We start from the raw sequence: 288,358 nt of genomic DNA, 5'->3' as shown, positions 1-288,358 counted from the left end.
GGTTTAGTGGACAGTGAAGAAGGTTATCTAAGATTACAAACAGATCTTGATCAATTGGGTGAATGGGCTAAAGAGTGGCAGACGGACATTAATTGAATTTTGATTTTAAAAAAGTTGTACAATTAAAAGTAGAGCTTCCGGCAGTGTAGTAAGTCAGAGAGATATAGGGGTTCAAGTACATAATTCTTTGAAATTTGCATCACAAATAGGCAGGGTAGTTAAGAAGGTGTTCAGCACACTTGCCTTCATTACTCAGACCTTTGAGTAAAGGAGTTGGAACATCATATTGAGGTTGTTTAGGCTGATGAGGCCTCTTTTGGAGTACTGTGTTCAGTTATGCTTGCCCTCTTATAGGAAGGAATCATTAAGCTGGAGTGTTCAAAAGGGATTTACCAAGATGTTGCCGTGAATAGAGAGTTTGAGTTATAGGAGAGGTTGAATAAGTTGGGATTTTATACACTGGAGCTTAGGAGGTTGAGGGGTGACCTTAGAGCAGTTTATAAAATAAACTTAAATCGTGAGGGATATAAAAAGGTGAATGGCAGGTGTCTTTTCCCTAGAATGGGGAATTTCAAGACTGGGAGGTATATTAGTAAGGTGAGAGGAGTAAGATTTAAAAAGGACTTGACGGGTATTCTTTTCTTTACACAGAGACTGGTTTGAAAGTGTAATGAACTTCCTGAGGTAGTGGTGGATGTAGGTACAGTTACAATGTTTAAAAGATGTTTGGGTAAGTGCATAAGTAAGAACTTGTTTGGAGAAATATGGGTCAAGCACAGGTAGGTGGGAGCAGTTTAGCTTGGGGTAATGGTTGGCATGGACTGGTTGGGCCGAGGGGTCTGTTTCCATGCTGTATGACATTATGACTGCTTCTTTAGCTAGCCGGAGTAAACACAATCAGCTAAATAGCCTCCTTAAAAAAAAAGGGACTGCAGATGCTGGAAGTCTGAAAGAAAATCGGAAATTGCTAGAAAACACAGCAAATCTGGCTGCATCTGTGGAGTGAAAAGAGAGTTAGCTTTCAGGTCCAGATCAATTTCTGATTTTTTTTCAAATAATCTCTTTCTTTGCTGTAGATTTTTCAGATTGTATGATCATAGTAGAATGAGACCTGAAAGATTTTAATTTGTGACGCTTATTTGTAGCTTTAATCTGACCATACAGCATTACAATTCTAGGAAATTAAGAAGTAAAAGCAATGCTGTTGATGACAACGTCTCGCTTCCTGCTGAATTAGCTGAACAACATGACATAACAAGTAGTAAATTGTACAGACTATTTTAAACATTCAGCCAGCTGTTTTCTACTAAAACCCCTGGGTTAAAATATTGCCAAAGCTCAGTTTTGCAGATGCTATTGTTTGCAACAAGTTTAATTATGCTCACGCATTCAAAACAAAATAGAAAACCTCTGACACGTAAGTGACAAATTTAGTGATTCTTAATCTGGTGTCTTCAGATTGACTTAATATGCATTCCAGGACATGACTGTTCATGAGCTAACTTATGATGCATAATGAACATGGCACAGTACAGCAAAAACAAATTATGTGAGTTACTAATCAGAGAATTCCCAGAAAAAAATCCAATTTATTGATGCAGAAACCAAATAAAGTAATGTGCTTGAATCATTCAACCGCAACTACTCATACAAATAACTGAAGTCTTTTTTCTTACCACCAGCATCCAAAATCCTTTTGCCAAAATCATTCCTGCAAAATAAATATGGTTGAGTTATTCAGAATACATTTAAAACTGAGTACTACATATCACAAGTTTTAGCTTTGCATTATCTGGAAAAAGGAGGTAAATCTCTCCATTTAATAGTAGGCGCTGTTGTAGGTGGGTTGGTGAGAATGGTGGCCATGGATCCAAAACTAAGTGAAGCCCTGGGTGGGGACAGGAATGCAAATCTGTGTATTATAACCGTCAGCTTGCCCAATTTAGATCTCTGATTTGTCTAGGGATTCGTGAACGCATTCAGAACACAGGAACATGAAATAGGCCATTGAGTCTACTCCATCAATTAATTCAGAGGATTGTCAAAGAATACAAGTTATAGACAGATTGAAGATTTGAGGGCATACAGATGCACAGAACCCTGAAAGCGGACACGTGGTTAAGGTGGTCAAGACGGCATACAGCATGCTTGCCTTCAACAGGTAGGGCACTGAATATAAAAGCTAGCAAGGTATATTATGGCGGTCTAAAACTTGAGTTGGGCAAATTTAGAATATTGTGTGCAGTTCTGGTCATCATACTACCAGAAATATGTGGATGCTTTGGAGAAAGTGCGGGGAGAGTTTACTTGGTCTGGAGGATTTTAGGTATGGGAGAAGTTGAATAAACTAAGATTGTTTTCACTAGAAAGTCCGACACTGAGGGGGTGATCTGATAGAGATCTACTAAACTATGAAGCATCGACAGGATGGATAGACAGTGGCTTTTTCCCAGGGTGGAAAGGTCAATCACAAGAGGGCACAATTTCAAGGCGAAAAGAGGAAAGTGCAGGGAAAGCTTTTCACATAGACAGTGGTGGGTGCCTGGAATGCACTGTCGGTGGAAGTGGTGGAAGCAGACATGTTAGCTACATTTAAGGTATATCTTGATACACACAAACAGGGGGTCAACAGAGGGATAAAAACCGGGTATGGGCAATAAATAGCGGGTCTAAGTAAGGACTAGGAATCGATGCAGGCTTGGTGGGCTGTAGTGCCTGTTCCTGTCCTGTATTGTTCTTTGTTCTAGATCAAGACTGATCATCTATCTCAAAGCCTCTTTCCCACAATATCGTCCTACGCCTTGATATAATGAGTCTCTACAAATCTATTGATTTCTATGTTGAATATGCTCAATGTTTGAGCTTCTACAATCCTCTGGGGAAGAGAATTTCACAGATTCAAAACTGTAAGTTAAGAAATTCCTCTTCAGCTCAATCTTAAATGGTTATTCTTTATCCTGACATTATGTCCCTTGGTTTTAGACTCATCAAACAGGGAAACATCATATTTATGTCTACCCTGTCCACTCCCTGTAGGTACTTTGCTAGTTTCAATCAGGTCACCTTTTTATTCTTCAAAACTTCAGAGAATACTGGCCCAGTTTTTCTCAATCTTTCCTCGAAAGACAACCCTGATATCCCAGTGATCAATCTGGTGAACCTCCAATGCATTCTGTCCACGCAAAGTACATCCTTCCTTAGATAAGAGAACCAAGACTGTACATAATACACCAGGTGCAGTCTCACCTAGGCTCTGTACAACTGCAGCAAGGTATTGTTAATCCTGTGCGAAACTATCCTTTTAATGAAAGCCAAACTACAATTTGCCTTCCTGGTTGCTTGTTGCACCTCATGCTAATTTTAAGTGTCTCATAAACAAGAGGACCCATGTCCCTTGGACACCCTTACATCCCAACCTCCCACCATTTAAAAATATTCTGTCTTTCTGGGGTGCAGTTCATCTAGTCCTGGGAATTTAAAAATCTTCACACCAGTTAACTTTTCAAGTATTACCTCTTTACTAATTTCCCTTAGTTCATCAGTTTGGCAAATGTCTTGTTGGCACTCTGTATTTCTGGATAATTATCTGCATCACTTTACACAAAAAAAGGCAGTATCTTACAAAGATACATGTGGCAACTTCACATAAGGAGTCTGGAAAGGCCTATCTTATTGTTGGAAGCATCTTAATGGATCAACAAGGCAAGTTCTTACTAGGTAAGAGCAGTGAGTTCCCAAACGAATGAGATCAGAGCTTGCTAAACATTCATTATCACTGCAACTTGCTTCACTGACATTTAACTTTCTATTTAAACAAAGGAACCAAGCAAGTTAGATATTGAGAAAACGCAATATGGAAATCAGAGCTATTACCTGATGAATTCAGCCCACTTGTTGCTGCAACGAACCACCAAAGAGCACCAAACAGTATCTCAGGGTACATTCAATAATCACCAGCCACTCGCACTCCTTATCCACAGGTATTGGCATCCAACTGCCAACCCCTCACCATCATCATGGCACTTCTCCAAACCAACACCAGCCCACTCTTGCGTGGCAGATCACATTGGCATCGAAAGGCAGCTAGAAGGGCATTTTACACCCACAGACAGGCATATGGATTGGACCAGGCTACTTCTCAGGGCTATTTAATTGCATTCACCTAGCACCATAATCACAGCATCCAAGCCTGCCACAGTAATGCATATTTGCGCAGCCTAAGGTTGTCAAATACAACAGGGTGAAAGTGGGTACTGCAGATGCTGGAGGTTAGAGTAAAGATTAGTGTGGTGCTGGAAAAGAACAGCAAGTCAGTCAGTATCCAAGAAGTAGGAAAATCGATGGTTCAGGCAAAAGCCCTTCATTAGGAATGAGGCTGGGAGCCTCAGGATGAAAGATTAATGGGAGGGGTTGGGGCTGTGGGGAAGATAGCTGAGAATGCAATAGGTGGATGAGGTGGGGGTGAAGGTGATAGGTCGGAGAGGAGGGTGGAGTGGATTGGTGAGAAGGAAGATTGACAGATTGGACAGGTCATGAGGACAGTGCTGAGCCGAAAGATTGGAACTGGGGTAAGGTGGGGGGGGAGGGGAAATGAGGAAGCTGGTGAAGTCCACATTGATGCCATGGGGTTGATGGCGTTCTTCCTCCAGGCATTAGGTGGTAAGCGAGTGGCGGTGGAGGAGGCCCAAAACCTGCATGTCCTCAGCAGAGTGGGTGGGGGTGGGGGGGTTGAAGTGTTCAGTCATAGAGCGATGAGGTTGGTCAGTGTGGGTGTCCCGGACATATTCGCTGAAGCGCTCTGTGGCCAATCTCCACAATGTAGAGGAGACCGCATTGGGAGCAATGGATACAGTAAATGACAAGTGTGGAAGTGCAGGTGAAGCTTTGATGGATGTGAACGGCATCGCATCATCCTCCGTCATTTCCGCCACCTACAAACGGACCCCACCACGAGAGATGTCTTTCCCTCCCCCCCCCGATCTACTTTCCGTAAAGACCATTACCTCCGCGACTCCTGGTCAGGTCCACGTCTCCTAACAACACACCCTCCCCTCCCAGCACCTTCCCTTCCCCACAGGAATTACAAAACATGTGCCCACACCTCCCCCCTCACCTCCATCCAAGACCTCTAAGGAGCCTTCCGGCCACCTACTCCCAGAGCGCTTCAGAGAACATCTCTAGGACAACCACACCACCCCCTGGCCGAACATTTCAACTCCCCCTCCCACTCTGCCAAGGACAAGTAGGTCCTGGGCCTTCACCATTGCCTGGAGGAAGAACGCCTCATCTTCTGCCTCGGAACAATTCAACCCAATGGCATCAATGTGGATTTTACCAGTTTCCTCATTTCCCCTTCCCCTACCTTACCCCAGTTCCAACCTTCCAGCTCAGCATCGTCCTCATGACCTGTCTTATCTGTTAATCTTCTTTTCCACCTATCCACTCCACCCTCCTCTCCAACTTATCACCTTCATCCTCACCCACTGCACTCTCAACCACCTTCTCCCCCAGCCCCACACCCCCCCCCCCCCCTCCTATTTATCTCTCCATCCCTGAGATTCCCAGCCTCATTCCTGATGAAGGGCTTTTGCCCGCAAAATCGATTTTCCTGCTGCTCCGATGCTGCCTGACCTGCTGTGCTTTTCCAGCACCACTCTCATCTTGTCAAATACAACAGTTATCCTTGATACATTATTAGTGCTCCCAAGTCAGTCTTGCTGGAGCACATTGCAGGGTTACATCATGCTTTGGTAATGTGAGATGTGTGATTTCATACATATTTTAATCTAATTTGTTTCTGAATTTTGAAGTTCTAACTTGAACCAGTAGCATAACAGTTTTCTGTCTGACTGAGGGGGTTTAATGATTAAAATGTAAATATTTTTGTAGCCATAATGATTTCTTTTATGAAACAATGTGAGCAAAACACTTTTGGGGAGTAACATTTTTGTAGTTACACAGGGAAAATTTTACATGAGAACAAAGTAAACAATTGCACATCAGACTCTAATTTAAAAGTTATGGACATGGATTTTTTTTCCCAACTGGGGCAAAAAGTTGTGCAGGGTCTTGATTCAAGTGTAGTCACTGAGAGAGGGTTAGAACATAGAAAGGTACAGCACAGAACAGACCCTTTGGCCCACAATGTTGTGCCGAGTTTTAATCCTCATGTCAAATATACTAATTTAACCTACGCACCCCTCAACTCACTGCTATCCATGTGCATGTCCAGCAGTCGCTTAAATGTCCCCAATTACTTTGCTTCCACCAGCACAGCTGGCAACGCATTCCGTGCATTCACAACTCTCTGTGTAAAGAACCTACCCCTGGCGTCTCCTTTATACCTTCCTCCTAATATCTTCAAACTATGACTTCTCGTACCAGTCAATCCTGCCCTGGGGAAAAGTCTCTGGCTATTGACTCTATCTATTCCTCTCGTTATTTTGTACACCCCGATCAGGTCTCCTCTCTTCCTCCTCCTCTCCAGAGAGAAAAGTCCAAGCTTATTCAACCTTTCTTCATAAGGCAAGCCCTCCAGTCCAGGCAGCATCCTGGTAAACCTTCTTTGCACCCTCTCCAAAGCCTGCTGTGCCCTTTCTGTGGAACAATTGCGCCCAGTCTGTACTTCCCAACTCCTGTCTGATAGCGTCATAATTTCCTTTTCCCCAATTAAATATCTTCCCTCGGTAACTGCTCCTTTCCCTCTCCCAAGGCTATGCTAAATGTGAGGCAGTTGTGATCACTTTCACCAAAGTGTTCTCCTACCGCAAGATTTGACACCTGTCCTGGCTCGTTGCCGTGGATCAAATCCAAAATGGCCTCTCCCCTCATCGGTTTATCTACATACTGAGTAAGGAGACCCTCCTGAACACACCTGACAAAAACGGCTCCCTCCAAACCATCTGCACTTAGGAGGTTCCAGTCGATATTGGGAAAGTTAAAATCACCCATAACAACAACCCTGCTACTTTTGCATTTTTCCAGAATCTGCCCGTCTAAGAGATCTTCAATCTCTCTACTGCTATTAGGTAGTCTGTAGAAAACCCCCAATGCGGTGGCTGTTCCCTTGCTGTTCCTAACTTCCACCAAACTGACTCAGTAGACAAATCTCCCTCAACAACCTTCATTTCTGTTACGATGATGCACTCTCTGATTAGCAATGCTACACCTCCTCCCTCTTTTTCCATCCTCACTGTTCTTTTTAAATGTTCTAAACCCTGGTACATCAAGCAACCATTCCTGCCCGTGAAACCCACAACTCCGTTATGGCCACAACATCGTAGCCCCCAAGTACTGATCCATGCTCTAAGTTCATCACTCTTATTTCGGACACTCCTTGCATTAAAGCAGACACGGTTTAACCAATCCCTTTGTTTCGTCGCGTGAGAAACCTTCCTGATAGATTCAACATATTCTGTCACTGTACCATCTGCAACTGACCCCCTCACAGACATGTGGATGTGATTGCCACCCCCCTGCCAAACTAGTCTAAACCCTCCCGAGTCACACGAGCAAATCTCCCACCCAGGACATTTGTGCCCCTCCAGTTCAGGTGCAACCTGCTCTTCATTTACAGGTCCCACCTTCCCCAGAAGGCATCCCAATGGTCCAGGTATCTGAACCGCTCCCTCCTGCACCAGCCTTGTAGCCACGTGTTAAAGCTGCATTTGCTAACTGTTCCACATCTCACTATCTTGTGGCACCGGTAGCAAACCTGAGATCACTATACTCGTCCTGCTCTTCAGCTTCCAACCTAACTCTCAGTAGTCACTTTTCAGATCCTCAATCCCTTTCCTGGCTATATCATTGGTACCAATATGTACCACGATTTCTGACTGCTCACCCTCCCCCTTCAGAATCTTGTAAACCTGATCGACAACATCCCGGACCCTGGAACCAGGGAGGCAACATACATTCTAAGAAGTCCCTTTCCTAACCAAAAAATCTCCTGTCAATCCGTCTAACTATTGAGTCCCCCACCACTAGTGCTTTTCTATTTTCCCCCCTTCCCTTCTGAGCCACAATGCTAGGCTCAGTTGTTTAGAATGGTGTAGAAACAGATTACTTCAATGTAAGGATGTTGCAGATATTAATTTATTTGTTTGAAGCTCCAGAAAGAGGCTACCAGATTCTCTGCGAGCTAAATTGAGCCCTTTAGAGTTAACAGAGAAGGTATTTGTCTTTGGTGTGAGTTCTATCAAAGGGCGTAACTAAGTAGTTTGGTTTATTCTATTTTATCTTTGTTTCTTTTGCATAATAAGCTTATGAATGGATTCAATCTAAATATGCAGCATTGCATGCTTATCTTTCAGTGAGATACCACCTTGCTGAAACCAAACAAAAACTATGATCTATAAAGTCAGATTTCAGTCTGGGATTTGATCTGTTTAGGGGAGGCAATGGCCTGGTGGTATTATCATAGACTGTTAATCCAGAGACCCAGGTAATATTGTGAGGACTCAGGTTCAAACCCAGCCACAGCTGATGGTGTAATGTGAACTCAGTAAAATCTGAATGTAAGAGTGTAATGATGACTGTGACTCCATCGTCGATTGTTGGGAAAAACCCATTTTGTTCTCCAATGCCATCTTTACCTGGTCTGGCCTACATGTACTCCAGGTCCACAGCAACTCAGTTGACTTCTTAACTGTCCGCTGGGCAATCAGGGATGGGCAATAAATGCTGGCTTGGCCAGTGATGTCCTTGTCCCGTAAATGAATAATTTAAAACAAGTAATAACATCAGCAAAGATCGTAACAATTTACAGCATTTTATTACAGCACAGCCATTGCCGTTGCTAGATGCTTGATTTTAGTGAACAGTGCTTCATGTTTTGTGCCTCATTATCACTATCCATGAGATGCTGTAATGGTTCATAATCCAGTGACATAGTGGGTAAGAATTTTGATAAATGGCTTCCAAATCAATGAATCATTTCTTTATATTGTATCGGTTGCTACATCATTGCTACAGTTCTCATCTTTTTTCAAATTTGTGCAAAAATCTTCTTGCAACCTATCTCTTTGTGTTTATGCATCTTAAGTGCAATTTTTTTTTTCTTCTCCTGTTTCAGGCTCAACTGGCAAGATATTTCTAGCCATTGCACTAGACTGTGACCGCAACTAGCAATGACCTCCTGCCTACTCAACCTGTAGCCACCTTCATTATAAAATACGTTGAAAATGGGGTTGAGAACAGTCCATTTGGCCCATAAAGCCTGCTCTGCCAATAAGATCATGGCTGATCATCTTATTTTAATACCAGCACTTCAAGTTTCAACCCAGCAGCAAATAAAAAGGCAATAGGAGGACTATCGATTGGGGCATAACAATGAGAGAAGAAGGATATTTTACAAATAAAAATCAAACAGCGACATTACAGAAGTAGCCATGATGTGGATGTGCCACTGTTGGACTGGGGTAGACAAAGTTAAAAATCTCACACCAGCAGGTTCTGGTCCAACAGGTTTAATTGGAAGCACTAGCTTTCAGAGCACTGCTCCTTCATCAGCCACCTGTTGAAGGAGCAGTGCTTGGAAAGCTAGTGCTCCCAAATAAACCTGTTGGACTATAACCTGGTGTTGTGTGGTTTTTAATTTTATCAGGGAAGTAGTGTGTTGATTGGTACATGATTAAAGAAGTCTTTTTTTGGAAGAAAGGATTAACTGAGAAATAACAGTAATGTGAAAGTTAGGGTCAACAAAATAAAAGTAATATAAGCAAGCCAAGTACATGTCGTTCTGTTGTAGCACACGCTTTGTCAATGCATATTCGCTGTAACTCAATTGATGAACTGGGGATGCTGTTTCTACAGCATGAACTTCTAGAACATTTGTTGGCTCTAACGCAATTACATCACTAACGTTAAGCGCTGCTTCTGAAGTGCATTTTTTCTTTAACGCAGGCTTTCACAAGAACAATAGTACACAGGAAGTAAAGTAAGCTTAAAATTGATCCAGTGTTTCAATATATCTTTCTCGCATGGCTGTGTTGAAGCAGAAGCACTGAGACCATGGTCCTGTGCCTCAATATATCCTCATGTTGTCTCCTCTCTCGCTGCTGTGTTGAAGCTGAAGTAAGGAGAAAGTGAGGTCTGCAGATGCTAGAGATCACAGCTGAGAGTGTAGTGCTGGAAAAGCACAGCAGGTCAGGCAGCATCCAAGGAGCAGGAGAATCAACGTTTCGGGCTAGAGCCCTTCATCAGGAAATGAAGCTGAAGTCAGTCAATGTAAGCTTACCTTCCAGACAATGATAGCAGAAGTAAGCCAAGCGCAATGTATGGCGAACCTTTTATGGAGGTCAGGGACCAAGTCAGAGTCTTAGATGACCATTTGTACAGGAAGCCTTTCCAGTTGCAGAAACTTGTGGTCTGAAGTTTGAATGTGAACTTAAGATATTGCAGCATATACAAGAGAATGAGACTTATATAGATTAATACAGTGAGATGGATCTACGTCAGCCAGAAGCCTGGAGAAAGGAAGGCAATGGGTGACCACCAGTCAGCTTGAGAGAAACAGGCAGGTAATGCAGGACTCCATTAATGTTCCACTCAAACTAGTTTTCCAACTTGGAAATTGATGAATGTGCCGATTTCTTAAGGGAGTGCAATCAGAGTCACATTTGTGGCACTGCAAGCAACTTGGCTGTACAAGAGTTGAATAAGATGAAAAAACAAACAAGTGATAGACAATTTATTAGTCAGGAGAACAGACAGATGATTCTGTGGGCAATGTGATTCCAGAATTGTATATTGTTTCACTGGTGTCGAGGTCCAGGATATCACAAGTGGCTGCAGGATATTCGTCTAGGGGTGGGTGAATGCCAACAGCTTATGGTCAATGTTGTATCAATGAGCATAAAACAGGAACTTCGGTCCTTGATGTTCTGCGAACCTTTGATCCTACTCTAAGACCAAATTAACCGACATACCCTTCAGTTTAATATAAACCATGTGCTGAACCAAGAGTCATTTCAAAATCCCTAATGTATCTGATTCTACTATTACAGCCATCCGTGCATTAGATGTACCCACCACTCTGCGTAACAAATCTACCTCTGACATCTCCCCTGAACCTTCCTCCAATCACCTTAAAATTATGCCCCCTCGTAATAACTGTTTCCGCCATGGGAAAAAGTCTCAGGCTATCCCCTCTGCCTATGCTTCTCAACATCTTGTACACCTCTATCAGGTCACCTCTCTTCCTTCTTCACTTCAAAGAGAAAAGCCCTAGCTTCCTCAACCTTTCTTCATAATATATGCCCTCCAGTCCAGGCAGCATACTAGTAAATCTCCTCTGCACCCTCTCTAAAGCTTCCACGTCCTTTCTATAATTAGGCAACCAAAACCGAATACAATATTCCAAGTGTAGTCTAAGTAGGGTTTTATAGAGTTGCAGCATAACCCTGCAGCTTTTAAACTCAATCCCTCTGCTAATGACAGCCAACATGCCATACGCCGCCTTAACAATCTTATCAACTTGGTTGGCAGCTTTGAGGAATCTATGGACAAGGACCCCAAGATCCCTCTGTTCCTCCACACAGTCAAGAATCCCGACTTTAACCTTGTAACCTGCATTCAAATTTGACATCCCAAGCTGAATCACTTTACTCTCTTCCAGGTTGAACTCGATCTGCCGCTTCTCAGCCCAGCTCTGCATCCTGTCAGTGTCCCACTGCAACCTACAACAACCCTCCACACTATACACAACTCTACCAACATGTGTGTCCTCGGCAAACATAATAACCCACCCTTCCACTAAGTCATTCATAAAAATCACAAAGAGCAGAGGTTCCAAAACACACCCCTGCAGAACACTACTGGTCACCAAGCTCTAGGCTAAATGCTTTCTGTCAACTCCACCCTCTGTGTTTTCTATGGGCCAGCCAAATTGCCCTGTATCCATTGCCTCCTTACATTCTGAATGAGCCCTACTGTGGGAAACCTTATCAAACGCCTTGCAAAACACCTCATCCATTGCCCAACCTTCATCAGTGTTTTGTCACATCCTCAAAGAATTCAATTAGGCTTGAAAGGCATGACCTGTCCCTCACAAAACTATGGTGACTATTTTAATCAAGCTATGCTTTTCCAAATGATCATATATCCTGCCTCAGAATCCTCTCCAATAATTTGCCAGGAGAAAGTGAGGACAGCAAATGCTGGAGCCCACCCTCCAACATACCCCATACTCCTGGACACCCCATGCTGGTCTGTTACCCACCCTCTATCTCTTCATACCTAACTGCCATTGAGACAATGACTGCCTCAACCTGTCCATCCCACCCGTCACCTACTCTAACCTCTCACCCTCACAATGCACAGCTCTCCATTTCCTCTGAACTGATCTCAACTTCACCATCAAACCTTCAGACAAGGGTGGCACTGTGATAGTTTGGCAAATTGACTTTTACACCGCCGAAACCAAGCGCCAACTCATGGACACCTCCTCCTACTGCCCCCTCAACTACAATTCTCCTCCCATCACCAAACCATCATCACACAACCACATGGCCTCCGGGGATCTTCACCATGGACATCCAGTCCCTGTACACACCTATGCGCCATGACAGAGACCTCCAAGCCCTCCGTTCCTTCCTCTCACGCTGACCCAACCAGTACCGTTTCACTGACACTCTCATTCGACTGGTTGAATGGGTCCGCACCATCAACAACTTCTCCTTCCAATCCTCCCACTTCCTCTAAACCAAAGGAGTAGCCATGGGCACCAGCTATACCTACCCCTTCATCAGGTATGTGGATCTTTGAAGCTACACGAGCACCATTCCCTACCTCTTCCACTGCTACATTGATGACTGCATCAGTGCTACCACATGCTCCCACAAGAAGGTTGAACAGTTCATCAACTTCACCAACACCTTCCACCCCGACCTCAAGTTCTCCTCGGCCATCTGAGACACCTCTCTCCCCTTCCTGGACCTCTCCATCTCCATTTCCAGCAACCGAGTCAACACGACAACACAGACATCCACTACAAACCCACAGACTCCCACAGCTACTTGGATTACACCTCCTCCCAGCCTGCCTCCTGTAAAAACGCTATCCCTTATTCCCAATTCCTCCATCGTATCTCCTCCCAGGAGGACCAATTTCACCACAGAACATTCCAGATTGCCCCTTCTTCAAAGACTAGAATTTGCCCTCCCACATGGTTGACGATGCCCTCCAAAGCTTCTTTTCCACTTCCCACAACTCCGCCCTTGAGTCCCACCCCTCAAATTGAAACATGGACTGAACCCCTCTGGGAGAGACCATTCCCACCACAACTCCTTTGTCAGGTCTATGTCCCCCACCATTCCACCCTCCCCACCTTCCACATTCAACTGAAATTTACCTGTACAAAAAACAAAAAAAATAACAGCATAAGAACAGGCCCTTTGGCCCTCCAAGCCTGTGACAATCCAGATCCTCTATCTAAACCTGCCGCCTCTTTTCTAAGGATCTGTATCCCCTTGCTCCCTCCCCATTCATGTATCTGTCTAGATACATCTTAAATGACGCTTTCGTTCCTGCCTCTACCACCTCTGCTGGCAACGCGTTCCAAGCACCCACCACCCTCTGCGTAAAGAACTTTCCATGCGTATCTCCCCTAAACCTTTCCCTTCTCACTTTGAACTCATGATCCCTAGTAAATGAGTTCCACATTCTGGGAAAAAGCTTCTTGCTATCCACCCTGAGAATATCTCTCTGACACACACGTCCTTCCACACAAACATCCACACACGTCATCTACTACATCCGTCACACCCGATATGGTCTCCTCTACATCGGGGAGACAGGTCGCCAACTTGCGGATCATTTCACCTAACACCTCTCGGACACCCGCACTGACCAACCCCACCGACCTGCGGCTGAACACATTAGTGTGCCCACTACAGATGTAAAACTGATTGGCCTGTAATTCCCAGGGTTATCCCTTTTCCATTTCTTGAACTAGGAAATAACATTTGCCACTCTCCAATCATCTGGTAATACTCTAGTGGACAGTGAGGACGCAAAGATCATTGCCAAAGGCTCAGCAATGTCTTCCCTCGCTTCCTGTAGTAACCTTGGGTATATGATATCTGGCCCAGAGGATTAGCCAGCTTCATGTTTTTCAAAATTTCCACCACATCCCTCTTCTTAACATCAATCTTGAATGGATCAGCCTATTTCACACCATTCTCACAAATGACAAGGGCGACATGGTGGCTCAGTGGTTAGCACTGCTACCTAATAGCACTAGGAACTTGGGTTCGATTCCTGCCTCAGGGGACTGTGTAGAGTTTACGTGGGTTTCCTCTGGGTGTTCTGGTTTCCTCCCACAATCCAAAGATGTGCAGGTCAGATGAACTGGCCATGCTAAATTGCCCAAAGTGTTAGGTGCATTAGATTAGATTCCCTACAGTGTGGAAACAGGCCCTTAGGCCCAACCAGTCCACACCGACCCTCTGAAGAGTAGCCCACCCAGACTCATTTCCCTCTGACTAATGCACCTAACGCACATGGCAAATTCACCAGACCTGCACATCTTTGGACTGTGGGAGGAAACCAGAGCACTGGAGGAAACCCACGCAGACACGGGGAGAATGTGCAAACTCCACACAGTCACCCAAGGCTGGAATCGAACCTGGGACCCTGGTGCTGTGAGGCAGCAGTGCTAACCACTGAGCCACCGTGCCGCCCGTAATTAGTCAGGGGTAACTATAGGGTAGGGGAATGGGTTGCTCTTCGAGGTTGGTTTGGACTTGTTGGGCCGAAAGGCTTGTTCCCATACTGTAGGGAATTTAATCAAATCCCCTGAACCTCTCTCAGTAGTGAATACTGAAGCAAAGTATTCATTAAGGACTTACCCTACTTCAACACACAATTTCCCTGCACTATCCCTGATCGGCCCTACCCTCACACTGCCCATCCTCTTGTTCCTCACATAAATGCAGAACACCTTAGGGATCCCCTTAGGCCTACCCGCCAAGGTTTTCTCCCCTCTCTCCCCCCCGTTAGCTCTCGTAAGTCCATTCTCCAGTTCCTTGCTGGCTATCTTGTAACCCTCTAGAGCCCTGTCTGATTCTTGCTTCCTTCTTCCTCTTGACTAAATGTTCCACATCTCTTGTCATCCAAGGTTTCTTCACCCGACCATCCCTTCCTTGCCTCAGTGAAGCAAACCTATTCAATACACATCTTCAAGTGCTCCCTAAACAACTTCCACATTTGTCATGCATTTCCCTGAGAATATCTGTTCCCAATTTATAATCCACAGCACCTGCATAATAGCACTGTAATTCCCCCTCCCCCAATTAAAGACTTTCCCATTCGGTCTGCTCCTATCCCACTCTATGATTATAGTAAAGGTCAGGGAGTTGTGATCACTTTCGCTGAAATGCTCTCCTCCAGAGAGCTGACACGTGACTTGGGTCATTGCCAAGCACCAGGTCCAATATGGCCTACCCTCTTGTCAACCAATCTACAATTTACATCAGGAACCCTTCTTGGACACACCTGACAAAGTCTGCTCCATCCAAACTATATGCATTAAGGAAAGTCCAATCAATATTACAATGTCTTACCAGGTAGGATCCTGAAGAAAATTGTAACTGTTGGCAGAGACTTGGTTATGTTTTGGAGTTTTGCTATGGGTCAACCAGCATTATTCTTGATAGAGTCATAGAGTCACAGACATGTATAGCATGGAAATAGTCCCTTCGGCCTAACACGTCCATGCCGACCAGATATCCCAACCCAATCTAGTCCCACCTGCCAGCACTCAGCCCATATCTCTCTTAACCCTTCCTTTTCATTAACCCATTCAGATGCCTTTTAAATGTTGTAATTGTATCAGGCCCCACCACTTCTTCTGACAGCCAATTCCACACACCCACCACCCAACGAGTATAAAAGTTTCCCCTTGGGCCTCTTTTATATCTTTCCCCTCTCACCCTAAACCTATGCCCTCTGGTTCTCTATGCCCATCTTTCCGATAGGAAGGAGACCAGAACTGCATGCAATATTCCAACAGTGGCCTAACCAATGTCCTGTACAGCCGCAACATGACCTCCCAACTCCTGTACTCAATACTCTGACCAATAAAGGAAAGCATACCAAACGCCTTCTTCACTACCCAAGCTACCTGTGACTCCACTTTCAAGGAGCTATGGACCTGCACTCCAAGGTCTCTGTTCAGCAACACTCCCTAGGACCTTACCATTAAGTATACAAGTCCTACTAAGATTTGCTTTCCCAAAATGCAGCACCTCGCAATTATCTAAATTAAACTCCATCTGCCACTCCTCAGCCCATTGGCTCATCTGATCAAGATCCCTTTATAATCGGAGGTAAACTTCTTCGCTGTCCACTACACTTCCAATTTTGTTGTCATCTGCAAACTTACTAACTGTACCTCTTATGCTCACATCCAAATCATTTATATAAATGACAAGCACTGATCCTTGTGGCACTCCACTGGTCACAGGCCTCCAGTCTGAAAAACAACACTCCACCACCATCCTCTGTCTTCTACCTTTGAGCCAGTTCTGTATCCAAATGGCTAGTTCTCCCTGTATTCCATGAGATCTAACCTTGCTAACCAGTCTCCCATGGGGAACCTTGTCAAACGCCTTACTGAAGTCCATACAGATCACATCCACTGCTTTGCCCTCATCAATCCTCCTCGTTACTTCTTCAAAAAACTCAATCAAGTTTGTGAGACATGATAACCCACGGACAAAGCCATGTTGACTATCCCCAATCAGTCCTTGCCTTTCCAAATACATGTACATCCTGTCCCCAGTCCAACAACTTGCCTGCCACCGACGTCAAACTCACTGGTCTATAGTTCCCTGGCATGTCCTCACCACCTTTCTTAAACAGTGGCACTACATTAGCCAACCTCCGGCACTTTCCTGCATATCACCTGTGACTATCAATGATACAAATATCTCAGCAAGTGGTCCAGCAATCACTTCCCTCGCTTCCCACAGAGTTCTCGAGAACACCTGATCAGTTGCTGGGAATTGTTATTTTTACTCTTGGTGCTAAGGCGTTTGTTTATTGGGACTGTTACAAGTTTTTTGGACCAGCATCATTAAATCGGGATAGTCTGTCAGGTTTGGACCGTCAGGTTTTGGATAGGATAAGCTATCTGATATTCTATTTTCTGTTCTTTGTATTTAATTCTGTAAGTTTGTAAATAAATTCTGTTTGTTTAAAACATGGCTGTCGAATCAGCTTATTCACTCTGGAAATATCCACTATACACTTACCTAAAACAAATAGCAAAGTTATAGTCTGGGATACCTGCTTAAAGATGTTTTAAGGGGTCAGGCCTGGTCCATAACAAGCATATATGCATATACAACACAGTGCAGTTTAGTATCATTTCAAGTTTGTGTTCTATTGGTGTTGTTTAATTTAACCAGGGTATCTGAAATAACTGCCTCAGAGCATACAGGATATTTCCCAAGTAAAGCTATGCAGTTGCTTGCACTCTAGTAATAAAACACAGAACAGTACAGCACAGTACAGGCCCTTCAGCCCACGAAGTTGTACCAAGCATTTATCTTAATCTAAGTCAACCTAACCTACACACCTCTCAATTTACTGTCATCCATATGCTTGTGTAGCAGATGCTTAAATGTCCCTAATGTCTCTGACTGACTACTACCACCGCTGGCAGTGCATTCCACACACCTACCACTCTCTGTGTAAAGAACCTACTTCTGACATTGCCCTAGACCTTCCTGTTCCCCAAACTCAGGGAGACTGGAAAATGTGTCCACTTCCATCGGAATACCTTGCAACTCACGTTCTCCAGTTGCTGCATTTTCCAATGTGAAAGTCAGTTGTAGCACCTGTTTGAAGTCCAGTTGAGCTTCAGCCAGCAAGCATTTTTGCATAGTTACATCATTAATCCCATTACTAGATGGTCTCTAAGCATTTCAATAAGGGTTAAAGCAAATTAACAGCCCTCTCTCAGTTGTCTTAACCTAGTCACAAACCCTGATACAGATTCTCCAGTTCTCGAATTGCCAAGTAAAAGTAATAGAATGAAAGGAAGTTTGGTGTCGTAATATTCCTTAACTACATCAATCAACCATTGAAAGGTTTTAGTGTCTGGTGCCTCAGAAAATGGGAGACTCCTAAGAGCAGGAAAAACTTAAGCTCCACAGGGGAATTACTTATTACTTTTCATCTGCCTGGTAAAAGTAATGCATTCTTTCCACATACAGAGCAGTTCTCCATGGCAAGTCAAATAAATAAAGTTTCTTTGTCGAAGACCAACCTAATCTACACACCACTCAATTTACTGCTACCCACGGGCTTGTCCAGCACTCAATTAAATATCCCTAATGTCTCAGACTGACTCTACTACCACCACTGTCAGTGCATTCCATGCACCTAACACTGTCTGCGTAAAGAACCTACCTCTGACATCTCCCTAGACCATCCTGTTCACCAACTCAGGCAGAATGGCAAGCGTGTCCACTTCTATCGGAATACCTTGCAACTCAGAAAGACGCAAGAAAATGCTTACCAAAATATAAGATGACTTCTGTGAGTAAGTTTCTTCAGCATCTTGCTTTACTCTCATAATTCTTCAGAGGTCGGAATTCCATCTCTGCTGCTCCTCAGATGCTGCCTGACCGGCTGTGCTTTTCCGGCGCCACACTTTCGGACTATGATCTCCAGCATCTGCAGTCCTCACTTTCTCCTAGTCCCATCATCAATTGCCCAGATAGGAGGGGAAAATACTGGATGGGGTAGAGGGTTTGAAGAAAGCAGATAGGCAGGGAAGAGAACGGTTGGGGTGGAGGCAGTAGAAGAGAACGGAAGGGCGGGGAAGAGAACGGAAGGGCGGGGAAGAGAACGGAAGGGCGGGGAAGAGAACGGAAGGGCGGGGAAGAGAACGGAAGGGCGGGGAAGAGAACGGAGGCATTCTTCCTCTAGGCATCGGGTGGTTAGGGAGTGGCAATGGGGGAGGCCCAGGGCCTGCATGTCCTTGGAGGAGTGGAGGGGGGAGTTGAAGTTTTCAGCCACAGGGCGGTGGGGTTGGTTGGTGTAGGTGTCCTGGAGATGTTGTCCGAAACGCTCTGCAAGTGGGTGTCCTGTCTCCCCAGTTTGGAGGAGATTGCATCGGGAGCAACGGATACAGTAAATGACATGTGTGTAAGTGCAGGCAAAACTCTGATTGATGTGGAAGGCCCCTTTGGGGCCTTGGACAAAGGTGAGGGGAAGGTGTGAGCCCAGGTTTTAGGGTCCACTGCCTCAAACCCCAACAAGGACCGAATCCCCTGGTCCCCACCTTCCACCCCATGAACCTCTGTACACATCGCATCATTCTCCGCTGATATTTCCGTCACCTACAGACAGACCCACCACCAGAGATGTATTTCCCTCCCCACCCCTATCTGTGTTCCGTAAAGACCATTCCCTCCGCAACTACTTTGTCAGGTTCACATCTCCCACCAATCCACCCTACCCTCCTGGCACCTTCCCCTGGCACCGCAGGAACTGCAAAACCTGTGCCCACACCTCCTCCCTTACCTACGTCCAAGGCCACAAAAGGAGCCTTCCACATCTGAGTTTTTCCTGCATTTCCACATGTAATTTACCATACTTGTTCCCGATGCGGTCTCCTCTACATTGGGGAGAGAGGACGCCTACTTGTGAAGCACTTCAGAGAACTAACCCCATCGCCCTGTGGCCGAATACCTCAACTCCCCCTCCCACTCCACCAAGGACATGCAGGTTCTGGGCCTCCTCCATCACCACACCCTAAACACCCAACACTAGGAGGAAGAACCCCTCATGAACTGTCCATTTTCGTTCCCATCTATCCACTCCACCCTCCTCTCCAAACTATCACCATTACTCCCACCTCCATTTCACACTCTTCAGCTACCTTCCCCCACCCCCACTTCCTCCCATTAATCTCTTTACTTCCTCAGCTCACAAGCCAAATTCATGATGAAAGGCTCTTGCCCGAAACATCGACTCTCCTGCTCCTCAGATGCTGACCTGCTGTGCTTTTCCAGCACCATACTCTCGACTCTGATCTCCAGCATCTACAGTCTTCACTTTTGCCTATGTAGACACAACAGCTGGACTTTTCCCCTCCCAGTCCAAGTTCCTTTGCAGCTCAGATGAAATATCCTGAACTCTGACATCTAGCAGGCAATAGTCTTTAGTACTCTCAAAGTATTCATCTGACTATACTATCCCCAATTACAGTTCTCTTTTCTCCCCTCTCTTGAATGGCTCCCTGAAACACAATGAAATAGTCAGCTTGCTCATCCATCCTACAGTCGCTGCTCTCATGCACACAGGAAGCAAGCCATAACCCTGTTAGACAAGCTCAAGAGCTGAAGTTTCTTCAGCACTACTTCCTCAATTTCCCCTTACTGCCTGGCTCATAGTCACACTTTCCTATCCCTGACCACTAAACAAAGTTAAAGTAGTTAATCTAAACAATGTGACTGCTTCCTGAAACACAATTTGCACATAATTCTCCCTGTCCCTGATGAATTGCCGTGTTCAAAGCTCAAACTCCAACTCTTCAATCCAAGCAGGAGTTCCTCAAGCAACCGACACGATGAACCACAATGGGGTCCACCATTTCTCACATCATGCAAGTACAACACATTATCTGGCTCTGCATTTAAATTTTAGTTACATACTTCTTAACATGTGTTTTATAAATTTGAGATTGGTATTTTAATTTACAATAGGCAACTAGTTATCTTATTTAACTTCAATTTGAAAGTAACGTATAATAGATACTCCAATTAGCAACTATTACCAACCAATGAACTAATGGTTCTGTTATGCCATTCTCTGTGTTGTGCTAGGCTCCCAACCCTAGACTTCAATTTATCACACAAAAAAACCTTACAGCATGAATCAAAAAGCGAGTAAAACTGACACTCATTCCCATTGCACCAAATTCTCCATACTGCCCCAAAATCCTCCAAACTACCCAAGGAGGAGGACAGAAAAAACTTGTGGCTGTAAGAACTGCTCATTTTTTGAGGTATTTTAGGTCTGGAGGTGGTTTCCACAATTTCCAGGAGCAGTAATTACTGTTTCATAAGTTGTCACATTCTTTTGGAATTTTGGGAAATAAAGATCAAAACAACAGCACTTTAAAAAGGAGGAAGAGAACAAAGGTAGCGACCACATGGTTAGTGAGAGAGAGAGAGAGAGAAAGAAAGAGAGAAAGAAAGAAAGAGAGAAAGAAAGAAAGAGAGAAAGAAAGAAAGAAAGAAAGAAAGAAAGAGAGAAAGAAAGAAAGAGAGAAAGAGAGAAAGAGAGAAAGAGAGAAAGAGAGAAAGAGAGAAAGAGAGAAAGAAAGAGAGAGAGAAAGAGAGAGAGAAAGAAAGAGAGAAAGAAAGAAAGAGAGAAAGAAAGAAGAAGAAAGAAAGAAAGAAAGAAAGAAAGAAAGAAAGAAAGAAAGAAAGAAAGAAAGAAAGAAAGAAAGAAAGAAAGAAAGAAAGAAAGAAAGAAAGAAAGAAAGAAAGAAAGAAAGAAAGAAAGAGAGAGAGAGAGAAAGAGAGAAAGAGAGAGAGAAAGAAAGAAAGCAACACTGCTGAGTGGAACAGCAGTTAAGCTGCAGAGCTATTGCCTTTGATGTTTGAGTTCAAGTATTTCTGTACAGAGTGCGTCTAAGAAAAATTACCAAACAGCAAAATTCATAGCTGACCTTGCAGGAACCTATGTGGGAAAGTTCACAGCACAGGAGCAGATAAATACATGGTTTTTAAGTGTAATTTTGCTGTCTTTTTTAATATTAAGTAGAGTGGGTTTGCTTTGATTATATGTTTTATTGAAATCTGTCACTTGATTAAAATTTAAAAATATAAAACATAGGTACTAATTTAGCCTGGAGCAGTGTCTTTTAGAACAGTAAGACTGTGCTATTTTCTGAAGATTGCTAAGGTGCAAAGATGGCCTTTAGAACAAAGAACGTTACAGTGCAGTAATGTTGCACCAGTGTGAAACCAAACTGAAGCCCGTCTAACCCACACTGTTCCATTATCATCCATATGTTTATGCAATGACCATTTCAACGGTCTTCAAGGTGGCGAGTCTACTACTGTTGCACGCAAGGCACTCCATTCCCTCACTACTCTGAGTAAAGAAACAACCTCTAACCACTGTCCTATACCTAACACCCTTCATTTTAAAGCTATGTCCCCTCATGCTAGCCATCACCATCCGAGGAAAAAGGCTCTCATTGTCCACACAATCTAACCCTCTGATTATCATGTATGTCTCAATTCAGTCACCTCTCAACCTTCTTCGAACAAAAAAGTCTCAAGTCCCTCGACCTTTCCTCGTTAGACCTTCCCTCCATACCAAGCAGCATCCAAGTAAATCCCTGAAGCCTTTCCAAACCTTCCAGATCCTTCCTATAATGCAGTGACCAGAACTGTACGCAATACTCGAAGTGCAACCTTACTAGAGTATTGTACAGCATCAACATGACCTCATGGCTCAGAAAGTTAATCTCTCTACTAATAAAGGCTAACACACCATATACCTTCTTAACGATCCCATCAAACTACGTGTCAACCTTCAAGGATCTATGTACATGGACACCGAGATCTCTCCACTCATCCACACAACCAAGAATCTTAGCATTAGCCCAGTACTCTGTGTTCCTGTTACACCTTCCAAAGTAAATTGCCTCACACTGTTCCACACTGAACTCCATTTGCCACCTCTCGGCCCAGCGCTGCAGCTTATCTATGTCCGTCAGTAAGCTACACTATCCTTTGGCACTGTCGACAAATCCAGCAACCTTGGTGACATCCGCAAATTTACTAATCCATCCTTCTTCACCCTCATCGAGGTCATTTACAAAAATGACAAACAGGGCTGGCACCAAAACAGATCCTTGCAGGACACCAGTGGCAACTGAACTCCAAGATGAACATTTCCCATCAACCATCACCCTCTGTCTTCTTTCAGATAGCCAATTTCTGATCCAAACAAGTAAATCACCCTCAATCCCATACCTCTATTTTGTGCAATAGCCTACCTTATCAAACGCTTTACTGAAATCCATGCTCACATCAACTGCTTTACCCTCATCCACCTGTTTGGTCACTTTCTCAAAGAACGCGATAAGGTTTGTGAGGCATGACCTACCCTTCACAAAACTATGTTGACTATCTCTCATCAAATCATTCCTTTCTAGATGATTATAAATTCTCTCTCTTATAATTCTTTCCAACACTTTACACACAACAGAAGTAAGGCTCACAGGTCTATAATTACCAGGGATGTCTCTACTCCCCTTCTTGAACAAGGGAACAACACTTGCTATCCTCCAGTCTTCTGGCACTATTCCAATAGACAATAATAACATAAAGATCAAAGCCAAAGGCTCTGCAATCTCTTCCCTGGCTTCCCAGAGAATCCTGGGATAAATCCCATCTGGCCCTGTGGACTTATCTATTTTCACACTTTTCAGAATTGCTAACACCTCCTCTTTGTGAGCTTCAATCCCATCTATTTTAGTAACCTGTACCTCAGTATTCTCCTTGACAACATTGTCTTTTACCAGTGTGAATACTGAGGAAAAATATTCATTTAGCGCCTCTCCTATCTCCTTGGACTCCACACACAACTTCCCATAACTATGCTTGATCGGCCCTAATCTTTCTCTAGTCACTCTTTTATTCCTGACATACTTATAGACAGCTTTAGGGTTCTCCTTGATCCTATCTGCCAAAGACTTCTCATTTCCCCAACTAGTTCTCCTTAGCTCTCCCTTTAATATCTTTCCTGGCTAACCTGTAACACACAACCGCCCTAACTGAGCCTTGACATCTCATCGTAACATGTGCCTCTACTTTCTCTTGACAAGAGATTCAACTTCTTTAGTGAACCACCGCTCCTTTGCTCGACCACTTCCACCCTGCCTGACAGGTACATACTTATCAAGGACACACAGTAACTGATGCTTGAACAAGCTCCACATTTCAATTGTCTCCATCCCCTGCAGTTTCCACCCCAGTCTATGCAACCTAAATCTTGCCTAATCGCATCATAATTGCCTTTACCCTAGCACTAACTCTTGCCCTGCGGTACATACCTATCCCTTTCCATCACTAAAGTAAACATAACTGAATTATGATCACTACCACCGAAGTGCTAACCTACCTCCAAATCTAACACCTGGCCTGGTTCATTACCCAGTACCAAATTCAATGTGGCCTCGCCTCTTGTTGCCCTATCTACAAACTGTATCAGGAAATCCTCCTGCACACATTGGACAAAAACTGACCCATTTAAAGTACTCAAACTACAGCATTTCCAGTCATTATTTAGAAAACTAAAGTCCCCCATGACAACTACCTTGTTACTTGCACTCCTATCCAGAATCACCTTTGCAATTCTTTCTTCTAAATCACTGGAACGTTTCAGAGGACTATGGTCTCTTTTCCTGTTTCTAATCTCAGCCCACACTACTTCAGGAGACAAGTCCTCACCAAATATCCTTTCTGCCACGGTAATACTGTCCTTGACTAACAGTGCCACACCTTCCCCTCTTTAGTTGAGCGAGGTGCTTCTCCTGTCAGATGTGGGAGATTAGGAAGAATTTCCATGTTACTGATGATGATGTCTGCAGTGTATTTTGTTGAAAATCCTATCAGGTCGGATGTATCCGTTGCAGCTGCGGTCAGAGGCAATGAGGAATGTGCAGGAGTTAAGAGATATGATGAATGGCAGTTATAAGGAGGGAAAAAAAAACACAGATAGTCAGGTAGATGGGTTACCTCCAGCAAAGGTAGAAAAGGCAGGCAAGTAGTACAGGAGTCTCTTGTGGTTATCTCCATCTTAAACAAGTATGCTTTTTGGAAAATGTAGGAGGTGACTGATTCTCAGGAGAATGGAGCACAAACAGCCAAGTTTCAGATACTGAGACTGGCTCTAATGTAACAAAGGGTATGTCAGGTTCCAAGCCATCGATTGTGATAGGAGACTCTAGTCAGAGGCACAGACAGCTGGTTCTGCAGCTAACAGCAAGAAATCAGAATCGTGTGTTGTTTCCCTGGTGCCAGGATCAAGGATATCTCGGAGAGAGTGTGGAATATTCTCAAAGGGGAATAGGACCAGCAGAAGGCTGTTGTATACATTAGAACTAATGACACAAGAAAGGAAAAGGATGAGATTCTGAAGAGAGAAATTGGCAAGTTAGGCAGGAATTTAAAAAGGAGGTCCTCGAGGGTAGTATTATCTAGATTACTCCCGATGCCACAAGCTAGTGAGGGTAGGAATAGAAAAATAAAGCAGATAAAGGCATGGCTGAGAAGCTGCTGCAGGGGATAAGGGTTCACATTTTTGGATCATTGGAATCTCTTCTGGGGTAGAAGTGACCTCGATAAAAAGGATTGCACCTGGATTGGAAGGGGTCTAAGATATTGGGAAGGAGACTTGCTAGAGCTGCTCGGGAGGATTTAAACTACTAAGATGGGGAGTGGGGTGGGACTCAGGCAGATAGTGAGAAAATAAATTAGTCTGAGATTGTTACAGTTAGGAAAAGGATCAAGTCAAACAGTCAGGGCAAGCAGGAAAAATAGCAGAGAACAAAGGAAATTAAACTACATTTATTTCAATGCAAGAGGCCGAACAAGGAAGGCAGACGAAGTCAGGGCACAGTTAGGTAGAGGGGACTAGTATAACATAGCAATTACTGAGACGTTGCTCAGGGATAGACAGGATTGGCATCTTAATATTCCAGGATACAAATGCTATAGGAAGGATAGAACGGGGTGGGGCAAGAGAAGAGGGGGAGTGGCATTTTTGATAAGGGATAACATTACGGCTCTACTTCAGAAAGACATTCATGGGAATATGTCCAGGGAAGTTATTTGGGTGGAACTGAGAAATAAGAAAGGGATGATAACCTTATTCATATTGTAGTAAAAACTCCTCGTTATGTCAGTTCTCTATAAGAATAATAGGGTGATAATGGTTGGGGACTTTAACAATGCAAACATAGACTGTGACTTCCACAGCATTAAGGGTTTAGATGGAGAGAAATTTGTTCAGTGTGTAAGTCTTCATCGGATACGATATTGAGTACAAAAGTTGGCAAGTCACTTTACAGTTGTATAAGACTTTGGTTTGGCTACATTTGGAATACTGCATACAGTTCTAGCCACCACATTACTAAAAGGATATGAATGCTTTGGAGAGGGTGCAGAAGATGTTCACTAGGATGTTGCCTGGCAAGGTAGGCACTAGCTATGAAGAAAGGTTGAGTAGATTAGGATTATTTTCATTAGAAAGGCAGAGGTTCAGGGGTGCCCTGATTGAGGTCTACAAAATCATGAGGGGTATGGACAGGGTGGATAGCAAGAAGCTATTTCCCCAGAGTGGGGGAACTCAATTATCCGAGGTCATGAGTTCAAAGTGAGAGGGGAAAAGTTTTGGAGAGATATGCATGCAAAGTTCTTTATGCAGAGGGTGGTCAGTGCCTGGAATGCATTGTCAATGGAGGTGGTAGATGCAAGCACAATAGCATAATTTTAGATTTATCTGGACAGATACATGAATGGGCAGGGAGCAAAGGGATACAGACCTTTAGAAAATAGGCAACAGGTTTAGATAGAGGATCTGGATTGGCGTAGGCGGAGGGCCAAAGGGCCTGTTCCTGTTATGTAATTTTCTTTGTCCTTTGTGTACAAGAAAATTTTCTGATTCATTGTGCGGATGTGCCTTGTACAAAAGGTGCAAAACCTTACCTACTCTTGTGAAATAAGGCAGGGCAACTGACTGCGGTGTCAGTGGGGAGGCACTTTGGAGCTTTTAAAATAGTGTTGGAAAAGGATAGGAGAAAGTGAGGACTGCAGATGCTGGAGATCAGAGCTGAAAATGTGTTGCTGGAAAAGCGCAGCAGGTCAGGCAGCATCCAAGGAGCAGGAGAATCGACGTTTCGGGCATGAGCCCTTCTTCAGGAATGAGGAAAGTGTGCCAAGCAGGCTAAGATAAAAGATAGGGAGGAGGGACTTGGGGGAGGGGCGTTGGAAATGCGATAGGTGGAAGGAGGTTAAAGTGAGGGTGATAGGCCGGACTGGGGGTGGGGGCGGAGAGGTCAGGAAGAAGATTGCAGGTTAGGAAGGTGGTGCTGAGTTCGAGAGATTTGACTGAGACAAGGTGGGGGGAGGGGAAATGAGGAAACTGTAGAAATCGGAGTTCATCCCTTGTGGTTGGAGGGTTCCTAGGCGGAAGATGAAGCGCTCTTCCTCCAGCCGTCGTGTTGCTATGGTCTGGCGATGGAGGAGTCCAAGGACCTGCATGTCCTTGGTGGAGAGGGAGGGGGAGTTGAAGTGTTGAGCCATGGAGTGGTTGGGTTGGTTGGTCCGGGTGTCCCAGAGGTGTTCTCTGAAAAGTCCCGCAAATAGGCGGCCTGTCTCCCCAATATAGAGGAGGCCACATCGGGTGCAGCGGACGCAGTAAATGATGTGTGTAGAGGTGCAGGTGAATTTTTGGCGGATATGGAAGGATCCCTTGGGACCTTGGAGGGAAGTAAGGGGGGAGGTGTGGGCGCAAGTTTTGCATTTCTTGCGATTGCAGGGGAAGGTGCCGGGAGTGGAAGTTGGGTTGGAGAGGGATGTGGACCTGACGAGGGAGTCACGGAGAGAGTGGTCTTTTCGGAACGCTGATAGGGGAGGGGAAGGAAATATATCCCTGGCGGTGGGGTCCGTTTGGAGGTGGCGGAAATGACGACGGATGATACGATGTATATGGAGGTTGGTGGGGTGGTAGGTGAGGACCAGTGGGGTTCTGTCCTGGTGGCGATTGGAGGGGCAGGGCTCAAGGGCGGAGGAGCGGGAAGTGGAGGAGATACGGTGGAGAGCATCGTCGATCACATCTGGGGGGAAATTGCGGTCTTTGAAGGAGGAGGCCATCTGGGTTGTTCGGTATTGGAACTGGTCCTGCTGGGAGCAGATGCGGCGGAGACGAAGGAATTGGGAATATGAGATGGCGTTTTTACAGGGGGCAGGGTGGGAGGGGGTGTAGTCTAGGTAGCTGTGGAAGTTGGTCGGTTTATAGTAAATGTCCGTGTTGATTCGGTCGCCCGAGATAGAAATGGTGGGGTCTAGGAAGGGGAGGGAGGTGTCTGAGACGGTCCAGGTAAATTTGAGGTCGGGGTGGAAGGTATTGGTAAAGTGGATGAACTGTTAAACCTCCTCATGGGAGCACGAGGCAGCGCCAATACAGTCATCGATGTAGCGGAGGAAAAGGTGGGGGGTGGTGCCAGTGTAGCTGCGGAAGATGGACTGTTCCACATATCCTACGAAGAGGGAGGCATAGCTGGGGCCCATGCGGGTGCCCATGGCTACTCCTTTGGTTTGGAGGAAGTGGGAGGATTGGAAAGAGAAGTTGTTCAGAGTTGTTCACAGTGGAACTTCGCTTTCCAATCCTCCCACTTCCTCCAAACCCATCCCATATTCCTGAGAGATTTGGATGACCAATAGTCATAGGTGAGGTGCCAGAAGACAGCAGGTTTACTAATGTGGTGTCACTATTTAAGAAAGGTGGGAAGGAAAAGCCAGGGTACCACAGATTGGTGAGCCTGACATCAGCGGTGGGCAAGTTGTTGGAGGGAATCCTGAGAGACAGAATTTTACACATATTTGGAAAGGCAAGGACTGATTAAGAATAGTCAACACGGCTTTGTGCATGGGAAATCATGTCTCACTAACTTGATTGAGTTTTTTGAAGAAGTAACAAAAAGGACTGATGAGAGCAGAGCGGTGGGCGTGATCTATATGGACTTCAGTAATGTTTTCGACAAGGTTCTTTGTAGTAAACTGGTTAGCAAGGTAGATTTCATGGAAAATGGGAGAAACTAGCCATTTGAAATTAGCTCAAAGGTAGGAAACAGAGCGTGGTGGTGGAGGGGTGTTTAATGACTGGTGGCCTGTGACCAGTGGCCTGTGACCAGTGGTGTACCACAAAGATTGGTGCTGGGTCCCCTGCCTTATGTCATTTATATAAATGATTTGGATGTGAACATAGGAGGTATAGTTAGTAAATTTGCAGATGACACCAAAATTGGAGGTGTAGTGAACAGTGAAGGAGGGTAGCTCAGAGTACAACAAAAGCTTGATGGGCCAATGGGCCAAGGAGTGGTTGATGGAGTTTAATTTAGATAAATGTGAGATGCTGCAGTTTGAAAAGGCAAATGAGGACAGGATTTATACACTTAATGGGGAGTGTTGCTGAACAAAGAGACCTTGGAGTGCAGGTTCATAGCTCCTTGAAAGTGGAGTCGCAGGTAGATAGGATAGTGAAGGCGGCATTTGGTATGCTTTCCTTTATTGGTCAGAGTATTGAGTACAGGGGTTGGGAGGTCATGTTGCAGCTGTACGGGACATTGGTTAGGCCACTGTTGGAAGATTGCATGCAATTCTGGTCTCCTTCCTATCGGAAAGATGTTGTGAAACTTGAAAGGGTTCAGAAAAGATTTACAAGAATGTTGCCAGGGTTGGAGGGTTTGAGCTATAGGGAGAGGCTGAACAGGCTGGGGCTCTTTTCCCTGGAGCGTTGGAGGCTGAGAGGTGACCTTTTAGAGATTTACAAAATTATTAGATAGGCATAGATAGGGTATACAGGCCAAGTCTTTTTCCTGGGGTCGGGAGTCCAGAACTAGACGGCATAGGTTTAGGGTGAGAGGGGAAAGATATAAAAGAGACCTACGGGGCAACATTTTTACAGAGGATGGTATGTGTACGGAATGAGTAGCCAAAGGAAGTGGTGGAGGCTGGTACAACTGCAACATTTAAGAGGCATTTGGATGGGTATATGAATAGGAAGGGTTTGGCGGGATATGGGCCGGGTGCTGGCAGGTGGGGCTAGATTGGGTTGGGATATCCGATCAGCATGGACAGGTTGTACTGAAGAGTCTGTTTCCATGCTGTACATCTCTATGATGCTAAGTTCATAGTTCCTTGAAAGTGGAGTCTCAGGTAGATAGGATAGTGAAGGTAAAAATGAGGACTGTAGATGCTGGAAACCAAAGTGGATTAGAGTAGTGCTGGAAAAGCAGAGCAGGTCAGACAGCATCCAAGGAGCAGGAAAATCGACATCAGGAATAGAGGCAGGGAGCCTGCAGAGTGGAGAGATAAATGAGAGGGGTTGGGGGTGGGGATGGGGAGAAAGTAGCATAGAGTACAATAGGTAAATGGGGTGGGGACGGAGGTGATAGGTCAGAGAGGAGGGTGGGGGAATGTGAACTTCACCAGTTTCCTCATTTTCCCTTCCCCCACCTTACCCCAGTTCCAACCTTCCAGCTCACCACCGTCCCCATGACCTGTCCTACCTACCTATCTTCCTTTCCACCTTCCTCTCTGACCTATCACCTCCATCCCCAATCCCATTCACCTATTGTACTCTATGCTACTTTCTCCCCACCCCCACCCATTTACCTCTCCACTCTGTAGGCTCCCTGCCTCTATTCCTGATGAAGGGCTTTTGCCCGAAACGTCGATTTGCTTGCTCCTTGGATGCTGCCTGACCTGCTATGCTTTTCCAGGACCACTCTAATCCAGACTCGGGTTTCCAGCATCTGCAGTCCTCGTTTTCACCTAGTTGATTTGAACCTTACTGCAAATCCTCTTGCAAGGATGCCTGCCTTGAAGAAGTTCTCCTCCTCTCGCTACAAGAATCTCAGTGAGTCTCTCTCCCACTTCAATCCCCAGGTCATTTCCTCAGGATAGTGAAGGTGTTTAGTATGCCTTCCTTTATTGGCCAGAGCATTGAGTATAGGTGTTGGTAGGTCATATTGCAGCTGCACAGGACATAGGTCAGGCCATTTTTGGAATATTGTGCGCAATTCTGGTCTCCCTCCTATAAGGATGTGTGAAACTTCAAAGGGTTCAGAAAAGATTTACAAGGATGTTGCCAGGGTTGGCGGGTTTGAGTTGCAGGGAGAGGCTACATAGGCTGGAGTGTCAGAGGTTAAGGGTTCACCATATTGAGGTTGTAAAATCATGAGGGGCATGGATAGGATAAATACACAAGGTCTTTTCCCTGAGTTTGGGGAGTCCAGAACTAGAGGGCATAGGTTTAGGGTGACAGATGAGAAATTTAAAAGGGACATCAGGAGCAACATTTTCACGCAAAGGTTAATGCATGTATGAAATGAGCTGTCAGAGGAAGTGGTGGAGACTAGTACAATTACAATGTTTAAAACACATCTGGGTGGGTACATGAATAGGAAAGGAGATGGACAAAGTGCTGACAAATGGGTCTCGATTTATTTGGGATACCTGGTCGAAATGGACGAGTTGGTCCAAGGGTCTGTTTCATACTATACATCTCTATGACTCATTCAGACTGTCTCTCATTCCAGATGTGATCTATTTCCACATAGTTGGAAACTTACTGATGACATGAACTGATTTCAGCACAATTAATGAATCTTCATCTACTTTGTTGTCCCTATTACCGAAGATTCTTTCTCACAGGCATATTAGCTTCCATTCCAGCCCTCACCCCAACTACCACAGACACACACTATGACTCCTATCTTTAATTCATAGATCACCTTTTCTGAGCTACAACGAAATAAAAACACTAGTACCTTGCACTCGCTGTTTAAAATCCCACAAAGCGCCCCAAATCTGTTATAGACTAGGCCAGACCACTCAGAACATTCTTAAGCAGACAGCCTAGACTATAACTTTGCAATTTGTCTAGATAAGTGTACAGTGAAAATTAACCAGAGTGAGGTAGCTAGGTTGACTACTAGGTTTTAAATCAGACAAAAATTTATTCACAACAAGGGACAGAATAAAAGAACCCCTACAGAACTCAGTCTTTGCAAACTAGACTTAATTATGCTGTTCCGAATACACACAAGTCCCAATAAGCAAACCCTCTTGAAAAACAATTCACAAAATGGAACAGATGCTTACAGGTTGAAGTTAGAAGGGCAGAAAGAGAGAGTTTGTTTCCACACAGCTCACTTTTGAATTCCTTACTAGTTCTGGATTGAACTAAATGCTTCAGCTAAAGAGCTGACTACTCCCCTTTCATTAGACAGGTCACTTCCAAAACATGACCACTTTGGCCTGAAGACTCATCTGTTTACATATAAATAAAAAGGCCTCTTAATACCCTTTAATCTCTATGCCAAACCAGAGGTTTATTACCCCTCTGGAAAAAACCAAGGACATAGTATCGTTGAGAAAAGGAACAGCTTTTAGAAAAAAATTAACCAGCTTTGTGACACCAGCATGTGCAGTCCTCACTTTCTCGTCTCTACAGACACAGTCAGGCCTAAGCTTCTACAGCAATTTCTGTTTTTATTTCAGATTTCTAGGATTGCTGACTTTTGATGAATCGTTACTCCAAAAGGTCAACCAAGCAGCCAATCCAGTATAATGTACTGCAGGACACCATTTTAAAAACGGAACAAAAATGTCTGAGGAAAGCCAGTTGAGAACTGCTCAACTATATGCAAGATGGCAGCAGAGTAAGACACTCCAGCTGAAGCTCCGCTGCTCTGTCTATTCTTTTATTTTTTTTTACTCTTACTTCTCCTTTCTGCTTTAAAGGAATGGAAGAGCTGGTGAGCATCAGAAGCAATTCCCAGAGTCGGGGAGCAGTCTCGGAGCAGCAGCTCGCAAGGGAAAGTAGTCTCAGAGCAGCGGCAGGCATGGGGAATAAGTCCCGGGCAGAGGCTGGAATGTGGAAACATATCCCAGGCGGAGGCCGAAGCAGAGAACCATGTCCTAGACAGAGGCCAGTGTGGGGAACTATGTCCCCACATAGAGATCTATCTTGGAGCTGCTGAGAGCTGGTGCAGAGCAGGAATGATTGCTGGACTGGTAAGACCACGTGTTAAAAGTCCCTGCACTAAGTTACTGTAATGTTTATTTGTAATTTGTTTAATTAACTGTAATTTCAATCCTTCAACTATGCCCTATTTCTAACTTATTCCTTAAACATTGTAAAGTAATGCAACTACTCTTATTTTTCATTCCTCTTATCTAAGATTTGTACCTAGGTAGTCATACCTAAGATGATACCATAACAGGTGACATCATAAAACTTTTCACTGTACTTCGGTACTTTAGTGCACGTGACAATACCGGATATTTTAATTCTAATTCTAAAACAGGCCACCAATGGCCATGACTTGATGTGCTATAAAAGTGAACTGAAGGAGTCTTCATTTCACAGAATAGTACAGCACAGAAAGCGGCTCATCGGCCCACGATGCTATGTCGAACAAGACGCCAAATTAAACTAATCCCTTCTAACTGCTATTGGTCCATATCCCTCCATTCCTTGCACGTTCAAGTGTATATCTAGAAGTTCCTTATCGTATGCCTCCACCATTACCCTTGGCAGTGCATTCCATACTCCAACCATTCTGAATAAAAAAAAACTTGCCTTTCACATCTCCTTTGAACTTTCTCCCTCTCACCTTAAATGTGTGACTCCTTGTTTTAGATATTTCAACTCTGGGAAAAAGATTCTGTTAACCCTACCTATGAATCTTATAATTTTGTAGACTTCGATCAAGATTTCCCTCAACCTCCACTGCTTCAGAGAAAACAACCTGAGTTTAGCTAGCCTCTCCTTACAACTCATACCCTATAATTTAGGCAGCATTCTGGTAAACCTCTTCTGCACCCTCTCCAAAGACTCCACATCCTGCCTGTAATATGGCAACTAGAACTGAATGCAATAATTGAAGTTTGGCCTAACCAAAGTCTTATAACCTGACATCCTGACTCTAGTACTCAATCCCCCAACCAATAAAGACAAACATGCCAGCGCCTTCTTTACCACCCTATTTACTCGTGTGGCCCCTTTCAGGGAGCTATGGACGTAAACCCAAGCACCTTCTGTTAATCAATGCTGTTCACAGTCCTGCCATTAACTGTATACTTTCCTTTAATATTTGACCTTCCAAGTGCAGCACCGCACACTTACTTGGATTAAACTCCATCTGCCAGTTCTATGCCTATATCTGCAATCGATCAATATCCCGCTGTATCCTTTGGCGATCTTTTACATTATCCAAAAGTCCACCAATCTTTGTACTGTCTGCAAACAAACTAACCCATCCATTTACATTTTCATCTAAGTCATCTATATGTATCACAAACAGGATATGATCCTGTATGGATACCTGTGGAATACCACTAGTCATGGACTTCCAGCCTGAAAAACACCTTTCCACCACTATCCTCTGTCATCTATCAGCAAGCCAATTCTGAATCCAAGGAACCTGTTCACCATGGATCCCAAGCATCTTAATCTTCAGGATAAGCCTGCCATGACAGACCTTGTCAAAGCCTCACTAAAATCCATGTGGACAATACTCATTACTCGAACCTTATCGATCATCTTCATCACCTTCTCACAAAATTCAATTAAGTTACTAGGACAAAGCCATGCTGACTGTGCCCAATTAGGTCATGTTTTGGTAAATGCGTGTAAATCTTACCCATAAAAATTCTCCCCAATAACTTCCCAAATCACCAATTAGACTTACCAGTCTATAACTTCCTGGATTATTCCTATTTCCCTTCATGAATAGAAGAAACATTAGCTACTTGCCAATCCTCCACAACCTTCTCTAGTCACAAGCAAGGATACAAAGATCTTGGTCAATCTTCTCTCTGCCTCTCAATAGCCATTGTGCCCTGGTGTCTTATCCACTTTAATGCTCTTCAAGAGACTCAACACCATTTCTTTCTTGATCTCAAACACCCTAGCACATGAGCATGGTCCACACTTATCTCATTATCCACCATATCTTCCTCCTAGGTGAATACTGACACAAAGTAACTCAGTTAGAATCTTGCCCACATCCTCTGCCTCCAAGCACAACTTCCCTCCTTTATCCTTAATGGTCCTACCTCCTCCCTAGCTAATGTCTTGATTCTAATGTATGCATAGAATGCCTTGGGACTCTCTTTAATCTTACTTGCCAAGGTCATTTCAAGCCCACGTCTTGCTCTCCTAATTCCCTAATTGAGTTATTTCCTGCTTTCTTAATTTTCCTCACGGGCCCTGGCCAACTTTAGCTTCATAAACCTTGCACATGCTTCATTTTTCCTTCTGACTAAATTCACAACCTCCTTTGTTAGCTAAGGGTCCATTACCTTGCCATCCTTGTCCTTCCTCCAAGGATCTGTTCCACTACACCCGAGAGAACACCCTCCAACTATTTAACTATAGAAATCACTACAGTTTCTGACCTTACTATTTGTTATTTCAAGTTTTCAACCTCTTCGATTTGGAAAGACAAACTTTCAACAGTCTCTCGACAATAGACTGATCATATTTTCATCCTTATAAGTATCTCTTTAGTCATACCTACTTTTAATCTTGGCATCTGTAATTTAGACTTTTTTTAAAATCACTTTATTACTTAATAACATTCTGCAATTGTTGTTTCTTTGCCACTGGTTATGTTTAGTTTGGAAAAATCAGAAACTACAATGGGACCAAACAAAATATTCAAATTTGCAGTTGAAAGACATTTGCTGTAGTTGTTACATTGTATATTAATCATAAAAAGTTAGCAAAGAAGATATAAAAATCAGGAAGAAAAATAGAACACTGACTTTTGGTGCAAAAAGTCTGTAGTATGAAAATAGGGAAACTTTGAAACACTTACCCAGGACATTGAGGAACCACACCCAGAACACTGCACACATCTCTGGTTCTCTCTTTTAAGGAGGGATATATTTGCATTGGATGCAGTTTAAAGAAAGCTCATTAGGTTGATTCCTGGGACGAAGTCTTATGAGCAAAAAGTTGAGCAAACGTAGCTTGTATTCAGTCAAATTTAGAAGATTCTTGATGAAACATACAAAATTTAAGGGAGTTTGACAGAATAGACGCAATGAGAATGCTTCTCCTCATGAAAGAATCTGGAACTGGAGGCCACAGTTTCAAAGTTAGGGTCTTATAGTTAAGATGGAAGGGAGGCGGAATTTCTTCTCTGAAAAGGCAGTTAATCTCTGGAATCTCCTGTCAGTGGGCATGAGACACAGCAACAGAAGTGAGTGATTCAGACCAGTGAGTTTGGTCTGCCTTTCAATGAAATCTTGGCTGATCTGATAAACCTCAACTCCACATTTTTGCTTTTCCCCATAACCTTTCATCTCCTTATTGATTAAAAATCTGTCTCTCTCAGCCCTGGATATTTAAGGAAACAGCATTAAAAACCCTCTATGGTAAAGAATTCCACAGATTCACAACTTGGAAAGAAGCAATTCCTCACCTTTTTAAATGTGCAAACTCCTTGTTGTGAGATTGTGCACTTTGATCCCAGATTCTCCCACAAGGGGAAACAACCTTTCTGCAACTATCCTGTCAAGACCTCAACTCAAATGGTCTCCAGGCTCTCCGCTTCTTCCTCAGAAGGACTCCTGAACCATCCCCACACTCCACCGCCCTCCTCTATCTGGCTGAGCTCATCTTATAAAACATAGAACATTACAGAGCAGACAAGCATTTTGGTCCTCGATGTTGCCGCCCTGTGAAACCAATCTGAAGCCCATCTAACCTACACTATGCCTATCCAATGATCATTTAAATGCCCTTAAAGTTGGCGAGTCTTCTACTGTTGCAGGTAGTGCGTTCCACACCCCTACTACTCTCTGAGTAAAGACACTAGCTCTGACATCTGTCCTATACCTATCATCCTTCAATTTAATGCTATATCCCCTCATGCTAGCCATCGCCATCCAAGCAAAAAGGCTCTCACTGTCCAACATATCTAACCCTCTGATTATCTTATATGTCTCAATTAAGTCACTTCTCAACCTTCTTCTCTCTAACTAAAACAGCCTCAAGTCCCTCAACCTTTCCCCATAAGATCTACCCTCCATACCAGGCAACATGCTAATAAATCTTCTCCGAACCCTTTCCAAAGCTTCCACATCCTTCCCATAATGCGGTGGCCAGAACTGCATGCAAAACTCCAAGTGTGGCCACACCAGAGTTTTGTACAGCTGCAGCATGACCTCATGGTTCCGAAAATCGATTCCTCTACTAATAAAACACACCTCATGCCTTCTTAACAGCCCTTTCCACCTAAGTGGCAACATTGAGGGATCTATGTACCTGGACACCAAGATCTCTCTGCTCATCTACACCACCAAGAATCTTACCATTAGCCAAGCATTCTTTATTCCACAGGGAATCACCTCACACTTTTCTGCATTAAACTCTATTTGTCACCTCTCAGCCCAGCTCTGCAGCTTCTCTCTGTCCCTCTGTAACCTACAGCATCCTTTGGCACTATCTACAGCTATACCAACCTGAGTATCCTCCACCCTCTTCACTCTCATCCAGGTCGTTTATAAAAATTACAAACAGCAGTGGTTCCACACCAGATCCTTGCGGGACACCAGTAGTTACTAAATTCCAGGATGAATATTTCCCATCAACCACCACCCTCTGTCCTCTTTCAACTAGCCAAGTTTTGATCCAAAATGCTAAATCGCCCTCAATCCCATACCTCTGTATTTTCTGCAATAGCCTACTGTGGGGAACCTTATCAAATGCTTTACTGAAATCCATATACACCACATCAATCGCTTTACCCTCATCCACCTGTTTAGTCACCTTCTCAAAGAACTCAATAAGGTTTGTGAGGCACGACCTACCTTTTACAAAACCGTGTTGATTGTCCCTAATCGGATTATTCATATTGAGATGATTATAAATCCTATGTCTTATAACCTTTACCAACACTTTACTCACAACAGAGGTAAGATTCACTGGTCGACAATTACCAGGATTGTCTCTACACCCCTTTTTGAACAAGGGGGCAATATTTGCTATCCTCCAGTCTTCTGGCACTATTCCTGTAGACAATGACGACATAAAGATCAAAGGCAAAGGCTCTGCAATCTCCTCTCTGGCTTCCCAGAAAATCCTAGGACAAATCCCATCCGGCCCAAGGGATTTATCTATTTTAACATTTTCCAGAATTTCTAACACCGCCTCCTTGTGAACCCCAATCCCATCTAGTCCAACAGCCTGTTTCTCAGTACTGTCCTCAACAACATTGTCTTTTGCCAGTGTGAATACTGACGAAAAATATTAATTTAGCGCTTCCCCTATCTCCACGCACAACTTCCCACTACTGTCCTGGATTGGCCCTAATCTTACTTCTTTTATCTGTTATATACCTATAGGAAGCTTTAGGGTCTTCCCTGATCCTATCCACCAACAACTTCTCACGTCCCCTCCTCGCTCGTCTTAGCTCTCTCTTTAGGTCTTTCCTGGCTACCCCGTAACTTGCAACCGCCCTAACTGAGCCTTCTTCTTCATCTTGACAAGAGATTCAACTTCCTTAGTGACCCATGGCTGTTGTGCTCGACAACTTCCTCCCTGTCTGACAGGTACATATTTATCAAGGTCACACACTAGCTGTTCCTTGAATAAGCTCTACATTTTTACTGCACCCATCCCCTGCAGCTTCCTTCCCCTATGCATCCTAAATCTTGTCTAATCGCATTGTAATTGCCTTTCCCCCAGCTGTAGCTGTTGCCCTCCGATATATCCCTATCCCTTTCCATCACTAAAGTAAATCTTCCCTTTGTACAACTTCTCCATTATTACATCTCATTTTCCTCAAGTCATAAGTGTGGCCATCTATACTCACATGAGCCCCATTTATGCCTGTCTCTTCGTGGGGTAGATGGAACATTCCTTGTTCCAGTCCTACTCAGGCCCCAGCTATAACTCTTCAGTAAATCAATGATATCATTGGTGCTGCTTTCCTCTCACTACACCAGCATCACTAATGCACTCTTTGAAATATTCAACCTGATTTGTTAGACATGACCCTGTGTGCACCGCCCCTCCCCAATGATGATTATCCCCGAACAAACCTTGCCTCTGTAAAGGGAGATTAATTCTCTCTAATAGTGTCCCTCCCACTCATGCAAAGATTCACTGGTCTGAAATTCCCTAGTTTATCTCTACCACCCTTCTTGAACATAGAACTACCTTAGCTGTCCTCCAGTCCTCTGGCATCTACCTTGTGACTAGAGAGAATTTTAGGCAAGCCAGTGTGATTTTCCCCCCTTTTCTCCTGCAGTTGTGTGGGATACGTCTCATCCAATCCTAGAAATTTGTCCACTTTTAAGCCCATCAACATTTCCAATACCTCCTCACAGCTGTATCAATCTGTTCAAGTACCTCACAGGACAACTTCCCAAATTCTATACCTCCATTCTCCTTCTCTCAAGCGAAGACTGTGAAAATGCTAGTTTAACACACTAAAATTCTTCCGAATCCAAATTTCACTGATGACCGCTAATGGGTCTCACTCAATCCCTGGTTATTCTCTTCCTCTTGACATATTTGTGAAATATCTTGAGATTCTCCTTAATCTTGCCCACCAGTTTTTTTTACATGCCCTCTCTTTGCTTTAATAATTGCCCTAGGCCCCACCCTACACTTTCTATGCATCCTTTTTTAAATCTAGTTCTGAATAGTAATAGTCTCCAGGGTACTCTGGGCTTGCTTCCAACACCTTTCTGAAGCCCTGCCACTGTTCCACTGTCAATCACCCTCAAAGCTAGTCTCTGTCTACCTAATCTGCCTTCTTTTAAGAAAATCTACTGTTTCCCCCAAACCAAAATGCTTTTTACAGATTATATTCTTCCCTTTCCATAACAAATTTAGAATGTGTGATATTTGGTCGCAATCACTAAAATGCTCCGCCATTGCCACCTTGAACACGTGCCTGGCTTCATTCCCCAGAAATAGATCCAGCATTCACCATTCCTGTCGAAAGATCTATGTTGATATAAAAAAACTCTCCCGAATAAGTTTCAAGAAATCTGTCTCCTATAAAGCCTTTATATTATGATTGTCCCAATTATTGCTGGAAAATTAAAATCCCCTAAAATAATTGTCCTATTATTGTTTTTACACACCTCATTGAATTGTTCACATATATGCTCCTCAACTGCTGTGTGCTGGGGCCTACAGGGGGCTCCAAGTGTGACTGCCCATTTTTTTCCTAAGCTTTGGCCAGAAAGACATGTTTGACAACACCTTTAAGATGCTGTCCCTCCTTACTGATTCCTTAAGTGATAATACAAAATCACCTCCTCGTTTCCACTCTTTCCTCTCCTGCCTAAGATCAAAAAGCCCAGAATGTTGATTTACAAGCTCTGTCCCTCCCCTCAACCATGTATCTTTGATGGCAATAGCATCACAATTCCATATATCAATCCATACCATGAATTCAACTGTCTTCCCTATAAAATTGCTAGCACTAAATTAGAAGCCATCCACGCTCACCTTACTACCTTGCAACTCAACATGTCCAAACTCTCTCTGCCGAGATAACTTTTCTAAAGTATGTTGCATTACTATGAACTAACACACTGTGCCCCTGCCCTGTCAGACTAGTTTAAACTCCTGACAGCGCTAACAAATCCTCCCACAAGAAAGTTGCACCAAATATGGTTCAGGCACATTTTGAGATCCACCTTCATCAGAAATGTCCCCAGTGATCCAAGAATCTGCAGTCTTCCTCCACTTAAAGAATATTCAGCTCTTCTATTCTTCCTGCCACATTACCCACATTATATTCAATCGGCCAAGTTTTTGTCCACTCACTTATCCTTTTACAGACCGTTTGTATCATCCTCACCACTTCCCTTCTCATGTAATTTTGCATCATCCATAAATTTGGTTTTGACACATTCATTTTCCTCATTCATTGCATTGCTATATATTACAGATAAATATTGACCCAGAACTGATCTGTGGGCCACGATTAGTTAAAGTTTGTCATCTTAAAAATGTCTCCTTATACAAACTCTCTATCATCTGTTAGCCAATCCACATCCAACAACGTAGGCCTATCTTAATAGCCCAAAGTGTGTAACTTTATCAAATATATTGTGAAAATCCAAATTTGACATCCACTGCTTCCCCTTTACCTATTTTGTTTAGTGCCTCTTCAAAAAACTCAAGTTAATTTGTCAGACTGCATGAACCATGCCAACTCTGCTTTATAATATTATGCATTTCTAAACGCTATACTGTTACATCCTTTGTATCAGACTCTGACATTTTCCTAATAATAGACATTAAGCAACTGGCCAATAGTTAACTTTTTTATTTGCTTTCCTTCTTAAGTATAGGTGTGACATTGCGATTGTTTAATCCTCTGGGATTTTTACAGAACCTAAAGATTTCTAGATTACCTCCTGTGTATCTACTATCTCTGTAGCTACTTCCTTTAATATCCTAAGAAGCATCCCTCTAAGGACTTCAGTTTTTTTTTGTATCCCTACCACTTTATCCATAGTAGCTATTGTGTTTATTTATTTCCTCTCCTCCTTTTGCCCTTGAATATTTAGTAATTTTGGAATGCTATTAGTGTGTTTGACTGTGAAAATTGATGCAGAATATTTATTCAACACCGATCCCATTTCCTGGCTTCCCCATTATTATTTCCCAGCCTCATTTCCCAAAGGATTATGTTCCCTCTTACTTTTAAAGAGCATTGGAATCTGGGTCATTAAATATGTTCAAAGTTAGGGAGATTTTTAATCTGCAAAAGGGTTAAGAGTTATGGGAGGGCAGGCAGGAATGTGGAGGCTAAAATTTAAATACACATATTATTGAATCAAAAAGTGTGGCGCTTGAAAAGTACAACAGGTCAGGCAGCACCCAAGGAGCAAGAAAATCAACGTTTCAGACATAAGCCCTTTTATCAGGAATTCCTGATGAAGGGCTTATGCCTGAAATGTAGATTCTCCTGCTCCTTGGATGCTGCTTGACCTGTTGTGCTTTTCCAGTCCCACACTTTTCAACTCAGATCTCCAGCATCAGCAGTGCTCACTTTCTTCTACATATTATTGAATGATAGATCTGCTTCGAGAATTCCCTACTTCTTATGTTTGTATTGCATAAAAAGTTCTTTTCCATCAATAGTGCTATTACATGTGGTGTTTCTCTTTTACATTCATTAAAACTATAATGCAAACTGTGTAATTCCTTATGATGAGACAGGGAACTGTTATAGTAAATATCAATATAAGCTACAAAGAACTGTATATTATTTAAATCCTCAACCATTAAGTTAGAAAGTATAGCTGGAACCCAGTGAATTGGAAGCATTTGTTCATCTGCATTCCATTCTTGTCTGGTTATATTGATATGAAGCCTGCAGATTAAACAACAAAATTACTAAATACTTACATCAGAAGTTGCATTTTTGTAGTTAGTAGAAGCCTTTTCCTGTCCTCACGTGTCATTTGATTAAGCATTGTATTCATCTTCTTAATTGCCTGTATTTGGAGCAGAAACTCAAAATTATGATCACTTAGGATATTTCCTCTAATTAATAAAAAGATTATATGTTCATCTTTGAAACAAATATAACACAAAAAGCTCACCACAAATTCCCTAGCAACTGCCTTTCTTGCAATGGCTAATCTCAGAATGAAACATTCTGGTCACAAAGCTGATATGGGACCTAATTCTGAGCTGAGTTTTCAACCTCTTAATCTCTCAATCACTAAAAGCTTTGCGTTACCACCTAACTGTGCATTGGGTCCCAGCTCAACTGATGCTGAAACACTCTCTATACTTTTCAATAACTTAACTAGTGGGCAGCACAGTGGCTCAGTGTTAGCACTGCTGCCTCACAGCACCATGGATCCGGGTTCAATTCCAGCTTCAGGGGATCGTCTATGTGGAGTTTGACATTCTCCCTGTGTCTGTGTGGGTTTCCTCCAGATGCTCCGTTTCCTCCCACAATCCAAAGATGTGCAAATCAAGTGAATTGGCCATGCTAAATTGCCCATAGTGTGAGGTGCATTAGTCAGGGGGAATGGGTCTGTGTGGGTTACTCTTCGGAGGGTCGGTGTGGACTTGTTGGGCAGAATGGTCTGTTTCCACACCGTAGGGAATCTAATCTTAACACGTTTCTGGGAGGACCTGCTAACTCCCCATAACTCTTAGTTCATCCAAATCTTTCTGTACATGTTCAGATTTGCATCTAATCTTGTTCACCTATCATCTGTACCATGAAACTAAGTTTCAACACTTGAAAAAAAAATCACTGTCCTTTAAGACAATCCTAACAGTTTTACTAACTGTTGAGGATTGCTGCTGGGCTTTTGCCCGAAACGTCGATTTCGAAGCTACTCGGATGCTGCCTGAACTGCTGTGCTCTTCCAGCACCACTAGTCCAGAATCTGGTTTCCAGCATCTGAAGTCATTGTTTTTACCTCGCTCTACAATGGCTGCAGACCCCAGAACAAAATCTAAAACTTTGATCCTTCTACTGAAATTCCACTGTGACATCACTCCTTCCTATTATGTTATAGTTACTATTGCAATGCAAGGCTCTTATTAATTTCCATGTGCTCTCTATTGTTTCTAACTTATAAAAGTTTCTACCATTGAATCATTTTATGTTTTCTACACAAGCACATTCCAGGTCATTCATCACATCATCATACCTGTGCATATATTATAGCTCTCCTTATCAGAAATGGGCATTTATTTGAGCTCTCCCTTCACTTTCTTCGGCTGCCTTACAAAAACACTTGTAACTGCTGCAATCATGTCTCATAATAGGGTGATATTAAGATGGAACAAATCACTTTAGTAAAAGAGTTTTCTAAGAGTAAGCGATGCCTTAATTACTATAACTATTTGTGCATTTTTTGCTTTACCTCTTCTTGAATATAAATATTAACACCATCATCAGTGACTATGGAGCCCGTACGATAGAGGAATGCATCAAGCACCTGGCATCGTCCTATTGACATAGAAATCATATTTTAGCCAAGCAACAGCATCATTTCAATAATAATTGTTCAATTTAATTGCTTGCACAACTTCACTGTCTAGTGCCTGTAATTATTCCTCCTTGTTTAAATTCACCATCTGGCACTCAAGTTTATGCATTATAATGGCTATGAATCATTGCTTGGTACTCATTACCTTTGATATTTATTTCATTTTAATTTCTATAACTTGTACAGTAATTGCCAACAAAGAGACCAATCCATCTTCAAACTTATGCAGCTACCTATAGCACTTACTACTGAATGGTCCTCCAGAAGTATTTGATGAGACAGAAAATACATGAATCTTCAAGGAGTGCCAGATTCTCAAACCAGTATTCAATGTTAAAAACTACTGAGTGTGTTGACACCCTGACAAATGAAGACCAGACCACGGCACCAAAGGACAAGAGGCTGTAAAGCAAGGTACAGTAAAACACAGAAAAGCTGTCTATTTCTGATGGTCCAGAGGGCCTATTTCTATGCCGTACAACTCTTATGATTTTCCTATCACCAGGGTAGATGTTAAAATTTGAATTCAATAAATAGGGAAAAAAAATTAGAAGCTAGAATTAAAGGCCAATTATGATTACGAAACCGTTGTGAACTGTCTTTAGGAAAATGTGCAAACGTCTCTATTTAACCAATATGTGAAACGTGATGCACCATCACATTGTGATTAACTGCTCCCTTAAAAGGCTTAGCAAGTTGTACCATCCAAAGTCAGATGAAAAGGAATGAAACCAGACTGACTATAGTTTCAAACAAGGCATCGGAAATTACAACAGCACACTCAGCCCTGCTAATGCCTCCTTACTAACATTTTGTGGGCTTGTGCCAAATCAGGAGTGCTGAAATTAGTTTCAAATTTTCACTTTCACCATTTGTACATGTGTTGGGCTCCCCCAGCACTGAAGACAGGATATTTACTTAGCTTCCCCCTTGTTTATAGTTTAACTATCCACCACCATTCACAACTAGATGGCAAGAATGCTGAACTTAGTTCTGGGATCGTTTATCTCATCTTTCTCACATTACCTCTGTTTGACATGCATTGTAGCTTCACCGTGTTAATACATTTTTGTGATGTGGAAGGATGCTAGTGTTGAACTGGGGGTGGACAAAGCTACAAATCACACAACACCAGTTTATAGTCCAATAGGTGAATCGGGAAGTACAAGCTGTCGGAGCGCTGCTCCTTCAACAGGTAGCTAGTCACGTGGACACATTTTTAGATATTCCTAGTGCTGCTCCTGCCATGCCTGCCAGCACTGTTCATAGTTGATCTCTTCACATGATAGCAGTGTTACAGTGGCAATGCCCTGGAGAAAAAGTTATGGATTGTCGTTCAATACGATTGTGCTGCCACTAATAGTCACATTAGCCCATCAATGCTCAACTTTGCGCTGCCAGATCTGTTCTAAATCGGTCTCACTTGACACAGTGGTAATGCAACACATGATGGAGGGTGCTCTTACTGTAAAGATGTCTTCACAGTGACTATGATCACTCCAAAATATACTATCACTGGAGTACTCAAGGGCTCTGTATTCCTAACCAACTGACACTGATACCATGCCACTGCCTCCCCTAAAGTCATCTACTTCCTTTTTCCAAAAACAATGAAACAGAAGGGCCTGAGCCTTAGGTCTGAGTCACGTTTGTTTTTTTTTAATGGGTTCCCAACCTATTTAATTAAACTCATCAAATCACCTGCCCCATCTGTGTGTCTCACATCCAAATTTGACCCCACCTTAGCAGATGTTGTTCCCACAAGAAGCTGCCAATCAGTAGTTATCTGCCAAAGCACCTTGCATGCACCTCATCCTTGAAGTGTCACAGTTTACCTGGACAAGCAAGTCATAGGTATTTACACTGCAACATCATGGCACAGCAGCTTCATCATTATGATGTGCCCAACACATGGACCTTAAGGATGATACTCTTTTGTACATCGCAACCCATTCTCACCTTAGTGGCTATTTACCACAACACCGCACATTTTACCTATCTGTAGCTGGGTCCCATCTGAATCAGTGCTACCCTCCCCTCTTTTGCTGAACATTATATTGGGGCAAGGACTTGGAATAATAAATACATGAGCTTTAATTTGCAGAAAATAAAAGGGAACACAAACAAAACCAAAGAGGTAATTTTTCACCTCAATAGAACAACAAACCAGACTACTGCATTATGAGAAATTAATATTTTATAGTCTATGATTTTCCATCACTCCCAGCTTTCACCTACTGGAATAGGTCTCAATCACATCTTATCTGGCTTGTAGCACCAAACATAGCTGAATGGTGATGGAGACAGAATTGAGACACTTGGAAGTCCCTAGGTTCAAACTAGCATGTAGGTAACGGGGTTTGACTCAATCAGTCCAGTCTTGGAATAGGAACAGGACAGCATTTCAGCAGCTTTCTTCACAAGTGAGCAAGTTACAATCACATTTTGGAGAGTAACAGCAGAGGTTCAACCCAGAGTACATGAAATTTGATTCACCATCAGGACACACTCATCAACTAACTCTGAGCTCTCTGATGGCACCAATGATTGCCTCATGACTCTCCATCCACAACTTCCCTGAACTAGTATTTAACAGTCATTGATGCCAACGTTCCAACCCTTGATGCCATAGATGAGTTCAAAAATGACACCATGGACATTATACTTATCGACATCCTGAAAGGAGATAAAATTATCCTCCTTGGGGACTTCAACACCAGGGTTGAAAAGGACTCCCAACTCTGGAAAAGAACGATTGGCAAGGATTAAGTCAGGAATTGCAACTTTAATGGGATTCCTCTGAACATCAGCTGGTCATCACCATCACATTGTTCCAGCAAAAGGACAAGTTCAAGACTGATTGTGGATGCCTCCAAGAAAAGTACTGGCAAACAATTAACTGTCAGCTTTCAAGACCAAAAGGATGTCCTCATTACCAAAGCAATGATCCAGTGCATACAAAGACTGGACCTACCATCGCCTGTCTGCTCCTCTAGGTGCATCAAATACAGTTCAGCAAGTTTAATACTGAATGACTTAAAAAGCCAAATATACTGGTAAACATGCAATGTCTTCATCAAAATTTCTCAAGTTAATTTTTTAAATGGAGTGGAGGAAATCTGAAAAGAGCTGAAAACAGCCATCATCTCATGCTACGAAGTAATTATCAGCTACAAGACCAGGAAACACCAATACTGGTGCAACAAGAATGACCACATCATTCAAAACCTCATCAACAATAAGGAAGCTCTCTGCACCTGGCAAAATAATACCAGTCAGTCAGGAAGATCTAACAGCAAGGTGAAGGTACAAAGAAGAACAAGAGAAGTCAAGAACAAGTGGACTCAGAAAGCTAAGGAGCTGCAACACCTTGCTGACAAGCACAACATCCGGGACATCTTCAGTGCCATCAAGGCCAACATATGGACCCAACACCCATGGCCTTAATCCACACTGGTTTAAGGACAGAACCCCATGAATGGACAGAAACATCAGGTTTTGATGGAGAGAATAACTTCTAAGCCACGATACAATTGTTGAGAGAATTTGTTTTGAGAAAATTCCTCAGCTCCCCAACAAAGATGATCTTGGACTCCCACCTAGTGTGAAAGAAGTTAACGTCTCCATTAAACACACAAGAATGGAAGAGCAGCAAGACCCCTCGGGATTCCAGCAGAGATTTTCAAACCTGGACAAGCTGAACTGACCTGTCATCTTCATCATTGTCCCAGATTTTCAGGAACATAAGAAAAAAAATCTCTCCCAATCTCAGGGATGCTGCAATAGCCACGGTCATTCAGAAAGTAGACAAAGTGGACTCTGGGAACTATCAAGAAATCTTCCTTCTCTCTATCGCCAGAAGAATCATCACCTAAATCCTTACTACGCACCGCCCTGCCAGTCTGAGGAAATGCTTCCCAAAAGTGTGGCTTCCAACCAAAATTTGGGAACTATGGACATGATATTCACTAATCAGCTTTTCCAAAATAAATACCAGGAACGACAACAACCACTTCTAATGGCCTTCACTGATCCAATCAAATTTTTTGACTGAGTCAAATCAGGAAATGCTATGGAAGACCCTGTCAAAGACCAGTTGTCCAGAGAAAGTCATCAACACCCTCCATAATTTCTACGATGGACCTCACCAATAATATGACAGCATCCTTTGAGGTCAAATGTGTCAATCACCTCCACCCTCTTTTTCTCTACCTATGCCACCATTTCTCATCAAGAACAAGGTTCCCAGTGGTGCGGACATTGTTTGCATTAACCTCAACTGGTTGAAATTCAAAAAGAAAACAACATTGCTATCACTTGTACATCTCCACTCTCTCGGAAAAGAATCTTCAAGTCTTGCTTAACACCTTAAGTATACCCAAGAATTGGTCTCAACCTCAACCTCAAGACTCAGTTCCTTTCACCAACCTGTCCTAGGTCAAATTACAGTCCATCCCTCCTCTATGATCAACAGAGAAATCCTTCCAAAAATTTAACATTATTCCCTGCCTGGGAAACCCTCTTTCATCAAAAGGTTGACATTGATGAATGCAATATTGAAATGTTACAATGAATGAACACCACCTACAAACACCTAAAGGATAAGAATCTTTGACCTTGACACAAGTTCTGATCCCAAAATCTGTATGCATAAGACAGTCATCCTTCCAGCTCTTCCTTAAGTTCCAAAACTTGAATCACAAATAGACTCCTTTTCAAGGTTCTAGCGAAGTACCAAGAACACTGTGCAGATTCACAGCAGTAGCTGGAGGGACAGGTGTACTAACACCAGTGTCCTTGGAAGCAGCCAATAACACCAGCAGCAAGGCCATGCTAATCTGAAACCAACTCCACTGGACCAGCCACACATTTCGGACACCTGAGTTCTGACTGCCAAAGGAAATTATCTTCACCTGGCTAAAGGCATTCAGATGAAAGGAGAAAACTATATAAAAATTTCCTTCAAGGTGAAGGGACACAATCCTTTGAGAACAACCCATTGGCAAAAGGAAATACAGCAAAATAGCCACAGAAAAGAATGCCAGTACCAGTGTCAGGTGCTTTAGTCAGAGGGAAATGGGTCTGGTGGGTTTCTCTTTGGAGGGTCAGAGTGGACTTGTTGGGCAGAAGGGCCTGTTACCACACTGTAGGTAATCTAATCTAATCTAATCTCAAATACGAAGCTAAGGACCAATTTCACCTCCAGAAACATTTACCATTTGTAGGATTGTAGATTTTACATACCTTCTTTACCAGTATTAAAAATTGCCTGAAAAAGACAAAAGGCAGTTAAAAATAAATCTTTCTTTACAACATGCATTGTTTACTACATACTGAAAGCACCAGACACTATTGCAAACAATTGTCTTTTTAACTTGCACACAAGATCCTGAACAGTCACTGCTACTTTGGGAACCAGAAACATATGTATGATAGCCTTTAGAAGATGCAAGAGAAAAAAAAACTGAAGTGGCAATACAATATTCAAAAACCTCAATAATGTACATTCCCCAAAGACCTTGGAAAGTAAATGCATTTTAATTTTCAAGACAAGTCACAAAGAACCTTGTACCTCATCCTGTAGACAGTATGGTGTATACCAAATGACCTACTTGTCCATCTGCTTAAAGCTGATACTTGGTCCGTAGATTTTTCAAGCATTGGTGCAGAGAGTACCTGTAGAGATTTCTACTGATCTTTGTCCTTTAATACGGAAATCTGAAGAAAGCCACCCATAATAGAATACCCAGCAGCTGAACTGCTCTTGTAACCATGGAATTTGCATGGCTGGTTCAAATACATTCTTAGTCAACAGCAACTTCTAAAACATTGATAAAAACCAAAAAAGTAAATCAGAAACAAAAACAGAAATTCCTGGAAAAGCTCAGGTCTGGCAGCAACTGTGTGGACAGAAATCAGAGTTAATGTTTCAAGTTGCGTGACCCTTCCTCAGAACTGGAATACCCTTCCTAAAACATTGATGTTTGGGGATTTAATGATGGAAGTATCACTAAAAGTAATGGAGAGATGGTTAGATTCTTGTTGAAGGCGGTGACCGCTATGGCACTTATATGGTACAAATGTACCACTTTTAATCCCATACTTGAAATTCTGTAGGTTTTGCAGCATGTAGGAATTTTCTGTTTAATCCTCTGAGAAAATGCAAATAGGAGCTCAACACTCTGATCAACAGCAAACATCCTCACTTCAGACATTCTGATGGAGGGAACCTTGAGAAATTTCTTCAGGCAGCAATGGTCTGGGTCTGAGACGAAAACAGCAACAACCACATTAGCTGCCATGTTTTCTATAACAGTAAAAAGTAATACAGTAATATTTTGTCAGATTGTCACATGACACCAGCTTATAGTCCAAAAGATTTACTTGAAAGCACTGCTCCTCCATCATGTGTTATGTCAACATGCGCAATCTTCTTTGAGAACCTCACCACTTTGAGCCAGCAGTTTGTGGTATCTATTGTAGCCATGATATGGAGATACTGGTGTTGAACTAGGGTGGGCAAAGTCGAAAGTCACACAACAGCCAGTTACAGTCCAACAGGTTTATTTGAAATCACAAGCTTTAGGAGCACTGCTCCTTTGAGTGAAGTTATCACTTCATCTGAAGGAGCAGTATTCCGAAAGCTTGTGATTTTAAATTAACTATGAGACTATAATCTGGTGTTGTGTGACTTTTGAAATTGTCCACCTCAGTCCAACACTGGCACCTGCACATCAGTAATATTTTGGTAAGTAATTAATGCATAGTAGAGTGTTTTAAGATATCCTGAAGTCCTAAAATATGTCATGAGAGTACAAGGTTATAAGTTTTTCTTTGTTTAAAGCATTTTTTTGTTATGAAGTTGAAGGTGGGTACTGTACTTTTAGGACAGAGTGAATGCTGTGTTGCACTGAGAGCATACAATCACCTGTCAAATGACTAGCTAGCAGACTCAGAATGTATTGGAAAACTGAAAATATGCAACAGTTGGCTATGAAGTAGATACCTGAATTGGTTGCTGTTTTGACAACAATTTGAATTTAACTAGTTTAAATTATGCGCCGAGAATGTGTTGCTGGAAAAGCACAGCAAGTCAGGCAGGATCCGAGAAGCAGGAGAATCAACATTTCAGGCATATGCCCTTCAGCAGGAATGAGATCTCAAGCATGTGCAATACTCACTTTCTCCTAGTTTAAATTCTGCCCCAGGATACTAAAACCTAATCGAGTTTGAATTTATTGCTTTTGCCAATCTCGAACCAATGAGATGATCCAATGTTTGGAGTACAATAAAATCAGGCGTTTTGAAAGTCAGAGAGTAACTGCCAGCAAAACACTCTAGCAAAGGTACCTTTCTCATATGAAAGTTATTGGCAGTAAAAGGAAAAAGACAACCCAGGCAGATCATCAGCCGAAAAATACCGGAGACAACAGCCGCTGTGTGGTTTTGAAATTAAGTTGATGCAATTTTAATAACTATTTTTTATTGGAATCGTATATTGTTATAGAGTTGGAGGCAGATAATAAGCAGTTAAGAAAGGAGGGGCTTAGAGTTGTGAGTAGTTATTGCTAAATGTTGACTTTAGATTAAGGAATATATTGATATTATTTTCTTTAAATAGCAGAATTTGTAAGTTCTCCATCGCTCGTACTTTAATAGATTACAAGGCAATGCGAGCTTTTCTGGGTGTTTGGTTTAATTAACTGTATCGTAACAGTTTGAACTGAATTTTGTATTGTAGAGGTACTCCCCTGTCGAAATCTTGCCTTTTGTGCTTCTTTTACTTTTATTCCTGCTTCAGATTTTTTTTCTTTGCTTTCTCAGTCCTGCACCTTATAGATCTTAGTTTTTACTTGCTTTCTGGCAATGTTTTCTTTTTGCTTTGATTTTAGTCCTGTTCACTTTCTCTCTTTAAATTCCATAGGAAATTTGCATTTTGTTTTAATCCTGCTATAGAATTTTATATTACTCCCAGAGTTTGTGTGCAACTATGAATCTTAATTCTAGTACCTATTGTTTCCTTTAAACATGTCGCTACCATTTTCAGTTCCAAGTTTCATGTTAAGTTCGTATCAATTTGCATATTAGTTTTTAACCTCTATACTTCTCCTCCAGAGTTAGCATTTTTCAGAATAGCATTATTTGTACCTTTTTAATGATTATTCCTATTACTTTTCTACTTAATCTCATTCTTGCTCCTGGCACTTTCTTCATCTCCTCTTTGTCAATTCAATTCTATTCTACAGTGGTTAGCACTGCTGCCTCACAGTGCCAGATACCTGGGTTCAATTCCCGCCTCAGGGAATTCTGTGTGGAGTTTGCACATTCTCCCAGTGTCCTCCGGTTTTCTCCCACTATCCAAAAATGTGCAGGTCAGGTGAATTGGCCTGGCTAAATTGCCCGTAGTGTTAGGTGAAGGGGTAAATGTAGGGGAACGGATCTGGGTGGGTTGCGCTTTGGCGGGTTGGTGTGGACTTGTTGGGCCGAAGGGCCTGTTTCCACACTGTAAGTAATCTAATCTAATCTAATTGTCTGTGCTTGACCTTTACTCTTCCAAGGATTTCTTAGTCAGGTACATATCTAAATATCTTTTAAACATTGTAACTGTACCCACATCTACCACTTCAGCTGGAAGTTCATTCCATACACAAAACACCCTCTGCATAAAACAATTTCCCCTTGTGTCTTTTTAAAAGTTTTCTCCTCTTACCTCTGCCGCTAATCTTAAAATCTCCCACCAGAGGGAAAAGACACCTGACATTCACCTTAGCTACACCCCCTTATGATTTTATAAACTTCTACAAACTTACCTGTCAAGCTCCTAAACTCCAATGAAAAATGTCGCAAACTATCCAGGCTCTCCACATATCTCAAACCCTCCATTCCTGCAAACATCCTGGTAAATCTCTTCTGAACTCCCTCCAGCTTAATAATTCCAAACCTAAAACTGGGTGAGCAGAACTGGATGCAGTACTCCAAAAGACGCCTCAACAACATCTCATACAACCTCAATATAACATCCCACTCCTATACTCTAAGTTGTGAGTAATGAAGGAAACCATGCTAAATGCCTTCGAAGGGCTTCGATGTTGTGGTCATTTCGGAAACATAGATAGAGCAGGGACAGGAATGGTTGTTGCTGGTTCTGGGATTTAGATGTTTCAGTAAGAACGTAGAAGATGGTAAAAGAGGAGGGCGTGTGACATTGTTAGTCAAGAACAGCACTACGTTAGCAGAAAGAATGCTTGAGGACTCATCTACTGAGGGAGTATGGGCTGAGGTTAGAAATAAGAAAGGAGATGACACCTGTTGGGAGTTTGCTATAGGCCTCCAAATAACTGCAGAGATGTAGAGGAAAGGATAGCAAATATAACTCAAGGTAGGAGCAAGAGTAACAGGGTAGTTCTTACGGAAGACTTTAACTTTCCAAATATTAACGAAATCCTATAGTTCGAGTAAGTTACTTGGATTAATTTTGTCCAATGTGTGAAAGTTGGTTTCTTGAGACAGTATGCTTGGGACTGGGATAATGTTTCAGACGGGAGGGGGGGGGGGGGGGGGGGGGGGGATGAGAAAGCTGTTGAAATCCACATTTAACTCGTGTAGTTGCAGGGTCCCAAGATGGAATATGAGGCCTTCTTCCTCCAGGTGTCAGGTGGTAATGGTTTGGCGTGGAGGTGACCCAGGACCTGCTTGAAGGAGTGGGAGGTGAAGTTGAAATGATCAGCTACGGAGCGGTGGGGTTGGTGGGTGAAGGTGGCCAGAGATGTTTTCTGAAACGATCCGCACAAAGGCGTCCTGTCTCCCCGATGTACAGGAGACCACACTGGGTGCAACAGATGCAGTAAATGACATTGGCAGAGGCACAGGTAAATTTCTGGTGAATGTGGAAGGATTCCTTGGGGCCTTGGACAGAGGTGAGGGGAGTGGTGTGGGTGCAATTTCTGCACTTCCTGGTGGGCTGAAAGCAATGTCTGTGGTTAGTTGGTAGCAAAAGGCGGTGATGGAGAGGTCCAGGAAGGGGAGGGAGGTGTCCAAGATGGTCCAAGTGAATTTGAGGTCGGGTGGAAGGTTGGTAAAGTCGATGAACTGTTCGGCCTCCATGTGAGAGCACGAGGAGGCGCGGATACAGTCATTGATGTGGTGGGGGTGGTGCCAGTATAACTGCGGAAGATGGACTGTTCGACATAGCTGACAAACAGGCAGGCAAAACTGCGACCCATGTGGGTGCCCATGGCTATCCCTTTGGTCTGGAGGAAGTGGGAGGGTACAGGTTGGGACGGCGTGAGAGGAAGAAACTGAAAGCTTGGAGACCTTCGTTGTGGTGGATCAATGTGTACAGGGACTGGATGTCCATGGTGAAGATGAGGCGTTGGGGGCTGGGAAAACAAAAATCTTGGAGGAGGTGAGAGTGTGGGTGGTATCACGAACATAGGTGGGGACTTCCTGGACTAAGGGGGACATTGCGGTGTCAAGGTAGGAAGAGATGAGTTTGGTGGGAGAGGCGCATGCTGAGACAATGGGTCGACCAGGGCAGTCAGTTTGTGAATCTTAGAAAGAAGGTAGAATCGGGCAGTGCGGGGATCACGGTCAATGAGGTTGGAGGCAATGGATGGGAGATCCCCAGAGGTGATGAGGTTGTGGATGGTCTGGGAGATGGTGGTTTGGTGATGGAAGGTGAGGTCGTGATCAAGGGGTATAGGAGGAGGCATCTGTGAGTTAGCACCTGGCTTCAGCAGTGTAGGTGTTGGTGCACTACACTACCATTCAACCCTTATCTGGGGGTTTGATGGTGAGGTTGGGGTTGGAGCGGATGGTTGTGCATTGTGAGGGGCGGAAGTTGGAGTTGGTAAGATGGGTGGACAGGTTGAGGCAGTCAATGTCACAGCAGCAGTTTGAAATGAAGAGGTCAAGGGCAGGTAACAGGCCGGTATGAGGTGTCCAGGTGGATGGGGTCCTCGGTGAGTGGGCAGGTGCCTTGGTTGGAAAAAGAGGGCACGGAGGTGAAGGTGGCGGAACAGATGTTAAAGGACGCAGTATGTGTCAAATTCATTAATCTGGGACCATACAGGGATAAAGGTGAGGCCTTTACTGAGGACCAAATGTTCGTCCTTATTAAAGTGGGGGGGGGGGGGGTCTGGGAAAATGGTGAAGACATGGTAGGATGGTAGCTAGGATCTGGAGTGGGGCTGGAGCTTGAGGTGGGGGTGGAGACAGTTGCTTGAGTGGGCATGGTTATAGGGTCAGTAGTGACGTCACCAACAGAGGTGACGCTCACAAAGAGGACTGAAGTGGGGCTTATAGCTGTGCTGATAGAGGCGGACATGACGTCACGAGTGACGAGGCTCACATTTTGGTTTGGTTCTTGGTTGGTGATGTCACTGGAGGCTGAAGTGATGTTGGCAATACAAGCTTCCAGCGACAAGCAAGTGGCTGCCGCGGCAGCAATTGCGGGGATGGAAATGACTTGCAAGGTAGGTATTGTGCCTGTTGAATTTAGTGGCAGCAGTGGATCCTGTGGCGGTCAGGGCAGCAGTAGCCATGGAGGTGGTTGGGTAGACGGCAATCTCGGAGGTGGAGTGATTGGCAGTGGCTGCAGGCCGTGCGGCGGCAGCAGCGGCGGAAGTGATGTCATCAATTGCCCCACCGGTTGTGGAAGGAATGGCCACATGGTTAATGGCGTCTGCACAGTTCTAGAGGCCTGGAGAAGGTTCTAGAAGATTCGAGGAAACTCATGTATTGAGGAAAGTTTGTTTAACTTGCATTCTTTTATGTCCGATGTGACAGAGAAAAACTGTTTGTTGAGCGCATGAATCCTTCTGAGAATATAGAAATGCAGAGGTCCACCGCAGGTCTGCAGCTCTGAGCTGCAGCAGGACTGACTGCGGGTACAGTAGATGGCGGCACATGGCTGATAGCATGGAGCGGAGGATCCAGAAAGAGCATTGTTGGTGAAGGTTTCGGATTTGTACTGTATACTGGGTATCCTGTTCAGGTCCAAACTGTGTTGGTTTGAATGGAGTCCAGAGTCCATGTGGGATCAGATGGTTCCGTAGGCATGCACTGAGGAAGATGATGTGGCTGTGGTAGTGAGTCTGCTTAAGAATGTGGCTGAAGAGCTTCAGGCCAGAGGAGAGAACTTGGGGGGTACAGCGAGAGAGGGACTCAATCTTGCAACTGGACTTAGTGCATAAAAGACTCTTCTGCCCATCAAATCTGCACCAACATAACTACCACTGAAAATGTTAATACCATTTTCTGCCCTTGTCCTACATCCTTGAATGACTTGGAAAGGAATTTTGATCTGAGATTTACATTCTATTAATTTGCTTCAAGATTGATCAAGCTTTTATTTCAGCTTTCCTCTGTTACCTCCAATAATTTCAGTTGAACATTCAGTGTTTTAAAGGAAGACTTGCTTTGGAGTGCTGCATGATTTCCCGTGTGGATTCTTTTTGGAAAATTAAAAACTGGCCATTAAAAATAAAATCAACCTGTCCATTCATAATTTCTGTTCCAAGTAAACCGTTTCTGCCGTTTGGACAGCCTTGTGATTATCAGCTTTAAAATAACCTATCCATCAGTTTTAGTGACTGTTCCAATTCTTTTTAAGCTGTCCAAATGGTCAAAAATAATTTACTTCAAGGACCACAGTGGAATGTGCGCCTGCAGTCTGAGGGTGTAGGTAGGGTTCTTAATGAGTACTTTCAGTCAGTATTCATTAGAGGGAGGGACAATTGTTACATCACGGGGTAAACTCTCCTGCTTAATTTAAACCAGCAATACTATCCCATGCAGTAATCTGTAAAAATTCGATAGACCAAGAATTATTTAATGTACAAATTAACAACTTTATTTCTTAAAGTAAAACAGTGAATAATTAACTAACAACTATTTACAACCCCTTCCTGTAACCTATCTTTTACTTTCCTTTCCATAATACAAGTCCAATATAACCCCTCAATTAAGATTTACTGAAAAATTCAAATTTCAAATCCAGCCAACTGTTGAATCTTCTCTTTATACCTTCCTGTGTAGATTTGCTCTCCAGGTCAGGTTTGATGTTTTTCTCTGTGCAAACTCCTCCTCTAGACCTCGCAAAGAGTTCTGACTAGTAGCCTACATCTGTTGGTCTTTTGGCAGTTCTCCCTCAACTGTTCAATTTTTCCCAGTCTTATACTCCCAAAGCATTGGATTGTGTCATTGGCTTTTAATATTGTCTATATACTAAACTCAAACTTGACTGGAGTTTCGGGTTGTTTTGGGTATAATTTAAACTGATTGTCTTAATTCAAATTTATTTTTGTCTCCAGGTAACCAGCTACACTAGGTGATGGACCAAAAAGGTTACATTATACTTGGTGCTGTCAGGTAGTTCTGCTAGCTTTTAACATTCTTAAAGTTACCGTACACCCACATCTTCATAACTTGATACAAGATTAGAAGCAGGGTAAAGATCCGTGACACAATTAAAGAAATTGCATCGACAGAGATAAGACCCGGGAGGGTTTATGAGCTGTATGTCAGGTTCCAAGCAATCAACTGTAATAGGGGACTGCACAGTCATGGCTGACAACGAGATATCAAAATGGTGTTGCCTCCCTGGTGCCAGGGTCAATCATGTCTCAGAGAGGCTACAGAAAATTTTCAAGGGAAGCATGATCAGCAAAAGGTCGTTGTACATGTTGATACCAATGACATAGGAAGAGAAAGGGATGCGGTTCTGAAGGGAGACAAGGCAGGAGATTAAAAAGTAAGTCCTCAAGGGGAGTAATATCTGTATTATACCCTAGTGTCACGTGCTATTCAGAGTAGAATTAGGAGAATAGAGCATTTGAATGTGTGACTGAGTGGTTGGTGCAGAGGGCAGAGATTTGCATTTTTAGATCATTGGAATCTCTTCTAGGGTAGAGTGGCCTGCTAAGAAGGGCAGTTTGCACCTGAATTGGAAGAGGACAAATATCCAAGGAAGGGGATCTGCTAGTGCTACTCAGGAAACTTTAAACTAGTGACGATGAAGCAGGGGAAGAGACCGAGAGAGATAGTGAGAAAAGGGATGTCTAAAGCTGTACAGTTGAAAAGAGGAGCAAGTCAAGGCAGGTAAGAGCAAGGCAGAGAACAAGGTAAGGTTGATTAATTAAACTGCATTTACAGCAATACAAGAGGCCTGACCAGGTAAAGCTGATAAACTCAGGGCATGGTTGGGAACCTGGGACTGGAATATCATAGCTATTACAGAAACATAGCTCAAGGAACGCAGAACTGGCAGCTTTATGTTCCAGGGTGTAGATGTTATAGGAAGATGGGGAGGGGAAGTGAGAATGGGGCAAAGAGGAAGGGGAGTGGAATTTTTGGTTAGGGACATTACAGTTGTACTTAGTAAGGATATTCCTGGGAGTATGTCCAGTGACGTCATTTGGGTGGAACTGAGAAAACAAAGAATTGGTTGTCTTACTTAGATTGTACTACAGGCCCCCAATAGCCAGTGGGAAAGTGATAAGCAAAATTGTAAGAAGGTCTCACATATCTGTAAGAACAAAGGGATTCTCCAAATATATTACAGACAAAAGAATAACTAGAGAAAGAATGAGACCCCGAAAGATTAGCAAGGCTGCCTAAGTGTGGAACCGCAGGAGATGAGTGGGATACTAAACAAGAATTTTGCATAAGTTTTTACTGTGGAGAAGGATATGGGAGATAGAGAACTTGAGGAAATAAATAGTGACATCTTGAAAAATATCCATATTACAGAGGAGGTGGTGCTAGATGTCTTAGAAAACATAAAGGTGGACAAATTCCCAGGACCTGATCTAGGACTCTGTAGGAAGCTAGGGAAGTGATTACTGGGCCTCTTGCTGAGATATTTGGATCATCGATAGCCACAGGTGAGGTGCCGGAAAACTGGAGGTTGGCGAATGTGAGGCCACTACTTAGGAACAGTGGTAAGGAAAAGCCAAGGAATATAGATCGGTGAGCCTCATGTCAGTGATGGGCAAGTTGTTCGAGGGGATCCTGAGGGACAGGATTTACATGAATTTGTAAAGGTAAATGCTAATTAGGGATAGTCAATGCTGTGTTGAGTCCACTGCTTTTCATCATTTATATAAAGGATTTAGATGTGAACATAGGTTCGGTTAGCAAGTTTGCAGGTGACAAAAATTGGAGGTCCAGTGGACAGCGAAGAAAGATAGCTCAAACTACAACTGAACCTTGATCAGATGGACCAATGGGCCAAGGAGTGGTAGATGGAGTTTAATTGTGGAAGTTTGGAAAGGCGAATCAGGGTAGGACTTTAACACTTAATGGTAAGATCCTGGGGAGTATTGCTGAACAAACTTGGAGTGCAAGTTCACAGTTCCTTGAAAGTGGAGACGCAGGTAGATAGGATAGTGACAAGGACGTTTGGTATGCTTGTCTTTATTGGTCAGCACATTGAGTAAAGGAGTTGGGAGCTTATTTTGTAGCTGTAGAGGACATTGGTTAAGCTACTTTGGAATACTGTGTTTAATTCTGGTCTCTCTGCTGTAGTAAGGATGTTGTGAAACTTGAAAGGATTCAGAAAAAGATTTACAAGGATCTTGCCAGAGTTAATAAATTTGCGCTATAGGGAGAGGCTGAATAAGCTGAGGCTATTTTGCCTGGTATGTCGGAGGCTGAGGGGTGACCTTATAGAGGTTTATAAAATCATGAGGGGCATGCCCCTAGGGTAAATAGACAAGGTCTTTACCCTGAGATGGGGGGTTGGGGGGGTCTAAAACTAGAGGGCACAGGTTTAAGGTGAGAGGGGTAATATTTAAAAGGGATCTAAGGAGCTATTTTATTCATACAGATAATGGTGCGTGAATGGAATGAGCTGTTAAAGAAAGTGGTGAAGGCTGGTACAATTACAACATTTAAAAGGCATCTGGGTGGGTATATGAACAGGAAGGATTCAGAGAGCTATGGGCCTGGTGCTGCTAAATGGAACTCGATTAATTTAGGATATCTGGTCAGCATAGATGAGTTGGACCAAAGGGTCTGATTCCATGTTGCCCAGCTCTACGACTCTATAACTCTAATTATAGGGTTGTAATGATAGGTAATTTTAACTATCTAAGCATAGACTGGGATTGCCATTGTGTGTTTAGGGTTGGGTGGGAGGCATTTGTTAAGTGAATGCAAGAACATTTTCTTATTCAATATGTAGACAAACCTACTAGAGAAGGAGCAAAACTTTACCTTCGGTTGGGAAATAAGGCAGAGCAAGTGACTGAGGTATCAGTGGAGAAGCACTTTGGGATCAGTGATTATAAATCGATCAGCTTTAAAGTAGTTACAGAAACCTGTTCTAAAAGTTCAAGCTTAAATGAGAGTAAGGCCAATTTTGACGGTATTAGGCAAGAACTTTCAAAAACTGATTGGGACAGAATATTTGCAGGTAAATAGGGTGGTTGGAAAGTGGGAGACCTTCAAAAATGAGAACGAGACTCCTGAGGCAGTAAGTTTCTGTTTGTGTGAAAAGGTAAAGCTGGTAGATATAGGGAATGCTGGGTGACTAGAGAAATTGAGGCGTTGGTAAATAGAAAGGGGACATATGGCTGGTATAGATAGCTGGGATGGAGTGAATCCTTTGAAAAATATAAGTGCAATAGGCGTATACTCAGGAGAGAAATCAAAAGGGCAAAAAGGGGACATGAGATAGTTAAACAAATAGAGTTAAGGAGAATCCAAAGAAATTCCATAAATACATTACGTGCAAAAGAGTAGCTATGGAGAAAACAGGGTCCCTTAAAGATCAACAAGACCATCTATGTGCAGAACTGCAGGAGATGGATGAATATTTTGAATGAGTATTTACTATGGAGAAGGATATGGAAGCTAGACAATTTGGAGAAATAAATATCTTGAAAAGTGTCCAAATTACAGAGGTGATGGTGCTGGATGTCTTAAAAATGCATAAAGGTGTCATGACATCCCCTAACATTCTGGCTGCAATCTCCTTGCTAACTCTAGAGCAATCACCCACCACTCCAGTAACACATTTGCCCAGGCTGTGACCAACTTCGAGCACCACTAGACATGATTGACCAGACCCCTGACCACTTTATCTGCAGCTCACCAACTTATATGCAATTCCCTGACTATTGTTACCAATTTTACAGAATTGATTGTTGAACACTCCCTAAAATAGTTGGACAGTACCCCTGACCATGAACATTACAAGTTTATGCCTATGGATCAGTTCCTGAGATGCTATTTAAGTGTAGGCAATATGGAGGCCATTTGGAGTAACTAAGCAGCTAAATCTGCCAGCTACCTCCTCTTGTTTCTTGATCCCTACTTTGTTTGGAAAAATCAAAAACTAAATATTAATAGGACAAGCTGTGCTGTCAACAAAGCATTTAACAAGCATTAATTCCCTTAATTGGAAACTGTCGTTCATTTTTTAAAAATCATGAAAGATGGAGCAAGTTGCACTGTTGTCAAGATGGACTTTGGACCTCACTGGATCTCGTCAGATTCTGCCACGCATCTTAAATGATCTATATTGTAAGATCAATTATCTATTTCAGCACTCTATAAGACTCTACCTGCTGTTCCCATTAGCTGACAATAAAGCATCAAGAGACACAAATATAGTCCTTTCTACTATAACACAATGGCTGCATTCTTGCCCAACCTCATGCTATAAAAAATCATGCAATAACAGAGCTTTTGGAAAAAATAGGGTTGTGACAGACCACTAAACAAAAATTACTCAAAATTGAAACAAATATAGTAGTCAGCCTAACACAAAGGATAGCACAGTTTAAATAAATGTTAAATTCAATCTAGTGAAATAATACAGTAAATTTAACATGTTACTTGAAAGTAATTTGAAGATAACTTGATGGGAAGAGGAGGGTGGTTCTGAGGTTGCAGAGTTATTAAGATAAGCTAAGGGTCATCACCAACACCATCACCTGCAGGTGCACTTGTGGTTGCAAGGTTAGGATGAAAAATAGTTAATCGAGAAGTTGATGGCTGGGGTTCATTGCCTTCTGACTGTTTCTGGGGGGTTCGCCATTTTTCTTCTTTCGTTAAGAAATTATTCTTATGGTGCCAAATAATACCTTATTGCACAAACTACTATCCTGCTACATTCTGCATTGTAACATTGTCTTCTAAGAGCTTGAACTGCTTCTCAACTTCCCTCAGGATAGAAGACAAAAGAGAAGTGGAAAGCTCTCGCAGTGCTGCATCCTGGACTTCATCTTCTTCATCTCCACCTTCCACTCCACGTCAGCAACACGTTATTGTAGTTCAGCTGTACAGAGGCCTTTACAATTGGACTCAAGCAGCTCTTCAACATCCTCACTTGCCACTTCTTCAAATCCAACTTGCTTTTAAAATCATGAATAAAATCTAGAAGAAGCTTCTGCCAAACTGCATGCAAGCAATCCATACTGACATCATTCCAGGCCTCCACAATAATGTCAATAGCATTCTTGTTGTTAAAGCTCTTCCAAAATTGAAGGACACTGCCCTTGTTATCCAACCCTGCCCCCACCTCCCCCCAAGTAACTGCAATCATCTTCTTAAATGTGTGCCTTAAATAATGAGCTTTAAAAGCTGCTATTATATCCTGGTCCATGGGTTGAAGGAGAAAGGCTGTGTTTGGAGGTAGAAATAGCACTTTGATGTTTTCAGAAAGGTCAGCAACGATGAGAGAATGGCTTGGCACATTATCCAAAATGAGGATATTCCTTATGAAATGCAAATTTTTTTCTTGCAATAATTTCTCAAAACATCAACAATAAGGTCAGAAATGGTGTGTTGCATGGACTCCTTTATTCCTGTCACAGGAACAATATCATATGTTCAAAATGCATCTAGCTTCCCTTCAGGTGTTATAGTCTTTCTTTCACATTCACCACCTGCAATTTTATCACCAAGCTGCATCTTGTAAACATTCCTGTTACTTTGTCCTCCCAAATTTATGGGTAACATGGAAAAATTTGCAAAAAAATGAAAAATTACAGAGTACCTGTAATCAAATTTCAGTAATTAGTGGGCGGCATGGTGGCTAGCACTGCTGCCTCACAACGCCAGAGACCTGGGTTCAATTCCCGCCTCAGGCAACTGACTGTGTGGAGTTTGCACATTCTCCCAGTGCCTGCGTGGGTTTCCTCCGGGTGCTCCGGTTTCCTCCCACAGTCCAAAAATGTGCAGGTGAATTGGCCATGCTAAATTGCCCGTAGTGTTAGGTAAGGGGTAAATGTAGGGGTATGGGTGGGTTGCACTTCGGCAGGTCAGTGTGGACTTGTTGGGCCAAAGGGCCTGTTTCCACATTGTAAGTAATCTAATCTAAACCTCTCAAAAAGCACTTCACAACAAAGCATGCAAGTCACCTGAATATGTGACGTCAAAAGTGGAAACTCTGTTGGTGTCAACATTGCATTCCTCCACGCACTGTGACACTTAGTGTTGGGGATGGAATTGCATAATAGCCAACACATGTATGTGAATGTTCATATTTGATAAACAGCACTCATCTACTCATCAATCATGTTACACCCAATTTGTGTTGACACATAATTGGAGAAAGGACTGTATAAGAACTTAGCAGGAGATAGATTGGGGAAAATAAAGAGGAACTTCCTTTTCTGGAATTTGGCTCAATGGTTAGCACTGCTGCCTCACAGCATCAGGGTCCCAGGTTCGATTCCAGCCACAGGCGACTGTCTGTGTGGAGTTTGCATGTTCTCCCCATGTCTGTGTGGGTTTTTTCTGGGTGCTCTGGTTTCCTCCCACAGTCCAAAAATGTGCGGGTTAGGTGAATTGGCCATGCTAAATTCCCATAGTATAGGGTGCATTAGTCCGAGGGAAAAGGGGTTTGAGTGGGCGACCCTTTGGAGGGTCAGTGTGGACTTGTTGGGCCGAAGGGTTTGGTCCCATCCTGTAGGGAAACAAATCTAATTACTACCTATTATGGTAATGAAAATAGAGATGGTCAACGATTTAAAGAGAAACTGGATTGACACTTGGAACTAAACTGGATTGTTACAAAGATAGATCAGCAGAATTAGATGAACTAGACTTTCTTTAGGCATCTGGCATGGATTTCATTGACTGAATGGCCGCCTTCTAGGTTATGAGGCTATAAATGAGAAATTATGCTTGGTAAATTATTCCTGTTAAATCCGAATTTATCTTTATTATCTAAAAAGAGAGATATGGGACAAAGGTAGATATGGAGAGTAAAAAGTAGCCATGAAAATGATACACTAGCTTTCGAGCCAAGAGCTTTCTCTTGTTCCTATTTTTCTCCCCTGCGAGCCTCGAATAATTTTAGTACTAGAGGGGATATATGTTATACCGACCAACATTTTCTGCCTTTTGTTATTCTTCTGCATTTATTTAAAATCCTGACTTTTTATTAACTGAATTCATTACTCACCACTGGCTTTACCACAACTTCAATTATCAGATCTATAAATCTCCCTTTTCAGTTCAGCCCATCTTTTCTGAATGTTAATCATAGTAGAATAATGCCTCAGCAAAATTAACAGATCAGTCATTTGTTTCTACTTGGGTCACAAATAAAACTATTTCATGAAGAACACTTCATGCATTCAAATATAATACCTATGATTTTATCTTGTTGTTATTTTATCCTGATGTCTCATTAGTTATACTTCATGTCTCATGAGTTACAAATTTCTCATTACCTCAAACTGTCTCTCCCAAATATTCCTTTTGTGAAATAGTTCGGCTAGTTTTAAATTTAGTTCATGAGCATATCTATAAATCTTTGAAAATGTTTATTCAAAAGAATAACATATAATGATTTCTCCCACTTCCAGTTTCAAATGGCAGGTGAAACCCAGGTGGACAGAGGAAATGCTTCAGTGATACTCTCAAGGCATCACTGGTGAAGTGTGGCAATCCCACAGACACTTGGGAATCACTGGGCCAAAACAATCTAAAGAAGAGGAGGAACATCCAGAAAGGCATTGAGCACCTTCAGACTTGCCCATCAGGAAAAAGTGGAAACCAGGCAAATACAGTAAAAGGAGCATTCTTGCCACGCCAAGACCCACTCACCCCTTCCCATGACCATCACCTGTTCCAAGTGTAACAGAGCTTGCAGTAGCTACACCACACTCTTAAGCCACGTACAGACTCACCCTGAGACTGGAAGACAGTCATCCTCATCTGTGAGAGACCCACAATGATGATGATGATCTCTGTTGATTAATTCTAAAACATGCTGCGATAAGAGACTGGAATTAGTTAGCTTGCAGTACCTGAAGATCTTCCTAAAAACCATACTTACCATTAAAGCATCAAAGAAGTCTTCGGCAAAATTTATCAGTGATTCTTTCTTTTCTTTCCCTCCAGTTGCCCAGATCTTCCTTGCCTTTTCAAACCATGGGACCATGTAAAGAGAGAAACCACCAAAAATTATGTACTCTCTGATTATACACACAAACATCATCTCATAGAGGGCATAGATTTAAGCTATTTATGAAAAGAAGCAAAAGTAATAAGGGAAAAACCGTATTCAGTGACTGATAGCATCTAGAAGGTAATGAGAAGGGGTGTTGTGAGCAAGTATTGCCAGGACAGGAATGATAATGGGTTTATTATGACTCACACATGTGTTTTACAGAGACATGGCTGCAAGGTGGCCAAGGAGAACATAATATTCAGTTGTTAGGAAACACAGACAAAAAGTAAAACAAGGTGGGGTAGTACTACCAATTATAGACCATTAATGCAATAGAGAGGGACAATATTAGCTCCAGTGAGGTGAAATCTGAATGGGTTGAGCTTAGAAACACCAAGGGAAAGAAAACAATAGTGAGGGTTGTATATAGGGCCCCAAACTGTGGTGGTAATGTTGGGAGAGACATTAAACCGAAAAGTAGAGAAGTAAATAACAAAGATACACCTGTGATTATGGTGCCTTTAATCTGCATATGCATTAAGATAAACAGTATGCATAAACAGTAGAGTGCAGGAATAGGCCCATCACCTCACCATGTCTCTATTGACCATGTGTTATCTTAAACGAGTCACACTTGCCTAACATGGTGCATATGCCTTCATTTCCTACCTGTTCATGTGTCTGTTTAAGAGCCTTTTAAATACTGCAATTGTCCCTGCTTCTACAACCTCCCGGCAGCGGCCTCCTGGACCCTACCACACTCTGTGCAAAAAAAACTTTGCTCACACATCTCCTTTTAAACTTTGCTCCTCTCACCTTAAACTTATGCCATTTAGTATTTCACATTTCCACACTGGAAAAAAGACTCTGACACTCCACCTTATCCATGCCTCTCACAAGTTTACATATTTCTAGTAAGTCACCTCTCAGCCTCAGATACTGTAGCAAAACAAAATTCAAGTTTGTCCAACTTCTCCTTATGACTAATACATACCAATTCAGGGAAAATCCTGCTAAATCTCTTTTGCACCCTCTTTAGGAACTTGCAGGTGTTGATGTTCCCATGTATCTGCTTCCCCAGTCCTTATAAATAGAAGTGGTCATGGGTTTGGAAGGCACTGTCTCAAGATGTTTGGTGAATTTTGCGGTACTATCTAGTACACAAAGCTGTTACTGAGCGGCGATGATGGAGAGAGTGACTACTTGTGGAGATGGTGCCAATCAAGTGGGCTGCTTTGACGTAGAAGGCATCAAGCTGAGGATCTAAAATTTGAATTTAGGCTGTTGTCAGAAGCAACAAGTAGATGTAGATTTCTATTAATCACAAAATAACTTTTCAATTTAAAATAACACAACAAAATGGCTGAAAATAGCAATTTAACTCTGTGAACTTGTACTGCTGTTTTGCGGAATTAAGCTAAAATACAAAGATAAGATAGAACAATGGATTTTTCAAAATATGAATCATAAGACAGTGATTTGGTATTTTAAACTAACCTTGAACTAGCAAGCTTCTTCAGCGCTGTAAGAACTGTACAAATCCAGACAAATGGGGAGCATTCCAACATAATCTTGATTTCTTCCTTGTAGGTGATGGGGCAGGAGTGTTAGTTGCCACAGCATTCCTGGTCTCTGGCGTGCTCTTTTACTCACTATTTATATGGCAAGCCCAGTTGAGTTTCTGGTCAATTGTAACCCCAAGATGTTGATAACAGAGGATTCAGTGATGGTTTGTTATAGACCAAGCCAGATACTCTCAAATTATTTTAAAAGGGTAGTCTGGACCCTATTTTTTTCCTTAAAGGCAGATGTGAAGTGAATATTTCAGGTGTGATGTAGCTGGTCAAACCACTCAGCTTTAAGCAAAACAAAATTGATTTAAGCACTACAGTTGAAACGCGAACAGAAGGAAACGGAATTTAGGATAACTTAAGTATTGGAAAACTTATCCAACCTGTAATAGCAATTTAGCTAAGGAGCTGTTCCTATCCCATAATATCCCATAAACACACCCCTTGACAAAGGGTAAATTCAAGCACAGATTCTTACAGGCAGGAGAGGACTACTTCCAAAGAGATTTTTGAGAGAAAAGTCAATCAAGAACCATCTGCTGACGCTTAGAACCTTTCCTTGACTCCAGCATCTTCTGATTGCCACAGCTAAGCCAAACTAGGAAAAAACCTAAACTGGGAGAACTGCTCCTCTGCCACTGTTAAACCCCTCAGTACCTTTCCCTTTTCCTCCCTCTCTTAAAAAAAGGACAAAATAACCTTGGTAACACCAGTGAATGCCAAAGGGCAATGGTTACATGATCTCGTATTGGAGATGGGGTCATTGCCTGGCATTTATGTAGCACAAATGTTACTTGCCACATGTCAACCCAAGCCTGGACATTGTCCAAATCTTGTTACAACTGAATATGGATTGCTTCGGTATCAGAGGAGTCATGAATGCTGTTGTACATTGTGCAAGCATCAGCAAATATTCCTGCATTTGACCATACGATGGAGGGTTTGTTACTGATGGAACAGTTGAAGCTGGTTGGGACCAGGACATTACCTGAGGAACTCCTGCAGAGATGTCCTGGAACTGCAATGATTGACGTAAAACAACCACAAACATCTTCCTACATTGCCAGGTCTGACTCCAAACAGTGCAGACTTTGTCCCATGATTCTCAGTGATTCCAATTTTGCAAGTTTCCTTGATGCCACAGGTCAAACCCAAACTGGGCATTGCTTAGCAGGTGCTACATAATAGCACTGCTGATGATACCGTCCATCACTTTATTGATGAGACAGTAACTGGCTAAGTTGGATTTGGAGATAACTGGGCAGTTTTCCACATTGTGGGATACATCTTAGTGGTGTAATTGTACTGGACAGGCTTGGCTAAGGGAACGGTACATTCTGCGACACAAATCTTCAACACAATTGCCAGAATGTTGTCAGCATCCATAGCCTTTGCACAATCTAGTGCCTCCAACTATTTCTTGATATCACAGAATGTGAATCAAATTGGCTGAAAACTAGCATGTAACATGGGGACCACTGGAGGTGGCAAAGATGAAGCATTCAGTTGGTGCTTCTGGCTAAACATTGTTGCGAATGCCATAGCTTTTCCACTGATGTGTTAGGCTCTTACATCACTGAGGATGGGAATATTTGTGGAACCTTCTACTCTAGTGTGTTGTTTCAGTTGTTAGTGGCAACACTACAAAGCTTAGAACTGATCCATTGATATAGTGATCACTTAGCTCTGTCACTTGTTGTTTGTGCTGTTTAGCATACAAGCAGTCTAGTTTTCCAGCTTCACAAACTGACACTTTTTTTTAAAGGTATGTTTGGTGCTGCTCCTTTCATGCTCTTCTGCACTCTCCAGTGAACCAGGGTTGATAGCTGTAGTTCAGTGGGGGATATGTTATGTCATGAGGTAGCAGATTTTGCTGGAGTACATTTCTGGTTCACAGCACATCATGGATGCCCAGTCAAATTGCTAGATCTGTTTCAAGTCTGTCTCATTTAGCACATGGTACTGCCACACAGCATGATGGCTCAATGTGAAAGCAGGACTTCATCTCCACAAGGACTGTGCAGTGGTCACTCTTACTGGTACTGTCATGGACAGATTTGTAAGGATGAGGTCAAGTATATTTTTCCCTCTTGTTGGTTTACTCATCAGCTGCCAAAGACCCAGACTAATGACTACGTCTTTTAGGAACAGAAAAGCCCAATCAATGGTGCTGCTACCGAGCCACTCTTGGTGGTCGACATTCAAATCCCTCACCCAGAGTACACTTTTGTCCTTGCCACTCTCAGTGCTTCCTCCAAGTGTTGTTCAATGTGGAGTACTGATCATTAGCCAAGACATCATGGTGTGTGGTAATTAGCAGGATTGCCATTGAGACTTCATGGGTCTGCAGTCAATGTTAAGGACTCCCAGGACAATCCCTCCCGATTGTATACCACTGTACCATCATCTCTGTTTGATCTATCCTTCCAGTGGGACAGGACATAATCAGGAGTGATGGTGGTGGTGCTTGGGAATTGTAAATTATGATTCCATGAGTATGCCTACATCAGGCTGCTGCTTCACTAGTCTGTGAGATAGCTCTTCTAATGTTTTCACTAGCTCCTAGATGTTAGTAAAGGAGGACTTTGCAGGGTTGGTAGGGCTGTCTTTTTTGATGCCAGGTCATTACCTGGTCCATCTGGTTTCATTTGTTCATAGCAATCAACACAACCAAGTGGCTTGGTAAGCCATTTCAGAGGGCAACTGAAACCATATTGCTGGGTCCAGTATAACACGTAGGCCAAAAAAAGGTGAAGATGGCAGCTTTCTTTTCTGAAGGATATTAGTGAAGCAGATGGGTCCTTCTAATATCCTTAACAATTTAGTTCAGAAGGCTGACTGGTTGGTTTGCAATACAGAGTATTGCCAATAGCATGGATTCAATTCCCACACCAGCTGAGGTTACCATGAACACAGAACATAGAAAAGTACAGCACAGAACAGCCCTTTGGCCCACAATGTTGTGCTGAGATTTAATCCTCATGTCAAATATACTAACTTAACCTACACACCCCTCAACTCACTGCTATCCATGTGCATGTCCAGCAGTTGCTTAAGTGTCCCCAATGACTTTGCTTCCACCACCATCGCTGGCAACGCATTCAGTGCATTCACAACTTTCTGTGTAAAGAACCTACCCCTGACGTCTCCTTTATACGTTCCTCCTAATATCTTCAAACTATGACTTCTCGTACCAGTCAATCTTGCCCTGGGGAAAAGTACCTGGCTACTGACTTTATCCATTCCTCTCAATATTTTGTACGATCGATCAGGTCTCCTCTCTTCCTTCTTCTCTCCAGAGAGAAAAAGTCCAAGCTTATTCAACCTTTCTTCACAAGGCAAGCCCCTCCAGTCCAGGCAGCATTCTGGTAAACCTTCTTTGCACCCTCTCCAAAGCCTCTGTATCTTTCCTATAGGAGGGTGACCAGAACTGAACAAAATATTCCAAGTGTGGTCTCACCAGGGACTTGTAGAGCTGCAGCAAAACCTCGCAACTCTTTAACTTGATATACCTGTTAGTGAAAGCCAAAACACCATATGCTTTACTAACAACCCTATCCACTTGGGTGGCAACTTTGAGGGATCTATGTACTTGCACACCCAGATCCCTCTTTTTCTCCTCTCAACCTCTCCCCTCAGCTGAGGCATGGTGACTCTTAAGTTTAGCCATTACCAGTCACATATCTCTAATAAGAGTGCAATCCTATGGTCTGCTAAGACTCTCTGCACCTATAATTTCTGTGCTTCCCTCCACTTTACCCGACAAATGAACAGCTCTCCAAAAGTTTGCAATTTCAAATAAACCTTTTGGACTATAACCTGGTGTTGTGTGACTTTTGACTTTATTGAACTTAATAGAGGAAAAAATGGAGAAGATGTATTTTGGCAGAGTGGTAGGGAGAGGCAATGTAGACTCATTAGGTAATTTTCTGGAGTGCACAAATTCCCAATGCACCTATTGAGGGAGTAGATAGTAAAGCATGGGTGATCTTGGGCCTCATAAATAAAGTATTGAGCAAAAATTAGTAGAAGCTATCCTGAACTTTTAAAAAGCTTTAGTTAGGCTAGAGTACTATATCCAATTCTGGATGACATACTTAAGAAAAGAGGAGAAGATACTTGAATGGGTGAAAAAGAGATTTACCAGAATGGCTTCAAGGATGATATATTTTAGTTCTAAGTAATTTTCCTTCAAACATACTTACTAGCTGCATGAGCCTCTAAAACCTTGGAACCAGAAGTCACTGTTGTGAGAGGCATGCTGATGCCAACCACCACATATAGACATCACAGCATCTGCACAGCTTACAGCGGACACTGGTTGGAGAAGCTGGGATTATTCTCTTTGGATCAAACGATACTTGACAGAGGTGTATAAGATTTTAATAGGTACCGATATGGCAGGTGAAGAAAAGTGGTTCATCATTAGCTAATATTATAAGTTTGGGAGGGGGAGGGGGGTGGGGGGCAGGTCACAGATTTAAGATTTTGGGCAATAGATGCACAGAAAACATAAGAAAGAAACTTTAAACACAACAAGTGATATGACTTGGAACTCCCTGCCCTGGAAGGTGGTAGAAGCAGAGACTTGAATCAATTATGTCAAAAGAAAATTAAATGGCAACTTAAGTGAAATGAACTGCCAGACCAAAAAAGGGATTAGAAATGACTAAACTACTTTTGGAGTATTGCAGGCAATTCTGGTATCCCTCCTATGGAAGTTGTGAAACTTGAAAGGGTTCAGAAAAGATTTACAAGGATTTTGCCAGAGTTGTAGAGGGTTTGAGCTTTATATAAAGACGCTGAATAGGCTGGAACTATTTTTCCCTGGAGCATCGGAGGCTGAGGGGAGACACTATATAGAGTTTCATAAAATCATGGCATCAATAGGTTAAATAGGCATGGTCTTTTCCCTGGGATAGGAGAGTCCAAAACTGGAGGTTTAAGATGGGGGGGGGGGGGAAGATATAAGAGAGACCTAAGGGGCAACGTTTTCAAGTAGAGGATGCTACGTGTGTGGAACGAGTTGCCATAGGAAGTTTTGGAAGCTGGTATGACTACACCATTTAAAAGACATCCGGATGGATATATGAATAGGAAGGGTTGAGAGGGATATAGGCCAAATGCTGGCAAATGGGACTAGCGTTATATAGGATATCTGGTCAGCATGGATGAGTTGCACCGAAGGGTCTGTTTCCGTGCTCAAAAGTAAGCCAGCATGGACTTCATGGGTTGAAAGACCTCCTTCTGCACTTCAACTTTTCTTTATAGTACAGATCATTGAGCCATTATTTGAAATTCTGAAATTCAAAAAGCTCCAAAGTCCGAAGGTTTTTTTGTGAAGTATTTTTCGCATTAACAAGGTAGTTTGGCATGCAAACAGTTAACCCAAGTTGACACCCACTCGATGCATGTCATCAGATGCAACATGGTCCAGCACTGGCAGGCCTCAATTCTGTCTCAAAGCCTGTTTTACTCTGAGGCTGCTCCTCCAGTAAGATTTTTTAAAATTTCACCATCAAATTGTCATAAAAATTCTGAATTCCAAAAACCAGCTGGACCCGAGCACTTCTGATAAAGGATTGTGCATCTGTAGTAAGATACTTATTCTGAGTAGGGATTAAAGGGATACTGACTATGTAGAGGCAAGGGGAGTCATCATGTGCCTGCCCAGTCTCAGTGGGCTAAAGGGCCTGCTCCTGTATCTCTTGACCTAGTATCCCAGTTCACTTCAGCCAGTTCAGCATTCACGCAAAAAGTTTAAAATACCATTGTTTAAAATACTACTTTTCTCATTTTCCTGCAAACTGGACATAAAATTCAACCTAGGGTACCTTTACTCAAAGAGTGATTTTAATTTACATATAAACTGTAAAAACCAAATTAGAAATGGTAGCGTGGAAGAGGAATTCACAACATGCTTTCAAGATTGTTTCTGAAAGCAGCACATTCGGAACCAACAAGAGAACATGTCATCTACATTGTGTTAAATAACCTGAAAATAAATTCTGAGGGAAGAATTCACTATCCATTGCTAATTAATGTTAAAGGAAGCTTCAAACTTGAGGAAAATGTATTTGCGCAAAGGTGAGTGATAGATCGAATTATTGAACAGCAAATAACTAATAGCAGAAAGAGCTCTTGTGGTATAGTGGTAGTATGCCTAGCCCTGAGCCAGGAGGCCCAGGGTCAAGTCCCACCTGCTCCAAAGGTTTGTAAGAGCATCTCTGAACGGGTTAATTAGAAAAAAAACTTGAAATAATGATAGAAAATGACAAATGATTAGTTGGGCTAAAGAAATTAGAATTTAAGAGGAAGATAACTAGAAACATCAAGTTGGATAGAAAGGAGTTTCTACTGATATTTAAAAAGGAAATGGGTCAATAAAGTGACTATCAGTCCTCTAGACAGAGAAAGTGGGGAGTTAATAGCAGATAACAAGGAAATGGCAGACTTAATCCGAGGGTCTAAAACAAGGTGACTAATGAGCTAATAGATATGTTGGTATTAATGTTCCAAAAGTAGCTAGATTTGAGAAAGATTCATCAGATTGCAAAGTAACAAGTATTCAAGAAAGGAAATAAGCAGAAACACTGAGTTTGACTCTGTTAAGGTGTTAGAATCACTTATTAGGAGGCTGTAATTAAGTACTTAAAAAACGTAATTAGGCAAAGTCAGCATGGTTTTATAGCAGGAAAGCTATATTTCACCAACTTATTAGTGTTCTTTGAAGGAGTAACATGTACTGTGAATAAAGGGGAGCATATAGATTCTGAAAATTCTAAGGCTTTAACAGGTGTACTTTGTCCTGATCGTTTGCTTAGAAGAGAGGTTTTGAGCTACAGGTCTCTTCTTAGCCAATAAAATAAACAGCTTGTGAGGGATTGTTTTTTAAGTTGGAACAATAGATGCAGCACGAATGGGTGGAGTCAGGCTCCCACACAACCAGGGTTTTAATTTGACAGTCAGTAATTGTTGACACTTTGAAGTTGGTTGGGGAAACAGCTCTACATCTCTCTTCAGTCCCAGCAACAAGCTGGAGCCCTCTCTCTCTACCAGAATATTCTCTTGGTGTTCTTTCTTCCTGGACTGGAGAAACACAAGTGATACAATCTATTTTATTAAATTTGTCTTTGCCAAGGGTCAGCTTACAGCATGTTACCATATTGGAACAGTTGCTCTTTAACAGTTAAATAATCTAATATTCTGTTTAGTTTTACAGTAAAGTTCAAGTTATATCAATTCTACTTTCTTTTGTGTTTTAACTGGGGGGGGGGGGGGGGGGGGGGGGGGGGGGGAGTTACAGACTATATTTTGCTTATAGCCCACTATAGTGTCAGATGTACAGCATGGAAACAGACCCTTCAGTGCAACCTGTCCATGCCGACCAGATATCCCAACCCAATCTAGTCCAACCTGCCAGCACCCGGTCCATATCCCTCCAAACCCTTCCTATTCATATACCCATCCAAATGCCTCTTAAATGTTACAATTGTACCAGCCTCCACCACATCCTCTGGCAGCTCATTCCATACGCGCTGCGTGAAAAAGTAGTCCCGTAGATCTCTTTTATATCTTTCCCCTCTCACCCTAAACCTATGCCCTCTAGTTCTAGACTCCCTAACCCCAAGGAAAAGACTTTGTCTATTTATCCTATCCACGCCCCTCATAATTTTGTAAACCTGTATATGGTCACCCATCAGCCTCCGACGGTCCAGGGAAAACAGCCCCAACTTTTTCAGCCTCTCCCTATAACTCAAATCCTCCAACCCTGGCAACATCCTTATAAATCATTTCTGACCCCTTTCAAGTTTTACAACATCTTTCCGATAGGAAGGAGACCAGAATTGCATGCAATATTCCAACAGTGTCATAGACAGGCACAGCACAGACACAGATCCTTCAGCGCAATGCGTCACTGCTGATCAGATATCCTAACCTAATCTAATTCCATTTGCTAGCACTTGGCCCATATCCCTGTAAACACTTCCTATTCATATACACATCCAGATGCCTTTTAAATGTTATATTTGTACCAGTCTCCACCACTTCCTCTGACAACTCAATCCATACAAACATCACCCTTAGCTTGAAAAGGCTACCCCTCCCATCCCTTTCAAATTTTTCCCCTTGCACCCTAAACCTATGCCCTCTAGTTCTGGACTCCCCCAAAGACCTTGTCTATTTACATTATCCATGCCCCTCAATTTTATAAACCTCTATAAGGTCATCCCTCAGCCTCAGATGCTCCAGAGAAAACAGCCCCAGCCTATTCAGCCTCTCCCTATAGCTCAAACCCTCCAACCTTGGCAATATCCTTGTTAATCTTTTCTGAACTATTCCAAGTTTCACTACATATTTCCGATAAGAAGGAGAACAGAACTGCACACAATTTCCCAAAAGTGACCTCACCAATAGAACACTGAATACAGAACATTACAATGCCCTGTACAGCCACAACATGACCTTCCGACTCCTATATTCAGTGCCTTGACCAATAAAAGAAAGTGTTCCAAACGCCTTCTTCACTATCCTATCTACTTGCGACTCCACTTTCAAGGAGCTATGAACCTGCACTCCAAGGTCTCTTTGTTCAGCAACACTCCACAGGACCTTACCATAAAGTGTACAAGTCCTGCCCTGATTTGCCTTTCCAAACTGCAGTACCTCACATTTATCTAAATTAAACTCCATCGACCACTCCTTGACCCACTGGTCCATCTGATCAAGGTTACTCTGAGGTAACCTTCTTTGCTGTCCACTACACCTCCAATTTTAGTGTCATCTGCAAATTTACTAACTATACCTCCTGTGTTCACATCAAAATAATCTATATAAATGACAAAATGCAGTGGACCTAAATGACAAAAAGCAGTGGACCCAGCACCAATCCTTGTGGCACACCACTGGTCACAGGCCTCCAGTCTGTAAAGCAACCCTCCACACCACTCTGTCTTCTACATCCAAGCCAGGTCTGTATCCAAATGGCTAGTTCTCCTTGTATTCCATGAGATCTAATGTTGCTAACCAGTCTACTGTTATGCAGGTGTACGTGTGTACTGTACTTTACTGGAAGCTGGCATGATCTTAGAGAGGCACAGACTGTGCTGAAAGAATTTAAAATGTAACATTTGACTGTGAAACCAATATTGCAACTGAGTTGCCATGATATGAAAACAAATTCAAATTCGGCCAGTTTAAATTATGCCTCAGATACCAAAATCCAATCAAATGTGAATTTAGTATTTTGACAACATCAAACCAATGCAATTGTCTGATGTTTCGGGGTATAAACTTTGACATTTTGAACAGATGGTGGGAAAACTGCCAAGAAAACCAACAAGTATAGACTGCTAGCCAAATAGCTCACTGAAAGACATCTGTTCATATGAAAGACCTAAGCAGGATACTGAACAGAGGAAAATCTACAGAGGAAGATACAAAGAGAAGATTCGACAGCTGGCTGGTTTTGAAATGTGAAATTTATTTTGTAAATCTTAACCGGGGTTTTTATCAGACCAGTTTTGAGGAGGTAAAAGTTAGGTCAAAGAGAAAGGAGTTGTAAATACTTGTTGGTTTTAATTTTCTCTTTTGGATTTAAAGAATAAAATTGTTAATTTTTACTTTAAATAGTGACCTCTGGGATAGTTGTTTGCCTCTCGAAATTGAACAGATTACAGTGCAAGGTGAGCTTCTCTGTGTGATGGGTTTAAATTAGCAGAGGGGTTTACCCTGTGCCATAATATTACCATGAGGAACCTTGCCAAATGCTTTATTGAAGTCCATGTACATCATGTCCGCTGCTCTGTCCTCAATCATCTTTGTTACTTCTTCCAATAATTCAATCAAGTTAGTGAGACAATTTCCCATGCACAGAGCCATGTTGACGATCCCTAATCAGTCTATGCCTTTCCAAATACAAGTAAACCCTGTCACTGTGGATTCCCTCCAACAACTCAGGCAACACGGTGGCTCAGGTGGTTAGCACTGCTGCTTCACAGCACCAGGGATCCAGCTTCATTTCCAGCCTCGGGCAACTGTCTGTATGGAGTTTGCACATTCTCCCAGTGTCTGTATGGGTTTCCTCTGGGTGCTCCGGTTTCCTCCCACAGTCGAAAGATATGCAGGGTCAGGCGAATTGGCCATGCTAAATTGCCCATAGTGTAGGGTGCATTAGTCAGAGGGAAATGGGTCTGGGTGGGTTACTTTTCGGAGGGTCGGTGTGGACTTGTGGGGTTGAAAGGCCTATTTCCACACTCTAGGGAATCTAATCTAATCTAACCTGCCCAACACTGATGTCAGGCTCACTGGTCTATAGTTCCCTGGCTTTTCCTTATCACCTTTCTTAAATAGTGGCACCACACTAGCCAACCTCCTGTCTTCCAGGACCTCACCTGTGATTTTCAATGATACAAATATCTCAGCAAGGGACCCGACAATCACTTCCCTAGCTACCCACAGAGCTCCCAAGGTACATCTGATCAGGCCCTAGGGATTTATCCACCTTTACGCATTTTAAGATTTCCACTTCCTCCTCCTCTGTAATGTGGACACTTTTTAAGATGTTACCACCTGTTTCCTCGAGTATGTGAACAATTAAATTACATCTGGAATACAGCACCTTACACTTGCCTTTAAATAAGATAAAAGGTAGAATCTAGGCTGTCTTATTGATACATCTGAAGGTTTGGTCTGTTCCAAAACAAAGAGGGAGCTCTTGTCAGGATCCAAATCTCTAATTCCAGGTTGGGTTTAGGATTATTGGACTCAAAGACCGTGAGTGGTGAGTGTTGGTTTTATTATTTCAGATGTTGCATTTGATTGGTTGTCAGGTCCAGCTATGCCTGCCTCTTCGTAGGATATGTGGAACAGTCCATCTTCCGCAGCTACACTGGCACCACCCTCCACCTTTTCCTCCACTACATCGATAACTGTATCAGCACTGCCTCGTGCTCCCACGAGGAGGTTGAACAGTTCATCCACTTTACCAACACCTTCCACCCAGACCTCAAATTTACCTGGACCGTCTCAGACTCCTCCCTCCCCTTCTAGACCCCTCCATTTCTATCTCAGGCGACCGAATCAACACGGTCATTTATTATAAAGCGACCGACTCCCACAGCAACCTAGACTACATCTCCTCCTGCCCCGCCCCCTGTAAAAACGCCATCCCATATTCCCAATTCCTTCGTCTCCGCCGCATCTGCTCCCAGTTCCAAAACCGTACAACCCAGACGGCCTCCTTCTGCAAGGATCGCAATTTCCCCCCAGGCGTGGTCGACGATGCCCTCCACCACATCTCTTCCACTTCCCGCTCCTCCGCCCTTCAGCCCTGCCCCTCCAACCGCCACCAGGACAGAACCCCACTGGTCCTCACCTACCATCCCACCAACCTCCATGCACAGCGTATCATCCGCCATCAGTTCTACCACCTCCAAACGGACACCACCACCCTTCCCTCCCCTATCAGCGTTCCGAAAAGACCACTCTCTCCGTGACTCCCTCGTCAGGTCCACACCCCCCACCAACCCAACCTCCACTCCCGGCACCTTCCCCTGCAACCGCAAGAAATGCTAAACTTGCGCCCACACCTCCCCCCTTACTTCCCTCCAAGGCCCCAAGGGATCCTTCCATATCCGCCACAAATTCACCTGCACCTCCACACACATCATCTATTGCATCCGCTGCACCCGATGTGGCCTCCTCTATATTGGGGAAACCGGCCGCCTACTTGCGGAACATTTCAGAGAACACCTCTGGGACACCCGGATCAACCAACCCAACCACCCCGTAGTTCAACACTTTAACTCCCCCTCCCACTCCACCAAGGGCATGCAGGTCCTTGGACTCCTCCATCGCCAGACCATAGCAACACGACGGTTGGAGGAAGAGCGTCTCATCTTCCGCCTAGGAACCCTCCAACCACAAGGGATGAACTCAGATTTCTCCAGTTTCCTCATTTCCCCTCCCCCCACCTTGTCTCAGTCAAATCCCTCGAACTCAGCACCGCCTTCCTAACCTGCAATCTTCTTCCTGACCTCTCCGCCCCCACCCCACTCCGGCCTATCACCCTCACCTTGACCTCCTTCCACTTATCGCAATTCCAACGCCCCTCCCCCAAGTCCCTCCTCCCTACCTTTTATCTTAGCCTGCTGGACACACTTTCCTCATTCCTGAAGAAGGGCTTATGCCCGAAACGTCGATTCTCCTGTTCCTTCAATGCTGCCTGACCTGCTGCACTTTTCCAGCAACACATTTTCAGCTTTGATTGGTTTAAGTTGAGTATACCTTGTGTAATAATGGCTCTTTCAGTTGCCAAGTTTCTTGGGGATGGAAGCAATCACTTTGGGCATTTTACAGAAAAGGAGCAGGGCAGAGCTTTTGGAGAATGGAAACAAGCTGAAGTTGGAGTTGCCTGCGTTTGTGAAGAAAGGGGAGATAATTATGGCAATAGCTCAACATTTTCAATTGTCAGGAATGCATTCAGAATAATTGGGAAATATTCAAAAATTCAATTGCAATTGCTTGAATTTGAAGCAATGACAGCAAAGAAAGTTTAAATTAAGATTAAAATCAGGGGAATAAAAGGAAATAGCCATTGAAGAACAAAAAGAAAATGGATGGCCCCAGCAGAATAAAGGGAGAAAACGACAGTTTTTAAACATCAGAAGTTGGCACTAAAAGAGGAAAATTGATTTAAAAAGGTGGAGGCAAAGATAGAGGATTGTGAAGAAGGTGTTTAGTATGCTTTCCTTTATGGACAAAGCATTGAGTACAGGAGCTGGGAGGTCATGGGCAACTATATAGGACACTGGATAGGCCACATTTGGAATATTGTATCTAAGTCTAGTCTCCCTTGAAACTTGGAAGGGTTCAGAAAAGATTTACAAGGATGTTGCCAGATTGGAGGGTTTGAACTGTAGGGAGAGGCTGAATAGGCTGGGGCTGTTTTCCCTGAAGTGTCAGAGGCTGAGGGGTGACCTTATAGAGGTCCATAAATCATGAGGGGCATGGATAGAGTAAATACACAAGGTCTTTTTCCTGGATTGGGGGGAGTCCAGAACTAGAGGGCATAGGTTTAGGGTGAGGGAGAAAAATTTAAAAGTGTGGTGCATGGATGGAATGAGCTTCCAGAGGAAGTGGTGGAGGCTGTAACAATTACAACATTTGAAAGGCATCTGGACAGGTATATGAATAGGAAGTATTTAGAGGGATATGGGCCAAGTGCTAGAAAATGGGACTGGATTAATTTTGGATATCAGGTCGGCTTGGATGAGTTGGACTGAAGGGTCTGTTTCTGTGCTATATATCTGTATGAGTCTAAAATGACTGAAGACAAATGTAGATATCTTACAGTTAAAATCAGGTAAATTCAGTGGACAACAAAAAGGTGGCAGGCCAGTTGAACCAATACTTTGGATCTGTCTATTAAGGAATGATGATGTGGAGGAGCCGGTGTTGGACTGGGGTGGACAAAGTTAAAAATCACACAACACCAGGTTATGGTCCAACAGGTTTTTTTGGAAGTACTAGCTTTCGAAGTGCCACTCCTTCATCAGGTGGTTCTGGAGCAGGACCATGAGACACAGTTTATAACAAAAGATCACAGTGTCATGCAACTGAAATGATATATTGAATAAACCTAAATTGATGATAAGTATTTTATCTTTTAAAGTAGGTCGCAGTTTCCAGTTCATAAATATGTAATTCCTAGAACTTCTTTCAAATCACATTCTCAAAATAATTTATGGTTTTATAAAAAAATGGTGACATCTCACCTCATTAAAGGTGTGGGGTTAAAGTTTGCCTATATCCCAATCTTGAGTCAGACTGGTTTATTTCCGAAGTAGAATTTACAAAATATTACATGGAGAGACTGCCTGCAGACTGTGAATGTTTTGAGCAAAATAGAATGAATCTGCAAACAAATTCACTCCACAGACTTTATGTGCATGTGTGTGAAAGAAAGCGAGATAGATAGTGTATAGTGCATGTGTGAGTGGGAATGTGTGTGTGTGTGTGTGTGTGTGTGTGTGTGTGTGTGTGTGTGTGAGTGAGTGAGTGAGTGAGTGAGTGAGTGAGTGAGTGAGTGAGTGAGTGAGTGAGTGAGTGTGAGTATAGTGTAGTGGGGTGACCTGTAGTGTGACATGAACCCAAGGTCCTGGTTGAGACTATCCTCATGGGTACCAAACTTGGCTATCAGCCTCTGCTCGGCCACTTTGCAGTGTTGCTTACCCCAAAGTCCACCTTGAAGGATGGACCATGCTCGGCCACTTTGCAGTGTTGCTTATCCCAAAGTCCACCTTGAAGGATGGACCATCCTCCAAGGCAGACTTCAGGACAGGCAACAACGCAAGATGGCCGAGCAGAGGCTGATAGCCAAGTTCAGTACCCATGAGGATAGTCTCAACCTTGGGTTCATGTCACACTACAGGTCACCCCATTACACTATACACGCTCTCTTGTATACACACTCACACACTCACTCTTATGTACTGGCACAGACCCTCTGTCATCCGTACATTCTCTCTCAGACACACACATTCACCCCCCCACACACTCACCCACACACATACCCTCTCACAGGCTTATACCCCATCACACACACACACACTTTACCAACATTGCACAAACACACTCTCTCACGAGCATCCACACTCAATCTCTCTCTTTCTCTCATGCACGCACACACATGTAAGTCTATGCGGTGAATTTATGTTTGCAGAATTATATTTGCAGATACATTCTATTTTACACAAAAAATGCACAATCTGCAGGCAGCCTGTTCATATAATATTTTCTAAGTTCCACTTTGGAAATCGAACCAGTCTGACTCAAGATTGGGATGCAGGCAGACTCTAATCTCACACCTTTAATGCCTGAGCTGAGATGTCCCCTTTTCTTTTATAAAACCTTAAGTTATCTCAAGAATGTGACTTAAAACAAGTTCTGGCATTTACATATTAATGAACTGAAACCTGCAACCCATTCTAAAAGATGAAAGACTTAACAATCTAGATGTGTTCAATGTATCATTTCAGTTACATGACATTGAAATCTCTTCCTATAAAATTTGTGTCTTACGGTCCTGCTCCACAACTACCTGAAGGAGTAGATATATACCACAGGGCAAGAGTTATAGATGGGGGAAAAGGAAATTGTGTTGCGATTAGGCAAGATTTAGGATGAATAGGATGGGGAAGAAAACTGCAGGGGTTGGGCACAATTAAGCTTATTCAAGGAACAGCTACATTGGATCCTTGATCAGTATGGACCTGTCAGGCAGGAAGGAAGTGGTTGAGCGCGGAAGCCGTGGTTTACAAAGGAAGTTGAATCACTTGTGAAGAGGAAGAAGCGGCTAATGTTAGGATGAGATGTGATGGCTCAATTAGGGCGCTTAAGAGTTACAAGTTAGCCAGGAAAGACCTAAAGAGAGAGCTAAGAAGAGCCAGGAGGAGACATGAGAAGTTGTTGGTGTACAGGATCAAGGAAAGCCCTAAGGTTTATAGGTATATCAGGAATAAAAGAATGACTAGAGTAAGATTAGGGCCAATCAAAGATAGTACTGGGAAGTTGTGCATGCAGTCAAAGGCGATAGGGGAAGCATTAAAGGAATACTTTTCATCAGTACTCACACTGGAAAAAGACAATGTTGTCAAGGAGAATACTGAGATACAGGCTATTAGACTAGACAGGATTGAGGTTCACAAGGAGGAGGTGTTAGCAATTCTGGCAAGCCTAAAAAGTAGATAAGTCCCCTAGGCTGGATGGGATTTATCCTAGGATTCTCTGGGAAGCCTGGGAAGAGATTGCCGAGACTTTGGCTTTGATCTTTATGTCGTAATTCTCTACAGGAATAGTGCCAGAGACTGGAGCAAAGCAAATGTTGTTCCCTTGTTCAAGAGGGGGAGTAGAGACAACCCTGATACACCAGTAAGCCTTACTTCGGTTGAGGGTAAAGTGTTGGAAAGGATTATAAGAGGCAGGATTTATATTCATCCAGAAAGGAACAATTTAATTAGGCATAGTCAACATGGTCTTGTGAAGAGTAGGTCATGCTTCACAAACCTTATCAAGTTCATCGAGAAGGTGACCAAACAGGTGGATGAGGGTATATATGGATTTCAGTAAAGCGTTTGATAAGGTTCACCACGGTAGGCTATTGCACAAAATACAGAGGCATGGGATTGAGGGTGATTTAGCATTTTGAATCAGAAATTGGCTAGCTGAAAGAAGACAGAAGGTGGTGGTTGATGGGAAATGTCCATCCTAGAGTTCAGTTACTAGTGGGGTACTACAAGGATATTTTGGGGCCACTGCTGTTTGTCACTTTTATAAATAACCTGGATGAGTGCATAGAAGGATGGGTTAGTAAATTTGCGTATAACACTAAGGTGGGTAGAGTTGTGTATAGTGATAAAGGATGTTATAGGTTACAGAAGGACATAGATAAGCTACAGAGCTGGGCTGAGAGGTGGCAAATGGAGTTTAATGCGGAAACGTGTGAGGTGATTCATTTTGGAAGAAGGAGTAACAGGAATAAAGAGTACTGGGCTAATGGTAAGATTCTTGGTTGTGGAGAGCTATACAAAACTCTGGAGCGGCCACTCTGAGTATTGCACCACATTATAGGAAGGATGTTGAAGCACTGGAAAGGGTTCAGAGGAGATTTACTAGGGTGTTGCCTGGTATGGAGGGAAGGTCTTATGAGGAAAGGCTGAGGGAGTTGAGGCTGCTTTCATTAGAGAGAAGAAAGTTGAGAGGTGACTTAATTGAGACATATAAGATAATCAAAGGGTTAGATAAGTTGGACAGTGAGAGCCTTTTTCTTCAGATGGCAATGGCTAGCACGAGGGCACATAGCTTTCAATTGAGGGGTGATAGATATAGGACAGATGTCAGAGGTAGTCTCTTTACTCAGAGTAACAGGGGCGTAGAACACATTGCCTGCAACAGTTGTAGACTCGCTAACTTTAAGGACATTTAAATGGTCATTGTATAGGCATATGGACAAGAATGGAATAGTGTAGATTAGATGAGCAACTGATTGGTTCCACAGGTCGACGCAACATCGAGGGCCAAAAGGCCTGTACTGCGCTGTAATGTTCTATGTTCCAAGCGAACATCTTCTCATTTTTGCACATGACATTCCATCTGCTAGATTTTTGCCCATTCATTCAACCTCTGTATTCATTCAAATAACATGTTTATTTCGCTCATTGGATCAAAAATTGCAAAAAGACTCCTGCGGGACTCCACATTAAGTTCAGCCAATCAGAAAAGATCTATTTATGCACAGCCTGTTTTCTGCCAATCTTGTCTCCATGCTGGTATGTTACCTCCTTCATTGTGAGCTCCTACTTTGTACAATAACCTGTTGTGTGCCACCTTGTCAGATGCCTCTAGGATTCTTAGCACAGTACATCTCATTATGGACCACATTCCAAAATATCAAGGACTGGTCAAGGCTAACTTTTATCATATTTAAAGTGTACAGTGCTCTGTTCCAGATATGATTGGTCACACAGACTTTAAGGAAAACACACTTTACTTATATTCTACAGTTAAAAACAAACATAAAGAAGAAAAATTGGTGTAACTTTAACTGAACTGGAAATGTTAATAAAATAATAGGTGAGTTAAACAGCAACTGTCCAATATAGCAACATTCCATAAACACATCCTAGGCAAAAGCAAATTCAGCAAATAGATTGCCTGTCTGCGATGTTCCTCCAGTCCAAGAGGATTAGATGAGATTCCCTATAGATTAGATTCCCTACAATGTGGAAACAGGCCCTTCGGCCCAACCAGTCCACAACGACCCTCCGAAGAGTAACCCACTCAGAACAATTTCCCTCATAACACTAACACTAGTGAGCAATTTAGCATGGCCAATTCACCTGACCTGCACATCTTTGGATTGTGGGAGGAAACCGGAGCACCCAGAGGAAACCCACACAGACACAGGGAGAATGTGCAAACTCCACACAGACAGTTACCCGAGGCTGGAATCAAACCTGGGACCCGGGTACTGTGAGGCAGCAGTGCTAACCACCGAGCCACCGTGCCGCACTGAGCAAAGGAAAGAGCACCAAAACAAGAGAAAACCCCAGCTTTTTCTGTGGCCAAGAGACTAACTGCAGCGAGGTGTCCTTAGTCTTATAGTTAAATTCTCTCGCTATGAAGGTCAGCATGCCATTAGCTTTCCTCACTGCTTGCTGCACCTGGACTGTTCCACCATGACCCCAGGCCTCACGCAAATCACCTTTTCTTAAACTGCTACCATTTGGATAATAATATGCCATCTGGTCTTTGTCACCGATGTTGATAATGTCACATTATGTTGCATTTATCAAGTACTTGTCCACTCAGCCTGCCTGCCCAAATCATCCTGCAGCCTCTTAGCATCCTCCTCATTGCACACACTGCTATCCAGCTTAATGTTGTCTGCAAATTTGAAGGTGATTTGATTAAGTTTAAAAGATTCCAAATGGGTCTTGACAAGACATAATTGGAAAGGACGTTTCCTAGTGTAGGTGTGTCCAAAATTACAGGGGCACTTTAAAAACATGGCATACAGGGTAATTTGGCTATTTGGATACAGAATTGACTAGCCCATAGAAGACAGAGTGATGGTAGATAAAAAGTATTCAGCCTGCAGCTCAGTGACCAGTGGTGTTCTGCAGGGATCTGTTCTTTTATGATGTTTATAAATGACTTGGATGATGAAATAGAAGGATGGGTTAGTAAGTCTGCCAATGACATGTAGGTTGATGTAGTGGTGGATAGTGTGAAGGGTTATTGCAGGTTGCAACGAGGCATTGACAGCATGCAGAGCTGGGCTGAGAAGTGGCAGATGGAATTCAACCTGAAAAAGTGTAAAGTGATTCATTTTGGAAGGGTAAATTTGAATGCAGATTACAGGGTTAAAGCAGGACACTTGGCAATGTGGAGGAACAGAGAGACCTTGGAGTCCACGTCCATAGATCCCTCAAAGCTGCCACCCAAGTTGATAGGGTTGTTAAGGCAGCGCATGGTGTGTTGGCTTTCGTAAGCAGAGGGACTAAGTTTAAGAATCACGAGGTCATGCTCTATAAAGCCCTAGTTCTACTAAACTTGGAATATTGGTTCTGGATGTCTCATTATAGGAAGAATGTGGAAGCTTTAGAAAGGGTATAGAGGAGATTTATCAGGATGCTGCCTAGACTGAGGGCATGTTTTAAGAAGAAAGGTTGAGGGAACTTGGGCTTTTCTCACTGGACTGAAGAAGGATGAGGAGTGACTTGAGGAAGGTGTACAAGATGATGAGAGGTATGGATAATGTGGATAGCCAGAGACCGTTTTCTCAGGGCAGAAATGGGTATCATGAGGGTGCGTAATTTTGAGGTGACGAAAGGAAGGTTTAGGGGAGATGTCAGAAGTAGGTTCGTTACACACAGAGTGGTGGGTGCATGGAATGCACTGCCAGCAGTGGTAATAGAATCAGATACATCAGGAACATTTAAGTGACTCTTGAATAGGCACAACAATGATAGTGAAATAAAGGGCACGTGGGTTAGTTTGATCTTCGAGTAGGATAAAAGGTCTTGTCAATATTAAGGAGGTGGCGGTAGGTATCTTAAAAAGCATTAAAGTAGATTATTTTTTTTAGATTAGATTACTTAGAGTGTGGAAACAGGCCCTTCGGCCCAACAAGTCCAGTTCGCCCCGCCCCGCCGAAGCGCAACCCACCCATACCCCTACATCTACCCCTTACCTAACACTACGGACAATTTAGCATGGCCAATTCACCTGCCCTGCACATCTTTGGACTGTGGGAGGAAACCGGAGCACCCGGAGGAAACCCACGCAGACACGGGGAGAATGTGCAAACTCCACACAGTCAGTCGCCTGAGGCGGGAATTGAACCCGGGTCTCTGGCGCTGTGAGGCAGCAGTGCTAACCACTGTGCCACCGTACCGCCCCGGTCTATAATTCCCCAGGGCCTGATGGGATTTATCCCAGGATTCTAAAGGAGACAAGGAATGAGATTGATGGAGTCTTGACAGAAATCTTTGCATCCTTTTTAGCCACAGATGAGGTCCCATAAGATTGGCTATACACCAATGTTTTTCCTTTGTTTAAGGAGGACAACAGTGATAATCCAGGAAGTTATAGGCCAGAGAATCTCACGTTAGTGGTAGGAAAACTATTGGAAAAGGTTCTTAGAGTTAGGATTTACTCATATTTGGGAAAAAAAAATGGACTTATTATGGATAGTCAAAATGGCTGCTCACAGGGGAAGCCTTGTCTCACAAATTCATTTTTTCTAAAAATCGGTAGGGCAGTGGATTTGGTCTTATATTAACTTTACTAAAACATTTGACGGGGTCTCTCACAGTAGACTCCACAAGATTATGACACAGGATCCATGGTGAGTTAGTAAGTTGGATACAAAATTGACTTGGTCAGAAAAGACCAAGTGGATAGTTGTGGAGGAGCATTTTTCTGACTTGAAGTCTATGATCAGTGGTGTTCCAGAAGGATCAGTGCTGGGACCTCTGTTGTCATAAAATATACAAGCGATTTGGATGAAAATGTAGGTGGTCAGATTAGTACATTTGCAGATCACAAATGAATGGAGTAGTGAATAGTGAGGAAGGTTATTAAAGGATACAGAATGATACAGATCTGTTGGAAAGTTGGGCAATGAAATTACAGATACAAACTGAATTCAGACAAGTGAGAGATGAAGAAGGAAGACCCTTAGGAGTATTGATATTGGAACTTGGGGTGAAAGTCTATAGCAAATTAAAGCTGCAACACAGTGGATTAAGATAAAGATGATGAGGCCATGTGCAGATGTATCAAACTTTACTTTGGCCACATTTGGAGTATTATGTGCAGTTCCGGTCACCATACTATAGGAAGGATGTGGAGGCTTTAGAGGAGGTACAAAAGAGGCTTAACAGAATGTTGCCTGGATTATAAGGTATAGTTGCTAAGGTTGAATAAACTTGGATTGCTTGAGAGAGCACTGAAGGCTGAAGGGCAAACTGACAGAAGTATACAAAATTATGAAGAGCATAAAGACGGATAGTCAGAGTCTTTTTCCAAAGTGAAAATGTATAATACTAGGGGGCATAGGTTTAAGGTGAGAGGGCAAAGTTGAAAACAGGTGACCTTCTAGAAGTTTATAAAATTATGAGAGATATAGATAGGGTTAATGGCAGTTGTCTTTACTTTTGGATGGGGGATTTCAAGACTAGGGAATACATCTTTAGGTGAGAGGAGAGAGATTTAAAAATATGTGATGGCAAATTTTTTTACACAGAGGGTGGTTCACATGTGGAATGAACTTCTTGAAGTGGTGGTGGATGTGGGTACAATTACAATGTTTAAAGGACATTTGGATAAGTACAGGAATATGAAAGGTTCGGAGGGATATAAACCAACAGTAGGCAGGTGGGACTAGTTTAGATTGGAATTATGTTCAGCATGGACTGGTTGGACCGAAGGGTCAGTTTCCATGTTATATGACTCAATGATTCTATGAATGAGGAAAGTTTTTACACAGAGTATTTTACGTGTCTGGAACGTCCTGCCAGGGGAGGTGGTAGAAGTAGATATGATAGCAACTATTAAGAGACATTTAGAATGAAACATGAACAGGCAGGGACTAGATGGATAAGGACCATGTGCAGGAAAACGTGATTAGTTTAAATGGCAGCATGGTTGGCATAAATGGTGGGTCAAAAGGCCTGTTCCTGTGCTGTACTGTTCTATGTAATAGCCGTGAGGGCAGTGCTGCAGACAAAATAACAAGATGAAAAGCTTGATATGTGACATTTTCCTTTAAATCACATCTGTTGTACTGAAAGCAGCTGGAGCACAGCTGATTGTTCCTCACTGTTCCAACATCATAGCAGTGAGCTAAGTTTGCACTTACTGTATATTCAAAAGAAAGCTTCCATTGCACAGCATTTCCTACATTTATAATCAAGACAGACATTCTATCAAAGAAACTGCATGATCAATGTAAACACAAACCAGAACTTTCCGAACAGGAGGTGATTTATGAGAAACTACTGAATGGGATGGGTGGAATTGAAAGCATGTCATCTTATCAAATGCTTTGAAAATTTGAGTGAAATCTGTAGAAACTAAGTCCTGGTGTGTAAACTGTTCTAAGCAGGGCTTGGAGATGCCGGTGTTTTACTGGAGTGTACAAAGTTAAAAATCGCACAACACTAGGTTATAGTCCAACAGGTTTATTTGGAAGCACTAGCTTTTGGGGCACTACTCCTTCATCAGGTGGTTGCCTAAGCAGCAAATGATTTTAAAAAAGGGAAAATAGCTAATATTTCCATATATTTGCTTAGTATCATTACCAGTGAGGTCATGCCACCCAAGGAAAGGATTTAGATTGATTATGATGCTGCTTGTAGTAATCACCGTCAAGGCTCACAATGGATAATGACTTAGTGAGTACATATGTTCAACAGCAAAGAATAGCAAGAAGAATTTCTGCTATATAGGATTCTATTCCAGCCTTGAATGACTGTTTATGTGTTCTCCCCATGTCTGGGTGGCCTTCCACCAGATGCTCCAGTTTTCTCCTACAGTCCAAAGAAATACGGGTTATGGGTAGATTGGCCATGCTATATTATCCATAGTAGCTAGGATGTGCAGGCTAGGTGGAATTAGCCATGGTAAATACAGGGTTACAGGGATAGTGTGAGGGAACTGGGTCTGGGTGGGATGTTCTTTGGAGTGTGAAGACTTGACGGCTTCTTTCTGCACTGCAGATTCTATTCTATATATTTTAAGGAAAATTTTCTCTGGTGTAGAAAACCATTTGTCCATTAGGGTCTTAACTTCTTAAAATCAGTGTTGCAATAAAATTAACTTTACTAGAACAGAAAAACATTAAAAATTGAAATCTTTCAACTACAGCAGTACCTTACAAATAAAAACTGATTGTCAATTAATTAAAGCAAGCAAATCAGTTGCAAATATTTTCTAATTAAACTGTTGAGGTATTAGACACTCCTGCAGCAGATGGGACTTGAACCCAAGAGTCCTAGTCAGAGATACTGTCACTATTATGGCATCACAACAGACCTTATAGATTAGTTACATTATGCTGAAGTATAAAAGCAATATCTTCTCTGTTAACATAATACACACACACAGAAAATAACAGCAGGAGTAAGACATTTAAGTCATTGTGCTCACTCCACTATTGAACATAATAATAACTAATCCTCTATCTTAACAACATAGACTCACACCATTTCCATATCCCTTGATACTTTTGGCCTCTAAAAACCTATTTCTTTCTTACATAAATTCATTGACAGCCTCCACTGCTTTCCATGGTAGAGAATTCCACAAGATCATTATCCTCCAAATGCAGAAATTTCCCCTCATCTCAGTCCCCAAAATGGCTTACCCCATATCCCAAGACCACGGCCCCTTGTTGTGGAATCCCAGCTCTTCATCCAGTCTCTTCAGCCCTATCAGAATTTAGTATATTTCAATGAGATGCCCCCTCCAATGCTTCCAAACTTCAGGGAATAAAGGCCCAGTCGACTTAATCTTTGCTCATATGAAAAATCTGTCATCCCAGGAAGAGCTTGATGAAGCTTCACTGCGCTCCGTTAACAGCAAGTACACTTCTTCTGAAGTAAGGAGATCTAAATGGCACATCATATTCCAAGTGTGATTTTACTAAGGTCATGCACAGGTGCAGCAAAGATTCCCTTTCTCCAACAGTCAAACCCTTTTTCAATGAATACTAGTTGTCTTCCTAATTGAGTGTTCACGCTTGCTTTCAGTGAAAGTGTACAAAGACCTTTGCACATCAACATTCTCCAATCTTTCACTTTTTAAATAGTCTTCTGCCATTCTGTCTTTTCTGCCAAAGTGGACAACTTATCACTTACCCATGTTACACATTTCTGTCCACTTACTCAACTTGTCCATATAGCCCTGATAACTTTTTATATCCTCCTCTCCATTCAAAATCCTTTTAGTTTTGTGTCAAAAGGAAATATAAGTCATATATTACTTATCTTCTGAACAAGTCCTTGCTTTATCATTGCTGCCAAGCCATCTTCTCCTTGTATGGTCATATGTTTTCCATATTTATGTATGGAATTAAACAACAAAGCGGTATTCTTAATTTCTTTTTTATTTAGCTCCTAAAATAAAAATCAAATTTGAAGTTAATGTTTGCAATAACAGTATCGCAGAAACCAGAACTTCACTCTATATTATGGCTGATAAACAAATAATATGGAACACTATATTACATCAAGAAATTGATCATTTTCCCCCATTCAATCTTTGGGATTAGCACTGTCTCAAAAATACTGCAAATAGCAGTAGGCAAATTATGTTTTCAGTTTAGGTCAATGACTGCCTGGAAGCCTATTACCCAACTCATGGTGAGCTCATCTGTCATTTTCAAAGCTTGTTTTTCAATTACCTAAAGCACAGAGAAGACCAGGAATCTTTTACAGCTTTTGGCTGCAAATAACCACATGGAAAATATTTGCTGCCGGGCAAAGCACTGCCCACTTCATGATCAGAGTACTGCTACACCAGGTCAGCCAAGGAAGCAGCTTATCACTGAAACAGATTGTCAGAGGCTGCAAGGAGTACTGCTACAAATCAGTAAAAAGAAATGATCAAAATAGTTCGTGACAATTCAATATCTAATTAACAATTACTAATTAACCTTTCCTATCCTACAGATTTAGATCAGTGGGAACTTCCTCATAACATTAGTGGTAGAGGAGAAAGTCTAACAAAATAAGTTTAATAATTCTAGTCCAAGATGATAATTGTAAATTTAAGGCATGTTAAGAAAGGCCAGCCAAGTAGAATTGTAGTTTGTCACATGTGGGGAGTCCTGAATGCTGCCAATGTCCTAGATGACCACATGTGCAGGAAGCGCTCCCAGATGCAGAAGGGGAACCTCTAGGTTTCGAAGTTAGAGCACCAGCTGGAGGCACTGTGGTGCACCCGTAAGGCTGAGAGTTATGTGGACAGCACATTTACAGAAGTGGTCACACTGCAGCTCAACATACTACAGTAAAGAAGGGAATGGGTGACCACCAGACAGTCCAGAAAGAACAGGCAGGTAGTGCAAGAGTCCCTTTGGGTTCTTCTCATTAACCAGTATTCCATTTTGGAAGCCGATGAGGATGCTGGCACCTCGGAGGAATATAGTCAGAGTCAAGTTTCTGGCACCACAAGCAGCTGGACTGGACAGAATGAGAAAAAAGAAAGGAACTGCAATAGTGATAGGGGATTCTTTAGTCAGGGAAGCAGACTGGCATTACTGCAGCTGAAGATGTCATTCCAATATGGTGTATTGCCTCCCTGATGCCAGGGTCAGGAATGTCACTGAATGCCAGGAGGATGATGAGTTAGACGTCGTGGTATATGATGGTTCCAATGATATTGCAAAGTGAGAAATAAGATATTGCAACAAGAATTCAGGAGCTAGGCAGTAGATTGAAAAACAGGACTTCAGTAGTCGTAACCTCTGGATTACTCCTGGTGCTATGTGCTGATGAGTTTAGGAGTTGGAAAATAGAACAGATGAATGCGTGGCTCAAGAGTTGGTGCAGGAGGGAAGGTTTTTGACTCCTGGATCACTGTGACCATTTTTAGGGTAGGTGAGACATGTACAAATGTAACAGTCTGCACCTGGACCACACTGGGACTAACACCTTTGCAGGTGGGTTTGCTAGTGCTATTGGGAGGAGTTTAAACTAATCTGATGGGAGAGGACACAGAACATTGATGAAATAGAGACATATCAAGCTACAGCAAAAGAAGTAAATCACTGAGTTCAGCTATGTTGAGTGTCAAGAGTGAGGCAAGGTTCGATGGTCTTTAATGCTAGGAGTATAATAGGTAAGACAGATGAGGTAATGGTGTGAATTGACACATTACGATATGGTTACCATCACAACAACATTGTTGAGGGAAGGGCTGGACCAGCAACTCAACATTCCAGGATATAGGATCTGTAGGCAAGACAAAGGAGGGTGCGAAAAGGGTGTTGGTGTTGCACTATTAATTAAAGGAGTTAACTCATGCAATATGCAGAGATGATATCTTGCAAGGGTCCTCAATCAAGTCTTTGTGCACAGAATGTGGATGGTTAAATGGGCAGCCACTCTATTGGGAGTGTATTATAGGCCTCAAAAGAATCAGCAAGAAGCATAGGAGCAAACATGTAGACTGTTCACAGAAGTGTGTAAGAATATTAATTAAGTAATTATATTAGGGGATTTCAACTTTTCCCAACATAAACTGGAATATTCATTGTGTTCAGGGTTTAGAGAGGTTGATTTCTTGAAATGTATCCAGGGAGATTTTTGTATCAACAAACAGAAGGCCCAACAAGGGGAAGTGCAGTGGTGGATCTGGTTCTGGGGAAAGAAGCCAGATATGTACTCAACATGGCAGTGGGGTAACATTTTAGCAACAGTGACCACAACACAGCAGGGTTCAAATTTGTTCTGGACAAGGAAAAAGATGTTCTTCAAAAGATTGCTTTGGAATAAGGGAAAGCAGATTCTATTCAAACAAAGCAGGATCTAGTCTCAATTAACTGAGAACAGCTCCTTGCAGGTTAGTCTGCAGTGGAGCAGAGGGGCGCATTCAGAAAGGAGCTGGGGAAAAGTACAGGTCCAAAATATACCCATTAGAGGGAAATAAGTCCAGAGAACTCTGCATAACTAGGGCAATTCAGGACTGGATGAGAAAAGAAGAGAAAGGCTTTTAGCTAGTCCAATTCATCTAAAATCCTGGATGTATACTGGAAGTACAGGAGGGAACTTAAGAAAGCAATTAGAAAAGCAAAAAAGGGGGCATGATAAAGGACTTGTGAACAGGATTAGGGAGAATCCTAAGATGTTTTATAAATACATTATAAAGAGGTTAACTAGGGAAGTAGAGGGGCCCATTAGGGACCAAGGGGGGAGCCTGCGTGTGAAGCCGCAAGATTTTGGAAGGATGTCAAATGATTATTTCTCTTTGGTTTAACTCTGGAAAAGGAGAATGTAGATATGGAATTCAGAAAAAGGGAAAGTGAGGAATTTGCAGAAATGGGAAGGTAGAGGCGGCTCTACCATGCTTAAAAACAGACAAATCTCCTGGCCCAGATAAACTGCATCCCAGGCTGCTATGGGAGGAGAGGGAAGAAATTACAGAGGCTCTAACACAAATTTCTCACTGGCCAAGGGAAAATGATAGAGGACTGGAGGATGGCAAATGTGTTTCCACTTTTTAAGGTGACTGGAAATGAACCAGGAAATTAAACCAGTGAATCTCACATAAGAGGTAGCAAAACCATTGAAAAAATTCTGAAGGAGTGAATTAACATCCATGACTTAACTACCAGGTCAACATCCTGGAATTCCCGCCTGAACGCCATTGTGGGTCAACTCATAGCAGGTGGACTGCAGCAGTTCAAGAACACAGCTGAAGGGCAACTGAAGAGATGGGCACCAAATGTTAGCTAGCCAGCAAAACCCACATCCCACAAATTAATAAATAAAATCTTTCAATATATAAAAGGTAAGAGGGAGGTAAAAGTGAACATAGGACCTTTAGAAAATGAATCTGGGGAGATAGTTATGGAGAACAAAAATATGGCAGCAGAGATAAACAGATACAGGTGTTTATATCTATATTTTGGGACCAAAAGTGTGGTGCTGGAAAAGCACAGCAGGTCAGACAGCAACCGAGGAGCAGGAAAATCGATGTTTCAGGCAAAAGCCCTTCATCAGGAATAAGGCTGGGAGTCTCGGGATGGAGAGATAAACGGGGGGGGGGGGGGGGGGGGGGGAGGGGAGAAGATAACTGAGACTGCAATAGATGGATGGAGGTGGGGGGGGGAAGGTGATCGTCAGAGGGAAGGGTGGAGCGGATACATGGGAAGGAAGATGGACAGATGGGACAGGTCATGAGGGCGGAGCTGATCTGGAAGGTTGGAACTGGGGTAAGGGATAGGAGGAAACTGGTGAAATCCACATTGATGCATGGGGTTGGAGGGTCCTGAGGCAGAAGGTGAGACATTCTTCCTCCAGGCATCAGGTGATTATGGAGTGGCGATGGAAGAGGCCCAGGACCTGCATGTCCTCAGCAGAGTGGGAGGGGGAGTTGAAGTGTTCTGCCACGAAACGGTGGGCTTGGTTGGTGCAGGTGTCCTGGAGATCTTCTCTGAAGCACTCTGCAAGTAGGCATCCTGTCTCCCCCATGTAGAGGAGACCGCATCAGGAACAATGGATATAGTAAATGACATGTACAGAAGTGCAGGTGAAACTTTGATGGATGTGAAAGCTCCTTTGGGGCCTTGGATTGAGGTGAGGGGGGAGGGTGTGGGCGCAGGTTTTGCAATTCCTGTAGTGGCAGGGGAAGGTGCCAGGAGGGGAGGGTGGGTTGATAGGGGGTGTGGACCTGATAAGGTTGTCACGGAGGGAATGGTCTTTCCAAAACGCAGATAGGGGGTGAGGAGGGAACTATATCCCTGGTGCTGGGATCTGTCTGTAGATGGCAGAGGATGTCGCGGTGTATCCAGAGCTTGGTGGGGTAGATGATGAGGACCAGGGGGTTCTGTCCTTGTTGCGATTGGAGGGATAGGGTTCAAGGGCGGAGATGCAGGAAGTGGAGGAAATGCACTGGAGAGCATCGTCAATCACGTGGAAGGGAAAATTGTGGTCTTTGAAGAAGGAGGTCATCTGTGATGTTCTATGGTGGAACTAGTGCTCCTGGGAGCAGATGCAACAGAGGTAGAGGATTTGGGAATAAAGGATAGCATTTTTATAGGAGGCAGGGTGGGAGCTGGTGCAATCCAGGTAGCTATGGGAGTCGATGTGTTTGTAGAAAATGTCCACGTTAAGTTGGTCACCGGAAATGGAGATGGAGAGGTCCAAGAAGGGGTGGGAGGTGTCGGAGCTGGTCTTGAGGTCAGGATGAAAAGCGTTTGTGAAGTTGATGAACTGTCCAACCTCCTCGTGGGAGCATGAAGTGGCGCCGATACATTCTTCCCCCTCACCTAAAACCTCTGCCCCCTAGTATTTGAAATTTCTACCTGGGAATAAGACTTTGACTATCTATCCATGCCTGTCATAATTTTATATATTTATATCAGTTCACCCCTCAGTTTCCAAAACCTTAGCAAAAACAATCCAGACTTGTCTAACTTCTCCTAATAGCTAACACACTCCAATCCAGGCAATATCTTGGTAAACCTCTTCTACATCCTCTCCAAAGCCTCCACATCCTTCCTACAGTTTCCACTTGTGTTGCCACTTTCAGGGAGCTATGGACTTGCACCCTAAGATTCCTCCCTATCAATAGTCCTACCATTTACTGTATACTTTCCACTTGCATTTGACCTCCCAAATGGCATCACTTCACAACTGTTTGTATTAAATTCCATTTATCATTCATCTGCTCAACTTTCCAACTGATCTATATCCTACTGCACCCTTCCTCAGAAGCACAATGCCATCAATTTTCATGTCATCTACAAACTTACTAATCAGACTACTTACATTTTCATCCTATTTGTTTTTATTTGCTCACAGAATATAGACATCTCTGGCTAGGCCAGCATTTACTGCCCATCCCTAATTGCTCAGAGGGAGTTAAGAATCAGCCATATTGTGGATCTGGGGACACATGTAAGAATGGCAGACAAGGTAAGGATGGCAGATTTTGTTCCCTAAATTACATTACTGAATCAGATGAGTTTTCCCAACAATCAACAACGGTCATCCTTAGATCTTTAATTTCAATTGCTTCATTGAATTCAAATTACACCTTCTGGCATGGAGAGAGACAGACAGATAGATTTTTGTATCCAACTTGCTAAGCCACCATGGATTCCATTTGACCTAATCTTTCATGCCAGGTGACCATGCCCTGCAGAGTCATGCTGATTATCCCTAATAAGTCCAAGCTTTCCAAATGTGAGTAAATCCAGTCCCTAAAGAGCTTCTCCAATAATTTCCCGACCACAGATGAGGCTCAACTGCCTTTTTTTTGGATTATTCCAGTCACCCTTCTTAAACATTAAGAAACAATACAGGCCAGCAACTCAAGAGTCCTCTGGAATCTGGCCAGTGCCTAAAAAGGACACAAAAATGTCTACTCAAGGACCCAACTATCTTTGCTTCCTCCAGTGTCCTGAGACAGATCCATCAGGCTCTAGGGATTTATCTATCTTAATATTTTTCAAGATGCCCAACAAATCCTTTTTTTTTAAAATATATTTTTATTGAAAAGTAGATTTCTTAATAATATAAACACAAACAATACAAAGACCACCAAAAAAGTAAAAAAACCAAACCGCCCTAATGTATAAGTATATAGAAAATATATATAAACTCCAACTAACTACTTAACTAAATAAATAATAATCAACAAACTAATAAATAATAACAACTCAGCTCAGCCAAACAAAACACTCTTGAATATCAAGCATTAGTTTTCACATATTCATAAGTTTGCAGTTTCCCCTTTCTGGATATTGGACTCGTAAAGCATAATCATTACAGCTATACAAAAGCCCTTATTAGTGTGGCAGACAAATTTGTGTCCAGGTATTCCAAAAAGGGCCACCATGTCTTAGAGAAATTCTCAGTCTTATGGTGCATCATACTTGTGAGAAATCCAAGGGGATATGCTCCATAACAATCTTCCGCAAACGCAACAGGCCCAAGCGATTTTCGGATAACCAACCTAACAAGATATTCTTCCTTGCGCAGGAAGTGAGGAATACACTGGGCAGGCCAAGAAGAGGGGAGATCGGGTTCTTCTCCACCCTTACACCCAAAATCATCTCCATTGCATCAGCAATAGCACTCCAGTATGTTTGAAGCCTGCCATAGGACCAGAGACAATGGGTAAGAATGCCTGTACAAACCTTGCACTTGGAACATGTTGAAGATACATCTGGTTTACATTTTGACAAACGATCCGGAGCCAAGTGGACCGTGTGGAGAATCTTCAATTGTCAAGCATGGGTCCTATGGCAAATTGATATCTATCTTGCGTTTTCCCAAATATCTTCCCATGCCTCGGAGGAGACCTCAATGCAAAGCTCTCTGTCCCACACCCTGCAGAGTCTATCAAACTCAACTGAGGAGGGCATCCCCCCCCCCCCCCCAATTGATAAAGTGCTGATAAAAAGTGTACTCTTAGGACTGAGCACCCTCCTCTCTATGTTGAATTTCTAGGGATCAGTCAAAAGTGCAGACTTTTTTTAATAGAATCCCTAACTTGAAAAAAATGAGAGAGATCCCTTTAAGATCGCTCGTATTCCCGCGCTAACTGATCAAAGGACATCATTGTGTCTCCCTCAAATAAATTGCCCATGCAAGACAACCCCTAGCTGCCAATATTTGAACCTTGAATCTAATCATCCCCAGTTGTAAACCCAACATACCCACTGTAGGTGTAAGATGTTTAGCCAATATTGTCTTCCCTCTGCCGAATTGCCCTCCATGCTTTAACAGTATTGGTAACTATTGGATTATGGTGATATTCCCCAACTGTCCTCATTTTGTCCAAAAACAGCAAGCTAGTAAAGGGGCACCCTGCCTGAGAGGTTGCGATAGCTAACCATATTGAAACAGGGTCCCCCACAAGCTTAATCACTCACGTAAGATAAACACAAACTTAACTGATAGTTTTTAAATGTCTGGAAGATCCACTCCCCACAATGAGAGGGGCAATTGCAGTTTAGCTAATTTAGTAAGGTACTACTTCAGTGCCAAATAAAAGAGCTGAACCAACTGTTCAGTCTTCTGAACGTTTACTTATCGAAAATCAGGGAAGCATTCGTATAGGGTATAACAAACAGGGGAGAATATTCATCTTAATAACCATTATCTGACCTAACCACGAGACCGGTAGCGCCTCCCATCTTTGAAGGTCTTGTTTGATTTTGTCGAATAATTGAACAAAATTAGCTTTGAACGACTGATCAAGAACTGGAGTGATGAATATACTCAAGCATACAAAATCCCCGAGACTACTTAAATGGGAATCGAGATTCGCCCTCGAGACCTAGCACCTTTGTATGACCACACGTAGGCATAGCCGCTGACCTAATAAAATTAATCTTGTACCCAGAAAAAGTGCCAAATGAGATGATGCATTGTGTCAGGCGAGGCACCAAAACTGCTGGATTTGACAAAAAAAAATGAGGACATTGTCCATGTATAACAAAATTAGATTAGAGTAGATTCAATTCCCTACAGTGTGGAAACAGGCCCTTCGGCCCAATAAGTCCACACCGACCCTCCGAAGAGTAACCCACCCAGACCCATTTCCCTCTGACTAGTGCACCTAACACTGTGGGCAATTTAGCATGGCCAATTCACCTAACCTGCAATCTGATGTAATTTTTGACCCCCACCTCTGAAGCCGATATGTTAGGATCCCTACAAATGGACTCCGCCAATGGTTCAATCACCAATGTAAAAAGCAATGGCGAAAGGGGACAGCCCCACCAGCTGCCCCTAAAAATGTTAAAATTCCTTGATTGTACCCCATTGGTGATGACCGCAGTGAGAGGGTCACCATAGAGAACCTTTACCCATCTTATAAAGGCTTCGCCCAAGCCAAACCACTCCAGAGTATAAAAAAGGTACAGCCATTTAACTTGGTCAAATGCCTTTTCTGCATCTGGAGAAATCACCAATCCCTGTACTGATTGTTATTGACATGCTTGAATAACGTTAAGCAGCCTCCTAACATTCTTGGAGGATCTGCGGCCCTTTTAAAGCCTGTTTAGTCCTCTAACAACAGAGGATGGGGGCACTGCTGCCTCACAATGCCAGAGACCTGGGTTCAATTCCCGCCTCAGGCGACTGACTGTGTGGAGTTTGCACGTTCTCCCCGTGTCTGCGTGGGTTTCCTCCGGGTGCTCCGGTTTCCTCCCACAGTCCAAAGATGTGCAGGCCAGGTGAATTGGCCATGCTAAATTGCCCATAGTGTTAGGTAAGGGGTAAATGTAGATGTAGGGGTATGGGTGGGTTACGCTTCGGCGGGTCGGTGTGGACTTGTTGGGCCGAACGGCCTGTTTCCACACTGTAAGTAATCTAATCTAATCTAATCTAATCTTAGGTGAAGTGGCCATGCTAAATTGCCCATAGTGTTAGGTGAAGGGGTAAATGTAGAGGAACGGGCCTTGGTGGGTTACTCTTCGGAGGGTCGGTGTGGACTTTTTGGGCCAAAAGGCTTGTTTCCACACTAAGTAATCTAATCAAGAAGATAACACAGTCTCCAGCTTTAACGCAAGTGTCTTAGAGAGGATTCTGAATTCCACATTTAAGAGTGAAATGGACCTGTACGAAGCACAGTCCTCCAGGACCTTCTCTTATTTAAGAATAAGTGAAATATTGGCCTGAGATGGCGGGAGATGATCATGACTGTATGAGTCACTGAACATGTTGAGCATTGGGCCTGACAATGTTTATAAATTCCTTACAGAATTCGCTGGGAAGTACATCAGATGCGGGCACCTTTCCATACTAAAGCTGCTTAACAGCCTCCTGTACCTCTTGCTCTGATAAGGGTGCATTGAGAAAAGACTTGTTCGTGGGCCACACCCAGGAGCTCCAGATTCTTGAAAAAGGAATCCATCTTTGCCCACATCTCCTCACAACCCTCAGATTGGTATAACTTAAGAGTGAAATCTCTGGAATGCATTTATCTTTTTGGAATCACATGTTAGGTTCCCAGACCCTTCCCTAAATAAACTAATTGTGAGGCGCTCATTTTCCTGGCGAGATATGCTAGGCACTTGCCTGGTTTGTAAACATGCTCATATAACCTTTGCTTTGCAAAGGTAAGCTCATTCTTTGCTGTCTGAGAGAGCACAGAATTCAATGCAGACAGCAGCGCCATAATCCTCTGCAGCAAGAAGGCCTGTCAAAATAAGCCTTCTTGGCTGCCGTCAACCAAGGTTCGAGGAGATGTGGCTGTTTGCCCTTCTGCCGCTTCTTACTGGGAGAATAGTAAATAACTAACCCTCTAACATAGACTTTTGGCAGTTTCCCAAAGGACAGATGGGCCACTAACCAAGCCTGAGTTAATGTCTAGGAACGCCCAAAATTCCCTAGAGAAGTACTCAACAAACTTATTATCCTTAAGGATAAATAGATCCATTCGCCAGTGCCTCGGGTCCACTGTAATGTCCTTATTCTTAACCAAAAGATACACTGGAGTGTGATTGGCGGTGGTAATATTACCAATCATACAAGATGTCACCAAATCCAGGGTTGCCACGGGGGTCAGAAAAAAATCAATCCTGGTGTGATATCTGTGTGGATTGGGGAAAAAAACCGTAAAATCCCTTCCTGTTGGGTAGAGACGCCTCCAGACGTCCACCAATCTTAACTCACACGCAGATCCATTGACGGTCTAATTTGTACAGAGGGTATCGGAGGGCCTTTGGGCAACCTGTCTACTGTGGGATCCATGAGACAATTTAAAAACTTCCCCTACTATGATATGCCAAGACTCGAGACCGATCAATTTAGAGAACACATCTACCAGAAATTTGAAGGGATGGGCCAGAGGGCAATAAACATTTAAAACACCATATTCTTCTCAGTTTATCAGGGCTTTGAGAATTACAAACCTCCTGTGTGTCTTCAACATGTTCTAGTAACATAAATGGGAGATTCCTCCGAACCAATATAGCCACTCCCCTACTTCTGTTAAAAGATAAAAAGCAAACACTATCAAAGCCATTCTGCTGTAGTTTCAAATGCTCCCTATCATCCAAGTGTGTCTCCTGTAACAAAGCAACATCCACCTTTTCCTAAGATTCGAAAGTACCTTCCTCCTCTTAATTGGCGAATGGCTCCCCTTGATGTTCCAAGTACACTATTTAATCACATCATTAGCCACAACTTTCTGCAGTAACATTTAAATCCCAGAGGGGAGGAAATTGAACCACAAATCGCTGAGCCTTAGTGTCGCAAGATCCATCGAACATAAAAACTATATAAACTAAAACCACTACAGTTAACAAACCTACAAATCCACAACAAAAACCAAAAAACAAACCAACATATAAAGTGCCAACAGCATTGAATAGGGGAACTCACCCCCTGCCCAAAGGGGTCTTCTACAATCCCAAAATCTAACTTCCCATCCTGCTGCCAAAACAATAGCCTGAGCATTTAAATACCTAAACTTTGTGCGAAGATAACCTGCCCGTAGGTAGGCATCTAGCCATCCCAACCATTTTCCCTCCTCCTAGCTAGAGCCGCATCACAAACACAAGCTGAAATGAAAGAAAATACACCATGAAATAACAATGTGAACAAAGAAATTTTGAAAAAGGAAGGTAAGTACCTCACCCGTCCTTTGGTATAACTTAACTTAGAAACTGAAAGTGCACATCTGAACCGCTAAACATGGTTTAGACCAGATTATTACCAATGAAACAGATAGGAAAAGAAAGCCCCGACCAACTTTCTCTTATTTTTAAAAGAAAAAACAAAGACATACCCAAACACCACTACTGTTTAAACACACCAAATTGTTCAGATTAAGTTTCTTTATCCACAAAGTCTCTTGCCTCCTCCAACATGTCAAAGAGATGTACAGATCCATTGAAGGTGATCTGAAGCACCGCCGGACACCTCAGAGCACTGGATCCCAAGCTCCCCAGTCTTCTCTTGACGCTGTCATAGGATTTTCTTTTCTGGATCACCGCCGCTGATAAGTCTTGGAAGGACATGATCTTACAGCCCTTGTAAACTAGGGTCTTCAGATCCTCCAGGTGAAAGCAAGGACTACAGATGCTGGAGATTAGAGTCAAGATTAGAGTGGTGCTAGAAAAGCACAGCAGGTCAGGCAGCATTAGAGGAGAAGGAAAATCGACATTTCAGGCAGGAGCCCTTCGGATCCTCCCCTGGATTCTGGAAGCTTCCATGATTCTCTCCTGATCTCTCTAATGATGAAACCACACCAAGATAGGACAAGGATGTTGATCCAGACCTGACCTCTGTGCAGTGACCCAGTGAGCTCTCCTTTTCATCAAGCCTCCCATTCCAGCCTCCAAGTTAAGGAATTTCAGCACCAGTCCTCAATAAATTCCGCCAGCCACTCACCTTCCTTTCCTGCTGGCAGACCAACGATCCAAAAAGTTTTTTCTCCTGCCCTTGTTCGAGGTCATCAACTTGGTGACGCAAATTATGGAGCTGAATCTCCAGGGCTTGGATCCTATCCTTGGAGGAACCAATATCAGCTTCCATCTCTGCGATTCTGTTCTACCTCATCCTTCCTTTTCTCCAGGACCCCCACCTGCAGTTCATGCTCCTACAGCACGAAAGAGATTGAGGCCAGCTTCTCCTCCATCTGCGAACCCAACATCTCACGAGATTTTGCGAGCTCCTTCACCAAGACCTGGTAAGAAATCAAGTCCAAGGATCCTGCAGGCTGGGCCATGGGCCCAACCTTGGACAATCCTCCTCCCTTCTTCAGCATCCCTGGATGGTGAAAACCAAGGCAGGTTGACGTTTTAACAGTTTCCTGGGACTCCACGACCTTTCCAGAGTACCAGGATATCGCGGTGATCCGGGCAGAGCTGGTAAAAGTTCGTACCACTTGAGCTGCAACACGGAGCTCTGCAATGCGATCTTCTTTGACCGCCACCATGTTGCATCCCCCAACAACTCCTGCGTATCAACATATCCCTCCTTAATCTTATCACTACCCATATCCTTCTCCGTGGTAAATACCAATGCAAAGTACTCATCAAGAAACTCACCCACTTCCTCTGGCACCATATAGAAATTCTCTTTGTCCTTGAGTGATCCTACCCTAAATGCATATAAAATGTCTTGGAATTCTCCTTAATCCTACTTGTCAAGGAAATTTCATGGCCTTTTTTTAGCCCTCCTAATTCCAAGTTATTTCCTGTTTCGTTTCTATTCCACAATGGTCTTGTCTGATAGCAGTTTCCAGACACCATACAAATGCGGAGGTGATTAATGGTATTATCACTTCACAATTAATCCAGAAACCTAGAATAATGTCCTGGGGACCTGGGTACGAATCTCATCACGGCAGAAGGTGGAATTTGAATTCAATTAAAAAATTACCTGGAATTAAGAGTTGATGGATAACCATGAAATCATTGCCAATTGTCAGGAAACCAAATCTAATTCAGTAATGCCCTTTAGGGAAGGAAATCTACCATCCTTACTGGTTTGGTCTCCATGTGACTCCAGAGCCACAGCAATGTGATTGACTCAACTGCCCTCTGAAATGGCCTAGAGGACTCCCAAGGCAAGGCCCTCTTGACTTATACCACTCTATCGGGTCTTTGGTGGGACAGGACATATCAAGGTGTGGTAATGGTGGTCTCAGGGACGTTGTTAAGATATGATCCCTTGTTGCTTGACTAGTCTGAGACAGCTCTCCCAATATTGGCAGCAGCCCTCAGAATGTAAGTGAGCAGGACTTTGCAAGGTCGACAGAGCTCTCCCTGTCGTTGTCTTTTCTGTGCCTAGCTTGATGCCAGGTGACCCATCATGTTTCATTCCTTTGTAGCAATCAGTACAACTGAATGCCTTGCTAGGGCAACTGAGAGTTAACCACATTGTCGTGGGTCTGGAGTCACATGTAAGCCAGACCAAGTGAGGATGGCAGATTTCCTTCCCTAAAGGAAATTAGTGAACCAGATGGGTTTTTATAACAATTGGTAATGGTTTCATGGTCATCAGTAGATTCTTAAATCAAGATTTAATTTAAATTGAATTCCAATTATACCACGTGCAGTGTGAGGATTCCAACCCAGATCTCCAGAACATCAGTAGAGTTTCTGGATTAATAGTCTAGTGCTAATACCACTAGGTCATCACCTATACAATTCTCAGAAAATATGTGACACAAAGTATCAGGTAAGTGCCGCAAAGTTCCAAACTAAAAGGCTACTTAACTTTGGTTGATGAAAAAAAGATCAGTGCCAGTGGTCTAAAGAATTGGGTTATGTACAAAAGGCTGGCAACTCAGAATGAAGGATGATAGATGGTGAAGTCCTCCAAAATCCAGTGCCAGAACTACTGCTTTCTTTGCTACACATTTAAATACTGGATTCCAGAACAAAATTTCAGAGTTTGCCAAATATAGGCTAACTAAATAAACTGACCTGGCAGATGGAATTTAATGGTGAAACAGGGAGATGATGCATTTTGTAAAAAGGGATAGGGAAAGACAAGACATAGTTAATAGCACAATTCTGAACAAAGTGCAAGACTTCAACAAGTTCAGAGTTCAAGTCTGTGAAGTTAACTATCCACACTAGAGAACAGTCAACAATGTAAAGGGCAGATCTTATGTTTCATACATTTTCATTTAAAAAGCTGGGAAATTATGCTTAACCTTTAGAATCACATTGTATTCATTCTGCTCATTTTACCTGAGGAAGGATGTCAGGGTCTTTGACAGGGTATAGAGGAGATTTATCAGAATAGTTTCAGAAATAAGATTTTAACTATCATATACTTTGGAGAAAATAAGGTTGCTCTCATTGGAGCAAAGAAAATCGAAGGGAGATTTGACAAAGGTGTATGGCATTATGACAAATTCTACAGACAAGAAAAAGTAATTGCAACTCATTCTGTTATAACATGTGTTTCATTAACTCAAATTCGCTATAATGTGATTGATGAATTGGAGACACTTTCTAAAGCATGAACTTTTAAAGCGGTTATTGTTTATAATGCGATTCTGGCCAATTTAGTTTCAATGGTGCTGGTATTACACGATTTTCTTATAAAACAGGATTGCAGGAGAACAGAACTACTGTGTTATACCAGAACCAACTGAATAGAATTTTACAGTATAGGAGGCTATACAGCCCATCATGCGTGTACCAGCTCCTGAAAGAGTTACCCAGTTAATCCCAGGTGTACCCATTAATTAATGGCACTTGGAGACAAAGAGCTATGACCTTGAAGACAGAGAGAATGTGAAGAAGAAACTTTTTTTAAATACAAATTAGGATAATGACCTAGAACTCTTCGCTTACACAAGTAGTGGAAGTGGAGATTACCTATGATTTCCAAAGGAAACTGAATGAGCACTTGAGGGAAATAAACTTACAGTTACAAGGTTAGAATAGAGAAACGTGACTGACCAGATTGACGAGGGCATGAACCTCCCACCACCCTTGATAAGCCGACTATATTCTCCTCCTCAGTGATTCTAACTCCAAATATGCAGTGAATCTTTGTCTACAAGATCTACTCACCTCAACATTTATATCCTTATTCAAACAAAAATTAATTTTGAAACTATCTTACCCTTAGGATGAGTTTGTTCAGTTTGTTTATCATTTGCTTGCTGCATCTGCAAGTAACAATCTCATCGCTTTCTTCTTGTAATTCTTCCAGTGGCTTAAAAGTACTTTTTTTAATAGCTTCATCTATTAACTTTTCCAGCTAAATACAAAAAAAAACAATTTTATAGAGCTAGAAATATTTCAGTCTATCTTAACTATTTACTTAAAATTAAAATAATACTAACATACAAACCACAGAGCACAGATCAATTAGCCCATCTTATATCTCCTGTATCATGATCCAACTCTAAAACCCTACAGGGTTTTTCTTCAGGTACGTACCCAATTTACTTTAGAAAATTTTTGCTAAATAAGTTTTTCTCCACTCTTACATGTGATGAAATCTGAACCATAGCAAGAATAGTACCAAACATTAGGATTCCATAATGTACAGATGAGAGAAACAGCGATTTCTCTTCTAAATGAGTGAATGCAAAAAAGCTGTTCAAAATTATAAAGGTTTCCATCGAGTAAATAGGAAAGAAAATTCCTGCATAGGGAAGTTACTAAATTAGGTCACAACCTATTGCATGAATGCCTTTTTCATGATTATTTTACCAATTATACAAAATATGAGTGGTAGAACACTAGGTAGGAAAGGGAAAATACCTAGACCCGCTTTATGAAATCTCACCTTATACCATCCCCTTCTTTCTCTTGCGCATTCTTGACCCCCAAAGGTATAGAGATAAGGCCATCTCATAACTATCATAACACAATAAACTTCGCACAATCAGGAAGGAGAGGTCACATCCAAATGAGGCACAGGTTTAAAATGTTTATTTCTGGGATTCCAGAGCAGCATGGGAATTTGCTGCAGAGTGAAAGAGATGCTTTTAGTTTCTTTTCTCCCCCCTCCCACAGTTTCTAAGGGTTTTCAATATTACAGCAAAGTGCTATGTTGGTTTGTCAGATTTTTTTTAAAAGTGTGTTTTTTTGGGGAAAAGGGAAGAAAATGAGAAAAACGGGAATAAGTGGATTTCAGGACCAATATAATTAGTGGTGGTGGGGGGGGGGGGGGGGGGGGAGGCACAGTGGCTCAGTGGTTAGCATTGCCTCTCAGCACCAGGGAACCGGTTTTGATTCCCACCACAGGCGACTGTGTGTGGAGTTTGCACATTCTCCCCGCGTCTGCTTGGCTTTCCTCCGGGTGCTCCAGTTTCCTCCCACAATCCAAAGATGTGCAGGTTAGGGGAACTGGCCATGCTAAATTACCCCTGACTAAGGCACCTAACAATATGGGCAAACGTAGGGGCATGGATCTGGGTGGGTTACTCTTCACTTGTTGGGCCAAATGGCCTGTTTCCACACTGTAGGGAAACAAATCTAATAAAAAAGGAATATAAATAAGCAAGGTAGGAGCAAGAAATCACAGTGAGAGTAAGAGAAGTAATTTAACTGTTTTATAACCATCATTGGTTTAGAGAAGAGATTTACTTGTGGTGGGGGGGGGGGGGAACTAAAAGAAGTCAGTGTCTTGCAGCACAGACAGGCCATTTGGTCCAGACCAGTCCATGCTGACCAAAACGTCTGTCCACACTAACATCATTTCCTGTACTTGGCCCATATCCTTCTCATCCTTTCTTATCCATGTATTTGTCCAAATACCTTTTAAATGTCCTTAGTGTAGCTACCTCAAACACTTCCTCTAGCAGCTTATTTTGTACATTTACCACCTCTGTGTAAAAAAAATTGTGCCTCAGTTTCCCTTTTATTCTTTCCCCTCTAACCTTAAACTGATGCCTTCTAGTCCACGATTCCTGAAACCTGGGAAAAACACTGAGTGCATTCACCCTATCCATGCCTCTCATGATCATATACACTTACAGAAAATCCCCCCTCAGTCTCCTATGCCCTAAAGAAAAAAAGTCCTAGCTTATCCAATCTGTCCCAAGAACTTATACCATTGAGTTCAGACAAGATCCTTGTAAATTTCTTCTCAACTCCTTCCAGTTTAATAACATACTTCCTGTAACAAGGTGACCAAAACTGAACATAACACTCCAAGTGTGGCCTCACCAACATCCTGTATAACTGTAACACAACTTCCTAACTTCTATACATTACTCTGACTGATGAAGGCCAATGTGCCAAAAGCCTTCTTCACTGCCCTATCAGTGACTCCACTTTCACAGAACTGTGAACCTGAAGTCTGTTCCATTACATTCCTTAAGGGCCTACCATTCACCATGAAACTCCTACCTTGATCTGACTTTCCAAAATGCAAGATCTCACACTTATTTATATTAAACTCCATTTGCCATTTCTTAACCCACACACCTAGCTGATCAAGATCCTGCTGCAATCTCTGGAAATCTTCCTCATAGTCAGATAATACATCCTATTTTAGCGTCATCAGTAAACTTACTAGTCATGGCTTTTATGTTGTCACCCAAATCACTGGTATAGATAACAAACAGTTAAGGACCCAGCACAACACCACCAGTCCAAGCATCCTTCCACTATAACCCTCTGCTTCATACCATCAAGACAATTTTGTATCCAATTTGCCAGCTCGTCCTGGATTCTACGCAAGCTAACCTTCCAAAGCTGTCTACTAATGGAATCTCAAAGGCATAACTGAAATCCATTTGAACTACATTTACTGCCCTGCCCATGTCAACCTTCCTGGTCACTTCAAAAAACTCTTAACAAATTTGTGAGGCATGATCTCCAACTCACAAAGTCATACTGACCATTCCTAATCACACCCTGTCTTTCCAAATAAATGTATATCTTCTCCCCCAGAATCTTCTCAAGTCATGGCAGTAGAGATCACACCTGAGATATGCTTCTCCTGTGCTACATGGCAAATCATTGAGGCTTCAGTTGTCCATGGTGAACACACGCAAGTGCCTGGATTCAGAACTGGCTTGCCCAAAGACAGGCAAGCACGGTGGCACAGTGGTTAGCACTGCTGCCTCACAGCGCCAGAGAGCCGGGTTCAATTCCTGCCTCAGGCGACTAACTGTGTGGAGTTTGCACGTTCTCCCCGTGTCTGCGTGGGTTTCCTCCGGGTGCTGCAGTTTCCTCCCACAGTCCAAAGATGTGCAGGTCAGGTGAATTGGCCATGCTAAATTGCCTGTAGTGTTAAGTAATAAGGGGTAAATGTAGGGGTATGGGTGGGTTGCGCTTAGGTGGGTCGGTGTGGACTTGTTGGGCCGAAGGGCCTGTTTCCACACTGTAAGTAATCTAATCTAATCTACAGAGGATAGTAGTGGAAGGGTGCAGGTCCATGACTAATAGTGTTCTGCAGTGATCCAAGGTACCTTTGCTATGTGTGATATATATAAACTACTTGTATGAAAATGTAGATGGGTGTGTTAATAAGTTGCAGATGATACAAAGATTGATGGAATTGGGGATAGTGTAGAAGGTGTTAAAGGATATAGGCAGACGAATGGCAGATAGAGTTTAATCCATGTAAGTGTGAGGTGCTGCAGTTTGAGAGATTACATGTTAAGTAAAAGTATACAGTTATTGCAGGACCCTGAATAGCACTGATGTAGAGGGATTTGCTGTTCAAGTACATAGCTCCTTGAAGGTAGCTACGTAAGTAGGTATATGGCATGCTTGCCTTTATTGGTCAGGGAACTGGGTACAAGAATCAGGATATCATATTGCAACTATACAAGATTGTGGTTAGGTCACACTTAGATTATGTTTGATTCTGGTTGTCACATTATAGAAAGGATGTGGATATTTGGATAGGGTGCAGAAGAGGTTGAACAGGATGCTGCCTGGCTTAAAGGGTATCAGCTCTCAGGAAAGGCGAGAGGAACTCCAGTTGTTTTCTTTGGAGCATCAGATGCTGAGGGTAGACTGGATAGGAGTGTGTAAAATTATGATATGCATTGATTGGGAAAAAGATTCTGACAGTCAACCCGGAGTTGAAATGTCTAATATTAGGTGGCATGCATTTAACGTGAGAGAGAGTACTCAAAGGAGACGCGAGGAACAAGTTTTGTTTTAACAAACAGAGTGGTAGGAGACTGGAACACTCAAGTTGAGGAGGAGGCAGATACGATAGGTGCACTTAAGGGACTTTTGTATAATGTTAGAAAAGGGAGGGTGACACTCCTGATAATTAAAACCAAAACACCAGGAGAGAAGCACCTTACCTCATAATCTGAAAAAGAATTGTAATAAGGGATATAACCTAGCTCTCAACCCCAATCTATTATAAAGGAGTGCGTGAATGAAATGACGCAATTTCACTCACTCTTCCATTAACAAGTAACAATTTATTTATCTAACTCCAACAGTGAACAAATTAACAGAATTCCTAACAAACGGAACATTTTCTCCCTATTCCACATCTGAACTAAATTCTATTGGTACGTTGTTTCAATAACAGGTCCTACTTACATAAATCCAGGTAATAAGAAAACAATAAATTAAAACTTAGTCTCTCAAAATTCACAGAATGTGCCTTTCAGAATGTTCCACCTTTTCCACCGCCTCTTATTGACAAGGATATTTGCTCTGCAGTTTCTTCTGTTTGAACGCCTTCACGGTCAAATTACCCCCATGTTTACATCCATGGAGACATACTAATTTATTTACAACAGGATTGGTTCAAGGTTGTCAACATCAGATTTAAATTTAATTGGTTTTCAGTCTCCAAGTGCTTGGTTTAAATTAATTGGCTAAAATTTGAAAATACCTATTGTCTTGGTTAAAGCACTGCTTGGCTGTTTGATACCAAATGTTTCGATCAGTGCACCTGCATTTTAACTTCTGTTCAGACATTCATTTTAACTCTAAGCACTGAAAAAAACACTTTTTTAAAAAGGTACAATGCAATGCTTTCCCCCATTTTACAATTTTATTGTTTTACACACCAACTTTGCAACACCTCACCTCTTAAGAAAAAAAACAAAAACAACATTCAAAGATGACATCATTTTCACAAGATACATAGGTTAGTAATCTAAAGTTACACATTTCATACTAATTCAGCGTACATAAAACATTTTTCTTTTAAACCCACAATAACACATTTGCAAAAACATTTTTACGACCCATAACATATACAATTTGTAAATTTAAAGTCTGTAACCCAAGACTCCAATGAAATAGTCTCATTTTTGTCCTTAAATCTTTCCAAAACAGAGAGGGGGTTGTGGTCAGTGTGCACAACCAATTCCGAAACATTGTTTGATACATGTTGTAAGGCAGTACCATACTCAATAACTTTGATGGTGGAGTGTTTTCTCTGGTGAATAGAGTTTCCTTGAAAAATAACCAATTGGCCTTTCAATTCTGCCATCAACATCCTGCATCAACACAGCTCCAATCCTGACATCACCGGGGTCAACGGTGATTTTAAAAAGGGTTTGAAGAAATTTGGTGTGGCTAAAACTGGTGCAGTGGTTAACACTGCTTTTAAATTCTCAAATGGCTCTTGGCATTGTTCTGTACACTGAAATTTGGTATTCTTCTTTAACAAATCCATCAGTAGTGCCACCATGCTATGAAATTTGGGTACAAACATCCAGTAGAATCCACTCAGTCCCAAAGATTGAAGCACCTCTTCATGATTGGTCTTGGAAATTCCTTGATGGCCTTTGTCTTCACATTCCTTGGGGTCACTCTTCCATGTCAGACGTGTGTCCCAAGAACGTCACTTCTGCCTTCACAAATTCAATGTTTTCTAAATTTAGAATCAGTTTTCTTTCTGTAACCTTTCAAAGAGGTCTGCCAAATGCACCATGTAATCTTCACATGAATGGCTAAAGATCACTAAATCGTTATAGATGGCACAATTAGTCAATCCTGCCATAACTCTGCTCACGAATCTTTGAAACATGACTGGTCTGTTCATTCCAAAGGGCATTACTTTAAATTGATATAGCTTACTTGGGGTTACTAATGCAGAAATGTCTTTCACTGTCTCCAACAAAGGTACTTGCCAGTAACTATGCAGCAAGTTCAACTCTGTGATGTAAGTGGATTATCCAACTTTTTCTACATAGTGCACCTGGAATTAAATATGAGCCGACCTTCCAATAATCCATGCAGAATCGTTAAGTTCTACCAAGCTTCGGAACCAACACGACCAGCAAACTCCATTCACTCTGACTCAGCTCGATGAAGTCTTCTTGGAGCACAATTCCAACTTCCTTCTGTACCTGTGCTGCTTTGAAAGCATTAAGTCTGTGGGGGTGTTCGCTTATTGGAATATTATTCCCTCCATCAACCTCATGTGCTACAGTATTAGTCCTCCCCATTCGTTTCCTTCATATGTCCTCATACTGCAGGCAAAAGCTTTTCAATTCAGTCCCATGGTAGAGGCAGATAGTTTACATGCTCTCCCATTTTTTCAAGATCTCCTCATTAATCAACTTATTCTGAGGCATATCAAAATCCAAATCATCTGGATCTGATCCCTCACTGAGGGACAGTAACTATTATCAATTTCTCTAGTTCTGTCCAAAGGCACTGGTTTTATTACTGCCTGTGGCTTTCCTAACATTTGACATGTATGACAGGTATGGCAAAATTCAACCACATTGTTAAACAATGCAGGCCAATAGAAATGTTTTTATATCTTGGCCTGAGTCTTCCTCACTCCTCAATGACACCCTACTGGTAATACGTGTCCTACCCGTAATACTTCCTGTCTGTACGCTACCAACAACATAATCTGACGTACTTCTGCCTATTTCTTCACTGCACTAATAGACCCATGACTCCATTTTCACTTTAGGATTCTATCCTAGAGATAATAACACCCAGGAATACATTCTGATTCCTTTCCCAAGAAGACTTTATTATATAAATCTTTCATTGCCTCATGTTTTTTGTTGTAACTCCAGTAATCTTTCAGAACTAAATAGCTAACTGGATCTCAACTCCTTCATCTCTCTTTGGTTTTACCTTGTTATTAACTTATGACTATGGGATCTTGTTAACATACAGTCTGGAAATATTCCACAGTATTTTTTGTCAAACTCCTCAGCTCCCTGGGTTTTCTTTGGCTTTTCCATTATAAAGGGTGTCACTCCCACCATTGATCCTGCTAGGTTATTTCCAAAAACAAACTGAATTCCTGGAATGGATACTCTTTCAATCACTCCCACTGTCACTTCCTCAGTCTTGAATGAACTTTCTAACCTGCTAAATTTCTCTCCATCTATCCTGCAGATTATCACTGTCTCGAGTAACATTTCAGATGGAATGCAAATACTTTTATCTCTTACTGACTAGTTCCTGGATCTCTCAATATTTTAACTTCTTTCCCTTCTCCCCCTGCTCTTCCTCAATAAACCTTACCCACAAAGGTGAAGCCTTTGAAAAGATTGGGCACTATCTTATTTTCCAGACCCTGGCTAGGCTGTGCACTCTCCTGCAGCTCCTCAACTTCTTTTGGGATTTACTTCACTACATCATCTTTTCCCACTGATTTAGCCTCTTTTACCACATTGCTTTCCAGTGCCCTTCTTCAACCACTAGCACGGTGACTTCGTGTCCCATCTTATTACAGTGAAAACACCTGAGGCCTTTCACCTTCTTTTCATTTTCTTTGGTTTCTTGTTTCTCAAAAGACGACAACACAAAAATTGATGGGGTGGTAAATAGTCAGGAGGATAACCTTAGACTACAAGAGCATTAGAGTCACACGGAAAGTAGGTGCACGGGTAGACCATTCGGCCCTTTGATTCTGTATCAACAGTCAGAACATAACAGCAGGACAGGCCTTTCGACCCTCAATGTTTCGCCAACCTGTGAAATGGACATGAAGCCCATCTAACCTTCCCCAATCCAGCACCAGGGTCCCATGTTCAATTCCAGCCTAGGGCAACTATCTGTGTGTAGTTTGCACATTCTCCCAGTGTCTGCATGGGTTTCCTCCGGGTGCTCTGGCTTCCTCCCACAGTCCAAAGATGTGCAGGTCAGGTGAATTGGCTGTGCTAAACTGCCCATAGCGTTAGATACATCAGTCAGAGGAAAATGGCTCTGGGTGGGTTACTCTTCAGAGGGTCTGTGTTGGGCTGAAGGGCCTGTTTCCACACTGTAGGGAACCTAATCTAATCTAAACAATTTACCCAACTACCGTTTAAATGCCCTTAAAGTGGGTAAGTCTACCACTGTTGCAGGTAGGGCATTCCATGACCTTACTACTTTGAGTAAAGAACCTACCTCTGACATCTGTCCTATATCCAGCACCCATCAATTTAAAGCTATATCCCCTCGTGCCAGCCATCAGCTGAGGAAAAAGGCCCTCACTGTCCACCCTATGTAATCCTCTGATCATCTTTTGTGTGTCTATTAAATCATCTCTTAACCTGTTTTCTAACAAAAACAGCATCAAGTCCCTCAGCCTTTCCTCATAAGACTTTCCCTCCATACCAGGCAATATTCTGGTAAAGCTAGTCTGCATCCTTTCTAATGCGTCCACATCCTTCCAATAATGTGGTGACCAGAACTGTACACAATACTCCAAGTGCAGCCGGACCAGAGGATTGTACAGATGCAACTTAACCTCATGGCTCCAAAACTCAATCCCACTACCAATAAAAGCTAACACACCATATGCCTTTTTAACAATCTTATCAACCTGGGTGGCAACTTTCAAGAAACTATGCACATGGACACAGATCTCTCTGCTCATCTGCACTACCAAGAATCTTACCATTAGCCCAGTATTCTGTATTCCTGTTAATCCTCCCAAAGAGAATCACCTCATGCTTTTCTGCATTAAACTCCATGTGCCACCTCAGCCCAGCTCTGCAGTTTATGTCTCTTTGTAACCTACAACATCCTTCCATACTGTCCACAACTCTACCAACTTTAGTGTCATCTGCATCCTTCATCATCCTCATCCAGGCAGTTTATAAAAATGACAAACAGCAGTAACCTCAAAATAGATCCTTGCAGTACCCTACTAGTAACTGAACTCCAGGACGAATATGAAGTGGGAGATGGCACGGGGCAGGGTGACACTAGGCACACAAGGTAGCTGCGAGCCATAAGGTGGCCACTTTAAACACAAGATGGCAGCCGGACCACAATATGGAGAGACAGCAGAGCAAACACAGGCACTGCCTGGAGCCACCAGAATGCCAGCACAATGCACTCACAACCTAGTTGATTAGTTTAAGGCAGGCGGGGGAAGAGAATACACATGAATAGCACACACTGCCCGCCAAGGAGTCTGGATCCAGTCAACACCTTTGGTAGAAAGGTTAACAGTATTATACAGACTCAACACAGTGATAATAGTCAGGGCTGCAGTAATCATCCTTCTCAGAAACAGCGATTAACATCATTACTACAGCAATGGACTTCCGCGCAGACATTGAAACTGACAATGACCATGCTGAAATTAACAAAGGCTGTGCTAGAACTGACAATGACTGCACCGAAACTGTTAACGATTCTGCAATGTTTACCATAAGCAAACCATGTTACAAAGACAATAACCTCATCACTGACCTATTATTACAAAATGTATAATGTGTCTTGACATGTGCTCTAGGTTGAGAGAAGACTTGCAGCTGACCGCAGTGTTCTTTGTTTTTCTCTCACCCCGGAGCTCTGATATTTCCTTGTACAATAAACTCTGTCAATGAACCCCGATTCTGCCTCAGATGCTGGTGATTTTCCCCATAGCAAATATTTCCCATCAACCACCCTCCATCTTCTTTCATCTAGCCAATTTCTGATCTAAACCGTGAAATCACCCTCCACATTTTCTGCAATAGCCTACCATGGGGAACTTTATCAAACACTTTACTGAAATCCATTTACACATCAACCACTTTACCCTCAGCCATCTGTTTGGTTGCCAGCTCAAAGAACTAAATTATGTTTGTTGGGCAACCTACCCTTCACAAAATTATGTTGACTATCCCCAATCAAATTATTCCTCTCTAAACAATTATAAATCCTCTCTCTCATAACCCTTTCCAACACTTTACCTACATTGATGACAAAGATCAAAGCCAAAAGCTCTGCAATCTCCTCCCTAGCTTGCCAGAGAATCTTCGGATAAATCCCATCCAACCCAAGGGCTTTATTTATTTTCACACTTTCCAGAATTGCTAACACCTCCTCATGAACCTCAATCCTGTCTAGTCTAGTAGCCTGTACCTCAGTATTCTCCTAGACAACACTGTATTTTTCCTGTGTGAATACTGACAAAAAAATTAATTTACTTCCTCTCCTCTCTCTTTGGGCTCCAAGCAAACAACTTCCCACTACTGTCCTTGACTGGCCGTAATCTTTCTCTTGTCATTCTTTTATTCCTGACATATCTAAAAAAAACTTTAGGGTTTTCCTTGATCCTACCTGGAAAAGACTTTTCATGTCCCCTCCTGGCTCCAGCTCTCTCTTCAGGTCCTTCCTGGCTAACTTGTAACACTCAAGCACCCCAACTGAGGCTTTACACCTCATTTTTGCATAAGCTTCCTTCTCCCTCTTGACAAGAGATTCAACTTCTTTAGTGAACAACTGTTCCCTCGCTCGACTACCTCCTCCCTGTCTGAGGGATACATACTTATCAAGGACACGCAGTAGCTGTTCCTTGAACAGGATCCACATTTCAATTGTGCCCATCCTCTGCAGTTTCCTTCCCCATCCTATACATCCCATATCTTGCCTCATCACATCATAATTGTCTTCCCCCAGCTATAACTCTTGCCCTGCAGTATATACCTACCCCTTTCCATCACTAAAGTAAACTTATCAAAGTGCTCACCTACCTCCAAATCTAACACCTGCATTTTCAATACCAAGTACCAAATCCAATGTGGCCTCACCCCTTGTTGGCCTGTCTACACAGTGTCAGGAAACCTTCCTACACACAGTGGACAAAAACCAACCCATCTAAGGTACTCAAACTATAGCGTTTCCAGTCAATATTAGGAAAGTTAAAGACCCCCAAGACAACTACCCTGTTGCATTCACTCCTATCCACAATCATCTTTGCAATCCTTTTCTCTACATCACCAGAACTTTTCAGAAGCCTATAGAAAACTCCCAACAGGGGGACCTCACCTTTCCTGCTGCCAACCCATTTCTTCAGTACACAAAACCTCAAATGTCCTTTATGCCACCGCAATACTGTCTCTGACTAACAATGCCACACCTCCTCCTCTTTTACCACCTGCCCTGTTCTTATTGAAACATCTAAATCCCAGAACTTGCAACAACCATTTCTGTCCCTACTCTATCCATGTCTCCGAAATGGCCACATCAAAGTCCCAGGTACGAACCCACCTGCTGCAAGTTCATCCACCTTATTCTGTATGCTCCTGGCGTTAAAGCACACACTTCAAACCACCTTCCTGCCTGCCAGCACACTCCTGCAACCTTGAAACCTTATTTGTAACCTTTTTGTGGTAGAAAATTCCACAGGTTCACAATTCTGTGAAGAAATTCTTCCTCAACTCAGGATCCCTTATTTAGACTGTGACCCCTAGTTCTGGATTTGCCCAACATTGGGAATATTCTTCTTGTACCTAACCTGTCCATTCCAATCATGATTCTATATGTTTCTACAAGATCCCCCTTCATTCTTCTAAAGGCTGGTTAGATAGGCTGGTGTGAGAAATGGAATTCAAATAGATAAATGTGAAATGATGCACTTGGGCAAGATAAACCATGCAGGTTAATACATGATGAGCAGCAGGACCCTGACAGGCACCAAAGAACACAGAGTCCTTGGTGGGCATGTACACCAGTCAATTAATGTATCATCACAGATGGATAAAGTAGTTAAGGAGGCATCTGGTACACTTCCATTTATTAGTCAAGGCGCAGAGTTTCAAAGTAGAATAGTTATGCTGGAACAGTATAAAACTTTGGTTGGGTCACAGCTACAATAGTGTGCAAAGTTCTGGAATAAGAATGTAAGGGCATAAGAACTAGGAGGTGGAGCAGGCCTTCTGGCCCTTCGAGCCTGCTCCGCCATTCAATAAGATCATGGCTGATCTTTTCATGGACTCAGATCCACCTACCTGTGCTCTCACCATATCCCTTAATTCCTTTATTTTTCAAAATAAAACCTATCTTAGCTTTAAAAACACTTACTGAAGTAGTGTCTCCTACTTCCATGGGCAAGGAATTCCATAGATTAACAGCCCGCTGGGTGAAGAAGCTTGTTCTCAATTCAGTCCTCAACCTGCTGCTTCTAATCTCGAGGCTATGCCCTCTTGTCCTGGTTTCACCTCTCAGTGGAAACACCCTCTCTACTTTTACCTTATCCAATCCCTTCATAATTTTGTGTGTTTCTATAAGATCACCCATCATTCTTCTGAATTCCTATGAATATAATCCCAATCTACTCAGCCTCTCCTCATAAGCCAACTCCCCTGAACTCCAGAATCAACACAGTGAACCTCTTTGCACCCCCTCCAGTGCCAGTACATCCTCTCTCAAGTAAGGAGACCAAAAAATGCACACAGACTACAGGTGTGACCTCGCCAGCACCCTGTGCAGCTGCAACATTACCTCTCCGATTTTAAACTCAATTCCTTTAGCAATGAGGAAAAAAATTCCATTTGCCATACTAATCACTTCTTGTATCTGCAGACCAACCTTCTGAGGGACATGCACAAGGACACCCATGTCCCTCTGCATAGCAGCATGCTGCAACATTTTAACCAATCAAGTAATACTCTTGCTTACTGTTACTCCTAGCAAAATGGATGATTTCACATTTATTAACACTACATTCTATCTTCCACACCTTTGCCCATTCACTCAACGTATCTATGTTCCTCTGCAAAGTTTCACAGTCCCATGCACACTTTGCTCTGCCACTCATCTTAAGTGTCATCTGCAAACATCAGCACACTATACATGGTTCCCCCAACTCCAAATTATCTATATAAATTGAAAATACTTGCGGTCCCAACACCAATCCCTGAGGGACACCACTAGTCACTGATTGCCAGCCAGATTTATCCCCAATCTTCCATCCTTCCTAATACATTACCCCTAATGCCATGCATCCTTATCTTATGTAGCAGCCTCTTGTGTGGCACCTTGTCAAAGACCTTTTGAAAAACTAGGTATACCACATACACTAGGTCCCTGTTGTCCACCTTGCTCAAAATGTCTTCATACAATTCGAAAAGATTTGTCATGCATGACTTGCCCTTCATGAACTCATGCCGAGTCTGTCCAATATGACAATTTCTATCGAGATGCCCTATTTCTGCCTTGATAATAGATTCAAGCATCTTCCCCCTTACAAAGGTTAAGCTAACTGGTCTATAATTTCCACATCTTTTGTCTACCTCCCTTTTTAAACAATAGTATCACATTCGCTGTTGTCCAATCTGCTGGGACTGCCCCAGAGTCCAGTGAATTTTGGAAAACTACCACCAGTGCACCCGCTATTTCTCCCAACATCTCTTTTAGTACCCTGGGATGCATTCTATCAGGGCCAGGAGACTTGTCTATCCTTAGCTCCATTAGCTTGCCCAACACTACCTCTTCAGTAAGAATGATTGTTTCCAGATGCTTACCTACCTTGTCGTTTTGTCAATTACAGGCATGTTATTCATGTCTTCCACTGTGAAGACCGATGCAAAATACTTGTTCAATGCCTTGCCATTCATCATACCCCATAACTAAAATGTCCCTTCTCGTCCTCTAAAGGACCAACATTTACTTTAGCCAATCCTGTTTGTTTTTTTACATTTACAGAAACTTCTGCTGTCTTTATATTTTGTGCTAGTTTATTTTTTCTTATGTTACATAGAACATAGAACATAGAACAATACAGCACAAAACAGGCCCTTCGGCCCACGATGTTGTGCCGAACTTCTATCCTAGATTAAGCACCCATCCATGTACCTATCCAAATGCCACTTAAAGGTCGCCAATGAATCTGACTCTACCACTCCCTCGGGCAGCGCATTCCATGCCCCCACCACTCTCTGGGTAAAGAACCCACCCCTGACATCTCCCCTATACCTTCCACCCTTCACCTTAAATTTATGTCCCCTTGTAACACTCTGTTGTACCCGGGGAAAAAGTTTCTGACTGTCTACTATATCTATTCCTCTGATCATCTTATAAACCTCTATCAAGTCACCCCTCATCCTTCGCCGTTCCAACGAGAAAAGGCCGAGAACTCTCAACCTATCCTCGTACGACCTACTCTCCATTCCAGGCAACATCCTGGTAAATCTTCTCTGCACCCTCTCCAAAGCTTCCACATCTTTCCTAAAGTGAGGCGACCAGAACTGCACACAGTACTCCAAATGTGGCCTAACCAAAGTCCTGTACAGCTGCAACATCACCTCACGACTCTTGAATTCAATCCCTCTGCTAATGAACGATAATACTCCATAGGCCTTCTTACAAACTCTATCCACCTGAGTGGCAACCTTCAAAGATCTATGTACATAGACCCCAAGATCCCTCTGTTCCTCCACCTGACCAAGAACCCTACCATTAACCCTGTATTCCGCATTCTTATTTGTTCTTCCAAAATGGACAACCTCACACTTGGCAGGGTTGAACTCCATCTGCCACTCCTCAGCCCAGCTCTGCATCATATCTAAGTCCCTCTGCAGCCGACAACAGCCCTCCTCACTGTCCACAACTCCACCTATCTTTGTATCATCTGCAAATTTACTGACCCACCCTTCGACTCCCTCCTCTAAGTCATTAATAAAAATTACAAACAGCAGAGGACCCAGAACTGATCCCTGCGGAACTCCACTTGTAACTGGACTCCATGCTGAATATTTACCATCTACCACCACTCTCTGACTTCGACCGGTTAGCCAGTTTTCTATCCAATTGGCCAAATTTCCCTCTATCCCATGCCTCCTGACTTTCCGCATAAGCCTACCATGGGGAACCTTATCAAATGCCTTACTAAAATCCATGTACACTACATCCACTGCTCTACCCTCATCCACATGCTTGGTCACCTCCTCGAAGAATTCAATAAGACTTGTAAGGCAAGACCTACCCTTCACAAATCCGTGCTGGCTGTCCCTAATCAAGCAGTGTCTTTCCAGATACTCGTAAATCCTATCCCTCAGTACCCTTTCCATTACTTTGCCTACCACAGAAGTAAGACTAACTGGCCTGTAATTCCCGGGGTTATCCCTATTCCCTTTTTTGAACAGGGGCACAACATTCGCTACTCTCCAGTCCCCTGGTACCACCCCAGTTGCCAGTGAAGACGAGAAGATCATTGCCAACGGTACTGCAATTTCCTCTCTTGCTTCCCACATAATCCTAGGATATATCCCGTCAGGCCCGGGGGACTTGTCTATCCTCAAGTTGTTCAAAATGTCCAACACATCTTCCTTCCTAACAGGTATCTCTTCTAGCTTATCAGTCCGTTTCACACTCTCCTCTTCAACAATACGGTCCCTCTCGTTCGTAAATACTGAAGAGAAGTACTTGTTCAAGACCTCTCCTATCTCTTCCGACTCAATACACAGTCTCCCACCACTGTCCTTGATCGGACCTACCCTCGTTCTCGTCATTCTCAGGTTTCTCACATACGCATAGAATGCCTTGGGGTTATCCTTGATCCTATCCGCCAGGGATTTTTCATGCCCTCTCTTAGCTCTCCTAATCCCTTTCTTCAGGTCCCTTCTGGCTATCCTGTATCCCTCCACTGCTCTGTCTGAACCTTGTTTCCTCAACCTTATGTAAGCCTCCTTCTTCCTCTTTACTAGACATTCAACCTCCCTCGTCAACCAAGGCTCCCTCACACGACCATTTCTTTCCTGCCTGATCGGTACATACATATCAAGGACACGTCGTATCTGCTCCTTGAAAAAGTCCCACATTTCCACCACATCCTTCCCTGACAGCCTATGCTCCCAACGTATGCTCCTCAAATCCTGTCTTACAGCATCGTAATTTCCCTTCCCCCAATTGTAAAAACTTCCTTGTTGTGCGCACCTATCTCTCTCCATAACCAAGGTGAAAGTCACAGAATTGTGGTCGCCATCACCAAAATGTTCACCCACTAACAAGCCCACCACTTGTCCCGGTTCGTTACCGAGTACCAAATCCAATATGGCCTCCCCTCTGGTTGGACAATCTACATACTGCGTTAGAAAAGCTTCCTGGACACACTGCATAAACACCGCCCCATCCAATCTACTTGATCTAAAGAGCTTCCAATCAATATTTGGGAAGTTGAAGTCGCCCATGACTACGACCCTGTGGCTTCTGCACCTTTCCAAAATCTGTTTCCCAATCTGTTTCTCCACATCTCTGCTGCTATTGGGGGGCCTATAATAAACACCCAACAAGGTGACTGCACCTTTCCTATTTCTGACTTCAGCCCATACTACCTCCAGAGGCAGATCCCCCTCAAACTTCCTTTCTGCAGCCGTTATACCATTTCTAATTAGCAATGCCACCCCCCCTCCTTTTTTACCACCCTCCCTAATCTTACTGAAACATCTGTAACCAGGAACCTCCAACAGCCATTCCTGTCCCTCATCTATCCATGTTTCCGTGATGGCCACAACATCGTAGTCCCAGGTACCGATCCACGCCTTAAGTTCACCCACCTTATTTTTGATACTCCTTGCATTGAAGTATACGCACTTGAGCCCATCTCTGTGTCCGCAAGTAGTCCCTGTCAGTGCTACCTTCTCCACAGCCTCCCTACAGTCTTGGACATCCTGACACACAGCTAGCTTACTTGCTGGACTACAAGTCCGGATCCCATCCCCCTGCCAAATTAGTTTAAACCCCCCCGAAGAGTGCTAGCAAACCTACCCCCCAGGATATTGGTGCCCTTCTGGTTCAGGTCTGTTCTATCCTATTTTTAATAGCTCTTTTCGTGGCTCTCTGTTGACCTTTGAAATTTTCCCAATCTTCCAGTTTCATGCTGTTTTGGCTAGTTTGTATGTCTTCTCTTTCGATTTGATATCATCTCTTATTTCCTTAGACACCCATGGCAGATTACCCCTTTTCTTACACTCCTTCCTTTTCACTGGAATCAACATTATAGAAGGGATGTGATAGCAATGGAGAGGGTACAAAGAAGATTTCCTCAGATCTTGCCTGTGTTGGAGCATTTCAGTTATGAAGACATATTAGACAGACTGGGGTTGGTTTTCTTAGAGCAGAGGAAACATTAACGCATAGTATGAAATTATGAGGAGCACAGGTAGGGTAGAAAGGAAGGAACTTTTCCTTCAGGGATCAACAGCCAGATGGAGTAGACAAGGAGCAAAAGATTTAGAGATGCTGAAAGGAAAAACTGTCCCACCCAGAGGGTGAGAATCTGGAACTCTGTGCCTGTAAGCACGGTAGAGACATAATACTTCATAAACAACATGAGGGTTTAAGACATGCATCTGTGATGCTAAGGCATATAACATTGCCTCAACTACTGTCCCAAGTAGTGCATTCCAGACCCAGCACCTCCTGTTGAAAAACCTTTTCCTCAAGTCCCATCTAAATCTTCTGCTTTTTAATTTATGCCTCTGTGTTACACAAAGGGGAACAGCTGCTTCCTATTCACATTGAACATGCCCCTCGATCTTATACATCATCAGCACCCACAACAACTTTCTCAGTGCCAAAGAAAACCCAAATTTATCTAGTTTTGTTCACAGCTGAAGTGTTCTATATCTGACAACATCCTTGTGAATGTTCTCTGCACCCCCTCCAATGCAGTGATATTCTTCAGCCAACACAGAACAGAACTACATTTGGAACCCCAGCTGTGGCCTAACCAAAACCCTACACAGCTCAAACCTTCCTGCTCTCATAATCAATGCCTCAACTGATAGAGGCAAGTGCCCCATATAGCTTCTTAACTATCCTATTAATCTGCACTGCAACCTTCAGGGATTTGTGGACTAGGTCTTTCTGTTCCTTTGAGCTTCCTACTCTCCTTCATTCACTGAGTACTCCCTTGTCTTGTCACTTCTTCCAAAGTGCACCACCTCACAATTATCAGGATTAACTTCTATCTTCAACTAATTAGCCCATCTGACCAATCTATTTATAGCATCCTGTAACCAAAGATCTTCTTCCTCACTGTCAAACATCCAAACAATCTTCATATCACCCACAAACCTACCTATCATCTCTTCTCCCCATCTCAAAATTCTCACCTATATCATTTACATGCAGCACTGATGCATACGATATTATTGGGGGACACTGGCCTCCAGTTACACAAACAACCCACTACACCACACTCTGTCTCCTGTCACTGTCCAGCCAAGATTGGACCCAACTTCACATGTAATCCAGGACCCCATTTGTTTTTATCTTCTTTATCAGTGTCCCTGTCAAAGCTTGGATAAAATCCATATCAACAACATCAGCTGCTCTACCCTCACCAACATATTTGGTCACCTGTTCCAAAATTCAATAAAATGGGTATCAGAGCAAACTTGCCATTGATTAGGGTCATACTGGTTCACAGGAAGATGGTTGCGGTGTTTCAGAATTCCTCAGAGTAGTTTTTTTAGGCCCAACCATCTTCAGTTGCTTGACCAATAACCATTCCTCCATCACAAGGTCAGAAGTGGGAATGTTTACTACTGAGTTCACAGTGTTCAGCACCATTTGAGACTGAAACAGCAGTCTATATCCACAAACAACAAAACCTGAACATCATCCAGGCTTGGGTTGACAAGTGGCAAGTAAGATTCATGCCCCACCAAAGCCATGTAACCAACATCTCCAATTAAAGACAATCTAACTACTGTCCCTTGACATACAATGGTGTTACTACCCCTAAACTCCCCCAATCTCCATCCTGGGAGTACTCAACTGGACACACCAGATAAACACAGTGGCTACAAAAACAGGTTAGAGGCTAGGAATACTGTGGTGCCTATAGCCTGACCAGAAGGCACAAATCAGGAATAGGATGGAATCCTCACCATTTGCCTGGATGAGTGCAGTTCCAACATTAAAGAAGCTTGATACCATCCAGGACACAGCAGCCTGCTTGATTGGCACCATAACCACATGTATCCACTCCTCCACTAGCAATGGTCAGTAGTAGTGGGGGGGGGGGTGTTATTTATGATGTACTAAAGAAATTCACCCGAGATCCTTCGACAGCATCTACCAAAACAATAACCACTTCCATCTAAAAGGACAGATACACGGGAACCCATTTCCCTTCAAGCACTCACAAGCCTGACTTTGAAATGTATAACTGTTCCTTTAGTCTTGCTGGGTCAAAATCCTGGAACTCTCTCCCTCAGGGCATTGTGTGTCAACCTACAGAACATGGGCCACAGGATTTGAGGGGGCAGCTCACTACCACCTTCACAAAGGCAACTATAGGGAGGGGCAATAAATGCTGGCCAGCCAGTGATTCTGAAGTCCCATGATTAAAAATGTTTTTTGTTCTTCCTGTTCAAATGGACACATTCCCACATTATGTTGCAGTTCCCAGAACTCTGCCCAGTCACTTAACCTATCTATATCCCTTTATAGGCACATTTTATCTTCTGTGTGTCATCAGCCAATTTAGCTACCATATCTTAAGTTCATTCATCGAAAAACCATTCATAAAGACTGTAGACTGATCAAACCCTGGCACACCATTTATGATATCCTACCTGTCTGAAAAAGACCATTTATTCCTACTCTCCACTTTATATTAATCATTCAATCTTCTATTTCTGCTACTGTTTCCCTCAACACCATGAATTCTTATTTTCTGCAACAGCTTTTGACGTGAGACCTTGTCAATGTCTTACGGAAAGTTATTAGTCAGGGGAACAGAAAGTGATGTCTACAACCACAGACATGACTACAGGAGAGTGTGCTGACTCTCATGTGCCAGGTTCAGGGTTGTCACTAAGCAGCTTAAGGCACCCTGAAGAGGAACAGTGACAAATGAAAAAGGTTGTGGTACACACGGATAAAATAGACAACATAAATAAAATGAGTGATGAGGTCTTGCATGAAGATTCTGAGACCTAGACAGTAGATTTAGAAAGCATGATCTCAAAAGTTGCAATCTCTGGATTACTTCCAGTGTCACGTGGTAGCAAGTACAAAAATAGGATTATTCAGCAGATGAGTGCATGGCTCAAATGTTGATGCAGGAAGAAGGGAACACTGTTAAAATCTTGGATTGCTGGGACCATCCCTGGGGAAAGTGGGACCTCTACAAGCATGATGGCCTGCACCTGAACCAGAATGGGACGCAGCATCATTGCAGGAGAGTGTGTGTTGTTGAAAGGAGTTTAAAATGGCTTATTAAGTGCATGAAGAGATAATGCATCCATTCAATAGTGGCACAGCATAGCTTTGGAAAGAACCCAGGCAGAGGAAATTCAGGCATGTTGAGCTCTACTTTAATGCTAGTACTATTACAGATAGGACAGCTGGAATAAAAGCATAGATTGTCACATGGAATAGTGATATTATTGCCATCACAGAGGCATAGTGAAGGGAGGAACAGGACTGGCAATTCAACATTCCAGGGCATAGATTCTTCACACAGGACAGGGGAGAGTGTAAAAGAGGAGGTATTGTCACATTATGAATTAGGGAGTCAATTTTGAAATAAGGAAGGATATCTTGGAAAGGTTATGAAATGAAGCTTTGCAGGTACAGTTTAGGAATTAAAAGGAGTTGGGTGAACTACAATGTTAGGAGTGCATAATAAGCATCCAACAATTAGCAAGCAATTGAAGAACAAATAATGTAGACAATTCACTGAGGTGAAGTGACAAACCCCCACGACCTGATGGTTTCCATCCATTGGTGTTAAAGGAGGTAGGACAGCACACTGAAAATGCCCTAACTATAATCTTTTAGAGTTTCCTGGATTCAGGAGTTGTATCTCTTGCTCATGTCACTATTCTTTAAGAAGGGTGGCAGAGGGAAACCAGGAAATTACAGAGCAGTAAAGATGGTCTGACATCTGTGGTGGGGAAATTGATGGAGTCTACAATCACAGATAAGAAAGGGTGATCTAATGGAGGATTTCAAGATATTTGCATGCAAAGTAGAGGTAAATAAAGATTACCTCAAAAGATTTCAGTTAATCAAGGAGTCAGATGGATTCATAAAGGGTAGGGCATGCCTGATAAACCTCAGTTTTTTGAAGTGGTAGCAAAGGTAACGGACAGAAGTAAATCGATGAATATTGTTTACATGGACTTCCAGCAGGCTTTTGAAAACAACCCCACACAAGTGACTGTTAGCCAAGGTGGAACGCTACAGAATTGAGGCTGGATGGGATACTGTTTGGAGGGTTGGTATGGAATCGATGAGCCAAATGGCCTGCTTCCACCCTGCGACGATCCTATGATTCTATGAAATTACTGACACGGATAGGAAATTGGTTGGATGGCAGGAAACAGAGTTACAATAACAGGTAAATACTCAAATTGGCAGGATGTGACTCATGGCGTCCCACAGAGATCAGTGTCGGCACCTCAATTACACACAATATTCATTAATAACTTAGATAATGGCATAAAGTCAAGCATCAAAATTTGCAGGCAATGCATGATTGAGCAACACTGTCAAGAGCACTGACAACAGGAAAAAATAACAACAGGTTATTAATATATTAGATGAGTAATAATACTGTGGCACATGGTGCAAGGGTATTTTTCAGAAGGCACCAAGTTAAATTCAGTGGATATCCAATAAGGTTTGGGGGTTCAGGTGCATTGCAGTTTAAAGAGCTATGAACAAGCAGAAGATAGGCAACGCAGCTAACGGAATTCTGGCCATTGTATCTAAAAGGGCTGGAATATGAAGACGCACGTGTTATGCTGCAGTTATACAAAACCCTACTTAGACCCTATTTAAGAGTACTGCGAACAGATCTGGACACCATACCTTAGAAAGGAATTTCTTTTGACCCTGGAAGGGAGTTCAATGCAGGTTGTGTGTTATGTTATGAGATTAGACAAATTAGGCCTTCACTGTTTAGAATTTAAAATGTTAAGGGGTAATCTAATTGAGGGTTAAGGTAGAGGTCGTTCTATAACATGTATCATCAGCACTAATTGGCTATAACTTGACTGACACACTGTGGATACTGTTTGGATAACACAAGCTTTCTATATCAGTTTTCCGCAGCACAATTTTATATAGCGTAAGGTTACAGAGGTACACAACTGCCAGATTAGAACAGAACGACCTGTATTAACAGGGAGAGACAGGGTGGATAAACTATTTTCACTGGTTGGAGATTCTAGAACTGGGGCACAATCTACAAATTACGGCACTATTTTGTTCGGATAATTGATTTCCTCTGCGGCTCAGAGTTTTCTGTGAAGTTTGCTCCCTGTTCAGGAGAGTAGACAGCAGCACACCACGCGAGAACCACCACCTCCTGTCCGCCCCCTAACCCGCCTCCACCAATCCCGTCCGCCACAACCCCACCCTCAACTCCATCTGCCTCCCCGTCTGCCCCCAGCCCTGTCCACCCCCACCTTGTCCCCAAAACCCCATCTACCCCAACCCCACCCCCCAAACCCATCCACACCCCACCAAACCCCATCCGCCCCTATATTAAGCCCCCCCAAACAAACCCTGTCCACTCCCACACCCCTCCATCAAACTCCATCCACCCCATCCCCCAACCAAACCCCGTCTGCCCCCACCAGCCCAACTCCATCCGCCCCCACACCGCCCCTACCACCCCAACTCCATCCGCCCCAGCCTCATCCGCATCCACTCCACACCCCCTCAACTCAGTCTGCCCACCACCCAACCCCCCCCCCCCCAAAACCCCAACTGCCCCCACCCTGCTCCCCCCAAACCCCTTCCCACCTTCTACCCCATCCAACCCTCACTCCCAGGGGCAGCCAACTATACACCAGCAGTAAAACTGCTGCTGCCGCCATTGTGGGGTATGTCTCCAAATAGCATACATGCACATAACTTTTTACTGCAACATTTTGACAAGTTCCAACTTTGCCTGTACAGGACAATGTTGGAGAGATCATCTGGGGAAGGTGGTTTTAGGGTCCACCTCTGTGTAGAACTCCAGGGAAAGTGCGTGTGTGCACGAACATGCGCGTGCGTGCATGGGTGTGTCAGTCATTTGGAGACTGTCTGAACTGTCCAGGACTGTTCTCAGCAGCAGTTCAGTGAACAGAGTTTGTTTTTAATCATTGTACCTGTAAAGAAAAGACATGATCAGGGTTGAAACAGCACTTTGATGTAATGTTTCTATCGGGACCTCAAAATTTCCTTCGGATAATCTGATAGTCCGATAATTGATCTTCAGGTAATCGAGGTTCCTCTGTACATGGATAGGAAAGGTTTTAGAAGGATAACGGGCCAAGTGCAGGGAAATGGGGTTAGCGTGGATAGACATTTTGGTCCACATGGACCAGTTCGGGTCAAAGGGCTGTAGGACTCTATGAGTTACTCACCACAGTATTCCTGTTGATGATCTGCTCTCGCAAGTCCAGTTGTTGAACTTTATTTCTGGAATGTAGTTTGAGTTGATGTGGCTGAATTGCAGTAGTTTATATTGAAAAATATTTTTAAAATCAGATACCTGCAGGTCTTTTCCCAAATGCATCCTTGTAATTGCTGTGGTAGCAATTCTCCTGCCAGTCACTGAAAATTAAGAAATATCTGCATTATTTCTGCATTTTTCCATCTCACAGGTACTCCTACCATGGACCACTCAACCCATCCTCTAAATCAACTGTCACACCCATAGGTCTTCCCCATCCAAACACACGGACTTGCTCCACTCCCTCTCTCACCTCCATTTCCTCACTCCACTTCCTTCTACTTACCCACCTGATGTGTTTTATCTCACTGCCTCATTGATTCTCCCCTTAACCTTTGCAAATTCCACAAGTCTACCCTACCTCTCATTACCTCCACTCTCTAATTCATGCACAGTAACTCCTTACCCTTTCTCCTTCTTCAATGATCTCTCCTTCCACACTCCTCCCTAAATGCCTTTATGCCATTCTCCTCCAGTTCCACTTTCCCACCATCCCAAACATTTCACATTACATCTTATCTTTCCCTTCTTTATCCCACTCCATTCCACTCTTCACCACATCCTCCATTCCTCTTTTCCCTGGCTTCTACAACTCTCTCAACTTCTCCTGCACTCACATTTCACTCCCATCCTGACTCCCCACTCACATTCACTGACACATTTCTTCTCTCACAATACCCTTCCCCTCATATTTTCTCCTTACACTGGTCCATCCCTCATCCCTCTCTCCCCTCCTGCCTACCCAGGGTAGTCACTCATTCAACTACTCCCCACCTCTCTTCCCAACTCCTTTTCCTTCATCTTCCCTTGCCTTCCTACCAACCTCCCCACCTTCATTCACTCATCTCCCCTGCCCAAGTCCAAAGATGTCCAAGTATGGTGGATTGGCCATACTGAATTGTCCAGTATCCAGGGACGTTTAGGCGAGGCGAGATGGCCAATGAGGAACGCAGGGTTACAGGTATGGGAGGGAGGAGAGTTCTTCGGAATGTCGGTGTGGACTCGATGGGCAGAACGACCTGCTTCCAAACTGTCAGCAATTGATGATTATCTCTGACTCCTCATCACCTTCCCAAACTCCATCACCCTTACCCTTTCCCCACTCCCTCACCTCGCCTTCCTCACTCGCGCGCCTCGCCTTCTAACCGTTTCCCTCGCGCGTGAAACTCCCGAGCGCGCGACAATTTACTCTCACCCCATTGGCTCTGGAACCACCCAATCATTGGAGATAGAGCCACGACAAGCGCTGGAAACACACAACTCCCCCTCCCCCCACCCCCACAGGTGCCTGGTCACATGACCTTCTGCATCTTCTGTTCCCTCCAAATAATTATCACATGCCCTACCAACAAGTAATTCTTTTCACTTCAAATAACTGCTCACATGTTTCCCGAAAATCCCTGTCATCTCCCAAATACCCCTTCACGTCTCCTTCCTCCGTATACCGTGTCACATTCTTCCCCGCAAATCGCCCCATTCGCGTCAACACAAACCTCCCCTCAGCCGTCCACGGCAGCCCCACTCCCCTCCTGCACGCTGTATGCTTCACAACCTTGAGATTTGGGTTTCCGAGTTTGCCTTCTGCCTGGCAAAGCATAAAGTTTTCGGCAGTCCGGCGTGCTTCCGGAAGTGGTCACTCCACAGTATATAAATAGAGTGGGAATCATTGACTTCCAGAAGAATTTTGTGTACACCTTGGTAAAAGTATTAATTGATAGAATGATTACACCATAGACGAAGACCATTTGGCCCATTGTGTGTCTCCAAAAGCAATTCATCTCCTGCCATTCCTCTCATTTCTCCATAAAAGTTAAAATTCTTCAATGCATAATAATCCAATTCTCTTTTGAATTGATTTTCTTCCACAAAGAGATCAGGCTAGCTTCTTTACTATTCCGTGAGTTTCAACATAAACTTTTCCACTTAGGGGCTGTGCAGTCAATAGGAGTTAATATTGTGAGAAACATAGCTCACTCACTTCAATAATTTCAGTCCGAGACAAGATCTGAATCAGTAGTGTCATTTATTTTACACTTGCAAGTGGGTGTGATGTCCAGTGTCTATAAGGCAGAGGACATACACACTAAATTCAATTCATACACAACATTTATATAATTTGATTTCTTTTGTTTTATATTGCTCCTCCCCTGCTTACATCTTCCACTTCCCTAAGACCGGCACCCATTACTCCTGTTTATCTCTTGCCTTATCCGGCCTTGTCTGTGACAAAGTGCTTATTTCTGGCCTCACAAGGCCGTTTGACCTCATCCTGCTATAGGTCATTGTTGGGCATATTTTTTCTTCATCATTATCTACCCCCTCCATCTGTGCCTTTCCCGAGGCTGTTCTGATCCCTATGACCCTTTTAATTGGGGTTTGTTCCTCTGTCTCTGTAAAAGTGGGAAACAGATGTTTATACCTACTATTTGTACAGGCGTATCTAGCTTAACTTCATCCCCTCACAACATCTTATCTACTTGCCTGTAATGTCTACCATTGTTTTGCAGTCACATTTCATTCTGACATACAATTTTAGCTAATACAAAAACAATTATATATTTCCTCCACATCATTTCCATTCTTGTTGACTCAGCTCTTGGCTAAAACAATTACACACTGGTGTGAGTTCATTTTACTTTGTAAAATGGAATTGCAGAATTGCAGAAGTAACATTAATTTACCTATATCCCACAATATTGACTTCAATAATTTTAGAGCCTGATTCTTTCCTTTCACATTTTTTACCCATCCCAAGTCTGGTTGTGTTATGACATGTATTGCTTTCAGCACAGTCATCCATTACCACATCCTCCCAGGCCCACAATCACATTGTATGGCATTCAGCACAGCTAACCCATTTTCTCAATCATCGCTCTTATTATCTCTTGTTCGGCTTTTCTTCTTACCTGGCTTTAGTAATATAAACATATTAATTTGGAGCAAACCAGAGCAATCAGATCATCAATCCTGCTCTGCATTCAATGAAGACATAGCTTGTTAGTTTGTGTTTTGATTTCCATGTTTCCATCTATCCCAATGATCTTTGCTTCTCCTGCAGAACGAGAATCTATCTATGGCATTGGGTATCCCCAGCAAAAAGGGAGAAGCCCAAGAGGAGTATAGGATGTGCAATAAGAAACCTAAAAGGGAGATGAGGAGAGCTAAAAGGGGATATAAAAGAATACTGGCAAGTAAAATGAAGGAAAATCTTATGTTGTTTTACAGGTATATTAAGAGTAAAACAAAACAAGAGAAAGAATAGGGCCATTAAGAACCATTGTGGTAATTTATTCTTGGAGCCAGATGATGTAGGGCAGCTTGGGTCAGTGTTCAGTAGTGAGAGGGACAATATAGGTGTGGAAATCAGGGAGAAGGCAGAGAAGAGGTTCGGCCTCATCTGGCAGGCTTTAATGCAGAGAAATATATTTCAGGTTGTAGAGGGAGGCAAGGGATGAAATAGCAGGGAAGTTGCAAAGACTTTAAATTCCTCCCTGGCCATAGGAGAGGTGCTAAAGGACTGGAGAACATCCACAGTGTTACCATTATTAAAGAAAGGAGCAATGGATAAAATGGGAAACTACAGCTCAGTCAGTCTGACCTCAGTGGTGGTGAAACTATTGGAAGTAATTATGAGGGACAGAATTAATCAGCATTTGGAGAGGCAGGGATTAATCAATAACAGTCAGCATGGTTGTGTTAAGAAGAGATCATGTCTGATTCACATGACTGAGTATTCAAGGGGATAACCAGGTGTGGAGATGAGGACAATGCTTTATACATAGTCTTCAGCAAGGTTTCTGATTCGGTCCTGCACGGGAGACAGATTGCAAACAGCCCACGAGTTTGCAGGAACTTTGACAAACTGGATTTACAATTGGTTGAGTGGCAGGAAGAAGAGTGTGATGATTGAGGAATGTTTTTTTCTGACCCAAAATCTGTTTCCAGTGAGGTTCCACAGTGATCAATGTTGGAGCCCTTGCTCTTTGTCATTTATAAAAATAATTTTGACTTAAATGTAAGAAGGTAGATCTGTAAGTTGGCAGATGATATGAAATTGGTGGGATGGTAAATAGTGAGGAGGATTGCCTTAGATTGTAGGAGGATATAGATGGTCTAATCAGATTGGTAGATCAGTGGTAAAAGTAATTCAATCGGATAAATGTGAGGTGATGCACTTGGACAGGACAAACAAAGCAAGGGAACACATGATGAACAGTAGGACCGTGGGAAGCACCAAGGTTCAGAGGGACCTAGGTGCACATGTACACTAGTCCCTTATAGTATCAGGTCAGGTGGACAAAGTAGTTAAGAAGGCATGTGGTATACTTGTCTTTCTTAGTTATTACGAAGTCGAAAGAATATACAGTCACTTTAAAAGAGTGGGGGCTTTGCTGAGCTGAGGGATTGTGGCAACACGTGTCTGTGACTAGCTGACAGGTACAGATAGTGCTGAGAATTGCTACTATGTAACAATCGGCTTGAGGTTGTGAGGCTACTGGATTTGAATTTAACCAATTAATTTAAATTACACCCAGGGTACTAAAACCTAATTGAGTTTGAATTTGATTGTATTGACAACATCGGATCAATGAGAGGGACAAGTGTTGGAGTTTTTAAAATGTTGGCATTTTGAAAATTAGTCAGAGCTAACTGCCCATTATTTATGAGAACATGTCATCAAAAAGGGCTCTCAACACTCTCAAAGAAATCTCTCAGAAGGCACCATCTATTAGCGGTACCAAGGAATTTTATACAAAGATGCTCACAGTAAAAAAATCATAGAGGACGGCCCAGGGAAAAGACAGTGGAATCAGAAGGATAGAAGGAAACAGCAGATTCAGAAGACCAGAATGAAGACAGCATAAGAGACTGTATGGATTTTGAGGATTAAGTTAATTTAATTTTTAATTGTGTTATTGGAGCAGCATTTTAATACAGTTGAGGTCATTTAGTGAATAGTTAAAACAAAGGGGACTTGGGTTTGTTAGTAGTTTTTGTTTAGTGTTTACATAAATTGTTTTTAAAAGAATGTTGGAAATCAGGAGTTTTCTTTCACTCACTCACATTTTTAACAGATTACAAGGTGAGCTTTTCTGGGCGTTTTAGTTTTAATTAGTAGACGGGTTCAACCTTGCATCATAACAGTCAATGCAGAGACTTTAAGAACAGGGAAGTTGTGCTGGAGCTGGATAAAACATTGGTTAGGCCACAGTATTGTGTGAGTTCTGAAATCTACAGTATAGGAGGAACTGGAGAGGGTGCAGGATGTTGCTTGGGCTGGAGAGTTTCAGTTATAAAGAGAGATTGGACAAACTGGGGTTGTTTTCCCTATGGCAGAGGAGATTGAACAGGGATATAATTGTGATATATAAAATTATGAAGGGCATAGATTGGGTAGACAGGAAAAAACCTTTTCCTTTGATGGAGGGATCAGACGTCATTGACACAAGATATAGGGCAGAAGGTTTACAGTAGATGTGAGAAAAGACTTTTCACCCAGAGGATGAAAAGAACTTGGAACTCACTGCTTGTAAGGGTGATAGAGGCAGAAACCCTCATAACATTTAAGAAGTATTTATATGTGCACTTGCAATATCAAGGCATACAAGGCTATGGACAAAGTGCTAGGTAATAGGCCAGTTAAGTGATTGGTTTTGATTGACACGGACACATATGCACCACCATCTGTGTGAAAAAGGGTTATTTTCTGTTCTGTAGGACTCTATGACTCTAAAATTCTGGTTGTCCTGCTATAGGAAGGAAGATTTACAAGGATGATACTGAGACTGGTGGGTTGAGTTATAAGGAGGGGCTGATAGTCTGGAACTTTTTTCCCTGCAGCATAAGAATATAAGGGGTGATTTTATAACTTTTTTTAGCTCATTCATGGGACGAGGGCTAGGCCAGTATACATCACCCATCTCTAATTACCAGTTTCCTTCACTAAAGGACATTAGTGAACTAGATAGGTTTTTCCAACAATCGAGTCATGGTCATTACTAGACTCTTAATTTTCATTCAATTTAAATTCCATCATCTGCCGTGATGGGATTCAAACTTGAGTCCTGAGAACCTTGCCTGGGTCTCTGGATTAATAGTCCAGCGATAATACTACTAGGCCATAATGAGAGACATAGATAAGGTGCATCATAAGGGACATAGACAAGATGAATAGCCAAAGTCTTTTTCCCAGGGTACAGCAGTCCAAAACTAGAGAGCATAGATTTAAGGTGAAATAGTAAAGCTTTAAAAGGGACCTGAGCAACAACATTTTTACACAGAGGGTGGTGCTTATCTGGAATGAGCTGCCAGAGGAAGTTGTACAGGCAAGTATAATTACGACACTTAAAAGATATTTGGGCAAGTACATGGATAGGAAAGGTTTAAAGGGATATGGACCAAATGCAGGCAAATAGGACTGGTTCAAATTAGAAAACCTAGTCAGCATGGACAAGTTGAGCAAAAGGATCTGTTTCTGTGCTCTACGACTCTATGCAAAATGCTCCTAGAAAATAGCTGTAAAATGCCCAGGGTAGATTAGGTGTCAGTTTAATGAGCAAAAACATGGAACCTCTTATGTTGGATACAACGATATTGCAGTGACAAATACGTGAAGCAGCCATTTATAAAACCCAGCTGCAACTAATTTGTCCACTTGCTCGTCCTGCAATGTGATGGACCTTAGGGATCAGATACTGATCAAACACATTTTACAATGTGCCATTCATATACATAAATTGAACAGGAGCATCTCAGTAATGTGGAACTGAGCAGCGTTGATGTTTCAAATGGCCACTGCTGGCTGAGCCACACAAACTCAGATCCTCATGTATCATTTAAGTGTTATGATGGTCTGTGCTGAATGCAGAGAGCATTTAATATGGGTCCAGGTAGGAAGGTCAGAATGCTCCCTTCCCGATGATTAGATTATATTTTTAGATTAGATTAGATTACTTACAGTGTGGAAACAGGCCCTTTGGCCTAACAAGCCCACACCGACCCTCCGAAGAGCAACAGTAGTGAGGCAGCAGTGCTAACCACTATGCCACCGTGCCGCCCATGGTGATATTAGGTAACATCAACCAGACTGCTACACAGGCTGAGCCTGAACGTGGATGGATGATGGCAGCATGTCTCTCATTATCCAGGCACAACATGTCTCTGTTGGGTGAAATACTCAGCTTCATTTTCAGGGTATGAGATGTAAGAAAGCTTTTTTGTCATGTTGTCTCCATTTTAGGTTCTGTCTACCAAAGTCATGGGCCCTGCCATAGTGACATGTTTGTTGCTGTGGCTGCTTATGTAAGTAGGTGAAGACGGATATTGGAGGACCAGTACCTGTACCAATGGCAAGCCCAGGAGCAGTAACAGAGTGACATGGAAAACAAGGAGCATCCAGGTCACACCACAGGACCCCTCAGGATGTGTGGGGTGCACAAGGGGCCCAATGTATTTCAAAGTGGACTCCAATTACTGGCGATGAATGAGGTGCAGTGCTGACATGTCCCAGGACTCTGAAAGAACTCTGCCAATGCCAGGGTGGGGCCTGCAGGAGTGAGAGGCTGTCCAGTCTCGAGATCGTGAAGGTCACTGCCATACTAAACTCCTGGGTGACTGGTTCTTCCGGGGAGTATGAGGTGATCTGGCTGGGATAGCTGGTTGTGCAACCACAAATGCATCAGAATAGTGACCAATGCCAAGTGTGCAAGATCACACCAGTTAATTTCCTTTCCCCATGACGATGTCAGTCAGGTTGAGAAGATTCAGGAACAAATTGGCTTCCCCCACATGCAGTTTGCGGTCAACTGTACACACATGGCACTGAGAGGGCTCTATTCATGACACTGGAATTCATAAACAGAAGAGGTTCCATTCAATTACTGTTCAGAGGATCACCATTACTACTTTCTGGAGGTTTGCGCCTATTACCCTGGCAGCTGCCATGATTCCTATATCCTGGACTACTTTTGTGTACTTGGTGTGTTTAGGGACTGGGTACCTTACAAGGCTGGTTACTGGAGGCTGAGAGCTACCCATATGAGCATGGTTCATTACATCATTTTCAAACCCCATCCCTCCTTCCCCACCCTCCCCACACCACCACCACCAATGGATGGTGTGAATCACAGACATTTATTGTTGGTCATGCTTTGACCAGGGTAGTGGTGCAGCAGATGATAGGGTTTCTGAAGAAATGACGCCATTGCTTCGAACAGTACGAGGGGGGCTTCCAGTAAAGTCTGGGTGGAGTGTGCTGTGTCACCCTGGTGTGCTCTGCACAACTGGAGCAGGTAACAAGGCAATGTAGTGGATGCTGAAGAATTGGGGAAATGGGAGGATGTTCATTTGTTCATTGATCCGTTGTTCACTGGACTCAAAAAGTCAGCTCACATTTTCTCTCCGCAGGTGCTGCCTGACCTGCTGCATTTCTCTAGCTCTTTCTCTTCTTGTTTCAGGTCTCCAGCATCCACAGTTTTTGTTTTATTTTAGAACCTCAATGAGATTCAATCTCAATAGTTGACAGCCGGGATCGTTAGACTATCATGGATTGTAAAACATTTGTTGCTCATGATGCTGAAATTTAGTTTCTATTATAGGGCAAACTGTAACATCTATTAAGTTTGTTTGTGTTCTCTTTTGCTTTCTGTTAATAAAAGGTCAAGTTTATTTCAGTCCAATTACTTGCTTGTTTATGATGTCCCCCTACTGGACAATAATAAACTGTGGGTCTAAAATCAGCACTGGAGACAGTAGGGTTGACATATAGTTTTTTGACAGAACATAGCCAGAGAGAGGTAAACTGTGTAGAGTGGTGGTTAAACAGTGACTAGAATGAGAGAATGGATGTATGTGTGAGGAAGTGTCACTCACTGAAAGAGTGTGCTGGCTATGTACCGTGGGCTGCATGGCATTGTAATTGCTATGCCATGGTGGATTGCCAATGTTTGTCCAGGTGCACAGTGACGTTTCAAAGTTGACAGAGGCACAAGGAATATTAGTCATTAATGGATATCCACCCAGTGGCAAGTTGTTGTAGGAATGCCACATAGTAAATAAGGCAGAAATACAACATGAGAGACTCCAAAGTGACATGGTAGGTAGTTTATGCAGCAAGTTTGGCAAGATTTGGTGAGAGAATCTGTTGACGGAAATCTCAAAAAAAAAACTCAACATGAATTTAAGATGGAGTAAACAAAGTGGTGTATCACAAAAAGTATTAAAAATTTATTTCTTCCAGGTTATAGATGAGGAATGTAAGGTGTCAGTGGGAATGTGCAGACAGCTGCGAATCTAGTGAGTTCCACTGACTGTCTCCCCTTAATGAAATTCTGCATTTAGCTGAGCTAACAGCTAAATTACTTGTGCTTTCATGTTGAGACTTGAAGGTATTCTGCTATAATGCTGAACATTGGGATCCTGTGGAACCTTCTAATTAATAGATTGAAATCAAAATTCCACAGCAATCTTAAAATACTACCACACCAAATTTCCAGAACACATGGCGTGGCAAAGCACTGTCTCAGAGAGAGTGTTCACTGTTCAGTGCCTGAAGGCAGTTACATCAATTTTCACAATCTCTATTTTCTGTGTTCCAAGTGAGCTTACATATTTGTACCCTGATACTTGTAAATCAAAAAGCATTACCCAAGGGCAAAGAGAGATACGGAGATATTTAAAAGGAATGTTTAACACTTAATTTAGCTAGATTCAGTTGATGTGCTTATATTTTTAGTTCAATCATAGCATAAGAGTATTACTGGCCAGGCCATTTCATAGGGAAGTTAAGAGTCAACCATGTTGCTGTGGGTCTGGAGTCATTTGCAAGCCAAACCAGGTATTGACAGCACATTTACTTCCCAAAAGGACATTAGCAAACCAGATGAAATTTTATGACAATTAGCCATGGTTACATGATGGTCCTCTCAATTCTAGATTCATTAATTGAACATAAATTTCACCATTGTCATAGTGGGATTTGAACTTACATTCATGCATACATCACTGTCTCTCCACTTTTCACTGATTTAGATTGCTGAGGGTTCACTGTTCGGTGTTAATAATCAAAGATGACAGTTGGGGTCTCTATATTGTTGGATGCAGATAAGAAAATGAGTCAGGGTTTCATTTTGCCTGTTCAGATTGAGATAAGCAATGCCAACATCAGCCAGTGTGATCCTCATGTAGGGCACATCACATGGAACTATAATACACTGATCTCAGATAACAGCCACTCCATCCAACAAGCAATAATGGTTTGCATTGTGCCCAAATTAATTTTACTGAGGCTTTAAGAGGAGAAACTGTGCTTCTGTATAGCACTACCTTCTCTCACTATCTACACCTTTGTTAGGTATGCTATAATAGTTGATATTGTTTGCACTGCTTTCTCTTAGCTACAAAGGTGACATCTAATGTGAGGTCATTGGACAGATTACAGATTACAGAAAAGACTCATGATATTACTTTCAGAGATGAGAACTTCAGTTACACAGATAGATCAGAAAATCTGGAATCACTTTCCTTCAAAAAAAGAAGATTGGAAGGAGATTTGATGGATTTAGGGATTTTTCCATGACACAGACAAAGACGTTTTATGTTGCTTTATAATATAGACTGTGTAATTTATATATCTATATTCAATTCAGTTGTTGAAAGTTTGGGTTTTTGATTTTTGGGTTAATAACATGTGGATTTTCTGTGTGTCTGATGTTATTAATGCAGTTTCTCTTGTGCGTGTTTGCACACAAAAGTGTACAGAAAAACCACATATACGGACCAGATCATAAATTACAACAGCAACCACCCAAACACACAGAAGAGAAGTTGCATTGGGACCCTGTTCAAAAGGGCTACAACATGCTGCAGGACTCCCAACCTATGAAGTGAAGAAGAACACTTCTGCAAAGTCTTTGCCAAGAATGGATATCCTCACAACTTCATATGCAGACAAATAATGCAAAGACATGCCATGACCCAACACACTAACCATTCTATCTTATATACAAAACACTTAAAACTGACAGCCAGACTCTTCCAACCACTCAGACTTATGAAAGCACATAAACTGACAGCCACGCTCAGACAACAACTCACCAGAACAAAAGACTCTATGCCCATCATGTGCAGGACAAATGTAGGGTACAAGATTCCATGCAGAGACTGCACTAAATGCTATATAAGACCAACAGGCAGATAACTAGCGATCCACATTCATTAACATCAATTAACCACTAAATTGCCGAAACCAGCTATCCCTGATATCTATACCCACAGATGACAAGGACCACAAGTTTGACTCGCCCACACTACAATAATAGGATAAGCCAAACAGAGGACAGCCAGCAAATTCCTAGAAGCATGGCACTCATCCACAGACTCCATCAATAAACAATTGATCTAGATCTAAGATACCGACCACTGCAACGAACAAGTGGAATCGGCAACTGGAAGCAGCGGGAACAAAACCAAATAAATCCCAACCAACACAGAACAGCAGCCCTTCACAGGAGGCTCCACAGTACTGAAGATGTCACCTAGAAAGGAGACAAAATGTTGACAAACCAAATTCCCAGTTAGGCACACATAACCATAACAACTGCAACCAGCAGCCGAGCTACAAATCTTCACACAAACCTTGAACTAGGTTATCTTGGAGTGAAGAGTTGGTGTTAGTTTTAGACTAGAAATGTTGGGATAAACTGTGGAGTGGTTAGTTAAAGATGAGTTCATGTATATAATAGCTTCAGAAAGAAACTGTGTACAAGTGACAATAAATTCAATTCAATTCAATTAAAACTGTCTGGGGTTTCACTCTATTTTCTACAATTCTCCTAAATTTATTGAGGTGTTAGAAAGAGGAACTCTGATATGAACATTTTATGAGTGAGCTATTTGGGTACTGCACAATGTGAGTTTTTGGATACTGTACTAGGTGTGTGTTTTGGGTACTATACAAAAAGATATTGTTTTTCTTTTCAATTTATAAAGGAGTGTTTGGAATTAATGCTTTTCCTGTGTATTTAAAAATCATTGAGTTTGTATCACAGAACATCGAACATTACAGCTCAGTACAGGCCCTTCAGCCCTTGATGTTGTGCTGATCTGTGAAACCAATCTGGAATCCATCTATCCTACACTATTCCATTCTTATCCACATGCCTATCCAATGACCAATTAAATGCCCTTAAAGTTGGCGAGTCTACTCCTGTTGCGGGCAGTATTCTCCACGCCCCTAATATTCTCTGAGTAAATAAACTACTTCTGACATCTGTCCTATATCTATCACCCCTCAAATTAAAGCTATGTCCCCTCGTGCAAGCCATCGCCATCAAAGGAAAAACGCTCTCACTGTCCAACCTATCTAACCCTCTGATTTTCTTATATGTCTCAATTAAGTTACCTCTCAACCTTCTTCTCTCTAACGAAAACAGCCTCAGATCCCTCAGCCTTTCCTCATAAGACCTTCCCTCCATACCAGGCAACATCCTGGTAAATCTCCTCGGAACCCTTTCCAAAGCTTCCACATCCTTCATATAATGCGGTGACCAGAACTGTACACAATACTCCAAGTGCAGCCATACCAGAGTTTTGTATAGCTGCAGCATGACCTCATGTTTCCAAAACTCAATCCCTCTACCAATAAAAGCTAACACACCGTTTGCCTTCTTAACAACCCTATCAACATGGGTGGCAACTTTCAAGGATCTATGTACCTGGACCCTGAGATCTCTCTGCTCATCTACACTACCAAGAGTCTTATCATTTGCCCAGTACTCTGCATTCCTGTTACTCCTTCCAAGTGAATCATCTCACATTTTTCCGCATTAAACTCCATTTGCTACCTCTCAGCCCAGCTTGCAACTTATCGATGTCCCTCTGCAACCTACAACATCCTTCATCACTATCCACAACCCGACCGACCTTAGTGTCATCCGTAAATTTACTAACCCATCCTTCTATACCCTTATCCAGGTCATTTATAAAAATGACAAACAACAGTGGACCCAAAACAGATCCTTGCCATACTCCACGAGTAACTGAACTCCAGGATGAATATTTCCCATCAACCACCGCCCTCTGTCTTCTTTTAGCTCGCCAATTTCTGATCCAAACCGCTAAATCGACCACACTCCCGTGCCTTCGTATTATGTGCAATAGCCTACCGTGGGGAACCTTATCAAATGCCTTACTGAAATCCATATACACCACATCAACTGCTTTACCCTCATCCATTTGTTTGGTTACTTTCTCCAAGAACTCAATAAGGTTTGTGAGGCATGACCTGCCCTTCACAAAACTGTGTTGACTATCCCTAACCAACTTATTCCTTTCTAGATGATCATAAATCCTATCTCTTATAATCCTTTGCAACACTTTACCCACAACCGAAGTAAAGCTCACTGTCTATAATTATCAGGGTTGTCTCTACTCCCCTTCTTGAACAAGGGAACAACATTTGATATCCTTCAGTCTTCTGGCACTATTCCTGTAGACAATGATGACATAAAGATCAAAGCTAAAGGTTCAGCAATCTCCTCCCTGACTTCCCAGAGAATCCTGGAATAAATCCCATCCAGCCCAGGGGACTTATCTATTTTTTACACTTTCCAGAATTAATTTCCAGTATCATTGGTAGATAGTTTAGCTTTGCTTTACCTTCATTTATTCTGTTAATAAATGTTTGTTTTATTGGTGAAGTAGAGTCTGCAGCATTATGTGCTTATGTTTCAGTGAGAAACCACTTTGCTAATACCAAAATAGATTAGAATATGATCCATCAAGCCAGGTTTCAAGCTGGGATCTATTTGTCCAGTAAAAATGTCAGCTGGATTATGAAAGTTTCCATATATAGTTTTTGATGGAATTTTTTGCTAACCTGTCAGCAGAGATCATAGCTACTGAGGTACCATTCCAGATCAAACATGGCTGACCAGGAGACACACCCACTCAAATGTGCCAACATTTGAACACATCTTCCATAGCCAAGAAATACTGGCGGGCACTCATACCTGAAGTTTCTTTCTCAGATTCAACAATGATATTCAAAGCACTTTAAGTTCTGCTGTAGACTCGATGCTTGATGGAAAATTCAAAATTATTAATGATAAAGAAAGAGTTGGTAGTGAAAAAATTCTATTGGTAGAAAATCAAGAACTAGAGCATCAATTCTAACTGCTTGTGTTTTTATTTATTTGCTCATGGGAGGTGGGCATCACTAAGTCAGTATGTCCTGCCACTTCTAAATACCCTTAGTAAGGTGGCGATGAGCTGCCTCTTGCACTGCTGTAGTCCATGTGCTGTAGGTAGACCCACAATGCTGTTCGGGAGGGAATTCCAGGATTTTTACTCAATGGCACTGAAGAAATATTTCCAAGTCAGAATGGAGAGTGGTTTGAAGGAGATTTTGCAAGTGATAGAGTTCTCATATATCTGCTGCTCTTGTCCTTCTGGATAGCAGAGGTTACTGGTTTTGACTATGATGTCAGAGGAGCCTTGGTGAGTTCCTGCAGAATATTCTGTAGATGGTATACTCTGTTGCCACTGTAGATCAATAATGTAGGGAGTGAATGATGAAAGTAGTGGATTGGGTGCTAATCAAGTGGGCTGCTTTGTTTGGATGGTGTCAGCTTTCTTGAATGTTGTATGAGTTCCAGTTTCAATAAAACCACACTGAGGTTGACAGAGTTGAACAAAAAAAACTTGACATGCATGTAAAACAACTCTGTTAACAGTGATGGAGAAGGAGTACTATAAACTGAATTAGACTTCATTGAAGACTAGAGGAGCAAAATTTGTGAAATTTTGAAAGATAGTTTGAAGGTCAGCTCTGAATCCAGTACTAATATTATTTTTAAACGTTTTTTTAAAACTAGAACTCAGAAAGAGAGGAAGAATATTGATCAGTATATCACTGCACTGAGACACCAAGGTTAATGTTGTGAGTTTCAACAGGTGAAGGATAATCTTATCATGATGGGATTATCTAAGAACAAATGATTATGCCATCAGAGCATGTAGAATCATAGAGATGTACAGCACAGAAACAAACCCTTCGGTCCAACTCATCCATGCCAACCAGATATCCAAAATTAATCTAGTCCCATTTGCCAGCACTTGGCCCATATCCTTCTAAACATTTCCTATTCATATACCCATCCAGATGCCTTTTAAATGCTGTAATTGTACTAGCCTCCACCACTTCCTCTGGCAGCTCACTCCATGCATGCACCACCCTTTATATGAAAAAGGTGCCTGTTAGGTCCTTTTTAAATCTTTCCCCTGTCACCCTAAATCTATGCCCTCTAGTTCTGGACTCACACACCCAGGGAAAAGATCCTGTCTATTTACACTACCCATGCCCTTCATAATTTTGTAAACCTCTATAAGGTCACCCCTCAGCCTCTGACCTCCAGGGAAAATAGCCCCAGCCTATTCAGCCTCTCCCTGTAGCTCAAACCCTCCAACCCTAACAACAACCTTGTAAATCTTTTCTGAACCCTTTCAAGTTTCACAACATACTAGAGGAGAGAGACTAGAATTGCACACTATATTCCAAAAGTGGCCTAACCAATGTCCTGTACAGCCATAACATGACCTTCCAACTCCTATACTCAATGCTCTGACTAATAAAGGAAAGCATACCAAACGCCTTCTTCATTATCCTATCTACTTTCGACTTCACTTTCAAGGAACTATGAACCTGCACTCCAAGGTCTCTTTGTTCAGCAACACCCCTCAGGAACTTATAAGTCCTGCCCTGATTTGCCTTTCCAAACTGCAGCATCTCCCATTTATCTAAATTAAACTCCATTTGCCACTCTTGATCAAGATCCCGTTGTACTCTGAGGTAACCTTATTTGCTGTCCACCGGACCTCCAATTTTGGTGTCATCTGCAAACTTGCTAACTGTACCTTCTATGTTCACATTCAAGCCATTTATATAAATGACCAAAAAGCAGTGGACCCAGCACCAATTCTTGTGGCACACCACTGCCACAGGCCTCCACTACCACCCTTCGAGCCAGTTCTATATCCAAATGGCTAGTTCTCCCTGTATTCCTTGTGATCTAACCTTGCTAACCAGTCTCCCATGAGGAACCTTCTCAAACACCTTACTGAAGTCCATATTGATCACGTTCACTGCTTTTCCCTCATTAATCCTTTTGGTTACTTCTTCAAAATACTCAATCAGGTTTGTGAGACATAATTTCCCATGCATTTCCCATGCTGACTATCCCTAATCAGTCCTCGCCTTTCCAAATACATGTAAATCCTGTGCCTCAGGACTCCCTCCAGCAATTTGCCCAACAGCAATGTCAGGCTCACCAGCCTATAGTTCCCTGACTTTTCTTTATCACTGTCCTGAAATAGTAGCACCACATAATCAAACCTGCAATATTCTGTCACCTCACCTGTGACTATCAATTTTACAAATATCTCAGCAAGGGCTGAGCTTCCCACAGAGTTCTAAGGTACACCAAATCAAGTCCTGGGGATTTATTCACTGTCTGTAGCCAGTTTAGAGACTTGGTTTCAAGATCACTACAGACATGTTAGCTCTGAAGTGGCTAATCATAGAATGAAAAGTATTGATGTAAGAACTTTTTTGGAACAGTGTATAGAAAGCTTTACTCTGTGTCTAACCCTGTACTGTATCTGTCCTCAGAGTGTTTAATGGGCACAGTGTCGAGAAAACTTTACTTTTGGTTTAAAATAGTAGTGGGAGCTCTGCTCTGTGTCTAATCCCTTGCTGCATCTGTACTGGGAATGTTTGATGGCAATACTCTGACTAAACATAGTTTCACTCTGACTAAAAATATGGAATCATAAATTTTGCTCACAATGTCATTCTACTATGCTGTGTCAGTGATTAATGTGTGTGCTTGGTTATTTTCCCAAAATCAATTGACTCTTCCACTTTTGAAAATGTATCCACTTGACTTTTAAATGTTTTCAGAATATCATCCATTTCATGTAAGAATATTGTTCCTCAACATTTGTTCTTTTGGTACTTGTCCTATGTTAATACTGCCTCAGTTTGAAATGTTTTTTCTGATTTTGTCTCTCCAAACAACAGTTCATGCTTTTGCATTTCAGCAACTGTGTATTGGTCATTTTATTCATTAGAACCTCTCATTTACCTAAATATACTGTTCTATGAGAATAACCTTGTAGGCATTGCTTCCTTTCTGAAGAGAATGCCTCACCTTTTGTTAACGCTGTTGACCACTCCCATTGTCATCTTGACATCCAGTTAAGGATGTGCAGCCCACCATGTTGATTTTCTTATTGATGTCAAATCCATGGCACAGTGGCTCAATGGTTAGCATCGCTTCTTCACAGAACCAGTGACCCAGGTTGAATTTCACCCTTGGGTGACTGTCTGTGTGGATATTCTCCTGTGCCCATATGGATTTCTTCTGGGTGCTCCAGTTTCTTCCCTCAGCCCAAAGATATACAGTTTACGTGGATTAACCATGTTAAATTGCCCCATAGTGTTCAAGGAGGTGCAGGTTAGGTGGATTAGCCATGGGAAATGCACAGTTATAGGGATAGATAGGGGAGAGACTATGAGTAGAACTTGATGAACTGAATGGCCTGCTTCCACACTGTAGAGATTCTATATTTCTATGATCAGTGCTATTGGGAATCTAACTGCTATAGATTGGGTTTACTTTTAACCTCATCACTCTTTACAGTGATTAGCAAACCCTTCCTCCCAGTCCCCCCACATCCACCTCTTACTCCCTCCTATTTCTCCTCTTTTTCTCATCTCATTCTTTCTCCTTTTATAGAATCATAGAGTCATAGAGATGTACAGCATGGAAACAGACCCTTCGGTCCAACACATCCATGCCAACCAGTTATCCCAACCCAATCTAGTCCCACCTGCCAGCACCAAGCCCATATCCCTCCAAACCCCTCCTATTCATATACCCATCCAAGTGCCTCTTAAATGTTGCAATTATACCAGCCTCCACCACATCCTCTGGCAGCTCATTCCATACACGGACCACCCTCTGCGTGAAAAAGTTGCCCCGTAGGTCTCTTTTATATCTTTCCCCTCTCACCCTAAATCCACGGCGTCTGATTCTGGACTTCCCCACCCCAGGGAAAAGACTTTGCCAATTTATCCTATCCATGCCCCTCATAATTTTTTAAAACTCTATAAGTTCACCTCTCAGCCTCCGACGCTCCAGGGAAAACAGCCCCAGCCTGTTCAGCCTCTCTCTATAGCTCAAATCTTCCAACCCTGGCAACATCATTGTAAATCTTTTCTGAACCCTTTCAAGTTTCACAACATCTTTCCGATAGGAAGGAGACCAGAATTGCACGCAATATTCCAACAGTGGCCTAACCAATGTCCTGTAAAGCTGCAACATGACCTCCCAACTCCTGTACTCAATACTCTGACCAATAAAGGAAAGCTTTCTTTTCTTTTATTCATTTGTGGGACATGGCTGTCGCTGGTTAGGCAGCATTTATTGCGTGTTCCTAGTTACCCTTGAGAAAGTGGTGGTGAACTGCATTCTTCAACCATGTGAAGCACGTTGACTCACAGTGCCATTAGGGAAATAACTCCATGATTTTGACCCAGTGACAGTGAAAGTACAGGGATATATTTCTAAGTCAGGATGGGGGAGTGGAGGGGAATTTGCATGCTGTGATGCTCTCATGTATCTTCTGCCCATGTGCTTCTAGATGGAAGTGGTTGTGGGTTTAGAAGATGTTTTCAAAGGATGTTTGGTGAATCTCTGCAGTGAATCATGTAGATACTGCATATTGCTGCTAGTTATCATCGGTAATGGAAAGAGTGGATGCTTGTGGGTGTGGTGCCAATCAAGTGGGCTGCTTTGTCCTAGATTGTGTTGAGCATTTTGACTGTTGTTGGAGATACAGTCATCCAGGTAAATGAGTAATATTCCTTCACACTCCTGACTTGAACTGGCTTTGGCAATTAGGAATGAGTTACTCACTACAGTATTTCTAGTGTCTGGCCTGCTGTTGTGGGCACTGTCTTTATTTGACAAATCCAGTTAAGTTTCTTGTCAATCGTAACTCCCAAGATGTTGAAATTGAGGGAATTCAGGGATGGAAACACTACTGAACGTCAAGGGATGGTGGTTAGACTGTCTCTTATCGGAAATGGTCGTTGTCTAGATTTTGTGAGGTGCGAATGTTATTTGCCACTTGTCGACTCAAGCCTGAATTTTGTCCAGATCTTGCTGAATTTGAACATGGACGCTTCTGTATCTGAGGAGTCATGAATGGTGCTGCATGTTGTGCAATCCTCAGTGAACATCCCCACTTCTGATTTTATGATGGAGGGAAGGCCATTGATGAAGCAAATGAAGATTGTTGGGTCTAGGACACTATGCTGAGGAACACCTGTAGAGATGTCCTGTAGCTGAAATGACTCAACCTCTACAACCTTCCTATGTGATAGGTATGACTCCAACCAAAGGAGAGTTGACCCCTGAAACCCATTGATTCCAGTTTTGCTAGGGATTCTTGATATCACATTTGATTAAATGTTGCCTTGATGTCAAGGGCTGTCATTCTCACCTGACCTCTGGAATTCTGCTTTTATGTCCATGTTCAAAGCAAGGTTGTAATGAGGTCAGGAGCTGAGAGGCCCTGGCAGAACACAAGCTGGGCATTGCTGAACAGTTTATTGCTGAATAGGTGCTGCTTGATAGCGCTTTTGACACTTCCCATCACTTTACTGATGATCAAGAGCAGCCTGTTGGGGTGGTAATTAGCCGGGATGGATTTGTTCTGCTTTTTTTGTGTACAGGACATACCAGGGCAATATTCCACATTGTCAGGTAGATGCCAGTTTTGTAACTCTACTGAAATACCTTGGCTGGCAAAGCAGCAAGCTCTGGAACAACAGTCTTCAGTAATATTGTCAGAACGTTGTCAGTGCCTTTCACCATTCAGTACCTCCAACCATTTCTTTTTTTTTCCTTTCTTAAACCCCCACACTACCACCTAACTGCAATAATGCTTATTTTTCCCCAGCACCCATGGTGTGTGTGAGCAGGTGTGAGACACAAGGTGCATGGATCTTTATTCAATTTCCACCACCAGGAAGATAGGAAAACACCCGAGTGGCCAGTGACAAGCAGTGCCCTTCACAAAAGGGCAATGCTGTGTGATCAAACAGTGAAGGGGAGGGCAGGGATTAAATCAAAATAGAGTTGCAGGGGGAAATAATGCACTCCACTCCCTGCGGCGCCCACCTCTCCCTGAACAACTCCAGGGTGTTGGTGGACACCACGTGCTCCTACTCCAAGGATACCCGGGCTCTAACGTAACCGCGGAAGAGGGGCAGGCAGTCGGCCCTAACGACCCCCTCCATGGCCCGCTGCCTGGACCTGTTTATGGCCAGTTTGGCCAGGCCCAGGAGCAGACCCACAAGGAGGTCTTCCGACCTGCCCTCCCTCCTCCGTACCGGGTGCCCCAACCATTTCTTAGTGTCATGTGGAGAAAATACGATTGATTGAATATGTTATCTGTAATGCTGAGGCCCTCTGGAAGGGGCCAAAATGGATCTGATTACTCTCCAGGGATGCTACCAGACCTGCTGAGATTTTCCAGCAATTTCTGTTTTTGTCTCAATTTATTGGACTGGATTTAAGAAAAAAGTTTCATAATTTGGCACTAATCATAATATCATAGAGACAGGCAAGAAATGTATTGAATTGAAAATGAACTAATTGTTTTTAAAGAACTTACTTTGTGAGGTGCATGGTAAGGGTCATTTGGTCTAATCCAGAACATATTTATTCCACATATCCTAGATTGGAAGGAATCCCAAATCATAACTGCTGAACAGCAATGCTGAATGAACATGCATAAAATTTGGGAACTGCAAGAGATTGACAGATTGCAGGAGCATCAAGAACAACATTAGTTTCAACTGCCTGCTTTAAGCTAATTGAATCATCTTATTTGAATCATTATTTGGAAGAGATGACAATCGACAGCTGCCAGATTTCCAGTAGCTTTGCTATGTATTTGCTTCAGGCCTTCTCGCAAATGCAGCTGTTATTTTAAGTTAAAATCATTGTGAAATACTGAACAATTCCAAAATAAATATTGTGGTTAAACACTTTAATGTTCAAGTCTTACACTTCAGCAGGTAAGGCCTTCAAATGATTTTGTAAACAATATTTAAAGTTTCAGCCATTTGCAGAGGCTTAATAGGCTCTGGATTAGTGGTGCTGGAAAAGCACAGCAGGTCAGGCAGCATCTGAGGAACAGTAAAATCAATGTTTCGGGCAAAAGCCCTTCATCAGGAACTGAAACGTCGATTTTCCTGCTTCTCGGATGCTGCCTGAACTGCTGTGCTTTTCCAGCACCACTAATCTAGAATCTGGTTTCCAGCATCTGCAGTCATTGTTTTTACCTAGTGGCTAATAGACTGTCAATCAAAAAATGCAAACAGTTTTGCATATCAAACTGACCTACAACAAAAACTCTTGTGGTACAGTGGTGGTGTCCTTTCCTCTGGACCAGCATGCTGGATTCAAGTCCCACATGCACCAGAGGTGTGTAAAAATCATAGAATCTCAACAGTGTGGAAACAGGCCATTCGGCCCAACAAGTTCACACCGACCCTCTAAAGAATAATCCAACCAGAACCACTCCCTTACATTTACCCCTGATGAATGCACCTAACTTACATATTCCTAAACGCTGTGGGCAATTTAGCACAGCCAAATCACCTAAACTGCACAGCTTTGGATTGTGGGAGAAAACCAGATCACCCAGGGGATATCCATGCAGACACAGGGAGAATGTGCAAACTCCACACAGTCAGTCTCCTGACGCTGGAATTGAACCCAAGTCTCTGGCACTATGAGGCAGCAGTGCTAACCACTAAGCCACTGTACTGCCCCCTTGGAATCTTGGAATGTGTTGTTTAGAACATATCTCTAAACGAAGGGAGCTTAGTAAGAAGGACTCATATGCTGCAGGTTTAAAATGGGAATATGATGCTATGATGATAACAAAGATGTGGCTCAAAAATAACACAACTACACTCCAAATATTCCTGTGTTCAGTAAAGCTAGCTCATGGAAGAAAGGAGGAGGAACAGCAGTATCGATTAACGAGCACATTACATTCCTAAAGAGAGAAGGCTCTGAAAGGGTCAAAAACTGGTCTTATTTTGTTATAGTTCAGAAACAATAGAGGGAGCATTAAATTACTGGATGTAGTCTATAGGTAAATCACCAATAGGAAAGATGTAGAGATGCTAATTTGTCGTGAAGTGACAGAGAAGAGTGCCTATAGGGTGATGTTGTCAACATTTCTCATCAGTCTATGTATTATTGGAAAATACCTTAGTTCAAACAGCGACCGTTGTATTTGGGACTCTTGCTTTTTCCTGATTTATATTATGGTAAGGACCTTGATATGCAGAGGCCAATTTCAAAGTTTGCAGATGACACTACATTTGAAAGAATTGTAAACTGTGAAGAAAACAGTGTGAAACTCCATGAGAACATTGACCAGTCGGTGGAGTAGGAAGATAGGTTCAGCTAAAGTTAAATGCAGAGAAGTATGAGGTGAGGCACTTTGGTTGGAGCGAATGATAATATAAAGTAGGACATACTACTCTAAAGCAGGTGCAAGAGCAGAGGAACCTGGGTGTATATGAGCACAGATCATTGAAGGAGGCAGGACAGATGGAGACAGCAGTAAATAAAGCATATCATGTTCTCAGCTTTATTAATAGGGGCATGGAGTACAAGAGCAAGGGGATGATGTTGAACTTGTACAAGACACTTGTTAGACCTCAGCTGAAGTATTGTGTGCAACTGCAGGCACTACATTCTAGGAAAGATATGAGTGCATTGGAGAGAGTGCAGAGCGATTTACAAGATTACAGGGTTATAAGGTTCCAGGGGTGAGAAACTTCAGCCGTGAGGATATATTAAAGAAGCTTGGACTGTTCCACTTGGAGAGAAATGTTGACAGGAGATTTGATAGAGGTTTAAAATTGTGAAGCCCGCTGGATAGAATACACAGGGAGAAGCTCCTGCTTATTGGTGTGGCATGGTGGCTCAGTGGTTAGCCTGACAGTGCTAGGGACCCTGGTTCAATTCCAGCCTTGGGTAACTGTGTGGAATTTGCATATTCTTCCAGCATCTGCGTGGGTTTCCTCCAGGTGCTCCAGTTACCTCCCACAGTCCAAAGATGTGCAGGTCTGGTGAATTGGCCATGCTAAATTGCCTGTAATGTTAGGTGCATTAGTCAGAGGGAAATGGGTCTGGGTGGGTTGCTTTTTGGAGGGTTGGTGTCGACTTGTTGGGCCAAAGGGCCTGTTTCCACACTGTAGGGAATCTAATCCAATCGAATGAGAGGACATAGATATAAAATGGCTTGTGAATGAATGTCAGACTGAAAAAAATGTATATTTTTTAGATGTATCCTTTCATTTAGGGTCTTGGATAGAGAGGATGGGAATGGTGGTGTAAAAGCAATCCTGTTCATGCAGTGAGTAATTAGGACATGGAATGTACTGCCTAGAACACGGTGGAGGCAGGCGCAATGGAAGGGTTCATGAGGGGATTTCATGATTGGATGATTATTCGAATAGAAATGGTGTGCAGGGATACAGGGATTTTAGCATCAGGAAATAGATCTGGTGCAGGCATGATGGATCAAATGCACCATAACAGTTCTGTGATTCTGTGCTCTTCACAGCAGTAGCTGTATTCCCTCTGTAACTCTGTCCCTCTGTTTCTGTCCATGTTCTTTTGGTACCAAGGTATGAAAACTTTCACTGACTTTCAATAGATTTCAGTTTGGCTTCGCCTTCGCAATGGCAACCATTCAGCATAAGCCTGTCTCCAGATAAAGGTTTAGCATGACCATCATTCCCACCCTTCTATCCAGAACGACTAAATGAAAGAATTTTAAAACATTTTAAAACATAGCCACCTTTTAAATCCTGACATTTGTAACATTTCCTGTTGACAATATTTTGCCAGCATTCCTCAATGACATATCAGTCAAATGCTCCCTTGATCAAAGTCAGAAGTCATACTACAGATTATAGTCCAACAGGTTTATTTGAAATCACAAGCTTTTGGAGCACTGCTACTTTGTCTGGTGAAGTGTTCTTCAAATTTCAGCATGTATTCTGTCATGCTATCGTCACGTAGCCCTCGGGGTTCCTTCACCTTCAGCTCCCTGATCAAGTCTGCTTCATTACACATACAGGGCTCTACCACATGCTGCTCCAAAGAAACGTCTCATATACATTCCATGAATTCCTTTTCTTGTGACTTGCTCCCAACCTGACTTTCTCAGTTCACCTGGATATTGAAATCCCCCAATTATTTTTGCAATAGTAGCTTTCTGATATAACTTTTCTATCTCCTTTTTTTTCCCTGCATCCTGACTACTGCTAGGAGGTCTGTAAATAATCCCCATCATGATCTTTTTTCCTTCGTAGTTCCTCAACTCTACCCACACAAATTCTATGCCTTCCGACTCTCTATCACTTTTTGCTATCAATTTAATTTCATTTCTTACTAACAAGGTAACCCTGCCCTTCTGCCTATCCTTTCGATACTTTGTGGGGCCACTTTTAGAATATTGTATGCCGTTCTGGTCACCCTTCTATAGGAAGGATGTTGTTAAACTTGAAAGGGTGCAGGAAAATTTTATAAAAATGCTGCCAGAACCGGAGGGCTTGAGCTACAGGGAGAGGCTGAATTGGTTGGGACCTTCCTTCCCTGGAGCATCAGAGGCTGAGGGGGCAACTTTACAGAAGTTTATAAAATCATGGCAGGCACAAACAGAGTGAATAGCCAAGGTCTTTTTCCTAGGTTGGGGGAGTCCAGAGCTAGAGGGCATAGATTTACTTTGAGAGGGAAGAGATTTTAGAAGGACTTGCAGAGGGTGGTGCATGTATGGAATGAGTTGCCAGATGAAGTGGTGGAGGTGGATACAATTAAAAAGTTTAAAGGCATCTGGATGAATATATGAATAGGAAGAGTTTAGACAGATATGGACCAAATGCTGGCAAATGGAACCAGGTCAGATTGGTTGTCTGTTCAGCTCAGACTATTTGGACCAAAGGGTCCATTTTCATGATGCATATGAGAGACAAACTGTTGGTCCTTACATTCAATGATATGACCACCACTGCATCCCCCACCGTCAACATCCTGGGAGTTACCATTGACCATAAACTGAACTTGACACACCAAACATTGTGGATACAACAGCAGGTCAGTGACCAGGAATCCTGCAGCAAGTAACTCATCTCCTGACTGCCCAAAGCCTGCCCACTATCTACACAGCACAAGTCAGGGGTGTGATGGAATACTCTCCTTTTGCCTGGATGGATGCAGCTCCAACAATACTTAAGAAGCTTGGCACCAACCAGGACAAAGCAGACCACTTGATTGGCACACACACAAGCATCCACTCCCACCACCATTGACGCTCATCAGCAATGTGTGCTAGCCACAAGATGCACTACAGAAGTTCATCAAAAATCCTTAGACAGCACCTTATAAACCCATTACCACTTCCATCTAAATGTCATGAGCAGCAGATATATGGGAACACTACAACCTGCAAGAGTTCCTCTAAGCCACTTCCCATTCTGGAGTGTCATGGATCAAAATCCTGGAATTGGCTCCCTAACAGTGTTGAGTGTCTATCTGCAGGACATGGACTGCAGTGTTTCAAGAAGGCAGCTCACTACCATCTTCTCAAGGGCAACTCGGAATGGTCAATAAATGCTGGCTCAGCCAACAATGCCCATGTCCCATGAATGAATAAACAAAATGAAATTTCATGCAAAGAAGTGTGAGGTGATTTACGTTTGTAGGAAAAATGAAGAGAGACAATATAAAGTAAAGGGCACAACTCTACAGGGGCTGCTGAAGCAGAGTGTATGTAATTGTGCACAGATCATTAAAGGTAGCATGGAGATAAATTAATGAAACATTTAATATCTTAGACTTTATGAATAAAGGCATAGAACATAAGAGTAAGACGGTTAAATGAAACTTGTATCGACTGGTTTTGCTTCAACTGGTGTATTGCATCCAGTTTGGGTGCTGGTCTTTAGGAAATGTCATCAAATCATAGAACTAAACATTACAGAAAGAGGTCCCTTGGCCCATCCTTCTGCACTAGTTGCGCTTTTCAGCACTTGGCCTATACCCTTGAATGTTGTGGCAGTTCAAGTACTCATCTAAGTACATTTTAAAGGTTGTGAGGTTACCCACCTCAACTACGTTCCCAGGCAGTGCATTCCAGACCCCTACCAACCTTTGAGTGAAAATAGTTTTCCTCAAATCCCCTCTAAACCTCTTGCCTTTCACCTTAAAATTAGCTCCCCCAGTAACCCATTCCTTGTTTTTCACTCTTTAGCTAAGGAGAACAGCTGCTTTAAATTTACCATGTCCATACATGTCTATCAGGTCCTCTTTGAGCCTCCTCTGCTCCCAGGCAACTGAAGCTTATCCAGTCTCTATTCAAAGCTAAAGTGCTTCATCCTAGCAACTTCCTGGTGAGTCTCCTCTGCACACCCATCAGAGTAATCGGATCCTTTCTATGGTATGATGATCAGAACTTTTTACAGTGCTCCTACCAAAAGCCTAACCAAAGTTTTGTAGAGCTCTCACAAAAACTCACTGCTCTTACAATCTATTCCTCAACTGATAAAGGCATGTGGCCCATAATTATCCTATTAATCCAGCTTATCATCTTCAGGAATCTGTAGACAAACATCCAAGATCTGTCTGTTCCTCTGAGCCCAATAGTGTTCTCAGTGATGTTCCAGAAAGATGGCGGTGCAGTAGAGCTTCTGAACTCCAAATTCATCCGCTTTTCGTTTCTTTTTTTTCTCTCTTTTCTCATTTATTTTTCTCTTTTATTTTATTTTGCTCACTTCTTGGTGAAGAGCTCAGTCACAGTGAAGGCATCAGTGGCAGTGAGAGGATCCAGTAGCGTGGACTCAAGTGGGCCTAATAGAGTAGACTAGAGTAGACCCAGTAGCGTGGACTTGTGGCAACAGTATCAGAGGCGAGTTTGGGCTCCCGGCAACTTCTACATCAAAGAGCCAGTCCTAGCATCAACTCATGACTGCTGTTGCAGAGGCAAGTTTGGGTTCCTGATGGCATCTGCATCCAGCATGAATTCATGATGGCAGCGGTGCGGGCAAATTTAGACCCAGTATGAGACCTGATGGCATCAGCAGAGGCTAAAATGGTGAGGTAAGCCCAAAGCAGATTCATGGCAGCGGTGGAGTTGAACTTGAGTCAATGCGGTACTTGGTGATATTGGTGGTGTCTGCATTGGTGAGGTCCAGCAAGGACTTATAATGGCAAGGGCATCAGTTGAGGCAAGATTGCACCAAAAAGTGGCAACCTTTGTTCTAGTGGCGCAGCAAGGGGGACCTGTGCCTGGTCACCAGGACCATGGCCCATGACGAAGCACTTACCAAGAAGGAGTGCAAATTTGGACACTTCTTTCATTACTTAACTTTTCTGCCTTTATATTCTATGCTTTGGTCTATTTTTCTTTAAGATGGCAGCAGAGTGGCAACACTATACAACACTTTTCACTGTATTTTATAACAAGATACACGTGATAACAAATAAATCACATCATATCAAATTAACTGAGTACTCCCTTGCCTTATGAGTTCTTCCAAAGTGTATCACATCAAAAGTGTGAAAACATAATAATATAAAGTATATATAAAATCATGTAAAATGATGAAGGGATTAGATAAGATAGAAGCAGGGAGGCTGTTTGCATTTGCAGGTAAAACTAGAACTACCTGGCATAGCCTCAAAATAAGGGGGAGCAGATTTAGGACTGAGTTGAGGAGGAATGTCTTCTCCCAAAGAACTGAATCTGTTGAATTCTCTGCCCAGTGAAGCCAACTGAGGTTTGTTGAATGTTTTTAAGGCAAAGATAGGTAGATTTTTGAACAGCAAAGGAATTGAGAGTTATAGTGAGTGGGCAGGTGAGTGGGGCTGAGTCCACAAAAAGTTCAGCCATGATCATGTTGAATGGTGGATCAAGCTCGAGGAGCCAGATGGCCTCCTCCTGCTCTCACTTCTTAAGTTCTTATGACAGAAAATGTGGAAAATGAATCATAAAATTGGTTTCAGGGATGAGGAACATTGGTTATATTGCTAGATTGGAGAGGGGTAGATTGATCAGGAACACACAAAAACAGAAATTACTAGAGAAACTCAACAGGTCTGGCAACATCTGTGAAAAGAAAACAGAGTTAACATTTTAAGCTCAGTGACTCTTTCAGAGTCGGGACTGATGATGACCATTCTCAATTGTCAGGAAAAATTAATCTTGTCCACTGATGTCCTTTAGGGAAGAAAACTGCCTTTCTTACCTGGTGTGGCCTACATGTGGCTCCACAGCAATGTGGTTCACTCTTAACTGCCCTCTGGGCAATTAGGAATGGGCAATAAATGCAAGCAACACTCTTATTCTGTGAATGAATATGGTATAATTACAACATTTAAAAGGCATCTGGATTGGTATATGAATAGGAAGGGTGGGACTAGATTAGATTAGGATATCTGGTCGGCACAGATGTGTTGGACCAAAGGGTCTGTTCCCAAGCTGTACATCTCTATAAAGGATCTAATAGTATCTAGGAACTGACGGTATTTATGCTGATGATGGGAGGAGTGAGTCAAGAGGTGGAGACGGAGTCCAGAGAAAGAATGAACAAAGGTAAGCCAGGGAAGAGAAGTTAGTTGTGTGATAATGGGGCTATGAGTGGATGCACATGGGCTGTGCTGAAAGCAATCCAGTTTATGACATGCCTTCAGGGGGTGGGAGTTGTACTAGGTATGGAAAGAGGTACTCAAGCTCTAAAATTATAAAACTTGATGTTGAGTCCAGAAGGCTGTAAGGTTTCCCAAGTGGAAAATGAAATGTGGTTCATTCAGCTTACACTGAGCCTCACTGGAGTATTGTAGGAGGTCAGAGACAGAAATATTGACCAGGGAACATGATGGTGTGTTGAAGTGGCAGGCAGGTGAAAACTCAAGTCATTCTTGCAGACAGAACATAGGTGTTCTGCAAAGCAATCATCTAGTCTGTGTTTCATCTCCTCAAAGTAGAGGAGACCACATGTTGAGCAGCAAAAGCAGTAGACTAGATTGAATGAATTGCGGGTGCTGAATGCTTCATCTGGTGCTTTGGATAGTGAGGAAGGAGGAGGTAAACAGGCAAGCATTGCACAATCTGCGACTGGGAAGTTGCAGTGGGGCTGTGGGAGGTGTTGGAAAAGGGGGAGGAGTGGATCAGGGTGTCCCAGAGGGAATAGACCCTGTAGATGGTGGTATCCTGCTGGAGATGGTGGAAATGGTGGCCATTTATATTTTAGATGTGGATGCTGGTGAGGTGGAAAGTGAAGACCAGGGGGATCCTATCAGTGTTGTCGGAGGGAAGGAAAGGGATGAGGGTGGAAGTGCTGGAAATGGATTGGATATGGACAAGGGCCCTGTCAACCACAGTGATGGGAAATCCTCTGTTGAGAAAAAAAGGTGAACATTTCAGAGGCATCCCTCCACTATGGAAGGTGGTATCATAAGAAACAGATGCAACCGATACATAGAAACTGGAAGAATGGAATACAGCCTTCACAGGAAGCAGGTTGTTCAGATGTATAGTCCAGTTAACTGTGGAATTTGATGGATATCAGTGGATATCAGTGGCCAGCCTATCACCAGAAATGAAAACAGATGCGTTGACAATCTTTTGTGTGCATAACTTCCTTCTTTTTCTTTCTCTGGGTTCCATCTCCAACTATTTGTTCATTCCTTCCCCCAACCATCAATCATCAGCATAAATTCTATTTTTTCCTTGTTACTATCAGTTCTGAATAGGTGCCCCTGGACTCGAAATATTAATACTGTTTTCTCTCCACCTCTCCACAGTTGCTAGACCTGTTGAGATTCGCCAGCAATTTCTGTCTTTATATGTTTCGTATCTCCAGCATATGCAGTTCTTTATTCTTTATTAGATTGATTGGGAGTTCCCCTTTTTTCCCACTGTGTGGAATTCCAAGCCGTCAGCACACCGGTCAGCAGGTGCAGAATCATGGGGTTGAGCAGCTTAGAGAGAACGTTGGGACTGTTTCCTTTGAGAACAGAAGGCTAAGAGGAGGTTTGACAGATGTTCCTAGACAGAGGAGATAGAGGAAAGACTGTCCTCATTATAGAAAGATCTAGAACAAGAGGGAACAGATTGAAGGTAATTGGTAAAAGAGCTATACATGGATTCACAGATTTGAAGAACATTTGAAGAACACCGCAGTCCAGGCCCTTTGGCCCTCGATATTGCACTGACTTGTGAACCAACTTGCACTATTCCATTCTCATCCACATGCCAAACAAATCTCCTTTTGAATGACCTTAAAGTTGGCGAATCTACTACTGTTACAGGCAGTGTGTTCTATTCCCCGACTACTCTCTGAGTAAAGAAACTACCTCTGATCTATCACCCCTCAATTTAAAGCTATATCCCCTTATGCTAGCCATTGCCATCTGAGGAAAAAGGCTCTTACTTGTACAACCTATATAACCCTCTGATTATCTTATATGTCTCAATTAAGTCACCTCTCAACCTTCTTCTCTCTAACGAAAACAGCCTCAAGTCCCTCAGCCTTTCCTCATAAGACCTTCCCTCCATACCAGGCAACATCCTCGTAAATCTCTGAACCCTTTCCGAAGCTTCCACTTTTTTCCTATAATGTGGTGACCAGAACTTTACACAATACTCCAAATGTGGCTGTACCAGAAATTTGTATAGTTGCAGCATGATCTCATGGTTCCGAAACTCAATCCCTCGACCAACAAAAGCTAGCACACCGTATGCCATCTTAACAACCTTATCAATCTGGGTGGTGACTTTCAGCAATTTATGTACCTGGATACTGAGATCTATCTGCTCATCTACACTACCAAGAATTTTACCATTAACCCAGTAATCTGCATTCCTGTTACTCCTTTCAAAGTGAATCACCTCACACTTTTCCACATTAAACTTGATTTGTCACCTCTCAGCCCAGCTCTGCAGCTTATCTATGTCCCTCTGTAACATACAACATGCTTCATCACTATCCACAACACTACCAACTTAGTGTCATCTGCAAATTTACTAATCCATCCTTCTATGCACTCATCCAGGTCATTTATAAAAATGATAAACAGCAGTGGACCCAAAACAGATCCTTGCGGTACACCACTAGTAACTCAACTCCAGGATGAATATTTCCCAACAACTACCACCCTCAGTCTTCTTTCAGCTAGCCAATTTCTGATCCAAACCTCTAAATCACCCTCAATCCTATGCTTCTGTATTTTGCGCAATAGCCTACCATAGGGAACCCTATCAAATGCCTTACTGAAATCCATAAACACTACATCAACTGCTTTACCCTCATCCACATGTTTGGTCACCTTCTCAAAGAACTCAATAATGTTTGTGAGACACAATGCACTCTTCACAAAACCATGTTGACTATCCCTAATCAACCTATTCATTTCTGGATGATTATAAATCCTATCTCTCAGAAGCCTTTCCAACACTTTACCCACAACCGAAGTAAGGCTCACAGGTCTATAATTTCCAGGGTTGTTTCTGCTCCCATTCTTGAACAAGGCAACAACAATTTGCTATCATCCAGTCTTCTGGCACTATTCCTGAAGACAATGACGACGTAAAGATTAAAGCCAAAGGCTTGGCAATTTCCTCCCTGGCTTCCCAGAGAATCCTGGGATAAATCCCATCTGGCCCAGGGGAACTTATCTATTTTTACACTTTCCAGAATTGATAACACCTCCTCCTTGTGAACCTCAATCCCATCTAATCTAATAGCCTGTATCTCAGTCTTCTCCTTGACCACATTGTCTTTTTTTAGTGTGAATACTAATGAAAAGTATTCATTTAGCACTTCCCCAATCTCCTCTGACTCTGTGCACAATGTCCCACTACTATGCTTGATTGGCCCTAATCTTACTCTAGCCATTCTTTTATTCCTGATATACCTACAGAAAGCCTTAGGGTTTTCCTTGATCCTATCTGCCAATAACTTCTCATGTCCCCTCCTGGCTCTTCTTAGCTCTCTCTTTAGGTCTTTCCAGGCTAACTTGTAAGATATGAGGAGAAAGTTTTTTCACGTAAGTGGTCTGTAATAGACTGCTTGAGAATGTGGTGGAGGCAGATTCAATCGAGATTTTCAAGAGGAATTAGAATTATTACTTAAAAGTGAAGAATGTGCGGGATTACACAAAGAAGGCTCAGGAGTATTGGTTAGGAGAAAGTGAGGACTGTAGATGCTGGAGTACCAGAGTTGAAAAATGTGTTGCTGGAAAACACAGCAGGCCAGACAGCATCCAAGGAGCAGGAGAATCGACGTTTTGGGCATAAGCCCTTCCTGTGTTTTTCCAGCACCACATTTTTCAACTCAGGAGTATTGGTAATTACACTGATCCTTCAAAGAGCAAATGTAGACACAATGGACTCAATGGTCTTTTTCTGGAGCAATTCTATTGCTTCTCTGTATTATATATTGGTAGTTTGATTGGATCAAAACTGTTATTTATTTTTGTAGTCAGTTGAATACCATCAATGAAATTAGGTTCCTAATACTGTGTGATAGATTGGTAGTTTGATTAGACCAAGACTGTTACTTGATTTGCAGTCATTTGCATACTGCGAATGAAATTAGGTTCCTTATATTAATCCTGATATACAGGACAAATTGCAGAGCAGATCCTAGACAGAGTGTGGTTTTGTGTCTCACAACTTGGAGTCATAAAGTGCTGATGGACCATGATGCATTTCCTATTGATTATGTCGTGTTGTTGGGATTTGTGTTTTGAGAAGTATTTTATGAAAAAATCTGTTTAGCTGTATCACATATATTTAACAATATCCTTTAAATAGAATGTGATGGCAAACAGCCAACTATCAAGTTTTGTTGGAGGCAAACTTGACAGTCTAATTGAGTAATCTAGTTAAGTGAAAGCTCTTTTATCTCTGAACAGGTCTGAGCGCTGTTAGCTGTCACTAAGCAGGATTCAATTGCTCCCGGGGTGTTAAAACTGTGAGCTCTGGATTGGACTGTGAGTTTCAAGAATAACTTCAAAAGCTCAGAATTAATTAAGAGATGAGAATTTTGTCAGTGACGGATGGGACAGCCTGTGGGTAGAATGGAATTTTCTACATTGCAGACCATAACATTCACAGACTACTGCACCAATCTGGAAGAAAACTGAGACAAGTTGAACAAAACAAACACATGAACATGCCTCAGTGCATCTTCCTTTTAATTCTGTACCACAGAAAAGAGGGAAGCCAGGACAGGATGAGAGAAAAGGCAAATTTGAGGGTTAAGTCAGAAGTGAGACAGCAGAGAAGAGACGGGATATTGGAGAGGCAAGGGTTGAGAATGAAAGGAAATGTCAGTATATTGAAGACAGGAGACAGAGAAGAGTGGAGACATTGTGCGCGATTGGAAAGGGAAGAGTGTTGAGGCCTTGAATTTAAGTGAGTGACGGTAAGGCTACACTTGGGGAATGGCCAGTGTGAGATAAGAGAGTGATGGCTTCAATGGGGACTTAGGCATGAAGGTGGAGTTGGGGGGGGTGGATGCAGTTGAGCAAATCAGAAGCTGTAGAAATGCAGCAAATTAAGGGTCAAAGACAAAATCATTGGGAGTTTAAAAATGAATTTAATTTTGGTAACGTTTTTCCAACAATAGAGAGAGTTGGAAGTGGACTTAGAAGTGAATGGGTGATGGAGTGGGGAAGGATGCAAGGGAAGAGTAGAGAAAGTGGGGGAGAGTTAGAGAGGGAAAGGGGATGGAAATGAAGAAGGGAAAAGGGGGGGGGGGGGGGAAGGCAGCAGGGATGGGGATGTGCAGAGTGATTCAGAACAAGTGGGAAAGGAATATGATGAACAAATAGTGCCTCTCAAACCCTTTAGTCGGTTCACCATTTGCTTCAATAGCTGCAGCGTATTGTTTTCTCTTGACTGGACAAATTTGCTGACACGTCACTCTGTTATATGTTATTTTCATTGGTGTTGAAACTGGACCCATAATCTCACCCGATGCTGTACCTGTGCTGGAAGTGGAGAATGTGCTGCTCCTATGTCTAATTTTCAGTGTGTATCTTGATTTTTTTCCTTCATGTTCCTTTCTACCTGTTGTACCAAGTGTATGAATATTCCTGATGAAGAGCTTATGCCTGAAATGTCGCTTCCCTTGCTTCTCAGATGCTGCCTGACGTGCTGTGCTTTTCCAGCACCACACATTTCAACTCTGGTCTCCAGCACCTGTAGTCCTCATTTTCTCTTGTACTATGTGGATGTCAATTCAATCCCGAAATTGACTTAGATCCACATACACGGGGATCCTGGTCTGTCACACCATCTATTTAATATTTTTTGTGTGATTTTGTTTCAGAATGAAGACTGCCACTGCCACACCTCCTCCCCTCCCCCCCACCCCATATCAGTAGCTACATATCAAACATATGTTGTTACAACAGCGCTCCACTTAGAGTTAATATGAATGGAATCCAAAATTATGGCAGGGGAGGCAATTCTCACCATGAGTCCAGTTGGGTCAATCCATTTCCCCAGTTGGGTGGGTAGGGGGAGAGTCCAGTCAGGTCAGTCCATGTCCCAGGAGAGCAAACAATGATATGTTGTTCTTGCTGGTTGGGGCTAGAGAAAGGATTTGAACCAGATATAATAGATTGGTCTATACCTATATGAAATGATTTCCTAAAGGGGCCCTCTTGTGTCACAGTGGTAGTGTCTCTACCCCTGGATTGGGAGGTCCAGGTTCAAGTTCCACTTGCTCCAGAGGTATGCAACAACATCTCTGAATAGGTTGATTAGAAAAGTAGGTTAAATAAAAAAAGAAATCCATACAAAATAGCTATTTGATCCAAATTTCCAGAACAGCAGTTTGCAAAATCAAAAATAGGTAACAGGAAGACAGCCTGATCCCAGAGCATTACAATAAGACCAAGAAATGCAGATGCTGGAGAGCTGAAATTAAAAAAAAAACAGAAATTGCTGGAGAAGCTCAACATGTTACAGCATTTGTGGAGAGAAAACAGAGTTAATGTGTTGAGTTTGAAGAAGAGTCACTGGACTCAACACGTTAACTTTGGTTTCTCTCCACAGATGCATCCAGATCTGGTATGTTTCTCCAGCAATTTGTTTTCGATCCCAGGACATATTGGGCCTGGGATAGGAGTCTGAAACAGGTCTCAGGAGAGTGAGCAGAGTCTGATCCCAACTAACTCTGCTTCTCAAAGAGGGAATATAGTCTGATCGCAATTCACAGGTCTCAGGGTGGGGGGACAGACTGATCCCAGCTTAGACTGGGTTTCTGGGTGGATGCACAGTCTGATTCCAGCCTATGTGGTGTCTTGTGGAGAGACACTGAGTGAACCCAGCCACACAGCAATGGTCTGACAGAGAAAACACTCAACATTGATGTTTGCAAGTGAGTATGAATGAAAATGTGGTAGTGTGGGAGCAATACTGGATCTTAGACTGAGAGGGTACTGATGTTGAAAACTCAATCTATTTGAATGTGGACGTAATTAAAAATCTGGAAAGCTTGCCACCAAAAAGCTGTTAAATTGAATTTAATTAAAATTTTCCAAATTGAGACTTTTGGTTGCCAAGTACATTAAGGAATGTGAAACTAAGGTAGGAATATTTAATTAGTTTTCAGATCAGCCAGATCAGGGCGACTGAGGCTTAATTCCAACCTTGGGCGACTGGCTGTGCTGAGTTTGCATGTTCTTCCTGTGTCTGCAAAGGGCTTCCTCCCACAGTGGGAAAAAGTGAGGACTGGAGACAAGAGTGTGTTTCTGGAAAAGCACAGCAGGTCAGGCAGCATCCAAGGAGCAGGAGAATTGACATTTTAGATTAGATTAGATTACTTACAGTGTGGAAACAGGCCCTTCGGCCCAACAAGTCCACACCGCCCCGCCGAAGCGCAACCCACCCATACCCCTATATTTACCCCTTCACCTAACACTACGGGCAATTTAGCATGGCCAATTCACCTGACCTGCACATCTTTGGACTGTGGGAGGGAACCGGAGCACCCGGAGGAAACACACACAGACACAGGGAGAACGTGCAAACTCCACACAGTCAGTCGCCTGAGGCGGGAATTGAACCCGGGTCTCTGGCACTGTGAGGCAGCAGTGCTAACCACTGTGCCACCGTGCCGCCCACTTTGGGCATAAGCCTTTCATCAGCCCTTCCTTTCCCAGCACCACACTCTCAACTCTTTTCTCCCACAATCCAAAGATATGCAGGTTACTGAATTGGCCATGCTAAAATTGCCCAAAGTGTTCAGGGATGTGTAAGTTAGGAGCATTAGTTAGGAGTAAAATGTGGAGTAATAGGTAATGGGAACGGGTCTGGGTGAGTTACTCTTCGGAGGGTCAGTGAGGACTTGTTGGGCCAAATGGCCTGTCTCCACACTGTTGGTATGATTGTACGATTATCTAATTGAATGGTAGAACAGGCTTGAGAGGGATTGCTCTTCCCACATTACTGCCAATATGTTAAGATCAGAGCATAAAAATCTGTTTTCCAATAAGAAATTCAAAGAAATGTTTGTTATAGGGAATATCAAAACATTACAGCAGTACTCATGGAATTATAGAACCATACAATGCATGGAAAGGCCCTAATAGCCCATAACATTTATACTGTCAAAGCTACACTGTATCTACACTCGTACCACTTGGCCCCAAAGCCTTGAACGTAATGACACTTCAGGTATTCATCCAAGAACAATAAATCCTCTATATCTGCAAAATCACAAATTGCCAATTCTCCTATTGTTGCCAATAAATAAGTAATACCAAGATTCACATCTGCGGGCAAAAATTATCTAGCTGCAAATTTAACCTATTTTTGACCTTTTTTTAATGAGCTCTGCCCCTTGTGAATTTCACCATTCGTGGGGGTTGTCAGGAACAGAACCCTCACAGATACAGAGGAATAACCGTACTTTACAGGTTCTGAAGAAGGGTCACTGGCTCCGAAATGTTAACTTTGCTTTCTCTGCACAGATTCTGCCAGACATGCTGAGGTTTTCCACCAATTTCTGTTTTTGTGCACTTGTGAGGTTTCCTGCCCAAACTACCCTCCGAGGTAATACATTCCAGATTCCCAAAAACCTCTTCCTCAAACCCTCTGCCTTTCCCCTTAAAATTATTAATGGTCAACATAACCTATAATATATTATGAATAACTGCAGGATATCATCATTTAAGGGTAGCAGAATAAAAAGGTATTCTTTACAGATGGGAACATAGAATTTTCTATACAAAATACTGAAGGTCATTGAGTTCATTTTCTCCCATGCTGTTAGGTAACATGACACAAAATAATGCAGCCATTGACTAATCATTGCAATTAATCTCAATTTATTAGTTTACAACAGATTCAGGTGTGTGGTTGGAAACTCCAGTGGTGCCAAGCTATTGAAGTCATGGAATTAAAAATCTGAGCCGAAGGTGAAATGATTCACAAGTTGCAGCTTGTATGTTCTTTTCAAATGTATTGAAAATATTGGAATGATTTCACTCCAGAATGCAGGGGTTATAAACTCTTTATTCAGACACTCCCTTTCCTTACTCAAGGCCTGAAACATCTTCTACCAGAAGCAATCTTTCTCCCACTGTACAACTTTTATTGTGTCTACGAACACTCTGAAATGCTTCCCAACTCATTACACACAACAGGACAAAACTACGATCATGACCACTGATCTGCCTCCTGTTTAAACCCACTCACCCATCCCCTCCCCTCCACAACTCCCCTTCCCTAAATCAGAGATGGAGACACATCTCTTCTGTTTCATGCCAAATATTTAATGGCTACCACAACTGGAGTGAAAATGCTCATTACAGAATTAGAGGTTAGTTGATCTTGGAAAGCCAGCCATTACTCTATGTTCTAATGCATTTCTTCAGATCTCTTCCTTTTCTAAAAAACAGCAAAATACTTGCAGTTAAAAGTTACCCAAGTGGTCATATACATTGTCAACAAAAACAGTTACAATTAATGAACAAAACTGTAAAAGTTCTAGTCTGTCCTGCTTTCTAGTTCTAATCTGTGCACAAGCAATTCATTCATTATCCCTAAAACTTTCAGGTCTTTTAATGATCTTCATGTGATATTCTTGTCAGTTTCTCTGATATTTGCTTGTTTCTTGATGACATTTCTTCCCTGGAGAGTATTATTCCTGTTGTAAGCGCTTGTCAGGACAAGACACTTTCTTTCTGATTCAATATCTATTCTGGTTTGCTTACTTTCAGATAATGCTAAGCTGTTGTTACTAGTCTTTTGATTCAAGCTATTTTTTGTTCCGTGCCCCAATCCTACTGCATATCCTTAGCAATAAGCTTACAAGAGTGTTCACACACCTTGTGACAAATTAGGCCAGACATTTGTTGGTAATTCACAATTTCAACTAATTGATGCACTACTTTCACATCTGTTGGTTGCTGCATTTCTGTTATAACTCTGACTTTGTCAGGATCAAGATGAAGTCCTTTTGCTGTCAATAGATGATCTATGTACTTGACTCCCAACATCTTCAAATGCAATATTTACTAGTCATTTCATTCATTTTTTCTTATCGTGCTTTTTCTTCGGCTGTTCTGTAAGAATTGCCTCATCTGCTTTCACTTGCTTATCATCAGCTGATAGCTCCTCAAGAAAAACAAAGCCTTGGTCATCTTTTTTTTCCATTCTTTAGGATTTTCTGGGTCAGTGGAACCACTGGTTGCTCTATCTTGTCTTTCAGACTGTAGTTGATGGCAGCTGAAACTCTCCTTGCCACATGTTGTGATGATCACACCCTCTCATATCCTTTGAGTTGAAATTCCAGGGAGACATCTGCAACGAGTAAAAAATATCTTTGTCATTCTTTCAGATTTGTTTGGCAGTCAATGGCTTATTGGTCTGTGGTATGCTGCTAATAACTTCTGTCATGTGTAGTTACCAGTTTAACCTTCAGACTCACTTCAGCTGAATGGAATTTGTTTAGCTTCTACTATCAGTCACTGCAGATCTTCATTCTTCCCCATTACACTGGGCTCTCAATTGTCCTCTTGGGGTGAGTAGCAGACCAACACATAGTCTCAACCTAACCTCCAAGAGGTTTATTCTTGGGTCGCCATCATGAGCTGCTTGACACAGATCTGCATTAAGTACCAATATCACTCTGAAACTTCATGTTCACTTGATGCTCTCCTTCTCCAGTCATCATGCTAACAGTCACAAACCATTTATCACTGTAAGATTTGATAATGCCAAACTTTTGCATGTTGTAGAGCAGTACTTTTCAACCGGTGTGCCGTAGTGCATTGGTGTGTTGTGGGAACAGTCCAAACATGCCATAAAATTTTGAATAAAATTAACGGAAATCAAGGTAACACAATGTGCCGGATTTAGTGTTGTCAGTAGTTGGAAATAGTTGAGCTGAGCAGATTTAGAAAATGTGTCGGTTCGCAATCAAAGACTGTGTAATTTTGCCAGTAGATTTGAAACATTAATGCTTTTGAACATTCTGTATCTTGTGTACACTATATTGAAAAAGATCTTGATCTTTTTGCTGGTTCTTCCGTGGAATGTTTTACTTTTTTCGAATATGTTGTTTTCATTTGGTCAGGTTTGTCTTTCAACTTAAAGTTCTTGTCTGTTATTTCATTAGAATCCTCAAGTTGATGAGTAACTCACTACCTGACTCCCTACAGCTGCCCACTATCTACAAAGCACCAGTTAGGAGTGTGGTGGAATACTCACTGGTATGGATGGGTGCAGTTCCAACAATAACTTAACAAGTACTTTGCGTCAGTTTTCACAGTGGAAGACAGGAGTAATATCCCAAAAATTAAAGGGTGTCACGGGGCTGAGTTGAGTATGGTTGCCATTACGAAAGAGATAGTGCTAGAAAAGTTAAAAAGTCTTAAAATTGATAAATCTCCTGGCCCCGATGGGATACACCCTAGAGTTCTGAGAGAGGTTGCTGAGGAAATAGCAGAGGCATTGGTTGAGATCTTTCAAGAGTCACTGGAGTCAGGAAAGGTCCCGGACGATTGGAAGATGGCTGTAGTAACCCCCTTGTTCAAGAAAGGATCAAGGCAAAAGATGGAAAATTATAGGCCAATCAGCTTAACCTCGGTTGTTGGTAAAATTCTAGAATCCATCATTAAGGATGAGGTTTCTAAATTCTTGGAAGAGCAGAGTCTGATTAGAACAAGTCAACATGGATTTAGTAAAGGGAGGTCATGCCTGACAAACCTGTTGGAATTTTTTGAAGAGGTAACAAGTAGGTTAGACCAGGGGAACCCAGTGGATGTGGTCTATCTGGACTTTCAAAAGGCCTTTGATAAGGTGCCACACGGGAGACTGCTGAGCAAGGTGAGGGCCCATGGTGTTCGAGGTGAGCTGCTGGGATGGATTGAGGATTGGCTATCTAACAGAAGGCAGAGAGTTGGGATAAAAGGTTCTTTTTCAGAATGGCAGCCGGTGACGAGCGGTGTCCCGCAGGGTTCGGTGCTGGGGCCACAGCTGTTCGCATTATATATTAATGATTTGGATGAGGGAACCGGGGGCATTCTAGCGAAGTTTGCCGATGATACAAAGTTAGGTAGACAGGCAGGTAGTACTGAGGAAGTGGGGAGGCTACAGAAGGATCTAGACAGGTTGGGAGAGTGGTCCAGGAAATGGCTGATGGAATTTAACGTGAGCAAGTGCGAGGTCTTGCACTTTGGCAAAAAGAATATAGGAATGGACTACTTTCTAAATGGTGAGAAACTTAATAAAGCCAAAGCACAAAGGGATCTGGGAGTGCTAGTCGAGGATTCTCTAAAGGTAAACATGCAGGTTGAGTCTGTGATTAAGAAAGCGAATGCAATGTTGTCTCTTATCTCAAGAGGGTTGGAATATAAAAGCAGAGATGTACTACTAAGACTTTATAAAGCTCTGGTTAGGCCCCATTTGGAGTACTGTGTCCAGTTTTGGTCCCCACACCTCAGGAAGGACATACTGGCACTGGAACGTGTCCAGCGGAGATTCACACGGATGATCCCTGGAATGACAGGTCTAGCATATGAGGAACGGCTGAGGATACTGGGATTGTATTCGTTGGAGTTTAGAAGATTAAGGGGAGATCTAATAGAGACGTACAAAATAATACATGGCTTTGAAAAGGTGGATGCTAGAAAATTGTTTCTGTTAGGCGAGGAGACTAGGACCCGTGGACACAGCCTTAGAATTAGAGGGGGTCATTTCAGAACGGAAATGCGGAGACATTTCTTCAGCCAGAGAGTGGTGGGCCTGTGGAATTCATTGCCACGGAGTGCAGTGGAAGCCGGGACGCTAAATGTCTTCAAGGCCGAGATTGATAGGTTCTTGTTGTCTAGAGGAATTAAGGGCTACGGGGAGAACGCTGGCAAGTGGAGCTGAAATGCGCATCAGCCATGATTGAATGGCGGAGTGGACTCGATGGGCCGAATGGCCTTACTTCCACTCCTATGTCTTATGGTCTTATGGTCTTATAATACTCAATAAGCCTGATACTATCCACAAGCATCCACCCTCTCCATCAGTAGCAGTAGTGTGTTCTATCTACAGGATGCACTGCAGAAATTCACCAAAGCTCCTTTGAAAGCACCTGCCAAACTAATACCCACTTCGTGGTAACCTCAGCCAGTGTGGGAGTTGAACCAGCTCTGGTGACATCTCTCTTTGCAAACCAACCATACAACCAACTGAACTAATTGACCCCTTCCATACATGCACAGATACATACACTGTCACTGGAAGAACTCTACATCTTAGTAATGAGATAACATCCAAATGTACCCAACATCAAAGATGCAACATATCTCTTCATATGTTCTTCATTTTTTTGGCGGCAGTTGGAGTGGGAGGAGCGACAGCAAGGGCCAAAAGCCGGAGGGGAAGGTAAATTTTAAAAGATAAACAAGTTATAAAAGCTTATCTCATGTATATGTGGAGCACAAACTGAGCAGGAGTGGACACAAGACTGCTGGGTGAGTGAGGCTTTATATTTGGGTGGTTGCTTTACCCCAAACACTACTTGGGTAGTGTCTCCCACCTGTCCTCCTCCGCCTCTAACCAAGAGAAAGGTTCTGTATGCCAGATTGGTAAGGTGACTAGCTTTTTAAAATATTTTTACAGTAGACTCGTTGGGAATTTAGAATAATGGGAATGGAGGTTAGGGCAGTTGAATGTTCCTCCTGCAGAATGTGGGAGGTAAGGGTCACCACCAGTGTCCCTGCTGACTTCATCTGCGGGAAGTGCACCCAACTCCAGCTCCTCGAAAACCGCATTGGGGAACTGGAACTAGAGCTGGATGAACTTCAGATCATTCAGGAGGTAAAGAGTGTTATTGAGAAGAGTTACGGGGAAGTAGTCACACCTCCGGTAAAAGAGGAAGGAAGATGGCTTAATGTCAGGGTATGGAAAGGGAACTGGCAGGCAGTGCAGGGATCCCATATGGCTGTTCCCTTCAACAAGTATACTATTTTGGATACTGTTGGGGGGGGGATGACTTACAAGCCGTAAGCAATGGGGCACAGGTCTCTGGCACAGAGTCTGTCCCTGTTGCTATGAAGGAATAGGGGAAGAGGAGCAGAACATTAGTCATTGGGGTCTCCATAGTTAGGGGGACAAAAAGGAGGTTCTGTGGGAATAAGAGAGACTCACAGTTGGTGTGTTGCCTCCCAGGTGCCAGGGTTAGTGATGTCTGTGATCGTGTTTTTGGGATCCTTGCAGGGGAAGGGGAGCAGCCCCAAGTCGTGGTCCACATAGGCACCAACGACATAGGTAGGAAGAGAGATGGGGATTTAAGGCAGAATTTCAGAGAGCTAGGGTGGAAGGTTAGAGCTAGAACAAACAGAGTTGTTATCTCTGGTTTGTTGCCCATGCCACGTGCTAGCGAAGCGAGGAATATGGAGAGAGAGGAGTTGAACATGTGGCTACAGGGATGGTGCAGGAAGGAGGGTTTTGGATTCCTGGATAACTGAGGCTCTTTCTGGCACAGCATGATCTTCACCTGAACCAGAGGGTACCAATATTCTGGAGGGGAAATTTGCGAATGCTCTTCAGGTGGGTTGAAACTAATTCAGAAGGAGGATGGGAACCAAAATTGTAGTTTGGGTGAAATCAGAACTAAGATTTCAAGATCGCAAAATGTTGGTTTGAAATGTGTCTACTTCAATGCCAGGAGCATCCACAATAAGGTGGGGGAACTTGCAGCATGGGTTGGTATCTGGGATTTTGATGTTATGGCCATTTCAGAGACATGGGTAGCAGGGACAGGAATGGCTATTGCAGGGCCCAGGATTTAGATGTTTCAGTAAGAACAGATGAAATGGTGAAAGAGAGGGTGGAGTGGTACTGTTAGTCAAAGACAGTATTACGGTGGCAAAAAAAGATGCTTGAGGACTCATCTACTGAGGTAGCATGGGCTGAGGTTAGAAATAGGAAAGGAGAGGTTACCCTGTTGGGAGTTTTCTATAAGCCTCCAAATAGTTCTAGAGATGTAGAGGATAGGATAGCAAGATGATCCTCATTATTCCTGTCCTTATCTACAGGAATAATGCCAGAAGACTGGAGGATAGCAAATGTTGTTCCCTTGTTCAAGAAGGGGAGTAGAGGCAACCCTGGAAATTATAGAACTGAACCTTACTTCAATTGGAGGTATAGTGTGGGAAAGGATTATAAGAGATCGGATTTATAATCATCGAGAAAGGAATAAGTTGATTAGGGATAGTCAACATGGTTTTTATGAAGGGTAGGTGGTGCCTCACAAATCTTATTGAGTTCCTTGAGAAGGTGACCAAACAGGTGGATGATGGTAAAGAACTTGATGTGGTGTATGTGGATTTCAGTAAGGCGTTAGATAAGGTTCCTTACGGTAGGCTATTGCACGAAATACGGAGGTATGGGATTGAGGCTGATTTAGTGGTCTGGGTCAGAAAATGACTAGCTGAAAGAAGACAGAAGGTGGTGGTTGATGGGAAATGTTCATCCTGGAGTTCAGTTACTAGTGGTGTACCACAAGGATCTGTTTTGGGTCCACTGCTGTTTGTCATTTTTATAAATAACTTGGATGAGGACGTAGATGGACGGGTTAGTAAATTTACAGATGACATTAAGGTCGGTAGAGTTGTGGATAGTAACGAAGGATGTTGTATGTTACAGAGGGACATAGATAAGCTGCAGAGCTGGGCTGAGAGGTAGCAAATGGAGTTTAATGCGGAAAAGTGTGAGGTGATTCACTTTGGAAGGAGCAACAGGAATGCAGATTACTGGGCTTTTGGTAAGATTCTTGGTAGTGTAGATGAGCAGAGAGATCTCAGCGTCCAGGTACATAGATCCCTGAAAGTTGCCACCTGGGTTGATGGGGTTTTTATGAAGGCGTACGATGTGTTAGCTTTTATTGGTAGAGGGACTGAGTTTTGGAACCATAAGATCATGCTGCAGCTGAACAAAACTCTGGTGTGGCCACATTTGGAGAATTGCATACAATTCTGGTCACCGCATTATAGGAAGGATGTGGAAGCTTTGGAAAGGGTTCAAACATTTACTAGGATGTTGCCTGATATGGAGGGAAGATCTTATGAGGAAAGTCTGAGGGACTTAAGGCTGTTTTCGTTAGAGAGAAGAAGGTTTAGAGGTGACTTAATAGAGACATATAAGATAATCAGAGGGTTAGATAGGGTGGACAGGGAGTGACGTTTTCCTCAGATGGCGATGGATAACACACGGGGATATAGCTTTAAATTGAGGGGTGATAGATATAGGACAGATGTCAGAGGTAGTCTCTTTACTGAGAGAGTAGTAGGGGCGTGGAACGCACCGTGTGAAACAATAGTAGACTCACCAACTTTAAGGGTATTTAAATGGTCATTGGATAGGCATATGGGTGTGAAAGGAATAGTATAGGTTAGATGGGCTTTAGATTGCTTCCACAGTCGGCGCAACATCGAGGGCTGAAGGGCCTGTACTGCGCTGTATTGTTCTAAGTTTCTATATCTTCAACCATCATCCACTTCTCGTATCACAGACACAAACTTAATATGGGAGCTTTTACCAGGGACCTGTCAGGAGCAGTAAGTCACTGACTTGAGTCTTTACATCTGACATTGGAGAGCAGAGGTTTCTGGGAAAGGAGGGACTTTTTTATGTCCCTCCAGCTATACAAGTGAGTGCTTTCTAAACACGAGACCCTAGCTTTGTAGGGCTTCCCACCCATATCCTCCCCTAACCTGAAACACCAGGGACACATCAGGTAAGCTTCTCTTTTTTATATTCTGATAAGGGACTAGCAGGGATGGCAGTGCAGGGAGAGGAATGGTCATCCTGCATGATGTTTGAGGTGAGGTACGCCATTAGTGCCCTATCCACATACATCTGCAGGAAGTGCACCCAACTCTCGCTCCTCCAAGATCATGTTAGGGAACTGGAGTGGAGCGGGATGAACTTCAGATCATTCGGGAGACAGAGGCTGCGGTAGATAGGAGTTACAGGGAAGTATTTATTGCTAGGCATGAGGAAAGCTGGGTAACTGTTAGAAGGGGAAAAGACAGTCAGTGCAGGGATCCCCTGTGGTCATTCCCCTGAAAAATATGTATACTGTTTTGGATACTGTTGGGAGGGGATGATTTACCAGGGGCCCGCAGTGTAGGTCTCTGGCACAGAGTCTATCCCTGTTGCACAGAAGGAGGGAGAGGAGGAGAGTGTTAGTCGTTGGGGACTCAATAGTTAAAGGGTCAGATAGAAGGTTTGTTGGGAACGAATGCCTCCCAGGTGCCAGGGTCTGTAATGTCTCGGATTGTGTTCTTGGGATCCTGAAGGGAGCGGGTGACCAACTCCAAGTTGTGGTCCATGTAGGTATCAACGACATAGATAAAAAGAGGATAGGGATGTAAGGCAGGATTTCAGGGAGCTAGGGTGGAAGTTGAGAGTTAGAACAAACAGAGTTGTTTCTCTGGTTTGTTACCTATGTCACGTGATAGCGAGGCAAGGAACAGGGAGAGATATCAGCTGAACATGTGGCTGCAGGGATGGTGCAGGAGGGAGGGTTTCAGATGCTTGGATAATTGGGCCCAGTCTGGGTAAGGTGGGACTTGTACAAACAGGACAGTCTTTACTTGAACCAGAGGGGTACTAATATCCTGGGTGGGAAATTTGCTGGTGCTATTTGGGTGTGTATAATCTAGGTCAACAAGGGGATGGGAACCTGAGGTGTCATTCCAGTGCACAGGAGGATGAGAGTAAGGAAGGCATGAACAGGATTTCAGGGTCACAGGAATGTGCTGGCAGACAGCAACTGGTTTGAAGTGTGTCTACTTCAACGGCAGAAGTATCTGGAATAACGTAGGTGAGCTTGAAGCATGGATAGGTACCTGGGACTTTGATGTTGTGGCCATTTTGGAGACATGGATAGAGCAGGGTGAGGAATGGATGTTGCAGGTTCCAAAGTTTAGATCTTTCATTAAAAACAGAGAAGGCAGTAAAAGAGGAGAAAGTGAGGCCTTGTTAGTCAAGGACAGTATAACGGTGGCTGGAAGAACTTTTAACGCGGACATGTCTACTGAGGTGATATGGGCTGAGGTTAGAAACAGGAGAGGAGAGGTCACACTGCTGGGAGTTTTTTATAGGCCTCTGCAGAGTTCCAGGGACGTGGAGGAGAGGATTGGCAGAACAATTCTGGGTAGGAGTGAAAGGAACAGGGTGGTCATTATGGGGGACTTTAACTTCTCCAACATTGACTGGAAATGCTATAACTCTAATACATCGGATGGATCAGTTTTTTATCCAATGTGTAGAGGACGGTTTCCTGACACAATATGTCAAAGGGTCAACAAGAGAGGCTGGATCTGGTGCTTGGTAATGAACCAGGCCAGGTGTTTGATTTAGTTGTAGGTGAGCGCTTTGGGGAAAGTGACTATAATTCAGTTAAGTTTAGTTTAGTGATGGAAAGGGATAGGTAATGTTATAGATGGGGGAAAGGCAATTATGTTGCGATTAGGCAAGACTTAGGATGCATAGTATGGGGTAGCAAAATGCAGGGGATGGGGACAATCGAAATATGGGACTGGTTTAAGGAACAGATATTGCGTGTCCTTGATAGGTATGTCCCTGTCAGGCAGGGAGGAAGTGATAAGGTAAGGGAACCATGGTTTACAACAGAAATTGCATCTCTTGTTAAGCAGAAGAAGGAGGCTTATGTGACATTGAGACAAGATGGTTCAGATGAGGTGATGGAGAGATACAGATTAGCTAGGAAGGATTTAAAGAGAGAGTTAAGAAGAGCAAAGAGAGGACATGAGCAGTATTTAGCAAATAGAATAAAGCTTTCAAAAGGTACGAGTGGAATAAAAGGATGATTAGGGTAGGGATGGGGCCTGTCAAAGACTGATATTAGAAGTTGTGTGTGGACCCTGTGGAGATCAAAGAGTTGCTAAACAAATATTTCTCATCTGTTGTCACTCAAGAAAAGGAGAATATTGTAAAGCAGAAGAATGAGATACGGGATCGAGATTAGTAAGGAGGAGGTGTTATGAATTCTAGAAGGAGTGAAAGTAGACAAGTCCCCTGGGCCAAATGGGATTTATCTGAGGATTCTCTGGGAAGCTAGGGAGGAGATGTTGGAGTCTTTGGCCTTGGTCTTTGAGTAATCTTTTTCTACAGGTTTAGTACCAGAGGACTGGAGGATTGCAAATGTTGTGCCCTTGTTCAAGAAGGGAAATTGAGATGACCCAGGTAATTATAGACCAGTGAGTCTTATATCTGTTGTAGGAAAACTTTTGGAAAGGTTTATAAGAAATAGGATTTGTAATCATCTGGCAAGCACAATTTGATTGCAGATAGTCAACATGGTTTCGTCAAGGGTAGGTCATGTCTTACAAATCTCATTGAGTTGAGAAGGTGGCCAAGCATGTGGATGAGGGTAGGGCAGTTGATGTGGTATACATGGACTTCAGTAAACCTTTGATAAGGTTCCACACGGCAGGCTGTTGGAGAAAATGCAGGGCATGGAATTGAGGATGATTTAGCAGTTTGGATTAGAAACTGGCTTTCTGTAAGAAGGCAGCGAGTGGTAGTCGATGGAAAATATTCAGCCTGGATTCAGGTTACTAATGGTGTGTCACAAGGATCTGATTTGGGACCACTGCTGTTCGTCACAAGCATAGGTGGATGGGTTTGTAAGTTTGCAAACGATACTAAAGTCGGTGGAGTTATGGACAGTGTGGAAGAATGTTACAGGGGGACTTTGATAAACTGCAGAATTGTGCTGAGAGGTGGCAAATGGAGTTCAATGCAGATAAGTGTGAGGTGATTCACTTTGGGAAGAATAAGAGGAAGACAGAGTACTGGGTCAATGGAAAGATTCTTGGCAGTGTGGATGTGCAGAGGGATCTTGGTGTCCATGTACATAGATCACTGAAAGTTGCCACCCAGGTTGATAATGGTGTTAAGAAGGCATACAGTGTGTTAGGTTTCATTGGTAGAGGGATTGAGTATGGAGCCGTAATGTCACTTTGCAACTATACAAAAAGCTAGTGCGGCCACACTTGGAATATTGTAAACAGTTCTGGTCGCCCCATTACAGGAAGGATATGGAAGCATTGGAAAAGGCATAGAAGAGATTTACCAGGATGATGCCTGGTCTGGAGAGAAGGTCTTACGAGGAAAGGTTGAGAGACTTGGGTCTGTTCTCATTGGAGAGAAGAAGGCTAAGAGGGGATTTGGTAGAGACATACAAGATGATCAGAGGATTAGATAGGGTAGACAGTGAGAGTCTTATTTCTAGGATTATGACATCAGCTTTAACAAGGGGGATAGCTGCAAATTGAGGGGTGATAGATTTAAGACAGATGTCAGAGGCAGGTTCTTTACACAGACAGTGGTAAGGGCATGGAATTCCCTGCCTGCTAATGTAGTCAACTCAACCACATTAGGGGCATTTAAATAATCCTCGGTAAAGCACATGGATGATGGTGGGATAGTGTAGGGGGATGGGCTTAGATTAAATCACAGGTTGGCGTACCATCGAGGGCTGAAGGGTCTGTTTTGCGCTGTATTGTCCTATGTTCTATGTTCTCTGGTGTTGTGATGCTATGGTGATCTGTGGGGCAATATGACGAATATATGGTGAAGTGCTAATAGACTTGTGTCCTTATGGATAGATTAATGTATAGCCAATGTTATATGATTTGCAAATTATAAACAGGCAAGTGGCTGAGAGATGAGACACAATGCCCATCCTGGCACCAGCTATTAATTGAAGATCTCAGCAGAGAGCAATACAGAGGCAGTATCACTCTGCATTCTCCTCAAATCAAGCAAAATATCTGCTGCTATTGCCATCAATCACAACGCATTCCACAGATTTTCCTGGTGCAGTTACAGATTTGTGAATTGATTTACTCTTGTCACATGTACCTAAGTACAGTGAAAAGTTTTGTTTTGTGTGTAGTGCAGGCAGATCATAATATATAAGGACATTCAGATTATAGGATGTTTCGACAGAGCAAGGCATACAAGGTTACCATTGCACAGGAGGTAACAAAAGCAAGGTCAACATTAGATTTGAAATTTGAGAGGTCCATTCAGCATCTAGTAACAGTAGGGAAGAAGCTGTTCTTGAACCTGTTGGTGCATGTGTTTAACTTTCTGTATCTTCTGCCTGATGGAAGAGGTTGGAAGAGAGTATAACTGGAATGGGAAGGGTCTTTGATGATGTTGGCTGACTTCCATGGCAACGAGAAGTATAGATGGTGTCCATGGATGAGAGGTTGGGTTGTGTGATGATCTGGACTGTGCATACAACTCTCTGTAGTTTCTTATAGTCCTTGGCAGAACAGTTGCTGTATCAAGCTGTGATGCACCCAGAAAAAAATGTTTTATTTGATGCTTCTGTAAAAGTTGGGGTGAGTCCTCATGGACATGTCAAATCTAATAAGCCTCCTGAGGAGGAAGAGGTATTGCTGTGCCTTCCTTACCCTCACATCTATGTGGGAGGACCAGGACAGATTCTTATCATCCCTGCTAAGAAATTGACACTCTCGACCCTCTGCACCTCAGCTCCATTGATGTAGATAAGGGGCTTGTTATCCTCCTTTCTTCCTGAAGTCGATGATCAGTTCTTTAGTTTTGATGACATTGAGGGAGAGATTGTTATCTTTGCACTATGACACCAAGCATTCTATCTCCTTCCATATTCTGACTTGTCATTGTTCGATGTCTGGCCTACAATGGTGGTGTCATCAGTGGACCTGCAGATGACACTCAGACAAAATTTGGCCACATCATCGTGAGCGTACAGGGAGTACTGCAGGGGGTTGAGTACACATCTTTACAGGGAACAGGTGTTGAGGATTATCTTGGAGAAAGAACTGTTGTCTATCTTCACTGATTGCACTCTGTGGGTCTTGAAGCAGAGGATCCAGTTTTGGGGAGCACAGCAAAGACGTAGGTCTCAGAGTTTGGAGATTAGTTTGGTTGGGATTAAAGTGTTACAGGCAGAGCTGTAGTCAGTAAGTAGAAGCCTGATGTTGGCATTCTTATGAAATAACTGCACAGAGGCTGGTGTCCCATCACTAATTCACCCTTTATTTATGAGTGCACAGTCCATTGGCTGTGGCCAGCCCGCTGAGAATCAGTCCTCAACTGAGGAGATTCTAATCTCCTGGTTATATTGGTCATTCAAGGCTTTCCTGATTGGCCCAGGTTAAAACCCCAATCAAGATCCTTGTAGTTAACAAGGTCAATTTGCTTCCAATGACTATAATTATTATCCAGATGTTCTCGATTTTAATGTAGGGCTAGGAAGATGGTGTCTGCTGTGTTGCACTGGTCAGCAAATTGTACATGATCGAGGCTTGAGTTGGTGTGAGTCATGACTAACCTCTCGAAGCCTTTCATAATTATGGAGGTCAGAGCCATGGGCCTTAACAGCTCAGTGGCATATGTTTTCCTTGGTACTGGGATGATGGTGGTCTTCTTGAAGGAAGTGGGGACATCAGATTGTAGCAAGGAAAGGTTAAAGATATCAGCAAACACTCCTGCCAGCTGGTCCGCATAGGATCTGAGTGTACAGCCGGGCACTCCATCTGGCCCAGTTGCTTTCCTCGGGTTCAATTTCAAGAAGGCCGATCTGATGTCTGCAGCAGTAACTGAGAGAACAGATGTGTCCGGGGCTGTTGGGACAGGTGACACTGCATCACTGGCATTCTGTTCGAATTGAGTATAAAAAGTAGGAACCGCATCAGAGAGGGATGTGTTTTTGTCCACTGTTTTGTTCTGCATCATTGTGTATCCCATAATATCGTGTAGGCCTTGCCACAGGCAACGGATACCTTCGAGGTGTCTCAGTGGGCGCATGGAACGTGACCTTCTGTCCACTCGACCACACCGTCTTGTCGAGAAGGCTGTGAGAAGAGACAGAACTCGTGAAACAAATACCTTGAAATTATAGAACTCCAGTTCCATTTCCCACAGTAGTGCTGTCCCTTAAATTAAATGTGTTGTTACCATTAGTCAATAGGAGGGAATGATTAAGAGTATCAGTGTTGAAGAGAGAGACTGTCTGAGAACGGTCAAGGACAGAATCTATTGGATTATAACTACGAAAATATAGAGACACCATGATAATTGATTTACTTTATTCTTTTGACCACCTCTATATAAAGGAATATGTTTCTAGGGAAATTACCAAGAGGTGGAAAAAACTATAGAATAATGATAATTGGGAGACTTTAATCATTCTATATATTCTCGAGTAGTCATAATATAAAGGCCAGAGGAGGAAGATCTTTTGAAGTGTGTTCAGGGGTTTTCCTGATTTGTACATCCCCAGCCCAATAGAGTAGGAAGCCATTGATGGATCGGGGTCTGGGGAATAAGATGGGTTAAATGATAATTAGGGGACATTTAAAGGAAAGTAATCATTGTATCATGAGAATAAGCAAGCATTTCAACAAAAATAACAAATGCAGAGAGTCCCAATGTGAGGAGGCATCCAGATCAGGCAAACTGGAGGAAAAGATTGTCAGAGGAAACTCTAAAGGGAGAATACACAGTATGCATTGGAACAGGTTTGAACGCGTATATGAGGGAGAAATGTAGATCAAACAGATCCAGAGCTCCCTGGATGATTAAGAGATACAAAGATGAAGCAAAGGTGCATGTAGCAGATATTAGGTAGATGTTGCAAGTAAGAACCAGGCTGAAAATTTAAAGGGGAAGTGAAAAAGAAAGAAATACATAGTATAGGTATTCTTTAAAATAAATTGGAAATTCAAGTTTTCTATGGACCTTACAACATTTTCACACTATGAGAAAAACTGGAGGATTGGGACAAGACACTGTAGTAAGACAGTCAGCATGCACAGGACAGGCTGAATGGTCCCCTTCAGTGTCATAACCAGTGTATGATTCTTTGATCAGAATTATGAAACATCTCCTTAAATATCTGGCACTGCTGTCTATGACCTTGCCTTCTAATTTATTTTGCCAACACTTTAACTAATTGCCTTCCCAGCTTTATAATTGCCTTTATTTAGGCTTACAACATTCGATTCAGACTCTTCTCAAACTCAACTGAATGTGATGTTCTAATATAGAGTCATACCAGTCCATGCCAAATTTAATCCAAAATCAAACTAGTCCCACTTGCCTGCTTCTGGTCCACATTCCTCCAAACCTTTCCTGTTCTTAACTAAATGTGTTTTAAACATTGTAATTGTACCCACATCCACCACTTCCTCAGGAAGTTCATTCCACACATGAACCTCCTGTTGCATAAAAGATTTGCCTCTTTTTTAAATCTCTCTCCTCTCACCTAGTCATGAAATCTCCCTTCGTATGGAAAAGACAACTATCATTAATTCTATCTATACTTCTCATTATTTTATAAACTTCTATCAGGTCACCTCTCAACCTCCCACGCTGCAGTTAAAAAAGTCCCAGCATATCCAGTCTTTCTTTATAACTCAAACCTTGTATACCCGGTCAACATCCTGGTAAGTCTCTTCTGAACCCTCTCCAGCTTGATAATGTCTTTCCTGTAATTGGGCAACCTGAACTGGACATAGTATTCCAAAAGAGGCCTAATGTTATGATCAATTTCCTAGAGGATCCTTGACTACAAAGCCATTAATTTGTATTATCTTATTATACATTAGAGGGTTTAAAATAAACAGTTCAACTGATTGGTTTCGTTAATTATTTTACTATTAAACTGTCCTTATGAATTCATCCTTCAGACTGATTTTGCAAATTTGATCTGACAATCCATGTGGAGATTAAATAGCCCATGATCATTGCAGTGCTTTTCTTATAAAACCCTCATTATTTCTTAGATTTATACATTGTCCGACTCTATAGTCACTCCCACCAGTTTCTTATCTCCAATTTCTTAACTCCAATTGAACTGTGCCTACCTTTTGATCCTCCAAATCAAACCAAGACCATTTCTAATGCATATACTGATTTCATCATTTTTGGCATGCTTACCTTCATTGGTCAGAACATTAAGTGTGGGAATTGGCACACCAGGTTGCAGCTGTATAGAACATCGGTGAAGCCACTTTTAGAAAACTGTGTACAATTCTGGTCACCCTTCTAGAGAAAGGATGCTGTTAAACTTGAGATGGTACTGGAAAGATTTATATGGATGTTGCCAGGACTGGACAGTTTGAGCGTGTATCAACTGGAACTTTTTCCTGAGAGCATCAGAGGCTGAGGGATGACCTTGTAGAGGTTTGTAAAATGATGAGGGGTATGAATAGGGTGAATAGCCAAGGTCTTTTTCCCAGGGTGAGTGTGTCCAAAACTAGAAGCAATACGTTTAAGGTGAGGGTAAAGTTTTGAAAAGGACCTTATTGGTAACTTTTTCATGCAGAGGGTGGTGCTTGTGTATGGAATGAGCTGTCAGAAGAAGTAGTGAAGGGGGTACAATTACAACATTTAAAAGGCATCTGGATGGGTAAATGAATAGGAAGGGTTTGGAAGGATCTGGGCCAGATGCTGGCAAATGGGACTAGATCAGATTGGGATGTTTGGTCAGCAGGGACGAGTTGGACTGAAGAGTCTGTTTCTGTGCAGTATGACTCTATGACTCAATAACTACCGCCACTATCCACTCATCTTGTGGTTTCTCACTATCCTTTTGAAATGTCTGGTAACCCTGAATATTTAGATTTCAGCCTGGTTCATCGTGCAATCATGTCTCTGTTGTGAATTTCTTTCATGCACCTACAAAGACTAAGTGCATTCAGATCAGGACTCTTACTTTTTCTCTTTTTACCATTTTCCTGAATACAACGCTATTTGTGGGTACACCTGAATGATTTATTCCCACCACATTACGAAAATTATTTCCCAAATAATAACACTGCCCAATTGCCTTTTCTATTCTCTTTAATTTGCTAAATTTTCTCTCTCTTTAACTCTCTACTCATCCTCTCCCCAATATTTAAAGTCCTCTCCACAGCCCTAGTTATATAATTCACCAGAACGTTGTGCCAGGGGATTCAAGTGAAGGAAATCACACAGTATGGACCCCACTTTCCCCACTTCTGGTGCCAGTGCCCCATGAAGCAAAACCCATTACACCCAAAGCAATCTTTGAGCCCAGCATCTAACTCTCTGAGTTTACTATTGTGGGGATTGGCTTAGCTCAGTTGGTTGGGTGTTTGGAAAAAACCATTGAAATGTTTGAGATTGCTTACAATTTCTTTCCTGTGTGCAACCTGTAGTGAAATCAGGTCTACATTCAGATAAATGAACATTAACAAGCTTTACTGAGCATCACTATAAACGGGGGATGGTAAAAGGTAACATGACTGGTGCCTACACACTCAGGTCCCAGATCCATATTTGTATGTCATACCTTCTTATACACATGCTCGATATCTACTATTTGTCTAATCATATAGTCAACCCTTTACTCTGCATCACCTCCAAGTTTAGCCTTCCCATAAACTGTTCAATTCATGAACTATTTACAATTTACATCCAACCCCTACATTGCATACCCAGTTTCTTGAAGCTTTATTTCAATGCAAGGAGTCTTACATTAGACTGGTGAACTCAGGACATGTTTGGGAACATTGGATTGGGACATCATAGTTCTTACAGAAATTTGGCTGAGGGATGAACAGGACTGGCAGCTTAATATTCCAGGTTTTAGATGTTATAGGAAGGATTGAATGGAAGGAGAGGCAGGGGAGTGGCGACTTTGATTAAGGAAAACATTAATGCTGTTTCTAAAGAAGGTATTTCTGAAAAATTGTCAAGTGAAAGTGTTGGCATGAAATTAGAAATAAGAAAGGAATTATCACCTTAATGGGTTTGATTTACAGAACTCCCAGTAGTCAGATGAAAATTGAGGAAAAATATGTAGCGATATCTCAGACATATGAAAGAATAATAAGATTGTAATAATAGGGGATTTTAATTTTCCATATATTGACTGGGAATACCATTGAGTTATAGAGTCATAGAAATGTGCAGACCCTTTGGTCCAACTCATCCATGCTGACCAGATGTCCCACATTAATCTAGTCCCATTTGCCAGCACTTGGCCATTATCCCTCCAAACCCTTCCTATTCATATATGCATGAAAAAGTTGCCCCTTAGGTTCCTTTTATATCTTTCCTCTCTCACCCTAGCCTATGTCCTCAAGTTTTGGGCTGTCCTACCCCAGGGGAAAAGACCTTATTTCTTTCCTTTATCCATGCCCCTCATGATTTAAAGGCTTGGATGGTAAAGAATTTGTTAAATGTGTTCAAGAAAATTTTCTTTATCAATATGTAAATGGTCCAACTAGAGAAGGAGCAAACCCTGACTTTCTCCTGGGTAATAAGGCAGCGTAAGTAACTAAGGTGATTGTAAGGAGCACTTTGGGTCAAGTGATCATAATTCTACTAGTTTTACAATGCTCATGGGAAAAGATAAGTCTTCCAAAAAAGTTAAACTTCTTTATTGAACTAAGGCAAATTTTATTGGTATGAGACAAGAACTTTCAAAGTTGATTGGAGTAGACCGTTGCAGGTAAAGGGGCATCTGACAAGTGGAAGGCTGTCAACAATTGTGATTAGGAGAATTCAGTGTCATTATGTTCCTGTCAGAGTGAAAGGTAAGCCTGGTAGAATTAGGGAACAATGGATGAATAAAGATATTGACGCTCTAGTCAAGAATAATGAAGAACCATATATTAGATATGGGCAACTGTGTTCAAGTGAATCACTTGACCAGTATAAAGAATGCAATGGAACTCTTAAGAGGGAAATCAGGAAGGCAAAAAGGGGCTATGCAATAGTCTTGTCAGATTAAGTTAAGGATAATCCAAAGAAATTCTATAAGTACATAAAGAGTAAGAGAGAGTAGGACGCCTTAATGATTAAAGAGATCATCTTTGTGTTGACTTCATGAGATGGGAGAGATATGGGGATAGATATATTGGCTCAATGGTTAGCATTGCTGCCTCACAGTACCAAGGACCCAGCGTTGATCCACCCTAAGGCATTGTCTGTGGAGTTTGCACATTCTTCCTGTGTTTGCATGGGTTTCCTCCAGTTTCCTCTCACAGTTCAAAGATCTGCAGGTTAGGTGGATTGGCCATGCTAAATTGCCCATAGTGTCCGGGGATGTGTAGGCAAGGTGGATTAGCCATTGGAAATGCAGGGTTACAAGCATAGGGTAAGGGTTTGAGGCTGGGTGGGATGTTATTTCGAGGGTCAGCGTGGACTCATTGGGCCAAATGGCATGCTTCCACTCTCTAAGGATTCTATGATATCAAATGAATATTTCAAGTCAGTTTTTACTGTGGAAAAAGAAATGGATGCTTGAGAATGCAGAGAAATAAATATTGATGTTTTGAAAACAATTAACTTACAGAATAGGATGTGCTAGACCTGATTAGTATTTCCCAGCAAGTTGTGGGAAGTTAGGAAGGAAATTGCAGGGCCCCTTTCTGAAATATTTGTATCATGAATGCCTGCGGGTGAGATGCCGAATGACTGGAGAATGGCTAATGTCATGTCTTTGTTTAAAAAGGGATGTAAAGAGAAGACTGAAAACCATGGACCTGTGATGTCTGTCTTCGATGGCGGATATGTTGTTGGAGGTTTTTCTGAAAGATGGGATTTGTAAGCATTTGGAGAGGCAAGGAATGAATAGGGACAGTCAGCATGGTTTTCTGCAAGGGAAATCATGTTTCACAAACTTGATTGAGGTTTTTCATTGAATCCTAGAACCCTACAGCACTGAGACAGGCCCTTTGGCCTGATCTGGGCCACGCCGATCAAAACTTTCATTCATGCTCACTTCATTTCCCTGCACTTGGCCCATATCCTTCTAAACCTTTTCTATCCATGAATTTGTCCAAATGCCTTTGAGATATTGTTATAGTACACACCTCAACCACATCCACTGGCAGCTCATTCCATCTGTGTACCACCCTCTGTGTAAAAAAAATTGCCCCTCAGCTTCTCTTTGATTCTTTCCCCTCTCATCTTAAACTGATGCCCTTTAGTCCTCGATTCCCCAAATCTGGGGAAAAGATTGAGTGCCTTCACCCTATCCATGTCTCTCATGATCTTATACATCTCCAAGGTCCCCCTCCTCAGTGTCCTATGCTTAAAAGCAAAAAGTCCTGGCTTGTCCATCCTCTCCTGATGACTCAGATCATTGAGTCCAGGCAACATCCTTGTAAATTTCTTCTGTAGCCCTTCCAGTTTAATAACATCCTTCCTATTACAAGGTGACCAAAAATGAACATAGTACTCCAAGTGTGGCCTCACCAATGTCCTGTATAACTGTAACACAACTTTCCAACATTTATACTCAATGCCCTGACTGATGAAGGCCAGTATGCCAAAAGTCTTCTTTGCTGTCCTGTCTCTTGAACGTTATGTAATGAAACTGACAAGCTATCCTAGATCTGGCCCTGTATAATGAGACAGGAATAATTAATTACCTCATAGTTAGGGCTCCTCTTGGAAGGAGTGATCCCAGTATGATTGAATTTAGAATACAGATGGAGAGTGTGAAGATAAAATCTAGTACCAGGGTCCTGCTTAAACAAGGGAGACTCCAAGGGGATAAGGGAGTACTTGGCTAAAACAGACTGGAAACAAAGATTTTATGGTGGGACAGCTGACGAGCAGTGGAGGACTTGCAAAGCAATTTTTCAAAGTGCTCAGCAAAAGTATATTCCAGTGGAAAGGAAGGACTGTAAGAAAAGGGGTAATCTGTCATAGGAGTCTAAGGAAATAAGGGAAGCTATCAAATTGAAAGAGAAGGCCAAGATGGTCAAGATCAGCGGGAAACTAGAAGATTGGGAAATCTTTAATGGTCAACAGAAAGCCACAAAAAGAGCTATAATGAAAAGTAAGACAGAACATGGGAAAAATCTAGTGACTATAAAGACAGATAACAAAGGCTTTTAGAAATATATAAAATGAACAAGAGTGGCTAAAGTAAACATTGGTCCTTTCGAGGATGAGAAGGGGCATTTCGTTATGGGATATGATGAAATGGCTGAGGCATTGAACAGGTACTTTGAGTCCGTCTTTACTGTGGAGGACACTAATAACATGCCTGTAATTGACAAAGAGATGAAGGTAGGTGAGGACCTGGAAACAATCATTATTACTGAAGAGGTAGTGTTGGGCAAGCTGATGGAGCTAAGGATAGACAAGTCTCCTGGCCCTGATGGAATGCATCCCAGGATGAAGTCATAGAGTCATAGAGATGTACAGCATGGAAATAGACCCTTTGGTCCAACCCGTCCATGCCGACCAGATATTCCAATCCAATCTAGTTTCACCTGCCAGCACCCGGCTTATATCCCTCCAAACCCTTTCTCTTCATATACCCATCCAGATGACTTTTAAATGTTGCAATTGTACCAGCCTACACCACTTCCTCTGGCAGCTCATTCCATACACATGCATCACCCTCTGCGTGAAAATGCTGCCCCTTAGGTCTCTTTTATATCTTTCCCCTCTCACCCTAAACTTATGCCCTCTACTTCTGGACTCCCCCATCCCAGGGAAAAGACCTTGTCTATTTACCCTATCCATGCTCCTCATGATTTTATAAACTTCTATAAGGCCACCCCTCAGCCTCTAACACTCCAGGGAAAACAGCCCTAGCCTATTTTGGGCGGCATGGTGGCCCAGTGGTTAGCACTACTGCCTCATAGCACCAGAGACCTGAGTTTGAATATCTGCCTTAGGCAACTGTTTGTGTGGAGTTTGCACATTCTCCCTGTGTCTGCGTGGTTTCCTCCGAGTGCTCTGATTTCTTCCCACAGTCCAAAGATGTGCAGGTTAGGTGAATTGACCATACTAAATTGCCCGTAGTGTTAGGTGAAGGGGTAATTGTAGGGGAATGGGTCTGGGTGAGTTGCTTTTCAGAGGGTTGGTGTGGACTTGTTGGACCGAAGAGCCTGTTTCCACACTATAAGTAATCTAATCTATTCAACCTCTTCCTATGGCTTAAATGCTCCAACCCTGGCAAAATCCTTCTAAATCTTTTCTGAACACTTTCAAGTTTCACAACATCCTTCTGATAGGAAGGAGACCAGAATTGCACACAATATTCCAAAAGTGGCCTAACAAATGTCCTGTACAGCCACAACATGACCTCCCAAATCCTGTACTCAATACTCTGACCAACAAAGGAAAGCATACCAAATGCCTTCTTCATTATCCTATCAACTTGCGACTCCACTTTCAAGGAGCTATGAACCTGCTCCAAAATCTCTTTGTTCAGCAACACTCCCTAGGACCTTACCATTAAGTGTATAAGTCCTGCTAAGATTTCCTTTCTCTGGGAAGCAAGGGAGGAGATTGCAGAGCCATTGGCCTTGATTTTTGTGTCCTCTTTGTCTACAGGAGTAGTGCCAGAGGACTGGAGGCTAGCAAACGTGGTTCCCTTGTTCAAGAAGGGGAGTAGGGATAATCCTGGTAACTATAGGCCAGTGAGTCTCACTTCTGTTGTGGGCAAAGTCTTAGAGAGAATTGTAAGGGATAGGATTTATGCACATCTGGATAAGAATAATGTGATCAAGGATAGTCAGCATGGTTTTGTGAAGGGCAGGTCATGCCTCACAAACCTTATTGAATTCTTTGAGAAGGTGACTAAGGAAGTAGATGAGGGGAAAGCGGTAGATGTGGTATATATGGATTTTAGTAAGGCGTTTGATAAGGTCCCCCATGGTAGGCTACTGCAGAAAATACAGAGATATGGCATTGAGGGTGAGTTGGAGGTTTGGATTAGGAATTGGCTGGCTGGAAGAAGACAGAGGGTAGTAGTTGATGGCAAAGGTTCATCTTGGAGTGCCGTCACTAGCGGTGTTCCGCAAGGATCTGTTTTGGGACCATTGCTGTTTGTCATTTTTATAAATGACCTGGAGGAAGGGTTAGAAGGTTGGGTGAGCAAGTTTGCGGATGATACGAAAGTCGGAGGAGTTGTAGACAGTGAGGAAGGATGTGGCAGGTTACAGCGGGATATAGAGAAGCTGCAGAGCTGGGCAGAAAGGTGGCAAATGGAGTTCAATGTAGCTAAGTGTGAGGTGATTCACTTTGGTAAGAGTAACAAAAAGATGGGGTACTGGGCTAATGGTCGAATACTTGGTAGTGTGGAAGAGCACAGGGATCTTGGTGTCCATGTACACAGATCTCTGAAAGTTGCCACCCAGGTAAATAGTGCAGTGAAGAAGGCATATGGCGTACTGGCTTTTATTGGTAGAGGAATTGAGTTCCGGAGTCCTGAGGTCATGCTGCAGTTGTATAAGACTCTGGTGCGGCCGCATCTGGAATATTGTGTGCAGTTTTGGTCGCCATACTATAGGAAGGATGTGGAGGCACTGGAACGGGTGCAGAGGAAGTTTACCAGGATGTTGCCTGGTATGGTAGGAAGATCCTATGAGGAAAGGCTGAGGCACTTGGGGTTGTTTTCATTGGAGAAAAGAGAGTTTAGGGGTGACTTGATAGAGGTGTACAAGATGATTAGGGGGTTAGATAGGGTTGACAGTGAGAACCTTTTTCCACGTATGGAGTCAGCTATTACAAGGGGGCATAGCTTTAAATTAAGGGGTGGTAGATATAGGACTGATGTTAGGGGTAGGTTCTTCACTCAGCGAGTCGTAAGTTCATGGAATGCCCTGCCAGTAGCAGTGGTGGACTCTCCCTCTTTATGGGTATTTAAGCGGGCATTGGATAGGTATATGGAGGATAGTGGGTTAGTGTAGGTTAGGTGGGCTTTGATCGGCGCAACATCGAGGGCCAAAGGGCCTGTACTGCGCTGTATTCTTCTATGTTCTATGTTCTAAAATGCAGCACCTCGCATTTATCTGAATTAAACTCCATCTGCCACTTCTGTTGTAATCTGAGGTAACCCTCTTCGCTGTCCACTACACCTCCAATTTTGGTGTCATCTGCAAACTTACCAACTATACCTCATATGTTCACACCCAAATCATTAATATAAATATACTAAACGAGATAGCAGGAGAAATATCAAGCGCACTTGCGGTAATTTTCCAAAATTTGCTGGACTCTGGGACAGTTCCAGTACATTGGAAAACTGCAAATGTGACGCCACAGTTTAAAAAGGGCGGTAGAAAAAAGATTATAGACCGCTTAGCCAAATCTTTGTAGTGGGGAAGATACTTGAGTCTATTATCAAGGAAGAAATAGCAAGACACCTCAATAGAAATTGTCCCATGGACTGATGCAGCATGGGTTCATGAAGGGCAGGTCAAACTTAACACATCTTTTGGAATTCTATGAAGATATTATGAGCAAGGTGGACAATGGGGACCCAGTAGATGTCTTGTAACTAGATTTCCAAAAGGCCTTTGACAATTTGCTGCACAAGAGGCTGCCGCATGAGATAAAGATGCATGGCATTACGTGTAAAGTATTAGCGTGGATAGAGGATTAGTTGACTAACAGAAAGCAAAGAGTTGGAAGGAATGAGCGCTATTCTGGCTGGCAATCAGTAATTAGTGGTGTGCCTCAGGGATCAGTGTTGGGACCACAATTATTTCCAATTGATAGAGATGATTTGGAGTTGGGGACCATGTGTAGTGTGTCAATGTTTGCAGATGACACTAAGGTGAGTGGCAGAGCAATGTGAGCATTGGACTGTAAAACTTTGCAGAGGAACATAGATACAGTGAGTGAGTGGGCAAAGGTCTGGCAGATGGAATACAATGTCAGGATATGTGAAGTCATCCATTTTGCTAGGAGCAACAGTAAAAAAGATTACAGGTGACGTTATGACAAGAGGGAATCGCCTCAAGATGAGAGGGAGCAGATTTAGGACTGAATTGAGAAGGAATATCTTTACCCAGAGGGTTGTAAATCTATGGAATTCCTTGCCCAGGGAAGTAGTTGACACTACTTCATTAAAAGGTTTTAAAGCTAAGATAGATTTTTTTTTGAAAAATAAAGGAATTAAAGAATACAGTGAGAGCACAGGTCAGTGGAGCTGGGTCCACGAAAAGATCAGCCCTGATCTTATTGAATGGTGGAGCAGGCTTGAAGGGCCAGACGACCTAATCCTGCACCTAGTTCGTATGTTCTTATGACTCCATGTTCAAAGAACTGTGAACTTGAACTCCAAGATCCCTCTGTTCCACGACACTCTTTAAGGCCCTACCATTATCATGTAATTCCTACCTTGATTTGACTTTCCAAAATGCAAGATCTCATACTAATTCATGTTAGACTCAGCCCACCTCCCCAGCTGATCAAGGTTCTGCTGCAATTTCAGATAACTTTCCTCACTGTCCACGATACCATCTACTTTATTGTCATTGGCAAACTGACTAAACATGCAATATGTACATTCTCATCCAAATCATTGATGTAGACTACCAACAGTAATGGGTCAAGAGTGTGGTGCAGGAGAATCAAAGTTTTGAGCGTAAGCTCTTCATCACTTTTTCCCAACAAACAGTAGTGGGCCCAGCACTTACTCCTGAGGCACTTCATTAGTCACAAGTCTCCAGTCCTTCCACTATTACCCTCTGCTTCCTGCCATCAAGACAAGTCAGTATCCAACTGGTCAGCTTGCCATTGATTCCAGCCAATGTAACCTTCCAGAGCAGCTTGGAATCCTATCAAAGGCCTTATTGAAATCCATATAGACTATGTCTACCATCCTGCCCTCATCAAAGAACACTAACAAATTTGTGAGACATGATCTCCCACTCACAAAGCCATGCTGACTTGTCCTAATCAAACCCTGTCTTTCCAAATGCATGTATATCTTATCCCTCAGAACCTTCTCAATCTACCTTCCACAGATGTTAAGCTTACTGACCTGTAGTTCCCAGGCTTTTCTTTTCAGCCCTTCTTGAATAATGGCACATCATTTGCTAACCTCCAGTCTTCTGGGATATCACCCTCATGATGATGCAGAAATGTCAGCCACAGTTTTGTTTCCAACCTCTTGCCATGTTCTTGGATATGTCTGGTCAGGACCAAGAGAGTTATCCACCTTCTAACACATTCCACACTTCCTCTAATGTGATTTGGACTGTCTCCAAGATATCACGATTGACTTCCCCAAGTTCCCAAGTCTTCATGTCTTTCCCCATGATAAACACAGAGGAGAAATATTCATCGAGAACCTTGTCCAGCTTCTGCGGTTCTACACATACATGTGCACTTTGTTCCTTGAGGGATCCTATTCTGTCTCTAGTTATTCTTTTCCCTTTAATATACTTAAAGTTTTTGAGGAAGTAACCAAAAAGTTTGATGAAGTCAGAATGGTTGACATTGTTTACTTTGACTTTAGTAAAGCTTTTGACAAGGTTCTGCAGGCTAGACGAATTAGTAAAGTCAGATCACCTGGGATTCAGTGTGAGCTTGTCAAATGGACACAAAATTGGCCTAATGTCAGGAGACAGAGAGTGATGGCGGAGAGTTGTTTTTGGGATGGGAAGCCTGTTACCAGCCTGTTACCACAGGGATTGGCACTGGGTCCACTTTTGTTTGTCAATTATATATACGATTTAGATGAGAATATAGAAGGCATGGTTATTAAGTTTGCAGATGACACCAAGATTGGTGGTATAGTGGACAGTGAGGAAGGTTATTTAAAATTAGAAAGAGTTCCGGATCTAATGGGTCAACAGGCTGAGGAGTGGCAGATGGAGTTTAATTTGGATACATTTGAGATATGGTATTTTGGTTAAACAAACAAGGGCAGAATTTATACAATTAAAAGTAGGGCCACACTTAAGAGTATTGCAGTCAATTCTGGTTGCCACATTTCGGAAAGGATGTGGAGGTTTTGGAAAGAGTGCAGAAGAGATTAACCAAGACGCTGCCTGGATTAGAGGGGATGAGCTACAAGGAGAGGCTAGAAAAACTCGGGTTGTTTTCTCTGGAGCGGCGGGGCCTATGGGGAGACTAGATAGAAGTCTATAAAATTATGGAATGCATGGATAGGGTTGACAGTCAGAATATTTTTCCCAGAGTTGAAATGTCTAATAACTAGGGGTCATACATTTAAAGTGAGAGGGGGAAAGGTCAAAAGAGTTGTGAAGGGCAAACATTTTACACAGAGAGTGGTAGGAGTCTGAAATTGCTGCTGGGGTGGTGGAGGCAAACATGGTAGGGGCATTTAAGAGACTTTAAGATAAGCACATGCATATGCAATAAATGGAGGAATATGCACCAAGGACAAGTAGAAAGGATTAGTTTAATTTGGCACCATGTTTTGCACAACATCGTTGCATTGTACTGTTCAATGTTCTATGATTCTGTAGTGATTGGAACGAGGTTCAGATAGATCTCCTTGACTACGAGATCCTTGATTGGGGTTGTTACCCTGAGCTGAACAAGGAGTCCTGGCTGACAGATATAAATGAGCAAGTCAGGCAGCAACTGAAGAGCTGGAGAATTGACATTTCGGGCATAAGCCCTTCATCAGGAATGAGGCTTGTGGGCTGGAGGCCTGAGAGATAAATGTGATGGGCTGGGGCTGGGGCTGGGGCTGGGGCTGGGGCTGGGGCTGGGGGGGGTGGGGGGGGGGGGGAGCGGAGGCGGTGGTGAGGGTGAGGCGGGATGTAGCTGAGAATGCAATAGGTGGATGAAGGTGGGGGAGAAGGTAATAATTAGCAGAGGAGGGTGAACAGATAGACGGGAAGGATGATGGACAGGTCAAGAGGAAAGTGCCAAGTTGGAGACTTGGGACTGGGAGAAGGTGGGGGAGGGGAAATGAGGAAGCTGGTGAAATCCATATTAATCTCATGTGGTTGCAGGGTCCCAAAGCTTTAACTCCCCCGCGCACTCCACCAAGGACACACAGGTCCTGGGTCTCCTCCATCACCAAACCCTAACCACCTGACACCGAGAGGAAGAATGCTGGGACCCTGCAACTGCACAGGATTAATGTGGATTTCATCAGTTTCCTCATTTCTCCTACCCCCCCCCCATCCCGGTCCCAAGCTTCCAACTTGGCACCACCCTTTTGACATTAGATTAGATTCTCTACAGTGTCGAAACAGGCCTTTGGGCAAACCGGTCTACAGCGAAGAGTAATCCCTCTGACTAATGCACCTAACACTATGGGCAATTTAGCATGGCCAATTCACCTGAGCTGCACATCTTTGGACTGTGAGAGGAAACCAGAGCACCCAGAGGAAACCCACACAGACACAGGGAGAATGTGCAAACTCCACACAGACAGTCGCCCGAGGCTGGAATCGAACCTGGGACCCTAGTGCTGTCAGGCAGCAGTGCTAACCACTGAGCCATCATGCTTATCCATCATCTTTCCCATTCATCTGCTCCATCCTCCTCTCCTATCTATCATCTTCGTCCCCACCTTTATCTACCTATTGCATTCTCGGCTACCTTCCCTCCAGCCCCACCACCCCCCCCTCCCATTTATCTCTCAAGTCCCCCCGGCCCACAAGCCTCATTCCTGATGAAGGGGGGATGCCCAAACCATCGATTCTCCAGCTCCTTGGATGCTGTCTGACCTACTATGCTTTTCCAGGACCACACTCTTGACTCCGACCTCCAGCGTCTACAGTCCTCACTTTCCCCTGACAACTATAAATAGGAGTTTAAGTGTCTCCTTACTCTAGAGACTGGCTTTGGCCTGACTTGTCAGAGTCCATGTGCTGTGCTTGTGTTAGTAAAGGGTGACTTGGTGAGGGGATTCTGGCCTCTATACAGTTATTTCAAACTCTATGACGAAGGTTTACTTCAGCAATGCTCATGACTGCCTTGCAGGAGATGTTAGGTGTCTATTCCTTATCAGTTCCTTGAATTGTAGATGTTGATGGAGCAGGATGTCAGCTCCTTGCGACAAGTGCTTCCTGGACTGTGACACTTCTGAAGACCTGAACGACCAATCAAGAAAACACTGGCTTAGGACATAGAACATAGAACATAGAACAGTACAGCACAGAACAGGCTCTTCAACCCACGATGTTGTGCCGACCACTGATCCTCATGTATGCACCCTCAAATTTCTGTGACCATATGCATGTCCAGCAGTCTCTTAAATATCCCCAATGACCTTGCTTCCACAACTGCTGCTGGCAACGCATTCCATGCTCTCGCAACTCTCTGTGTAAAGAACCCGCCTCTGACATCCCCTCTATACTTTCCTCCAACCAGCTTAAAACTATGACCCCTCGTGTTAGCCATTTCTGCCCTGGGAAATAATCCCTGGCTATTGACTCTATCTATGCCTCTCATTATCTTGTATAGCTCAATTAGGTCCCCTCTCCTCCTCCTTTTCTCCAATGAAAAAAGTCCGAGCTCAGTCAACCTCCCTTCATAAGACAAGCCCTCCAATCCAGGCAGCATCCTGGTAAACCTCCTCTGAACCCTCTCCAAAGCATCCACATCTTTCCTATAACGGGGCGACCAGAACTGGACGCAGTATTCCAAGTGCATCCTAACCAAAGTTTTATAGAGCTGCAACAAGATCTCACAGTTCTTTAACTCAATCCCCCTGTTAATGAAAGCCAAAACACCATTTGCTTTCTTAACAACCCTGTCCACTTGGGTGGCTATTTTAAGCGATCTATGTACCTGCACACCAAGATCCCTTTGTTCCTCCACATTACCAAGAATCCTATCCTTAATCCTGTACTCAGCTTTCAAATTCGACCTTCCAAAATGCATCACCTCGCATTTATCCAGGTTGAACTCCATCTGCCACCTCTCAGCCCATCTCTGCATCCTGTCAATGTCCCGCTGCAGCCTACAACAGCCCTCTATACTGTCAACGACATCGCCAACCTTTGTGCCAAGTGCAAACTTGCTAACCCATCCTTCAATCTCCTCATCCAAGTCATTAATAAAAATTACAAACAGTAGAAGCCCAAGGACAGAGCCCTATGGAACATCACTCACCACTGACTTCCAGGCAGAATATTTTCCTTCCACTACCACTCGCTGTCTTCTGTTGGCCAGCCAATTCTGTATCCAGACAGCTATGTTCCCCTGAATCCCATTCCTCCTGACCTTCTGAATGAGCCTACCATGGGGAACCTTTTCAAATGCCTTGCTGAAGTCCATATACACCACATCCACAGCTCGACCCTCATCAACTTTTCTAGTCACATCCTCAAAGAACTCAATAAAGTTTGTGAGGCATGACCTGCCCCTCACAAAGCCGTGTTGACTGCATTTAATCAAGCCATGCTCCTCCAGATGGTCATAAATCCTATCCCTCAGAATCCATTCTAACACCATGCAGAGGACAGACGTGAGACTGACGTGAGACTAAAGAAGGGGAAAATGATGAATGGAAATTCCCCTTCCCACATTCCTCTGCATTACATTGTAATCCATTGATTTACCAAGTAGACCAAAGGAAGAGAAAAAAAAACATTCTGTATTCAAGGAATTGAGGGCTGCTCTACTACTGTGAGGGTTGGAATTACTCTTTCTGTACATAGCCACATCAGTTCCACACTGGTTTTAGTTTGGGACTGCTTCTGTGCAGACATGGGCAGCTGGCACTGTGGTTAGCAGAGACCCGGGTTCAATTCCCGCCTCAGGTGACTGTCTGTGTGGAGTTTGCATATTCTCCCCGTGTCTGTGTGGGTTTCCTCTGGGTGCTCCGGTTTCCTCCCACAGTCCAAAGATGTGCAGGTTAGGTGAATGGGCCATGCTAAATTGCCCATAGTGTTAGGTGAAGGGGTAAATGTAGGAGAATGGGTCTGGGTGGGTTGCGCTTCGGCGGGTCGGTGTAGACTTGTTGGGCCGAAGGGCCTGTTCCCGCACTGTAAGTAATCTAAATATCATCTCCTGGACCCATCAGAAAGTGTGCCAAGACAGCAAGAAAATAACTTTCTAAGTCATAGTCTGACAGAACATTACTGCATAAAGAATGCAAAGTTAGATTCAAGGCATTCAGAATTCTCCTAACCTCAGTCACATCTTTGCACTGGTCAGTTATTAAGGGTTAACATTCTATATTTTCTTTCCCTTTTATTTATAAATCTTGTTTCAAAAGATCGTCATTTATTTTAGTTTATTTCTGTCAGTGATGAAGATTTGTTTATTCCTGAGTCTTCTGTGAATTTAAACTAAGAGAGTGGGAATAAAGGTGTATTTAGCCAAATGTATGACTAATGGGATCATTAGTAAAGGATCAGTGCTTTGGCCCAGTTAATCATGTTGTATGCAAATGACCTGCGGGAACCAAATGCAACCTTTTTGAAGTTTGCTGACAATGCAAACTGGGCTAAACATCAAGTTATGCACTTTGGTGTGAAATACAGAAATGCAAACTATTATATAAACGGTTTCATATTAGGAAATGGGGTTATTTAGCTGTGTTGGCTGTATGGCTATTTTGTGATGCATAGTGGTGCCAACAGCATAGGTTCAATTCCTGCAGTTACCATGAAGGATTCTTGTTCTCAATCTCTTCTCCTTACCTGAGACGTGATAGCCCTTTAATGAGAGAGCAACCCTAGGGTCTGCTAGGCTATGGCAACTTGATTGGGAAAGGTGGATATATAGAGACACCTGGGTGTTCTTGCACACCAGTTAATGGAAGTAGATGGGCAATAACCAATAGGATGGCTAATATTTATTGGCCTTCACTGCAAGAGGATTGGAGTTCAGAAGTAGAGATGCCTTACTGCAGTTCTACAGTGTCTTGGTACCTGAAATATTGTGTGCAATTTTAGTCTCCCTATATAAGAAACAATATACTTGCCATAGAGGGAGTGCAGTAGTTCTTTACCAGGCTGATACTAGGGATGGTAGAACTGTCCAATGAGGAGGCATGTAATCATAGAACATTGTGAGGGGATCTCACTGAAATGTAGAGAATTCTAACAAGGCTACACAGACTACGTGAAGGGAGGATGTTTTCTTTGATATAGAGGCCAAGTCACTGAGTATATTCAGCAGATGGATATTTTAGGATTTTAAGGGCATCAAAGAGAATGGGGAGGAAGTGAAAATATGACACCGAAGTAGAGAATCAGCCATGATGATATTGAATGGTGGAGCAGGCTCGAAGGAGTGAATGGCCTACTCCTTGATCCTAGTTTCTATGTAAGACCTTTTTATCCCAATTCTTCCTTCTTGTTAGATAATCAGGCTTTTAATATATTACCCTCTACAACATTGGCTCTTATATTGTGTAGTAACCTTTCATGTGGCACCGCACTGAAATGCTTTTGGAAGTCCAAGTACACCATATCTACAGGCTCCCCTTTATCGAATGACTTACTTCCTCAAAGAACTCTAAAAAAGTAGTTGAACATAATTTTCCTTTGACAAAACAATATTGATTTTGTCTAATTCGTTTATGATTTTCTAAGAATCCTGTGTTAACCTCCTTAATAATGAATTCCGGGGGATCCAAGATGGCGGTGACCCAGTAAGTCTGAGTCTATAGTGCTCTTCCCAAGATTTGGGTAAAGTGGGTCACCCACCCCTACCACACTCACCAAATCATTCATAATAGCTGTTAAATTTAATTAGTTGCTTAGTATTACATTTAAACAGTCTAATATTTAGTAAAAATGACCAAAGGAAAGGGAGCCCGCAGCTCTCAACAAGCAGGACCCCCTCCCCCACCCTCTCCCTCTTCAGCTGCAGCAGAGGTGTCCACAGCCGCCCCGGGGGACTTACCTACAGTAACAAGCCTTGTGGAGATGATCTCCAAACTGGACGCGAAGATCAACGCTTTTATCGAGGAGTCCCGAAATCAATGGGACTCAATCTCGGCCGCGCTGCAGAAGCACGACCGAGACATCCAGGAAATCGAGCGCCAAGTCGGAGGGGCAGAGTTAAAGGCCGCAACCTCCGAAACTACAGCGATAATCGAGGTCGTCGAAAAAATATTCGTTTGCTGGGCCTTCCTGAACGGGAAGAGGAAGGCCAGCTTACAGCGTTCCTCGAGCAGTGGCTGCCACAGCTTTTAAGTCTGGCAGATGGATCAGGCCAGGTAAGGGTGGAATGGGCCTACCGGGTCGCAATACACAGGCCAGGCTCGAACCAGCGCCCACGCCCAGTCCTGTTCCGGCTGCAGAGCTATAGGAAGAGGCAGATACTCCTAGAAGCTTCTAGAAATCTTGGAAAAGACCCCCAAGCTATGATCTATAAAGGATCCAAGATCATGTTATTCCAGGACTTTTCTCCAGTTCTGGTCCAAAAGAGGAAGGCATTCGACGAGGCGAAGAAGCGCTTAAGGGACTTAAATATTCAGTACACCTTACGCTACCCAGCGACGCTACTCTTTAACCATGAAGGATCCGTGTATAACTTCAGATCACCAGAAAAGGCTAAGGAATTCTTGGACTCTCTTAGATAAATTGTAAGAGATAATGGATGTTGGTTTGCCTTTCCCCCCCACTCCGGTTTATATCCCCCCCCTTTTTTTACTTACCTTACTGTTTAATATTATCATGGGGGGGTGGAGAGAGAGATTTGATTTTCTCCCCCCCCACCCCCTTGGGGTTGTTTCTTTTATTATTTTATGTATATATGTGGGTATGTATATATGTGTGTGTATATGTATATATGTGTATGTATATATATATATATATATATATGTGTGTGTGTGTGTATGTATACACGCTGGGGGGGTTGGTTAGTGTTGGTGGGGGGAGGTGGTTACCTTATTCTATTTTACCTCTGTCTTGAGGAGCAGGGTTGTTTCTCCCTTGTTATTTTGTATTATTATATTTAATTATTATTTGTTGAGGTTGTAATTTTATAGTTATATGTTTATATATGGTATTAACATTACCAAATATATCCAGGTGTTGGTGTGGGTGGGGGTAGGGTGCTCACTGTTAACTCTAGCTTTGTATTATATCTGAATTCTCCTCATTTTATTGAGGAGCACCTGGGCAAGGGTGGGGCATTGGTTGGGAGAGGATATGATGGACCTTTGGAGAGGAAGTAACACCCCCTGGGAACAAGGGGGAAAATCTCCACTTAGATACGTTTTATATTTTTTTTATTTAGAAATAGTTTTTTATTATACTGTTGTGAGTGTATTAGAGAGCCTTTACTTTTGTGAATTTTATATGCTCTATGCTCGGGATGTTCTGGATAGGGTTTCCCCTGCCGAGGGGTCTTGGATTTGCCCGGATGATTATGGTTGATCAGTCGGTTAAGTGGTGCACCTGGAATGTCAAGGGGAGTAATTCTCCAGTCAAAAGGAAGAAAATATTATCAAATCTTAAGAAAGAAAGAGTTGATATAGCTCTTCTACAGGAGACACACCTGTCGGATAAAGAACACTTGAAATTACGACAGGGTGGATTTAATCAGGCCTTTTTTTCTTCTTTTAGCTCAAAAAGCAGGGGAGTTGTTATTCTTATTCGGAAGAATTTCCCTTTCAAAATCCTAAATCAGATAAAAGATGAATCTGGACGATATATTTTGATTAAAGCCCTCATAAATGGAGAGGAATATGGGATTTTAAATTTGTACTGCCCCTGGCACACCCCTTTAAATTTATAACGGAAGCCTTTTCAAAATTGATGGCTTTTGGTGCCCATCATACAATTATAGGGGGAGACTTTAATTGTATTATGGATCCGGAAATAGATAGGATTCCCAAGAGTACTGCAGGAGTATCTCCCAGATCTAGACAATTGGTGGATCTGAACAAAGAATTAGGATTAGTAGATGTATGGAGATGTCCTCATCCACAGGGCAGAGATTTTACTTTCTACTCCAATCCACATAAATGTCATACCAGAATTGATATGTTCTTTGCCCCTTCGATTTTTTAAAATTCCATATCATCCTGTAAAATAGGTAGTATCGCAATTTCCGACCACGCTGCTGTATATATGGAAACTAAGGCGAGGAACAATGGGACATCCCCTCGGCATTGGCGTATGGACCCCTTCCTATTGAAAGATAGAAAATTTGTAAAGTACTTCTCTCAAGAATTTAAAACTTCTTTAGAAATTAATTCAGGTATGGCTAGCAACCCATCAATGATGTGGGAGACCATCAAAGCTTACACGCGAGGTTTGATCATCTCCTACTCAGCGACCCAGAAAAAATTGAAGGGAGAACAACAGCGTCTGCTTGAAGCTCGCTTAAAAGCAGCTGAAACAGCATACACTGATAGACCTTCTATTATTAAATTGCAAAGGATTATGGCCCTTAGGACAGCTCTAAACACTACGCTCACCCTAACAGCTAAGAGGGAAATATTATTTGCAAAACAAAGGTTATATGAAAATGGCGACAAACCGGGTCGATACTTAGCATTTCTTGCAAAGGAAAAAAAGGCCCCTCAGACTATTACGTCTATCAAGGAAAGTACGGGTATTTTGACTCATGATCATAAAAGGATTAATGCAATCTTTAGAGAATTTTACTCTGAGTTAAATAAATCGCAGGATTGTGAAGATAGGACTAGGAGGATGCAGTCATTTTTTGAAAATTTGACCTTTCCGGGTCTAACTCCGGAACAGGTATCGGTCCTAAATGCTCCTCTAACAATCCAAGAAATACTTGACCCAATCAGGCAACTTCAGGGCGGTAAGGCACCGGGCCCAGATGGTTTTCAAGCTGAATTTTATAAAGATTTACAGAAATATTGGCTGGTCTACTTATGGACATGTATAACTATGCATATAGTCAGGGCTGTCTCCCGCCTTCACTGAAAGAGGCAAATATCTCTCTTATCCTTAAAGAAGGAAAGGATCCAGAAGATTGTACATCATACAGACCAATATCCTTGTTAAATGGAGATTTTAAAATCCTTTCTAAAACGTTAGCACTGAGACTAGAAAGGGTACTGCCACATATCATAAAGGAGGATCAGACGGGGTTTATTAAGGGCCGTAGATCATCCAATAATATTAGAAGGGTTTTGAATATGATTCAAGCCTGTCATCAGGGAAAGATACCAGGAGTAGTAGTCTCATTAGACGTGGAAAAGGCATTTGATAGGGTTGAATGGTCATATTTGTTTTACACATTGGAAAGGTTTGGCGTTGGAAAGGTGTTTACCAAATGGGTCTCAACATTGTATAGTGATCCCAAAGCAGTTGTGGTTACCAATGGATTAGGTTCGGATAGCTTCAGTGTGGGGTAGGGGCTGCCATCAGGGATGTCCTCTCTCGCCATTGTTATTTACGCTAATAATTGAACCACTAGCAGAAGCTATACGAGCTGATCCTAATATAACGGCCCCGAGGATTGGTACAGGTAAACATAAAATTACCCTTTATGCAGATGATGTTCTTCTATTCCTCAGTAATCCTCTGATGTCTGTACCTCACCTAATCCAAGTTATTAATACATTTAGCGCATTCTCAGGCTATAAACTTAATTTCTCAAAATCGGAGGCTATGCCAATGGGTGGCCTTGCTGGTATATCCCACTTATTGGATGGATCCCACTTTCCCTTTCGGTGGTCCCTGGAGGGTTTCTTATATTTAGGTATTTTTATTACCCCAGTATTTGGTCAGTTATACAAGGCTAACTTTGTGCATTTACTGGAAAGGATAAGGCAGGACCTCCAGCGATGGGGAGACCTTCCAATTTCGTGGTTGGGTAGAATAGCACTAATTAAAATGAATGTCCTGCCCCGTCTCCTATACCCTATGAGAATGCTTCCGGTAATGCTGCCGAGGCTGGCTCTATGTAAATTATATGGCTGGTTGGGTTCCTTTATCTGGAATCATAGATGGCCCCTCATTAAGCTGAAGAAGCTACAGCTTCCACAGACAAGGGGAGGATTGGACTTCCCAGATTTTAGGAAATATCAGTTAAGCTCCCTATTAAGTTACATAGCTGATTGGGTCTTGTCTGATCCACAATCAATCTGGTTGGACATCGAGGCGTCTCAAGTAAAATACCCACTTATTAACCTTTTATTTTCAGACAAGAGGAAAATCATTACAGATCACTGTAAAAACCCTATAATACTAAACACAATTAAGGCTTGGAATATAATGCGGCAAAATGAGGGTAACTCACATAAAACATCCCCCTATGCACAGATAGTGGGAGCATGGGGATTCCAACCGGGGTTTACAGATGTCACTTTTAAACTCTGGAGATCCAGGGGTATCTCATGTCTAGGGGACCTATTTAAGGATGGGGTCCTGATGTCTTTTGAACAGCTGCATCAGAAATTCGGATTATCTAATGGAGACCTCTTTCGATACTTCCAAATTCGAGACTATATACAGAAGAAGACTACGTTACTAGATAGTCTTTATAAATCAGATAGAGAATGTCGTGTCCTATGACCAGTGGGGGTATCCTCCGTCAGTACTATTTATCATCTACTACATGATGAAGTATCGGGAGATATGGACAATCTGCTTAAAACATGGGATCAGGATTTGGGACTAGAAATCTCTATCGAAACGTGGAATGATATTTGGGAAAACGCTAGAAGAATTACTATCTGTAACAGAACCCAGGCTATCCAGCTGAAGATACTTCATAGGGCCCATATAGCACCGGTTCGATTGGCAAAATTTAAGGCAGGAGCATCTCCAATGTGTCCCAATTGTAAAATAGAGGTGGGCACTCTTGTACATTGCCTATGGACCTGTCATAAGATCCGTAGATATTGGACTAAAGTAGCAAGTACCCTGACAGAAATTTTAGGAATGGAACTTAAAGTGGACCCTGTATCTCTCCTTTTGGGCTTTTCGAACTTTCCCTCCCTGGACATGTACGGGAAGAGACTATTTTCTATTCTCTCTTTCTGTGCAAGGAAAAATATTTTGGTGAACTGGGTGGCTGAGGGCCCCCCTGGACTTTCAAACTGGCACAGATTAATTATGGAATGTATTCCCCTTGACTTCCTTACAAATATGGTGCACCGAAAGACCGAACTATTTTATAAAATATGGCAGCTCTTCTTGAAGTACATAAATATAGATATTTCGGCTATCCTAACAAGGGCTTTTATTTAATTGAGATTACAAACCTGGCTGGTCCGGGGCCCCTTAGGAGAGGAATCCCGCACGAATACGGGTTTTATTACATTTGATGTTAACACATTCCGAGCATGTAAGAGACTTAAATATACACTCTGGTTAGTTGTAGGTTAGATTAGTAGACAGTTGAGTTTTGTTTTTTTCTTTTTCGGTATTTTTTTTTCTTTTGTTAAATTTTGGCTATTGTATATTTGATTTTAGTTTTGTTTATTTTTGTAAACTTGTAAAAATGTTAAATTTCTAATAAAAATATCTTTAAAAAATAATGAATTCCAGCAACAGGTGTTAGACTAACTAGTTTCCAGCTTTTCTGTCTCCTTCTTCTCTTGAACAATGGTGTTATGGAAGTTATTTCCCAGAATGAAAGGAATATAGGTGGATTATAATCATTGAATTTTAGACCATAAGACCATAAGACCATAAGACCATAAGACATAGGAGTGGAAGTAAGGCTATTCGGCCCATCGAGTCCACTCCGCCATTCAATCATGGCTGATGCGCATTTCAGCTCCACTTGCCAGCGTTCTCCCCGTAGCCCTTAATTCCTCTAGACAACAAGAACCTATCAATCTCGGCCTTGAAGACATTTAGCGTCCCGGCTTCCACTGCACTCCGTGGCAATGAATTCCACAGGCCCACCACTCTCTGGCTGAAGAAATGTCTCTGCATTTCCGTTCTGAAATGACCCCCTCTAATTCTAAGGCTGTGTCCACGGGTCCTAGTCTCCTCGCCTAACAGAAACAATTTTCTAGCATCCACCTTTTCAAAGCCATGAATTTTACTTCTGCAGCCGCTTCTTTTAAGTCAAGATTGTCAGACTTTAGGTCCAATAATTTTCCCAGTATCTTTTCCCTGGTGTCTTTTCACTGTCCCTTTCACCTCTTATTTTAGGAAGTTTAATAAGTCCTCTACAGCAATGTCAGAACAAAATACCTGTCCAATGGTTCCACCATTTTCTTGTTTGAGTTATTAATTTCACTAAACCACACATTGAGGTCCAACACCCACTTTAGTTTCTTGTTTCATGTTACTTTTAGTAACTTGTCAAGTGGTCTGGTCCCACTGTCAACTTCGACAGTGATTATTAATTAAAATAGTAAATAGTGAGAACATACTGAAAGCGTCAGTATTTACAGCATAGGAAAAAGCCAGCATGCTAGGTATCAATAGCCCTACTATTAACTGAGTCCTCAAAGGATGTAGCTGCAAGGTTTTGAGGGAACTGACAAGAGGGGAGAATCTTCCTAAACTCACCTCAGCAATCTTCCTACAGCAGATGCTTCTGTAGGGGTGACCGCCACACAGTTTTATGGAGACAAATCCCCACTTCTAATTATGTAGCACACTCTCTACTAAGTACTTGTGATGTGGTGTCGGATTGGGGTGACAAAGGGCAGAAGTCACATGACACTAGGTTATAGTCCAACAGGTTTATTTGAAATCACAAGCTTTCGGAGTGCTGCCCCTTCATCAGGTGAAATGCAGAGAGGCACAAAGGCACAGGATTTAAAGCAGAGAGATCAAAAAATCTCATGAATGGTGTGAGTGGAGTGTCAACAGGTTGAATCACATGATCGAAAGTATCAGATGGAGTGAGTAAAGTGTCAACAGCTGAATAGCAAGTGAAGAGGATGACCTATAATCCAAATAATCGAGGCAGACAGACAATTACAAAAAATTAAGGATAAGGAGACAAACCAACTGGCTAGAATAACATGGTAGGTATAAGAGTCTAGATTTGAGTGATGCTGGAAAAGCGCAGCAGGTCAGGCAGCATCCGAGAAGCAGGAAAATCGACATTTCGGACAAAAGCCCTTCATCAGGAATGAAGGCAGGGAGCCTCCGGGTGGAGTGGCCAATGGGAGGGGGGTGGGGCTGGGGAGAAGGTAGCCAAGAGTACAATCGGTGGATGGAGGTGGAAATGAAGGTGATAGGTCAGAGGGGAGGGTGGAGCAGATAGGTGGGAAGGGAGATTGGCAGGTAGGACAGGTCATGAGGATGGTGCTGAGCTGGAAGGTTGTAACTGGGGTAAGGTGGGTGGAGGGGAAGTGAGGAAACTGGTGAAGTCCACATTGATGCCCTGTGGTTGACGTGCTCAGAGGCGGAAGATGAGGTGTTCTTCTTCCAGGCATCAGGTGGTGAGGGAGTGGCGGTGGAGGCGGCCCAGGACCTGCATGTCCTCGGCAGAGTGGGAAGGGGGAATTGAAATGTTGGGCCACAGGGCAGTGGGATTGATTGGTGCGAGTGTCCTGGAAATGTTCCCTGAAGCACTCTGCAAGAAGGCATCCAATGTAGAGGAGACTGTATTGGGAGCAATAGGTACAATAAATGACATTGGTGGAAGTGCAGGTGAAACTTTGATGGATGTGGATGTGGAAGGCTCCTTTGGGGCCTTGGATGGAGGTGAGGGAGGAGGTGTGGGCGCAGGATTTGCAAGTTGAGTTTCTAATCAAAGTAACAAACTTTACAAACTAATTAAGGTAGAGAGATCATAACAAGTTATCAAGGCAATCGTGTCAAAACAGGACAATAAAGAAGATTTTATGAGATACAAGACAGTATGGTGATGTTACAAGTAGCACGACATGAACCCAAGATCATGGCTGAGGCCGTCTTCATGGTTATGGAACCTGGCTATCAGCTCGATCATTCTGCGTTGTTGTGTATCTCAAAGGCTGCCTTGGAAGATGCTTACCAGATGATCAGAGGCTGAATGTCCTTGACCACAGAAGTGTTCCTCCACTGGAAGGGTACATTCCCATCTGCCGATTGTTCCATGGTGTCCATTTATCCATTTTCAATGTGTCTCGCCAATATGCCGTGCCTCGGGGCATCCCTGCCTGCAGCTTATGAGGTAGACTTCATTGGCTGAGTCACATGAGCATCTGCCTTGTACATGGTGGGTGATGTTCCAATGTGTGATGGTAGTATCCATATCAATGATCTGATATGTGTTGCAGCCATTGCCATGGCAGGATTACGTGGTGTTGTGATCAATGGCATCCTGAAGGCTGGGTAGTTTGCTGTGAGCGATGGTCTGTTTAAGATTTAGGTGTTATTTGAAGGCGGAGATGTAGGGATGATCTTAGTGAAATATTCATCATCATCCAGGACATGTTGCAGAGAATATGGCATAGTGTCTCCACTCCGGGGAAGTAATAGATGATGAAGGGTACTCTATGGTGTCCAATGTCTGTCTTCTGAGGGATTCATTGTGGTTTTTCGCTGTGGCACACTGGAACTGATGATCGAAGAGTTGAGCATCATATCCAATTCTTATGAGGGCATCTTTCAGCACCTTCAGGTTTCCTTTCCATTCCAACTTGTTTAAGCAGATCCTGTGCATACACAGGGCTTGTCCATAGGGGATAGAGCTGGTGTATGAGATGATTGAGGAATGTGTGAGAGGTGCAATGGCAGTGTCTCTCATTGTAGTCTGTGTTGTAGGTTGACTTGAGTGGGTTTGTGATTTGTAGTCCTATCAGGAGCTTCTCTGCTTCCTAGCATCTCTGCTGAAACTTGATGTCTCAATATGAAACTTGATCTTTATGACCTTCTTGGAGATCCTCTTCACTTTGAGCTGGTGGTTTGTAGTGTCGATGGTAGCCATGATATGGAGGTGCTGGTGTTGGATTGGGGTGACCAAGGTCAGACATCTGCACAACACCAGATTCTTTTTAAAATCACAAGCTTTCAGAGCACTGCCCCCTTACCAGGTGAAGTGCAGAGAGGCACATAGGCACTGAATTTATAGCAGAGAGATCAAAAGGTCAAATGAATGGTGTGAGTCGAATGTCGACAGGTTGATTTGGGTGATCAAAAGTGTAGACGGTGTGAGTAAAGTGTCAACAACTGTATAGCAAGTGAAGGGGATGATCTATAGAACAGTATGGTGGGGTTACATGTAGCTTGACATGAACCCAGAATTACGGTTGAGGCCATCTATGTGGATAAGGCACTTCTGCATCCGTAAAATCTTCCTTACTGTTCTGTTTGAACACCATCAGGAAATCTCATGGTTTTAGGTTAAACATGGACAAAGTGAGGCCTGCAGACACTGTCGAGTCAGTGTTCAAAAGGGTGGTACTGGAAAAGCACAGCAGGTCAGGCAGCATCCGAGGAGCAGGAGAGACAATGTTTTGGGCATAAGCCCTTCGTTAGGGATGGTCGAACATGGTCAAGAGAACCACCTCTTGATTACCAAGTACTGTCCTCCTTCAGCTGATGAACCAATACGCCTCCATGTTGAACAAAACTTGGAGGAAGCACTGAGGATGACAAGGGCACAAAATGTACTCAGGTTGGGGGATTTCAATGTCCACCACCAAAAATGGCTCGGCAGTAATAATACTGATAGAGTTAGTTGGTTCCTCAAGGACATAACATGAGACTGGGTCTGCAGCAGATGCTGAGGAAGCCAACAAGAGAGAAAGACATCACCTTCACCAATCTGCTGACTGCAGATGCATCTATCCATGGTAGGATCAGTAAGTGTGACCACTGCATAGTCCTTGTGGAGACAAAGTCCTGTCTTCATATTGAGAATTCCCACAATGTGGCACTATTATCGTGCTAAATGGTTCAGTCTATGAACAGACCTAAGAATGGGCATCGATAGGGTTCTGTGGGCCATTAACAGCAGCAAAATTGTACTCCAGCACAGTTTATAACTTCATGGCCCACATATCCCACATTCAACCATTACCATCAAGCCAAGGGATCAACCCTGGATCAATGGTGAGGTCAGAAGGAGCAGCACCAGGCATACCTGAAAATGAGGTGGTCAACATGGGGAAGCTACCAAACAGGACTACCTGCAACTGGAGATGGAGCTGGAGCTGGATGAACTTCGAATCATTAGGGGGTGTCCCGGATGGTGTGTTGCCAGGATCAGGGACATCTCTGATCAGGTCTATTAGATTTTTAAAGGGGAGGATGAGCAGCCAGAAGTTGTGATACACATTGGTACCAATGACACCATGAGGGGTTGATAGAGAGGAGTTTTCAGGAAGTAGTCACACCTAAGTTACAGGATAAAGAAATGTGGGTGACCATCAGGAGAGGGAAAGGGAATAGGCAATCAGCTCAGGGATCCTCTGTGGTTGTTCCCCTCAATAATAAGTATACCACTTTGGATATGTTTGCTGGGAGGGTGGGGTGAGCCAATATAGGAAGTTAGGTTGGAAGCTAAAAGGCAGGACAAGCAGAATAGTAATGTTAGGATTGCTACCGGTGCCACGGGCTAGTGAGGCTAGGAACAGAGAGCGAGTGCAGCTGAACACGTGTTTGCAGAGCTGGTGGAGGAGAGAGGGCTTCAGATATGTGGACCATTGGGATACCTTCTAGGGAGATGGGATGTGTACAAGGACGATGAGTTGCACCTGAACTAGAAGGGTTCCAATATCCTGGGCAGGAAGTTCACTAGAGCTCTTCAGAAGAATTTAAACTAGTTTGGCAGGGGGATGGGAACAGGAACTACAGATCAGAGGGTGGGGTAGCTGGTGAACAGCCAGATATAGTGTTCAGAGAGTTTATGAAGAATTATAGACAGTTGATAGGGCAAAGTTGCAGTCAGTGTAATGGGTTGAAGTGTGTCTATTTTAACACAAGAAGTGTCAGGAATAAGGGTGATGAACTTAGAGCATGGATCAGTACTTGGAGCTAACTTCAACTTGTGAAATCTGACCCTTTCTTTGTACTGTGTTTTACAGGGGGTTTGCTTATTGGGACTGTTGTGTATATTCAGAACAGCATACTTAAGTCTAGTTTGAATAGACTGAGGTCTGTAGGGGTACTTTATTCTGTTCTTCGTGTTTCATTGTGTAATTTTGTGAATAAATTTTTTGTCTGTTTTAAACCTGGTAGTCAACCTCACTAACTTAATCCAGGCAATTTTCACTGTACACTTACCAAAACAAATAGTAAAGTTATGGTCTGGGCTGCCTGCTTAAGAATGTTTTGAGTGGTCTGGCCTAGTCTGTAACACTATACCTTTGGTGATGATCTTTGCATCCTCACTGTCCACTAGTGTAGTACCAGATGATTGGAGGATGGCAAATGGTATTCCCTTGTTCAAGAAAGGGAATCGGGACAATCTTGGGAATTATAGACCAGTCATTCTTACATCAGTGGTGGGCAAATTATTGAGAGGATCCTGAGAGACAGGGTTTATGATTCTTTGGAAGACCATAGTTTGATTAGAGATAGTCAGCATGGCTTTGTGAGGGGCAGGTCATTCTTTACAAGCCTAATTGAAGTCTTTGAGGAGGTGACAAGACACATTGATGAAGGTAGAGCAGTGGCTATGCTGTATATGGATTTTAGCAAGGTGTTTGATAAGGTTCCCCATGGTAGCTTATTCAGAAAGTAAGAAGGCATGGCATATAGGGATATCTAGTTGTTTGGATACAGAATTTGGGGCGGCACAGTGGCTCAGTGGTTAGCACCACTGCCTCACCGTCCCAGGGTTTGATTCCAGCCTCGGGCAACAGTGTGTAGATGGAACATTCGCCCTGTGTCTGCGTGGGTTTCCTTGGGTGCTCCCACAACCCAAAGATGTGCAGATTAGGTGAATTGGCCATACTAAATTGCCCATCATGTTCAGGGATGTGTAGGTTAAGTGCATTAGTCAGGAATAGATATAGGATAATATGGTAGGGGAATGAGTCTGGGTGGGTTACATTTTGGAGGGTCAGTTTGGACCTGTTGGGCCAAAGGGCCTGTTTACACACTGTAGGGCTTCTATGATTCTAAGAATTGGCTGGCCCATGGAATACAGAGGCTAGTAGTAGATGGAAAGTATTCAGCCTGGAAGTGGGTGACCAGTGGTGTTCTGTCGGGATCTATTCTGGGACCATTGCTCTTTGTGAATTTTATAAATGACTTGGATGAGGAAGTGGAAGTTTGCTGATGACATGAAGGTTGGTGGAGTTGTGGATAGTGTGGAGGGCTGTTGTAGGTTGCAACGGGACATTGACAGGATTCAGAGCTGGGCTGAGAAGTGGCATTTTGAGTTCAACCTGGAAAAGTGTGAAGTGATTCATTTTGGAAGATCAAATTTGAATGCAGAATACAGCGTTAAAGGCAGGATTAGTGGCAGTGTGGAGGAACAGAGGGATCTTAGGGTTCACATCCATAGATCCCTCAAAGTTGCCACCCAAGTTGATAGGGTTGTTAGGAAGGCATATTGGCTTTCATGAGCATGGGGATTGAGTTTAAGAGCCACAAGGTTATGCTGGGATATTGTGTTCAGTTCTGGTTGCCTCATTATAGGAAGGATGTGGAAGCTTTGGAGAGAGTGCAGAAGAGATTTGCCAGGATACTGCCTAGACTGCAGGCAGATCTTATGAAGAAAGGTTGAGGGATCTAGGGCTTTTTCTTATTAGAGCAAGGAAGGATGATAGGTGACTTGAAAGAGGTGTACAAGATGAAGAGAAGCATAGACAAAGTGGATAGCCAGAGACTTTTTCCCAGGACGGATATGGCTATCATGAGGTGTCATAATTTTAGGGCGATTGGAGATACCAGAGTTATGTTCTTTACACAAAGAGTGGTGGGTGTGTGGAGTTCACTGTGAGCAGTGGTAGTAGAGTCAGATACATCCGGGACATTTAAGCAACTCTTGGATCGGCACATAGATGATAGTAAAATGAAAGGTATATAAGTTAATTTGATCTTAGAGTAGGATAAGAGGTTGGCACAACATCAAGGGCCGAAGGGCCTGTATTGTGCTGTACTGTCCTACGTTCTATATTCAATGTTCAATGTTGTATGATCGAGCTAGGTGATCCCACAACCAATGGATCAGATCTAAGTTCTGCAGTCCTACAACATTTAGCTATGAATGGTGGTGGACAATTAAACAACTCACTAAAGGAGGAGGGTTGACAAATAACTCAACCTCCATGATGGAACAGTCCAGCACATCAATGCAAAAGATAAGGCTGAAGCATTCTTAGCAATCTTCAGCCAGAAGTGTAAAATGGTTGATCCACCTCAACCTCTTCCAGTGGTCCCCAGCATTCCAGATGTCAATCTTCAGCTAATTCAATTCACTCCACGCGATATCAAGAAATGGTTGGAGACACTGGATGCTCCAAAAGCTATGGACCCTGACACCATTCAGGCAATAGTGCTGAGGACTTGTACTCCCCAGCCAGGTTCTTCCAGTACAGTGACAACACTGGTATCTAACCAACAATGTGGAAAATTGCCCAGTATGTCCAGTACATAAAGAGCAGGACACATTCAACTCAGCCAATTACTGCCCCATCAGCCTACTGTCAATCATCAGTAAAGTGATTGAATGTGCCATAACCTGCTCACCAATAACCTGCTCAGTGATGCCCGCCGGGGCCACTCAGCTCTTGACCTCATTACAGGCTTGGTTCAAATGTGGACAAAAGAGTTGAATTCCAGAGGGGAGGTGAGAGTGACAGCCCTTGACATCAAGGTTACATTCAAACGAGTGTGGCACCAATGAGTCCTAGCAAAACTTGAACCAAATGATATCGGGGGAGGGGGGGAACATTACACTGGTTGGAGTCATACCTGGCAGATAAGAAGATGGTTGTCATCTTCGGAGGTCAGTTTATCTTAGCTGCAGGACATCTCTGTCAGAGCTCCTCAGGTTAGTGACCTAGGTCCAACCATCTTCAGCCACTTCATCAATGACCATCCCTTAACCATAAGGCTAGAAGTGGGGATGTTCGCCAATGATTGCATAATGTGAAACAGTATTTGCAAACTCCTCAGATACTGAAGCAGTCCACATACAAATGCACTAAAGTCTGAACAATATCAATGCTTGGGCTGACAAGTGGCAAGTAACATTCACACCACACATATACCAAGCTATCTCCATCATCAATAACAGACAAACCCAACCACTGCCCCTTGATATTCAATGATGGCAACACTATCAACATCTGCGGAGTTACATTGACCAGAAACTCAACTGGATTCGCTACATAAAAACAGTTGGATTTGTCCTGGTCTTTATGTGCAAGATATAACTGGGCATCTTTCCACACTGTCAGCTCAGAGGCGAGGAATACTGCGACAAGTTACTCATCTCTTGACTGCATAAAACCTGTCCATCGTCTACGAGGCACAAGTCAGGGTTGTGATGGAATACTCCCCACTTGCCTGGATGAGTGCAGCTCCAATAACACTCAAGGAGTCTAACACCATCCAGAAAAAAGAGACACTTGATTGCCACCACATCTACAATCATACTCTCTCTCCAACATCTAGGCTCAGGAACAGCAATGTGTACTATCTACAAGATGCACTGCAGAAATGTATCCAAGATCCTCACACAGCTCCTTCCAAACCCATGACCACTTTCATCAAGAAGGACAAGGCAGCAGATACATGGGAACACTACTATCTTCAAGTTCCCCTTCAAGTAAGGATACTCATATTCAATGAGGTAAAAACAATGACTGCAGATGCTGGAAAGCAAATACTGGATTAGTGGTGCTGGAAGAGCACAGCAGTTCAGGTAGCATCCAACATTTCGCTGCTCGTTGGATGCTGCCTGAACTGCTGTGCTCTTCCAGCACCACTAATCCAGTATATACTCATATTCAAGCCAGCCACTATCCTGACTTGGAAATACATCGTCTTTCCTACACTGTTGTTGGGTCAAATCCTGGAATTCCCTCCCTCATGGCATTGTGGGTCAACCACAGCAGGTGGACTGCAGCAGTTCAGGAAGGCAGCTCACCACCGCCTTCTCAAGGGCAACTATAGGGAATAAAGGCCACAAATTAACAAAAAGACTGCAGCTCTTGCACAAAACATAAAGTTGTGTCCCCTAGTGTATTAGGGAGGGAGGAAAAAAGAACTATGCAGAACTGGGATCCTAGAAAGAGGAACGATAGAGATTAACATCAAATTAAGGAAAAGAATAAATGCCACGTTCACTATGAGCTCAAGAATTAAGTGGAATACAGTATGAACAGAGAACAGTTAAAGAGGGAATAAGAATGGCCTGCAGAGAAGAATAGATTGGGTTCAACATCAAAAGACAATACACAGTAAACAGGGCAATCAAAGAAAAATGGAACTGGTTTGGGACCAAAAAAGGAACTTTTTGTGGAGGCTGCAGACCCATTGAAGCATGAAGTAAGTATTTTAATGTGATTTTTTTCTCTCACACAAGAAAAGGAGGCTCCCAATGCACCAGTGAAGGAGGATGAGTTATTGAAATTGTATAGGATGGAAATAGATAACAAGGAGACACTAAACAGTTAAAAACTATGTTCCCACACACTCCCTCAAACTCCAAATCATTGAGGCCTCTTCCATAACACCGCCACACTCAATTTCACAAATGTACTCTTGTCCTTTTTGCCCCAGCCCAGTCCTTTGTGAAATTAGATAACAGTTGGCCTCTGTAATACCAAATCTGATTAATGGGTCTGTTGCTGACATCACTAAACCCACAGACAGCAAGGATGAGGCGGTTAATTCTTCCATATGTATTGGTAATGCACCTTTTAGCTTTTATACACAATTAAAGTTGCCATGGCAACAACAGGATTACTATAGGACTCTTCTTCATTGCTGGACAATATGTCAGTCAGGTTGAAACTGCCCAGCACTGGGACCTGTATAGACAAACACGGAAATGTACTGAATTGGCACTGAGGCAACTTCAAGGGAAATTCACCCAACTCACAAGCTGTTGGCAAACCCTTCTTGTGTGTTTACAAATGCTTAATCCAAAAGCGAACATCTCGAGGCAGCCACACACATTTAGATTGGGCTTACAGTATCAACACTGGGAAATAGGTCCGTCGTCAGGCTCCCAGTTAAAATCTCAGCTCATGTTGCCTGGCGATGATAGTTGGAGGAATTTCCACTGTCAATCAAACAGTTGGAGCAGACTAACAGCTGCAGGAAGCCCAGGCTAGGATGAAAATCAACCTTTCAGACACACCACTGGAGAAGATGGGACTTGAATCTGGATCTTCTGATCTAGAGATAGAGACACTAGTACTGCATGACAAAGAGTCTTTCATATCCTTCCTATATGCTATGATTCAAATACTCTCCCCACTCACTATCTGCAGACTAGAGGTTACACCACTCACACATTGGCTTCTAACACTAACCCCTGGATCTCTAGGTATTGTCAGTAATAAATAAGTCACCACAGAGGATTCATTAGAGAGTGATGACTGGTAATGGGTTTAACCTGAGGGTTGCCAGGATTCAGGTAGGATTGAGAAGGCAAGGTTTTTATGGTGATCTCAGCACTATGGGAATTGAAGTCACATTGTTGGTGTTACTGTGGAACAGAAACAAGCCAAGAGCTAACAGAACTAACCAATCTCCCATTGTAAAGTTGCAATCATCCCAGAGACAGTAGGGCTTCTCTCTCTAATGAGAGAACATGTTTACATGGAATGAGGATTGGTTAATTGACAGAAGACAGAGGGTAGAGAGAAAGAGAACATAAGAAGGTAGAAGAGGTATGATCAGTAAGTGGCATGAAAATTGGTCATATGATAAATAGTAAGAAGTAATAGCAGATTAAATGCCAATATACACTGGCTAGTCAGGCTGAACAGTGGCAAATGGAATTTAATCTTGAAGTGAATGAGGTTGTAGATTTTGAGAGGATGAGCAAGGCAAGGAATGTCAGATCTAGTATATCCACAAGATCAGCAGGACCTTGGTAAATATGTCTACAAATCCATGAAGATAAGAGGACAAGTAGATAGGATGATTAAGGAGATATATTGATACATGCCTTTATTAATGAAAACGTTGAACATAAAGGCAAGGGGGGGTACAATGCTAGTTTGGCTATAACTGGAATACTCTGTACAGTTCTGGTTGATACAATAAAGGAAAAACATGAATGCATTAGAGATGGTGCAGAGGAGATTCACAAGGATGATGATAGGGAGTGATTCAGCTATGAAGAAAGATCACATAGACTTTGAGTTGTTTTCCTAAGAGTAGAGAAGGTGAAGGATCTCATTGACATGTTCAAAGGTCTGAGGGAAATAAGTAGAGTAAATAGGGAACAACGTTTCCCATTAATATGTGATTGCTTTACAAGGTTATTTTGGCTCTGGTTTCTTTTTCAGAGAGGTTGAACAAGAGGTCCCAAACTGTGGGCGGCACGGTGGCACAGTGGTTAGCACTGCTGCCTCACAGCGCCAGAGACCCGGGTTCAATTCCCGCCTCAGGTGACTCTCTGTGTGGAGTTTGCACATTCTCCCCGTGTCTGTGTGGGTTTCCTCCGGGTGCTCCGGTTTCCTCCCACACTCCAAAGATGTGCAGGTTAGGTGAATTGGCCATGCTAAATTGCCTGTAGTGTTAGGTAAGGGGTAGATGTAGGGGTATGGGTGGGTTGCACTTCGGCGGGGCGGTGTGGACTTGTTGGGCCGAAGGGCCTGTTTCCACACTGTAAGTAATCTAATCTGTCTGTGAGAAAGCCTTGGGTGTTTTAAGAAAAGTTGAATCAGTTGAGCTAGCCTGGCTCTCACAGACCAGGCCTTTTAATTTGCTTTAGTTTTGAGGTTTAGCTTTAAGCACTTGCAGTTGTGGACTTGAAGAAGTAGAAGCTATCTTTTCCCTCTCTCCATTACAGCCGGATTCTGGGGTTTCTTTCTGCTGCTGGCTCACCCTGTGGGGCAAATCTATTTTTCTGAATTTTCCTTTTTGCCAAGGGGTGTGTTCATGGGATATTACTACATTGGAACAGTTAAAAAGTAATAGTTACTGTCTCTATTATTCTGTTAAGTTTTCCAACCGAGACAAGTTATTCTAAATTCTTCTTTCTTTGGTTGTATTTTGACTGTCATGTGTAAATAAATTGTGCTTTGCTTAACTTTGAATAGATTGACCAGTCTCATTGCATCTGGAACATGGCACTTCACATTTGCCTTTAAAATAAGACAGGATAGGACCTTGGCTACCTCTTTAAAATATTTTGAGAGGGTCTGGTCTGGTCCATTACAAATTGGGGGCTCTTGTCAAGATCAAAATGTCTAATTCCAGGTTGGGTTTAGTATCATTGGGTTCAAAGACAGTGAGTGGTAGATATTAGTCTATTTAAAAGGACAGAGGTGAAGGCTTAGTGGGGAGAACAGTAATGATGAACAAATCTATCTTAACCAAAAGCCTGGTGGGGATCTGTTTAAATATGTCCAAGCATTGCTTAAGCTCATCGAGACGGATGTAGAAACTTTTTTCATTTCATTTGAGAAAGTGGCTAAATAAACGAAGTGGCCGGTGACCATGTGGGTATTATTGATTTAAACAAAGAAGGTAGAGCCAGTGAGGTATTTGCATCACTATCAGTAACTGGGGAATATAAAGAGGTGAAGAAGACCACCTTAAGTGCATATGAGCTAGTGCCAGAGGCCTACAGGCAACATTTCAGGAATCTAAGGAGAAACCCTGGTCAAATGTACATTGAGTTTGAAAGGATCAAACAAAGTAATTTTGATGGGTGGATAAGGACATTGAAAATAGATAAAAATATAACGCTCTTAGAGAGACAACTATTTTGGAGGAGTTTAAAAATTCACTTCCTGAAGTAATGGGAACTCATGTGGAAGAACAGACAGTTAAAACTTCAAAATTAGCAGCAGAAATGGCTGATGATTGAATTGGATCATAAGTCAAAATTTGGCTTCCATCATCAATTTCAATCTGTGAGGAATAGAAATTGGGGAAAAGAGAAATCCTTAGGTGGTAAGGGAAAAGGAGATCTCATTAAAGATAGTAAAGATAATTTACCACTGGGTAAAAAGGAAATCCATGAGGGGGAAAGAGAAGGAAAAAAAAGCTCGCGTGTTTTCATTGTAATTAAGGAGGCCACATGAATTCACAGTGTTTGTAGTTTAGAAAAAGCACTGGGAAGATGGGTGTGGGAAAACAGTATAAGCCAGTAAGTTTTGTTGAAGTGGTATAGGAAAGCACAATAGAAGCTAAAAAAAACTGCAATGGAAGGTACAATCTCATCAGGGGTTGGTTGAGAAGGAAGTGCCAGATCTCCTTAGAGAACTTACTGGCGAGGGTAAGGTTTATTGATAGATGCTAGAGGAGCAGGTAAAGAAATTAAAATTTTAAGAGATATGCAAGCAATTCAATCTTTGATGGTGAGAGATGTAATCCAGATGGAGTTTTGCTGGAAAAGGTTGTAGTATGTGGAATTTATGATTAGATGAGAAGTGCTCCATGATATAAAGTGAGGTTGGAAAGTCCAGTGAAAAGTGAAGAATTGTGGGAGGAATACTAGAGGAACTCTCAGCTCTCGGAATACAATATGTCTTTGATAATGATTTAGCTGGATCACAAGTGGGAGTGATGCCAACTGTAGCTGAATAGCCAGTGGAACATCAGGCAAGTATATCCTGAGATTTTTCCTGACGCTCTGATAGTCACATCACAGAGCCACAGGCTGAATCAGGAGGAGAAATCTAAGAATAAAGATTAGGAAATTGAAGGACAATTATCAGAGACCATGTTTGATCAAAGTATTGGGGAAAAAAAACCAAGAACAGGTGGAGGACAATGTTAATTGTTTAGTTCAAAGAAATTAACTGAATTACAACAAATAGATGTAAAACTGAAACAGTTCTATCAAAGAGCATACACTGAAAAACAAATCTGAGTGTATCCCAGAATGTTACTATCTTAAAAAACAACATCTTGATGAGGAAATGGAGACCATCACATATTCAGGTGGATGAGAAATGGGTAGAATTCCATCAAGTTGTATTATTGATGGACTATGGAAAGGAGGTGTTGTTGATAACGTGCATTATCAGTAGGAGGCCATTTGGGAGGAAGGGAAACTCAAGCTATAATACAAAAACATTTTTATGGCCTGGATTGCATAACAATGTGGTTGAACTTTGCTGGACATGTCACACCTGAGGCAGTGATAAAACCAGCACCTTGAACACCCATTCCCACATTTGAGGAGGCTTTTACAAAGGTCTTATTAATTGCATAGGACACGTACCGAAAACAAAAAGTGGAATTCAGTATTTGTTGACCATAATAAATGTGTCTGCTAGCTTTCCAGAGGCCATGCCATTGTGCAGTATCATGACTAAAAGGATTTTTTTTCTTTATTTGTTCATGGGATGTAGTCAATGATTAAATAGAGCAGATAAGTTGGCTAGACAGCGTTTAAAAGTAGCACAGTATGTGATGAAACAGGTAGCAGACAAGAAATTGAAAGTTTGCTAGTGGAGGTATTGGAAGTGTTGGTGTTCCTTCCAGTGGTAGGTGAACCTTTACAAGCAAGGTTTAGTGGATCTTATCAAATCAAAAGGAAATCGAGCAAGGTGAATTATTTGATAAGAATATCAGATAGAAAGGAATCTCACAAAGTGTGTCATGTGAACATACTCAAAGTGTATTTTGTTGGGAAAAGAAAGCAAAAGGAGAATATGTTACTGGTTACAACACAGACTGAAGAACCAAGTTCAAATGATCCTGAATTGGACATCCTCAAATTGAATTGGACAATGAGGAATTTCTGAAAAATTGGGTTAAATTACTTTCCAGAGAAAAATTGAAATGGAGTAAGTGGGAGGTTGTCCATACTTTTTAAATGGTATTAAGTTAAATACAGTGGTTGTCCAAAGAGTCTTGGGGTTTAGGTGCATAGATCATTAATACATCATAAACAGGTGCAGAAAATAATCAAGAAAGCTAATGGAATACTGGCCATTATATCTATAGGATTGGAGTATAAGGATGTCAAAATTATGCTGCAGTCATATAAATCCCTGGTTTGACATTACTCGGAGAATTTTTCCCAGTAGTGGTTACGAGTTGCCAACCTGAAAAAGAGCCCCTTATGCCCACTCACTCTTTCCTGCCCATTAGTCAATGCTCTATCCATTACAACATTCTACCTCCAACACTGTCAGTTCTTATCTTTTGACCTAACTTTCTGTGAGGTACCTTGTCGACAGCCTTCTGGAAGTCCAAATACAACATATCTACTGGTTCTACCTCCAATGCTGTAGGCTCTTATTTTTTGACTTAACTTTTTGTGAAATACCTTGTTGAATGTCTTCTGGATGTCTACATACTACATGTCTACCAGTTCACCTCTATCCACTCTCGTTGAGACTTCTTCTAAAACCCTCATAAATTAATCAAACACAATTATCATTTCATGAAGCCATGCTAATTCTGTTTGATTCGATTATGATTTTCCAAATGTGCTGCTATTACTTCCTTAAGTTTTGATTATAATCCTTTTTCAGCAACAGGTGTTAGCTAATTGGCATTTGGTTACGTGCTTTTTGTTTCCCTCCCTTTTTGAATAGAGGTGTCACATTGGCAGTGTTCCAATCCTCTGAAACTTCTCCAGAATCCAAGGACTTTTGGAAAATTACAATCAATGCATCCTCTATCTCTGTAGCGACCTCTTTTAAGATCCTAAGGTACAAGCCAGAGGATGTATCTATCTTTAGCCGCATTCATTTGTCCAATGCTACTACTCTAGTGAATATTAATTGCTCTGTATTCTTTAGTATTATTGCGATGTTATTCCACTAGAAAGACTGTTGCAGAATATAATGGTTTGCACTGGAGTGATACTTTGTTGCATGGGGGTTTAACTGGAATTTGATGGAACTCTGGTGAAAGGGGGAAGAAGTTATCAGTCCCTCCTTTTCCCTCATTGGTGACTACTTCTGCTTTTAAATGTAAAAGCAAGGTCTGAGGGAACTTGCAGCATAAGAGGAAAGGGTAACTTTAAGGAACTCTTACAATACAGAGCACCAGAGGTCAGAGGAGGGGTGTGAACCTAACCCTAACCCTTTTCCTAACACTAACCCTATCATAGCTGAGCAGAGTAACAGGGAAGTTGCCAAAGGAGTAGCCCAGTACAATCTTCACTCAATCCAGAGACTGAGTTCCTGAGGTTACGTCAAGATAAAAAATGATATGAGGGAAGTAGATACTGCTGACTGGATGAGTACTGATGTTGAGTTTTTGTACTAATATCACTTCTAGTTTGTAAAGTTTTTATTTTATTGTTTACAGTTTTTAAGAATTGTATTCCATTTTAAGGAGGTCAAGGGAAAAAGGTCTGAAAGTAATCGATATTATTTGATTTGAAGAGCCTTTTAATGTTTTAATCCAAAGAGGACAGGTGATAGGAAATAAGCTCAAAACCATGGCGTGCTCTTCCTGCTCTATGTGTAAAAACAGGCACACTTCACATTCCCAGGACCAGCACAAGTGCAGGTAGAGTCTCCAGCTGCAGATCCTGGAAGCCTGGAGTTGGAGTGGCAGCTCAGGGATATTCATGAAGCTCAGAGCATCATGGATAGCATGTATATAGATGTGGTTAAACCCAGCCTAACGGTACACAGACACAAAGGGAAAGGTGACCAACAGACAGAGTAAGGGGACAGTGCAGGAGCCCCTGTGGCTATTCCCCTTCAAAACAGATACACCACTTTGGATACTATTTGGGGTAATGGCCTCTCAGCGGAAAGCAGTAATAGCCAAATTTGTTGCACCATTGTTGACCCTGCTACACAGAAGAGGAGGACAAATTGTGTGGTGCAATAGTTATGGGGGCTTCAATTGTAAGGGGAATAGATAGTGGCTCTGTGGCTACAAATGAGACTCCAAGCTGGGATGTTGTGTCCCTGGCACTAGGGTCAAGAATGTCTCAGAGTGGCTGCAGAACCTGGTGGGTGAGGCTGAATGTTAACAGTCCTGGTACACATCAATATCATTGGTAACAAAATGAGATGGGGTCCTTAAAGCCAATTACAGAGATTTAGGAAGTATGTTGAAAAGTAAGACCTCAAAGAGAATGCTCTCAGGATGATGACCAGTGCCATATGCCAGTCAGAGTAGAAATAGCAGGATTTATCAGATTAATACATGGCTGGAAAGATGGTGCAAGAGGGAGGGTTTCATATTCTTCAGTTCTGGGGAAGGTGGGACCAGTACAAACAGAATGAGTTAAACCTGGGCAAGACCGTCATGATTTGGAGATGCCGGTGTTGGACTGGGGTGTACAAAGTTAAAAATCACACAACACCAGGTTACAGTCCAACAGGTTTATTTGGAAGCACTAGGTTTCAGAGTGCTGCTCCTTCATCAGGTGGTTGTGGAGTATAAGATCATAAGACACAGAATTTATAGCAAAAGTTTACAGTGTGATATAACTGAAATTATGTATTGAAAAATACCTGGATTGTTCATTAAGTCTCTCATCAGTTAGAATGACCATGTTGGTTTCAATTCTTTCATAAGTAAATTGCAAAACTTTTTAAAAAGTTACAGTCTCAAGTGTAACAATTGGTGTCATGTTGGCCCAGATAATATATTGAAGGTGTGAGCTTCCCTGTGTGAGACTGTCTGTGCCACAATGGTCAGACTAATTCTAATCTAAAAAACAGATTTACAGAATTTGACATGGATTCATGCAGTCTTTGAGCAAAGTAAAATGTAATTCTGCAAGTACAGATTCACCCCACAAACTTATATGTGTATGTGTGCATGGGGGTGTGTGTGTGTGTGTTTTGGGAGGGGTTATGGGTGTCTTTAAGAGAGTGTGTGTGTGAGTGTGAGTGTAAAGGGGTATAAGTCTGTGAAAGGGTGCATGTGTGAGTGTGGGAGAGTATGCATGAGTGTATGAGAGAGGGTCTGTGTAAGTGTGTGTCTCTGTAGGAGCGTGTGTGTGTGTGTGTGTGTGCGTGTGTGTGTGTGTAGGAGTGTCTGTGTGTGTGCGTCTGTCTGTCTGTGTGTATAGTGCAATGGAGTCACCTGAAATGTGACATAAATCGAAGGTCCTGGTTGAGGCCCTCCCTATGGGTACCGAACTTGGCTATCAGCCTCTGCTCGGCCACTTTTCGTTGTTGCCTGTCCGGACAACCGCACAACAATTAACAGACAGGAGTGTTCCCTCCCAGTTGGAGAACACTTCAGTGGTCTGGGACCTTCGGGTGACCGTCCTCCAAGGCGGACTTCAGGACATGCAACAATGAAAAGTGGCTGAGCAGAGGCTGATAGCCAAGTTCTGTACCCATAGGGAGGGCCTCAACCGGGACCTCGAGTTCATGTCATACAACAGGTGACCTCATTGCACTTTACACACACACATGGGCAGACACACACACACAGACACTCCTACACACACACATGCACGCACACACAGACACTCCTGTGCACTTGTGCGCGCACACACAAACCCCTTCTCTCTCTCTCTCTCTCGCTCTCATACACACACACACACACACACAAACTCCTACAGAAAAGCAACCTCACACAGACCCTCTCTCATACACTCACACACAAACCCTCTCACAGACTTATACCCCTTTACACTCACACTCACACACATACACACACTCTCTCACAGACACTCATAACCCCTCCCCAAACACACACACACCCCCATGCACACATACACATATAAGTTTGTGGGGTGAATCTGTACTTGCAGAATTACATTTTACTTTGCTCAAAGACTGCATGAATCCATGTCAAATTCTGTAAATCCATTTTTTAGATTAGAAACAGTCTGACCATTGTGGCACAAACAGTCTCACACAGGGAAGCTCACACCTTCAATATATTGCCTGGGCCGACATGACACCAACTGTTAAAGTTCACTTGAGGTGTAACTTTTTAAAAAGTTTTGCAATTTCCATATGAAAGAACTGAAACCAACATGGTCATTCTAACTGAGAGATTTAACAAACAATCAAGATACAATTTCAGCTACATCACACTGTAACCTTTTGCTAAAACTTCTGTATCTAACAGTCTTATACTCCACAACCACCTCATGAAGGAGTGGTGCTCAGAAAGCTAGTGCTTCCAAATAAACCTGTTGGACTATGACCTGGTGTTGTGTGATTTTTAACGGGGCAAGACCAGCGCTGTAATTTTGGAATAAGAAGTTGTTAGCGTGGCTAGGGTGGTGTTTAAACGAGAATGGCGGGGAATGGGGAATAAACAGAGGAAAGAGGAATAAAGGCAATAATAAAAGAACAAATACTAAAATCCAAAAGCAGTTGATGGGATAGTCAAGGGCAAAAGGCCAAACAGTAGCCACATTGTAAGAAAGGGTATAAGACAATAAATAGGGGATGTAGAGGTGCAGTGGTCCACAATTGAGAGGGTGTTGCCCTGGGAGTCATCAACAGTATCATTAATATTTATGTATTCTGCAAACTTACTAATCAAACCACTGACATTTCCATCCAAATCATTTATATATATTTAAAATAATAAAAGTCCCATTATTAATCTTTGTCCTAAACTTTCAGCTACAAAAACATCCCTCCACAACTACCCCTCTGTCTTCTGTGACCAACAAGAGGGAAAAACATACTCCTTACTAACCTGTTGGCTGCAGATGCATCTGTCCATGACAATATCACTAAGAATGACTACCGCACAGTCCTTGTGGAGACAATTTCCTGCCCATACGTTGAGAATTTCCTCCATCCTACAGCAAGTAACTCACCTCCTACTCTCCACAACCTTTACACAGTCAATACAGTTACAAGTGAGGAGTGTGATGGAATGCTCCCCATTTTAATGAATGAATTGTTCTCCAACAACATAGATATTGATAGATAAGAGTTACAGGGAAGTGGTTACTCCTAGGTATGAAGAAAGCTGGGTGACTATTCGAAGGGGCTAAAAACAGTCAGCAGAAGGATCCCCTGTGGTCGTTCTCCTGAAAAACATGTATACCATTTTGGATACTGTTGAGGGGGACCACTTACCAGGGGTATGCAGTGGGGCCCAGGTCTCTGGCATGGAGCCTGTCCCTGTTGCACAGGAGGGAAGGAGGGAAAGGAGGAGAGTGTTAGTCATTGGGGACTCAATAGTTAGAGGCTCAGATAGAAGGTTTGCTGGGAACGAACGAGACTCGCGGTTGGTGTGTTGCCTCCCAGGTGCCAGGGTCCGTGATGTCTCGGATCATATCTTTGGGTTCCTGAAGGGAGAGGGTGACCAGCCTCAAGTCATGGACCATGTAGGTACCAATGACATCAGTAGAAAGAGGGATAGGGATGTAAGGCAGGATTGCAGGGAGCTAAGGTGGAAGCTGAGTGCTAGAACAAACAAGAGTTGTTATCTCTGGTTTGTTACCCGTGCCACATGATAACGAGGCAAGGAATAGGGAGAGATATCAGCTGAACTTGTGGCTGCAAGGATGATGCAGGAGGGAGGGTTTCAGGTATTTGGATAATTGGGGCTCATTTGGGGAAAGTGGGACTTGTACAAACGGGACAGTCTTCACTTGAACCAGAGGGGTACTAATATCCTGGGTGGAAAATTTGTTGGTGCTATTTGGGTGGGTTTAAACTGGCTCAGCAGGGGAATGGGAACCTGAGGTGTCATTCCAGTTGCACAGGAGGATGAGAGTAGGATGAACAGGGACAAGATTTCAGGGTCACAGGAATGTGATGGCAGACAGCAAACTGGTTTGAAGTGTGTCTACTTCAATGCCAGAAGTATCCGAAATAACGTAGGTGAGCTTGAAGCATGGATAGGTACCTGGGACTTCGATGTTGTGGCCATTTCGGAGACATGGATAGAGCAGGGTGAGGAGTGGATGTTGCAGGTTCCAGGGTTTAGGTATTTCATTAAGAAACAGGCAAGGCGGTAAAAGAAGGGGAGGTGTGGCCTTGTTAGTCAAGGATAGTATAACGGTGGCTGAGAGAACTTTTGATGAGGACTCGTCTACTGAGGTAGTGTGGGCTGAGGTTAGAAACAGGAGAGGATAGGTCACACTGTTTGGAGTTTTTTATAGGCCTCCACAGAGTTCCAGGGAGGTGGAAGAGAGGAGTAGCAAAATGATTCTGGGTAGGAGTGAAAGGAATGGGGGCGGCCTTATATGGGGGACTTTAACTTCCCCAACATTGACTGGAAATGTTATAACTCTAGTACGTCGGACGGATCAGTTTTTTGTCCAATGTGTACAGGAGGGTTTCCTGACACAGTATGTCGAAGGGCCGACAAGAGGGGATGCCACACTGGATCTGGTGCTTGGTAATGAACCAGGCCAGGTGTTTGATTTAGTTGTTGGTGAGCACTTTGGAGAGAGAGGCCATAATTCAGTTGCGTTTAGTTTAGCGATGGAAAGGGATAGGTATATACCACTGGTCAAGAGTTATCGATGGGGCAAGGGCAATTATATTGTGATTAGGCATGAGTTAGGATGCAAAGAATGGGGTAGTAAAATGCAGGGGATGCAGACAATCGAAATATGGGGCTGGTTTAAAGAACAGATATTGTGTGCCCTTGATAGGTACGTTCCTGTCAGGCAGGGAGGAAGTGATAAGGCAAGGGAACCATGGTTTACAAAAGAAATTGCATCTCTTGTTACAAAGAAGAAGGAGGCTTATGTGACGTTGAGGAAGATGGTTCAGATGAGGCGATGGAGAGATACAGATTAGCTAGGAAGGATTTAAAGAGAGAGTTAAGAAGAACAAAGACAGAACACGAGCAAACTTTAGCAAATAGAATAAAGGAGGACTCTAAAGCTTTCTATAGGCATGTGAGGAATAAAAGGATGATTAGGGTAGGAATAGGGCCAGTCAAAGACAGAAGTGAAAAGAATGTTACAGGGGGATTTGGATAAACTGCAGAATTGGGCTGAGAGGTGGCAAATGGAGTTTAATGCAGCTAAATGTGAGGTGATGCACTTTGGGAAGAATAACAGGAAGGCAGAGTACTGGGTCAATGGAAAGATTCTTGGCAGTGTGGATGTGCAGAGGGATCTTGGAGTCCATGTACATTGATCCCAGAAAGTTGCCACCCAGGTTGATAGTGCTGTTAAGAAGGCATACAGTGTGTTAGGTTTCATTGGTAGAGGGATTGAGTTCCGGAGCTGCAATATCATGCTATAACTATACAAAACGCTAGTGCTGCCGCATTTGGAATATTGTGTACAGTTCTGGTCACCATATTTCAGGAAGGATGTGGAAGCATTGGAAAAGGTGCAGAGGAGATTTACCAGGATGTTGCCTTGTCTGGAGGGAAGGTCTTATGAGGAAAGGCTGAGAGACTTGGGTCTGTTCTCATTGGAAAGAAGAAGGCTAAGAGGGGATTTGGTAGAGATATACAAGGTGATCAGAAGGTTAGATAGGGTAGACAGTGAAAGTCTTTTTCTTAGGATGATGACGTCAGCTTGTACGAGGGGGCATAACTACAAATTGAGGGGTGATAGATTTAAGACAGATGTCAGAGGCAGGTTCTTTACTCAGAGAGTGATAAGGACGTGGAATGCCCTACTTGCTAATGTAGTCAACTCAGCTACATTAGGGAGATTTAAACAATCCTTAGATAAGCACGTGGATGATGATGGGATAGTGTAGGGGGACAAGCTGAGAACAGTTCACAGGTTGGTGCAACATTGAGGGTTGAAGGGCCTATTCTGCGCTGTATTGTTCTATGTTCTAACATTCAAGAGATTTGACACTACCCAAGACAAAATAATCCACTTGAATGGCGTCACATTGACACATATTCACCGAGTACACAACAAACGCTCAATAGCAGCAGTGTGGACTATCCACAAGATCACTGCAGAAATACACCAAGGTTCCTTAGACAATACCCTACAAACTCACAAACATTTCCATCTGGAAGGACAAGGGCAACAGATGTATAGAAATACCATCACCTGCATGTTCCCCTCCAAGCCACTCACCACCCTGACTTGGAAATAAATCACCGTTCCTTCACTGTCGCTGTAGAACACTCTCTCTTAATGGCATTGTAGGCCTATACAAATTGCAACAGTTCAACTATCTTCTGAAGGGCAATTGGGAACAGGCAATAAATGCTGACATAGCCAGCAATGGTCATATCCCATGAATGAATGAAAAGAAATTGCCAAAAGGGTTTCTACTGCCAGGGATTTTTTTTTCAGCTGTTCCCTGCTGCTGTCTGCTGTATCAGCAGACATCCCAAAGCTGGGTCTGAAGATTTTAGAATACTGTCACCCATGTTGTACAAAGAGTCAAATTGGCACCATTGCCTTTTCATGTTGTCTGGGCTGGGCCAACTTTCTCCTCTGCCGGAGCTGTTGCTCCTGATGAAGGCTGCTGCCACCATGCTCTTTAATTGCTGGAAATAACAGGCTTATTTGGTCCTGTGTGGGAAAGGGAATCTGCTTCCTGTTTCCTGTTCAGCTATTTTCAATATGCAAGCTCCTTCATCCCCGAAATCAGCCTCATAGATCTTTTTGAACAGCTTCCATTGCCAGTGCACCTTGTTTAAACAATAACCAGCACTTCAGCTGCAGCCTCACCAATACCCTGTACGGTTGTAATAACAAGATTTCTCTCCTTTTAAACCCCAACTCCCTTGCAATACAGGCCAAAATTCCACTCGCTTTCTTAATTACTTGCTCCACCTAAATTATAACTTTAAGCACAGGAACACCCACATCACTCTCTGAAGTTTTTTTGGAGTCTCTCCCCATTTGCATAATTGTATGCCTTTTGATTCATCCTACTAAAGGACATGACCTCATTATTTTCCATTCACTCAACCTATCTCTGACTCCTTGCAGATTCCTTATGCTCTCATTACAACATGCACTGTATCGTAGGCAAACTTGGATACATGAATCTCTGCCCCTCCTTCAAGTATAGATAGTTAATAGCTGAAGGGTTGATAATCAGGGCCATAATTTTAAGGTGAAGGGCAGGAGGTTTGAGGGGATTTGAGGAAAACTACTTTCACATAGAAGGTGAGGTGGCGGGGTGAGGGGGGAATGGTATGCACTGCCTGGGAGGGAGGTAGAGGAAGGAAACTTCCCAACCTTTAAAACGTACTTGAAATGTTCTTGAAACGTTAAAGACCAAGGGCCAAATTGGGATTGGGATCAATGTAAACAGGTCAGTGCGGCTCAACGGGCCAAAAGGTTTCTTCTGTGCTGTATGACTCTAACTCTAAATAATCCAGGCCCTAGGACTGATCCTTGTTGCACTCAACTGGTTATGACTTTCTAGTTGAAGACACATTAATCTCGACTGACATCTGTGCGTGAACCATTCTTAACTGATGTTGATTCACTACTCCTAATACCATGAACTCCTGTCTGACGGAATAACCTTTTATGTGGCAGTAAATCTACTACTTCTCCGTTATCAAGTCTGCTTGATATATGGAACTTCACAGATTTCTCAAACATGATTTCCCTTTCACAAAACAATTTGATTGCATTAAGCTTTTCTAAATGCCAGACTATTTCTTCCTTAATAATAGATTCTAGCATTTTTTCAACAACAAATGTTATGCTAATTGGCCTGTCATTTCCTGCCCTCTGTCTCCCTCCCTTCTTAACAGAGGCAACACCTTAAGAGTTTTCCAATCTGCCGGAACCCTCCCAAAATCCAGTGAGTTCCAGGATACTTCCATGGGTTAGGCCGCCACTAGAGTACTGTGTGCAATTCCAGAATCTATACTATCGGAGAGATGTCACAGCACTGGACAAGATTCAGCAATGCCTCCAGAATCTCCACAATCACTTCCTCTAAAACTCTCAGATGCAGGCAATCAGGTTCTGGTGACATGCCTGCTTTTAGTCCCAATAGTTCGTCAAATACTTTGTCCCTTGTGATGGAGACTGTTACAAGATCTTTCCTCCCATTAGCATTTTGCATAACTGTTATCTTTGGGGTGTTTATAGTAACATCCATCATGAAGACAGATGGAGAATAATGGTTAAAATTATCTGCCATTTCCCTGTTCCCTATTATGAATTCCCCGGTTTCATTCTCCAGGCCTCCCATAATACTTACTATCGTTATATATTTTGTTTTCTTTTTCTATTAAGTATTTTCTTATTTTCTTATTTCCACTATTTTCTTTTTATATGGCCATTGAAGCTTTTTTTCTTATTCCTTTCCAATTTACTTTGAAAATCAGTTTTCTCTCTGGCTGGTATGGTGGCACAGTGGTACAGTGGTTCAATTCCAGCCTCAGGTGACTCTCTGTGTGGAGTTTGCACATTCTCCCCGTGTCTGTGTGGGTTTCCTCCCACAATCCAAAAATGTGCAGGTCAGGTGAATTGGCCACGCTAAATTGCCTGTAGTGTTAGGTGAAGGGGTAAATGTAGGAGAATGGGTCTGGGTGGGTGGTAGGTCAGTGTGGATTTGTTGGGTCAAAGGGCCTGTTTCCACACTTAGGTAATCTAATCTCTCTCTTTATTAGTTTTTTAGTCATCTGGTGCTGGTTCCAAAAAAGATTCCCAATCCTCTGACAATTTGCTGCTTTACATGGTTTAGTTTTTGATTGGATACTCTCCTTGGCTGCCTTTAATCCCTTTCAAAGCTCTAACCCCGTTAAGATGTCCTATCTCATTAGTATCTCACACTTTTCCTCCATAATTGCATGTATACATTGTCCCTTTCTTTTGTGGAAACAAAAGCAAGTCCTCATTGTAAACCATCTCTACATCTTACAATCCTCACGTAGGTTCCCTTCATTATCCTGGAAAATCGATTCTTTTTCTGATTTTCTTTTTCTTGACGTTTTTTTCCTGTTTGATTAATACATTTGCCTTGATTTTATTGGACAGTGTTTTTCTCATTCCCTCAATCTTCATCTAATTGCCTTACTAATTGCCTCTCATACATCTGTCATAAACTCCTTTTTTTTCTCATTCCCCTCTCCGTTAACTCCATTGACATGAGATGGCATTCAATTTATTTATCCTGAGGGATTGCACTGACCCCCCACAACTTATTCCTTGAATATGTGTTTCTGATCTGATGCTCATTTGTTTTCAAGTTTCCAATTCCCTTTAACTAAATCACACCTCAGTGGAATTTAGTGAATTGATAACTAATGGACAGTTATTTCTTCTGGTCCATCTCTGCCTTTATTGACCCAGAATCTAACTCAATTGTAGTTCCTTTCACTAGGTGCTTGCTGTGTGCTGATGAACAATATTCTGACCACATTTTAAGAATCCTGCCCCCTTTATTCACAGTACATTAATTCATAACAACAACTTAGAAAATAGAAGGAGGAGTAGGATAGATGGTCCATCAAGCCCTCCCTTTCATTCAACGTGATCATAACCGATCCTCTATCTCAGCACTATGTCCTGTTCTCTCCCCAAACCCCTTGACTCCTTTAGCTTTGAGAAACATCCATTTGGTCTCCACAGCCTGTTATGGTAACAAATTCTGCAAGTTCACCAGTGTCTGAGTGAAGACAATGCTCATCTCAGTCCAAACTGGCCTGCTGCGTTTCCTGACACACACCCAGAGGGGAAACATCCTCCCTGCCTCGAGTCTGGCCAGCCCTGTCAGAATTTTATTTGATTCAATGAGATCCCTTTTCATTCTTCTAAACTCCACTGAATACAGGCACAATTACTCCAATCTCTCCTCATATGACAAACCCACTATCACAGGTATCAGAGTCGAGAGTGTGCTGCTGGAAAAGCACAGCAGATCAGGCAGCATCCGAGGAGCAGGCGAATTGATGTTTCGGGCATAAGCCCTTCATTAGCATCAGCAGTCCTCACTTTCTCCTGTTGAGGGAATCAATCTAGTGAACCTTCACTGCACACCTCCCTATGGCACATACATCATCTCTTCGGTAAGAAAACCAATTGTGGCCTCAACGCTTTTGCAATGAAGATCAACTTAATATTTAACTTGCTAATTTCTTGCTGCAGTACATGCTTGCTTTCAGTGACTTAAAGGACATGCAGGTCACTTTGTGTCAACCTTCATCACACCACAGCCATAATCATATTGTACCCATGTAGAACTACTTTCAATGTTAATTAATCTACCTTATTGCAAATGCTCCATGTATTCAGATATAATACTTTTAATTTTGTCCTTTTGACACTTCTACACATTTTTAAATAAATACTCCAACCCTATTTGGTGCAAGCCTTTTTTCCTCTGTTTTTTATTTTTGCTTGTACTTTTCTATCTTTCATTTTTGTCTTTGTTTGCCACACTCTTGCCTCCCCACTCAGGTGGCTGCTGCTCTAGTTTAAAGCTGTAATAGCAAATGCAACTTGCAAAGATATTGGTCCTGGTCCTAGTGGGGTGAAACCAGTTTGTGCATGTGCTATATTGCCCAGAATCGTTCCCAAAACCACAATAATCTAAATTCCCCCATCCAACACCATCCCCCTGACATGCACTCAAATAGCCTTTTCTTCAATTTCTGATCTTGCTGTCATGTGGCATGAGGAGTAATTCTGAGGTTACTACCAGCTAGTAAATTTATTTACTAGTTGCCTACACTAGATTTGTAGGACCTCATCCCTCTTTTTAACCTACGTCATTGGCACCGGGATAAACAACAACATCTGGCTGTTTTCCTCACCTTTCAGAATGCAGCTGCTCCTGCAGTCGCTCAGCGACATCCTTGACCTTGGTGCTTTTCCTGACTCCCTTAGATGATATGAGGATATAGACAAGCTGGTCAGATGGCTGGTCAATGGCAAACAGAATTCAGTCCAGATATATGTGAGATGCTGCACTTGGGCAGGATAAACAAGGCAGTAAGAATACATGATTACATTAGGAATCTTGGAATGCACCAAGGATCAGAGGGACCTTGCTGTGCATGTAGACCAGTCCCTTATGGTACCAGGACAAGTGGTTAATGTGGTTAAGAAGGCATGTGGGATACCCACCTTTGTTAATTGAGGCACAGAGCACAGAGTTTAAGATCAGGGAAGTTATACTGCAACTACTGCTGTGCTCTTCCAGCACCACTAATCCAGAATCTGGTTTCCAGCATCTGCAGTCATTGTTTTTACCTTGTATAAAAAGTTAGTCAGGTAGTTGTGTGCAGTTCTGGAATCCACAAAATAGAAGAGATGTAATAGCACTGGAGACAGTGGGAGAGATCTGTTAGCACTGGAGACAGTGGGAGGAGATTTACCAGGATATTGCCTGGGCTGGAGAGTTTCAGTTTTGGGGAGAGATTGCTCAGACTGGGGTAACTTTCCTTAGAACACAACAGAGACTCAAAGGAAACATAACTGAGATGTATAAAATTATGAGTGGCATAGATAGGGTACACAATAGGATATATTACAATTCCTCAAGTGAATTCCAATCCTCACTTTAATCTCATTTCTCACTGTAATCCCATTCCTCTTGATTATCTAATTCAACCCAGTAATTTATTTTCACGTGACAAACCCACTCTCCATGTTAATCTTATCTTCTCATGGTTAAGTATTGCTGAAGATTTTTTCTGCATGTGCAGTTTCCTGTTCCTTGTTTTCTTGGACAATCTCATTGGGTCAATTCATTGCTGCTGAATAATTTGATTTGATTTATTGTTGTTACATGTAACTAAATGCAGTGAAAAGTTTGGTTTTGCGAGCAGTACAGGCAGATTATAACATACAACGATATACAGGTCATAGGGTGTTCAGCCAGAGTGAGGTACATAAGGTTGCGGCTGTGCAGGATGTTCACAACAGGAAAATCAATATTAGATTGAAAATTAGAGAGGTCCCTTCAGCAGTCTGATAACACCGGGGAAGAAGCTGTTTGTGAACCTGTTAGTACATATGTTTAGGCTTCTGTATTTTCTGCCTGAATGGAAGAGGTTAAAAGAGAGCATAACATGGGTGGGAAGGGTCTTTGATGGTGTCAATTACCTTTCCACAGCAATGAGAAGTGTAGATGGAGACCATGGATGGTACGTTTGATGAGAGTTCATTGTGACCATATAAAATCCTCGAAATTCCATCATATCTTCAATGGAGTGTATCTTAATAGGTTGCTCAAACTGGCATCACTATAGGGGAAGCTGAAGAATCCTACTCACTCTGATCTGGAAGTGTGAGTAGGACCTCAGTATACTGAATCCAGGGCTGAAAAACTACAGGATTTTCTTCCTGAAATGATAAAATGAGGTCTGATAGCAACATGTTTTCAGATTCAGATTCAGAGTGTCTTAGTAAGTTTTGAGAAGATTTGTAGCTCAGGTTGAGGTTTTGGATGTAGGTTTGCTCGCTGAGCTGGAAGGTTCATTTCCAGACGTTTCGTTACCTTCCTAGGTAACATCTTCAGTGGGCCTCATGCAAAGCAATGCTGAAAATTTCTGCTTTCTATTTATATGTTTGGGTTTCTTTGGGTTGGTGATGTCATTTCCTGTGGTGAAGTCACTTCCTCTTCCTTTTCTTAGGGAGTGGTCGGTGGGGTCTAACTCGATGTGTTTGTTGATAGAGTTCCGGTTGGAATGCCATGCTTCTAGGAATTCTCGTGCGTGTCTTTGTTTTGGCTTGTCCCAGGATGGATGTGTTGTCCCAGTCAAAGTGGTGTCCTTCCTCATCCGTATGTGAGGATACAAGTGAGAGAGGGTCATGTCTTTTTGTGGCTAGTTGGTGTTCATGTATCCTGGTGGCTAGTTTTCTGCCTGTTTGTCTCTTGGTTAAGAATCTATGAATGAGATTCAAAGCCAAATGGAGAAGGAGGATTAAGTTGATGAAACTCGTGGAAAAGCTAACAAAGTTATCCAATCTTATTGGCATGAACCTCAGTAGGCAGAGAAAGTTGTGGGGAATCTTCACAAATTGTTATCCAGTCTTCTGTAGCCTAAAAACTCACACCCCAAAAGGATTTAAGAATGTTCCTCAGAAAATGGAATATAGTCTTCATCTTGGCATGGCAATTCCTCAGAGAATGGATCACAGCCATCATTTTGATATGGAATGTCTTTATGTAGGCTTATGGAAATAGGACATATGCCTGACAACTCAGCAAAGGTTTATTCTAATAGTATGTAAGTTAAAGAAGCAACTTTACCATTGGAGGCAAGTGTTGCCTCAAAGTAAAAATCAAATGAATTGCTGTAAATCAGAAACAAAAACAGAAGTTGCTGGAAAAGCTCAGCTGGTCTGGCAGCATCTGTGGAGAGAAATCAGAGTTAATGTTTTGGGTTGAGTGACCCTTCACTCGAACTGAGAATTTATCTCTGATTTCTCTCCATGCACCTTGTTTTTGTTGCTTCAAAGTAACCTTTGTGAAAAAAGAGCCTGGATTTTGAATTTGGCAGTAAATGCATATATTGTGAGTGAAATCATTCGAAAATGTCAGATAACACAATAATAATAATAATAAGTGTTCCCAAATCAAGAAATAGTATCAAAATTCTTGACTTTCAACATTGCTGATCAAGAGTTCTGATGTAGACCATCCTCTGTTGGAAGGCCAACAAAATCTATTTGGCCAGAAAATATGAATTCCATGACTTCTGTTTCTTGCTCAATTAGAGTCATAGAGATGTACAGCATGGAAACATACCCTTCGGTCCAACCCGTCTATGCCAACCAGATACCCAACCCAATGTAGTCCCACCTGCCAGCATCCAGCCCATATTCCTCCAAACCCTTCCTATTTATATACCCATCCAGATGCCTTTTAAAGTTGTTGTTGTACCAGTCTCCACCACTTCCTCTGGCAGCTCATTCCATACATGTACCACCCTCTGCATGAAAAAGTTACCCCTGAGGTCTCTTTCATATCCTTCCCCTCTCAGCCTAAAACCAGGCCCTCTAGTTCTGGTCTCCTGCACCCAGGGAAAAGATCTTGTCCATTTACCCTATCCTTGCCCCTCATGATTTTATAAATCTCTATAAGGTCACCCCTCAGCCTCCCACACTCCAGGGGAAACAGCCCCAGCCTATTCAGCCTCTCCCCATAGCTCATATCCTCCAACCCTGGCAACATTCTTGTAAATCTTTTCTGAACCCTTTCAGTTTCACAACATCCTTCGATAGGAAGGAGACCAGAATCGCACACAATATTCCAAAAGTGGCCTAACAAATGCCCTGTACAGTTGCAGCATGACCTCCCAACACCTGTACTCAATACTCTGACCAAGAGAAGAACGCATACCAAACGCTTTCCTCACTAACCTATCGACCTGTGACTCTCAAGGAGCTATGACCCTGTACTCCAAGGTCTCTTTGTTTAGTAACAATCTCTAAGACCTTACCATTAAGTGCATAAGTCCTGCTAATGCACTTTCCCAAAATGCAGCACCTTGCAATTATCTGAATTAAACTCCATCTGCCACTCCTCAGCCCATTGGCCCATCTGATCAATATCCTATTGTAATCTGAGGTAACTCTCTTCATTGTCCACTACATCTCCAATTTTGGTGTCATCAGCAAACTTACTAACTATACCTCTTATGCTCAAATCCAAATCATTTATATAAATGACAAAAAATAGAGGACCCAGCACCGATCCTTGTGGCACTCCATTGGTCACAGGCCTCCACCACCACCCTCTGTCTTCTACCTTTGAGCCAGTTCTGTATCCAAATGGCTAGTTCTCCCTGTATTCCATGAGATCTAACCTTGCTAATCAGTCTCCTTGGGGAACCTTGTCGAATGCCTTACTGAAGTCCATATAGATCACATCTACAGCTCTGCCCTCATCAATCCCCTTTGTTACTTCTTCCAAAAACTCAATCAAGTTTGTGAGACATGATTTCCTTTGCACAAAGCCAAGTTGACTATCCCCAATCAGTCCTTGCCTTTCCAAATACATGTACATCCTGTCCCTCAGGATTCCCTTCAACAACTGGTCTACCATCGACGACAGACTCACTGGTCTATAGTTCCCTGGCTTGTCCTCACCACCTTTCTTAAATAGTAGCACTATGTTAGCCAACCTCCAGTCTTCCGGCACCTCACCTGTGACTATCGATGTATAAGTATCTCAACAACAGGTCCAGCAATGACTTCCGTAGCTTCCCACAGAGTGCCAGGGTACACCTGATCAGGTCCTGGAGATTTATCTGTAATGTGGACATTTTTCAAGATGTCACTATCTAATTCCCTACATTCTATATCTTCCATGGCCTTTTCTACAGTAAACACTGATGCAAAATACTCACTTAGTATCTGCCCCATCTCCTGTGGCTCCACACAAAGGCTGCCTTGCTGATCTTTGAGGGGCCCTATTCTCTTCCTAGTTACCCTTTTGTCTTTGATGTATTTGTAAAATCCCTTTAGATTTTCCTTAATTCTATTTGCCAAGGCTATCGCATGTTCCCTTTTTGCCCTCCTGATTTCCCTCTTAAGTATACTCCTACTGCCTTTATACTCTTCTAAGGATTCACTCGATCTATCCCGTCTATACCTTACATATGCTTCCTTCTTTTTCGTAACCAAACCCTCAATTTCTTTAGTCATCCAGCATTCCTTATACCTACCAGCCTTTCCTTTCACCGTGACAGGAATATACTTTCCCTGGATTCTTGTTATCTCATTTCTGAAGGCTTCCCATTTTCCAGCCATCCCTTTGCCTACGAAGATCTGCCCTTTCCCCGCTCCCCCCCCATCAGCTTTTGAAAATTCTTGCCTAATACCGTCAAAATTAGCTTTCCTCTAATTTAGAACTTCAACTTTTAGATCCGGTCTATCTTTTTCCACTTTAAAACTAATAGAATTACAGTCGCTGGCCCCAAAGTGCTCCCCCACTGACACCTCAGTCACCTGCCCTGCCTTATTTCCCAAGAGGAGGTCAAGTTTTGCACCTTCTCTAGGAAGTACATCTACATACTGAATCAGAAAATGTTCTTGTACATGCTGAACAAATTTCTCTCCAATTAAACCCTTAACACTATGGCAATCCCAGTCAATGTTTGGAAAGTTAAAATCCCCTACCATAACCACATTACTCTTACAGATAACTGAGATCTCCTTAGAAATTTGTTTCTCAATTTCCCTCTGACTATTAGAGGGGGTCTATAATACAATCCCAATAAGGTGATCATCTTCTTCTTATTTCTCAGTTCCACCCAAATAGCTTCCCTGGATGTAGTTCCGGGAATATCCTCTATCAGTACAGCAGTAATACTATCCCTTATCAAAAATGCCACTCCCCCTCCTCTCTTGCCTCCCTTTCTATCCTTCCTGTAGCATTTGTATCCGGGAACATTAAGCTTCCAGTCCTGCCCATCCCTGAGCCATATTTCTGTAACTGCTATGACATCCCAGTCCCATGTTCATAACCATGCCCTGAGTTCATCTGCCTTCCCTGTTAGTAAATGCAGTTTTACTTCCCTGAAATAAATGCAGTTTAATTTATCGGTCCTACCTTGTTGTCTGCTTTGTCCCTGCCTGCCCTGACTGTTTGACTCGCTTCTTTTCTCAACTGTACCAGTCTCAGATTGATCTCTTTCCTCACTATCTCCCTGGGTCCCATCCCTGCCACCCCCCCCACATCTCCGCCCCCCCCCCCGCCCCAACTAGTTTAAATCCTCCCCAGCTCTCGCAAGTTTCCCTGCCAGTATATTAGTTCCCTTCCAATTCAGGTGCAATCCATCCTTCTTGTACAGGTCACTTCTACCCCAGAAGAGATTCCAATGATCCAAAATGTGAATCCTTCTCCCATACACCAGCTCCTCAGCCATGCGTTCATCTGCTCTATCCTTCTATTCCTACCCTCACTAGCTCGTAGCACTGGGAGAAATCCAGATATTACTACCCTTGAGGACCTCCTTTTTAAATTCCTGCTTAACTCTCTATATTCTCCCTTCAGAGTCTCAACCTTTTCCCTTCCAATGTCGTTCGTTACAATGTGGACATTGACCTCCTGCTGGCCCCTCTTCCCAGTGAGAACATTCTGCACCCTCTCTGAGACATCCTTGATCCTGGCACCAGGAGGCAATACACCATTCTGATTTTTCATATTTTATGCCTCGGACTAGAGAGTCCCCTAACACAATTGGTCTCTTGTAACCCAACGAGCCCCACATTGCATTAGAGCCCGTCTCGATACCAGAAACTTGGCTGTTCATGCTACATTGCCTTCAGAATCCATCATCCTCTACATTTTCCACAACAGCATACTAGTTTGAAATGGGGATAGACAAAGAAGACTCTTGCACTACCTGCCTACTTCTCTCATCTTTCCTGGAATTAACCCATCCATGTGACTAAATCTGCGACTTTTCTCCCTTCCTATAATTGTCATCCATCACACCCATGGCTCTTGTAAATTCCTCACTGCCTCTAACTGTCGCTCCAACCAATCCAGTTGATCTGATAGGATTTGCAACCAATGGCATTTATTGCAGATATAATCCTCAGTAACGCGTAAACTCTCCCTAAACCCCCACAGCCGACAAGAAGAGCATATCTGTGCATAGCACTCTCCTAAGGGTCATTTTTGCTTCTTCCAATCTGCAGTCCCAGAAAATAGCACTGTCTTATTCCTCTACAAAACATTACTCCAGACTAACTTAATATTTATGGCTTATATTTTTAAGTTTAATCAAGAGACATATCTCAATAAAACATATAATCAAGAAAGAACCCACTCTATTCACTACTGCCGACTTACAGCAAGGTCCCAAGGCCACACTTAAACCATTTACTTATCTGTTTCTGTGCTGTGACTCTCCCAAACAGGTTCCTCTAAGGTCAGTTGTGACTTTCACTGAGTTCCCAGACACACTCTGATGTCCAGCAATACATGAATCAACAGCAAAGGCAGTAACTGCACAGGTTCACTGCTGTGTCAGTTAGCAGTGTGGGTTTCTTTCTCTCTCTCTCTCCTTCACTGAGCATGTGCTGCCTTTGTTTGTTCCTCTCTCTTTCAAAAGTGCTGGTGTTTTGACTTATTTTTCTCCAAAGTTCCAAAACAGGGCAATAGCATATAAGACAGTAATTGCTGCTCCTGGAATTCAAGGAAATCGCCTCCAACACTTATAATATCTCAAAAAATAAGCAGCCTCCTACAGCCAGAAACTTCTCCTGTCCTTCTGGAATCTTCTGGAAGTGATTTGTTTCATTCGTTTTAAAAGATGATCTTGTTGTGGTTCTGTTTGCCGTGCTGGGAATTTGTGTTGCAGACGTTTCGTCCCCTGTCTAGGTGACATCCTCAGTGCTTGGGAGCCTCCTGTGAAGCACTTTTGTGATCTTCCCTCCGGCATTTATAGTGGTTTGAATCTGCCGCTTCTGGTTGTCAGTTCCAGCTGTCCGCTGCAGTGGCGGTATATTGGGTCCAGGTCGATGTGCTTATTGATTGAATCTGTGGATGAGTGCCATGCCTCTAGGAATTCCCTGGCTGTTCTCTGTTTGGCTTGTCCTATAATAATAGTGTTATCCCAGTCAAACTCATGTTGCTTGTCATCTGTGTGTGGCTACTAAGGATAGCTGGTTGTGTCGTTTCGTGGCTAGTTGGTGTTCATGGATACGAATTGTTAGCTGTCTTCCTGTTTGTCCTATGTAGTGTTTTGTGCAGTCCTTGCATGGGATTTTGTACACTACATTGGTTTTGCTCATGCTGGGTATTGGGTCCTTTGTCCTGGTGAGTTGTTGTCTGAGAGTGGCTGTTGGTGTGTGTGCTGTTATGAGTCCTAGTGGTCGCAGTAGTCTGGCTGTCAGTTCAGAAATGTTCTTGATGTATGGTAGTGTGGCTAGTCCTTTGGGTTGTGGCATGTCCTCGTTCCATTGTCTTTCCCTTAGGCATCTGTTGATGAAATTGCGGGGGTATCCGTTTTTGGCGAATACATTGTAGAGGTGTTCTTCTTCCTCTTTTTGCAGTTCTGGTGTACTGCAGTGTGTTGTGGCCCTTTTGAACAGTGTCTTGATGCGACTTCTTTTGTGTGTGTTGGGGTGGTTGCTTTTGTAGTTCAGGACTTGGTCTGTGTGTGTGGCTTTCCACAGGAAGACAAATAGGAAGACAGCTAATGATCCGTATCCAACTAGCATGAAACGACACGACCAGCTATCCTTAGTAGCCACACATGCAGATGACAAGCAACATGAGTTCAACTGGGACAACACTATTATTATAGGACAAGCCAAACAGAGAACAGCCAGGGAATTCCTAGAGGCATGGCACTCATCCACAGATTCTATCAACAAACACATTGACGTGGACCCAATATACCGCCACTGCAGCGGACAGCTCGAACTGACAACCGGAAGCGGCAGAGACAAACCACCATAAATGCCGGAGGAAACATCACAGAAGCGTTTCACAGGAGGCTCCCAAGCACTGAGGATGTCACCTAGACAGGGGACGAAATGTCTGCAACACAAATTCCCAGCTCGGCGAACAGAACCACAACAACGAGCACTCGAGCTACAAATCTTCTCCCAAACTTTAAAAGATGATCTTGTTTTGCAAAGCAGCTGACGAAGACCAAATCCAACACAGTAAAGACATGGAGCAGCTCCAGGCTGGAAAATCACGCTGATTGCAATGCTTCTTTCCACCACAATATCAGCACATCAAACTGTCATTGTTTTCCTCATTGTTAGCAGGCATCTTGCTCAGCAAATCAAAGAATGTTGGACCCAAGCTGACTTCTAGGCTCAAACTGAGGATCAATTTGCGTTGAATTGTAGTGCCTCTCCCACACATCACCACCATTGGAAAGCTTGATCTGCCATCATGCTTTTCAGATTGCAATAAATCAGAGCTCATCCCTCAGCACTGTATCACTGCAGGAAATGACCAACTTATATCGGGTGCTGGGACCCTTGTTCAGATCAGGCAGGCTCAATAATGAGACCCTTGGAACTAAAATAGATATCAACACAAATGTTCAGACTGACACAAGATCTACTGAGCTTTCATCAACACCTCAACTGATTAAGGACAATTCAGAATTCTGTGTGCAAGAAAGCATTGACCAGTAGCTGCTACTGCTGCTGCTTCAGTTGGAGACCTGAGGCAGATTGCTTGGCTGACAGGCAAGAGGCTGGAAGAACACAACCAGCTCGGCAGCAGCAGGAGCTGGAGAAGTCTATGTTTCAGGTGTAACCCTTCTTCTGAGCTCACTGTTACATCACAGATTATCTCATTAGTTCAGCTACTTATCTTAATATTCCTCACGTTATACTTATGATCTCAGGTTAGAAACTCAACTTTGTGAGATGTTTCCACACAATCTCACCAATTTATGTTATGTTCTCAGACCAGGCTGGCAACTTTATGTTCTGATCTCTATGGGAAACAGTAACATTTTATTATTAAAATAGACAAGAGGTTGACTAACTGAGTGAATAAAGCTACAACAATGCCAAGTTTTCTACTAGACTTTACTATACAATTTAGAACAGTAATATATATATATATAGTATACACAATGTATTTCTAATGCAAGGAATTAATGTGTGGGCAATACACTTACCAAACAACCCAGCATGCACATTAAAAAAAAGTAAACACAATCAAGAATGATCTCTCAGATTCCTTAGTAATTCCCACCACACGTTAATGACACTGTGAAAGCCATTTTGTCATCTATTCAGTGTTTGTCCTGAAGAAACCATGTTAGCTGAGCTTTAGCTGAGTTATTTACAAGATTTCTGTTACTGCTTGGCCTTGCAGCTGTGCCTGCATAGCGATAAACAAATTCTTCTCTCTGTATGAGACTGTTATATAACCACATTACTAACATCTGCTATCAGCTACTAACCATTGCAAAACGAGATGCTATGTGCCTGCCTATTATCCTATAGTTAACGGTCAACTAATTGTAAGACTTTAAAGCCCTACGGAACTCTGTACCCTGTTTGAGTGATTCAGGACCATTCATTTGAGTTGGTCTCTCCCTCTCTCCCTGTGATATATATATCATGAAATAAACATGAAAATACATGATTTATTCAAATTATTTTTCTACAACAATTGGCATAGTTGTCAGTTGTCCTTATTTATGGTGTTCTCACTGACCTATTTTGTCTTTCTGCTGTGAGTCTCGTACACTTTGTGTCTTCCTGCTCTGCTTCTGCAGGTTTCCCCAGTGACAAGATAGGAGTTGAAATGATTACCACAATGGTTGCCTTTCCCAACTTCCTAAATTACTCATTTGGCTGACTGCATGATCCTCCCCTGAGCCAACAAGCCGATCCCAAGTTGAGAGGAGACACTGCGGCAAGACGGGCTTGGAAAAACGGCTGCCGGAATCAGATTCAGCTTTGTATACCTCGAGGCATTGACCGGGGCCTCAGTACTTGTTGCTTGTCCTGGTTTGTCGACCATCTTTGTTCCTGTTTGTTCTCATTTGATTGACGCACAGGTTGATAGTATCACAGGTTTCAAAGCTCTCCATGGGACGGGCTGCCCCTGGGGAATGAGCCCACCTCGTCCTGCCAAGGGGGGTGGGGGCCCATGCCCCTCCACTCCTTCGGAAAGTACATGGATGCGCCACGGTAAACACGTGAAATTCAAGAGTCAGGTAGGAGATCTGCTGGTTCCGTTGGGTCACCAGCTGAGATTGTTTGGAAAGAGATGGATGGTTGTCATGATGTTATCCTTTCCCTTCTGATCCCATGGCTGGTCCCACGGTAATTGGCCTGATGTGGGTTCATTGAAATTGGAGAACATTGATTATTGGCGAACTAACATTGAGGGTGGGTATGGAGACCCCTCCTGGGACAGTGATTACATGCTCCAGTGTCTAGATAAGTTTAAAGAGGTGGCTAAAGGATATCAGCCCCCTAAGAACAACGATCACCATCAGCCTTCAGAAAGCTTTCCCTCTTCTGAGCTCCTTCCCACGGCACAGCCGCCCTATTCTCTGCATGATCCCTGTTTCAACTCCTGACCCCAAACCATTCATGGCTGAGATTGTTGCATTTGTTGCCACCTGCAATGGAGGTCAGGCCGGTACTTTGGTGGCAGTGTTCCTGCACCATCTCAGGAACAATACTCTGCTGAGAATGGTGCTGGATCTGACTCTATCTCCAGACACCACTATGCTCCAGTCATTGGCCCCAGCCTTCTAACTCCAAGGGAGGCACCCCTGGGGACCCTGCTAGCCCTCTCACACTGCAGTTGCCCAGGATAATGCTGCTTGATAAACCCTGGACCCACACTGAGGTCTGCTGCATACTACAGGACACCCCAGATCCGATTAAACGTTCAGATCCGTTTTACAATTGTCTTTTGCAGATTTATGATGTCTACAATAGTTTGCCTCAGGATATCCAAACTCTGCTCCATTTAGCTTATGGCACCCTTTGGGCTGCTATTAAAGGCTTCATTGATTTTTCTATCACATAATGGGCAACCCGAGAGGCACGCTCTGACTGGTTCAGGAGACGTGTCAGAAATGCTATTATGAACGCCACACGACAACAGCACAACTTCGGGGAAGTCACTTGCTGCCTGCGAAAAGCCACTGAACCCATCCCTGAGTTCATTGCTCAGTTCAAAGACACATGGGAATGTTCTGCTGGCATTCCCATTGAGGAAAAGCTCACTGTCCAGGACTTTGTCAACTGTATGCTGCCATGACATGCTCAGATTTATAAGGACCAATACCTTAATTAGCAAATGGCCTCGTGGAAGGACACACTCACTACTCTTAGCAACCTGGACGGACAGGGACTCCTTGACGCTAAATGTGAGAAAGAACCCTACCCATGCCTTGGACAAGTGTCAGTATAGGGACTGGCCCAATGGCGCAGAGACAAGAGCAATGACAGATGCAGAGTTTGTGCCAAATTAGGTCATTGGGAGGGCCAGTGCTGGTTGACTGCCGTCCAGCGAGCATCACGCTAGCAACCATCGTCATCTGTGCAACAACATCAGCCCCCACTGCAGCCGCACCCCCAGTGAACTGCCCATGAATGGCACGACCCTAGGGCTGCCTAGGGCTGTCCCGTGAGGGAGGTTTTGCAGGTCATCTTGATACACCTCCCACACTCTTTATCCGAAAATCCGATGATGGCTGTGGAGATGGGTGGTCGCGTCATTCCAGTTTTGGTGGATTCTGGGGCCACTCATTCTTCTATGCCTCTCTCAGGGGACCTTCCCCTTAGCTCTGAAACTGTCCACATTGTGGTTGTCTCCAGAGTACACATGGTTGAACCCCTCTCTGACCCTGTGCCCATTAGTGTTGGGTCAGTCACGGTTCCCCCTCCTGTCTGGTTACCCTTTCAGGCTGCCAAAGTCTCTGCAAACTGAATGCTTCTATTAATTGCTCCCCACAAGGTCTTGTCCTTGAGATTCCCAATTCTCGATTCCTGTTATGCTATGTTATTAGATTAGATTAGATTACTTACAGTGTGGAAACAGGCCCTTCGGCCCAACAAGTCCACACCGACCCGCCGAAGCGTATACCACCCAGACCCATACTCCTACATTCACCCCTTCACCTAACACTAGGGACAATTTAGCATGGTCAATTCACCTAACCTGCACATTTTTGGATTGTGGGAGGAAACCGGAGCACCCAGAGGAAACCCACGCAGACACGGGGAGAATGTGCAAACTCCACACAGAGAGTCGCCTGAGGTGGGAATTGAACCCGGGTCTCTGGCGCTGTGAGGCAGCAGTGCTAACCACTGTGCCACCGTGCCGCCCACTACCACTGGCATATACCTTCTACAGTTGGTGCTGCGCTGCTGATCTGATACCCGCCCACTTTGAATTCTTTCTGTCACAGTTGTGTTCAACTGCTCTGGGCACTGCTGTTTCGTTTCTGCTCTGGGTCCAACTGACAGGCCGTTTCCTATGTGACTCTCACTGCATGGCTGCTCTCCTCCACACATGTGACCCATCCTATTCCATGCTTGCCAATTCTTATCGAGACAATCCAACCGCCCTCACCCTATGTTGCTATGTTGGTCTGGAGGGACTTGCCACCAAGGTTTCGCTCACTAGCTCGCCTCGAAGCGATGCCCTTTATCCTATTTGTGTCAAAGCACCATTAAACCCCGAAGGTTTCGGTTCCGTGCTCACACACCTTCGAGACCTATCCCGTTCGGTTGAGCCCTGATGACTCCTATGCTGCTTTGCTCAAACTACACGGCTGCTCCAAATGCTGGCCTGTTTCCAATGTTGAAGCAACCTTTATTACCCGGGCCACTCCGGCTGCCCCGTCCTATGAACACCCCCGACTCCTTGAGGGTCTGCCACCTTCATTATGGGCGTGGCACTCCATTCTACTGCAAATCTCCAGCTTGGTCCTTTCAGCCCCTCCACATCCATCACACTGAAGGCTGGTGGCTGGCTACCTTCGGTCCATGTCTGCTGCCATGGAAGGAATATAACCGATTATTGTTTCACTCTTGCAACAGGGCATCCTAGTGCCCACACAGTGCTCCTGTGATACTCCCATCCCACCGACATCCAAATCTGGTCAACCAGGCTGTTGGAGGTTTGTGCAGGACTTGAGAGCCATCAATGTAATTGCTGTCCCCTGTTCCCCGGTGGTGCAAGACACCAATGCCATCCTCACGAGTATTCCCACTTTGACTCTCTGTTTTTCAGTGATTGACCTCTGCTCAGCCTTTTCCTTTATTACTTTGTCCCCTGAGAGCTAATACCTTTTCGCCTTTACTTACAGCGGTCACCAATATACATGGGCACAGCTTCCTGAAGGGTACACAGAGAGTCCCACTGTGTATGCCTCCATGGTACAGTGGACACTTGAAACCCTCCATATGCCTTGCAGCAGTGCCTTCATTCAATATGCCAAAGACTTGTTAGTGGCCTTTGCCTCTGTCAATGCCTGCATGCAGGACACTGTTGCCCTGCTCCACTGCCTGGCACAGGATGGCCATAACGCCTCTGTTGAGAAAATGCAACTTTGTCAGCCAACAATCCGTCACTTCAGTTTTGAACTCTCGCACAGTTTTCAGAGCACTGGCTCCTCATCACCTTATAGCCACCGTCAACCTTCCCCCTCCCTCTACATGCACTGAACTACTGTCCTTCTTGGGGATGGTGAATGACTGCAGGCACTGGATATGTGATTACCATGAGATTGATGCACCTCTTCGTGAGGCGACGTCACTGAAACAGCCGACTCAAGTTCACTGGACGCCTGAGGTGACCCATGCCTTTACAGAATTGAAACAACGACTGACCTCCACACCTGTACAAGGCATCCCTGATTACGCAAAGACGTTTCAGCTCAATGTGACTGAGAGGGAGAGGTATGCGTCAGGCATTTTGACCCAATTGCATGGGGATCTCCAGTGGCCTTTGCCTTCTGCTCTGCACAGTTACCACCTGTTGTGAGGAGAATGCCGGCCTGTTTAGGAGCTGTGGTGGCCGCCGCTGTAATGGTAGAAATGTCCACCCCATCGTGCTGGATTATCCATGCTCAGTATTCGTTCCACATTTGGTTGCCTTGCTGTTGAATTCTGCAGCAACTCAACATTTTTCTGCATTAAGGTGAATGGGCTCTGAGGTCAACCTGCGTCCCCCTCCTGATCTGCAGCACGCCCCAGCACTAAACCCTGCCACCCTGCCATTAAGGATTCCTTGACGGAGGAATATGATTGCCTGCATATGGCCCAGGAAGTGGTCACTCCACACCCTGACCTCCCTGAGACTCCACTAGACAACCCAGATATGATCCTGTCCACTGATGGGTCATCTTTCTGACCCTCTGATCAGCAAACACTCCCGGGCTATGCAATATGCACACTGTTTGAACTCCTGGAGTCCACGGTGCTGCCGGATGGAACATTTGCACAAGTAGCTGGAACTGTTCACTCTCACTAGAGCCTGCATCCTCACTACCGATAAATCCATAAATATTTACACAGATTCTCACTACGCTTTTGGGGTGGTACATGATTTTGGCACCCTCTGGATGCATAGAGGTTTCATTCCATCCTCTGGGAGATCGTTACAACAGCCTGGTTCATTAATAACCTTTTACAGGCCATTCCTTTCCCCTCTGCCATAGCAGTGTCAAGTGTCGAGGGTGTGGTGCTGGAAAAGCACAGTAGGTCAGGGAGCATCCAAGGAGCAGGAAAATCGACGTTTCAGTAATAAGCCCTTCATCAGGAATGAGGCTTGTTGTCCAGGGGGCTGAGAGATAAATGGGAGGTGGATGAAGGTGGGGGGAAGGTGATAGGTCGGAGAGGAGGGTGGAGCAGCTAGATGGGAAGGACAATGGACAGGTCAAGAGGGTGGTGCTGAGTTGGAGGCTTGGGACTGAGATAATGTGGAGGCAGTGGAAATGAGGAAACTGGTGAAGTCCACATTGATGCCATGGGGTTTAAGGGTCCAGAGGCAGAAGGAGAGGCATTCTTCCTCCAGGCGTCAGGTGGTTAGGGCTTGGTGATGGAAGAGGCCCAGGACCTGCATGTCCTTAGTATCCTCCTCACAGCACACACTGCCATCTAGCTTAGTGTCATCTGCAAATTTGGAGATATTGCATTCAACATGGCCATCCAACTGCTATAGACAATACTGGCTTCCCTGGTACAACTCGATACACAGGACCTCTTGGCAATACTCATTCTCCACTATTACTGATCACTCATTCAACCTGTCCATTAATCTTTGCAGCCTTTTTATATCCTCCTCACTGTTACAAATCCCCCCAACTCTGAACTGTTAGCATCTCTGTGTCTGGGACTAAATTATTAATATAGTCTGAAAGTATCGGAGGTCCAACAGTGATCATAGAACACAGAATAGTACAGGCCCTTTGGCCCTCAATGTTATGCCGGCCTTTTTCCTACTCTAAGATCAATCAAACCTTCATACCCTTCATTGTAGTAACTTCTATGTGCCTATCCAAGAGTGACATAAAGAGCTTATGCTTGAAACATTGACTTTCCTGCCCCTCGGATGTGCTTTGCCAGCACCACACATTTCGACTCTAACATCCAGCATCTGCAGTCCTCACTTTTTCCTGGCATAAATGTCCCTAATGATCCTTGTGACGTTCCACTGACTGAAGCCTGCCAACTTGAAAACACCCCATTTACACCTTCTATTGTTTCCTGTCCATCTGATATATCACCCTAAATCCATAAGACCTTAGCTTTTGTAACAATATTTTGAGTGGCATTATATCATATGCCTTTTGGAAATACAAAGACAGCCCATCCATCATATCCATTTTAAAAAATTAGAGCAAAAAGGGGGGACATCATAAAGGACTTGTGAACAAGATTAGGGAAGATCCTGAAATATAAATACACTAAAATGAAGAGGTTAACTAGGCAAAGAGTACGGCCCATTAATGATCAAGGGGGCAACCTGTGTGCGAGCCGCAGGATATTGGAAGGGTGTTGAATGAATATTTCTCTTTGGTCTTCACTCTGGAAAAGAGACTGTAAGGATATAATTTGGGAAAAGGGACTGTGAGGAACTTGCACAGTTTGGCATAGGAAATGGGGAGTATTGGAGCCTCTGTTGAGCTTTAAAACAGACAAATCCCCTGGCCCAGATGAATTGCATCAAGGCTGCTGTGGGAGGTGAGGTAGGAATTTGAAGGGGCTCTGACAGAAATGTTTAATTCCTATCTGGCCATGGGGGAAGTTCCAGAGGACTGGAGAATGACCAATGTGGTTCCACTTTTTACGAAAGGTGGTAGAGATGAAGTAGGAAATTACAAACCAGTGAGTCTCACATTAGTGGTAGGGAAACTATTGGAGACAATTCCAAAGGAGCAAATTAATACTTACTTGGAAAGACATAATTAGGGACAGGCAGCATGGCTTTGTCAGAGGGAGGTTAATTCATGCCTCACAAATTTGTTGAAAAAGTGATCAAGTGTTTGGGTGGGGAAAGTTCATTTGATGTAAGTTTATATGGGAGACTGATTGAGGAGATTAAAACACATGGAATTGAGGGAAACTTAGTAAGATGTTTCAGAAACTGACTTAATAACAGGACACAAAGGGTAGTTTTAGAAAGCTGTTTGAATGACTGGAGGCTAGTATCCAGGGGTGTACATTAAGGGTCAGTACTGGGACCCTTATTATCTGTTACATGCCCATAAATAATATAAATGGGTTGGTCAGAGGGACAGAGCAATGGCAGATGATATTTGACCCTGATAAGTGTGAGGTGATGCACCTCGGAAGAAGGAACAATCTGAGAGAGTACTCAATGGATTGCAGGACACTGGATACCTTACAAGAACCGAGGGATATTAGGGTATTTATTCACAGATTACTGAAGTCGGGAGAACACATGAATAGTGGAGTTAAGAAGGCAGGTGGAACACTTGTTTTTGTCAGTCATGACATAGGTTTTAAGAACAAGGAAGTGATGTTGAAGTTGTATAGATTTTTGCGAAAGTGAGGACTGCAGATGCTGGAGATTAGAGTCGAGAATGTGGTGCTGGAAAAGCACAACAGGTCAGACAGCATCCGAGGATCAGAAAAGTCTTCGTTTCAGGCAAAAGCCCTTCATCAGACTATTGGTCAGGCCACATGGAGTATTATGGTCACCTCACTACAGGAAGGATGTGATAGCACTGGAGAGTGTACAGAGGAAATCCACAGGATATTGCCTGGGTTGGAGAAGTTAATCTATAAAGAGAGACTTGGCTTGGATTGTCTTCTTTAGAGCAGGGAAGATTGAGGTGTATAAGATTATGAGGGGTATGGACAGGGTGAATAGAAAGCCCTTGGTTGAGGGGTCAATCATGTGAGGGCATATTTTTAGGATATGGGGCTGGAAATTCAGAGGGGATTTGGGAAAAAAAGTTTTCACTCAGCTGGTGATGGGAATCTGGAATGCAATGTCTGGGAAGGTGGTGGAGGTTGGAAATGTTACAAACTTTAAAAAATATTTGGATGAGCACTTGAAATATCATAATATTCAAGGATATGGGATATGTACAGGAAATTGGGATTAGTGCACTTTTACTGATAGTTATATCAGTTCAGATTTGATGGACTGAAGGGCCTTTCCTGCACTATATGTGCACTCTATGAATTTATGAATTCATTCCCTTTCATCTATCTTACTAATTATAAAAGATACCAGTAAATTTGTGAAGCAGGATTTTCCTTTCGTAAAACCAGTTTACACACACACTGATTTTCTCAGTTCATTGTTAAGACTTCCTTAATAATGAACTCCAATCCCAAATGTAACTCCCTGTTTTCTGTCTCCCTCCTTTCTTGAATAGCAGTGTTTGCTAACATTCAGGGTCCACAGCAATGCCACCTTCCTGGCCCCTATACCCATCCCTGCAACACCTGGATAACAAGGTCACTTATGTCAGACTCCTATTTATTGACTTTAGCACCACCATCAACACCATAATTCCAACTAAACCCATCTCTAAACTCTAAGACCTAGGACTCTGCTCCCCCCGGGTGACTTCTTCACCTGTAGATCGCAATCAGTAAGAATGGGTGACAATAACTCCTCCATATTAATCCTCAACTCTGGTGCCCCGGGTGCCAGACTCAGCCCCTTACCAAACTCCATGTATGCTCACAACTGTGTAGTCAAATTCAGCTGTAACTCCATTTACAAATTTGCTGATGACGTTACCTTCATGGATCAGATATCAAGCAATGATGGAAACAGACAGAGAGCTTAGTGGTATGGTGTAAAGATAACAATCTCTCCCTCAATGTCAGCAAAATGGAAGGAGCTGATCATTGACTTCTGGAAGTGGAGTGGGGGATATGCGTTGTGTGTATCAATGATGATGAGGTGAGATGGTCAAGCGCTCCAAGTTCTGAAGAGTAAATATCACCAAAAATCTGTCCTGGTCCATCCCTGTCAACACTGCATTTAAGAAACCACACGAGCTGTGGTAGTTTCTATGAAGGATGAGGAAAATTGGCATGTCCACAATAACTCTTTATAGATGCCCCATAAAAAGTTTCCTAACTGGATGCATCAGAGCTTGGTATGTGCCCAGAGCGCTAGAATTTGCAGAGAGTTGTGAACATAGCCCAGTACATTATGCAAACTAGCCTTACTTTCATCAACTCCATCTATACTTCGCACTGCCTCATGAAAGCAACCAACATAATCAAAGACTCCTCCCAACCAGCGATACTCTCTTCCACCCTATTCCATTAGGCAGAAGACACAAAAGTTTGAAATCATGTACCAACAGATTTCAGAACAGCCTCTTCCCAGCTGTTATCAGACCTATGAACAGACCCCCCCTATATTAGAGTTGACCTCTCTCTGCACCTTCTCTGTAGCTGTAACACTAAATTCTGCATTCTGTTCTATTACTCTGATGAACTTATGTAAGGTATGATTTGTCTGGATGGCATGCAAAACAGTACTTTTCACTGTATCTCGGTACATGTGACAATAATAAATCAAATCAAATCAAATTAAAAATTCCTAAGCATGCTCTAGAATCAAAGGAATCTGTAAATCCTAATTAGGACATTTACCTGCAACTATCTCTATTTGACAGTTATGGGTTAGGACGCATGGTCTTGAGATTTCAAGTATTAGCCCCCTGAGTTTTCAGTTGTTAATTTCTAGCTCTACCTGCAGGTGAAGTGTAATGTGGATAAATGTGAGGTTATCCCTTTTGGTAGCAAAACAGGGAAACAGCAATGTGATTGATTGAAAAAGAGGAACGTGCAACAAGACCTGGATGCCCTTGTACACCGGTCACTGAAAGTAAGCATGCAGGTGCAGCAGGCAGTGAAAAAGTCAAATGGTTTGTTTTCCTTCATGCAGAGTGAATTTAGGTACAGGAGTATGAATGTCTTGCTGCACAGTACAGGACCTTGGTGAGAACAGACTTGGAGTATTGTTTACATTTTTGGTCTCCTTATCTAAGAAAGGATGTTCTGGCTATGGAGAGAGTTCAAGATTCTACCAAACTAATTCCTGGAATGGCAGGGCTGACATATGAACAGAGATTGGATTGGTTCGGATTACATTCACTGGGGTTTAGGAGAATAAAGGAGGATCTCACAGACACGTGTCAAATTTTAACAAGACTAGGCAAACTAAATGTAGGAAGGATGTTCCCAATGACTAGAAAGTCAAGAACTAGGGGTCACAGTCCAGAAATACAGGGTAGGCCATTTAGAACTGAAATGAAGAGAATTCTCTTCACCCAGAGATTAGCCTGTGGAATTCTCTGTCACAGAAGTCAAAACATTGAATGTTTTGAAGGAAGAGTTAAAAATAATTCTTAGGGCTAAAGGTATGGGAGAAAAAACCTGAAACAGGGAATGAGTTGGATGATCAACCATGATCATATTGAATGGTGAAGTTGTCTGGAAGGGTCGAATGGCCTATTGCTGCTCTGTATTTCGATGTTGCTATGTTTACGCTGCACGGAGTTGTCAAGAGTCTTTACTCCTGACATATTTTGTTGGTGTATTATCTAATTTTATCTGGTACTTCAATGAATTTTGTGAATATGGGGATAAAGTTTTGTTGCATTAGTAGAGGTTGACAATATATTGTATTGAGAAGCAGCAATTAGCAGAGTGTTCATTTTGTATGTGCAGTTCCAATAACACTCATTCAGCTCAACACCATCCAGGACAAAGCAACACACTTGACTTATTTTTATTCACTCATGGGACAATATCATCACTGGTTGAGCCAGCATTTATTACCTATCCCTAGTTGCCCTAGTGGTGGTGAGCTGCCTTCTGTAACCACTGCAGTTCATGTGCACCATTCAGTTAGGGAGGGAATTCCATGAATTTAACCTATTGACACTTAAGGAACAATGATATATTTACAAATCAGGATGGTGAGTGACTTGGAGGGAAACTTGCAGGTGGTGGTGTTCCTATGTGTCTGCTGCCCTTGTCTTTTTATATGGAAGTCATCATGGGTTTGGAAGATGCTACCTAAGGACTTTTATGAATTTCTGCAGCCCGCCCTGTCGTTGCTGCACACTACTGCTACTACGTGGTGGAGGGAGTAGATGTTTGTGGATATGGTGCTAGTACTGGTGTTCAGGACAAGGACAAGAGCAGCTGATGCCTGGGAACAGCACCACCTGCAAGATACTCTGTAAAGCACTCACCATCCTGACTTGGAAATACTTTATCACTTGCCCCCTTCACACCTCCCCCAAACCCCAACATCAGCAGTGTGGGCCTACTTACAATGTACCATATCGGTTACATTGATTCAGGAAGGTAATTGACCACCACCAACTCCATGGAAATTAGGAATTGGCCAGAGTTGCTGTACTAGGCAGAGATGCACACATCCTGCAGATTTCCTGCATGGATGTTAATCTCTGATGTAGTATTAATGTTAAATTCTCACTCCAGTCCTGTCCCAATCAGACTATCTTTACCCACATTGATGTACTTTGCCAGCATCTTGACTTTTGTCTTTGGATTTCTAAATCTCTCTTCACTCAAATCCTCTTACCTTGCTGTCAGTTTAAAACCTTTTCTCTACACCTATCAGGATTTGCTGTAGTATTGTTGTGTCAGTATGCTCTGTCCCCTCCTGACTCAGGTTATCATTACCCACATCCAAGTCAGCTTTACTGCCTTGTCCTCTCGTAGAATTATGCAGTGCAGAACAGGGCCTTCACTCCACTGAGTCTATACCACCAAACGTATACACTAGTCCTATTTTTTCTGCACTATGCCCAAGTGGCATGAGAGGAATAGCTGCTTTCTGTGCATCCCTGTCCACGTTCCTCATTAATATTATCCACCTCTATACAACTCTGACTGTTCTCATTAACCTGCCAAACCTTACATCACCCCTGCTGTTTTGCTCTGATTGTGTAACTTTGCCATGTCCTAGTGTCATTTAGGTGAAGACTGTCCCTTCAGAACAGTCCCGTGAAGGTGTCTGTGGGCTATGAGTCAAACCCCATTTCTTCCCCACTAATCTTTGAGCCATGTATCCAAATCCTTGTCTTATTCATTTTTTGCCCATTTACTCACAGCTCAAGCAACAATCCAGAGATTATCATCTCTAAGGTCAGGCATTTCCATCAAGACCCCAGTTGCTTGCACATCCTTTGCAGAGCCTCTTTCTTAGTCCTATCTCTGTCGTTGGTAGCCACATTGGCCGTGAAGCTAAATCCTTCCTTTCCCACTAGCTTCCTCTCTATCCTAATGGCGACTTCCTTAACCCTGGGCACCACTTCACATCACATCCAGTTCTTCACTGGATTCACATGTCCCTGTTCCTCACCCAACCTGATTCATCATGCACCAACTGTAGATAGGTCTCCACTGAGATTCACAATGTTTAAATCCCACAGGTTGCAGTTGTTCAGCGTGGGAGAGATCCCTGCCAGGCCGGATTGGAAGAAATCTCTGCCAGGCCAGTTTGGGAGCGGATCCCTGCCATGGAGTATGAGTGGATTTCTGCTAGGACAGATCAGGAGTGGATCAAGATTTAATCAGAAGCTTCTGTTTAGACAGCACAGCAACATCTGGTTACTCTCCTGATTTCATGCACAGTTGCCACAAACTGTTTGCACTTAGCTTGTATTTGACCTCCACACCTTTCATTCTGTCGACAAAATTGGTTACACTGCCAATCAGTTTCTTCTGTGCAGATACATCGAGCTCTTGGAGCCGTCGGGGACCCACTTGTCTCCTCTTTGTCCGAACGTTTATGCCTTTGCACATTCGTTAATCCATATGGTACAATTCGTCTGGAATTAAGATGCCATAACATTAAGGATGAGGAAAATACCCTGACAGAAAAGGACAAAATCTCAAAGACAGGTCACTGCGCAGTCAACAACACTTGTTCTCTTTGAATGTCGTGATTCCCTTCCTCCTCTTCTCCACCTCCTTCTCCCATTCCCCTGACCTGACTGCAGTGTCAAATCCACTCACCTGTCTCCTGCCACCCTGCACCCCCCCCCCCCCCGCATCCCTGGCTCGCTTGTCGATTGAAAGTATAGTCAAGTTTATCTTTAATTAATTCGGTGTCCCATGCTCTATTAAATGGTACAATTGTTGCTATTGCGTTGTTAGTGGGGTTTTTTTTATTATCCATTGGACTTAGGCATCTCTGGCTAGTACAGCATTTAAATTCCATCTTTAAATTGCCCAGAGGGCAATTAAGAGCCAACCACATTGCTGTAGGTCTGGAGTCACACACTAGCCAGACCAGGTAAGGATGATCACTAAAGGACATGAGTGAAAGGAAAGGTGGGGTTTTCCAACAATTGACAATGGATCCATGGTTATTATTAGTCTCCTCATTTCAGATTTTGTTTTCTAATGTATTCACATTCAACCACCTGCCATGTAGAATTCAAACCCAGGTCCCCAGAATGTTACTTGGGTCTCTGGATTCACCGTCCAAAAATAATACCACTCGACCATTGCTTCCCCCCTGGGTGAACGGTGTGAACGTTGAAGTGGTGGATGTGGTGCCAATCAAGTGGGCGGCTTTTTCCTGGATGGTGTCAATCCTGTTGTATTTGGAACAACAACCATCCAGGCAAGTGGGGAGTATTCCATCACAATCCCGGCCTTGTGCCTTGTAGATGGTGGACAGGCTTTGGCGAGTCAGGAAGTAAATGAGCCACCCCAGGATTCCTTGTTTTGTAGCCACAAGGCAAGGCCATTTCAGTTTCTGGGGCAACTCCCAGATGGTCAGAGGAAAATTAGATCATGAAGAAAGAGCAGGAGGAAAGTATTCAAACCTTTGAGCTTGCTCTAACATCCAATAAGATGGCAACTAATTTACCTTATTACCATTTTCCAACCCCCATGTCCCTTGTGACCATTAACATCATAAAATATATTTGATCTCTGTTTTTAAAATGGCCTATGCTGTACAGCCTCCTGGAGCAGAAAATTCCAACATCCACCATCCTCTGAGTGAAGATGTTTCTCCACACCACAGTCTTAAGTGTCTTGCATTTTATCTGAAAATATGTCCTCTGGTTCTACACGATACAACCAGCTATATCGATTCTCCAACATCTATCTCGTCAAACTGTGTAATGGGTGTTACACCTCAATTAGAGCACCTCACGCTCTTCAAAGAGAATACAGACCCCGACTCCTCAATGGTAACACCATTGAATGTTTAGGAGAGATGGCTATTATTTGTGTGGTGTGAATGTTACTTGCCATTTATCAGCCCAAGCTTAGATATTATTTAGATCTTACTGCATGTTGTTGCTTATGTTTGGAGTCCTGTCTGGGAGCTGTACCAGATTGACACCTTAAGTTTAGATGTGCTGGTGCTGCTCCTGGCATACCACTCCTCCACTCTTCATTGATCCAGGGTTAATTCCCTGGCTTGATGGTAATCATTGATTGGGGGATCTGCCAAGCAATGGGGTTGCTGTAGGTCAAACATTAGGCCTGTCCCACCATGCAACATGGCTGGTCTATAACCTAACTCCATATCCGTCATTACAGTTTAATCGTATTGTCCTCTTGATAGCAACAGCAACCAGAGTCAACTAGCCAAACAGTCAGCAATAATTTGCTTAAACATAAACAGGGATCATAAGATTAGAAGCAGAAGTAGACTATTCAGCCCATCCAGACCACTCTGCTAGTCGGTGAGATGTTACTGTTCGAATAATCCACAACTCCACTTTCCTGCCCTTTCCCCATAATCCTTGATTCCCTTACTGATTAAAGATCTGTCTATCTCAGCCTTGAAGATACTTAATGACCCAGCCTTGGTGGGCCTGTGTGGTAAAACAAATTACAGATTCACTGCCCTTGGAGAGAAGAAATTTGTCCTCATTTCTGTTTTACGTCAGCCACCCATTATTCTGAAATTATACCTTTGTATCCTGGAACATTAAGCTGCCAGTCCTGTCCACCCTTGAGCCACGTTTCTGTAATTGTTATGATATCCCAGTCCCATGTTCCTAACCATACCCTGAGTTCATCTGCCTTTCCTGTTAGGCCTACAATTTAATTTCAAAAGGATTGAATGCAACAGTACAACAGACAGGGCTTTGAAGAGACCACACCCGGAATACGTGATAGGATTTTGTTCCATTTGCCTGAGGAATGAGATATTTTCTGGACACTGGGTGCAGTAAACTTTGAACATGACAACTGTCTTCGATTGTCGTAAAGACCTTTGGTTCTTTAATACCCTTTACACGAAAGGAAATCTGTTGTTCTTACCTGATCTGGGACTACATGTGACTTCAGATCCATAACAATATGGTTACCTTTTAAATGCCTTCTGAAATGGCCCTAGAAATTTTACCTAGTTAAGGGCAATTAGGGTTGGGCAACAAATGTTTGCCTTGCCAGGGACACCCATAACCCATGAAAGAAAAAAGAAAACATCAGGATTAGACCATCCAGATCTCAAACCATATTCTGCTATTCAATATGGTCAGGGCTGATTTCCTGCCTCAACTTTATTTCTTGCTTAATCCATAGATTGTTTGATTCTCTGAGAGCTCAACATCTGTCTGTCTCAGCCTTGGATATCCTCAACAGATCATCCACAACTCTCAGGGGTAGAGTTTACAAAGATTCACAGTCCCTCGAACGAAGACCTGCTTTCCCATCTTCGCCCCTATCCTGAGACTGTGCCCCATGTTCTAGATAGCCCTGACAGAAAGAAACAAGCCCTCAGTGTCAACTCTGTTGAGTTTCAGAACTGGGGAAATAGTCTCAAGAGATCGGCATTGACTACCCATGACTGAGATGATCAACAATGTCTTCACTGGAACATTGTGGATGTTCATACATCAAGTACATTTAAAGCTGTGATTGTTTTTGTTATTGGATGCAGTGGTTCAGACTTGAGAACAGATAGCCCTGGAAGTCCTCAACTTTGACTCTAGACCCTAGAGAGTCTGATAACAACAAATTAAACATGGCCAAGGATAGGACCTAATGATAACCAACTCCGTCAACTGATGAGTCAGTGCTCCTCCATGTTGAACACCAACTGGAAGAAGCACTGAGCGTAGCAAGGGGACAGGATGTATTCTGGGTGAGGAGCTTCAATGTCTAACACCAAGAGTAACATGGTGTCACTGCTATTGGCTGGGCTTCCTGACTCCTAAAGGATAGAACTGCTAAGATTGAATCTACAGCAGGCAGTGCGGGAAACACTTAGAGGGAAAACTGACTCGACCTCATCCTACATGTTACAATTGTCCACATGGTGGGTCGATGCTAATGTTGTGGCTGTCATCTTATTCAGAAGGTCATGAATCTCTGAGATGCTCTACTGCAGAGGGCTGTAGAAAATTTATTCTTTGAGTATGTTTAACTTAAATAGCAATGATTTAAAGGGATCAGGAGCTGAGTTTGGACATTGAAGTAGATGATTAGCCATGATTGCACTGTATGGTGGAGCAGGCTCAAAGCAGGCTGAATGACCTCCCACTGCCTGTGTATTCCTATGTACCTAATCCTGGTTGGAGTTCTGCACATGTCTGGCTCCACCTATTCACAACTTACTCTGGGGTGTTCATCCAGATGACATCCAGGTGGCAGTAGTACACACACTCTTTATCCTTGTAAGAGTAACAGGTACAACGTTTAACTCGTGCTCGAGGTCGCACCAACGCATTCATCCCTGAATGAAGAGGGGCCTGTAGTTCCACCTCCCAGTCTCCGGCACTGTCTGAGGGCTCTCCCCCATAGACACCTGCAAAGAAACCACAAGTTGGAGGTTTAATCACACAGACAAGCATCAAATACACTCACACAGAGTGAGACAAATGAGAGAATCAATAATCGATTCACTGAACCCCCTCATTTGGACTTATGGGCGGCAGGTGGCTCAGTGGTTAGCACTGCTGCCTCACAGCGCCAGAGACCCGGGTTCAATTTGCACATTCTCCCCGTGTCTGCGTGGGTTTCCTCCGGGTGCTCCGGTTTCCTCCCACAGTCCAAAGATATACAGGTTAGGTGAATTGGCCATGCTAAATTGCCGATAGTGTTAGGTGAAGTGGTAAATGTGGAGGAATGGATCTGGGTGGGTTGCTCTTCAGAGGGTTGGTGTGGACTTGTTGCACCAAAGGGCCTGTTTCTACACTGTAAGTAATCTAAACTACTTTGTTTACTTATTAATTTGTTAATACATTTTATTAATAATTTTATTAATTAAGTGTAATTATGAATGAAATAATGCGATGAATGCTCGGGTGAGATGTTTGGGGAAATGGGGAAAGATGGAAATAGTGTCGAGAGTGTGGTGCTGGAAAAGCACAGCAGATCAGGTAGCATCCGAGGAGCAAGAGAATCGACATTTCGGGCATAAGCCCTTCATCAGGAAGCCCAAAATGTCAATCCTCCTGCGCCTCAGATGCTGCATGCCATGATGTGCTTTTCCAGCACCACATTCTCCACTCTGATCTCCAACATCTGCAGTGCTCACTTTCTCAAAGGTGGAAATAGACAGCATGACATCAAGGAGCTCATGTACAAAATGAGGTTTAGCTGGCAATAAGTAGCTGATTGGTTTGTGTATTTGTGAGCAGTCATTTTCTTGCCAAAGGTCATTTGCCTAATGACAGCTCTGTGATTGGCTGATAGCTGAACAGCCTGTGGATGTGAATGATCCAGGGACAAACCTTTCTCCCACTGCAAGAGGAGATGGTGTCCCTCATTCTGTCTAGTAAAAATACCTGAATTGAAGAAAGTCATTTCTTTTCTCATTTCAGTAAACTATTGATTTTAACCAACAAGTCAGAGACTTATCACCTGTGAACGAATTGCTCTATGCCTCCCGTGAAGAAGTGATAGAATCTGAAAAACTCAGAGAACTGACGGACTTGCCATACAAATTGAATCCTAAGGACTGGTGCCATAAAACTGTTTCCCCAATACCTTTTCCCCACCATCCTTAACACCTTTTTTTTTAAATTGTGTGTGTTGTAGGTGTGTGTGTGTATTGGAATTTGTGCAGGGTGAGGTGAGGGTTAAAACTAGTTGGAGGTGAGATTCAGTAGTTCATAGTTGTTCACCTATGATTATAACCTATTTGTTTATAATAAATAATAGTTTTTGTTAAGCACAAAAAATTTAGTCAGTGTGTTCTGTTAGTAAGTCTCTTAGCTACTGGTTAAAAGACAAAACAGCTTGCAGCAACTGACAGATGAAATAACTGGCTTCTTTAAGTATTTTTACTGCAGTGAGGGAGATTTTTCAGTTGTCCAAAGGCTTCTTTTGATATCATTTGCTTCCACTAGCTGTTCAGCTCCTCAGAAAGCAATCAGAGATTTATCACTGGACTAATGACCTTTGGCATTCACAACTGGTCACAATTTCACAAACCGCTTTTGCTGATATGTCCTGGTGCTACGACATGTGTAAATCTCTTCCTGCACCGATGGAACAAAACAGCAGTGAGAGCAACACACACAATGAGTTCCAGTAACTTGTTTCTTAATGTGCAGCAATTTCCTTCCATGCTCCTTGATTTTTAAAACAGACCTTTTTCCATTTTGGTCTACAATCAAAGTGCAGAAAATAAAGTGAAATGCTCTTTACAAGGATAGCTATGGCTACACATAACACAAAGTATGTTCTGGGGAGATGATATAAGAAGGTTACAAAGAGATCAGATAGGCTGCGTGAGTGGGTAAAAATCTGGTGGATGGAGTATAATGTGGGGAAATGTGAAGGTGAAGAGAGACCTTGGTCCTCAAGTGCATGAGTTATATGAAGTTAGTTCACACGTACAACAGTATTTAAGAAGGCTAAACTTTATTACAAGAAGAATTGAACATAAAATTAAAGATTTTTTGCTTCAGTTACACTGAGTATTGAGACCACATCTTGAATACTGTATATCATTTTGGTTTTTTTTGTTTAAGGAAGGATGCAAATGCATTGGAGACATTTTTGAGGAGGTTTATTAGATTGATACCAGTAATCAATTATGAGGAAAGATCAGAATTATTGATCTTCATTCCACCAGAGTTTAGAGAAGTGAAGGATGAATTGATTGACAAAAGACTCCAAATGTTTTTGACAAGATAGATGTGGAAAGGATATTTCCTCTTGTTGGTGAGCTCAGAACTACTGGGCACTGTTTAAAAAAATGCGTGTTGCTGAAAAATGACACATTTGTCAGAGATTTTTATCTTATACTCATCAGGACAATTCGCAAGAATACTGATTTTAAAGTAAAAACTGTATGAGAGGAGAGTGCTGATTGATCGCCAAGTGATTTTCAATTGGTAAAGTTGTCACACCCTCATTTTGGCATTTATCATGAATTTTCCCTGATGCATGGAAAACCATATGCTTTCACAAAATATGCCTTTTGTCATCTAGATTCATGTTCTGTATCACCAAACAGTGATTTCTTTAAAAATCAGCAGTTATCCTTTCCTCAGATCCCCTCTAAACCATCCATAGTCAAACCATCCCTCAAACTTAGGCCCTCTGCTCTGATACAAGATTTGCCACAGGGAAAAGATTCTCATAATCTGCTTGCCTATGCCTCATAATTTTGTCTGCCTCAGTCAGATCCCTCCTCTACTCCAAGGAAAACAAAGCCAACCTATCCAGTTTCTCCTCAAACTGAGACCTTTCATCCCAGGCAACATCCTGGTGAATCTCCTCTGCATCCTCTCCAGTGCAATATTGTCCTTTTGATAGTGTGGCAACCAGAACAGCACGCAGTATTCCATTTGTGGCCTTACCAATGGTTTATAATGTTGAAATAAGACAACCTTGCATCTAAATTTTACAGCCCAGATAATGAAGGCAAGCATCCCTGTATGCCTTCTTCCACCATCCTGTCTCCCTGTGTGGACACCTTTAGGGATCTATAGACTTGGACACCAAGGTCCCTTTGTTCCTCAATGCTTTTCTAAAATTACAGCAATTCCTTCCTCAGTCCTCCGTTGTAAAACAGCCCTTTCCCAATTCAATTTACGATCAAAAACAAAAACAAAATAAAATTGAAAGGTACAGTCTTTACAGTACAACAGATTTTATGGGGTACCTGTCTAGCATTCCAAACTGTAACCTCCTTAATAATCAATTCAAACACCTTTCCTGCAACAGACATTTGCAATTTTCAGTCTGATGGAACCTTCCCAAAATATGATAAATTTTGTAAAATTAACACCAAATCATCTGCTAACTCATAAGCCATCTCTCTTTTTGACCCTGGGATGAAATGCATTTGGACCTAGCACCACTTCTCCTGTGATTGTAATTTCACTAAGTTCCCCTCTCTATCCCACCCACATTAGAGAAGAGGAGGTGCTTGAGGTCTTAAAAAGTATAAAGGTAGAGAAATCCCTGGGACCTGGTCAAATCTATCATAGGATATTGTAGGAAGCTAGTGAAAAAAATTGCAGGGTCGCTCCCACAGATATTTGCATTATCTGTAGCCACAGGTAATGCACCCTGGAGGGTGTCTAATGTTGTATTTTTACTTTCCAAAGGCTGTAAGGAGAAGCCTGGGAATTACTGGTGAGTGAGTTTGACATCAGTATTGGAGGGAATTCTGAGAGACAGGATTTACATGTGTTTGGAGGGGTAAGGACTGATTAGGGATAGTTAGCATGACTTTGTGTGTGGGAAATTGCGTCTCACAAACTTGATTGAGTTTTTTAAGGATGTGACCAAGAAAATAGATGAGGGCAGAGCAGTAGATGTTGTCTACATGGACTTTGACAATGCCCTTGACAAGGTTTCGCATAGCAGACTGGTTAATAAAGTTAGATCACATGGGATTCAGAAAGATCTTGCCAATTGGATAACAAAATTGGCTTGATGGTAGGAGATAGAGGGTGGTGGTGGAAGGTTGCTTTTTGGACTGGAGATCTGTGACTAGCACTGTTCCACAAGGATTCGTGCTGGGTTCACCGTTGTTTGTCAATTACATAAGTGATTTGGATGAAAATGTAGGAAACATGGTTTCTAAGTTTGTGGGTGATACCAAAATTATTGATGTAGTAGACAGTGAGGAAGATTATCTGAAATGAATTGGACCAATGGGCAGAGGATGGGAGTTTAATTTAGTTAAATGTGAGGTGTTGCAATTTGGTACGACAAACAAGGGCAGGGCTTATACAGTTAAAAGTAGTGCCTTGGGGAATTTTGTCGAACAAAGAAACCTAGGTACATAGTTCTTTGAAAGTTGCATCACTGGGAGACGGGGTGTTAAAGAAGATGCTTGCATTCATTGCTCAGATCATTGAGTATAAAAGTTGGGACACCATGTTGTGGCTATACAGGACGTTGGTGAGATCACTTTTGGAGTTCTGCATATGGTTCTGGTCACCATTCTATAGGAAGGATATTGTTAAATTGGAGAGATTGCAGAAAAGATTTGTAAGAGATGTTATGGGATTGGAGCATTCGAGTTATAAGGAGAGCCTGGATAAGCTGGGACTTTGTTACTGGAGCATAGGAAGTTGAGGGTGACCTTATAGAGGTTTATGAAACTATGTGGGACATAGATAAGGTGAACAGCTAAGGTCTTTCCTGAGGGCGGGGTAGTTCAAAACTGGACAGCATAATTTTAAGGTGAGAGGAGAAAGATTTAAAAGGGACCTGAGGGGCAACTTTTTCACGCAGAGAGTGGTTCATATATGGAATGAACTGCCAGAGGAAGCAGAAGGTGGAGGTACAGTTACAACATTTCAAAGATATTTGAGCAGGTACATGAATAGGAAAGGTTTAGACGGATACAGGCCAAACACAGGAAAATTGGTCGAGCTAAGATTGGGAAACTTCATTATTTCCTTATTGACTATTATTAACTCTTCATTTTTAATCTTTTGAGGACCAACATTCACTTTACTTTGTCTTTTCCTTTTTCAATACCTGTAGAAACTCTTGCTGTTTTGAAATAACCAGCTATCTTCCTCTCCTTTTCTAATTTCATCTTTACAATTACTGCTTTATATTCTGCCCAATCAAATGGCCTGCTACTCATACGAATATAGAAACATAGATGTATTCTGAAATATCCCCCTAAACATAACCATATCTCCATTGATCTATCTCCTACCCAAGTGTGCCAGTTTACTTCAGGTAGATTAGATTACTTACAGTGTGGAAACAGGCCCTTCGGCCCAACAAGTCCACACCGACCCGCCGAAGCGTAACCCACCCAAACCCATTCCCCTACATTATCCCTTCACCTAACACAATGGGCAATTTAGCATGGCCAATTCACCTGGCCTGCACATCTTTGGTCTGTGGGAGGAAACCGGAGCACCCAGAGGAAACCCACGCAGACACGGGGAGAATGTGCAAACTCCACACAGTCAGTCACCTGAGGCGGGAATTGAACCCAGATCTCTGGTGCTGTGAGGCAGCAGTGCTAACCACTGTGCCAACGTGCCGCCCAATGTTCATATGAGTATACAAACAAGGAATGAGAGTAGGCTATTCAACCCTTCGAGCCTAAATCATATTCAAAAGGATTGTGGCTACTGTGATTTTAACCTCAACTCCAATAATCTTCCCTTTGGTAAATAGACATCTATCTACTTTGCCTTCAAAATATTTAAATATTCCACATCCACTGTCTTTTGAGGAAACGAATTCCAAATCCTCACATCCCTCTGAGAGGAAAGAAAAATGTCCTCATCTCTGTTTTAAATAGGTGACTACTTATTTGTAAATTAGGACCCCTAGTTCTAGATTCTCCCACTTGAGGAAACATCCTTTCTACATGCACGCAGTCAAGACCCCTCAGGATCTTATATGTTTCAGTTAAATCACCTCAGACTCTTCTGAAGTTAAAAAGATCCAGGCCTAGCCTTTCCTTGTAAGACAATCCACACATTCCAGGCGTTAGTCTAGTAAACTTTCTCTGAACTATTTCTAATGCAGTAACATCCTTCTGTAAGTACAATGACCAATACTATACACAGTACTCCAGATCCAGTCTCACATATGCCCTGTTTAACTGAAGCATAACTTCCCTAATCTTCTATTCAACTACTTTGCAATACAACATAACACTCTATTAGCTTTCCTAATTACTTGCTTTCCCAGCATACTAACCTTCTGCAATTTATGCATTTAGGACACTCAGATCTCTCTGCATCTCAGAGCTTTGCAAGCTGTCACCTTCCTGCCAAAACTGAAAAAGGGCATTTTCCCACATCATACTCTATTTGCCAGATCTTTGCCAACTCATTTAACCTACTTATACTTCTCCATAAGCTCTGTAAGCTCCTTATGTCCTCTTTGCAAATGACTTTCCTACCTATCTGTGTACCATCAGCAAATTTAGCTACCGTTCCTCCAGTCCCTTTGTCCAAATAATTTGTATAAACTGTAAAGAGTTGTGGCCTTAGCACTGACCATGTGGCATACCACTTGTGACACCCTGCTAACCTGAAAAAGACCATTCATTCTTATATGCTGCTTCCTGCTGACCAGCCAATTCTTCTTTATCCATACCAATATGTTACCCCGAGTACTATCAACTTTTATTTTCTGTAAATAACCTGTGATTTGAAATCTTATCAAATATTTTCTGGAAATCTAAATAAAGTACATTCACTGATTCCCCTTTATCTATGCGCAGTGTTGATTCTTCAAAGAATTCCAATAAACTATTTAAACAGAATTTCCCTTTGACAAAACCATGTCGGTTGATCACCTTGGACGGCACGGTGGCACAGTGGTTAGCACTGCTGCCTCATAGCGCCAGAGACCTGGGTTCAATTCCCGCCTCAGGTGACTGACTGTGTGGAGTTTGCACGTTCTCCCTGTGTCTGCGTGGGTTTCCTCCGGGTGCTCCGGTTTCCTCCCACAGTCCAAAGATGTGCAGGTTAGGTGAATTGGCCATGCTAAATTGCCCGTAGTGTTAGGTAAGGGGTAGATGTAGGGGTATGGGTGGGTTGTGCTCCCGCGGGGCGGTGTGGACTTGTTGGGCTGAAGGGCCTGTTTCCACACTGTAAGTAATCTAATCTAATCTAATGAACCTACCTCAGTCTGAGGCCTACTGTCCTCTCTTTCAAATTGAATGTAACATTCAATCATATTATGGTTATAATTTTTGTGAATAAACTATGATTTTAAATATATTGTGTGTATAAACATTTATTTTCAATTTTAATGACATATGAATTTTCTAATTCTTATAATTATTTTTTAAGCATGTCTGTAGTTAAGGTGATAAGGTATTAATTAACTTGGAAGCATGTCTGTAGCTATTGGTAATTTCACTTACAACAGGTTGAGAGAGCTTCTTTGTCAACACTCATTAGTTTTTGTCTACGTGGAATGTTTTACAACTTATTACGGCAGTCCATTGAGCTATAAGGTCTGCTAGAAATTTCTAGACATATGGATTCCTTTTTAAGTTAAAGAGGAGCACCCACTGATTAATGGGGAAAAAAAAAAACTTTTATTTTAATTTTATTATGTTTTGGCCAGTTCTATGAAGTCTTTGGATGGAGGTGGTTGTGCAGGACCATGCTCTTGAGAAATACAAAATATAACAAAATTAGATTACACTAGAGTAAGAAATTAGTGATAGCCCCAAACTGGGACTTTGGGAAAAACCCTGAAGAGGTTACTTGAGTCCCAGTATATGTATTACTGCCATATTAAAATCAAAATAAAAGATGATCTATCAAGCCAGATTTGAGATTGGCATCTGCCTTGTCAGTAAAACTACTTACGGTGCCTTTATTGTAAAGTCATTAATTAATTCTATCACATTACACAATACCAAGTCTAATTTAATCTTCGCCCTAGTTGATATCAGAAGGTGAGTATCGGAGAAAATCTCTCAAAATCACTCTGTGAATTTCTCATCCAGGCTATCATCATCAATTTGACTTGTCCAGTCTATATACAGATTAAAGTCATCCATGATAACTGCTATCCTGTATCACAAGCACCCAATATTTCTTCTTGTATCCTTTGTCCCAGATTATGGTTAGTTAAGGGGCCTGTTGACCACTCTCAGTAGTGAGTTCTTTCCGCAATTATTTCTCATCTCCACTGAAACCTGATCTCCTGAACCAAGGTCAAACAAATGCACCAATGGGATACTTGATTAACAGTGCTACACCTCCCTCTTGACATTTACCCACTTCCAATTCTTCTTACATATCATTTGCCCTTCAATATTCAGCACCCAATCCTTGTTATCTTGTAGACATGGCTCCATAATGGATATCAGAGTATATGTATTTACTTCAGTGTATATGATCAATTTGTTTACTTTGCTGTGAATGTATCTTCAGAATCAAAGTCCTTTGGTTTTGTCGTTCTGCTAATCTTTGTAATGGTCATGATTTAACTGACAAAAACTGCGCTGACAATCATTCCCCACTGTTACAAAAATTGCTAGGAAATATACAAATGTATAAAGATCCTAATGATACCACCAAAACCCAATCCGCCTGACTGATTGCCACCCACAAGGAAATTAAACCACACCACGTTTCTTAAAAAGTAAAAATTTCAAAAGATTCTATTTATTAAGAGCAGTGAAGAGAACTGAATTGTAACTTGTGCAATTTGAACTATAACCCTTTCAAACCCCTTTCTCTCTCAGTCACAGACACACACAAACACATTTATGACAGGAAAAAAAGGCAGTTAGTTTCACGCATATATTGTGGATAGAAAAATATACAGATAAAGAAAATTAATTATTGCAGCGATGAGACACCATTGTCTGTACCATGAAGATTGCCCTTTGTTCTGATGGCTGGTCAGGTGAATGTAGGTTTCTTCTTGTTTGAATCTCTTTTATTTTTCAGTCTTTCCTAACATGGGGGTAGAGAGAGAGAAAAACAGAGAAGGAGAGAGGGATGGAGGGAGGGAGGGGTGGGGAGACACAGAGAATGAGCAAAAGCGGGTGTGAGTGAAAGACGGTGAGAAATGCTGGCTTTCTACCTGCAAGCTCTGGTTATTTTAGACTCTGCTGCTCTTATTCCTTACAGCTTTTCAATGTTTAGAAAGTCAATCAATTAGAAAGCTGTTGCCAGGACTAATTCCTTACCTGCAAACCTTTTATTATCATTCAGCCTCAGCTTCTCTCTCATTTTGTTTTCAAAACAGTAACATTGGAATGCCTGCTCAACAACATACAACATTTGATTTTCAAGCTGCAGAACTTTCCATTTTTTAGTTGTAGCAATCCAACTCCCATTTCTGGTTAAAGTTTCAAATAAGCTGAAAAATACGTGGTCTCTTACATAACATCTATTGTTGGTTTATCCTCTTTGCCCCTTTTTAATCATTCTCTGACCTTCAATTGTATGCATGTAACTGTTTTAAGTATCTACATTATGTTTTTATTTATCGGCTTTCTTTTACTTAGGTATCTTTAAGTAGGCCATTTATACAATTCCTCTTACTAAGCATTTACTCGTCAAATAGCTTACCAGACTCCTCTGATATTAGCTGTGTTTTTTAACTATGTTTTGAACCAAGCGCATGTTGTCCCCAAAAAGCTGAATTGCTGCACTCCAAAAAAAGTGAGAAAAAAGCAAGGTACACTTCCTTTTCCAACTTCTCTGGATATCCAAACCAGACAAACTCCCAAGATCAGGAGCAAATTACTGCAAATCTTGGAGTCAGTACTGAAACTAACAAATGCTGGAGATCACAGCGGGTCAGACAGCATCCATGAGAGAGAGAAAACAAGTTAATGTTTCGAGTTTAGATAACTCTTCATCAGAGCTGAAGTGAAGTGTGGAAGGGACAGCATTTATGCGAGAGTTTGGGGGAATGGATTGGGGTGGTGTAGACATAGTGGGTATAGAGTGCTGGTGTAGAAAAGATGTTGATAGTTCAGATTAAATGATTGGAATTTGCCAATGGCAGGACAAGGGTCTGATTCACTGCCAGGCTTGAAAGGACAGACAGTCTCACCAGGATGGAGGGAGGGGAGAGGGAACATGATTAGCTAAAAGAAAGGAAAGAAATGGGAGATGGTTTACAAAGTTTGTGAGAAGATTTGTGGCTCGGGTGCTCGTTGTTGTGGTTCTGTTCGCCGAGCTGGGAATTTGTGTTGCAGACGTTTTGTCCCCTGTCTAGGTGACATCCTCAGTGCTTGGGAGCCTCAGGAACGATGGACTGACAGAAGAGGCTCCCAAGCACTGAGGATGTCACCTAGACAGGGGACAAAACGTCTGCAACACAAATTCCCAGCTCGGCGAGCAGAACCACAGCAACAGATGGTTTACAATTTGAAGGTGGGTTGGTTTTGGGTGGAGAGGGGAATGTCACTCTGGGGGTTTTGGGTAGATGGGGTGTGGGGCTGCATATTCTCCTTCACTATTAATTAGGAATGAGAGTAGGTTTTAAGCTGTCATGTTTCCTGGGTAGATATTAGTCTTCAGTCTGTCAGAACCCTGTGAACTCCCGGATTCTAACTCAGATGTGAAGCTTTTTCAGAGGACTCCAGACATCCGCAATTGCTCATCAGAGATCTTAATTTGCTCAGTGATTTCCCACAGAGTCAGCTGTATTTGGACTTCTGCACAGTTCGAACACAAAACTCCTGTCAACACTGCTACAACAATCTTCCTGTTCTGACTGACTACATTTGAACAATCCATGTGTATGGATCCCAGGATCTGTTCTTAGTGAGTCAGCATTTCAAGAATTCTTTTATCATTGAGTCCCTACCGTATGGACACAGGCCATTTGGCCCAATAAGTCCACACTGATGCTCTAAAGGGTATCCCACCCAGACCCATTCTCCTACCGTATTAGTCTACATTTTCCCCTGACCAATGCACCTTGCCTACACATCCCTCAACACTATGGGCAAGTTAGCATAGCCAATTCACCTCACCTGCACAACTTTGGAGACATGGGGACAATGTGCAAACTCGACACAGACAGTCACCTGAGGCTGGAATCACATCCTTGGCACTGTGAGGCAGCAGTGCTAATCACTGAGCCACTGTACCGCTCATCTTGCTTCATCCAAACTCTATGATCTCACATTTGAGTCTCACCTGAGTTGAAAATCTCTCTATCAGCCAATTTTGCCTGAGCATAATTTTATGTTCCCCTTCTGCAATATTTATTGGCCCCAGTATTCTAGTTTGGATCTAAATCCCTACTCACTGTATCCCTACGTGCCCAGGATCCGAAGTGGGGATGCTGAGTTTTCACATGACAAAGGAGCAGCATACTGAAAGCTTGTGATTTTAAATAAACCTGTTGGACTATAACCTGATGTTGTGTGGCTTCTGACTTTGTCCACCCCAGTCCAACACCAGCATCTTCACATCCTGGCAATATTATTTCATCTTTGTGTCACCAGCAAACTTGATATTTGACTATCAAAGTCATTAATATATTGAATACTTGATGCTCCAACATAGGTTACTGTGGGATATCATTTTCTTCCACTTTATCTACTAGCTATAATCAGGTCTAGCCAGGTCTATGCATTGCCTTCAGGTCCAAGGTATTAATTTTAATCTTGACGAATATCCTCTGGACGTATCTACAAACTATTACAAACAGGCTTCTGTACCATCTCCACTCCTTCAAAATTGACATCAGGTTTGTTAAACCTACTCTTTATGCCATTCAGCTCAAAATTTTCTATGCGCTCAGTCATTCTGTTCTTAATTACAGAGTACAGTTAAAATAACAGATGTTAGGCAAACAGGGCTATAATTTTATCTTTTTTCACACCTTTCATAATTAATGGGGTTGCATTTGCAATTGTTTTCAATCCAAAGGGGAAACTTCTGAAACAAGACAGCTTTGGAAGATTGAACTAAAAATGGAGAATGCTAGAAATTATCCGCATGACAGGCAACATCCCAGGTGACGGAAACAGGGAACGTTGACCTGTGAGGCCTGAGGTCTGACAATAATATACAAAACTGACGGCTTAACAAATAGCTGCATACCTAGCCAAGCTTTTCCACTGGCTTTCACCTGACAATGTGGAAAATTGCCCAGGTACATTTTTTAAAAAGCAGGATGAATCGAACCCATCCGATTACCACCCCATAAGTATACTCTTGAACATCAGTAAAGTGACGGAGGTATCATCAGTAATACTATCACGCAACAACCTGTTCAGTGACATCCAGTCTGGGTTCCACCAGGGGCATTCAGCTGGAAGGAACAGGTTGAACTCCAAATGTGAGGTAAGACTGACTGCCCTTGACATTAACAGGACATTTCATTGAGTCATCAAGGAGCCCCTGGCAAAACAAAGTGAATGGAATCATGGGGAAATCCGCTAGTGGAATCAAACCTCACACAAAGACTTTGGTTGTTGGAGGTCAGTTACCTCAACCCCAGGACATTTCTGCAGGAATTCCTCAGGATAAACTCCCGTCCAAGCCATGCACCATCCTGACTTGGAAATTTAACACTGTTCCTTCAGTGTCATTGAGTCACAGTCCTGAAACTCCCTCCATTACAGCATTTTGGGTGACCTACGCCCCAAAGGGAGTTTTTAACTTTTATTCACTCATGGCTAATCTCGCGCTTGCCCACAACAAACAATAAACGGTGTCTGCTAAATATTGGCTCATGATCTACTTTTCTATAAATTACTTATTTCTTTATTGTGACATACTTTTTTTGTGTCATCTGAAAATTTGACTATTGTACTTTCAATCTCACTTCTTCCCTTCATTCCAGTTTGTCTCTTTATCTGTCTGTTTCTGTGACTCTCAGTCCCTTCCCTTCCACCCACCTCCCCCTAACCCCTTGAAAGAGGTGTTAGCACAGTGGTTAGCACTGCTAGGGTCAGTGCAGACTCGATGGGCCAAATGGCCTCTTTCTGCACTGTCGGGGTTCTATAATTCTCCTCACAGTTTGATTCCCCATTTCTGCATTTTGCTGAATGGCTACTCTTCACTTTCCTCTGTTTCATCCTCACACTTTTGGACAATAAATCTTTTCTTTTCCCTTGTTCCCCCAACTTTTACTATATCACCCTTCCCCTTAGTCTCTCACTGCCAAGCACTGCCCACCCTCCCTCTATCTATGCCCCAGTTCCCTTCTCCGTGTCCACTCCCTCAGAAGAGTGAGCCTCTGCCCTGGCACATTCTCCCCCAGCCCCCACACACTCTCCCCCAGTCCTCACACACTCTCCCCCAGCCCCCACACACTCTCCCCAGCCCCCACACACTCTCCCCAGTCCCCACACACTCTCCCCAGTCCCCGCACATTCTCCCCCAACCCCCGCACACTCTCCCCCAGCCCCCACACACTCTCCCCAGTCCCCACACACTCTCCCCAGTCCCCACACACTCTCCCCCAGTCCCCACACACTCTCCCCAGTCCCCACACACTCTCCCCCAGTCCCCACACACTCTCCCCAGTCCCCACACACTCTCCCCCAGTCCCCACACACTCTCCCCCAGTCCCCACATACACTCTCCCCAGTCCCCGCACATTCTCCCCCAACCCCCGCACACTCTCCCCCAGCCCCCGCACACTCTCCCCAATCCCCGCACACTCTCCCCCAGCCCCCGCACACTCTCCCCAATCCCCGCACACTCTCCCCCAGCCCCCGCACACTCTCCCCAATCCCCGCACATTCTCCCCCAGCCCCCGCACACTCTCCCCAGTCTCTGCCCCGTTCTGTCCCCATTCTCCACTCTTCTTCATTCGCTCCATCGTCGTTCTCTCTCTGTCTCACACACTCCTATTCTTCCTCTCATTTGTTCACTCTCACTTTAGATCATAATCCTTCACAGTCTCTCTCCCTGGGTTCCTTATCCCACACTCTCTCACTCTCTCTCTCTCCCCTGGCTCCCTATCCCAAACTCTCTCTCTCTCTCTGGGTTCCCTATCCCGATCTCTCTCTCTCTCTGGGTTCCATGTCCTGGTATCTCTCTCCCCCACCGGGTTCCCTATCCCGGTCTCTCTCTCTCTCCGGGTTCCATATCCCAGTCTTTCTCTCTCTCTCTCCCCCGGGTTCCCTATCCCGGTCTCTCTCTCTCTCTCTCTCTCTCTCCCAGGTTCCCTATCCCGGTATCTCTCTCTCTCTGGGTTCCCTATCCCGGTCTCTCTCTCCCTCTCTCCCCAGATTCCCTATCCCGGTCTCTCTCTCTCTCTCTCCCCCGGGTTCCCTATCCCGGTCTCTCTCTCTCTCTCTCTCTCTCCCCCGGGTTCCCTATCCCGGTCTCTCTCTCTCTCTCTCTCTCTCCCCCGGGTTCCCTGTCCCGGTCTCTCTCTCTCTCTCCCTGGGTTCCCTATCCCGGTCTCTCTCTCTCTCTCCCCTGGGTTCCCTATCCCGATCTCTCTCTCTCTCTCCCTCGGGTTCCCTATCCCGGTCTCTCTCTCTCCCCCGGGTTCCCTATCCCGATCTCTCTCTCTCTCCCCCGGGTTCCCTATCCCGGTCTCTCTCTCTCTCTCTCTCCCCCCGGGTTCCCTATCCCGATCTCTCGCTCTCTCCCCGGGCTCCCTATCCTGGTCTCTCTCTCTCTCTCTCTCTCTCCCCGGGTTCCCTATCTCGATCTCTCTCTCTCTCCCCAGGTTCCCAATCCCGGTCTCTCTCTCTCTCTCTCTCTCTCTCCCCCGGGTTCCCTGTCCCGGTCTCTCTCTCTCTCCCTGGGTTCCCTATCCGGGTCGCTCTCTCTCTCTCCCTCGGGTTCCCTATCCCGGTCTCTCTCTCTCTCCCCAGGTTCCCTATCCCGGTCTCTCTCTCTCTCTCTCCCCAGGTTCCCTAACCCGGTCTCTCTCTCTCTCTCCCCTGGGTTCCCTGTCCCGGTCTCCCTCTCTCTCCCCCGGGTTCCCTATCCCAGTCTCTCTCTCTCTCTCCCCAGATTCCCTATCCCGGTCTCTCTCTCTCTCTCTCTCCCCTGGGTTCCCTATCCCGGTCTCTCTCTCTCTCTCTCTCTCTCCCCCGGGTTCCCTATCCCGGTCTCTCTCTCTCTCTCCCCCGGGTTCCCTGTCCCGGTCTCTCTCTCTCTCCCTGGGTTCCCTATCCCGGTCTCTCTCTCTCTCTCCCCCGGGTTCCCTATCCTGGTCTCTCTCTCTCTCTCCCCCGGGTTCCCTATCCCGGTCTCTCTCTCTCTCACTCTCTATCCCCCCAGGTTCCCAATCCCGGTCTCTCTCTCTCTCTCCCCGGGTTCCCTATCCGGGTCGCTCTCTCTCTCTCTCTCCCCAGGTTCCCTATCCCGGTCTCTCTCTCTCTCTCCCCCGGGTTCCCTGTCCCGGTCTCTCTCTCTCTCCCTGGGTTCCCTAACCCGGTCTCCCTCTCTCTCCCCCTGGTTCCCTATCCCAGTCTCTCTCTCTCTCTCCCCTGGGTTCCCTATCCCGGTCTCCCTCTCTCTCCCCCGGGTTCCCTATCCCAGTCTCCCTCTCTCTCCCCCGGGTTCCCTATCCCGGTCTCTCTCTCTCTCCCCGGGTTCCCTATCCTGGTCGCTCTCTCTCTCCCCGGGTTCCCAATCCCGGTCTTTCTCTCTCTCTCTCCCCCGGGTCCCCTATCGCCCCTCTCTCTCTCCCCGGGTTCCCAATCCCGGTCTCTCTCTCTCTCTCTCTCTCTCGGGTTCCCTATCCCGGTCTCTCTCTCTCCCCCGGGTCCCCTATCCCGGTCCCTCTCTCTCTCCCTCGGGTTCCCTATCCTGGTCTCTCTCTCTCTCTCCCCCGGGTTCCCTATCCCGGTCTCTCCCTCTCTCTCTGGGTTCCCTATCCCGGTCTCTCTCTCTCTCTCTCTCTCTCTCTCTCTCCCTCGGGTTCCCTATCCCGGTCCCTCTCTCTCTCTCTTTTCCTGGGTTCCCTATCCCGGTCTCTCTCTCTCTCTCTCTCTCTCGGGTTCCCTATCCCGGTCTCGCTCTCTCTCTCCCTGGGTTCCCTATCCCGGTCTCTCTCACTCACTCTCTTTCTCGGGTTCCCTATCCCGGTCTCTCTCTCTCTCTGTCTCTCCCCCGGGTTCCCGATCCCGGTCTCTCTCTCTCCCCCGGGTTCCCTATCCCGATCTCTCTCTCTCTCCCTCGGGTTCCCTATCCCGGTCTCTCTCTCTCTCTCTCTCTCTCTCCCCCGGGTTCCCTATCCCGGTCTCTCTCTCTCTCTCTGGGTTCCCAATCCCGGTCTCTCTCTCTCTCTCTCTCTCCCTCGGGTTCCCTATCCCGGTCTCTCTCTCTCTCTCTCTCCCTCGGGTTCCCTATCCCGGTCTCTCTCTCTCTCTCTCTCCCCCGGGTTCCCTATCCCGGTCTCTCTCTCTCTCTCTGGGTTCCCTATCCCGGTCTCTCTCTCTCTCTCTCTCCCTCGGGTTCCCTATCCCGGTCTCTCTCTCTCTCCCCGGGTTCCCTATCCCGGTCTCTCTCTCTCTCTCCCTCGGGTTCCCTATCCCGGTCTCTCTCTCTCTCTCTCCCCCCCGGGTTCCCTATCCCGGTCTCTCTCTCTCTCTCTCCCTCGGGTTCCCTATCCCGGTCTCTCTCTCTCTCTCTCTGGGTTCCCTATCCCGGTCTCTCTCTCTCTCTCTCTCTCTCTCCCTCGGGTTCCCTATCCCGGTCTCTCTCTCTCCCCCGGGTTCCCTATCCCGGTCTCTCTCTCTCCCCCGGGTTCCCTATCCCGATCTCTCTCTCTCCCTCGGGTTCCCTATCCCGGTCTCTCTCTCTCTCTCTCTCTCTCTCTCCCCCAGGTTCCCTATCCCGGTCTCTCTCTCTCTCTCTCTCTGGGTTCCCTATCCCGGTCTCTCTCTCTCTCTCCCTGGGTTCCCTATCCCGGTCTCTCTCTCTCTCCCCCGGGTTCCCTATCCCGATCTCTCTCTCTCCCTCGGGTTCCCTATCCCGGTCTCTCTCTCTCTCTCTCTCTCTCTCTCCCCCAGGTTCCCTATCCCGGTCTCTCTCTCTCTCTCTCTCTGGGTTCCCTATCCCGGTCTCTCTCTCTCTCTCTCCCTGGGTTCCCTATCCCGGTCTCTCTCTCTCTCTCTCTCTCTCGGGTTCCCTATCCCGGTCTCTCTCTCTCTCTCCCTGGGTTCCCTATCCCGGTCTCTCTCTCTCTCTCGGGTTCCCTATCCCGGTCTCTCTCTCTTTCTCTCTCCCCCGAGTTCCCTATCCCGGTCTCTCTCTCTCCCCCGGGTTCCCTATACCGATCTCTCTCTCTCTCCCTCGGGTTCCCTATCCCGATCTCTCTCTCTCTCTCACCCGGGATCCCAATCCCGGTCTCTCTCTCTCTCTCCCCCGGGTTCCCTATCCCGGTCTCTCTCTCTCTCTCCCCCTGGGTTCCCTATCCCGGTCTCTCTCTCTCTCTCTCTCTCCCCCGGGTTCCCTATCCCGGTCTCTCTCTCTCCCCCGGGTTCCCTATCCCGATCTCTCTCTCTCTCCCTCGGGTTCCCTATCCCGGTCTCTCTCTCTCTCTCTCTCTCCCCCGGGTTCCCTATCCCGGTCTCTCTCTCTCTCTCTGGGTTCCTGTCCCGGTCTCTCTCTCTCTCTCTCCCTCGGGTTCCCTATCCCGGTCTCTCTCTCTCTCTCCCTCGGGTTCCCTATCCCGGTCTCTTTCTCTCTCTCCCTCGGGTTCCCTATCCTGGTCTCTCTCTCTCCCCCCGGGGTTCCCTATCCCGGTCGCTCTCTCTCTCTCTCTCTGGGTTCCCTATCCCGGTCTCTCTCTCTCGCTCTCCCTCGGGTTCCCTATCCAGGTCTCTCTCTCTCTCTCTCTCTCTGGGTTCCCTATCCCGGTCTCTCTCTCTCTCTCTCTCCCTTGGGTTCCCTATCCCGGTCTCTCTCTCTCTCTCTCCCTGGGTTCCCTATCCCGGTCTCTCTCTCTCCCCCGGGTTCCCTATCCCGATCTCTCTCTCTCTCCCCCGGGTTCCCTATCCCGGTCTCTCTCTCTCTCTCTCTCTTTCCCCCGGGTTCCCTATCCCGGTCTCTCTCTCTCCCACGGGTTCCCTATCCCGGTCTCTCTCTCTCCCCCGGGTTCCCTATCCCGATCTCTCTCTCTCTCCCCGGGTTCCCTATCCCGGCCTCTCTCTCTCTCTCCCTCGGGTTCCCTATCCCGGTCTCTCTCTCTCCCCCCCCCGGGTTCCCTATCCCGGTCTCTCTCTCTCTCTCTCCCTCGGGTTCCCTATCCCGGTCTCTCTCTCTCTCTCTGGGTTCCCTATCCCGGTCTCTCTCTCTCTCTCTCTCTCTCCCTCGGGTTCCCTATCCCGGTCTCTCTCTCTCTCTCTCCCCCGGGTTCCCTATCCCGGTCTCTCTCTCTCCCCCGGGTTCCCTATCCCGATCTCTCTCTCTCCCTCGGGTTCCCTATCCCGGTCTCTCTCTCTCTCTCTCTCTCTGGGTTCCCTATCCCGGTCTCTCTCTCTCTCTCTCTCTCTCCCTTGGGTTCCCTATCCCGGTCTCTCTCTCTCTCTCTCTCCCCCGGGTTCCCTATCCCGGTCTCTCTCTCTCTCTCTCTCTGGGTTCCCTATCCCGGTCTCTCTCTCTCTCTCTCTCTCTCCCTTGGGTTCCCTATCCCGGTCTCTCTCTCTCTCTCTCTCCCCCGGGTTCCCTATCCCGGTCTCTCTCTCTCTCTCTCTCCCTCGGGTTCCCTATCCCGGTCTCTCTCTCTCTCTCTCTCTCTCCCTTGGGTTCCCTATCCCGGTCTCTCTCTCTCTCTCTCTCTCCCCCTGGGTTCCCTATCCCGGTCTCTCTCTCTCTCTCTCTCTCCCCCTGGGTTCCCTATCCCGGTCTCTCTCTCTCTCTCTCTCTCCCTTGGGTTCCCTATCCCGGTCTCTCTCTCTCTCTCTCCCTTGGGTTCCCTATCCCGGTCTCTCTCTCTCTCTCCCCCGGGTTCCCTATCCCGGTCTCTCTCTCTCTCTCTCTCTCCCTCGGGTTCCCTATCCCGGTCTCTCTCTCTCTCTCTCTCCCTTGGGTTCCCTATCCCGGTCTCTCTCTCTCTCTCTCTCCCCCGGGTTCCCTATCCCGGTCTCTCTCTCTCTCTCTCTCTCCCCCTGGGTTCCCTATCCCGGTCTCTCTCTCCCCCGGGTTCCCTATCCCGGTCTCTCTCTCTCTCTCTCTCTCCCCCAGGTTCCCTATCCCGGTCTCTCTCTCTCTCTCTCCCTTGGGTTCCCTATCCCGGTCTCTCTCTCTCTCTCCCCCGGGTTCCCTATCCCGGTCTCTCTCTCTCCCCCGGGTTCCCTATCCCGATCTCTCTCTCTCCCTCGGGTTCCCTATCCCGGTCTCTCTCTCTCTCTCTCTCCCTTGGGTTCCCTATCCCGGTCTCTCTCTCTCTCTCTCTCCCCCGGGTTCCCTATCCCGGTCTCTCTCTCTCTCTCTCTCTCCCCCTGGGTTCCCTATCCCGGTCTCTCTCTCCCCCCGGGTTCCCTATCCCGGTCTCTCTCTCTCTCTCTCTCTCCCCCGGGTCCCCTATCCCGGTCTCTCTCCCCCCCGGGTCCCCTATCCCCCCCCCGCCGTGTTACCTGCTCCCGGGAGAGTCCCGATCAGGAATACCACGGACCACATCTGCAGAGCGGTTCGGGAGCCGGTGTCTCTGTGTCCCCTCGCCGCTGCTCCTTCTCCTGAGCTCGGCCTGTGTGCCAGTGGGAGGGAGCTGGCTGGCACAAGGGCAGGGGGAGGACTCCCGAGCCACTCCCGGAATATATCCCCACACCCACCACACCCCACCCCAGCCCCGGTACCGAGAGAGACCCTTCCCTACTGAGAGAGAGAGAGAGACCCCCTCGCTGCCTGAGGGTGGGACCTGCAGCTGAGAGAGACCTCTATCCAAGTACAGCTTCTTCACTTTGAAGCAAATGTTTCCATCCGGAGACAGACACTGGCCCCTAAAGACAGAGTGAGACTCCGCAGGTCCACAGGCAGTAAGGATCATACCCACACAAACTCAGAGATGGGGAGAGAGACACACACAAACATACAGACAGACACACACACAGACTCACAGAGATGGGGAGACACACAGACACACACACAGACTCACAGAGATGGGGAGACACACAGACACACACACAGACTCACAGAGATGCAAAGACACACACACACACAGACTCACAGAGACGGGGAGACACACAGACACACACACACAGACTCACAGAGACGGGGAGACACACACACAGACACACACCCACAGACCCACAGAGACGGGGAGACACACAGACTCACACACACAGACTCACAGAGATGCAAAGACACACACACACACACACAGACTCACAGAGATGGGGAGACACACAGACTCACACACACAGACTCACAGAGATGCAAAGACACACACAGACTCACAGAGATGGGGAGACACACACAGACAGACACACACCCACACACACAGACTCACAGAGACGGGGAGACACACACAGACACACACACACAGACCCACAGAGATGGGGAGACACACACACACAGACTCACAGAGATGCACAGACACACACACAGACTCACAGAGATGGGGAGACACACAGACTCACACACACAGACTCACAGAGATGGGGAGACACACACAGACACACACACACAGACTCACACACACAGACTCACAGAGATGGGCAGACACACACAGACACACACACACAGACACACACACACAGACTCACAGAGATGGGGAGACACACATAGACACACAGACACACATACACAGACTCACAGAGATGGGGAGACACACACACACACACAGACTCACAGAGATGGGGAGACACACACAGACACACAGACACACAAACACACACTCACAGAGATGCACAGACACACACAGACACACACACAGACTCACACAGATGGGCAGACACACACACACACAGACTCACAGAGATGGGGAGACACACACACACACACATACACACAGACTCACAGAGATGGGGAGACACACAGACACACACACACAGACTCACAGAGATGCACAGACACACACACACACACACAGACTCACAGAGATGGGGAGATACACACACAGACACACACACACACACACACACAGACTCACAGAGATGGGGAGACACACACAGACACACACACACAGACTCACAGAGATGGGGAGACACACACACGCAGACACACACACACAGACTCACAGAGATGGGGAGACGCACACAGACACACACACACACACACACACGCACAGACTCACAGAGATGCACAGACACACACACACACACACAGACTCACAGAGATGGGGAGACACACAGACACACACACACAGACTCACAGAGATGGGGAGATACACACACAGACACACACACACACACACACACACACACACAGACTCACAGAGATGGGGAGACACACACACGCAGACACACACACACAGACTCACAGAGATGGGGAGACACACAGACAGACACACGCAGACCCACACACACAGACTCACAAAAATGCAAAGACACACACACACACACACACAGACTCACAGAGATGGGGAGATACACACACACACACACACACACACACACAGACTCACAGAGATGGGGAGACACACAGACACACACAGACAGACTCACAGAGATGCACACACACACACACACACACAGACTCACAGAGATGGGGAGACACACAGACACACACACACAGACTCACAGAGATGGGGAGACACACAGACAGACACACGCAGACCCACACACACAGACTCACAAAGATGCAAAGACACACACACACACACACACACAGACTCACAGAGATGGGGAGATACACACACACACACACACACACACACACACACAGACTCACAGAGATGGGGAGACACACAGACACACACACACAGACTCACAGAGATGCACACACACACACACACACACAGACTCACAGAGATGGGGAGACACACACACACACACAGACTCACAGAGATGGGGAGACACACACACGCAGACACACACACACAGACTCACAGAGATGGGGAGACACACACAGACACACACACACACAGACTCACAGAGATGGGGAGACACACAGACACACACACAGACAGACTCACACACACAGACTCACAAAGATGCAAAGACACACACACACACACACAGACTCACAGAGATGGGGAGATACACACACACACACACACACACACAGACTCACAGAGATGGGGAGACACACACAGACACACACACAGACACACACACACAGACTCAGAGATGGGGAGACACACACACACACACGGGGGGGGGGGGGGGGGGGGGGGGGGGGAGAGAGAGAGAGAGACACCCTCACCATCAGAGAGGGAGCAACTCTCATCCTCAACAGGTAGACCCTCACTCCTGATAGAGAAAACTGCATCCCCAGTGGGAGAGAGAGAGAAAGGGAGAGAGAGACCATGACCCCTGAGAGAATCATACCCAGTAAGACAGGCCTCAGCCACAGAAAGAGAGACCCTCAACCTCAGGAACAGCAACCGTCACTTCAAGCAAGAGAGATTTTCCTACCTTTGTGTCAGCAAATGTAGCTACACTCTGTCTCAAACACTGAACGATGAACATCTGGAATCACAGCTCTGATCCTTTTGGTATTCTATTTGTTACAGCCAACTTGAAAGTGCCAACTTTATCTCTACTCCCTTCCACCCTGTCTACTAACCTACCTTCTGTCTATTCACAATATCTGTGATGCACAAACAATGAAACACAAGACTTAAATTCATTCATCCTTCCTCTCCTGAATATAATCCTCATACAATCAGCATTTCTAAAACTTTTGTTATTCTACCAGTTTACACTCAAATCAATCATCTATAATCATATTATCTTTCCCAAAATGTGAATGGCCTACATCAAATAGTTAAAGTAACAGGCTCCATTTGTATAGGCTCTCATTTGAAGTTTTAAATGTTTCAATGAAAGCCAGTGGACTGTGGTCTGTGTAGATTAATGTTTCTCTGTCACCATGTTGAGCGTAGACTTCAAAGTGTTGAAGATCCTATAATAATCTCAATGTTTCTATGGTATAGTCCTTCTGCTGATAATGATCTTCTTCTCTGGAGAGGTGCCCCACTCACTTCGCCATTCCTAAATCATCATCCTGTAACAAGACAGCATTCATCCTCAAATCAACTGCTATTTTAAGAGGTCTGGAAAAATCAGGGGTGGCCAACATTGATTCCTTTATTAGGACTGTGTTCGGTTTCTCCTACACTGCCTCGCAATCTGCTGATCATACCACTTTTGTTGTTTCAGGGACGGGAAATGTAAAACAGAGATCGCTAGGTTCTTGATTGCCAAGGGGGTCAAAGGTTATGGTGAGAAAGCAGGAAAGTTTGAAAAACCTATCAGTCATCGTTGAATGGCAGAGCAGACTCCATGAGCTGAATGGCCTAATTTCTGCTCCTCGGCCTCATGGTCTTAATGTCTCATGTATTCGCTGATGCATTATCTCAAAAAACAAACTATAGAAAGTTTATGAATGCAACCAAGAAAGTTGTATAAAGATTAAATAATCTGTTGAGAGGAAGAGTTGAATGCTTATGGATTGTGTCTCAATTGTCATTTAAGTATTATTTATCTTGTCATGAAACACGTTATTGAAATGACATTCCATCCTTTGGAGCTGGAGACATGTTGAGAGCATCATGATTTTTAAAAAGTTCTCTTTTTTTGGATTGGATCTTTGAACTGCAATTGAGAATTAAGCTTTGAACTTTGAACAACTGCCTATTTTTAAAGAAGAGAGGAGAGAACAAAAGATTGGTGTTTGCTGTTGGGAACTGGCCTGCTTAATAAATTTATCACTGCTTTATGTATATATTACCGCTGGTAAAGGTGTTAATTTGGATCACTTAACCCATGGAGCATTTTTGTTACTTCCCACTGAACCCACTATCAAACCTTAACAGTTATAACCATGATGCCCAAGCTCTGTTTTTTGTTCAGTCCGATCAGGAACAATTGAGCAGTTTTGGTGGTCATTGAATGTTTTAATGTTACTGTGATAGAGGTGCTATCCCTAATACTTTTGCCTCTGAAGACCCTTTTTTCTTTGGGTCTCCTTTCTCCAAATTCTTTCACTTTACAGGAGGTACAGGGCAATTAGTAAAGTCTCTGGATTAGTGGTTAAAGATGACAGCTTGCAGGAACTGGTGGGGGGGGGGGGGGGGGGGGAATAGCAGGCTTTCTTTAGGCTTCCCGTGCTGTTACCAAACAGAAACTGGTCTTTCATAAGTCTGTTGGTTTCTCCCTCCTGTGGGGTTCACACCACGAGCTGTTCAGGAGTTCAGCTACCCAGGAGACAATCAGGTCGTTGTTGTTAGGCAAAGAACTTTTGGTATCCACAACTGGTCACAATTACCCAAATCAATCTGTCGCCTCCTGATCTCATCCTGCACACTTCCCCTTGTACTGTGTCATGTCATCTCGTCTCCCCACTATGTGCAATGCAGCTGTGTAAACCCAACTTCCAATGAGTTCCATAATGTGTTTTCAAAGTGCAATAGTTCTTTTCACAGCCTTAGGTTTAACAAAGTTCTTTTCATATTTTGACCACAATCAAAAATAAATCAATAGAAGATACGTCCTTCTAATATTAACACTCAATTTTCCTCATTCTGATTAGTTCTCTGGTCACCCCCCTGCCCCATCCCCTTTCTGATATGCATCTTGTAAATTATCCTTTGAAGAGCTCTGCGACTGCTTCCTCTTTGCAGTGATTTTGATATCACTATGTTGAGACTCAGCTGTCCCTCCTCCCGATCTCAGACCTGCTCTGCCATTGCACTTCCTGTTGCACCTTTCTTCCCTCTCACTCAACATTTGACCCTTCTGATGGAGATATACATGCTCAGCATCTGGACATTTTATCAGTCTCATCCAGGGGTAATGCTTGCAGTGCCCAGATGTGATACATTCCAGAGACAATATACTCACACCCAGAGAAGATACTTACGGCATTCAAGGAGCTGAGAACCTGGGACATACAGCCTCTAGGGTCCAAGGCAATATTATTAAGACACATGACGCATAATTTCAATCCCAAAAATGTAGAAACACTCAGCTCCTCAGAAACTAAGGGTTTAGATTAGAATGGTGCTGGAAAAGCACAGCAGGTCAGGCAGCATCCAAGGAGCAGGAAAATCAACGTTTTGGGCAAATGCCCTTCATCAGGAATGGAGGCAGGGAGCCTGCAGAATGGAGAGATAAGTGGGGGATGGGAATACGGGATGGCATTTTTGCAGGAGGTAGGGTGGGAAGAGGTGTAATCCAGGTAGCTGTGGGAGTCAGTGGGTTTGTAAAAATGTCAGTGTTAAGTCAGTCATCATTAATGAAAATGGAGAGGTCCAGGAAGGGGAGGGATGTGTCAGAGATGGTCCAGGTGAATTTAAGGTCAGGGTGGAATATGTTGGCAAAGTTGATGAACTGCTCAACCTCCTCGCGGGAGCACGAGGTGGTGCCGATACAGTTCTCAACGTAGTGGAGGAAGAGGTGGGGAATGGTGCCGGTGTAATTACGGAAGATGGACTGTTCTACATAGCCGACAAAGAGACAGGCATAGCTGGGGCCCATACGGGTGCCCATGGCTACCCCTTTGGTCTGGAGGAAGTGGGAGGTTTTGAAGGAGAGATTGTTGAGGGCGAGGACCAGTTCGGCCAAACGAATGAGAGTGTCAATGGAATGGTACTGGTGGGGACGTCGGGAGAGGAAGTAACGGAGGGCATGGAGGCCCTGGTCATGGTGGATAGAGTCATAGAGGGATTGGATGTTCATAATGAAGATAAGGCTTTGGGCTGGACCTCTCCATCTCCATCACCTAACATTGACATTTTTTACAAACCCACCAACACCAACAAGTTTACAAGTCTCTGAAGAAAGAGTTTAAAATCTATACACAATTACTTCCTTCTAATTACCCACATAACTACCTACTTCAAATACAATTTGCTACTTGTGCATTTTGATGCTGGGACTTAAACTATTAAAATTAGATTACGCATCATTTTAATGTATTGAGAAAAACAGGATATTCAGAAAGTCTCGTCAGTCTAGGGACTCGCTTTGAACTAGCTGGTCACAGCCCATGTACAGCACACATGTGACTTGGTGACAGGATACCAGCGTCTCTGCAGTGATTTCAAATGGGTAATGAATGCTGGCCCAGTCAGAGCCGCCCACATCCTCTGAATGAATAATTAAAAACATCAAGGCTCTATGGACCATTTTACAATTAAACCTGCAAAACCCTGATCATCCACAGCATGGCAGCAGCCTCGCACCTCTGCTCAGACTTGAGGAGACCAGCACTCTGTGGAGACTGTAAAATTAATGACTTCAACCTGACTGCGATCTCTTCCTGCGAGCTGCTGTGTGCCTGGAACATTCCCACATCCTTACAGTTAATTCTGCAAAGGATCAAGTGCTGCAGTGAAGGAGTGTGAGAGCATACTGTTGCTATGTTTCTGAGAATCTGTTTTGGGAGTCTCAGAGAAACATTTCCCACCAGCAGGTTCATGAGGGGCATTTGGGATCTGCCTCAACTTTCCCCCTGACAGCTCGAGATCCCTCAATCTCAGATTTCTGCCTGTCACTTGGTCACTCCAACTTGTAGACAAAAATAAATAAGAGATTCAGAAGATCTCCTCAATCTAGGGGTTGGCTTCGAGCTGGCTGGTCACAGGTTATGTGCAGTGCATCCACAAATGAAGGGTGACTTGATGATGGGTCACCAGCCTCTGTGCAGTTATTTCAGGACCATTGTCAAATTTATTCTCAGATCTTCCCAGTTCTGATTCCTTTGTAGACATTAATGTTTTGTAACATTTCATCAGGTTGTCACCCTCTTGTTGGCTCGGTTTCCCATTAATCCTTCCAAAATCTACTCATAACATGCTTTATTCAGCTTGCTCATTTCTCTTAACTCTGCCTTGGTTCCTATACTGACCAATTCTGTTAAGCCTCACTGTCTGTGATTTGGTTGGATTCGCCAGATTGATATCCTCAGTTCCTGTTTCCTATTCTGTCCTAACTATTCATTTTTACTTTTATTCTTTTCTCTCTTCTCATTCCTTTCATCTTTCTTTATTATCTTCATTGACTTCATTTCTGTTTCAAAGTTGACTTGCTTCATTTGTAACTGAATTCCAATGATCTAAACCTAACCAGGGTAGGCTTTCCCTCCTCAAATTTCAAATGTTGAGCCAACACTTCAACATGTTTTAATTTAATAGCCTCTCTGAGACATCCTCACCCTTGCTGACTGCCTGCAATCTCTGACACTGAACATCAATTGGGGAATGACATTCATTCTGCAGACACCTGCCTTTGCCATGCTGCTGATCCACCCACATTCTCTCTTGGTTCCTGGGAGTGTCCACATGCAAATGCTGCACAGGTATTCTTACCACCTCCTGTGGATCCTCCCCAATTTTCCAAGGCATCAAGGTCCTCAAGGGCCATGCCACTCCGCATGCAGAGACTAAGACACGTCTGGAGGGTGTTGGAGAATGCCATCCAAGCAGAATCAGGCATCAGAAAACTGTTGATAGTCCATTAAATTATTTCCCATTGGCACAGTTTGGTTATCTTCTATGCCTCTGTCTGAGGTTCCAGTGAGCAGGTCAGTAGCAAGAGATGTTGTTTGTCCCTGGAATTTATCCATGCTCCTTGGAAGATCTGAGGCAACTTGGCGAAAGGTGAAGATATCGTGGTCATACAGTCATGCAGCATTGAAACAGACCCATTGATCCAACTCATCCATGCCAACTAAGTTTCATAAATTAACGTAGTCCCAACTGCCTGTATTTGGC

The 288,358-nt window shown here is 43.3% G+C and overlaps 1 protein-coding gene across 1 annotated transcript; it reads right to left on the bottom strand.

Annotated features, from left to right (window-relative positions):
- Positions 1-179,157: 179,157 nt before the first annotated feature.
- Positions 179,158-280,245, bottom strand: LOC140463123 (endothelin-1-like). The gene is made up of 4 exons (XM_072556855.1): positions 280,116-280,245; positions 260,288-260,477; positions 256,375-256,527; positions 179,158-181,179 (listed from the first exon to the last, which is right to left on the bottom strand). The coding sequence occupies exons 1-4, from the start codon at positions 280,156-280,158 to the stop codon at positions 181,017-181,019; spliced, it is 549 nt and encodes a 182-aa protein (XP_072412956.1). The 5' UTR covers positions 280,159-280,245; the 3' UTR covers positions 179,158-181,016.
- Positions 280,246-288,358: the final 8,113 nt, after the last annotated feature.

This window comes from Chiloscyllium punctatum, chromosome 37 (genome assembly GCF_047496795.1).
Source record: "Chiloscyllium punctatum isolate Juve2018m chromosome 37, sChiPun1.3, whole genome shotgun sequence".
Lineage (NCBI taxonomy): Eukaryota > Metazoa > Chordata > Chondrichthyes > Orectolobiformes > Hemiscylliidae > Chiloscyllium > Chiloscyllium punctatum.
The sequence above is the reverse complement of the archived record's forward strand: the minus strand, read 5'-3'. Positions and strand labels throughout refer to the sequence as shown.

Excerpts from the sequence above, each read along its gene's own strand:
- LOC140463123 (XM_072556855.1), bottom strand. The coding sequence starts at position 280,158 with ATGTGGTCCGTGGTATTCCTGATCGGGACTCTCCCGGGAGCAG. Across the intron at positions 260,478-280,115 it reads CGGGACTCTCCCGGGAGCAG|GTGTCTATGGGGGAGAGCCC; the intron begins GTAACACGGCGG and ends GTTTCTTTGCAG. Across the intron at positions 256,528-260,287 it reads ATCTGGATGAACACCCCAGA|ACGAATTGTACCATATGGAT; the intron begins GTAAGTTGTGAA and ends TCTTAATTCCAG.